Genomic DNA, 250,368 nt, shown 5'->3' on the forward strand with positions numbered 1-250,368 from the left:
AGGCCTGTGAATTTTAGGAACTCTGGAAACTTGGAAGCTGTGTCCTGCCCGTGTATTCATTTGCTTGTTTTCCCACAAATTTCAGTAAATGTCTGTTGCCAAGCAGCTTACGCCAGTGGTTCTCAGAAGGAAGGGTGAGACAGCAGTCCCTGAGTGGCAGGTGACCAGCAACACAATGCCCTGAGGCTGGTGAGGAGGCCGTGCTGACCATGGGGGCTAAGGCCTGGAGGAGCCCCCTGCAGGAGGGACTGACTCACAAGCTGACATGGACCAAGCTCTCTTCTGAGACCACTGAGAGGTAAGGTGAGCTCCTACCAGACCCTGTTATGTCCAGAGATCTCATGTGGTTGGTCAAGGCTTCCTCTGGAAGCCAGAGGACTCAGAGGCCCATTATTTGAGAAAAGAAAATACTAGAAGAAAAGACACCGGAGTGTCGCTAGCAATTTTTCTTGAGTAGTAGCCTTATGAGTACAGATTTTGGTTTTCTTCATCAGGCATTTCTGGTTTTCCCCATATCATGTATACAAGCATATGATTTTCCTCCAGCTTTACTGAAAATAAATTAATTTTTTGGTAATGAAATTGGCAGTGTGAAAAATAAAATAGTTTAAATAATAACAGTTTAAAAACTTATCTGAAACAAGGTTGTAAAGGCAGGGTTTATACTTTATTTTTCAGTCTTGGAGAGTTCCCTGAAGGGACTCAGACATGAGAACATTTCTGTTTTGGGGGCCCTCAGTCACTATTCTCTGGGTCTGACTGTGCTCTCTGGGGGGAAACGTGAGCTGGTGGTTGCTGAATCATCACATGTGAGTCACAGCCCTCCTTGGAGCACTGGCCTGGGGACTTGGGCCACCTGTTAGGTTATGAGCTTTAAAGGGGAGGAGTACTCCAAAGGCCCTCACTGGAGGGAGGTGGTACCTGGGATATAGATCACTCTCTTGCCCTTCCACTAATAAATAGACAGTGATCAATAAACTACTCATGGAGAAAGAGAGAGAGAGAGAGAGAGAGAGAGAGAGAGAGAGAGAGGAACCTAGAAACAGACTTTTAACTATAGAGAACAAATTGCTGGTTACCAGAGGGAGGGGGGGACGGGTGATATAGGTAATGGGGATTAAGAGCACACTTATTTTGATGAGTACTGAGTAATGTATAGAAGTGTTGAATCACTACATTGTACACCTGAAGCTAATATAACACTGTATGTTAATGAACTGGAATTTAAATAAAAACTTAAAAAAAAAAAGAACTCTACTCATGAAATAGGGCAGAATGCAGTCAACAGTAAGAGATAATTGATATAAATAGCCAGATAGGGTCTAAATGATTTTAAATTTTATTTCATTTAAAATTTTTTCATTTTGAAATAATTTCAGACTTACAAAACAGTTGCAAAAATAATAAAATATTTACATCTTACATAGCCACAGTACGATGATGAAAACCAGAAATTTAACACAGATAGAATATTACTAACTAATCCAAGCCTTAGTAAAATTTCCTCAGTTATCCCACCAATGTCCTTTTTTCTTTTTTTTAATGTTTATTTATTTATTTTTGAGACAGAGCACAAGCAGGGGAGGGGCAGAGACAGGGATACACAGAATCTGAAGTAGGCTCTAGGCTCTGAGCTATCAGCACAGAGCCCGACGTGGGGCTCGAACCCACACACTGTGAGATGATCTGAGCCAAAGTCGGACGCTCTGGCTACCCAGGTGCCCCTTTTTTTTCTGTTTTGGGGTCTGATTCAGGATCCCACATTGCTTTCAGTTGTTACGTCTCTTTATTCTTGTTTAATCAGGAATAGTTCCTCAGTCTCTCCCTGTCTTTCCATGGCCTTGACATTTTTGGAGAGTTATTGTGTAGATCACTAGTGATAGAAACGCACAGTATCTGTGCTGTACAACATGACAGCTATTAGCCATACAAAAATAGCATTTGAAATGTGGCTAGTGGGGCTGAGGAACTGAGTTTTTACATTTTATTTAATTTGTAGGAAATGGCTACTGTGCAAAATGGCTAATGTATTGAACTGGACAAATGTTGAATGTCCCTCATTTGGGGTTGGTTTGACATTTCTTTGTGATTGGCTTCGGATTATGAATTTTGGCAAGCATATCATAGATGAGATGATGTGGGACCCAGATAAAAGGTGGAAGAAGACTACCTAGACCAGGATTTTCATTGTGGTAACATATACATAACATAAAATTTACCATTTTAACCATTTTTAAGTGTACATTTCATTGGCAGTAAGTACATTCACATAGTTGTGCATCCATCACTACCATCCATCTCCAGAACTTTTTCATCTTCCCCAACTGAAACTCTCTACCCATTGAACACTAACTCTTCATTCTCTGTTGCCCCAAGCTCCTAGAAACGACTACTCTACTTTCTGGCACTATGAGTTTGACTATCCTAGATTCCTCACGTATGTGGAATCATACAATATTTGTCATTTCGTGACTGGCTTATTTAACTTAGCATAATGTTTTCGAAGTTCATCCATGTTATAGTATGTGTTAGAATTTCCTCCGTTTTAAGGATGAGTACTATTCTGTTATATGTACATACCACATTTTGTTTATCCATTCATCCATCAGTAGACATTTGGGTTGCTTCTACCTTTTGGTTATGGATGTGTGTATACATATATGCGTTCATTTCTTTGGTATGTATCCAGAAGTAGACTTGCTGGATCATGTTGTAATTCTATTTTTGAATTTTCGAGGAGCTGCCATACTGTTTTCCACAGCAGCTGTACCATTTCACATTCCCACCAGTAATGTACAAGGGTTCCAATTTCTCCATATCCTTGCCAACACTTGTCATTTTCCGTTTGTTTGTCTTATAATAGCCATCCTAAACATTTATATCTGCTATAAACCAAAGGTTTGTGTTTCTTCCCATTCATATTTTGAAACCTAATCTCCAGTGTGATGGTATTTGGAGGTGGTATCTTTGGGAGGTGATTTGGGCCATAAGGGTGAAGCACTCATGAATAGAATTAGTGCTCTTTTAAAAGGGACCCCAGAGAGCTCCCTTGCCCCTTCCAACATGTGAGGACACAACAAGAAGATTGTCTGTGAAGCAGCAAATGGGCCCTTATCAGACACTAAATGTGCTGGCACCTTGATCTTGTACTTCCCAGCCTCCAGAACTGAGACCTAAATGTTTGTTGTGAGCCATCCAGTGTATGGTATTTTTGTTATAGCAGCCCAAAGGACTAAGATAATACCTCATTGTGTTTTTGAGGAAGCTGTATTTTTTTTTTTTAATGTCCTGGGATGTCCAGACAAATGTAGAGACAGGGATGCAACTGCATCTGGAAGCCAGTCACCACACTTCCAGTGTTGTTCCTGCAAGAATTAGATATGAGATCATGGATTTGGAGTAGGTAGCAGGCAGGAGTAATTCTTGAACCAATCGGCATTCACTCTGCCTTGGCTAAACAAAGCAGAGCTGGCTTTATTACAGTTAGTTGAGTTCAGATGTGACATTAACAACATTTTTGTAAATGCTGAATGTTGTGAAATATCCCAACAAAGTAATAAAATCTCATCTGAAAGTGTTCAGGCATTTTCCCGTGATCTAGTTTGGGAGGACTGGCTTTGGAGACAGGTATGTACTCAGGCATTTCCGTGTGATCTCGTCCAAACCTCTTAACTCCTCAGTTGTCATTCTTTCATTTTCAAGTTGTAGTATAAAGCGTAACAATCCTAAGTGTACAGCTGATGAAGTTTTGTATATGCACAAACCCATGTACCCACCACTCACATCAAGATACAGAAGTTTCCATCCCCTGCAAGGGTTCCCATGTACCCCACCACAGAAGTAACCAGTGAATGATTTCTATTTATGTAGATGAGATTTGCCTGTTTTTGAACCTTGCTTTACCTTGCAACTGGAGGAACAGATAGCATGTACTCTTTGTGCTTAGTTAGCCATGGTGCCCATTTATCCATCCATGTTATGTGTATTAACCGCTTGCTCTTTTTCACTGCTGTATACTATTCCATAATGTGAGCACACCACAGTTTGTTTCCTCATTCTCCTGCTGATGGACCTTTGGGTTGTTTTCAGAGTTTTCCTATTGTGAACAAAACCACTAGGAACATTAGCTATTGTGCATGTTTTAAAATTTTTTTATTTTTTTATGTTTATTTTTGAGAGAGAGAGGGACAGAGTATGAACAAGGGAAGGGCAGAGAGAGAGGGAGACACAGAATCTGAAGCAGGCTCCAGGCTCTGAGCTGTCAACACAGAGCCGGGTGGGAGGCTCAAACCCACAAACTATGAGATCATTATCATGACCGGAGCCAAGTCGGATGCTCAACCTACTGAGCCACCCAGGTGTCCTATATTGTGCATGGTTTTAGATGGACACACAGCCAGGAGTGGTGGCTGGGTGATAGGGTTGGCATGTTTCACTTTAATAAGAACTGCCAAACATTTTCTGAAATCTTTTAATCGCTCTTTAAAACAGGAAAAACAAATCTCTGCCCGGTTATTGTGAGAGTATTTAGTGGACTCTTAAGGTATAAGGCTTCAAGCCTGTATCTGGAGCACAGTGGGGGCTCAATAATTGCTGGCCTCTACCGGAAGCAGAGGAAGGGTCAGGCAGTTGGCGAGCACTGTGGGGAGGTACCTGCCCCAGACCCTTGGGCAGAGGCCTTTCCCACACAGCAGTCAAGAACCACACCCAGAAGGCTGGGCAAGCCCACAGTGGCGCACCTGCCCTGCTCCCACCTACCCAGCCTCCGTCCACCGTGATCCTGCTTCCTCAGGCCCAGCATTGGCGTCGCGCCCGTGCGAACTTTGGTGTCACCCGATATTTATTGAGCACTAACTGTGTGCCAGGCCCTGGGCGCCCAGGTGCAAACGACATAAAGACCTTCACTCCTCAAATTACTGGGTAGGAGGAGTAGGAAGCATGGGGACCACTGACTCCGAGATCAGCCATCCACTTGGATTCTGGCCAGACTCTGGATTTCTCCTAGAAGTTTCCCGAGACAAACACGGAAAGAAAATAATTTTATCTTTTGCGCCCCAGCAGGAACCTAGGTCGGTCCGGTGCACCCGTCCGACAAGTCCAGGCCCCCAAGCCAAGGCCAAGCACCCACCCCCGCCGCCCAGGGGCGCGGGCTGGCCGCGAAGCCCCGCCCCGCCGTTGGCCAATGGCCGCGCGGTCCCGCCCCTCCCCACCCTCCCCCTCCCCTGTAGGGGAGGGTTCCGGACTGTCCCGGGAGGTCGGCCTGTCGGCGGGTCGTGGCAACCCGAGGTAAGATAGCCTCCCCGGGCGCTCGGTCCCGTCGGCTCAGGACGCGCGGACGCCTCCCCGGAAGGTGGCCAGCGGCGGCAGAAGCTGAGTGGGACTCGGAGTGCGCCCGGGCGCACGGGGGTCTGGGGCGCACGGGGTTCCGGGGATAGGTCAGGCCGCGCGGGTCTGGGGAAGGGCTGGTCTTAAGGGCACACGCGGTTCGCGGCAGCGAGGGCTCCACGAGCCTCAGCCAGCACCCGGGGTGTCGCTGGGCGTCTGCTGGCACTGGAGGGGAGGTTGGGCCGGAAGGAGGCAGGCACAAGCAGCTGAGGTCCTCCAGCCGCACCGGCAGGCCGAGGGTGACCCTGGGACGAGGCCTAGCCGGGATGGGCCAACCTCCCCGAGCCGCGGCCGCGCCTAGGGGCCAGGGCCGCCGCCCTCCCCGAGATTTTTACAGTTCTCGGTGATGACACCTGCTCAGAACAGCCTCTCATCCTCCGCGGGCCTGGTCCCATCCAGGAATCCTAGCCAAAGCAGTGAGGCCTCGCCCCTCTGGGCCCGAAGATTCTTTCTTTCCGGGACGCACTCAGAGCCTCCGAGGCTGTCGGGTAGGAAATTCTCCTTGCAAGGTTGGTCCGCCCTTCTTCTCTGAGACCACAAGGAGGTGCTAAGAAAACATTGAAAAAACAAAACAAAACAACCCACCTCAACAACACAGCAAACAACCACGTTCTCCTGCACGCTGTGGAGCCTCAATAACTTCTAGAAGGATAGTCAGTTACCTGAGAACTGCGACTGCTGTAGAGGGCAGGTTAGAATGCTCTCAGCCTTGTCGGAATGATGTCCATTTCGCACAAGACAAGGACTAAATATTGCAGTCTCCCAGGGGCACCCTCACCCAGTGACCCCCCTCACCCAGACAGTGGCCTTGGTCCCTCTAGTACTGTGAGTCTCACTTGCTGCAGCTGCCCCCATGTTCTGCAAGATGTATGGTGAGCTGCAAGGAGGCAACAAGTCCTGGGTTCAAATCCTGTCAGGATCACCGGTCTGCTTGTGCAACCTGGCATCATTTCTCCTCTCCTAAATGAAAGAAACCCAGGATGTGCTTGCCTAAGTGGACCATCAATATGTGAACAAATGTGGGCTTCCTTTCTTTTTGGTTGGAGCATGTTATATTTCCATGCTCCCCAAACTGTGTTACTAAGGGCTGAGGCTCAGGTGCAGAAGAATGTGTTACCTGATTCTGTCCTGGTACCTCCCTGGATGCCATGGGAAAGAAGGAGAAAAGGGTCATTTCGTCACCATAGAGTTGTTCTTTGCTCATCTCCTGAAGGCTCAGAGGACTCCCACCCCACCATCTCCTTGATCCTCTTGACCTCTGTCATTAACATTTGCCCCACCAGGAATGTAGCACCTGGTGGCTGACGAAGGGAGGCAGGCAACATGAGGCTCTGAGGCCGGTAGACAGGACTGTCGCCCCATTTCCCATGTGGTGAGGGACTGGCAGCTCAGCTGTGCTCTGCAGCAGTGCCTCCTAGAGTCCCACCCAAGACTGACACCACCTGGCCCTCCCTTTTCTGATCCCTTCCTTCCTAGAAAATCCACTTGGACATCTAGTAGCCTCTTAAGCTTTTTCAGAATGGATCTTTGGAGTCCTCTCTGTGCCACAACTTGCCCACCAGATTTTCTGGCTTGGAAAATGGCACCATCCATGCACCTAGTGCCTGAGGAATCATCCTTGATTCTTCTCCCTTCTTCACCTCCCACATGCACAACACACTAAGAATCCAGCCACCTCTCACCACCTCCATGGTTGGCATTCTGGCCATACCCTTCACGTGGCTCCCTGCTTTAGCCTCCTGATTTGTCTTCTTGCTTCCATCCTGGCCCCTCCACAGTCTAGCTCCTCACAACTACCAGGGAGGTCTTTAACATAAGTCAAATCCTCTCCCTTCCTTGCTCAGAAGCCTCCTATGGCTCCCCATTTCATTCTAGAGAGAAAAAAGTAAACCCAAAACTCAAAGTCTTTTCCTGCATAAGCCCCCATAAGCCACCACTCGCAACCTCCTTGACCTTGATCTCAGCCCCTCCCCTAGTTTTTTAAACCTGGACCACCCGGAACTGATTTCTGTTCTTTAAACATGCCAAGCTTGTTTCCACCTGAGGACTTCTAATTTGCTGTGCCCTCTGCCCAAAACACTGATCTCACAGTCCAGAATGGCTCATCTCAAATGTCATTAATCCAGAAAGACTTCCTGACCAACTCTGCCTAGGCAGCATGCCCTTCTACAGGAGTTCTGTCTTCTTATCCTGCTTTATTTTCTTTATAACCTTGATTATTGTTTGGAATTTTTATTTATATGTATACTTACTGATTTGTCATCTGTCCCACCTCAATAGAATATAAATTGGATGATGGCAGAGATCTTATCCCTCTTACTCCCTACAGCTCTCCCTGAGGGGGGAAGCAGGTAAGAAATTTGCAGACAGCCCCATCTATAATTGCAAATTGTGGTAAGTGCTACTTAAGGCAATTGCTTGTAATTGAGGCGCTTGTAAATGTCAAGTTTACTAGGTTGAACTATTGTGTTGTCAAAATAAGCTCTCTGAGCCATTTTAGGGGTGAAGACAAGCCTGGAAAAGACTGGTAATTTGCCCCAGATCACACATAGTGATTGGAACTCAGCCTCCTACCCTAAGAACATGTATGTGGCAAGCTTTAATGGTGGGCCTGCAATCATGTTCTGGAAAGAAACTGATCCTGGAGCCTGATAATTTTCCACTAACTAGCAAGCCCTTATTCTTGGTACTTCATTTTCTTCACCTTTAAAGTAGGATGATCTTATTATTATCCTTTTGGGCTTTTTTTCTCCCTAGTACACCCCAAAGAAGTAGCACTTCTTGCTTTCAGCAACGAGGGGCACATACAGACCTTAGGACAATGGCAGGGAGTCAGAACTCTCCGCAATACCAACCAACCTACAAGACAGAAATGGGGCCTAGATCTTCTGGATCTTATTTCTTTTGTTCATCAATTCATTTTTTATTTTTTGAGGGCCTCTGGACTTGGGCAGTAATAAAATTGGATGATTAAAGAAAGAAGCAAAACATTCCAAAGAGTTGAGAAAGAAAGAAGTAATTGCCTTTTGTCCAATCCCACTCCCAACTCTGTTGCCATATGTGGTGTGTTTTCTTCCAGTCTTTTTTCCCCTCTCAGCCCATCCTTTTTTGGGCCAGTGCCCTCTGTCACTTCAGAACCTGGACAGCGATGACGTTTGCTGAGGACAAGACTTACGAGTATATCCGCCACCATTACAGCAATTTTGGTCATATTCATGTTCTGGAGATTCTGCCTTATCTGTCCTGCCTCACAATAAGTGACCAGGTGAGCTGGGGCATGACAGCCAGCCACTGACTTGGGGCAGGCTGGGGGTTCAGAGCTTCACCCAAAGCCAGGGCCAACTCCTTCCTTCTTGGTTGTTGTCTGCATCCTGCTTCCTGACTTTGACGCTTCTCTAACTTGCTGAATCAAGTGTGGGTCAGGATGGCCTTTCCAACATGGCTGAGCGCCCTCTCGTGTCCATTTGGTGTAGTGCTAAAAAATATGGTGCCAGCTGCCTGAGATTTCTGGGCTTCAATCCCCGTTCTGCTTCGGTGGGAACCTTCCTTTTCTTCAGTCTGTCTTGTCATTACTCCTCCTCAGTTTTGACTCCGTTCTCCTTGTCATGGAGCTCTGTCCTGTGGCAGGGAGTCCAGGGCTCAGTTTTGAGAGTTCATGGGAGCCAGACCACCCTCGTCTATTAGAACTGGCTGTGGCCCCAAGTGAAGCGGGGCCAGCCGCCTCCCAGTTTCAGCTGCTCCCAGATGGCCCGGGCCCTCTGCTGCCTCAACGCGGCTGAGGTGGCAGTGGTGAGGTGGCCGTAGCGGTGGAGCAGGCCTGTGGCTGACAAGGTCTGCCCCTGCCCTCCTGCCTTGCATTTGGGGGCTTGTGGGGATGCCTTGTGACCAGTTCTGCAGTAAATCTTTTCTGTGGCTTTTCGTTTCTGCTGTCTGGTTGCTTGTCTGAATGTGGGAATTCAGTCTGTATGTGAGATTTAAAACCTTTGCCGCCCCGAGATTCCCCATCCTCCTGATTCTTAGGTCAGCTGCCTCTCTTCTCCTTTTGCCTCCTTTCATCTCCTGTTCCCTATGCACCCTTTTCCTCCTCTGCTAATCCAAACCCTTTCTTTTTGCTTTGGGGGCTGCATAAACTGAGGAACTGCCAGGTTCCTCACCAGTAGAGTAGGGGTCATGGCATTAAGATGATTCACACACAGCCCTGAGCTCAGAGCGTGGCACACACTAAATCCTACTTCCTGGAAGCTGCCTTTACACTTGGGCCCAGACACTGGCCTTGTCCTGGGCTCTGACCTGGTTTTGCATGGCTGCCGCACTCTTGTGGCTACTTGGTGTCTCTCTCTGCAGCTGTCCCTGAGTGGGGAAGGGTCCAGGGCCACCTGGCTTGAACAGGGCATCTGGCTGTGTTCCAGGACCGACTGCGGGCCTACTACCAGCTCTGGGGGAACCAGGGCACCCTCTGGGAGCTCTTCAACAGCCTTCGGCGGCGGACTGGCTGGGTGGAATCCTTCATCAAGGCCCTGAGGATCTGTGAGCTGGCTGGTCTTGCTGACGAAGTGGCCTCTGTCTACCAGAGCAACCTGCCCGGTGAGCTTCTTGCCCTGGCCCTCCTCATGGAACCCCTGTCGTTCCCCTGGCCTCCACTCTGTCTGTCCCCTCGCCCCTGTACCTCCTGCCTTCCACTGTCCCCTTCCCTCCCATCACTCCTGGGCAGTGGACAAACCTGGGTGTCAATCCCAGCTTAGCCTCTTGTTAGTCATGTCCCTTTGGTGAAGTGCCTTAATTTCCCTAAGCCTCAGTCTTCTTCTCTGTAAAATGGGGTTAATGGCCAGACATCTACGTCATAGGGCTGTGGTGGATACCATGGGACAGTGGGTGGCATGTTGAGTGCTTAGCTGGGACTGGGTGCCTCCCGTGTGCTCAGCAAGTGGGCCTTCTAATTTGTGTGGCTGTGACATTTGCCTCCCATTCCTTTCCCACTTCCTGTCTTCTCCCTCAGTTCACCTTTCCTCTCTCCATTCCTCTCTTCTCTTCCTCTGCTTCATGTCTCCTCTTTCTCCCTCATGGGTTCCTTCTTCCTTTCCCTCATCTCTTCCTCTCCCCCTAGCATCTCCTGGAGCCTTCTAGGTCCCCCACTCCAGCTGCCCAGTTACTCCTCAGCTCCCTTTCAATGCTCCCTGCCAGGTTGAGTGCCGGAGGGATCTGGTCAGGTCAGGTCTGAGGGGACAAGACAGGAAGAAAACTCAAGCCAGCCCTATGTATGTTTTAGACTAGAGACGACTCCTGAGACACTGCTCAGATTTAAAGCCTTAGAACAGCCCTACTCCCCCCCTCCCCCCGCCATTTGCTTTCTTTTTTTCCTCCCTTCTTTCTGAGGAAACAGCATCAGGTCAGGGGTTAGTTAGGGGTGACAACCGCCTACAAGGAGGAGAAGAAAGCCACTGGGTTCCAGAGTGCTGAGGGACAGAGAAGTGGTGACTGCTGACCCAGTCTGGGTTGTGAGAGGCCTGTGAGGTGCCCCACATGCTCCCCACCCCCATTCCCTTCTCTTCTACCCTTCCACTCCTTCTACCTCTTCTTGTCTTTGTCCTCCCTACCTCCTCTCTCCTTCCTGCCTCCCACTCAGTGAATCTTGTCTCTTCTAAGGAGTACATCCCACCTCAGGACAGCTTTTGGAGCTGTGGGGGTGCCTATAGTCATGGCTCTGGGGGTCCAGGAGCATCCAGGCCTCTCCTGTCACTGGGAGTTCCTCTGACTCCTCCTTGACATCACTGTATCTTTGTCTTCCAGGGGTCCCGAAGAACTGCCCCCCAGCCCCACTGGAGCCACAGTTAGCTCCTGCTGAGGTTCCAGGGCCCTCCACACCTGCCGTGGCCCCCAGCACCCCCCACAACGGCTACAGAGAGGAGGAGCCAAGTTTCCCCATGCCTGTCCAAGACACTGAGCCGCCAGGGTCCCTAGGAGAGGTGTGTTCTCACGCCTAGTCTGGACCCCTGCTTTTGTGTTCCTGTCTGCCCAGCCTCTAGAAGCTCTCTTCTGCCCCCACCACAAGTCATGCCTAACCTCTGCTCAGAACCTAAGGGCTCCCCCAATGGAGATATGCCCCAAACCAGCTCTCAGACTGCTGACTAGGGCTTCACCCTATGGCAACCCCCAACCCTCTTATCAACCAGCTGTGAGGTCACAGTATGGAGTCTTTGAAGTGGTCCGTGTGAGATGTTGAGCTGGATCGAAGGACCGGAGAATGACCACTGGAGGAGTGCTGGGGAAGGAGATGATGGGGTAGAGGGTAGATGGAGTAATTATTGCCAGTAAAGTCAAGTTCAGGGTGAAAATTACTGATTCTATTGAGATGTGATGAGCAGGCAGTAGGGTGTTCAGGAGACACCAGACCATGGACTTGAAGCCCAAGAAAGGGGTCTGTGCAGTAGCCTCAGAGAGGGGGACATTTGATAGGGCCAGGCAGATGAACAGAGACTCCCCATGGGATGGTATGTGTTCTCTGTAAGGTACGTTCCTGTGGACAGAGGGTCTGGCAATGATCAAAGCCGGGGCGAGGGGCTTCCCTGGTTTCTGTGCTCCATGGCACAGGCTGAGGCCGGTGGGAGATGCCTGCTCCTGGGAGAAGCAGCTGCCTCATTTCCATTTTCCCTCTTGCAGAGTTCAAAGAAAGTCCCACAGACACCCAGTTCTGGGACTGTCCTGAGGAGGCCAGCTGGCCCCCTGGAGCCCTTCTCTGACATGGCAGCCCTCAGCCCTCTGACCTCCAGTGGGCGTCAGGAGCAGGACACAGAACCAGGCAGTGCCCACATAGCAGGTACGTATGTGACCTGGAGCCATAGGACCTCTCGGACCTCCCAGAGGGTGAAGACTAGAGTTGCCCCTCTGGCTTCCTTGGACAGGAGGCGAGGGTGGGAATAAAGGGAGTTTACCTCAGGAGCAACCCAATTCCTTGAGGGTGTATTAGTATTTTCTACGTAACAACCCATTCCAACATTTAGTAGCCTAAAATAGGACTATTTGGCTCGTGATTCTGTGGGTCAGCAATTTGGGCTGGCTCAGGGTAGTTCTTGGGATCTTGGCTGGATTCCCTCTTGCGTACACACCCGTGTACGCACTGCTTACTTACGCCTGTTGGTGGGGTCGGGGGGGGGCACCTTGGTTCTCTTCAGTGAGTCCTCATCTTTCTTTTTTTTTTTTTTTTTTTTAATTTTTTTTTTTCAACGTTTATTTATTTTTGGGACAGAGAGAGACAGAGCATGAACGGGGGAGGGGCAGAGAGAGAGGGAGACACAGAATCGGAAACAGGCTCCAGGCTCTGAGCCATCAGCCCAGAGCCTGATGCGGGGCTCAAACTCACGGACCGCGAGATCATGACCTGGCTGAAGTCGGACGCTTAACCAACTGCGCCACCCAGGCGCCCCTGAGTCCTCATCTTTCACCGGACAAGTCTGTTTCCTGGCAGCTGAGCAGAATTCTGAGAGAGCAGACTCCTGGGGCAAAGGTTCAAAACTGGCAGTCTTCCCTCCTGCCTCATTCTGTGACCCAAACAAGTCCCAGGCCAGCCCAGAGTCAAGGAGTAGGGAACAGACTCTGTCTCTAGATGAGAGGACTGACAGTCACATTGCAGAGGATGTGGATACAGGCAGGGGAAGAGCATTAGGGCCATTTGTGGATTCTGCTGAGGGGACCCTGTGGGGTTCACCAGGACCTGGAGGACAGTGTGGAAGAGCTGGGCTACTTATTGGCAGGGGCCCTTAGAGCCCTTAGGTGCTGCCCTACCCCTAGTGGGGCTCTAGCTCCCAATAAATCACTAAAACTTCTCAGCCCCCAGAGGAAGTATGATTTTCATCAGTTAAGGGCCTGGGCCCCAAAACAGATCTCAGTTCCCACCCTCGGGAATATAGAGCTGTCCACTCTGACTTCGCAGGATGGCATCTCTCTGCTCCGTTGTTTCCTAAGCTGTATTCCATGTAACACTATAGCCTGACCAGCCTTTGGTGCCCCTGGGACAGCCACAAGGCACCTGAACAGTTAAAGGCTCCGAGAAGCCATCTCAGTGCCCTCCACTCCTTTCACCCCAGAACTCTGCCCCAAGCACCCATTTGTACTTTGCAATGTCAGCTTGCCATGGGACACCTTTCAGGAAATGCTGCTGTGGACCAGGGAGGCAGAGGGCACTTAGATTTCAATACATGCGTGGATGCAGGTCCCACGAGGTTCTGTGGTGTCAGATTTTGGTGGGGGTGGGGTGGTACATCAGAATTACTTCTGGCCTTTGTCAGCCATAGGGCCTGGCACATGTATTCTCAGAGTACCATGGGGGATCTGGATATAAATGCCTATATGGACTGTTACCACCTGCTGAGCCATCGTGCTGCCCTTTGCCGTGATCCAGGGTGGCTCCTACTGGTGGGGGAGGGGAAGGTGGCAGAGGGAGGAGCATCCAGAATTCCACCAAGCTAATGAGCAGACACAGGAGGAAAGGGGGGTGTCCCAGGCAGGAGAAGAAAGAGGAGAGGATAATTAATGATCTTCAAGCTCCTAGATGCTGTAAAGGGGAGGAACCATTTCGTTCTTATGAGAGAACAGACTTGACTTTAGGTCAAGGACTAAGGCTAGATAGGGCTGAGGATGCGCCTGCAGCTGTTGGACCTCGGGGCCTGGGAGCAATGACCAGAGGGACTGTGGAGACTCCATGGGAGGATGTTGGGAGGCCTGGGTGCAGTAGGGACTTGAGCTGGGGAACTGAGACCCTTCTTCAGCTCTCTGATCCCAGGTGACTGTGCTTTTAGGGTAACAGTCGTGTGGGTTTGTGTTTTCCCTTTTATTTTACCACCTGCAGGCATGGCCTCCAGCCTCACATCACCCCGTGGGCCTGTGTCTCCATCTGTCTCCTTCCAGCCACTGACCCGTTCCATCCCCAGGGCAAGCCGCTTGCCAGGACCCTCAGTATCAGCTCCGCCTACTGGCATCTCCTCCTCTTCCCCTGGCTTGGCCTCTTCAGGGGGTGCTGGTGACCATGGTGAGGCTACCATCTGCCCTGGGGCTGGGGTGTTGGCCAGCTCATTGACCACCAGCGTGGCACCCTCCAAAGTGCCTACCAACTCAGCATTTGATAGAACGATGCCTTCCAAGTTGCCTGCCAGCTCGAAACCCTCCGGTACAATGTCTACTAACGTGCTCACTAGTCTACCGCCATCCAAACTGCCTATCAACTCCACACGTGCTGGCACAGTGGCACCCAAGGTGCCTACTGGCTTGGTGCCTGACCACAGGATGTCCACAAGCACAGCGCCCAGCACGGTGCCTGCCAACACAGTGCCCCCCGTCAGGAGCAGCATATCCTCAGGGGTGAGTCTTTGCCCTTCTACCAGTGATCCAGGCTTTCCCCCCCGAGCCCTATCCTTGGACCCTTTCCAGTCTCCATTCTGTCTCCAGCCTGGGCTGTGCCAGGGCTTCTTTTCAAGGGTATAGGGATAGCTGAGATCCGGCCTCTTCTGGACCCCACACCAAATCCTTTAGAGTACTAATAATCATTAGAGCTCTTGAGTGTGGATTCCTAGGAGGGGTGGGTGTGGCGGCCATCCCCACTGGTCATGTGCATCAACCCGTTTAGAGCTCAAAGCCATACATTAGGCCTAGCAGCACCATTTTGCAGATGAGGGAACTGTGAGGGATAGAGCTGGATGGCCTGTCTGCCTCAATCCTTGCTCTTCACCCCCAGGATATCCAGTCTGCTTCTCCATTATCAGGGCTTTGTAGATAGCAGTCTCAGCCTGAGACAGCCACACTGACCCAACAGCCCCCCACAGCTGCCCCTTCTGGGCCAGCACATCTAGTCCTGCTCCTGTTGTCTGCCTGGAAGAACCAAGTCCAAGGGACCCGTTAAGCACATGGCCAGGCCTCTGACCCTGTGGCTGCTCCATGGCCTCAGCCCTGGCAGAATGTTGAAGTAGGATGGGGCCACAACTGCCAAGGGCTCTAGGAGGGCGGGGGTGAGCTCACAAGCAGGCCAGTGAGTAGGGAGAGGGGTACCTTGGAGAAAGTTACCACTGATACCACTGCAGAGGCTTGGACACCTCCTCTCTCAGTGCCCTCCTGCACCATCATTGGGTTGAGTCTCCAAGAGAGGGTGGCTTCCTCCCATACTGTGGGCTGGGAATTGGAGGGTTGAGATGCTAGTTCATGTATTGGCTGGGAATGGGGCCACCCATTTGGGTGTCCAGCCATCCCCAGTCCCTTCCAGCCCTTCCTTTCTTTCTCAGGAGACGCCTCTAGTGGCTCCAGAGCCCACAGGCACCTCCACCAGAGACAGCTTGCCCGAGCCAGACCACAACTCTGCCACCTGGGGCTCCGAGTTGGAGCTGAGCAAGCCTGGCCGGCTGGTCTCCCACATGGACAGCGAGCCGTTCTCAGGCTGCTCTGCGGACCTGGCCCTCAGCTGCAGCAAGTCCTTGGGCGCAGGGCCTGACAACGCCCCAGAGGAGAATGAGTACCAGTCAGTGGATTCCATTAGGATCCAAGTGGCCCAGGATCCCAGCATTGACCTGGTAGAGGGTAGTCCCGGGCCTCCTGCTGCCCCACAGCCCTCAGTCAAGGACAAGTTTGTCCCGGCCAGATTCTATGCTCCATGGCTTGGGGCAGCTGCAGCTGGGGCTCTCTTCGCCATGCTCTTGGCTGTGCTGTATAGGCGGCGCCTGTGAAGCCCCTAGGGCCTCCCTGTCCCGAGTCTGCTCCCTTCCCTGCAGGACATCTAGCCCAAACACGGACTGTGCTATCTCCCCGTCTTGTCTCTTTCATGGGGCTCGTGGAGCCTGGGCCTGAGGAGAGCCGGCGGGGTGGGGGGGGGAGTGCACAGACTGAGTGCAGACCAGATTTCTGTCCCAGCCCGTGCCCTCCCCATGTACTCCAGACTTCATACACCCCACAATCTGGTCTGTGGCCTTTATTCTCTGGAGGAGGTGAGGTACCCCCATCCAGACCGTTTGCTCAAGTCCACAGATGAGGTGGTGCTGCTAGATCATGCAGGGGGTCAGAACCCTCCCCCTCCCCCCCCATCCTGCCCTGGTGCCTGGTGGCCAGCAGATGTGCAGGGTGGGGGATCCCACAGGACCTTGCTCCAGACCCTAAAAGCCCCAGGAACCTAAAGGTGATCCATTTCCAGGGACCTGGCTGCTTGAGGTCCCCCAAGAAGCGAGGGAAGTCCAGAGGTTCCCCTGGACCCCTAGGGAACCTAAGGCAGCTGCTAGGCCTGAGGACTGTCTCTGAAGCCCCTCTCCAGTCTCCTCACCCCCATTTCCCCTTTTCCTCCCTCTGGTCTCCGTGGTCTTTAGCTTGGTGGTGGTGGGGAGGGGGGGTTTGGGAAGGAGAGACCTGCCAGGGTAAGCTCAGGCCAAGGTTTGGATTTCAGCTCCACCCCTTCCTGGGCTGTGTGGCCTTGACAAGATGATCAGACTTCTCTGGTCTTGCTTCCCCACATGGCCAGTGAGTATCATGGCTCATTTCCCCTGGGCTCTTCTGAGATTGAAGCACACAAGTGTTTGTCAAGTGCCTGCATTCTCCAGAGTAGGTGACTGCTGATAGCTGCCCCTACCTCTCCCCTGCCAAGCCTGGTAGACATGAGGGTATAGGAGGCAGAATGCCCAGTGGGTAAGGGTGCAACTCTGTAGTTTGGGGTGGGGCCTTTACCCCACTCGAACTTTCACTCACTCTGTCCTCTGTCACTGTGCTCTCTATTAACCTCTCTGTGCCTCAGTTTCCTCAGCTGTAAAATGAGGATGAATAGTAAAATTTTATATGTATATAAAAACAAATCTCCTAGTGTGATGAGGATTAAATGAGTTTATCTATATGAATCTTAGAATGGTTCCTGGCATTTATTAAGTGTTGGATACATGGTACTGTAAATGTGGAGGGGTTGGAGTGATTGGCTACACCTTACGAGGCAGATCCAGACCCTGCTACCTCCCCTCACTCCCTTTATATTTGTTTCTTATTCATCTTGTGCATTGGGGAGCGGGGAGGGAGGCATATCTAGTGGCAAAGCAGTGCAGGGTGAGGCCTGGGGCCCCCCAGCAACCAGATGGGTTGGGGAATATCCTCATGGGTTCTTTTCAGGCAGTCATCTCTGGACAAGAAGCAGGCATAGGAGACCCAGAAGCCACTTCCATTCCTGTTCTCTGCACGAGACAGACTAGCACTCTGGGGGGATACTGGGGGTAGTAGCTGTGTACTCCCCCAAATATCAGCTGGTAAGTCCTGTACCCTGCTTTGGCTGCTAAGGCCTTTCTTTGCACTGCCCTAGGGGGCTTCAGTGACCTCCACCTTGAATGACCTCTCCTCCCTCTGAATTTCTTTTCAACCCTCAATCCAAACCCAACAGCCTGCACCCTAAAATCAGGAGAGGTCCTTACCCAAGTTGTCTGCACCACTCCCCATCACCTTTGCTCTTAACCAGCCCTCTTTTAGCGCTCCCTCATTCTCAGATACCCAGGTCAGTAAAGAATTCATGGACAGGTACTAGTTTTATTATTTTTTAAATTTTCATTCATTCATTCATTCATTCATTCGTTCATTCATTCATTCATTCATTTAAAGTAATCTCTACACCCAACGTGGGGCTCCAACTCACAACCCCAAGATTAAGAGTCATATTCTCTACTGACTGAGCCAGCCAGACACTACCCCCTGGTACTAGTTTTAATGTGTTACCCTCCCAGAATAGCTTTGGAAAAGAGTATCTCAAGAAAGTAATATGTAGTCCCAAAGGATGTTACTTAGCTGGTGGAATTTCAAGCACAATGACCAGCCATGTGGGAGAGACCTTTGTGTAAGGTGTATAGGAATCATTCAGGGACCTACCAGGCATTTTTCAGATTTTTAAAGATTTTTTTGAAAGATGGAGAGCACATGAGTAGGGGGGAGGGGCAGAAGGAGAGAGAGAGAGAGAGAGAGAGACAGATAGAATCTCAAGCACAGAGCCTGACATGGGGCTCAATCCCATGACCATGGGAAAATGACCTGAGCCAAAATCAAAGAGTTGGATGCTGAACTGACTGAGCCACCCAGATGCCCCCTACCAGGTAGTTTTCAAATGATGCTGCCCAGAAGCCCTAATCCTGGCCTACGTGAAACAGCATCCCTACTTTGGCCGTTGTCAACTGAAGGTCTCTAAAATGCCAACTTGAAGCAGGGTTGGGAATTGGCCAGTGCAATGAGGCCTGTGGCCAGGAGAGGACTTGGGATAGTTGGTAAGATATGTCAGATTTCAGGAATCCTGGGGTTTGAAGTGAGGCTTTCAGCTGCAGGAGGGTGTGTAGGAGGAGAATGACACAGGTCACTCCCACCACCATGGCCTGGACCACATGGAGGCCAGAACCCCAGGAGAGGACAGAGAACCTCTACCCTCAGTAGACTGGGAAACTTGGCACTTATACTGGGAGACTTGGCAAAGCACACTTCACCTCAGGGTGAAGGCCGGGGTGGGGCCAGAGGCTCAGCGCCATCCTGATCCGTTAGGGACTCACCACCTGTCAAAATACAATCCCTCTCTACCTTGTCTCTCCTGCTAAAACATTTCCCTCAGAACGTATGAGCCACCATGGCTTTTTTTTCCTTGGGAAATATAGACCTTGCTTGATAATCTACTGAAGCCAGACCAATGCTGTACCTTCCCCCTGTTTTCCTTGCTGGATACGCTCAGATTTAATTGGGTTTAGGGGGAATTTCTGGTCAGAGATCAAGAAGATGCCCTTTGCCCTACCAGGCATTAGATTATTCATAGCTTCTTTTAAGAAACATTATTTCTGATGGAAAGCTTTCAAACACACAAAAATAGAATATAAGAAATGTATATAAGAAATATATATAAGAGAAAACAGAAGGAGAACCTGCCATGTGCCTACCACCCAGCTTTAATAATTACGGACTCATGCCATCGTTGTTCATCCCTGCCCGATTCCCCCTTTTCTGTACAGGCTCCTTTTATAACTCAGAGTGAGGGGTTCAGAAAGCCAAGGGGCACATGTGGGTTGGGAGAATTTTGTGGTAAAGGCCCTCTATTTTCTCCCAAGGCAGCGTTAGGCACTCCCCTGTTGGTTTCTTGGCCATGGGTGGCATCCCATTTGAACTAGTTCAAGGAGTGAGCAGCACTGGGTTCCTGTCCTAGTGAGAGGGGACCAAAGGGGGTTCTTCCACTGACAAGCTCCTTGGAGGTGTCTGGCTACTGCTTCTGTCCCAGAGAGGCAACAGTTGGGGGTGTCCCGTGGCAGCTTGCCCATTGCATCAGGGGCCTCCTCCAGGTTCTGACAGAGCCCTTCCAGCAGGCAGAAATTACTCAACTGGGCCGGTTCAAATTCCACAGCATGTTTCCTGCTCTAATAGGAGTCTCCCAGGGATGGAGTCGGTCAGGCCTTGAGGTCACTTGCTTTCCATTGAAGGACCGTCACTAAACCGATGGCCGAGAATTGCCCCCTACCTCCCCACAGGAAAAGTAGTGTTGCCATACCTAGTCTAATCAGTGGTGGAAGGGATTCTATAGATGAAAATCACACGCCCTCCCTGTGCTCACCTTTCTGCTCTTTTCCTTGTAGCCTAGGGCCGTGAAGTTTACAGCTGGTGTTGGGCATGGTCACCCAGTATTCCTCACTCCTGCAGCTGCTGTTAATAACAACAGCAATAATAAAAAGGGCCACTGCTTACCCCGTACTTTGCTGCGTGCCAGGCACTGGGCTAAGCACTTTAAATATATTAACTCATTTAATCCCCAAACAACCCTATAAAGGAGGTACCATTATGACCCAATGTATAGCTAGTCTGCAAGACTGGGAAGGAGGAAGGACCAGAGGAGACAGTACAAGGGAAAACTCTGACCCCTGAGCCCCCAGAGCTAGACGTGTTCTACGCTCATGACCCACAGCTGATTGGATGCCTTGGAGCCGGGACCCCATTTGAAGTGAGATTTCACACCAACACATTCCTGCCCAGGGTGCCAAGATCTGCCCCATGGTGTAATAGTGTAATAATGTGCAGTATTATAATTAATAGTTTTGGAGATATTGTAACAATTGGACTATAATCGTTGTATGTGTGCTCAGGCTTAATGGCCTAAGGCTGTGTGAGGCAAAGCAGTGGGCTGGAGACTAAAATGCCAGGTCTCCAGAGGCCAGTTTGGTGTAGCATACATCGTTTATTAAAGGATTCTCCAGTGCCAGGTCTAAGGCCTAATATGAGTTAAGACCCTTGGGGCGCCTGGGTGGCTCAGTTGGTTAAGCGTCCGACTTCGGCTCAGGTCATGATCTCGCAGTTTGAGCCCCGCGTTGGGCTCTGTGCTGACAGCTCAGAGCCTAGAGCCTGCTTCAGATTCTGTGTCTCCCTCTCTCTCGGCCCCTCCCCTGCTCACACTCAGTCTCTCTCTGTCCTTCAATAATAAACGTTAAAAAAAATTTTTTTTTTTTTTAAAAGACCCTTGCTTACTCTCCAGTGGTTGGGAATGACTCACAAAATGTGGTGGAGACGAATGGGCTTTCATATCATACTTTCATGTATTTATACAATATTTTGCACCTCCTGTGTGCAGAGTATTGGGAAATGCCTTGGAGACACAGAATAACAAAGCAAAACCCCACCCTAAGGGCCCCCTTCCACCACCTATTGTTTCCAGTCCAATAGTGAGCGGTCTAAAGGGGGATGCCTGAAGCAAAGGTGGGGGTAGGGAGAAGGGACAAGTGTTGTTTTGATCAGTTATATACTATTAATAATTACAATAACTAGGGTTGCCTGGATGGCTCAGTCAGTTAAATGTCCAACTCTTGGTTTCGGCTCAGGTCATGATCTCACTGTTCGCGAGATCGAATCCAGCGTGGGGCTCTGCACTGACAGTACAGAGCCTGTTTGTGATTCTCTCTCCCCTCCCTGCTCCTCCCCCTCTTGAACACACGTGCACGCACTCACACGCTCTCTCTTCCTCTCTCTCAAAAATAAGTAAATAAACATTAAAAAAAATAATTGCAATAACTAAACCCAGGAAAACAGTAACACTTAGAAACTATAGGGAATAAGAAGAAAATGAAGTGTAAATTTACAAAGACGCCTAAGCAGAAAGGCTATAGTGAAAGTGTCTGACAAGATCAAGTGCTGGGGCACCTGGGTGGCTCAGTTCGGTGAAGTGTCTGACCTTGGCTCAGGTCGTGATCTCACGGTGAGTTGGAGCTGTGTGTCAGGCTCTCTGCTGTCATCACAGAGCCTGCTTCAGATCCTTTGTCCTCCTCGCTCCCTGCCCCTCTCCCACGCACACGCGTGTGCTCTCTCTGTCTCTCAAAAATGAATCAACATTAAAAACAAGCAAAACAAGATCAAGTACTGATGAAAACACAGAGCAACTGAAACTTTCACAGACATTTGGGGGTATATAAATTGGTAAAACTGTTGGCAAACTGGCAGTACCCTACTGACAGTGACCATATGCATAACTTAGGAGGTAGCAATTCCGCTCCTGGGCATGAACACAACAGAAACAAGAGCTTATGTCTACCAGAATGTGTGCAAGAATGTGTCTTTTTTTTCTTTTCTTTCTTTCTTCCTCCCCTCCTTCCTTTCTTTTTCTCCTCCTCCTCCTCCTCCTCCTCCTCCTCCTCCTCCTCCTCCCCCTCCCCCTCCCCCTCCCCCTCCCCCTCCTCCTTCTTCTTCTTCTTCTTCTTCTTCTTCTTCTTCTTCTTCTTCTTCTGTGCAAGAATGTTTCTAACTGCACTGTTCATACTAGCCCCAAACTGGTATGAGTCCCAATGTCTCTCCAAGGTAGAGCGGATAAGATAAGCTGTGGTAAAGTCACAAAGTAGAATGCCAGCATATAGAAATGAGTACAAATGAACCTATTGCTCTACACAGCAACATGGATAAATCTCACAGACCCGCTGGTGAGCAAAAGAAGTCAGAACGCACACACAAAGGTCATCGCTGTCGGATTCTGTTTCCATAAAAAGTACAGAGATTAGCAAAAATGATCCATGGCTTTGAAAGACCGGTTACCTTTGGGAGGGACAGGGAGGGACATTCTAGGGCGCAGCCCTACCTCCTGATGTAGAAGTACAGCATGATTCCTGAATATGTTCGGCTCGTGTCCAGACTCCCTGCTGGAGATACAAAAATAAACCAAGATCACCCACATGAGAACACACGGAGGCTGTGCATTCAAAGCTTGCAAAAGAGTCAGCCACTATCACTTGTATTTGTCAGGAAGGGACTCCAAGGCAGGGAGGTGGAAAGTGTTCTGGCGGAAAAGAAAGGGAGCTCCAGGTGTGTTATGATTGGAGGTTGTTTGCCCCGGATGCTGGAGGCTGGCTAACTAGAAGGGGCGCGTCGGTGATTGGCTAGGGAGCATGTTTGGCTTTCTCTGGTTGGTCCTGAGTTGCAGAAATCGGGACCGGGAAGCAGCTGGCAGACTCGGAGTCCTGATTGTTCTGAGCCCACCGCTGCAGACGTTATGGTTTGGCTTCCCAGGCTGGTTACTGCAGACGTTTGGGGTAAGAATGCTAGCGTCGTATATGTGTTGGCCACTGTCTGTTTGCATATTCAGTCTCTCAGGGAAGAGTATGGGCTCTGAGAGGGGCCTCTGCTGCTGGAACAGGAGGAGAGTGGGCACATGCACATTTCCTCCAGCTCCCTATCCCTCCTTGGGATAGCTGCTATTGGAAGCCTTCTTTGGTTAGACCCCTCTCATTTACTAGGCTTTCTAAGTTCCCATGGCTCGCCTCAAACCCTGCATTTAATTCCCATTTCCTTGCCTGTATTTTATTTTATTAAGTTTACTTATTTATCTTGAGAGAGAGAGAGAGAGAGAGAGAGAGAGAGAGAGAGAGAGAGAGATGAGGGGCAGAGAGACAGGCAGAGAGAGAATCCGAAGGAGGTTCCGCATCGTCAGCACAGAGCCCCACGCGGGGTTTGAACTCACCAACCGTGAGTTCATGACCTGAGCTGAAACAAGAGTCGGACACTTAACTGACGGAGCCACCAGTCTCCCCTACTTGCCTGTGTTTTAAAAGCCCATACCGAATATCTTTTTTCTATATACTCAATGCTGTATCTATAAAACAAAACAAAACTAAAAACAGGGACTCCCGGGGAGCTCAGTCAGTTAAGCCTCTGACTCTTGATCTGAAGCTCAGGTCTTGAGCTCATGGTTATGAGTACAAGCCCCCCATCAGGTTCCACGCGGGGCATGAAGTCTACTTAAAAACAACAACAGCACCCAAAATGCCTGCTCCCACCAAACACAGCTTTCTACTGAAGTAAAATATACCTAGCGGAAAGTGCACTCAGCAAGGAGGTAGGGGTCTGCGGCAGGAAGGTGGAAGTAGGCAGAGAAAGCCGGTGGGGTGTGAACAGCAGAGAAGGCGAGGAAGCTCTGGCTTATAGTTCTGGGTCCACAGCCAGCTCCCGTCATCCCTTATCATGCTGCACCCACAGACGTTGAGGCTGGACCAAGTGATGTCAAATCCTTCCTCCTCCGAGCCTCAGCCCCGTCCGCCCTTGACTGTCCTTGGCACGGATGGCTGTATGGGCTTCCTCCCCCTCCTGTTTTCTCTTCCCTCATCCCCAGGTGCCATTCCATGCCATCTGAATCACTGATTTCCTAGCAATCAGACACTGTCTTCTATTTAATCAATTCACTTGTATTTAACATAAGAAGAAAGAAAAATCCTCTCATTATCACATGCAGCTGGAAATCGGCTTCTTGCAGGAGGCTGATCCAAAGGAACGGGGAAAGAGAGAAGCTGGTAATTGTGGAAAGAATGACTTCTTCTCCTACTGGCTGTCACGACGTCCTTAGAGTTGTGAGTCCACGGACCCTCGTTTGCAGTCATTCGGCTGTCATCACTGCTAGAACTTCTGATCCTTGGACATTTCCTGCATTCAACTTGCAGTTATGAGGGTCTACTGGGGCCAGATGTCTGCTTGTAGCAAGCTTACGGCAGTGAGCAGAAACAGAACTTTCAAGCTGGGGCGCTTGTCCAGGACCTCTCCCCCTCTTCCCTCCTGCCTTCGTTCTCAGTTTTCCACCCAGAGAGCGGCACCTCGGCTCTCAGGGGATGTGGCAGCCTGTTACCTCCTGGACTGGCTCTGCGGACTCCTTCCTACCCAGTCCAGCAGGGGTCAGTCTCCTCCCTGAATTTTCACCTTCTTTATAATCTAGTCTCTTTAAAACATCTTTTGATTACACAGGTAATACGTGAAAATGTGCTTGCTGCAAAACATCAAAACTCCCAGCCAAACAGAGTTTCGTAGGCCAGAGTTTCTCAAACTTCCGTGTAGACACAACTAGTCTGGAGATCTTATTAAAGGCAGGTGTGACTCATGGAGTCACTGCATTTCTTTTTTTTTTTTTTAATTTTTTTTGACGTTTATTTATTTCTGAGACAGAGAGAGACACAGCATGAACGGGGGAGGGGCCGAGAGAGAGAGGGAGACACAGAATCGGAAGCAGGCTCCAGGCTCTGAGCCATCAGCCCAGAGCCCGACGCGGGGCTCGAACTCGCGGACCGCGAGATCGTGACCTGAGCTGAAGTCGGACGCTTAACCGACTGAGCCACCCAGGTGCCCTGAGTCACTGCATTTCTAAGGAGGCTTTGAGTAAAGACAAGGAACAGTAATTGAAAATGTCCTTCACTCCCCTACAAGTTCGAGAGACATCGTTCTTTGTGTGCTGTGCCATTTGGTAATCCTAACTTAATCCCATCCTTGGTTTGAAAGTGAGGACTCTCTGAGGTCCTGTTCAGAGCAGTAGGGGTGCGGGGTATTCTAGCCTCTAGCTTCTTCTGTAGTTCCTCGTAGCACCCCACAAAGTATCATTGCCAAGCTTACTAGGTCTTTGTTGAATCAAATTTAGTTCACACAACAATCCGAATGGTTTGGTCCTTGTTTCAGTTGGTTGAGGTTCCTCAGGTTGTGGATTTTTTTTCCTCTCCGTGTGCGTGATGAGGCAAATCGCTGATGAAATGGAGAACAGGGCAAAGCCAGAGCCAAAGACCCACACAGTGCTACTCAAGACCATTGGTCAACTGCTGTCATCAGATGACCTCACTGTTACTCAATAAATCACGACTCTACTCTCCCTACAGTCATCCAGCATTAAGAGTATGTACAACGCAGTTCCAGTAGCGATGTATCTGCTAATGAATGCTGGGTATAAGAAACGATGCCAAAATTAAGTAGCTTAAAACTTAAAAGTAGCTTTAAAAAATTTAGTATTTCGTGGTTTCTGCGGGTTAAGATTTCAGGTGCAGGCCCTGTGGGTCATCTGGCTGAGGGTCTCACAGGAAGCTGCCATTGAGGTGTTGGCTGGGGGCTGCAGCCATCTTAGGGCTCAACCTGGAGAGGATTCACTTGCAAACTCACTCATGTGGCTGTTGTAGGATTCAGTTCCTCGCTGAATTGTTGCTCTGTGGGCCTCACTTCCTTGCTGGCTGTTAGCCCTGAGGCTGCCCTCCACTCCCTGCTGCACAGGCCTCTCTATAAAGCAGCTCCCAACGCAGTAGCTTGCTTCATTCCGGCAAGCGGGAGAAAAGAGCTGGAGAGAATGAGAACAAAACAGAAGTCACCGTCTTTCAGAACTTAACATTGGAAGTGATATCTCATAAATTTTGTAGTTGCACTCAAGGGGCAATTTGCCAATACTTGGCGGACACTGGGAGCATTAATGTAGAATGTACATTAATGTACATTAATGAGCATTAATGAGCATTAATGTACATTAATGTACATTAATGAGCATTCATGAGCATTAATGAACATTAATGTACTATAGGATGGGAAGTTAGCTCTGACCAGCAGCAGAGCATAAATATTAATATTTATGCTTAATTCTTAGACCCAGCATAAATATTAATATTATTCTTAGACCCAGCAATCCCATTTCTAGAAATCTAAGCCAAAGATACACTGGCAAAAATAAACAAAGATGTATGTACAAGGCTAATTATTGTGGTACACTTTGTAAATGGCAAAGGACTGGAAGTAACCTAGGTGTCCGTTAATGGGACATTGGCTGAACAAACCATGGTATCAGTGCTCTGCAGCTGTACGTAAGGATAAGAAATATCCATATGCTGCTGTGGCGTGTTTAACTACATGTTTAGTTAAACGAAAAAAAATAGTGGAGGGGTGCCTGGCTGGCTTAGTCGGTAGAGTATCTGACTCTTGATCTCAGGGTCGTGAGTTCAAGCCCCATGTTAGGCATGGAGCCTACTTAAAAAAAAAAAAAAAAAGGGAGGGGGTGGCACCTGGGTGGCTCAGTCGGCTAAGCATCTGACTCTTGGTTTCAGCTCAGGTCATGATCTCATGGTTCATGAGATGGAGCCCCACATTGGGCTCTATACTGACTGTGCGGAGCCTGCTTGGGATTCCCTTCCTCTCTGCCCCTCCCCAAATAAATAAATAAATAAATAAATAAATAAATAAATAAATATTTTTAAAAAATGGGGCACCTGGGTGGCTCATTTGGTTGAGCATCTGACTCTTGATTTTGGCTCAGATCATGATCTCACAGTCGTGAGCTCTAGTCTTGAACTGGGCTCTGTGCTGCATGTGGAGCCTGCTTAATATTCTCTCTTTGCCTCTCTCTTTGCCTCTCCTCACCTCAAGAAAAGTGGAAAAAAAATGTATACTCTTTTATTTAAGAAAAAAACAAAGTTTTTAGTTAAGAGTTGAGGCTTGACGCCCCATGTGACTCTACTGGGAGAGGACTTTAAAATCTTGGGTCCGGGGGCTCCTGGGTGGCTCAGTTGGTTAGGCAACCAACTTCAGCTCAGGTCATGATCTCACAGTTTGTGGGTTCGAGCCCCGCGTCGGGCTCTCTGCTGACAGCTCAGAGCCTGGAGGCTGCTTCGGATTCTGTGTCTCCCCCTCTCTCTGCCCCCTCCCCTGCTCCCACTCTGTGTCTCTTTGTCTCTCAATAATAAATAAACGTTTAAAAATTTTTATTAAAAAAAAATCTTGGGGGCGCCTGGGTGGCGCAGTCGGTTAAGCGTCCGACTTCAGCCAGGTCACGATCTCGCGGTCCGTGAGTTCGAGCCCCGCGTCGGGCTCTGGGCTGATGGCTCGGAGCCTGGAGCCTGTTTCCGATTCTGTGTCTCCCTCTCTCTCTGCTCCTCCCCCGTTCATGCTCTCTCTCTGTCCCAAAAATAAATAAACGTTGAAAAAAAAAATTAAAAAAAAAAAAAAATCTTGGGTCTGGTTTCCTCTGGACTCTTCTCCACACAGTTTTCCCTTTGCTGATTTTGCTTTGCATCCTTGCCCTACAATAAATCTTAGCCATGAGTATTGCCAAAACAAAAAGAATTTGGACTGGAATCTCTTGTCTATTTTCATGAAAGGGTAAACAAAAGCTAATTGAAAAACTGGTTACCTGAGGTGCCTGGATGGCTCAGTCGGTTAAGTGTCTGGCTTTGGCTCAGGTCATGATCTTGTGGTTCGTGAGTTTGAGCCTGTACCAGGCTCTCTGCTGTTGGCATAAAGCCTGCTTTGGATCATTTGTCACCCTCTCTCTCTGCCCCTCCCCTGCTCACTCTCTCTCTCTCTCTCTCTCTCTCTCTCTCTCTCTCTCTCTCTCAAAATAAATAAATAAAAACTTAAAAAAAAAAGTTTACTTATACAGAAAGGGCAGGAACAGAGAAGAAGGTTCAAGGATAGAAGCTAGACTTTTCTGGATGTACCTTGTTTTGTAGATTAGACTTTGGAACTGTGTTACTATTTTACATAATTATATAACAAAGTTAAATTTAAATTTTTTTGTATTTCTAAAAATTGAATCAAAATGGGGAAAAAAATAACCCAATTGTGCATGGAATTGATGCCGAACCATGCAGAGAGGAATTATTTCAACTTTAAAGCACAACAATTTGATGTTTCATCCCCAGTGCAATATATTCTAAGGACAAAAAGAACTGCAAAGAAATCTTAAATAGTATTTAGTAATCACATTTTTGGTAATAATGTTGATATTTTTATCCTGAAATTATTATCTCTAATGATAAAGCAAATAAGTAGTGAATGTTGTTAAGAATTTAGATTTTCAGGGTAAGATAAAACCAAAGAAATTAAGAACTCGATAACCTTAAAAATGAATGGAAAAATATTAGTATAGATTTATGATATACTTTTCTCTTTATTTTTTTTTTAAATTTTTTTAACGTTTATTTATTTTTGAGACAAAGACAGAGCATGAACGGGGGAGGGGCAGAGAGAGAGGGAGACACAGAATCGGAAGCAGGCTCCAGGCTCTGAGCCATCAGCCCAGAGCCCGACACGGGGCTCGAACTCACGGACTGGACCGTGAGATCATGACCTGAGCTGAAGTCGGACGCTTAACCGACTGAGCCACCCAGGCGCCCCTATACTTTTCTCTTTAAAAATACATTTTCTAGCTCTATCTGCCAAAGGGGACTAGAAACAACGAACAACCCAGTAGCAATGTGCATGCCTAGTGTTCAAATTGTGGCCTCTAAACAACATTTCCCACTGATAGAAATAATTACTCCTTAGAGAAATGTCTGATTCAAGATCTGGGCAGGAAATTTACCGGGCTGAGGCTGGGATCTCCTGTCATAGCAGAAAACAAAGAAGTTATTTAAGACTACTATAGTAGGGGCACCTGGGTGGCCCCGGGCGGTTATGCATTCAACTCTTGATTTCAGCTCAGGTCATCATCTAATGGTTTGTGAGATTGAGGCCTGCATAAGGCTCTATGCTGACAGCATGGCGCCTGCTTGGGATTTTCTCTCTCCCTGCTCTCTGACCCTCCTCTCTCCCTCTATCTCACTTTCTCTCTCTCTGTCTCAAAATAAATAAACTTAAAAAACAAACAAACAAAACTACTAGAGTCATGTTTAAATGACTACAGAATGAATCTGAAGGGCTTCCATTGGCCAAATGTGGGACAATTTGAACATCAAAAAGAAGAGTGACTCCAATGGATTGAAATTCATCAAATGTTTTCAAAATGCCTGAGTTCATAATAATACTACAAAGAAAAAAAGATGCTAGAAGACCAATTCATTCTGAAAACCGGTCAATAAAGAGAAAGAATCAATCCTGCCTTAAAAAAAGAATGAGGTGGGGTGTGCCTGGCTGGCTCAGTCAGTACAAGGTATGACTCTTGATCTGAGGGTCATGAGTTTGAGTCCCATGTTGGGTGTGGAGCCTACTTAAAATTTAAAAAAAATTTTTTTTTCAACGTTTTTATTTATTTTTGGGACAGAGAGAGACAGAGCATGAACGGGGGAGGGGCAGAGAGAGAGGGAGACACAGAATCGGAAACAGGCTCCAGGCTCCGAGCCATCAGCCCAGAGCCTGACGCGGGGCTCGAACTCACGGACCGCGAGATCGTGACCTGGCTGAAGTCGGACGCTTAACCGACTGCGCCACCCAGGCGCCCCTAAAAAAATTTTTTTTTAATTAAAAAAAAAAAGAATCAATCTTGCTTTTTCTATACAAGTCGTACTTTAGGATACCAAAGAGTTGAAGGTTCTTTATAAGAGAATTCCAGTTAATTAAGTGCAGAAGAGAGAAAAGAATTAGAATATCACAATTTTGCAGCCTCTAATAAAATGACTATCACCATTAGGCAGTATCATCAATAGTTGCTAAAACCAGTCGGTAAAAAGCTGATGGAGAACTTTATAATGGGTGGACCAATCTGATGATCCCTGACCAAATGACCAACCTTAGAATCTTAATGCAAATAATTAGTTAATGTTAAGAAATAGGATTTTCCTGTTCTCCTGATTAAATGAATAGGAAGTAAATAGCACCACCTATGAGGAGTTATTTTAAATAATGCAAACCTGAATCTCATCAAGCCTTTAACCTACAAGGATGGAATCATCAAAATCTGGAATGTAGGCGTTCTTCAGGACCAGCAACCTGGCTTCTTCAATAAACAAATGGCAAGAAAAATAAATGGAGAAAGAACTTATAGGTTAAAAAAGATTTACGAGACAAAGCAATGAAGTGCAATATGTTGACCTTGTTTGGAAAAATGAATTTGCCACAACCATTATAAGAGCAAGATTGACAATCAGGGGGATTTAAATAATGTGATGGCTCATGGTACTTGAGTTTTGTACATTTTTTATTTTTCATAATCAGAAGTTAAGCCCACACTTTTCTTTTGTGTCCTGATAGCATGAGACTTCCCTAGGTGTCTTGCTGAAACTACAGAGCCATGGCACCCCCATCATCTCTTTGAGCTACCAGCTAGTGACTGCATCAACAAAGGAATAATAATAGCTGATAATTTGTTAAGCACTTACTACGTGCCAGAAACAATTCTAACCGCTCCACATATCTTGTTTAACTTTAACCCAAAGCCCATTACGCTTTTTTAAATCTTTCTGTTAAAATAGACAATATATATTTTTTTCAGTGTATACTGTGGGAATCACTCCATTGCATCTCAAGATGTTACAATTCCTTTTGATGGCTGCAGAGTGTTCCATTGTGTGGACCTGCCATTGGTTATTCAACTGAGGTTAGCTAGGTTTAGCAGCTTGCCCCAAATCCCTCAGCTGGCGCCTGTAGAATTAGAACCAAGGTCTGGCTGGGTGCCTGGGTGGCTCAGTTGTGAAGTGTCTATCTGACTTTGGCTCAGGTCGTGATTTCATGGTTCACGAGTTCGAGTCCCACATTGGTTGAGCTCAAGCCCTGCTTTTCTCTCTCTCTCTCTCTCTCTCTCTCTCTCTCTCTCTCTCTCTCTCTCTCTCCCCCCCTTGTTCTCTCATGCCTTCTCTCTCAAACAAAACAAAACAAAAACGAGGTCTGACTCACTCCAAAGCCTGTATTCTAAACTCGTGCTTCCCAAACTTTAATACATACATGAATCACCTGGGGCTTTTGCTAAAATTGCAGATTTTAGGTGGGTCTGGAGTGGGGCCAGAGATTCTGCATTTGCTACAAACTACTAATTATGCCAAAGCAAGGCCAGCTTAGAAAACTCAGCCAGGGAATGAAAAACTACGGATGCCTGGGTCCCACCCGCAGAGAGGCCAACTAACTTCATGTGCCCGGGATGTGGCCTGGCTTTCTTTCCCCTCCACCCCCGGCAAAGTTCCCCAGGTGATTCTTGGGTGTAGTCTGGACTGAGAACTACTGTCTCAGAAGCCTGTTTGTTTTGAGGAATTCTTCCACCATGACTAATCTGCAGCTTATCAAGCTGGCTCCTGGGCAGTTAACTGGCATCAGGTGCTTTAGAGCAGCCTGGTGCCGTTTCACAGCCTACTTCAATGACCTTATCAGGAGTTCTCCTTTTACATTTGATGGCCTGCTGTTTGCCAGCTACATATCTATTGGGTAGGGGAGAGTATAGAAAAATGATAAAGTCATGGCTCCTTCTCTCAAGGTGTTTACAGCCCAGCTGTTTTTACCTCTGGGTAAGCACCAGAAACAGTAGAAAGAACAGAGAGTAGAAAGAACAGAGAGAGAACAGTAGAAAGAACAGTAGAAAGAACAGAGAAGTTTGCGGGCCCCAAGGACCATACCTATCTGTGCTTCTCTGAGAAACAGATAGGAGTCAGTGATCAGAAAAACTTCAGAAGTTTTTAAACTTTTGAAGCTGGTTGGAGAATATGGTTTTAGGTCTGTAGCTAAGTGCTTTAAGCCTTGAATTTGACGGTCTTGTCTACCTGTTCATGGTGGTTCTGGATACTGCAGGCCTCCCCCCAGTCCCCACAAGGGTAGGCCCTTACGCGGTGGCAGATGGCAGACCAGAAAGCACACGCCCCACAAGCCCCCTGACCCCCGCAGGGGCGGGAGTTAGGGCCCAGCCAAGCACGCTCGGTTCCTGGTTTCAAATTTACCAATCAGATAATGCATTCCTCTTCCTACGGGGAGGGAAGTGTCCTTACCTTGAACCGAACAGGCAGCTGCCTTCTCTGGCCACACTTAGGGCCAGCCCCAGTGCCACATGATAGTTGTGCACATGACAGGAGCTCGGTGGCTCTTTGGGTCTGTCAGGTTGATTCATTGGCTTCCCAGAACCCCAGCTGCTCCAATCTCTGCAGTCTCCAAGAGGTTTAGGTCACTACGCATACCTTGTCATTCCGTACTGATAGGGTGTTTTAGATTCCTTCGGGCTTATAGTGAAGGTTTCATTCATTGGGAGCCCTTTGATTTGAAGACATTTCAGGCAGGGGACAATATGATTTCATTTTATTCAGACATATACCCAATCAAAAATATTCATGAAGAGCCCTGTGCTAGGCCCTTTGGGCACAGCGACAAACCAATGACCCAGGGTCCCTGCATCATGCAATTGCAGTCTAGTGGAGAGATGGGTGTGAGAGGAGAAAACAAACAAGTACACAATAAAAAAGGTTTTGGACTTTGGTTCAGGTTATGATCTCGCGGTTTTTGTGAGTTCGAGCCCCGCGTTGGGCTCTGTGCTGACGGTTCAGAGTCTGGAGCCTGCTCTGGATTCTGTGTCTCCCTCGCCCTCGCCCTCTGTCTCTCCCCTGCTCACACTCTGTGTCTCTCTCTCTCTCTCAAAAATAAAATAAACATTAAAAAAATAATAAAGAGGGTTTGCGTCCCTTGAAGGGAACTATGGCAAAGAAGAAATGAAGGAAATTTTCTTACAAAGTTCAGCAAACATTTACCATTTGACCCATTCCTACAGATGAGATCATATGTCCCCAGAAAGACATGAACACACATTTCAGAGCAGTTTTATTCAAGATAGCCAACAAGTGTAAGTGACCCAAATGTCCACCAGCTGGTGAATGCATAAACAAAATAAGGTATTTCCATATCATGGAGCAGCGGTAAAAAAGAACAAACTCCTGAGACGCCAACAGCCTGGGTGAATCTCAAAAATGTCACGCTGAAAGAAGCCAGATTCAAAAGAATACGTACTAAACGATTCCATGTATATAAAACCCTGAAAAAGACTGTAGAGAGAGAAATCAGGTCAGTGGTTGCTTGGGACCCAGGGGTGGGGAATGCTAGGGAAGGGGCACGAGGGAACCTTTGGGGTGATGGGGGAGCCTTGGATGTGGTGATGGTGCCCACATTTACCAAAACTCACCAAACTGTGTGCTTAAAACAGATGCATTATATTATATATAGTAAATTGTGCATCAATAAAAGTTGATTAAAATGTAACTGGAGTAGAGACGAAGGAAATAAAAAATAGAAATGGGGACGAGCAGGAAGGAGAAGGCACATGTATTTAGAGAAGGTGGGGTAGAGGGGGGCTCTTGGAGGGAGAGGACATTAAGCTGAGGCCTATGCGTGAAGAGGGCCAGAGGAGGGAAGCATGAAGATGGGTGGTGGGCTGGAGCGGGAGAAGCTCTCCAGGCAGTAGGAATGGCAGATACAAAGGCCCTGAGGTAGGAAGAGCCAAGGAAAATTGCTCTTGCTATGATAATTAATTGGACTGAGAAGACTGACCTGGAGATTTTTGGCCTACCTAAAAGTAACAAAGTACCTTTGAAGAATTTGAATATCACCCCCCCACCCCAACCTGCAAACATTAACAACTAATAACGAGGCATCCTCTTCTATTCATTGGTACAGGACCCATAGTGACCTCTTGATGACACTTTATAAGCCATTCATTTAAGTTGACGTTCAAAAGGGGCTCCTGGGCAGCTCAGTCGGTTAAGCGTCCGACTTCGGCTCAGGTCATGATCTCACGGTTCACGGGTTCGAGCCCCGCGTCAGGCTCTGTGCTGACAGCTCGGAGCCTGGAGCCTGCTTTGGATTCTGTGTCTCCCTCTCTCTCTGCCCCCCCCCCCCACTCGTGCTCTGTCTCCCTCTGTCTCAAAAATAAATAAACATTAAAAAAAAATTGAAGTTGACGTATGAGGGTATTGGTGAGTCATACAAACAGTATTTCACTGAAATGCCTAATTTCACACTTTAATATATACTGGTGTTCTCTTTCAGTGAATTTCACCAGTGACAGGGATTCTGAAAGGACAGCACAATAAAGTTCTATGGTAGCCTCCATCTGCCCCAATGAGGTAGATGATTCTTCCTGTGTGCATTTGTCTCTCCAGTTGCCTGAAATCTAATGATCCTTGAGAAATGGGCTCTGAGCCCTTTGGTAGGAAAGTTAATAATTCAGGATATTGGATCATGGGAGAGGACAGGATGAGAGGCCTTGATAATCAGGGCTTGGTTTCCATCATTATTGTTTTAAGACTCTGGTTCCAAGTAAGAGAAGACAATGTCAGCTAGATTAAGAAAAAAAGGAGTGTTTTTCAAAAACATTTTTTAAATGTTTATTTATTTTTGAGGGGGGGAGGGGCAGAGAGAGAGGGAGACACAGAATCCGAAGCAGGCTCCAGACTCTGAGCTGTCAGCACAGAGCCCAAAGCAGGGCTCAAACCCATGAACCGCGAAATCGTGACCAGAACTGAAGTCAGACACTTAACAGACTGAGCCACCCAGGCGCCCCATAAAATGTTTTTTAAAATTTAAATGTTTATTTATTTTGATAGAGACAGTGTGAGTGGGGGAGGGGCAGAGAGAGGGGGAGAGAGAGAATCCCAACCAGGCTGTGTAACATGAGCACAGAGCCCACTATGGGGCTCGAACTCACAAACCACAAGATGAGGACCTGAGCTAGAATCAAGCGTCAGATGCTGGGGTGTCTGGGTGGCTCATTCAGTTAAGCGTCTGACTTCAGCTCAGGTCATGATCTCGTGGTCTGTGAGTTCAAGCCCCACATTGGGCTCTATGCTGACAGCTTCGAGCCTGGAGCCTGCTTCACACTCTGTCTCTCTCTTTCAAAAATAAATGAACATTAAAAAAAGAGACGCTTAACTGACTGAGCCCCCCAGGGACACCAAGAAATGTATTTTAATGTTACAGGAAGGGACCCAAAGACAGGAAGGTAATCAGCCCAGGAAAGGATGGAAATGGGCAGGCCTGGAAGAACTGGAAAAGCACTCTCGTTTTCCTGTTTCGCTCAGTGCATCTGTTCATTCTTGGGTCTCTCTGCAGACCAGCTTTCTCGGTTCTTTTGCCTGCATGGGGGATGTGGCATCACACTTGGAGAAGTGACTCCCATTCCAAGCTGGTGGTGTTATGCAGTATGAACAGAGCCGTTGGGGCCTAATCTATAGGTGGGTAGGGGGATTTCTGGGAGAAGAAGGAGTGGTTGTGAGGTGGCAGGTACCAAACATTAACTTTGCCAAACAGGTGGCAAAGATTTTAGTATTTTAAAGGAACCTGAAATTGTTACTGCCACTGTAATCATTTGTTAACACATTGCATGTGTGTGTGTGTGTGTGTGTGTGCGCCTGTGAAAGGCACTGTGGGGAATATGAAGATGCAAACTCTTATTCTAAGAGCTTTCATAATTTAGTTGATATTATAAAACATGTACACCAAGGATGTGAAAAAAGTATGTGATACATGTCATTAAAGGTGACATATTATAAAAGATTGGAAGGTTCCTACCTAACTGTGGTAGTTAGTGAATACTTTAAGGAGGAGGTATCTTTTGGGCTAAACCATGGAAGTTGGGTTGGATTTTGATAAGCAGAAATGTCGTGGGAAGGAAGTTTGTGTAGGGATGAAGGATGAGGCTTATAGCTGGGTAAGAGTCAAGTCTGCCTGGAGAACTAGGAGATTCATTTTGCTAGAACATGCTACATAAGCATATGGGAAGTAATGAGGAAAAGTGGAAAGATGCTAAATGTGGGGCTTCTTGGATTTTTTTTTAAAGTTTATTTGTTTATTTTGATAGAGAAAAAGTGTGAGTGGGGGAGGGGTAGAGAGAGAATCCCAAGCAGGGATTTGAACCCATAAGCTGCGAAATCATGACCTGAACTGAGGTCAGACGCTTAACCAACTGAGCCACCCAGGAGTCTCGGATATTCAGTGTTGTGGACTTTGTTCTGTAGGCCAAGAAGCTATCAAACCCTTTTATTTATTTTTTTTATTTAAAAAAAAAAATTTTTTTTTTTTTTTTAATTTTTATTTTTTTTTGAGACAGAGAGAGACAGAGCATGAACGGGGGAGGGTCAGAGAGAGAGAGAGAGGGAGACACAGAATCTGAAACAGTCTCCAGGCTCTGAGCTGTCAGCACAGAGCCCGATGCGGGGCTTGAACTCACAGACTGCGAGATCATGACCTGAGCCAAAGTCGGACGCCCAACAGACTGAGCCACCCAGGCACCTCTATCAAACCCTTTTAAACAGAAAGGAGATTATATGAGAACGGTGGTTTAGTACAATTAACCTGGGAGCAGTGGGCCTGGAAAGTAAACCAGAAGCAGAACAAGTGTTTAGGAGGCAACTGAACTGTTACTGAGTAGGGCTTTTAATGGGTCTAATTTGATAGCCACTAGACATTTGTGGCAATTTACCACTTTTTTTTTAGTTTAGTATTTTTGGGGGGCATCTGGGTGGCTCAGTCTGTTAAGTGTCTGACTTCAGTTCCAGTCATGATCTCGCAGTTCGTGGGTTTGAGCCCCGCGTCGGGCTCTGTGCTGACAGCTCAGAGCCTGGAGCCTGCTTCAGATTCTGTGTCTCCCTCTCTCTCTGCCCCTTCCCCGCTCATGCTCACTCTCTCTCTCTTTCAAAAATAAATAAACATTAAAAAAAGATCCTTAAAAAGATAGTTTATTTTTTTTAGTAATCTCTATACCCAATGTGGGGCTCGAACTCATGACCTAGAGATCAAGCATTGCCTATTCTTCCAACTAAGCCAGCCAGGTGCCCCTACTGACCACTTTTAATATGTAGGGCCACATGTTGCCACATGAGAAAAGAATGTTTTAGATATATTGGGTTAAATAAAATATACTAATAAAATTAATTTTACCCATTTATTTTTACTTTTATTTTTTTTAATTTTTTTTAAATTTTTTAATTTTTTAATTTTTATTTTTTTTTTATTAAAAAAAATTTTTTTTTTCAACGTTTATTTATTTTTGGGACAGAGAGAGACAGAGCATGAACGGGGGAGGGGCAGAGAGAGAGGGAGACACAGAATCGGAAACAGGCTCCAGGCTCTGAGCCATCAGCCCAGAGCCTGACGCGGGGCTCGAACTCATGGACCGCGAGATCGTGACCTGGCTAAAGTCGGACGCTTAACCGACTGCGCCACCCAGGCGCCCCTATTTTTACTTTTAAAAATGTGGCCAAATCCTATATATACAATGTTTTTCCTGTACATACACACCTATGACAAAGTTTCATTTTTAAATTAGGCACAGTAAGAGATTAATAACAATAAAAACAAAATAGAGCAATTGTAATAGTCTATTTAAAAAATTTTTTTTTAATGTTTATTTCTGAGACAGAGAGAGACAGAGCATGCATGGGGGAGGGCCAGAGAGCAAGAGGGAGACACAGAATCCGAAGCAGGCTCCAGGTTCTGAGCTGTCAGCACAGAGCCCGACATGGGGTTCGAACTCACAAACCGTGAGATCATGACCTGAGCCAAAGTTGGTCTCTCAACCTACTGAGCCACCCAGGCGCCCCAATAGTCTATTGTGATAAAAGTTATATGAATGTGGTCTTTCTCTCAAAATATTCTTTTTTAAATTAATTAACTTCTAGAGAGCAAGTGCGGGAGAGGGGCGCAGGGAGAGAGAGAGAGTGTCTTAGGCTCCATGCTCAGCACTGGAGCCCCATGTGAGTCTTAATCCCACAACCCTGGAATCATGACCTGAGCCAAAATCAAGAGTCACCGTTCCACCAACTGAACCATCTAGGTATCCCTCAAAATACCTTACTGTACTGTACTCTCCCTTCTTCCTGTGTTGATGTGAAATAATACGATACCAACATGATGCGACGAACTGTGGTGAATGACGTAGGTATTGTGACATAGCAGTTCGCTACTATTGACCTTCTGACAGTATTTCAGAAGAAGGATCATCTACTTCAAGACCGTGGCTGACTGCGAGTAACTGAAGCCCTAGAAAGTGAAGCTATAGATAAGGGGGGGGGGGGGACCTACTGTAGGTTTATTTGGGAACAAAGATAGTGACAGCCATCAAACTCTCAAAACGGAAATAACTAGATCTCCATTGCCTTTAATATAACAGAGATGTGGGGGCACCTGGGTGGCTCAGTTGGTTAACTGTCCCAACTTCAGCTCAGATCATGATCTCGTGAGTTCGAGCCCTAAATCAGGCTCCTTTGCCGGCAGTGCAGAGCCTGCTTGGGATTCTCGTTCTCTCCTCTCTCTCTGCCCCTCCTCTGCTCACGCTTTCTCTCTCTCCCTTTCAAAACACAACACAATACAATACAAGACAATACAACAGAGATGTGACTTTTATATCTAGAAATGAATTTCCCAGTGTGTCTAAGGAAAAAATTCTGTGAAAAAAGGGTTCCATGGTCAATTACATTTGGAAGATAGCTACATACCTTAGCCTCCTCTTGGAGATTTATCATGCCCTTCAGAATATTAAAGCTTTAAGAAAATGACTTAAGTTTATCTTATATTTACCAAACTTACTTGAGCACAGTGCTAAGCCATTAGTTGTTATCTGGTAATAGTATCCAAATCAGGGATATTTAGTTGAAGATAAGATAGGCCTTGGGGTACCTGGGTGGCTCAGTTGGTTAAGCTTCTGACTTCGGCTCAGGTCATGATCTCGAAGTTTGTGAGTTCGAGCCCCATGTCGGGCTCTGTGCTGACTGCTTGGAGCCTGGATCCTGCTTTGGATTCTGTGTCTCCCTCTATCTCTGCACCCCCACCCCCCCTCTCATGCTCTATCTCTCTCAAAAATAAATAATAAAAAAAGATTTTTAAAGAGAGATAAGATGGGGCGCCTGGGTGGCTCAGTCGGTTAAGTGTCCGACTTCAGCTCAGGTCACGATCTCGCGGTCCGCGAGTTCGAGCCCCGCGTCGGGCTCTGGGCTGATGGCTCAGAGCCTGGAGCCTGCTTCCGATTCTGTGCCTCCCTCTCTCTCTACCCCTCCCCCGTTCATGCTCTGTCTCTCTCTGTTTCAAAAATAAATAAATGTTAAAAAAAAAAATAAAAAAAAAAAAGAGAGATAAGATAGGCCTTGAGGTTGAAAACAGAAAAAGTTTTCAATCCTTGCAATACTTGGGAAAGGATAGAATCTTCCATGTCTAGGAAACTGAGTTGTTCTAAACTCAATACATTTCATCTTCGATTTTCTATCTTTATTCTCCTGAGACAAGTTGAGCTTTATTTCTGGAAGCAGGTAATATTCATATTGCCTGTGAGCTCTGGTGAGACCACTAGAATGCCACATGCTAGCTATTGTGTGTGTGTGAATGTGCACATGCACATATAACACACATCTCTATCCCTCTTCAATAGTGCATTCTGGGCCAGGGGCCAGGCCTTGGAAGAATGTCTAGGGGCTTAACAACTTCATGTTCTTCATATTTTTGTCCTTTGGGAGAGATAATAGCCAAGGTTTTCCCAAATTTTCACCATTATACTCTGGAAAAAAAGACCTTGGGCTTGACAGGGGCCTGATTCTATGCTTTTCATTTTCTTGGCACTAATACAGCCCAATGAAAGGAGAGAGAACTTGATCTATAAAACTCTGTGGCTTGGCGCTCTGGTGATCATACTTCTGGTTTTTTTTTACTCCCCAGTTGCTCTACTTTAGCTGCAAGAGACCTCAAGGGAAACTCAGAGAGGGTCTGTCCCCTGGCTCTTAGGAAGCAGTAAGAGATGAGAATGTGAAGCTTCTCGCATCCCCTGGGATCCAGAGGGCAGACTGTGGGCCCTAAGATGGCCTCCAATGACTCTCTTCTTCCTGGTATTGGTGTCCTTGTGTAGTATCAACCCACTTTCAAGAGGGCTGACCTGTGTAATAACAGGATATTGGATATTGCAATAGGGTGTTGCAGAAACGATGGAAGTATGACTTCCCAGGCTAGATCTTAAAAGATATTGTGACTTCTGCATGTTTTTCTTTGAATCACTAGCTTTGGGAGAAGCCAGCTGTCATGTTGTGAGGACATTCAAGCAACCCTATGAAGAGGCCCATGTTGTGGGAGCTGAGGTCTCTTGCCAACAGCCAGTACCAGCTTGCCAGTCATGTAAATAACCCATCTTGGAAGGGCACGCTCCAGCCCATATGCCCTCAACTGACTGCAACTTCATGAAAGGCCCGGAGCCAGAACGACCCAGGTAAATCACTCCCAAATGCTTGACCTACAAAAACTGAGATAACATATATTCATTACTGTTCTCAGCCACTAAGTTTTGGGGTTATTTCTGACCTAGCAGTAGGCACCTAATATGGTAGATGTGTATTCTATATGATGTTTTGTCACTGAAATGGCTCTATCATTAGTGGCTCTATCAATGGCAGATCACTACTTTAGAATTTGATTAGTTCCTCTGAAGCACTATGCTTACTATGACCTCTGTGCTTATTCTGATGTGTATACCAGAAAACTGGTTTCTCCCCAAGGGTAAAGTAACTGAGACAAATGGTAAAAAACTTAATGATTCTGTCCCTCTAAATGATGCTGTGTGTTATAATAACCACAGAGAAAGGAAACCTTTTTTTTAAAATTTTAAACGTTTTTTAATTTTATTTATTGAGAGACAGAGTGTGAGCATGGGAGGGGCAGAGAGAGAGGGGGAGACACAGAATCCAAAGCAGGCTCCAGGCTCTCAGCTGTCAGCATAGAGCCTGACTTGGTGTTCGAACCCACAGACGGTGAGATCATGGCCTGAGCTAAAGTTGGACGCTTAACCGACTCAGCCACCCAGGTGCCCCAAAAAGGAAACCTCTTGTTACTTTCATTTGACTTTTTTTGGAAAAAAAAAAAAAATGTAAGCTTAATCATGGGCTTCCTTGGTCCAGGACAAATCTTCAATTTTTAAAAAAATAAATGCCATATTTAAGTATAACACACATAGAGAAAAGTGCACAAGTGAACATCTTGATGAAATATTGCAAAGTGAACACACCCACGTAGCCATCACCTAGACCAAAGAAATTGAACCTTACCAGCCTTACAGGAGTCTAATCTGTTGCCCTCTCATGCCTACTCTCTTCCCTTCCCCCCACCCCCAAACACCATTATCCTGACTTCTCACATCATTTATTAACGTTGAACTTCATGTAAATCATATGGTATGCATTCTTAGTGTCTGGTTTCTTTTGTTCAGTTTATTTGCATTTTTACTTTTAGGATTATAAACATCTTGCCTAATTGTCATTAGTATATGCTTCACCTGTTATTTTGGATAAACTTTAACGATAGCCACACACTGTAAGCTTACACCAGGGAATGAAGAAACATATTTATTTAAGATGACAAAAAGCCTTCCACTAATTTATTGGAATTTTACTGAATCTGTGCCTTTTGGTAACTGTAACGCAGAGGGTAGCTGAACTTCTCAGGAATCCAGGCTCTATCATTTAAGCTGTGTGCCTCTGGTTAATTTGCCTCATTATCCAAGTGTTGCTTGATGAAATGACATGTAAGGGCATTACGTACACTGCAAAACACACACACACACACACACACCCAAAAAAACCCCTACACCTATTTTCGGTGTCATTTTGATATTGGGGTTCATCTTGGCAGCCTTAGGTGATGATTCTTGATTCTTCAGGATGATCTATCACAGCTCAACAGGCTTGGAGGAAAGCTCCCTCAGGTCAAGGAGGACCAGATTGGTGAGGTGTAGGCAGAAAGATAAGCAATACTGGGGCCTGGGATTTTGAAGGCTAGCTACAGGTGTTCTTAGTTCTTGTAGGATCCATCTGGGATGGGTTCTTGCAGGAGCTGGGATTTCCAGAGTTTGGATACAGGGTTTCCAAGGTTATTCCTACAATGAGGGGGAACTAGTTTGGAGTGAGCCTGGCTAATTCTACTCAACAAGCAAGAGAGAAGCTTATCTTTCTCGTTTTGCGGGCTACTAGCAGTTATTACGGCAAAGGTAAAAAAAATGAGGTCTATCACCCAAGGGACATTACAGTGTCCCCGGAGAGGCACTTAGGAATAATTAGCAAGAAAAACTAATAGTCCTGTTAAACTTGACGGATTGAGGGAGTGCCTTGAGGGTACAGAGCAAGGTGGGGTCATTCCAGGCTTGGATAACCTTTGGAGAAGGGATGGGTGGCAGGGCCTTAGGTAGGTGTGAATGGTCAGTATCTCAGGGCTGGAGGTGACTGTGGTCTCGCCCCCCAAAAGGGAGTAAGATGATTAACGCTCGCGCGCGCGCACACACACACCCCTTACAACCCAGGTTCCAAGGCAGCCACCAAATCCTTCTATGTCCCCCTAGTGCACCGCACGGAAAAGGAATCCACACTGTCCTTCAAAACGCAAACCCTACTCCCCGGCTCCCACACCCCCTCCTTCAGCACTGAAGGGTGGTGTAGGATTTATAACCCACCTCTTTCTTCCAGTTGCCATGGAGACCAGCCCCAGACCTTTCTTTCCTTCTGGTACCGGGTACGTTTCTCCAACGCAGGCAGAATGGAGGGGGCTTAGCCCCACCACGCCAGTGGCAGTGCTGGGGGAGAGGGTAAAAAAAATCGGGGAGGGGCTGGTGGTCTCGACGGCAGTGGCGGAACCAGGCCAAGGGACAAAGGCTAAATCAGCCGCGGTTCAAGCCCTTCGGTCTGCCAATGACTAGAGGCCAGACGCTGGGGGCACACTGCTGGGCTGGCGGAGGGCACGGGCAGGGGGAGAGGGATGCAGCAGCGAGGCGGGACTCAGGGGCAGGGCCCCCTGACCTGTCCGCCAGGGCGGGCGGGTGAGCCGGCCCCTCCACCCACACGTCCATTGGGCGGCGCCGCCATCACTCTCCCCTCGGCAACACCGCCTTCTTCGCGGCCAAGCTTCGATCCCCTCCCCCGCCACTCTCCGCCCCGCCCCGTCCTGGGAGCCTCTCATTGGACGGACGCGCGGTCGATCCGCCTCGAGTGAGGGAGGCGATTGGACGCGAGGCCTTCGGGCCGCCCCCAGCCTATTTGGATTGGCTTGCTGCGCGTTGGCGCAACGGAAGAGGCGGACGGTGGAGGGGGCGCCTCTGCTTGGGCTGGACTGCCGCGGAGGAGGCGACCAGGGTTTCGGCGCTGGGGGGCTGGCTTGGGCGGCAGCGGCGGCTGCTGCGGATGGGAGCGGGCCGGCTCGGCGTACCCATGGAGCGCCACGGCAGAGCGGCCGACACCTCCGCCTCGGCGGGGGAGCCGGCGCCCGAAGGGCCTGATGGGCGGCGGCGGGAGCTGCTGCGGCGCCGGGCGAGTAGCGCGTCGGAGCCCCCAGTCGGGTCCTCTGCCTCGCCTTCGGCAGAGGGCATTAGGCGAAACCGGCCCGGCTCCTACAGCGGCGCTCCCTCGGCCTCCCGCCAGCGCGTGGAAAGCCTCAGGAAGAAGCGGCAGCGTAAGTGCCCGGGGGGTCGTCCTCGCGGCTCGCCCTGCCCCCTTCCGGCGCGGCCGCCGTTTTTCCCGCGCGCTCGTGTGGGGACAGTGCCCCCGCACGGTGGTCCTAGGTTGGTGCACGGGCTGAGTCCCGGCTGGAGGCCTCAGGTCCAAGTTTGGGGCATTAGGGTCCGGCCCCCGCCCAGACCTCGGGCGCAGTGGTCCGCCCTTGACGGTGGTGGAAGTGGAGCGTCTTTCCTCAGAAACCTTTCTTCCTCTCCTTAGCTCCTTGGGCATTCTTTGCCCGAGAGTCACATGATTTTAGCGTCGAGAAGGCTTCTTTTGACTCATTTCCACCGCCTCCTTTCCCCCTAAATCCTTTGAATCCCCCGTGTCTGTTTTCCGTGGGTCCCAAAGAGCGGTGTCCAAGACGTTAAATCCCTTTAATCTGGAGATTTCGGCCTTCCTGGAAAATGGTTAACTAGCCCTTGAGTTGCTGCAGGCCTAAAACTGGATTCCGTGTTCTGTGCACTTAAGCTTTGGCTGCTTTTCTTCCCGTGAGAATTCGGGTCGTCTCTCACCCAGATATCTCTATTTTCTTTGCATCTATTTGCTGATACTCACGATTCAGGTCTGTAGCATTCTGGGCATTAAGGCTTTTTATTTTGAGGGAATCTCGCCTTGGCAGTTGCACATGCTCTTTCTGGAGATTCGGCTTCTCTATTTTCTTATCAGGCTTCTTTTCCTGCGTTGTGTTCTAGTCCATACATTTTCACCTCTTTAAAGGTCTTCAGTTAGCATCCTCAGTCTAGTAGCTATTGCTACTGTTGAAAGTATCCACTGTCTTAATACTCTAATATAAGCTTTATCATTTAGTGACATTTTACATATGGTTAGATTTTTGTCTTGTTGCCAAATTCCTCTTTCAGGAAATCAGCCTGTTTTAAATGTAGGTTATGAGAGTGAGGTCTTTATTGGATGGTCTTGTACCTCAGCCAGCCACCAGGTTGCTGTACTTTATCGTACATGATTTGGATGATTAAATGTTAAATGTAGCCCTGTTTTGCTGTGAAAAATTTGGGAGTCTGAATTATTTTGTCTTTTCCTGTCTTGAAAGAAATTTGGAAAACAGATTAACTGCTCTCAATCGATACCATGTTTAGAACCAGTTACCTGGTTTGTGTTTTATTTGAGAAGCACCTGATTTTTAAGCAATGCAAAACGTTAATGGTTTTGTACTACATCATTAGAGATGGTTGTAAATTTCAGAGATTCACAGCCCTCTAGCCAGCTGTCTTTTAGCCATTGACCATAAGAATTCTAAATAAGTACTTTTGTTTTATATTAAATATAATTTATTGTCACATTGGTTTCCGTACAACACCCAGGGCTCATCCCAACAGATGCCCTCCTCAATGCCCATCACCCACTTTCTAAATAAGTATTGTGTTTTGGGTGTTTGCAGAGGTCAGGCACTCTACTGAGAGCTTTAATAACTCATTAGTACTCATAACTTGTTTATTCCATTTTACAGATGAGAAAACGGGGGTACATTTGCCCCCTATCAAATGACTTGTGAGTAGTGGGATAGAAATGTAAATTCAGGAAGTCCAGCTCCATACATCCTCTCAGCCACTGTGCTTTATTGAATTGTGTATATTCTATTAGCTGTTTCTTCATTGCTCTAAAGCTAAGCATAATCACTATCTTTTGTGTTCAAGACTTACTTGAGGTGAAAATTTCTAGCTACTGTGGAAGTACTTCCAAATTTTGAGCATAAAAATGACCTTGGGAGTTAAAAATGCAGATTCCTTGGGTCCAACTCCATCTTTTTGAATCAGAGTCTGGGGAGGGTTCTAAGAAGCTGCATTTTAACAAATTCCTCATGTCATTTACATACAGCTGCTCAGAGACACCTGTGGAAAACTCTGGTTTTGATTGTATTGGGGGGTGGGGGTGGTATGTAAGGTGGTTTTGAGATGTCTTTTTATTTTTAGAGAGAGAGTGCACCTGCAAGCAGGAGAGAGGGGAGAGAGAATCTCAAGCAGGCTCCATGCTAAGACTGTGGAGATCATGAACTGAGCTGAAATCAAGAATTGGATGCTAGGGGCACCTGGGTGGTTCAGTTGGTTAAATGTCTGACTTTGGCTCAGGTCATGATCTCATGGCCTGTGGGTTCGAGCCCGTGTGGAATGTGGTGCTAACAACTCCGAGCCTGGAGCGTGCTTCATATTCTGTGTCTTCCTCTCTCTCTGCATTTCTACCACTCACTTTCTCTCTCTTTCAAAAATAAACAAACAAAAAAAGAATTAGATGCTTAACCGACTGAGCCACCCAGGCGTCCCTGAGATCTCTTTTAAGGAACCAAGACAGATATTCATGTCGGATTTATTTATTTATTTACATATTTATTTATATATTTATTTTTGTTTTTATGTCTGATGTTTGTCATGGTTGCCTTTATTGCTTTCTCTGATAAATCATGAAAAGCCATCTCTCAGGTAATGAGACCTGCCAAAAAGGTTGTTTCTTCTTGCATTTGTTTTTTCTGTTACTGTCCGGGGGTGCACCTGTTAGATGGAGAGGCAGCCTCTTGATTTCTGAACCCTCCAAGAATGGTTTCACCTCTGAGAGAATTCAGTAAAGACTAAATAAATCTCCGTATTTATTTTTGGTAAAGTTGGGTATAGGGTGGTGCCATCTTTCTTTGGAGGTTAGAGAGCTTCATTCTGATGTCCTTAAACTACTTGTCTGAAGGTAGGAGACTAGATGTCATTTGAAACTAGAAGGAGCTATTCAGTTTATCTTAGGAATTCTTGTGGGCCCTGGTCATAGTCATGTTCTGCCACACATGTTCCCTAGAACAGTGTAATTCTCAAACCTGTTCCCATCCCAGACTTAGGCATTAGGGATGAGGCTAGGCATGTCTGTGTGTAAGAAGTTCTTTAAAAGTTTTAGATTAGGTAGAGTATGTCTCACAGGACAGAGAAATACCAAGTAAAGATTGATTTAAAATGATGGAAACCAGGGGTGACTGGGTGGCTCAGTCAGTTAAGTGTCCGACTTCGGCTCAGGTCATGATCTCACGGTTTGTGGGTTTGAGCCCCGCGTCAGGCTCTGTGCTGGCAGCTCGGAGCCTGGAGCCTGCTTCGGATTCTGTGTCTCCCTCTCTCTCTCTGCCCCTCTCCCGCTCCTGGTCTGTCTCTCAAAAATAAATAAACGTCAAAAAAAAAAAAAAAAGGAAACAAAGATGCTAATGATGGTAATGTACTGCTTACTTGTGTTAGACATTGTGTCAAATATGTTAAAAACCTATCATTGAAGTCTCACAGTTACCCTATGTGGTAGGTATTTTTTATCCCTAGTTTCCAGAAGAGGAAACTGTCAGTGAAATTTTTCCTTTGTCCACTGGCATGTAGTGAGTTAATAATGGATCTGTGTGATTAGGTGTCTGACTTTCAGACCCAGTGTTCTTGACTTTCCCTATTTTTGAGTGGGGGAAGGTACATGCAGTGTAACCCAGAGCAGTGGTTCTTACATGGAATTACTTAGAAGCTTAAAAAAAAAACACCAAAAACCCATTCAGGTCTGCAAACAAGTCTAAGAACACGCACCTGTTAATTTTTTTTAATGTTTATTTCTATTTGAGACAGAGCATGAGTGGGGGAGGGGCAGAGAGAAGGGGACAGAGGATCTGAAGCAGGCTCCATGGTGACAGCAGAGATCCCAGTGTGAAGCTCTAACTCACCGTGAGATCAAGACCTCAGTCGAAGTTGATTGCTTAACCAACTGAGCCACCCAGGTGCGCCCCCCTGCTTTTTTAATGCATCTGTTAATTTTTAAAAAGTTTTACTGAGGCATAATTACATACAGCAAAATGTATACTTTGACAAATGTATACAGGTATGTCACAAGAGAACATGCATTTTAATCAAGGGTCCCAGATGTGCAGCAGATGTGTTAGAGGTGTGGAACCTGGGATGGGAGTATCCCATGTGGCTGGTGGATGGAGCTGGATTTTTGAAGGTGACTTCAAAGCATGAAGCATGTTGTAGCACTCCAGGGAGATCTTTGGGACACGTTGATTTTCGACTCCTGTTAGTTGTGGAATATCCTTAATTTCCATTGATCTAGAAAATAAAGCTTTTAGGGGTGCCTGGCTGGCTCAGTTGGTAGAGCATGCGACTCTTGGGGTTGTGAGTTTGAGACCCACGTTGGGTGTTGAGATTACTCAAAAAATAAACTTAAAACTCTTTAAAAAAAAAAAAAAAGTTTTTGTAGCTTGATAATGCCATCCTAGCAAATGGTTGCTTTTCCTTGGCTTTTGGGGAGCATCAGTGTTGGCAGAAAGGAATTGGTGCTGGGGCCCTGAGAGACTGCCCCTTATTAGGTGCAGTGTTTCATCTTCTGTTAGGGAATTAGGGAAGACTGCCCATTAGGAGCTCAGTAAAAAGATTTCTGTTGCTTCGTAGCCTATGTTTGAGGTACAGAATGGGAGAGGATGCTTTTTAACCTTTTTATCAACTTTAAATCTAAATGAAATCAAAGTAAACATGGTCCTTCACTTTGGTTGTTCAAAGAATGTGAAGCATTAAGCAGGGCCTAAAAATAATCCAAGTATGCAGCTGTGTAAAATGGTACAGTATGTTATTTTAGGGGCCATGTGTATTTAGGTAATATGATTGTTCAAACAGTGTTAGCATCCCTACCCTTTTTTTATCTAGGGGGTACCATAAAGGAGAAGTGATGTATGCTATTAAAAATCTTTTGGGGCACCTCCGTGGCTCAGTCAATCACCCGACTCTTTTTCTTTTTTTTTAATTGTTTTTATTTTTGAGAGAGAGAGAGAGACAGAGATAGAGTGTGAGTGGGGAAGGGGCAGAGAGAGATGGAGAGACAGAATGTGAAGCAGGCTCCAGGCTGTGAGCTGTCAGCACAGAGTCTAATGCGGGGCTCAAACCCACGAACTGTGAGATCATGGTCTGAGCTGAAGTTGGACGCGTAACCAACTGAGCCACCCAGGAGCCCCAATTGCCTGACTCTTGATTTCAGCTCAGGTCATGATCTCACGGTTTGGTTCGTGAGTTTGAGCCCTGCATTGGGCTCTGCACTCATAGTGCCCCTCCCTTGCTAGTGATCTCTTTCTTTCAAAAGAAATAAGTAAACTTAAAAAAAAAAAAAGTCTTTTAGGGGCTCCTAGGTGGCTCAGTTGGTTAAGTGTCCAGCTTTGGTTCAGATCATGATCTCATGGTTCCTGAGTTTGAGCCCCCCATCAGTGCAGAGCCTGCTTGGGATCCTCTGTCCCTCCCTCCCCCTCCCCTGCATGTGCGCAAATGATTTCTCTCTCTCTCTCTGTCTCTCCCTCTCCCTCTCTCCCCCCCCTCCCCCCCTCAAAATAAACATTAAAAAAAAATCTTTTGCTTAAACACATGTTAAAAGGAGAGAGAAGGAACAAGGCAATAGACTGTAGGCTGTTAGGACCTTATCAAGCAGAAAAGAATAGTTATTTTGGTCATTTAGAAGAACAGTGATGTTTCTTAGGCTTAAATTTATAACCTGGTGAATGTTTTTTCAGGTTCATACCTTGGGATATTTTTATCTTCAGGCACTGTTCATTCTCAGTTTATTATGTTCTTTCTCAGTGTATGTCAGTGAGACTGACCAGCATGTGAAAACTTCTCTTCTAAATAACAGCTTAAAGTTTGCTTTCTAAAAGTGGAAGCCATCTTTAGTTTTCTAGTAGTTTATTAGGTTTTGTCGGTCTATATTTCCAAAATGTAGAATTTATTATTGAGTCTACTGGTTTGATAATATATAATATTATATAGGCATCTAATCCCCAAGTTAAAACTATTTTGAGAATAAGAATATTTTTTTTTTAATTAAAAAAAATTTTTTTTTACGTTTATTTTTCAGACAGAGAGGGACAGAGCATGAACGGGGGAGAGTCAGAGAGAGAGGGAGACACAGAATCTGAAACAGGCTCCAGGCTCTGAGCTGTCAGCACAGAGCCCAATGCAGGGCTCAAACTCACGGACTGCGAGATCATGACCTGAGCCGAAGTCAGACGCCCAACCGACTGAGCCACTCAGGCGCCCCAAGAATATTATTAAAGTAGGCCTTTTAATTGATGCCAAGGATTGCTGTCTAGATCGGCCCAGAGATTTGGGTTTGCAATATCTTAACCACATCGGTCTGGTAAAGATGTGGTTCATAGTATTGGAAAACAGCACATTCTTATACACCATTTATTTCCCATTTGAAAGCCTTTCAGTTGTTGAGACCTATTATGAGACAGACGTGGTGCTACAGATGGTTTTACATAAATAACCTGTGAGGCAGAGTTTAAATTCTAAGTCAAGTGTAGATTGTCTAGACTGAGTGCCTTGGAGGCCTTAATACCAGGATATATGTGAAGGGTTGCAAACAGACTAAAATATCTGTGAAAATTAATGGAATAATTCAGTAATTGGAAGTGATGAATAAGTATTCTGTTGGTGAGATATGAAGACTGTGATGGTATAGCAGAAGTTCCTTTTCCCACCAGAAACAGTGTTTTGAACAAGGATTAGAAAGCTTATTCCAGTATTCATTATGTTATAGTATATGAGGCAGTCTGCAGTCAGTGATGGGAATCTAATCCCTTTGGGCAGTTGAATGTTTTGAAATAACAATTATATGGCCTGGCATAATTCTCTCAGCCATTATCAGAGAACATGTGTCTAATGGACCTCCTGTGCTTCTCAGTGTTTCTCAGTTCTTGGGTACGTAAATCGTTTGATGAGTAGTACAGAGAAAAATCCAGAAACCGTTAAAGTCTGTAACAAGCATATGAACTGAGCTCTGCCTAAGACTCCTTATTTTTCTTTATATATTGTTGATCCTCCTAATTTTTTAAAGTATGTGATTTTTATTAAACTCCTAATTTTATTTTCTTATTAACTCAAGGGTGTGTGTTTTGTGCTCTTAGGTTTGTATAGACACTTGTTGAAAATGCTTGTGAAAGGATTTAGGAAATCTGGGTTTGAGTCCCTACCTCTGCCTTTTCTTGATTGTGACCTTGGACTCTTGTGAACTTCAGTTTCTTAATCTGTAAAGTGGGATGATTATAGTACTTGCCTTATATGATCGTTGCAAACATTAAGTAAATTTATGCAGTCAAGTGCCTAATAGAGTGCTTGACTGTTAATAGATAATCATTTAACACATAATAGCTATATATTAATGTTTAAATTTTTTAATCTAAGGAAATGGGAGTAAAGCTTAATTTGCTTTAAGCATTATAAAATCTTCCATTGGTCTTAGGTTTGTCCAGACCTTCAGATTCCAGTCCTATTAAAAAAAAAGTTTATTTATTTTGAGAGAGAGAGGGAGAGCAGGGGAGGGGCAGAGAGAGGGAGAGAGAGAATCCCAAGCAGGCGCTCCACGCTCCCAGCACAGAGCGTTATGCCAGGCTCGAACCCATGAACTGTGAGATCATGACCTAAGCTGAAATCAAGAGTCTGACTCGTAACCACTGAGCCACCCAGACTCCAAGATTCTAATCCTATTGATGTGATATGTTTGTTGGTGGAGTGCTGTGTCTGTGGTAATTACAGGTTGGTGGCTTCCTAAAGTTGATGGTTAAAAGAATGGCACAGGGTGCCTGGGTGGCTCAGTTGGTTAAGCCTACGGCTCTTGATTTTGGCTCAGATCATGATCTCACCATTCATGAGCTCGAGTTGGGCTCTGCGCTGACAGTGCGGGGCCTGCTTGGAATTCTCTTTCTCTCTTTTCTTTCTCTGCCCCTCCCCTGCTTGCTTGCCTGAGCATATGCCCACTCTCGTTCTTGCTCTCTCTCAAAATAAACATTTAAAAAAAATGGCACTACAGGTCAGAAAATAGGAATCTAATCTCCTTGCTTCAATCCTATTTAGCACTATTGCTTTCTTGAGTGAAGAAACTTTTCTTATAGGTGCCAGGGACAGACTTTTCATGACCTGTGCCAGTTTGGGTCAGGCCTGTCATTGGGAATGGAATTTTTGTAGGTGTAAAAAAAATTCAGGACTGTCCCTGCCTGGGACTGAGGTGGAATGGCTGCTGGGGAGTCAGCCATAGTGTTCTCATTAGAATTGCATTGACATTGTTAGGTTAACTTGGAGAATTGACATTTTAATAATACTCAGTGTTTTTTCCTGGAACAGGAATCTTTCTGCTGCTCTGATTTTCAGTACACTATTTTAATAGCTATTGTACATATTTAGTACTAAGATACGTCTGTAAGTATTGTTATTTTTTGGAATCTAACGTGAAAACCATCTTTTTGCATTCCTGAGAAGAATATCTGTTGACTATGGTTAATTACTCTTACTGTACAACTGGACATTGTTTAGTAATTTAATGCATTTTGTTGTGAGATGTTTCTTTTCTAGTTTATTTTTTTCCAGAGAGAATGTGGGACTTGGGGGGGGCGGGGGGAGAGAAAGAGAGAAAGAGAAAGAAAATCTTAAGCAGGCTCCACACTCATTGCAGAGTCCAACATGGGGCTCAATCCCACGAACTGTGAGATCATGACCTGAGCCAAAATCAAGAGTGGGCTGCTCAACTGACTGAGTCACCCAGGTGCCCCTCTTTTCTAGTTTTGATATGAGGTTAGAATGACTTAGGAATCTTTTTAGATTTTTCTGTAACCTAGAAGCTCTTAAAGGTTTGCCTGGAAACCATTAAGGCCTGGTGCTTTTTTGTTCTTGTTTGGGTGAAAGATCTTTCACATCTTTTTAAAATTTTTCAGTGCTTTTGATTTGTGTTTTTGATCTTATTTTGAGCCACTTTTTGTACTCTATTTTTTCTTGCTAATTTTCTGGTGTACATTTTAAACTTATTATGAAATTGTACACTCACGTAGTCTCTGGTTACATACTCTTATCTTTGATTTTTCTTTTCTTTTTTTTTTTAAGAAAAGCTATATCTTCTTTCTTTTTCTTGGATATACTTACCAGAAATTTGTCTTAGTTTTAATGGCTTTTTCAAAGCTTGATGTTATTGGTCAGCTCTCCTGTGGTGTTGTTCATGATGATCATGTTTTTCTAATTTCATTTACATCTCTTTAAAACATTTTTTTCTTTTTTTAATGTTTATTTCTGAGAGAGTGTGAGTGGGGAAGGGGCAGAGAGAGAGGGAGACATAGAATCTGAAGCAGGCTCTAGGCTCTGAGCTGTCAGCACAGAAGTTGGACATCCAACCAACTGAGCCACGCAGGCACCCCTACATCTTGCTATTGTTCTTAATAATTCCCTTCTGCTTATTTTGGATCTAATTTATTCTTTTTCTAGCATTTCAAATTGTGTGTGACATTTCCCTTTTTATTCAGGTTTTCTTTTTTGCATCCATTTGATAAACTTCTAAGGCCAGAAATTTCCCTTCGGGTACCATGGAGGGTGTATCTTACTGATTTTGATACATAATGTTCTTATTGTCATTCATCCAAAAATAAATTTTGTTTTGATTTCTTCTTTTATTTCAGAGTTAAAAGAAGTGGGTTTAAAAATTTTCAGGTGGAGAGATTTATTTCTTTGTGTTTGTTGGATTAATTCATAATGTTGAGTTATTGTGGAAAGTGAATGTGGTTTGTTTTTGTTCTTTGGAGTTTGAGGCTCTTTAAGCTTGTGCAGTTAATTTGTATGGTTTATAGGTATTTGAAAGGAAGGTGTATTTGTTTTTTTTTTTATAGGGTTATTTATGTTTCATAGATTCACCTTACTAGCTTTATATTCAAATCCTCTATACCTTTATTTTGTGTGTGTGTGAGAGAGTACAAATTTCTGATACCTGTGTCATTCTCACATTGTTGTGTAGATTTGTCAGTTTCTCCTTGTTTTTAATATTTTTGAAGCATTTGTTAGGATCACATCAGTTCTACTTCTTTTATAAAGCTCATGATACAGTTTCTTTTTATTCCCTTTTAATCCTTTTTGTTTTGAATTTTATTTAGTCTGCTAGTATTGTACTTAATTTCTGTTAACATTTGCTTAATACGTGGAGTAGCATTATTCAGGAATTCATTTTGCTTACCCAGATTCAAGTATATATATATTTCAAGTCTGTTAAATAAATGGTGCCAGTGATTCTACCCACCAATTGGTCAGTGAATGTATAATGGCAAGTGAGTGTAAGATGGGAGTTGTGAATCCTATTTCCTTGGTAGATAGCTGTTTGGAGGGGCACCTCTCACGTGAGCAAAGTAGTCCCTGTTAAGTGCGGTACTGGTCTTGATACATAAGGTTTGACTTTAACTTATCATGGTTCCTAAATATGTCACCTGTTCTATCTGGTATATCCGTCTCCAGTGAGGTGCTTAAGATTTTGATTTGAGTATTTTTGACTGAATGCTGTTTTCATCTTAAAGCATCCAACTCTTTATGATAGGACTCTCTCGTGTGTGTTTTGCCATATATTTACCTCAGTCTACTTGTATTATCTTAAATGTATATATAATATATAAGCATATAATCAAATTTCTTCTGTAGAAGGGTAATTTGACCTATTAGTGATTACTGATGTATTTGTGTTCATTCCTGTCCTTTTTTGTTTTGTATTTGCCATATTTTTTTTCTTTGTTTTTGAACTGATTTGTTTCCATAGTTGTTTGGAGGTCATCTGTTCATTTTCTTTTCTTCTAGAGTTACCTGTACATTTTTTGATGTATTTAAACTATCACTTTTTTCTTCTTATTTAGAATTAATCAGAATTTGTATCTTCTTTTCCCTATCAAGACAGAGCTACTGTTTGCTTCACTTGTCTCTCACTTCCCTTTTCAGCTTCCTATGTTGAAATCATATATTTTAGTTCCAGATTGCTGATTTTTCAGAAAGTCACATGTATTGTTTCCTTTGCTGATCATTGTTTCTTAAAGCTCATATTTGGATGCTTTTAAAATTATATTGGAAGGCATTTACTAATTATTTCAGAGAAGGTCCTTTTTTTTTTTTTCTTTTCAGAGAAGGTCTTTGAGTAGTAAACATTGAGTTCTTTCATGTGTGAAAATTTCTTTTGCACTCCTCCTTGAAAGCTGATTTGGCTGGATATGTTTCAAAGTCTTTTTCCTTGTAACTTTGAAGCTAGTGCTCCATTATCTTCTAGCGTCTATGTCGCTGATGAAAAATCCATTTCCATCTTTATGTGATTTATGTATCTTTGTAGGAATATGCTTTTGTCTTTGGAAGTGTTTAGGATTTCTTGACATTTCAATAGGATGTGTCTAAGTCTGTCTGTCTGTTTGCCACTAATTGGTTCTGCTTGACACTTAGTGAACCTGATGATTTATGTCTTTCCTCCTCTGCCTTCCCCAGGAAATTTCTGGGACTCACAGAAGTTATGGTTCTGTATTTCTATATATATCTACTTTTCCTTCATACCTGAGAGGATTTGGGGAGAATTTCTTAGTTTTGTTTTCCATTTTTTTCTTTGCCTATTTTGCTGTTAAATACATCTTTTGAGCTTTATTTTGGAAATAGATTTTTTCCTTTTTCTTATTTTATAAAACTCTTTATTGAGGAACAATTTACATACAAGCAACTGCATCTATTTAAAGTGTATAATTCCATGCATTTTGACAGATATATAGACACACCCATGGAGCTCTCCCTTCACCTCCAACAATCAAGATTTGGGTTACTACCAAATGTCTATCAACTGATGAATGGATAAAGAAGATGTGTCGTCCCCCCCCCCCCCCCCGCCCGCAATGGAATACTACTCCACAGTGAAAAGGAATGAAACCTTGCCATTTGCAACAATGTGGATGGAACTGGAGGACATTTTGCTAAGTGAAATAAGTCAGTCAGAGAAAGACAAATATCATGTTTTCACTCATTCGTGGAAGTTCAGAAACTTAACAGAAGGCCATGGGGGAAGGGAAAGAAAAAAATACATGAATAGTTACAAACAGAGGGAGGCAAACCATAAGAGACTTTTACATACAGAGAACAAACTGAGGCTGGAAAGGTGTGGGGAGGCTGGGGGGTGGGGAAAATGGGTGATGGACATTGAGGAGGACACTTGTTGGTATGAGCACTGGGTGTTGTATGTAAGTGATAAATCATGGGAATCTACTCCCGAAGCCAAGAGCACACCGTATACACTGTATGTTAGCTAGCTAACTTGACAGTAAATTACATCTATATTTAAAAAAAAGTTTTGGGTTAATACAGAAAGTTTTCTTCTGCTCCTATAGTCCTTCCCTCCACTCCCTCCCCCAGCCTACAATCTACTTCCTGTCAAATGCAGAAATGATTGCTTTGCATTTCCTGGAGTTTCATATGCGTGGAATCATATAGCATGTAGCCTTTATGTGAGGCTTCTTTTACTCAGCCTGTTTTTGACACTTATCTCTGTCAAGTGTATACTAGTTTGTCCCCTTCCCTCTTTTTTTGGTTTCCAAAGCTTCACAACCCCCAACTAAGAAATTAACACTGATACAGTTCACAGACTTGACTTAGACGTAACCAGTTATACAAAAACTCTTTTGTGTATACGTATTTAGTTCTGTGTGGATTCGTGCAGTTACAACCACAGATGGCAGTCATTGCTTAGTTTCTTCTCATTTTACCCCTGAGGATAATTATGATTCTTTTTAAGTCTCCTGTTTGTTTCTGAAACTCTTTCTAAAGATGTTTAGTTTCTCGTTTTTGTGGTGTAGATATCCCTTTTGGTGATTCTAATTATTGAAGTGATTATCTCTATTTTGAGGATTGCTTTTCTGTCAGTGGATGCAGTATCTCTTTACCTATTTCTGAAGGTGGATTGTAGGGATATATGTCCAGATACATGTCTCCTCATTTCTTCTGGGGTGATAGTAGCTACTTGGGTGGGTGCCATTCTGAGTCTTTGGCTGAAGTGCTTGTGTTTAATGAAGACTTTGCCTCTGGAGGGGTGGAGGTGTGGGGAGTGGTTCTCAGTAGAGGGAAGTGGTTGGTCTGTTCAGTTGCACCAGATGCATTCCCCACCAGATCACCCATGACCACCAGAGCCTGTCCCTGTTTCTCCATGGCAGCCACTCCTATGTACAGCTTGATGGAGCACCTGTGTACTCTCCCAGCCTTCATAGCTGCTCCCAATTTTTATTTTATTTATTTATTTATTTTAGAGAGAAATTGAGAGCTTGAGTGGGGGAGAGGGGCAGAGGGAAAGAGAGAGAGAATCTCAAGCAGGCTCCCTCCTCAGTGCAGACCCAAAGAGGGGCTTAATCCCTGGGATCATGAGTTGGATGCCCAGCTAACGAAGCCACCCAGGCACTGTTTGTTTATTTATTCCCAGTTTTTGTTTTGTTTTGTTTTTTGTTTTTTTTTTATAGCATTCTTCTTTTTAGGGTTCTGGACAGTTACTGCCCTTATCAACTTAGTTTTGCTGATCCTATCGTTTCTTGTTTACCGGAATTATTTTGGAAAATAATACATCAGTAAATCTGTATCTTTAGTCATTTCTGCGATCTAAGCTAGGAGGGCAAGGCAGTCTGTGCAGTCCATTTTGATCTGATCTCCTGAAGCTATTTTTTGGGAAGGATTTTTTGGGAACAGATATTAACTCTAAAATATGTTACCATAAAGTCCTTTGAAACCTTTTATTTTGGGGACATCAGGGTTTGAGAAATTGACCACTGGAGCTTACATGTTACGTAAGGTTGGGAATTTCCTCTATTTCTAGTTTGCATACTAAACCAGAGCTCTGAAAAGTTTCAACATTTCTTCTTTGAGCCAAGAGGAAGGATGTAGATTTTCATTCTCAATCTTTTTTTTTCTTTTTTTCAAAGTTGAGATTCATGGGTAGTCATTTTGTTGTTTTTTAATATTTCATTAAAAAATGAATGTGTAGTTTGGACTTATTTGTGCAAGAGGGCTGGGTTGACTCAATATTTTGATGTTTTTCTTCCTGATCTTTGTGACTTTTTTTGAAATAATACATTTTTAAAAATATGTTTTTTATTTTTATTTTTTTAAATTTACATCCAAGTTAGCATACAGTGCAACAATGTTTTCAGGAGTAGATTCCTTAATGCCCCTTACTCATTTTGCCCACTCCCCCCCATACCCTTCAGTAACCCTCTGTTCTCCATATTTAAGAGTCTCTTAATGTTTTGTCCCCTTCCCTGTTTTTATATTATTTTTGCTTCCCTTCCCTTATGTTCATCAGTTTTGTATCTTAAATTCTTTGTATGAGTGAAGCCATATGATACTTGTCTTTCTCTGACTGATTAATTTCACTTAGTGTAATACCCTCTAGTTCCATCCACGTAGTTGCAAATGGCAGGATTTCATTCTTTTTGATTGCTGAGTAATACTCCATTGTGTGTGTGTGTGTGTGTGTATACATATATATATACACACACACATAAAAGATAAAGATATGTATATATATATACATATATATACACATTTATATACATAAAAGATAAAGAAGATGTGGCGTGTGTGTGTGTGTATACATATACATGTATGTGTATACACACACACACACACCACATCTTCTTTATCCATTCATCCATCGATGGACATTTGGGCTCTTTCCATACTTTGGCTGTTGTTGATAGTGCTGCTATAAACATTGGGGTGCATGTGCCCCTTTGAAACAGCACACCTGTATCCCTTGGATAAATGCCTAGTAGTGCAATTGCTGGGTCATAGGGTAGTTCTATTTTTAATTTTTTGAGGAACCTCCATACTGTTTTCCAGAGTGGCTGCACCAGTTTGCATTCCCACCAGCAGTGCAAAAGAGGTCCTCTTTCTCCGCATCCTCGCCAACATCTGTTGTTGCCTGAGTTGTTAATGTTAGCCATTCTGACAGGTGTAAGGTGGTATCTCATTGTGGTTTTGATTTGTAATTTCCCTGATGATGAGTGATGTTGTGAGCATGTTTTCATGTGTCGGTTGGCCATCTGGATGTCTTCTTTGGAGAAGTGTCTATTCGTGTCTTTTGCCCATTTCTTCACTGGATTATTTGTTTTTTGGGTGTTGAGTTTGTGTGATAAGTTCTTTATAGATTTTGGATATTAACCCTTTATCTGATATGTTGTTTGCAAATATCTTCTCCCATTCTGTTGGTTGCCTTTTAGTTTTGCTGCTTGTTTCCTTCCCTGTGTAGAAGCTTTTTAAAAAAAAAAAAATTTTTTTTTTAATGCTTATTTTTATTTTCGAGCATTTTGAGAGAGCATGAGCAGGGGAGGGGCAGAGAGAGAGGGAGACACAGAATCAGAAGCAGGCTCCAGGCTCTGAGCTGTCAGCACAGAGCCCGACATGGGGCTCGAACTCGCAGACCACGAGATCATGACCTGAGCCGAAGTCGGATGCTCAGTCGACTGAGCCACCCAGGCGCCCATTGTGCAGAAGCTTTTTATTTTGATGAGGTCCCAATAGTGCATTTTTGCTTTTGTTTCCCTTGCCTCTGGAGACGTGTTGAGTAAGAAAGTTGCTGTGGCCAAGGTCAAAGAAGTTTTTGCCTGTTTTCTCCTCGAGGATTTTGATGGCTTCCTGTCTTACATTTAGGTCTTTCATCCATTTTGAGTTTATTTTTGTGTATGGTGTAAGAAAATGGTCCAGGCTCATTTTTCTGCATGTTGCTGTCCAGTTTTCCCAGCAGTATTTGCTGAAGAGACTGTCTTTATTCTGTTGGATACTCTTTCCTGCTTTGTCAGAGATTAGTTGGCCATACGTTCGTGGGTCCATTTTTGGGTTCTCTATTCTGTTCCACTGATCTGAGTGTCTGTTTTTGTGCCAGTGACTTTTTTTTTAAAGTATTTTCCAGATCAGACAGAATCCTGTTTCTTTTCCCAACGCCCTTTTTGTTTCTCTAGTCCTTGGAAACCTCAGGGTATGAATAAATTGCTAATCTAGTACGTTTGTGTTTAGTTTTCAGAAAAAAAAAGTTGTTCTGACTTTTTTTTTCCTTTCCCATTTAGTTTTTCCATGGTTTGGCTTGGATATTGGTGGAACCCTGGTTAAGCTGGTTTATTTTGAACCCAAAGACATCACTGCTGAAGAAGAAGAAGAAGAGGTGGAAAGTCTTAAAAGCATTCGGAAGTACCTGACCTCCAATGTGGCTTATGGGTCCACAGGTATTCGGGATGTGCACCTGGAGCTGAAGGACCTGACTCTGTGTGGACGCAAGGGCAATCTGCACTTTATACGCTTTCCCACTCATGACATGCCTGCTTTTATTCAGATGGGCAGAGATAAAAACTTCTCGAGTCTTCACACTGTCTTTTGTGCCACTGGAGGTGGAGCGTACAAATTTGAGCAGGATTTTCTCACAGTATGTATTTTTTTTAGCTTACATATAATTTATGGTAATCTGATCATTAAAAATAATACCAGTAGCAAGTGGTGGAATCATTTCCATTTCTAATGGAACTTGAGTTTTCACCCGATTAAGATTAGAGAGATGTAAATTGAGTCGTAGTCTGGAGTTGCCATCTAGAGATTATAATAAAGCTGTGATAAGCAGTCTGAGGAACTACCTACGAGGAACAGGTCATTAGGTCTGAAAACTATGAGGGACGTCTGGCTGGCTCATTTGGAAGAGTGTGTGACTCTTGATCTTAGGGTCATGAGTTTGAGCCCCATGTTGGGTATAGAAATTACTATTAAAAAAAATCTTGGGGCACCTGAGTGGCTCAGTTGGTTGAGCGTCTCACTGTTGATTTAGGCTCAGATCACAATCCCAGGGTCATGGGATCAAGTCCTGTGTCAGGCTCTGTGCTGAGTGTGGAGCCTGTTTGGGATTCTCGTTCTTTCTCCCCCTCCCCCTCTTGCCTTCTGCCCTTCTGCCCTGGTCACTCACACTCTTTTTCTAAAATAAAAAATGTTAAAAATCTTGAACAGTGAGATTGGAAAAACAATTTTGGGGCACCTGGCTGGCTCAGTTGGTGTAATATGTGACTCTTGCTTTCAGGGTTGTGAGTTCAAGCCCCACATTGGGCATGGAGCCTCCTTTAAAAAAAAAAAAAATTAAAAAAAAAATGTCATTTCATGTCATAAAATTTTTTCCAGGGGTGCCTGGGTGACTCAGTCGTTAAGCATCTGATTTGGGCTAAGGTCATGATCTTATGGTTCATGAGTTCAAGTCCCACATTGGGTGAGCTCGAGTCTTACTTCTGGTGAGTTTGTGCCCTGCATCGAGTAAACATGAGCCCTGCTTTGGGTGAGCCCTGTTTCTCTCTCTCTCTCTGCCCCTTACTCACTTGTGCCCTCTCTCTCTCTCTCTCTCTCTCTCAAAAAAATTGTTTCCAATTTCGTCTACCACATAATTTCTCTTGTCCCCCTCAATTGTTTCCTGGCAAGGTTACTATTAAAAAAAACAAGGAACGCTGGTCCAAAACAGTGGCCTTTTGGTCTCAGGGCTAGTCTGAAATGGTTAACAGCAGAGCCTTCTCTCCCCAAATGCCTTCTGATGTGTACTGTTCTGCACTCTTGTTATATGTGTCTCTGAATCATGTCTGGATGCTGGGGGAGTGCCAGTGGGTGCCTGACTTTGTTTTCATTTAGTAACACTGTGTGCAAGGCCTTGAGGCTAGGTCCATTGAGGGTGGATGTGGTTGTGGGTAGGTGGGAGAGTAGACAAGTGAATTGGCCCAAACTCTGACTTTCCGGGTCAGAATAGATTGAAAATATCTTCAGTGACTATGGTTTTTAAAAAAAAAAAAAGTGTGTGTTTATTTACTTTTTGAGAGAGAGAAAGAGAGAGACAGGGGCGAGCAGGGGAGGGGCAGAGAGAGGGAGACACAAAATCCAAAGCAGGCTCTAGGTTCTGAGCTGTCAGCACAGAGCCTGATGAGGGGCTTGAACTCATGGACTATGACATCATGACCTGAGCTGAAGTCAGACGCTTAACTGACTGAGCCACCCAGGCATCCCCAGTGATTGTGTTTTTAATGCCACTAATGAGAATGTTATTCTAGAGATTCTGCCTTTGCCTTTGTTGTTTTACCTTTCTTTTTTTCTCCATGTGTCATTGTGTGGTTTGTGACATCCTCTTTCTTTGTCTTCTTTCTCCTGACTTTCTCCTGTTACTGACCATAATCCTAATATAGGATTGACATGAATTTTTATCAAGTTTTAATATTCTTTGCCTGAATTTCTTTTGGTGGTTGGTTTTTAGTGGTTTCTCTTCCAGCAGTGAGGAAAGAGGAAGTTTAGTTGGAGTAGAGATGGGTCCCTTCCTTTGTGGAAGCCTCATAGTGGACTCTGGATCATAACTGATGAGTAAAGGAGAAAACTTTTTGCAGGACCCTGTATAGATGCCCTTTGGAACATATTTGAAAACCATTCAGGCTGTTTCCAGAGGTTCAGCATTGTATGGTAATTCAAGGGGAGGGTGCAAAGTGAATTTTAGACCTTAGAAATCGGTTCTTAGGCTTTCGGGTTTCTCATTTGAATGCACCAGTGCTGTCCTTGAAAATTATAGGAAAATGAAATGCCTATCAAATGCTCTTTGTGCATTAAGAGTAACTAGTATTTAATAAACCACAGTGGAATATTTTTTTAAAATACTGAGTTTATTTTGTTGCTTTTTTTTTTTTTTTTTTTTTTTTAATTTGAGAGAGTGCAAGCCAGGGAGAGGGGTAGAGGGAGAGAATCTTAAGCAGGCTCCACGCTCAGTGTGGAGCCCGATATGGGCCTCTATGTCACAACCAATCTCATGACTGAAATCATGACCTGAGCTGAAATCAAGAGTTGGACGCTTAACTGACTGAGCCACCTAGGCATCCCTACTTTGTTGACTTTTAATGTGAATCAAATTTCTTAACATACTGGGTTTGCTTGTTGGTGTAACACATTATGTTATGAATACCTTGCATTAGTGAAATCAGCTATGCATTTATTCGTCTAACTATCACTTAGGGGCTGGGATTCATTAGGAATTAGCAGGACACTTCAGGATGACAGGAATTCTAGAAAGGAAAAGGGAGAAAAAACTGTAGAAAGAAAAAGGAGACCAACTGTTTGGGCTCCACTAGGCCACCAGTGTAAAATGATGAAATGAAATGAAAATACAGAAAAGGAGATACAGAAGAGGAAATTCAGATTCACATGCAGGAAGTTGGTTTTGAATTCATCTCAGTAGAGAGGGCATGAGCAGGTGCCATAGGGACAGTGATGAATACTTCAAGGGCTTGGGTTTGGTCAGAGGAGTAATTTAATATTCTTACTTAGGGATTAAGGATCAAGATGAAGTTACCTGTTAATTTCCCTCTTTGCTGTGGATCAGAATGAATTGAGTAGAAATGTAATCGAGTGAGAGTTGACTTAAACGGGGAGGACTTGCAGGGCTGGACGCACTTGTAAACAGAAGTAGGTGCTGTAAGGGGGTTAGGCAGTTTTTACCTTCGTTACATATGTGGAGTGTACGTGCTTGTAAACATTCACGTGGGTTAGAAGTTCAGCAAGTAAAGTGGGGAATTTTTTTTAATGTTTATTTTTGAGAGAGAGAGAGATCAAGCAGGGGAGGGGCAGAGAGAGAGGGAGACACAGAATCAGAAGCAGGCTCCAGGCTCTGAGCTGTCTGTGCTGTCAGCAGCACAGAGCCTGACACAGAGCTCGAACTCATGAACCTGGAGATCATGGCCTGAGTGAAAGTCAGATGCTTAACTGACTGAACCACGCAGGTGCCCCAAGTGGAGATGTTTCTTTATGCCATCTCTCCAGAGTCACCACTGTTAGAAGTTTATGTATCTTTTTAGTGTTCTCTGCATGACTGTATGACACACACACACAGGTGCATGTAAACTTGGCTTTACACATAGGCACGTTAGTCAGGTCATGTATTATGAAGTGTTTCTCAACTTGCTTTTTTGACAGCATGTCTTGGAGTTCTTCCCACCTCAGTTCTTAATGACTGAAGATCCTTTTCGTTCTTAATTGATCCTGTACATTGCTTTCTAATATGAATAATCGTTCTGTTATTTAAGTGGATTACATTGGTAACACTTGTAAATTTTGATACTGCTAAAATCTTCTCATCCTCCAGGGACTATAGTTGGTTTATTTTTTATTTATTTAAAAATTAAAAAGTTTATTTTTGAGAGAGAGACAGAGTGTGAGTGGGGAGGGGCAGAGAGAGGGAGAATCCAAAGCAGGCTCCAGGCTCTCAGCTGTCGGCCCAGAGCCTGACGAGGGGCTTGAACTCACGAACTGTAAGATCATGACCTGAGCTGAAGTCAGACACGTGTCCGACTGAGCCACCCAGGTGCCCTGTAATTGGTTTTAGATAGTGAAAAACCTTATTACCTTCTAATTATATACTTTGCAGCCCTTTGACGTCTGTTTATTAATAACAAAGTGAGGCCTAGTTTGATACTGTTCTATAGCTTCGAAGATGGTTGTTCAGAGGGCAGATGTCTGAGTCCTTGTGGCTCCTGCCATGTGTCACCGGGTGTTTGAGTCACTTGAATTTCTTGGAGTTGGCTTTCTAATAGGGCGGTGATCTCACCTGTGCTCCTGACTCATGGTCCCTGTGAGTAGACATCTTGTTTTCTGCTTGGGTTTTGGGCACATTTCTCTGGCTGCTGCAGTGGTTTGTAGGTGGAGTGTATTTGGGTCTGTCTAATCAGATCGTCCCTATGTTTTTTGTCTCCAGCTTTGTTCTGTAAGTCATATGTACGAATAGTACACATCTGTGAGCACTTCTATGGTTTGTTTAATGTAGAGGGGTGCCTTATTAAGCAGAGTTTTTATTTTTGGCTTGTTAGAAAGTCTGAATATATTTTTATTTCATTACAGATAGGTGACCTTCAGCTTTGCAAACTTGATGAACTAGATTGTTTAATAAAAGGAATTTTATACATTGACTCAGTTGGATTCAATGGACGGTCACAGTGCTATTACTTTGAAAACCCTGCTGATGCTGAGAAATGTCAGAAGTTACCATTTGATTTGAAAAATCCATACCCTCTGCTTCTGGTGAACATTGGCTCTGGGGTTAGCATTTTAGCAGTATATTCCAAAGATAATTACAAGCGGGTCACGGGTACCAGGTAGGTCTTTTATATAAAGGTCATTGCTCTTGATATCGTGATGAGCTAAAACTGAGTTTTCAGGTATTGCATATAAGTACACCTTTAAGAATGTGTTAAAATTATGTGAAAAGTAAAAAAAAAAAAAAAAAAAATTATGTGAAAAGTGGTTTTTTTCTGGAATTATGCAAACAAATATCGTTTCTCTTTGAAAATTCTGATTTCTTGACTTTAATCTGTATTGTTCAATATTTCATTATCATAGTTTGGTAAAATATTTCATTGGCAGATTCGTTGAAGCCCACAGTCCCTGCCCTCAGATAGAATTTGATGTGCATATACCATAAAGTTACCAAAGCTGCTAGTTAGCATCTATAAAGAGAAGACAAGGCAAGATCCCAGCTTTGAAACTGGCCTGGATTTTATACATACATGTGAACATGCACACACTCACACTCACACACCCACGGGATGGTCTGAGATCTAGAAGGTGAGGTACTGAGCAACAGAAACATGATTGGAGGAGGGTAAGCTGAAAGGGGTGGAGAAGTGAGTGGCAGGCAAGAGTGAATATGCTGTGGTTTAAGGATTAGAGATCGTTAGATGCAAAACAAGAAGCTGGGGTTTGGGATAAACAAGGTTTTTTAACAGGTGTGAATTACAGAATGAGAGGAGTAATTTGGGGGGAGAAAACCATTAATGGAGGAGTTCTTTGTGGGGTGGGGGACTGATGAGCCAGGATGACAGGGGGCTTAGAGAGACAAAGGGAGGAGGTGTTAGCGTGGCCCGGGTGTGTGGTGGGCAGATCTGCACCCAAAGCTCCTGACACTCAGCAGATGCCCATACTGCACTGGGGGTGTAGGCAGGGAGGTGGGCCCAGTGTTTTGCCTCACTGTTTTTGGCTCACGTGAGTATGTACCTTCAAGGTATGTATCAGGCGCCCTGAGTTTATCTTCCTGCAGTCTCGTCTGCCAGTGGCATCTGCAGGATTGGGTTAGGGCAAGAGTGGGTTGATGTACGGATATAATTTCCCGTTCATAAATAATTACCTTCCCGTTCTTATTTTTAAAATGTTCTAATACTGTGTTGTTTGTTTTTAATCAGTCTTGGAGGAGGAACTTTTTTTGGTCTCTGCTGTCTTCTCACCGGCTGCAGCACTTTTGAAGAGGCTCTGGAAATGGCATCTCGTGGAGATAGCACCAAAGTGGATAAACTAGTTCGAGACATTTATGGAGGGGACTATGAGAGGTTTGGACTGCCGGGCTGGGCTGTGGCATCCAGGTAAGGGGGCGTGTGTGTTCTGAGAAAGACAGGAATAAGATATTAAATATTGGATGTATCTTTTTCCTTTTAAACGGTTTTATCCAGCTATAATTTACATACTGTAATATCACCTGTTTAAAGTGTAAATTTTAGTGGTTTCAAGTATATTTACAGAATTTTGCAGTCATCACCATAGTCTAATTTCAGTACCTTTTCATCATCCCAGAAAGAAACCTTCTGTCCATTAGCTGTCACTTCCCATTTCCTCTACCTCAGTCCTTGGTAAACACTCATATGTTTTCTGTCTGTAGATTTGCTTGTTCTGGACACTTCATATAAATGGTGTCCTATTATGAGATTTTTGTGACTGGCTTCTTTTCACTTAGCATGTTTTCAGGGTTCATCCATGTGGTAGCATGAATCAGTAGTTTGAATTTCCATGTGAATTAAAAAAAATTTTAATGTTTTTATTTAGAGAAAGAGAGAGCATGAGCAGGGGAGGGGCAGAGAGAGAGAGAGAGAGGGAGACACAGAATCCGAAGCAGGCTCTAGGCTCTGAGTTGTCAGCACAGAGCCGGATGTGGGGCTTGAACTTGTGAACTGCAAGATCATGACGTGAGCTGAAGTTGGATGCTCAACCAACTAAGCCACCCAGGAGCCTCTCCATGTGAATTTTACCATCACCTTGTCAGTGGCTGCAAAAAAGGCATTTAGGATTTTGATAGGGATCCTGTTGAATTTGTAGGTCATGTTGGAGGGTATTGCCATCTTAACATTATCAAGTCTTCTGATCCAAGATAAAATGTCTTTCCATTTATTTAGAATTTTGCTTTCTTTTTTTTTTCTTTTTAATGTTTATTTTATTTTGAGGGGAGGGGCAGAGAGAGGGGGAGAGAGAATCCCACTGTGAGTGCAGAGCCAGATGCAAGGCTTGATCTCACAAACTGTGAGATCATGACCTGAGCTGAAATCAAGAGTTAGATGCCTAACTGACTGAGCCACCCAGGCGTCCCCTAGAGTTTTGCTTTCTTTCGCCAAAGTTATATTTCTAGTTTTCAGTGTACGGTTGTTACATTTCTTTTGTTAAATACATTTCGAAGCATTTTATTCTCTTTGATGCCATGGTAAATGGAATTCTATAAAAATTTTATTTTCAGCTATTTAGAAACATTTGTTTTTTTGTATTGGGACACATTAAAATTTTTTTTTAATGTTTATTGTATTTTAAGAGAGAGTGAGAGCGTGAGTGGGGGAGGGGCAGAGAGAGAAGGAGACACAGGATCCGAAGCAGGCTCCAGGCTCTGAGCTGTCAGCATAGAGCCCAATGTGGGGCTTGAACTCACGAACCGCACTTAACCGACTGAGCCACTCAGGCGCCCACACGTGATTTTTTAAAATGATAGTAAAGGACCACATATATATGTGCTTATGTGTTAATTTCAGGGACTTTGTAAATGCTGCACGTTTTATGTTTGAGTTTGCAGCTTTTGTGCACTGTTAATCACTTCCTTTTCTGTTGGGTTTGTGTTTTGATCGGTTATTAATGTAGCAGTGCTGCTCTACAAGTACTTTGAAGTACTTGGCCTTCTAGGGAAATCTGACACTCTTCCATAGTTGACTCTGGGACGCCACTTTGGTTTACTCTGATAAAGCAGTTTCCGAGCTGCGAACGTGACCATTCAGCTGATCGGTATGGCTGCGCAGCTGGGACTGAATTGCCAATAGAGGTGTCTCCCTGGAGCTGTCCTCTGGCTGCGGAAGGCACAGTGGCACCTTAGAGTGGATCTGATGAGGTCCTAACTGGACGTACAAAGATCTGTTATCAGTGCTAGATGTCACTGGGAGCTGTGGGGAAAGGCATTTACTTATTCAGAATGCTTGAGCGGTTTCTTCCAAGTTGCATTTCTCTTTGAACAGATGCTCTGTTATTTTGTAATAAATGGTTTGAAGATTTGAACAATGTCGCCCTAAAAGTCACATTTATCTTAGTAGAGTAACATTCAAGTTCGTTGGGCTGTGTTGCCTTTTGGTTCAGTGGCCGCATGTTTTTTTTCTTCCTTCACAGCTTTGGAAACATGATAAGCAAGGAGAAGCGAGAGGCTGTCAGTAAAGAGGACCTCGCCAGAGCAACGTTGATCACCATCACCAACAACATTGGCTCAATAGCAAGAATGTGTGCCCTTAATGAAGTAAGGGGACCTGGATTTCTTTAGATGCTCTGAGGAGAATACAGAACTTACTAAGTGGGCCTCAGCCCTGTGTACAACGTCTGTCTTGTCCGCACAGTACCTGAGTATAGTTGTATGGGGTGGAGTTTCATTGGCCATGTTAAAGCTCTTCAAGTGTAGACTGCTCTTAACTGATGTTTTTTCCTCAGTGAAGATAAATATTGCCACTATGTAAAAGTAAAATCACGTCTTTTGAGGGGAAAGTAGGAAGGTAGGAAGGCAGTGAGAAGTCTGGGTGATGGGGGCAGCGGGGGGGTTGTAGGCGGGGTGGACAGCAGCCCCATCAAGCCCGGAGTCCCCGGGAAGGCATCCGGAGGAGTCGCCGAGGCCGGGAGAAGAGAGCGGGCAGCCGAGGAGCACCCGCCCCATGCACCGCCACGAGCTGTCTTTGTGCTTTCAGCTTCTTTACAGTGCTGCCTTGTAGCATTCGGGTCAAGCAGCATTGTACAGGGCTATGAAAGAACCGAGAGCGGCCTTCCCCGGGGTCCCGATGCTGCGGCTCCGCCACTTGTCCCTGCTCACGCGGTTTTGCTTACATTTACTCTGCTCAGTGGATCGTGTAGGCATGCGGCTTAAAAAAGAAACTTCAAAAGGCACAAAAGGGGATTGTCTCATTTTTAATTAAAAAGCTACTGTATCAGCATCAAGTAATTAAAAACATTCTTCATTTGAATATGTTAGTTACTGTTTTCTTTATCGCTTGTTCCTTTTCCTGTGCTTTTATAAGATATATTAGTTGGTGTCGGTGTACGTGCCAATTGACATTTTTTACTCAAGTATTTAAAATTACACAGCTGTGTTCTTGGTTTGTTTCTGTGTCATAAGTCACTCCCGTAGAGCTGGGTGTGGGTTGCTCGCCAGCGATCGTTCTGCAGTAAGGCATTTTTAAGCGTGAAGCTTTTCTTTTGAATTTTACTCTTTTTTTTAAAAAAAAATGTTTATTTTTGAGACAGAGACAGAGCATGAACGGGGGAGGGTCAGAGAGAGAGGGAGACATAGAATCTGAAGCAGGCTCCAGGCTCCGAGCTGTCAGCACGGAGCCCGACGTGGGGCTCGAACTAATGGACCGTGAGATCATGACCTGAGCCAAAGTCCGACGCTCGACTGACTGTGCCACCCAGGTGCCCTGGTTGAATTTTACTCTTGATGAGGGACTTACTCAGGAGCGAGGTCTCTCATGTAGAGAATATGACTGTGCTTATGCGTTTTGGTAGGAATTGCCAAGATGCTTTGCACCAGGGCCGCATTAACTTAGATCTGTTTAGGCAGTGAACGAATGGGTTGGTGTTACCACAACTTTACTCACGCTGGGGTAGAATTCCAGTTAGTTGTTCTGCTGCTAGCTTTTAGTAGGTTTAAAATATTACTCTCTTGGATTACTGGTGAGGTTGAATTTTTGCCCCTTATATTTCTTGTATAATTTGCTTATTTGTGTCGCTTTCTTTTGTTTGAATTGGGGGTCTTACTTTTTTTTCTTTCCTTTTTTTTTTTTTTTTTTTTTTTTTACTTTTCTGTATAAAACTTTTACCAGAAGTTATTGTTTGTCATACTTAATACAAATGTTTTTCCTAATTTGTATTCTCTTGTGACATTTTCTGGCATGGCTTGAGGTGGGTCCAGAGTTGTCTGGGTTCAAATTTAAGTAGCCTTGGACCAACTAGATTAAGTGTAAATACTTTTTAAATTTTTTGCTCAGCAGTCAAGTTGCTGCTAAAAACTATGCACGTGGTGCTCTGTTTGGGGTAGCTTTTACGAGAGAACAGAAATTAAGATGAAAACTAATTACCTTTTTTTAATGTGCTCAGAACATTAACCAGGTGGTATTTGTTGGAAATTTCTTGAGAATTAATACGATCGCCATGCGACTTTTGGCATATGCTTTGGATTATTGGTCCAAGGGGCAGTTGAAAGCACTTTTTTCGGAACACGAGGTAAGCGGACTTACTTCTCGCGATGTGTTACGAGTGTAAAGGGCATGCAGTTCCCACCGCTTGGAACTCGAAGTAGATGTGAAATGGACTGCACTGCAGTTCTTACTTAATTTTTTGTAGACGTATGATACAGGGTTTAACTTTGTAATGTTCAAAAGCAATTTCTTACCTGATTTAATGCAAGGGAAATTTTTGGTTAACTGTGAATGTCAGAAATTTTTTTTAAGATTTAAAAAAAATTTATTTCTTTATTTTGAGAGAGAGAGCACGAGCACACACAAGTCGGGAAGGGACAGAGACGGGGAGAGGGAATCCCAAACCGGCTCTGTGCTGATAGCACAGAGGGGCTCAGTCTCATGAACTGTGGGATCATGACCTGAGCTGAAATCAAGAGTAGGACACTTAACCAACTGAGCTACCCAGGCACCCCTGAACGTTAGCAATTCTAAAGAAAAAAAACCTTGATAAACATTCACCTATATTTCTAGTGTTACTTTTTTCCAAACCATCCATTATGTTTTTCCCATTACATTTTGTAAATGCACTTACTCGGGGTTCTGCTTTTTTCATTTTGATGTTGGCTTTTGTGTTATTGATACAGTTCATGTGCCACTCATATAATAAGATGTGTGTTCTGAAAACAAACAGAGAAATACGTTCCAAGATTAGAACCACATAAGAACTTCATACCTAGACAGGCTAGAAATGACAGAATGGAAGAAAATCATTGAATTGCTCCACCTGAAATTCTGTATGGGAAAGTGCCTTTCTATTTTTCCAGTTTGGGGAAAAAAATAGGACCATAGCTATGGAGGGGAACCTCTCTTCTGTCCCCTTGCTTGTGGGGCATTTGAACTATTTATTTCCAGTGTTGCTGGATCTTAGTGCTATCACAAACATTTTTCAGAATTGTTTGTGTATATTTACTTAACAGTATTTATAGGAATCGGCAGAATAAGATTTGAAGTGCTACAGGGATTGCCTTTTCCTTTAAAGTTGCTCTGAGTTTTTCCTGTTTAAGTGCCCTTATTAAGTTCATTGTTAAAATTCAAGGTGCACAGATTCCCCTTATCAAAGCTTAAAGGTTAGTCATCTAATTGTTTAACTTTATTTTATTAAAAAAAATTTAATTGAATGAATTTGACGTGTAACATTGTGTAAGTTTAAGGTTTACAGCTGGTCACTTTGATACATTTATGTGCTGGGAGGTGGTTGCTGGTGCGGCCACCTGGCCTGATGTGATGGTGCTGCATTATTACTGGCTTTGCTTGTCCTGCTGTGCATGAGATCTGTCTGGCTTATTTACTGCCCGTCAATTTGTACACTTAAACATTTTTTGCTTTTAATGTTATTAATAAATCGGTACCAAATTATCTTTCAGTTTCTTACATCTTTTATATATATCTTGCTTTTTGTGATTTTTGACCTGTTCTATTTTGCTTTATGTTAGAATAAAAAGAAACTCTCTTTAATGTTACATTGCAGTAGAACTTTCCTCCTGCTCCATTTCTACCTCTTGAAACTTTCCTAGGCGGAACGTGGAGATTCGTTTCTTAGGTTAACTTTTCTTTTTTTTAATCTTCACACCGTAACAGTTATAATTTGAACACTTTGTGGAGTCTTTGTTTTACGTTTTGTCATTCTTACTGCCTGCTGACTTCATGTTCCTCTCTGGTTATGCTTGCTGGCCGCGCTGTCTCTTTTCCAGTTGCATCTAGGCTTCTGACTCCAGTGTTGATCGCCGCACTTGTGGAACTTTGATATGTTAGGCTCTGACATATGAAGGCTCTTCCCGTGTGAAGTCGGGAAGTGAAAGTTTTGTATAGATTCCTCTCTGCCCTCTGTCTGCCTTTGCTGTTCCCATCTTAGCATTTTGTAGCTTGTAACGACTTACACCTTCTGCTCGGTGGTGGGTCTTGGGTCTTCAGTGGAGCGCATTACATTGGTTAACTTCATCTCTTCTTTTGTTGCAAAATAAAAGATCCAGAAGGCCACGGGAAACAGAGTGTGTAGCCAGCTACTAAAACGAGTGCCCGCCGGTGAGCCCACCTGAGCCCACCCTCCGCCAGCTGGTGCACTTGTGGGCGTCCTCTCAGGATGCTCATCGTGTGGCTGGCTGTTTTTAAAACCAAGAAACAGAGTGAGAGGAGAGGCTTCAGCTTCTCTCTTGTGTGGCCACGTTTCTTGGAGAAGCTTTCCTTGGAAAACGGAGTGGACTTCAGTTATTTATGATATTTAGAGACCGTTAGCACGTTCTTTGCAATCCGTCAGCATGTCTTTCAGGATCTTCCTGCTTTCCTTTTTCAGTCGTTTTTGTCTTTCTTAAAGGACTTTGCTAACTGCCCGGCTAGCTCAGTCAGTAGAGCATGAGACTCTTAAAGGACTTTGCTGTGGCATCTTGTCCCTTGGAGACCTTGACGGATCCTGTATCCTGGTAGGACTGTTCTCTGAGGCCCACAGGCACTGTCTTTTTACCAGTGTGTATTTTGTCTCATTTTTCTGTTACAGTCCTTTTCTTTTTCTTGTCTGTTTTTGGGTTTTCATGTCTTGGTTCTTGGTTGTATTTGACCTTGGCTACTTACTTCTGGAGATGGGCTTGCATTGTCCTCCTTCAGCTGCTGCTTCTCGCTCTCATGCCTCTGCTCTCTCTCCAGGCTCTTCTGTTGCTCTTTCACATGGTGCTTTTCTGTCTGTGTCCCCCCTCTTCATGTCCCATTAGGGCACGGTTGTCCACTCCTGCTGCCCGCCTCTGCCAGTGCTGCCCCAACCACTGCCTTGCTCCAAATGCAGACATCCAGTTACTTCCTGGGTGCGGCTGCTTGGCTGCCTGGGGTACTCCGGCCTTGCACGTGCTGTATGGAAGCTGTTCTTGCTCGCCACATCTCTTGCTCCTATACCCTCGTGGCTGTCACCAGATGTATGGGGGACACCTAAGCCTCCCTGCTGCCCTCTTCCCCTTCTTCAGGCAGGTCTTGAGTCCGTCCCAATCTCTTCTTGCTCTCCTTCCCATCCCCAGCCCAGTCCGGCCCTCCCCCTCCGTGACCTGCCCCTGCCGCCCCCACCCCCCCAGCTCTTCCTGCCCCATCAATCTTCAGGTCCCGTCTTCCCTTCATTTCTTAGTTGTCTGGAAATGCTCCGGGCCTCTGCTGTTTCTCACGTCCTCCTTCTGCAGGAGGCAGCCCAGGTGTGGGCTCTTTCCAGAGGGAACTGAGCTGCCATGGGCCTCATAGCTCCTGCAGCCCTCACCATGGGTTTTGGTCTCACATGCTGGCATGCCTGGGTGTTTTATACATCCAGCCCTCCTCCTCAGCCTGGGAGCTCCTTGGAGCTCAGCAAAATAGGTGCTCAGTATTGGGAATTAAGGGCACTGTTGGCTTTAACACTAGTAATCATATTTATGGTAATTTAAATAAGTCTAAGGAAAATTGCTCTCATTTGTGGTGTACTTTTTTTTCAGGGTTATTTTGGAGCCGTTGGAGCACTCCTTGAGCTGTTGAAGATCCCCTGATCACCTGGGGAGGGTTCCTGGAACATTGCACAATGGGATCTGTGAACTTTTGTTTTTTAAGAGACTTACTCAATTTTATGATGGTGTACTACCCAAATCAAAGCAAGGAAGGATGAGTGTATTTTTCTAAGTCATCAAGATAAATCCTTAAAAATTTAGTCGAAACTAGTAACCATTAAGGAAAGATACATATAAAAAAAAGTGGACATGTCCACGGCAGTGAGGATTTGCTGTAGTTAAGTTGCTCTTCAGTATGGTTTTGTTAAACCTGCCATGTGTTTTTGAAATTCCCCGTGTCACTTACTGGGAGCCACTTCAGGGGAGAGCTGTTCAGTGTTCAGCTGGCTGGTTTTGTGTCCTGTTGAACTTGCTGAATGTAAGGCAAGTACTATATGTTGTAATCTCATCACAATGTAGTCAGTATAGCCTTGGAGATCATTATCTGTGAATTAACTCTGGTGTTCATTTAGCCTCTGTGTGAACATATTGAAAAACATGTTTTATTTAAGGTTCTGCAAGTAATTCTGTACTTGTAGTCTTGGCAATTGAGCAACTTTGGGGAAGGGCAGTTCCAGGTTACTCTACACTGCAGATCCTGGGAAGGTGTGTCTGGAAAGATGGGACTTAGTCCACCCTGGGAAGAATGCCCTTGGGGGGGCGGGGGGTGGGTGGGAGGTAGGGAGTTAAGCGGAGTTAAGCTAGTAGAAAAAGTGCACCTGGAAGACTAAAACCAGACTTCTCGAATCGACATTTTCAGGGAATCGGGGAGAATCTGATTGTTTCCGGCTGGTAGAAAGTGAGGAATTGAAGTCCATTGATTGACTCCTAGGGGCAGGGTAGGGAACTTTTGCCTTCCTCTCCCACTCAAGGTTTTTACTTGCCGGAAGCTGGCAAGGCTGGCTCTGAGCTTGGGGTAGGACTGAGCATGAGGGCTGCATGTGCGAGGCTCAAAAGGCAGCTTGAGGAGTCTTGGTAAATAGAGATTTTAAGATGGAGTCTCGGTAGACATTGACTTAGAGCATTTTCTTTCTGCTGTGCAGAATAATTTAAAAAACCCTTCCCCTTGGAGACAGAATATTGTTTTGAGTCTTATCTTGTGTATTTTTGTGCCTGCATTGCTGTTGGAGGCCATGAAAGGTCTGTATAAAGCAGCCTTTGAACTAGAAGGTAACCTCAAGGCTCTGCAGCCTCCTTGCGCCTGGCAGGGACCTAGGTTGGAAGAGTGCAGGGCTGGGTCACCAAGGGAGGAGGGTCGGTCGGATCCCTTGGCACCCTTTTGTGTTGGCCGCGTGGGGGCAGCAGAGGCACGTGCCAGCTCTGGGACCAACGGCAGTTGCTTGCAGGGCAGGGAGTGGCCATTTCTCAAGGGCGCCTCTCAATGCAGCTGGGCACCAGCGGGTTGTGGGTACTGTCAGCCTGGTGCAGGCCAGCAGAACTGGAGGAAAGCTGTGGGAATGAGACTTGTGGCTCCCGGGAGCCAGTCAGCCTCTCTTCTGCTGCTGCTGGCCCTTGCGGGCCTCAGCCCGAGTCCCCTCTAATCTCGTCTGCGCTTGGTGGCCCCACCTTCCCTACAGCCATCAAAGACTATGTCCCTACCCACCTGCTGATACGCAGTTGTGCCCCTGGGAGCCCCTGTGCCCCAGACCCTCCTCCCCGCTTGCTCTTCTCCAGAGGAGGCGGGGGAGGGAGGGAGCCTGCTTCCCTGGTGGAAACCCAGGCGCCTGTGCTGGGGTCCCCTGCTCTCCCCACACGTACTGTGCTCATGAGGCTGTGACCAGTGCTTACATGGCTGGCCTCATACAACCTTTGTTCTCCCTGCAGTTTAATGGGAACAAACCTGCCTGAGGTCACACAGCTAGACCTGGGCAGAGCCCCCTCCTGCATAGCGTTCACCTTCTGTGTTCTGCATCCTTGCCACTTCCTGCTCTTGAAAGGTTGCCTCTGTGACTTCTCTGTACTTTGTGCCCAGCCCAAAGTGTCACTGCCTGGGAGGGTGCCTGATCAGTCACCAGTGGGTCGTTACTAAGTCTAACGGACATTTCACGTCCTCTTCTTCCGTTCTAACACAGCAGACCCCTCTTGCTTTTCCTTCTGCCTCCCAGGCCACCTCTGCCCGTGCCAGCCACTTCTCCTCTGAGGACAGATCTTGCCAGCCCCCTGGGCGCAATGCTGGACTTCCCTAAGCAGTCATCAGCCCTGGACATTGATTTCCAAGGTAGCGGCCCCTCACAGCCCTTGCCTCTGTAGCCCCCCGACAAGGACTGCCTTCCCCTCTTAGCACTGTGTGTCCCCAAAGGCCATCTCTGCACGGGAGCTGCTTACATTCTCTTCCGAGCCTGATCCCAGTTTACTGCCACTTTGCTACCTCTGGCTTGTGAGATGCATGAAAACTCCCACCCCTTGGCACCACTGCCAGCCCCTGGTGTAAGCTACTGCCGTCTCAGCAGCGTCCCTTCCAGTCTGCCCTCCGTGAGTTGGCGAGGGGCCCCCCCCCCTCCACTGGAGGCAGTATGTGCACGTGTGGGGTGGCCGTGGTTAGGACCCAGGTGGGAAAGGAAGGTGGCCTAAGCCAAGATTGGAGCAGTAGACGAAGGCTTAGAGGGCTGGGATGCGGTGACTGGATAGTGGGGAGGGAGTCCCAGTGAGGCACCCAGGCTTGTTGGGAAGGCTTGGTTTTGGATTGCCAGGTCTTGATACCGAAAAGGCAGCTGAATATTTGGGTTGGAGATTACAGACCTGCAAATGATGCCTATCTAGGTGGGAATTTAGTGAATATGAAGGTAGAGGGAGAATAACTAGATGGAAAGAGAAGGAAAAGGCTGCAGAGCATGGTCTGAGAAGGGGCTGAGGGAGAGGAGCTCTTCAGGCACCTGCATTCAGAGGAGGTTTAAGAAGTGGTCCAGATTTGTTGCAGGGTCACAGATGGCCTTGAGGGGGCCAGTTTCCCCCAAGCTGCGGAGCCAAAGCTGACCTGCAGGGCTTCTCGTGAGTGGCAGTGAGGAGAAACAGCAGTCACCACAGGGGGACTTTGGAGTCTAGGTGTGTTTTTTCCCTCCTGACAGAATAGTTGGTATTTCCAAGCCTGAGATGCAGCTAGAGAGGTGGGGGGCGGGGTGGGCTAGTTCCACCACCTCAACCCCCCTGGGCGCTAGCTCCCGAGTTTGTGAGACAGCTGGTGTGTCCCGTGGCATCTGCAGGGCTGAGGCCAGGCGGGCAGGTGGGGTCTTGGCCACCTCCTCCCTCGCTGTGGCCTGGTGCTCTGCTCCTCACCTCTGACCTGCTCCCCACCCCATGGGGGTGCAGGCCCGAAGCTCCTTCATCACAATCACATGTTGCTGGTGACCAGCTCATTTTGATCAGAGCCACTTACCTTGACTTTCCATTGCTACACAGGCTCAAGAGGGATGTAGGTGATCTCAGGCCCCTCTGAGTTGAAGGGTACATGCTCGGCACAAAGTATTTTCAAAACCTGCTTTTTATTTACATTTAAGTCAATTACATGCATGTTTTGTTTTTAAAACAGGAGTAATTAGCCAAAAATGCATTAAAATTTTAAAATAGCAATTAAATATACAAAAATATAGCTTACAAAAAACTGCGGATGTTTAAAAATATTCTGCTGCAGAATTCTTAGTGTACAAACACGTCTATGAAACCTGAGGCTCAGAGTTTCATAAACCTTTTTTTTTTTTTTTTTTTTTGAGGGAGTTATACAAGATCTAGTGAGTAAACCCCAGTGGGCTAAACTACAGGACTAAACTACTCCCCTCCTTCCTGGCAATGATGTCAAGAAACCCAGAGACGACAGTTATGAGGAACACTCTTGGAAGACCAGGCTCTCTCCAGGAGGAGCGTCCCTAACACCGGCCCCACCTACCCACCTGCTGTAGCATGGCCTGGGAGGGACAGTGTGCAGCTGGCCCTAGATGCAGGCACAGGGAGCTGAGAGGAGCTTCACCAAGTACAGACTGGTCCCTTGACCTTGGCGGGGACCACATTCTAGGTCCATGTCCCTGGAGCAGGGAGGGTGGTCTCCGTGACCTGAGAGCCACAGAAGTGAGCACTGGATTGGTAAGCAAGGGTGCAATGCTCGGTCTGAAAGTGGAACCAAACTATTAGCATTTTGCAAAGTTGGGCTCTAAAGCTGAACCGGACAAAGACAAACTTACTGAACAAGCCCCTCTATTTTTCTTGTGATATTCCCACTCAAGTGGAAGCACAGTCCGTGGCATGGGGGATCTTTCATTAATATTATCTACTAAAGAACCACTTCCAGTTAACAACTGCAGATTTCACCAGAATTTAGACATTGTGAATTTAGACACATTCATCTCTTTTACTTAAGAAACTCGTAATAGCTGATGTGAAAGACCTTCTAACCCAGGGCCAGATACTCAGGTGACAGAAGGGTGGCATTTCACATACAATCCAAGTTTCAGGTTAGGGGCCTAAATTGCACTTTTAATCCAAGGAAAGCGCTGGGCTGCTGCTCTGGGAGGCAGGAAGCCAGGGAGGGGGGTGAGAACCAATGTAGGAGTCCATGCCCCTCCCCCTAGGGCTGCCTGGAAGAAGCAGCTTTGTAAGACATTTTTTTCTTAAAAGATTTCTGTTGTCGAATGGAAAAAATTCTGTGGCAAGCATTTTCTTTTTAATGTGTGCATAAAGAGTGGGGAGGGAAAGGGAGCAGAGCCAGGACCTTGAAGACGGACACTGAAGTGTGTGTATCTATGGTTAGTCTTGAGGAGACTGTCCACCTACCTGCTTAGCGTCATCTGAGACATCTGTCCCCCAAACAGAAGGATGCCTCAGGCTTCGGTTGCTGCTGCTTATCAGACTCCTGCCTCAGAAACACAAGAACTCGCCTAAGAAATGACAGTTGTAGCCAGACGTCACCCCATCGGATGGGGTTGGATGGGGACCAGGGGGGTGTAAAGGCTGTTGGACCTGGACGAGAGGCCTGCATTGCTGTTCTCAGCAACACAGCAGAGCCTGCTGTTGGGTGTCCTGTCACAGACCAGACTGTCCTTGTGCAGTCTGGAAACTGGTGGTGCTCTCATATTATCTGAGTGTGTGGTAAGGGTCAGGGAGGGATTGCTATTTCTGCTTTGTATGGAAAACTAGAATTTTAGTATGCTGCAATCAATAAAAAATGCCTTATTCAAAAGGGAATGTGATTGCAAAGACATCCTCCAATTATGGGCTCACCTTGTACAGATATTCAGACTTCTGAGATGGCTCTTCCCCCATGAATAGGAATGCTCCTTGGATATACTGGTCTGGTATCACATGAGTAAAAGAGAAGAGTTATATATACATGTGTGTAATCCCTGTTTATGCACAAATGGTCACTGGAAGGATCTACATGGAACATAGTGGAACACAGCGGGTGTTCAAGGGGCAATAAGTTGGGCTCGCTAGGTCAGGGATGCAAGGAAGACTCGTGATTTGTGAATTCTATGAAGGGATTACCTATTCAAAAATTTATGGAATAGCTGCCAAGGAGCACCATGGGCAAAGACAGATGGAGGTGACTGGCAAGATCAGGAGAGGAAAAGGAAGGGACCCAGGTAAACGCAGGCCCTACCCCAAGGGAGCTCCTGTGTCTCAGGAGGCTCTTGCTGAGGTTTTGTTGCTACCTGAGCTACAGAGGAGCCCTATGTGACTGGCATGATCCTGCCTATAATTAGGAACTTCCACAACCCCAGGCCTGCTGCCCACCAGGCTTTGGACATGTATGGTCCTCATGAGAGCCAGCAAAGATGTCACTACAATTCTTAGAGGGCAGAGAAGGAAATCTGCTTCGGGAGGCTAACTTGCATAAAGACACACGGCTGGTGAATGGCAAGGGATGATTAAACTCACTCAGCACTTTTTCTGTCCAGATCCTCCCTGTGTTCATTTCATAATTCTCAGAAAGACTTTCAGAAAAACTACTACAGTTCAGACTAGCTTAGCAGAGCAAGACCAGGCCACAGAGGTGGCAGGCTTTGGAGTGGGGCTGTGGAAAGGTACAAATTAGTCCTCTAATGGGTCCAAGGGACTTGGCACTGGGGCAAAGGATCTTAATTTTGTCAAGATGTGTTAAGAACAGGCTATCTGGCAATGATGGAATGTTCCCTGTATTCCTCAGCTTAGACTTCCCCGTGGGCCATCTACTCGCATCTGGCCATTTCTGTCTAGTCCAGCTCCCTGCCTTGGTGGACACAGGCTACGAGGACCTCACCTGCCAGGGACAGGCCCAACCACATCACACTGTGGCAGAGAGAAGCGGCAGATGACAATGTCTTACGCCTACTTAATCAGGAATCAAGTCAGGCTGGTTTTGTTCCCTGTTTCTAAAGCCACCTGAATTCAGCTGTACTCCTAGCAACAACTAGATAATGATGCAGCCACCCATGGAGTTCAGTTGGGGCTGAGTTACATTCTTTTAACCCACAGCATACAAGTAACATCCGATCTTTGAGCTGCTTAGACACAGCAAGACAAAGTAAAAAAAAACAACAAAAAAACCAAAACCTGCTATGTCACCCCCCCAGTGGCCCAAGAGCAGACCAAAGGCCCCACGTGTCTACAGATTAACAAAAGATCACCAACAACTTCCTAACAAAAGATAGATGTGGCCAGGGTGGCCTCAGTGTAAGGTGTGAGCCTGTGCCAAGAGTATTAGGGGATCCTTAACTCATTCTTTAAAAAGTTCAGATGAAGATTTAACCTTGTCCACAGACAACTGTGTTTTAATCAGAATTGAAGATGTAAATTAAGCCCTGGCCATTGGCAATAATGACAGTGCAGCACAGAGTCCTGGAGGAGGACCCAGGTGTGGGGAGCAGGTGCATTCAGGTTGTCTTGCTAAGAGTGGCAGGAACTACTACTCTGGGTGACACTGGCTGAGCTGCAGTGGGACACCGAGCCAAGAAAGGAGATGGCGAGCAGAGTGAATATTCACCACTCCATATCCAGCCCCACCCTGGTGAAAGGGTGGCATTTAAAAGGCCCTCCGCATTCACAGGTGTGGAGGTCACGTTAGCGGCACCTCGTGGGGGTTGGTGCCCAATGGAGAGTGCACGGCATTCTGGCGCTTTCCTCCAATGGCTGGAACTATGCACCGACCATATCAACTTGCCCTTCCTGTGACAGGGAAATGAACTAATCTACCCACACATACAGGGACAGAAAAAAGCTGCAACTGATGAGTTATAATCTTGCCAAAGCTGTGAGCTGAAATCATTTGCAGTTTTTAGAGCATGCGAATTCCTCCCTTCAGGGGAAAAATTCTCTTTCCTGTTGGAACCTCGTAACAAGGTGAGATCTGTCCCAAGCCATCCCATGGGGAATGGTGGGTGTTGGCCACAACTGAGGCTAGTCTAGAAGCAGACCTACTTTTGACACTGGTCACTGGAAACATTTCACTGTAAACTGGGTGCTTTGCAGTATTCAACTCCATTGTGCTACCAACACAACGCAGAAATGGTGAAAGTAGGAGCGCATGAAAATCTCTTTTCAAGGATGCCCAACAGGCAAAGGCTTTCATATAAAAATACCCCACACTTCCTTGCCCTGTTGAAGCAGCCAGTTGGCATGACATGAATAGGTCACAAGGAGGAAACAGCCAATTCTGACCAACTGGATTTGTAATTTTCCAAACTGGATTTTGTCCAGCACTTTCCTAGGCTAATGGGAATTTTCCTCATCTGACCCCAGCCATCTGAGCCAAGGACAGGTTCTGTCTCCCATTCTAAGATGGTAGAGACGAATCCAGAAAAAAATCCCTGGAGACATGCCATGAACAGAGTAGTAAAGCTTCCTCCATTCTCTCTCCATACCATGCAGACCACATTTCCAATAAGAAACTGTCCTCACTCACACCTGGGGAATGGAGCAGAGGCAAAGCTCTTGACGAAGAGTCCACCCTATAACAGAAGGAGGTGGAAAGCAGTGCCGTGGAAAAGAACTTTCTATCTGACCCAAAGCCACTTCAGATGGCAAATTTATACAGTATTCATGAATCCGAATGGACTCTTCAGTCATTTCTAGAAAAGTTGGACAGAAAGAGCCAAAGAGCAGCATGCATTTCTCTCCTATAAAGACACTTTAACTTACTTATCGCAAGTCTGAATACTGAGGCACACACCAATGGGTGAACAGCGCTACGGGAGCTTCCTGAAACTATTTACAATTTCAAGTGGATCCCTCGCTTCAGAATTACAGAAAGATCTTATTTGGGATGCTTCAAATTGTTAAAAAGCCAATGACAGGCATTTTCTCTTAAGTAGAAACACAGGGCAGGAGAGGGAAGGAAACGGAAGGAGTGGAGAGAGGCAAGGGAGTCAGCATCCTCTCGTCTCAGCAGGGCCAGGAAGACTGGCCATTCTCAGGAAGAAGCTCCCCTTGGGAGCCATCTGAGAGGCTCACAGCAGCTCCTTACTGAGGCAGTGGGCTAAGACCAGCAGCTGCACTGGAACCCCACTGTATGGGGGTGGGCAGCACCCTGAGGCTCCCTGGGTCACACACGGACAGCACATCCCCTGCTGGGGCTCCAGATGGGCGGCCTGGCTGGGCTTCACTGGGGAGTTTGGGGGGGGCAGGCAAGAATAAGAGGAAATGACTTCTGACCAAGCCTTTCCAAGCGCATCTAATGTGTTTAGATGATTTGATAAGCAAGTGTCATGAACTTGAGGGAGAAGGAGTGGCGAGGGGGCACTGCTGCTCTGTGGTAACCAAAGCCCCTGGGTTCCAAGATGACCTTATCAAAGGAACATAATGTGAAAAGCCTTGTTGGCACTGCCTCACCAATCACTGGTAACCAGTCGGGCTTCAGCTGAGGTCACCGCTGGTTTTACTTGGCTCAGGGACTGCCAGGAGGGTCTGCTGCTGCAAAAGCATGCATGGTCTGCATAGAAGCTCATCTGTCCACAGGGTGGGGGGTGGGTGGGGGGGCATTAAACACCTGCCCTCAGTTCCCTTCTCTAACAATCCTATCTTCCCTTCTGCTTGATAAAGATTCACCTTGACATGGAGAAAAGTATCTGGGAGACAGAGTAATGGCGTCAGCAAGAGACCCTCATGAAATTTCTTGAACGTAACCGGAAGGCTTATCCATCATCCACTCCTCTTCTCTTGGCATGGGGTAGTGTCAGCGTGCTTTGGTTGTCACAAGACCCAGCAGTCTGGCTTCCCAGCGTAGCTGGCCCGAGTTCTTCATGAGGCAAAGGAAGTGGCAGCTGGTGCCCCAGGTAGAGCAGCCAATGCAGAGACCGCTTGTGTTCCTCCTGGCTCCATATGGATGTCGGATCCCACAGCAGTTTGGTCCTTGGGGGAGCTATACGATGTTCTCTGCCCCGGGCAGGGGCCCCTGCGGGGGTCCACGGTCCTGCTTACTGTGCAGCTGGGCCAGCTGCAGAACTGGCATGTTACACAGTGGACATACTTTACGAACCTCGAGCCACTTAATAAGGCACCTGCAGGATGAGACAACACAGGAGGAAGATGTCAGTCCCAGGCTTATGGTGCCCCCTGCCAGATGCCTCATGGGTTAAACACATCTGCCCCTCTAGCCAGGGGCTGGTGTGAACACTCAGATCCCAAGCAGCTCCACCAGCAGGTGGAGAATGCCTTTTACCCTCTGGAGAAATCAAAGCCTCTAATCTTCTAAAAGGTGATACGAATCAGCCACAGCATGCTATACCCTCGAATCATCCATGACTTCTTAAAGGATGAAGTACACTGAGGAGGGTGGTGGGAAGTAGGAGAAATAAAAGCTTTTAATAGAAATGAAAACAAAAAATTGTGAGAGAAGAGGGAATATTAGTATGTTGGCATAGGAGATGGCTTCACACTCCCACTTACATTCATACTTTATTTATTTTGATTTAAAATAACTGGTTTTAAGTTTTTAGGAATAGAAGCTCTCGTTGGAAAATTCCATTTAAAGCAGCTGTTCGTAGCCTCAGCTCTAAGGAGGTGTGGGCTTATTTGGCCCTCTGCCCAAAGTCCTGCCTGGCAGTCATGTTCCGCCACCCCGGTCCCTCCTGATGTCACGTATGTACACACACACACATGTGCACGCACGCACCTCACTCCATAGGGTGCGTTGAGCTTGCTGCATTGTAGACTAATGATGAAGCTGTCCGGCTTGTCTGGCACTGCTCTAAACCCACAAGTAAGTGGCTCAACGTGCCTCAAATTCAGGTCCCTTTAAATAATTCCACACCAGGGGCACCTGCGTGGCTCAGTCAGTTAAGCGTTCAACTTTGGCTCATGATCTCGCCACTGGGTGAGTTCGAGCCCCGCGTCGGGCTCTGTGCTGACAGCTCAGAGCCTGGAGCCTGCTTCGGATTCTGTGTCTCCCTCTCTCTCCCTCTGCCCCTCCCCCCTTGCTCGCTTGCTCTCTCTCAAAAACCAAACATTAAAAAAAATAATTCCATACCAATACTCACTTTCTGTGAAAGGCATGCTTACATGGACAAATGCCCAACTCATCTCGAGGCTTGAAGTCTTCTAGACACACTGCACAGAGCTGAAAGACAATTGCACACATGAAGCAGAGTGCTAAATACTCTCCCAGGCCCCAAAGTAAAGTGCAGGCCCCCCGAAGCCAGCCATTTGAAGGGACTTACAAGGTCCCACAACTCCTTAAGTGAAAGAAGCAGGCTTGAATGGGCGAGGTCTTCTGAAGAGTCTCCTGCTCTTCCTGTCACACATCTTCAAGATGGAGGGCAGACAGGAGAAGACAGAAAGCAAGAAGCAGCTTCCTTTACTTCAGTAGTCAGAAGAGTCTGACTTGGCTTATTCTCAGTAGACAGGCTAAACATAAAGCAGTTGTCCTGGGTGGGTGAGGGGCTGGCTTCGCCAGGGAATGCTCTGCCCGCTCAGCAGCACGGCCCCTGAGGGGAGTGCTCATGCCCCGGGCCAGGCCCTGGAGCCCTCCTTTGGTTTTCACAATGTAGACGCTATAAACTACATGGCACAGCCTGTGGTGACGTGCTTCTCACAGTCCCTGGGGTCCCTCACTTATGGGCTGCCTTGTCAACGTCTTTGTCATATATAAAGTTATTCAAGAGTCTCTAATAGTTAAACTTACGAAAATATACAGACGGGGCCAGGCTCACTCTCTGACAGGTGGCTAGGCTCCACTGCTTGGAAAGAGGCCTTCACTTCCAACCACTACTCCTTGGGCACACAGCAGCGTCCAGAGACATCAAGTATTGCATATACCCACTTCACAGGCAAGAAAACTGAGGCTTGGAGCCACCCTGGTGAGTGGCCGGACCTGGCTGAAGACCCAGGTCTGTTGCACTGATGTGCTGCTGTCCTACTTGTCTCCTGCCCAAAGGTTGAACTCCTCCCTGCTTGTTTCCCTGTCCATCTCCAGGGATCCTGATTCAACCGTCACCATTTCTTGTCCATCCAGCTGACACGGCCTCCCTGTTGCCTGTTTCTTAACCTATAATGTGTAGCCCAGTGTCTTCTTACGTTATGTGATAGGCCACGTGGCTCTTGGTGCCCTGTGGCCAGTGCTGTGAATCTCAGTTTTCCAACACCCTTCTCTGGGGAGCTCTCAGAAGCCTTGTACACAGCAGATAGGATCTTCACAGGAGGAGAATGGTAACTGTCTTATCAAGATTCAGCCTTACCATGGAGACAGCAGGAGAGCAGGGGAGGAGGAAGGACAGACAGCTGGCCTTGGCTCAGACACCCACTAGCTGTGGGGACCTCTGTCATCATGTGGCCTCTCAAGCTCTGTTCCTTCATCTGTAGAGTGGGGACACTACCTGCCCCACTGTCATCAGTTCAGACTGGGGACAGGGCTGAGGAGGCAGTAAGGCAGTCTACCAATACCAGTTGTTTTTATTTATGTTTAAATTTCATGACGGGAACACTATTTTTAAGCCCATTTTTGACTTCTGCAGGAAGGCTGAGAACGAGCTGTGTGGGTAAAGGTGAGAAAGTAGCAGTTCCAGCCTTGGGGGTGATTTTTTGGGCTTCTGCTTAAAAGAAGAAATGATGTTCCCATCTGGTAGGCATTCTGGGAAGGCCCAGCTTTCTTCCCAGCACAGGGAGGGAAACAGGGTCAGGACTGCTGGCTCTGCCCTGTGGAGATTCAGCACTGATCCTACCAAAGGGCAAGAAGTTGGACAAGCCACTCAATTTTAATTTGCTTATTTTTCTAGGATCCAAAATTAGATGTGTAGCCTTTTTAAAATGGAGTTACAATTAATGGTTATAATGTGCTATTATGTTGTTAAACAAATTCTAAAACCATAGTCACCTGTAAGGAAAAAAAGGTTAAATTCTGACATGTTAAGTGCCAAAGGTAACCAAAAGCAAGGGCAGTCATGAAGAGAAAAGCCTCCGATCTGACTTTTCAGAAGTTCCATGAAGGGCCAAACTAATTTTACAACTTTACAGGTCCTATTTTGCACTCTACAGTATTTCAACAACAAACTGCTTCTCCATTGTAACTTCCCATACCTTTTTAAAAATGGAGGTATATTTCACATAATATTCATCCCTTTAAAGTATACAATTCAGCATTTTTTAGTATACTCACAGAGTTGTGCAACCATCACCACTATCTAATTCCAGAACATTTCATTCCATGCTCCCAAAGCCCACACCCATAAACAGTCACTCCCCATTCCCCCTTCTCGCAGTCCCTGGCAATCACTTACAACTTTCTGTCTTGATGGATTTGTCTATTCCGGTCATTTCCAGAATGGAATGGAATCATGAAATGGTATCATACAATAAGTGGTCTTTTTTGTCTGCCTTCTTTCATTTAGCAAAATGCCTTCAAAGTTTATTCATGTTGTATCATGAATCAATATTTACTTTTATGGCTAAATAGTAGTATGGATATACTATATTTGTTTATCCATTCATTAGTTGATGGTTACTTGGATTGTTTCTACCTTTTAGCTATTATGAATAATGTTGCTCTACTCTAAACAAGTAACAGGAGTTTTCAATTCTCTGGGTATATATCTAGGAGTAATTGCTAGGTCATATGGTAATTCTGTATTTAACTTTTTGAGGAATTACTAAATTGTTTGTTTCCCGGAATGGCTACATCATTTCACATTCCCACCAGCAGTGTATGAGGGTTCCAATTTCTCCATATCATCAGGTAATTTTTATTGTCTTTTTGATTATAACTATCTTAGATGGTATGAAGCGGTAATCTCATTGTGGTTTTGATTTGCACTTTCCTAATGACTAATGATGTGCTTATCGGCCGGCCTGTTGTATATCTTCTTTGGAGAAATGTCTGTTCAAAATTCTTTGTCCACGTTTTTAGTTGGGTTATTTTTCTTTTTACGGGTTGTAGGAGTTCTTTATATATTCTAGATACAATTCCTTATCAGATAGCCAACTGATTTTGACAAAGGTGCAAAAAAGCATTTCAATGGCAGGACAACCTTTTCAACAAATGGTGCCGGAGCAATTGGACATCCATAGCTGGCTATCACCAAAAGCATGATATCACCCCTAAAGCATAAGCAATTGAAGGAAAAAAGTAAATAAAATGGACTTTATCAAATTAAAAAACTTTTGTTCTACAAAAGACCTTGTTAGGATAAAAAGGCTGATATAAAATATTTGCAGTTCTTTTTATTTTGTAGGCTTTTTATTGAATTGTAACAGTTATTTCTATGTTGTGGATACTACCTACTCTTATCAGATAGAAGATCTCCAAGTATTTTCTCCCTGTGGGTTACCTTTTTACTTTCTTGATAATAAGGGTTTTTAAATTTTGATGAAGTTCAATTTATCTTTTCTTTTGGTTGCTTGTGCTTTAGGTGTCATATCTAAGAAACCATTGTTTAACCCAAAGCCACGGAAATTTATATCTATGTTTATTTCTAAGAGTTTTGTAATTTTAGTTGTTACATCTGGGTCTTTGGTCCATTTTTAATTTTTATATATGGTGTGAAGCAGAGCCCTAACTTCATTATTTTATACAATTTGGTTATCCCAGCACCATTTGTTGAATCAACTGTTCTTTTCTTATTGAATTGTCTTGATGCACTTGTTGAAAATCAATTGACCATAATTGTATACATTTGTCTTTTTTTCTTAAAATAACTTTTTTGGGGGTGCCTGGGTGGCTCAGTCAGTTAAGCGTCCGACTTCGGCTCAGGTCATGATCTCATGGTTCATGAGTTCGAGCCCCGTGTCAGGCTCTCTGCTGACAGCTTGGAGCCTGGAGCCTGCTTCGGATTCTGTGTCTCCCTCTCTTTCTGCCCCTCTCCTGCTCTTTCTCTGTCTCTCTCAAATAAATAAATAAATAAATAAATAAATAAATAAATAACTTTTTTTTTTTTTTAAGTTTGAGAGAGAGAAAGAGTGTGTGTGAGTTGGGGAGGGGAGAGAGACAGGGAGAGAGAGAATCCCAAGCAGGCTCCATGCTGTCCAGCTCAGAGCCCCGATGTGGGGCTTGAACCCATAAAACCGTGAAATCATGAGCTAAGCTAAAACAAAAAGTTGGATGCTTAACCAGCTGAGCCACCTAGGTGCCCCATATAGGTTTGTTTCTGAACTCTCAATTCTATTCCAGTGATCTGCACATCTCTCCAACTGGTAGGATCACACTGTCTTCAAACTGAGGCTTTGTGTTAAGTTCTAAAATTGGGAGATGTGACTCCTCCAATTCTGTCCTTTTGCAAGATTGTTTTCAGCTATTCTGGGTCTCTTGCATTTTCATGTGCATTTTAGGATCTGCTTGTCAATTTTCACCAAAAAAAAAAAAAAAAAAAAAAAAAAGGCAGCTGTGATTTTGATCGGGATTGTGTCGATTCTGTAAATATTTGGGGGAATATTGCCATTTTATCAATAGTAGGTCTTCCAAACCACAAACATGGTAGATTTTTCCACTTACATAGGTCTTCTTTAATATCCTTCAATGGTATTTTGTACTTTTCAGTGTACAAGTCTGAGCTTTTGTTAAATTAATTCCTACCTGCTCTTTTTGATGTTGGTGTAAATGGAATAGTTTTCTTCATTTCACTTTTGGATTATTCATTGCCAGTGCATAGAAATACAGCTGGTTTTTGTATGTTGATCTTATTTGTTGCACTCATTTATTAGCTCTCATGATTTTTGGTGGATTCTGTAGGGTTTTCTGTTTTTATAAATTCATGTCATCTGAAAATAATAGTTTTCCTTTTTCCTTTCCAATCTGGATGCCTTTTATTACTTTTTCTTGCCTGACTGTTCTGGCTAGACCCTGCAGCACAATGCAGTACAACTGCAGTACAATGCTGAATAAAAATGCCAAGAGCAGACATCCTTGTCTTGTTCTGATCTTAGGGGAAAAAGCTTTCAGTTTTTTACCATTAAGTATGATGTTAGCTCTGTGTTTTCCATAGATCAAGTTGAGGAAGTTCCCTTCTATTCCTAGTTTGATGAGTGTTTTTATCATGAAAGAATTTTCAATTTTGTTAAGGGCTTTCTCTGCATCTACTGAAGTGACCAGGTGTGTTTTTTTTTTTTTTTCTCCCTTTATTCTGTTAATAGGGTGTATTACATTGATGGATTTTTCTTTGTTAAATCAACCTTGTATTCCTTGGGATAAATTCCATTTGATTATGGCATATAATTCTTTTTACATGGTGGTGGATTTAGTTTGCTAGTATTTTGTTGAGGATTTTTTCTCCTATGTTCATAAGAGATACTGGTTTGGAGTTCTCTCTCTCTCTCTCTCTCTCTCTCTTTTTTTTCGTGTGTGACGTCTTTGTCTGGTCTTTACATTAGGGCCTGATAGAAGGAGACAGGAAGTGTTCCTCATCACTCTTCATTTTTTGAAGTCAAAGAATGGACTATGATAATGTTAGCACTGCCAGAAGCTGGGATAGGAAGACACATTTACTGACTGGTTAGTCTATAAATACTTGAGTTTGCTTGTTTTACATGTTAAAAGTCAGAAAAGTTCTTAACTGATGGCACCTGCAGAAAGCAGAAGGAAGCTGAGTCAAGTAGCTCCAAAGTAATTTTTTTGCAGGTTGGGGAACAGCAGAAGCTTCAAGTCTGTGGGGGCAATTGGGACAGCATGTGATGACTCCAGACTCAAACACCTAGGGCCACACTATTTTTGTTTTGTATCCAAAATGTGTTTATTGGGATGGTTTCCCACTCGTCTTGATTCAGGGTGCTTTTAGTGCTGCTTTTATCTGAAGGAGCATCCTTCTGTTAAGTCTTACTTTTCTTCGTGTAGGTTGGCAGAGGAGAGTGAAGTAGCTAACGCACAAAATTACTATTTGTGCATGGTTAAAGGTGGTGGTGATTTTACAGCAACCTGGGCATTTCACATTCATGAAGTAGGAACTGGGGCTCTGCACTAGATGCTTCTTCTTTCGTTTCCTCTTCTCTTCTGGAGAGGGAATGGAGGAGCTTCTGTGTGAGGGCATTTTCTGGTCGGGGGAGGTTATCACCATGGGAAAGGCTAGGGTCACACTCTTTCTCTATGCTCAGAAGCTGGATAATATACCCATTCTACTCAACTTTCTTAAATCTCGATTTCTACAGATGCAAAATAAGGAATAATACCTATCTTATGAGTTTTTAAAAATGTGAGTTCCCTTGCTCTTAAGATAATTATATGAAGTAACAGACATCTTGGTAATCTTGCCGCCTTGTACGCTGATTCCAGAGGCAGCATTTCTAGTTCAGAGGTGTCATTTAAGGTTGGAATCTTTGGGAACTATGAAAGCAACCTACAGATGGTTCTGCCATTCAGGAAAGGTCCAGCTTTCTGGTTCCAAATGAAGTACAGTGGACAGTCCCTTCCATGGCCCTCATATGTTCATATCCTTGGCCCACTGCTATACACGCCTCATTGATTTGTGACCTTCTCTCCTATGGGGCCAGTGTTCTCTAATGGAAGGGAGGGACTATACCCACTCAATCTCTAGGGTCCTACATACTTTCAGTTCTTTATACATGCTTTGGATTTTTGTTGTTGTTTGTTTTTAACTATTTTTGCAATTTTAACAAACCTTGGACAAACCTCAGTTGGGCTCCAAATATTTGTATATTTTTAAAAGTAAAATTCGAGAATGTGATATGTAAGAAGATGGATCAATAGTCCTAGAAAGACTGAATGGGTTTAAATCTCTTTCTATATAAGACAAGGATGTAGTAAAACTTGTACTGCCAGAGCCACCTCCTCACTGGAACAAAGGGAAGGGGATGAGCCTATGGGGAGGTGAGGAGAAGAAGGAAAAGATATTTTTTACTTTACATAGGGGGCAACTCAAATGGGTCCAACCTTTCTGTAGTCTCTTCTTATGGAAAGCAGGGCAGAGCAGGGCTACAGTGTGCCTGCCACATTACTCCTCTGCCTGACCTGAGAAAACCGATGGCTCTTTCTAGTCCTTGTGCAGCCAGGTTCCCAGCTGGTGCCGAGATGCAGAGGGAAGCAGGGTGTCCTTTCCCTTTTGTATGTACAGGCAATTCCTGATGGAAGGGGGGTTGGGCCTGAATTTATTCAAACTTGGAAGCTACATGGATGGCTCTACCACTGTATTGTGGATGTGGACTCAGGGTTCTACAAAACTATGTATATTCTGATTGACCCATATAAGCACAGCAGGTAGATGAGGCCTTCTCTGGTGGGGTGGCAGGACAGAAAGAGTGCAATGTGGGGGCACATGGGTGGTTCAGTCAGTTAAGCATCTGACTCTTGATTTCAGCTCCAGGTCATGATCTCATGGTCGTGAGGTCATGCCCCTCTTCAGGCCCCATGCTCGGTGTGGAGCCTGCTTAAGATTCTCCCTTTCTCTCTCTCTATCTCTCTCTGTTCTTCCCTCACTCATGCATGAGCTCTCTCCATCTCTCTCTTCCCCCAACCCCCCAAAAAATGCAATGCAAAAACAAAATCTGAATAATGGCCGAAAATCAGCCTTGGTTAAAGTCAAACCTACATATTTATGAAGCTGAGTAAACCACAAACAGGATAAATCCAAAGAAATCTATGCTCAGATATATCATAATTAAGTTATTGAAAACTAAGGACAAAAAAAAACTTTGAAAGCAGTTGGAGAAAAAAGACACTGATAGAGGATCAATGACTTGAATGACTGAATTTCTCATCGGTAATGGTGAAGGCCAGAAGAAGTGGCACATTTTATTTTTATTTATTTATTTTTTCAATATATGAAGTTTATTGTCAAACTGGTTTCCATACAACACCCAGTGCTCATCCCAAAAGGTGCCCTCCTCAATACCCATCACCCACCCTCCCCTCCCTCCCACCCCCCATCAACCCTCAGTTTGTTCTCAGTTTTTAAGAGTCTCTTATGCTTTGGCTCTCTTCCACTCTAACCTCTTTTTTTTTTTTTTCCTTCCCCTCCCCCATGGGTTTCTGTTAAGTTTCTCAGGATCCACATAAGAATGAAACCATATGGTATCTGTCTTTCTCTGTATGGCTTATTTCACTTAGCATAACACTCTCCAGTTCCATCCATGTTGCTACAAAGGGCCATATATGATTCTTTCTCATTGAGAGTGGCACATTTTAAAAGTGCTGAAAGAAAAGAAGTGTCAACCTAGAGTTCTATGCCCTTCCTTCAGGAATGAAAATGAAATAAAGACATTCTCAGATGAAGGCAAACTAGTAGAATTCAGAACCAGCAGATTTGCTCGAAAAGAAATGCTAGAGGAAGTTCATCAGATAGAAGGTAAATGACATTAAGAAGGAAACCTGATGGTAATGCAAGCTGGTGCAGCCACTCTGGAAAACAGTATGGAGGTTCCTCAAAAAATTAAAAATAGAACTACCCTATGACCCAGCAATTGCACTATTAGGCGTTTATCCACAGGATACAGGTATGCTGTTTCAAAGGGACACATGCACCCCCATGTTTATAGCAGCACTATCAACAATAGCCAAAGTATGGAAAGAGCCCAAATGTCCATCGATGGATGAAGGGATAAAGAAAATGTGGTATATATATACAATGGAGTATTACTCAGCAATCAAAAAGAATGAAATCTTACCATTTGCAATGACGTGGATGGAACTGGAGGGTATTATGCTAAGTGAAATTAGTCAGAGAAAGACAAAAATCAAATGACTTCACTCATATGAGGACTTTAAGAGACAAAACAGATGAACATAAGGGAAGGGAAACAAAAATAATATAAAAACCAGGAGGGGGACAAAACAGAAGAGACTCATAAATATGGAGAACAAACTGAGGGTTACTGGAGGGGTTGTGGGAGGGTGGATGGGCTAAATGGGTAAGGAGCACTAAAGCATCTACTCCTGAAATCATTGTTGTACTATATGCTAACTAATTTGGATGTAAATTAAAAAAAAAAAAAAAAAAAACAGTGCAAAAAGAAAAGAAAAAAAAAAAAGAAAAAGAAAGTATGACCCAGAAAAAAAAAAAAAGGAAACTTGAAGGGGCACCTGGCTGGCTCAGTTGGTTAAGTGTCCGACTCTTGATTTCGGCTCAGGTCATGATCTCACAGTTTATGAGCTTGAGTCCTGCATCAGGTTCTGTGCTGACAGCATGGAGAGTGCTTGGGATTCTCTCTCTCTCTGCCGCTCCCCTGCTCTTTCTCTCTCTTTCTCTCTCAAAATTAAATAAACATTAAAAAAAAGAAGAAGAAGAAGGAAACTTGAAGGGGCACCTGGGTGGCTCAATCAGTTAAGCGTCCAACTCTTGATTTTGGCTCAGGTCACAGTCTCACAGTTCATGGGTTCAGGCTCTGTACCAATGGGATGGAACCTGATTGGGATTCTCTCTCTCCTTTCTCTCTGCCCCTCCCCTCAGCATATGCACACACATGGACTATATATATATATATATGCATATATACACATATATACATATATATATACATATATATATACATATATATATACACACACATATATACATATATATATACAAACATTAATAAAAGAAGGAAACTTGGAATATTAGGAATGAAGAGCAACAGAAATGGTAAATACCTGAATATTTATGACTATTCTTCCTTTCCAGAATCCTTTAAAATATATTTGACAGTTATAAGTAAAAAATATAACACTGTCAGATGGATTTTCAATGTATATAGATGTAATAGGATAGCAACTGCATAAGTGGAAAAAGGTAAAAGGGTCTATCTACATGGTGGAACGTTTCTACATTCCAATTGAAGTGCTAAAAAAATAGTTCCAGGTGTATTTATTTTGTAATTCTCTAAAATATTACACAAAAAAGATAAAGCCAAAATCACAAAAGATACTAAAAATGGATTACTAAAAGTCTTCAAATAATCCAAAGGTGGCAGTAAAAGGGAAACAAGAATGAAAGAGGGAAAAACAGAAGACAGGTAATAAAATGGTAGACCCAATTACAAACATCGATAACTGCCTTGAATGTAAATGGTCTAAACACACCAATTAAAACAAAGATTGGCAGAGTGGATTAAAAAAAACCCATCATGACCCAACTTTATGCTATCTTTTTTTTTTTTTTTTTCAACGTTTACTTATTTTTGGGACAGAGAGAGACAGAGCATGAACGGGGGAGGAGCAGAGAGAGAGGGAGACACAGAATCGGAAACAGGCTCCAGGCTCTGAGCCATCAGCCCAGAGCCCGACGCGGGGCTCGAACTCACGGACCGCGAGATCGTGACCTGGCTGAAGTCGGACGCTTAACCGACTGCGCCACCCAGGCGCCCCAACTTTATGCTATCTATAAGAAAACTCACTTCAAATATAATTCTATAGGTAGACTGAAAATAAAAGGATGGAAAAATACAGGCCATGGAAACATTAATCAAAAGAAAGCTAGAGGTGCTATACTAATATCACACAAAGATTCCAAAGCAAAGAAAACTGCCAGAGATGAAGAGGGATATTATGTCTTGACAGAGGGATCAATTCACCAAGAAGACATAAAAATCCTAAATGTGTAATAAGCCTAAAAACAGAGCTTTATATAAATCAGTATATACATACATGGAAAGACATAATGTGTTTTTAGATCATAAGACTCAACATGGTAAAGAGGCCAATTTTCCCCTGACTTACAGATTCGATGCAATACTAATCAAAATCCCAGGAGGACTTTTTCTTCTTTTTCGTAGATATAGACTAGCTGATGCCACAATTTAAATGGAAGAGCAAGGAACTAGACTAGCTAAAACAGTTTTGGAAAAGAAGAATAAAGTTGGAGGAATCCTATTGTCTTATTTTGACTTATTATAAAGCTGTGGTGTTGGTGAGGGGATGGGTGCATAAATCAATGGAACAGAATGGAGAACTGAGAAAGACAGTCACAAAATATGGCCATTTGATTTCTGACAAAGGAGATTTAATGGAGAAAGCAACTACTCAACAAAAACTAGAGTTGGGGACACTGTGGTGAACAAAGACTAAATGCAAATAGGGAGCAGATCGTAAACTAATGCCAAGACTCTCCAGCTTTTCTTGAAGAAACCCAGATCTGGCAACAAATGGCCATGACAACAATTAGCTAGAGCTGAGTGCTAGCAACTCCTTTAACAGGACCTGCATTCCCCAGTATGTCAGAGATTCCATAGCACCTTTCTGTTTTTCTCGACACTAGATGTCAAGAAAATGTTTTTCTTGACATTAGAGGTCATTTAGGACTCCACTTACATGACTGTTCTGTTGTTTCTCTTAGAGATCTCCTTCTCTGTATCTGTTTCTCTATTAAAAGATGGAGAAATAAAAACAGGGAAGACTATGGGTATTAAGAGGATATTTTTCTTTGTAGAAGGATAATATATTATGTTTTGAATATATATATAGTACCTCCTTAGCTTCACTCAGTGTAAATGTTGCTTGACCCCTATACTGGTAGAAAAAATTAAATAAAAATGATACAGTCATAGATGTAGAGCTAACTAATAAGCTGGAGGGGGCAGGGGTGGTGTCTGGGCATCTGAGTTGGTAAGGTCCCAGGAAGGCTCCCTTAGGGGAGAAAAAGCCAAGAAGTAGCTATGTGATTATGCAATATCAGACCCCTTAAGAACTTCTCAGTATATATCCCAGATAACACACAGCACCCTTTTGCACACCCCAGTGTGACTTGCTTGTTTACAGTCTTCTCTACCAGATTGTTAACTGCCTAAGGGCAGAAATTAGTATTTTACGCTCCTTTGTGTCTCTGTAGTGTCTGACATGTTTTATGTATTTGATAACTCTAAAATTACTGTAAAAGTAATGTATTACTTTCCTTCTTTAAGACCATCACATATAAAACTAACATCACTTTTGGGGCGCCTGGGTGGCTCAGTCGGTCAAGCGTCCGACTTTGGCTCAGGTCATGATCTCGCGGTTCGTGGGTTAGAGCCCTGCGTCAGGCTCTGTGCTGACAGCTTGGAGCCTGGAACCTTTTTCGGATTCTGTGTCTCCCTCTCTCTCTGCCCCTCCCCTGCTCGCACTGTGTCTCTCTCTCCCTCAAAATAAATAAACACTAAAAAAAAATTTTTTTTTAAACTAACATCCCTTTGACCAACTTCCCCTAATCTTTTTTCTCTTCTCTCCATGTCCCATGTGAGCATGTGTCCTTCTCAAACCCAGTAAAACACCTTGCAGTATGCACATAAATCCATGAACAATATGGTGTTTATTTTAGTTTACATATGTGATATAAACATTTATATCACTTTATAACTTGTTTTCAGATCCCATTAGAGATCTATCCCAATTGACATATTTACAGATAGAGCTCAGTCCTTAATTTTGTCTGCTTTTATAGTACCTCACTGTATGAACCACTAGATCAGGTTTCTCCTCCTTCCCCCCTCTCTTGGTAGATAATCTTTGGTATATCATGTTTTATTTATTCACTACACCACTGAAGGACATTTAGCTTGTCTTTGATTTTTCACGATTCTAATTATTCACTAATAACAGTATCCATATCAAATTCCATGTGCTTACATAGGACAAAGCTATGTCATCACTGTATAATTAGGCTACAGGAATGCACACACACATAAAAGTCTGACAAAATAGTTTCATCACCAAGAAATGCAACTGGAAAAAACCAAATGAACTGCAAAAAATACATGATTGCCTCTGGAAACAAGCTATATATAGAGCAAGGTTAGGTTTTCCTAGCTACAGTTTCAAATAACAGGGAGAGGGGATCAGCAGCTTAGTCCAATTTAGCAAAATTGGAATTGGTGAGTGCAAGTGAAATACTAACTCTGATATATAATGATGCAACCAACACAGTGTACTCATTCAAGATAAAAGATACATTATAAACTAATGGGTCAAAACCAATAAGGAAGACTTCGTTCCTGAGGAACCTGGTTATTCAATATGGGTAATGTATGTCAGAATTTAATTTTTCCATTTATGGTCATCAAAGAGACCCCAAATGGAAAAGAGATCATCCTCTATTACTTTATGTTAATTTTGGGAAAATTTAAAATTCAAACAAATTGATGCTTGGGTTTATTCCAAGGTTAGGTCTAAAATGCTGTAACACAGCAACTCTTTGTTAAAAAAATGCGGATGAACTATTGGGACCTCATCAAGATAAAAAGCTCTGCACAGCAAAGGAATCAGTCAACAAAACTAAAAGGTGATTCCATTCCAGTGGAATGGGAGAAGATACCTGCAAATGACATATTGGATAAAGGGTTAGTATCCAAAATCTATAAAGAACTTACCAAACTCAATACCCAAAAAACAAGTAACCCAGTGAAGAGATGGGCAGAAGGCATGAATAGATACTTTTCCAAAGAAGACATCTAGATGGCTGACAGACACATGAAAAGATGCTCAACATCACTCATCATCAGGGAAATACAAATCAAAACCACAATGAGATACCACCTCACACCTGCCAGAATGGCTAAAGTTAACAACTCAGGAAACAAAAGGTGTTGGCGAGGATGAAGAGAAAGGAACTCTCTTGCACTGTTGGTGGGAATGCAAACTGGCGCAGCCACTCTGGAGAACAGTAGGGAGGTTCCTCAAGAAGCTAAAAACAGAACTATGATCCAGCAATTGTACTATTAGGTATTTATCCAAAGGATATAAAAATGCTGATTCGAAGGGGCACATGTACCCCAACTGGTGTGTGTGTGTGTATACATACACACACATACATGTATAATGGAATATTACTTGGCAATTGAAAAGAATGAAATCTTACCATCTCCAACAATGTGGATGGAACTGGAGGGCATTATGCTAAATGAATTAAGTCATTTAGGAAAGACCAATATCATATGACTTCACTCATGTGGAACTTGAGAAACAAAGCAGATGCACATAGGGGAAGGCAAGGAAAAATAAGATAAAACAGAGAGGGAGGGGCACCTGGGTGGCTCAGTCGGTTGGGTGTCCGACTATGGCTCAGGTCATGATCTCACAGTCTGTGAGTTCGAGCCCTGCGTCGGGCTCTGTGCTGACAGCTCAGAGCCTGGAGCCTGCTTCGGATTCTGTGTCTCCCTCTCTCTCTGCTCCTCCCCTGCTCATGCTTTGTCTCTCTCTGTCTCAAAAATAAATAAAAACATTAAAAAAAACAAAACAAACCAAAAAAACAGAGAGGGAGGCAAACCACAATAGACTCTTAAATACAGAAAACAAACTGAGGGTTGCTGGAGGGAAGATGGGCGGGATGATGGGCTAAATGGGTGGTGGGTACTAAGGAGGCCACTTGATGGAATAAGCACTGGGTGTTATATGTAAGTGATGAATCATTGGGTTCTACTCCTGAAACCAATGCTACACTATATGTTAACTAACTTGAATTTAAATAAATTAAAAAAAAAAAAAAAGGAAAAAAAATATGCAGAAATAGCAAAGGCGCAGTAGAAATTTTCAAAGTGTTTGACGATAACAGAAATCATTGTTTTATTATTATTGAAATAATTTCACAAATTAACTCTTTTTGAAGAGACGGGCAATGTAGCTGCCCCACAATGAGATTATATAAAACATAGATATTACAATTTGCAGCTTTCCAACTCCTTGCTTTACAAATAAATTAAAGAACTCAGAAAGGAAGAGAAAAGGGTCCTAAAATTAAAAATAAAATCACTGGGTTCTACTGAACAATTGTAGTCAGAGATGACACAAAGAGTAAAATGAAAAAGAATTCTGGGGCGCCTTTGTGGTTCAGTCGGTTAAGCATCTGACTCTTGATTTCAGCTCAGGTCATGATCTCACAGTCCCTGAGATTGAGCCCCACATCGGGCTCTGTGCTGACAGTGCAGAGCCTGCTTGGGATTCTCTCTCCCTCTCTCTCTGCCCCTCCCCTGCTCGTGCTGTCCCTCTCAAAATAAATGAACATTAAAAAAAATTCTCATAGACAATGTGTATGAAAGTGTACGGCAGGATACACACATACTTTTGATTCACGTTACAAAGCACAGTAAAGTTGTGAACACCTGGGAGCCAACCATGCAACCTCATCACTAGACAATCCCAAGGAATCATATCTTCCCTTATGTTCTTCTCTATTCTATCCCCTTGCCTCATCTCCCCAAATCCCCACCCCCAAGAAGTAATCATTGTCTCTTTTGTGCCATTGATATGAAGGAACTACTAGGAACATTTTTAAGAGTGAAAGTAGTGCAAACTCATCTTGAGTAGAAAAACAAATTTGTATGTATCTACTACTCATATCAGGGACAACATGCAGCATCCTTATTACTATGAAATCTTACATCAGCACCATTTCTATTAAAAATATGAGTTATATTACTCTTTTTAAAAAAAAATTTTTTTTAACGTTTATTCATTTTTGAGGGATAGAGTGTGAGCAGGGAGGGGCAGAGAGAGAGGGAGACACAGAATCCGAAGCAGGCTCCAGGCTCTGAGCTGTCAGCACAGAGCCTGATGCAGGGTGTGAACCCACGAACGGGGAGATCATGACCTGAGCTGAAGTCGGACACTTAACTGACTGAGCAACCTAGGCACCCGAGTTACATTACTCTCTTATGTCTTCTCACAATTGATTTTTATGTGACCTCACTTTCAATTATCCTATTAAGGGCTGATAAAAATAAGCCTAATTTTTTTAACTTCTTAAAATAAAGATAGTTAAGCATATCACTTCTATTAGATAATAGCTCAAGAAAAGATTAAAACGCTTAACAGGGGGCCTGGCTCAGTTGGTTGTGGTCCACTCTTGATTTCAGTTCAGGCCATGATCTCATGGTTTGTGGGATCAAGCCCCACGTCTAGCTTAGCACTAACAGCATGGAGCCTGCTTGGGATTCTCTCTCTCCCTCCCTCTCTGACCCTTCCCCAGTCGTTCTCTCTCTCTCTCTCTCTCTCTCTCTAAATAAATTAATAAACTTGAAAAAAGATTAAATACTTATACGCAACTTACCTCATGTAAATTCAGTTCTTTTACTTTCTCTTTTAATATAACCTGTAAGACATAAAAGTATGTCATACTCATTTAAATGTGTAATTAAAAAATATCTCATTATACTCACACATATTTTTCTATTGTATATGTTACTCATTTCCCCTCTTATTCAATATTAGAGAAAATCTTTTATAGCTTGAGACAGAACATTTTTTTAGCAACATTCTTTCTTTGAAAAAAAAATTTTTTTAATGTTTATTTTTGAAGGAGAGAGAGACAGACCACAAGCGGGGGAGGGGCAGCTAGTGAAGGAGACACAGAATCTGAAATGGGCTCCAGGCTCTGAGCTGTCAGCACAGAGCCCAACACAGGGCTCAAACTCATGAACCGTGAGATCATGACCTGAGCTGAAGTCAGATGCTTAACCAACTGAGCCAGCCAGGTGCCCCAGCAACATTTTTTCAACTTGAGCAATGATGCAATGTTCTCCCAAAAAGCAATTTTAAATCCCTTTGGGTATAGATTAACTTTTAGGAAAAGACATTAATACATTCTCATCTGGACTAAGTGCTAACCTAGGAGGAAAATAAATGAGGTCGACTCTCATGATTCAGTAAAACACAGTATTGGCTGATGGGAAGTGAACGATTACTAATATATAAAAGATTAAAAAATAAGGTCAATCTTAATTTTAGAAGTTTTGCTTATTATTTTACATTACTATCCCCAGGAAATTTTAGCTCTACCCAGAGTTATGTAAGTGAACTTAAAATTCATCCAGTCCCTGAATCTGTGGTGACTGGACACCAGTTAAAAAAAAATGCCAAGTGATAAGAGGATGGATTATTATTTAAAAAGAAAGTTTCTGAGAATAAACAGCTTATTAGAACTACATGCCATCTTAAAGTGAAAAAACAGGCAAGTGAAATTTGGAGAAAATCTCCCAATTTTGAGTATCTTATATTCCTGAACCAAAAATGGTTTTCAGGGCATATTACATTTTCAGAAATCAAAAGCTACCATCCGGCTACACAGGGATGTACTAAATTTCCAACTCAGTAGATTTTAAAGACCATTTTACTTTCTGTCTTCTTACTGTATTAATTCTATCAGTCAATTTCACTTCTTGAATAACCATCAAGGCCAATTTTACTTTCTACTTAGCTTACATACAAATCTTATAGGCTGTCAAGTTTACGATAATGTTGAGACAACAGGATTCATTCATTTAGAAAAACTAAAACATTCAACTCTGTGTATAAATCCCACATGAGACTTATGGGAAAGAGCGTGGGGTTACCTATGAACATCAGTGTATACATCTAAGGAACTTGACAAGGAGCTCAGATTTCAAAAAGACATGAACAAAAGATGTATAAAAAAAGATACGTAATCCTAAAACAGTGACATGGTCCTGTAGTGTCAGTGTCAGTTAAAGGCCCAAATAAGCTAAAGCTTGCCCCACAACCCTTCAAAAAAAAACCAACAACAAAACCCAACAAAAAAACTAAAAAAAAAAAAAAAAAAAAGCAAACAAAATCTAAAAAACAGAAAGCAAAAAACTAAGGACAACAAAAATAATTTCATACTTTTGACCAAAACAAAATTAAGGAACACCTAGACCCACTGTTTGGAATAAAATGTTAATGGATGACACATGGAAGAAAAAACAAATTTTACTTGGCCGTCAAGAAAAGCTAAGTTTATTACCTTAAAAAACAAATCAGTAAAAGGATGATAGTACAAAGGGCTAGGGGTTAACAATAATGACCCAAGTATTTGTATTTCTGGTGGTGTGACATTAATAGAAAGGGGGAGGAGATGAGATCACTATAATACAACTGGTCCCCTCTGAGGAGCTGGTGTCTTCTACTGGAAGAGGTGAAAAAAAAAATTCATTTCATGGAATCTCTGAATGCCACTAGATTAACCATAGCTTTAAGGATTATAAACCACAGCATCTCCCTTTAGCAAAATGTTGGCTAAACCTCCCTGTTATATTATTATATCATCTGAACTTTCTATAACTTCAAATAATACTTAAAGAAAATACTTAAAGAAGTTGACCTATTTTGTATTACAAACTGGCAAGTGAAATGCTAAAATGAACGCAAGTAAATTCAGCCCCAGATTAAAATATGAGTGGAAATCTAAATTCTCATTTTTTGGCAAAAAAACAAAACAAACAAAAAACAACCAAAAAACAGAACAAAAAACATAAAGATCAAAGCCAATCTGAAGTAAATTTCTCACCTGTTTGTAGGCATAAAATTCTTTGTGTGCTTGATGTCTTAGCCTAAAAGACAGAATATGAGTAATGTGATATTGAGGTTTCCAATGTAACAATTTGATAAAAATCTTAAACAGATTTTTGATATTAATTTATATCATTTATTGTTTAAAATCCAAAACCTTTATCCTGAAAAATACCCACATGACCTGTTACCATGTTATGACAATAACCATAAAATATTATCAAAATATTAACTCAAGTGAAATCTCATTAAAACAAAATCTTAACACAACAAATATTTTAATGAACAAGCCTCAATTTATATTGGTGATAGTCCACTGGTTTCAGTAATATTTAATATATTACATTTTTCTTAATTAAAAAAATTAAGTATAACATCCATCTAATAATGTACAAAAACTTTAAGAATACAGTTAAATATGTTAAAATATATATATTTATACACTGCTGTAACTATCACCCAGATCAAGATATAGAACATTTCCAGGACCCCTGAAATGACTCGTCCCAATCAGTATCTACTCCTAAGAGGTACCCACTATCTTGATTTCTACCATTACAGATTAACTGTGCTTGTTTTGAGCTTCACATAAATGGATCATTTGGTACACTTTTTATGTTGGCTTTCAGCTAACAAATACTTGTGAAATTCATCCACATTGCAGTAAATCTTTCTGACTGACATATAGTGCTCCACTGTGTGAATATAAGACTATCCCTTCCGCTGTTGATGAATATTTAGGTTACTTCCAGTTTGGGGCTATTATAAAGCTGCTAAACAAATTCTTCTACATGTCTTTTAGCAGACATATAGACTCAATTCTGTTGAGTATATACGTAGGAGTAGAATTGCTAGTCAAAATGCTTATACCAATTTCTACTCCTAGATGTAATGCATGAGAGCTCTAGCTGTTTTAAATTTTTGCCACTACTTGGTAGGGTTGAAGCCCAGGGCTCTGTCGGTTAAGCATCAGACTTTGGTCAGGTCTTGATCTCATGGTTCGTGGGTTCGAGCCCTGTGTTGGGCTCTGTGCTGACAGCTCAAAGCCTGGAGCCTGTTTCAGATTCTGTGCCTCCCTCTCTCTCTCTGCCTCTTCCCCGTTTGTGCTCTGTCTCCCTCTTAAAAATAAACATTAAAAAAAAATAGCCAATCTGATAGGTCTATTCAGTGGTATCTCATTTCAGTTTTAATTTGCATTTCCCAAATGATGTTAAGAACCCTTTTATATGCTTATTGTCCATTTGTATATCTTCCTTTAAAAAATACCTATTTGGGTCTTTAAAAAATGAGTTACCTTTTTCGTATCAATTTTTCTTTACATGTATTATATATATATTAGATATATTAGATATCTAATATATCTAATATATATATGTATACATACATATATTAGATATACACTGTTGGGTCTATGTACTGCAATTATCTCCTACTCTGTGGCTTGCATTTTCACTCTCTTGATGGGTGTATCTTTTGATGAACAGAAGCTTTTAATTTAAATTAAGTCTAATTTATAAACTCTTCCCAATGTCAGTTCTTTTTGTGTCCAGTTAAAGAAATCTCTGTCTACCCCCAGATCATGAAGATATTCTCTTGTGTGTACTGTGAAAACAATGTGTTATTTTACCTATCACATTTAGGTATCCATTTGAAATTACTTACAATCCATCTGAAATTAGTCTTTATATATATGATGTGAGTAGGGGTTAAGATTCTTTTTATCCACATGCAGATTTTCATTTGACTCATTTATTGAAAAGTCCCTATTTCCCTTTTGCATTTCAGTGGCATATCTGTTGGGAGACAGACCCAATATGTGGGTCTGTTTCTAGAGTTTCTATTCTGTTCCACTGGTCTATTTGCCTGTTCTTGTATACTAGGTTGAACAGTGTAAAAAATTCATGTCTGCTGGAACCTCAGAATGTAGCCCTATTTGGAAATAGAGTCTTTGTAGATTATTTAGTTAAAATGAAGTCATATTGGGATTAGGGTAGACCCTAAATCCAATACGACTGGTGTCCTTAGAAGAGAAGAGAGACCATAGAGAAACACAGGGAAGAAGGCCAGGTAAAGATAGAGACAGACTGAAATGATACAGCTACAAGCCAAAGAACATCAAGGATTTCTGGTAACTACCAGGAACTAGCAGAGGCAAGGAAAGATCCTCTCTTAGAGCCTTTGGAGGGAGCATGGACCTGCTGACACCTTGATTTCAAACTTCTAGCCTTCAGAACTGGATTTAATGTTTATTTATTTTTGAGTCAGAGAGAGCGCGAGCAGGGCAGGGGCAGAGAGAGAGGGAGACACAGAATCCAAAGCAGGCTCCAGGCTCTGAGCCGTCAATGCAGAGCTGGACATAGGGCTCGAATCCACAAATCATGGGATGAGATCATGACCTGAGCCAGCCAAAGTTGCATGCTTAACTGAGCCACCCAGGTGCCCCTAGTGGGTTAGGTGTATTAAATGCATTTTTGATTATAATATTCTCAACTTACATTGGGTTTACTGGGATGTAACCCCACTGTAAGTTGAGGAAGATCTGTACGTGTATATTGTTCTCCAGTTACTTTCATCTCTGTCTTAAAAAGGTATTCTCCTGCTTAAAACTAATAGCAGTATAGGGGTGCTTGGCTGGCTCACTTGGAAGAGTTATGTAACTCTTGATCTCAGGGTCGTGAGTTCTAGCCCCACATTGGATGTAGAGATTACTTAAATAAACTTAAAAAAAAAAAAAAGAACTAATACCACTATAACTTTTAAGTGTGTCTCCTCTCACCTCCATGGTTCATTCCTTCTCACAAATCCTTTACAACTAGCTCATTCTCCTTAATACTATTTATATTATACTGTATTTATTAATATGCCCGAATCTCTTAAGACAAACACCAAAATACTTCCTTGATTCTATAGCAAACTGCACACCTACCCTACCCCAACCTAATCTTTTCTCAGCCAAGATTCTTCAAAGAGGAGGTCATATTTCTTGTATTCATTTTCACCTGCTGGTCAGGCCTTGCCCCATTACAGTCCACTTTTCATCACCCCTGTATCCATGCTACTGAAACTTTTCTAACTAAAATTATAGATGCAAGCTTAATTGTCAAATGTAATGGGAACTTTTGACATAACTGACTTAATCCACTGAAATGCTACTTGTGGGGTTCCTGTCCTATGATTTTTCTTCCTATCTTCTTCTATCCCCTTCTAGTCTCTTCTATGGGATCCTCTTAAATATCAAGTGTTTTCCTAGGATTTTGTCCTGGATCCATTTTATTTCTCTATACACATTCTTTCTAGGGGACCCTCCTGGCCTCAGCTTCTACCTATTATTAAATGACTCCCTTTTTCTAGACAGATTTCTTATAAGCTTTGGACCTATATATCCAACTGTGTACTAAATATTTTGACTGTTAACACAAAAAAATTCAGTCATCCCATGTCTAAAATGGAATCTATCATCTTTCCACCCCAAACCTGCTTGTTTTCTAGCTCTATAAAGGGACTGCTATCTTCCCAGCTGCCTAAACCAGAAGTCCAGGAACAATTCTGAGCACATCTTTTCTTGTCCATCATTAATATCTGGTCACCAAATTCTGTTCATTTTCACCACCCAAATATTACTCACAACCATCCATAACACCCTATGTAGCTCTACTGTCATTATCTTGGTTTAAGACCTTAAAATTTTTGTTAGATAACTCAAAAGGCCCCCTATAACTTTAGTTTTCAATTTTTTCTTACTTTTAAGTGTTTATTTTTGAGAGAGAGAGAGAGAGAGAGAGAGAGAGAGAGAGAGAATATGAATGAGACTGAGAATGAGAATAAATGGGGGAGGGGCAGACAGAGAGGGAGCCACAGAATCCAAAGCAGGCTCTGGGTTATCAGCACTGAGACCAATGTGGGACTCAAACCCAGAAACTGTGGGATCATGACCTAAGCTGAAGTCGGATGCTCAACTGACTGAGCCACTTAAGACGCCCCAGCTTTGATCATTTTAAAAGAGCTGAATCCATAAATCTCCAGATTAACTGCAAATGACTTGTTAAATCCAAATTTAATATATGAAAGGTTAAAACTAACACTAGGTTCATCAGAAAGGAAAAGCTCCTTACATCATGATTTAATTTTCAAAATGGTACCACTGACTTGTAAATGAAGTTTAGAAATGTTTGAACATTTCTAAAAGACTGGTTTCTCTAATTAGACAAGATAATTTTATTTTAGTATAGCAGATCCCCACTTATTTGCTTTGTTAGATAAATAATAAAAAAGATACAGAAAGGATAAAATGAAGTACAATGGTAATATATGAAGACAACCGTTATCATTTTTTCCCCTTTCTCTACCTATTTGCTTGATTATTCAAAGGAATACAATGAAGTAAAATGGTGTTTCACAATTATTTCTCAAAAAACTTATCCAGAATCACAATTGGTATATTAGTGTTTTTCTTAAAACAAGGTTAAAGGCTTAGTTCTTAGACGTAGTAATAAAAACTATACTATGAGCTAGCTTGAATATTTTAGAATATTTTACATATATAAAACTCCTTCATTAATGAATCTTTAAAAAATATTTTGTTATATTATATTATTTTATCTTTTAAAGTATAATTTGGTTTCAAATATTAAATTCACAAATTTCTTAGTTAAAACCACTATTTATAGCATAACCAAAAAATTTAGTAGATCTGAGGGAAGAAATAACAACAAAAAATCAGCAGTCCTCTGCCATCCTCCCCAAAGATAATCATATTTTAAGGTTATGAGGTCCTGTTTTTGCTATGGCTAATTCCTTCATTCAAAAAAAAAAAAAAGCCAAATATTTACATAACATTTATCAAACTATTATTAAAAAAAATTAGAAAAAAGAAATTTATGCAAATAACATTTTTCCTAAATGCTATAATTATATTAGTTAAGTGTTTATTTATTACTCTGAGAAAGACCTAAAAATCCTAAGTAGCCAGCATATCTATGAGAGGTAAGAAGTGATTACATTTTGTGAGAACTTCAAAAAAGATTCAATTTCTGTAGGAATGTAGACTTATTTATCAGAATATTGGAAACAATACACTAAATTCATTCAAATTTGACCATCAGTGAGTAGTCACTGGTGGCAACAATTAATTACTGCTTAAAGACATCTGATGAGGGTATGTATCGTAACCATAATCACATTCTGTACAAGCACTAAAAATTGTTAGAGGTATAGGTGTTTAATAAAATCCAACTTTCTACTCTTTTACTCATAAAGCTCTTTGAACAATACAGTATATGAATTTTTACAGTCTTTAAGTTTCAGCTTTGAAAACTTAAAAAGAATAAGACGTTTGTTTAAACAATTATGAGTAAGTCAACTGTGAATCTTTACTGGCCAAATCCATTACTCCTTCATGTGAGGTGTTATCCTTTGTCACTTCTCCATACACGTGCTGCAGAGCTTTTGGAATATTTAGTGTTTTATGCAGATAATCAATCACCTGACTAAAGGAACTTAAAATCTTAAGAGACCACAAGAACCTGTTTAAAGGCTTGGACCTTGTCTTGGACATTGTTTTCTAATCCCTAATGACTTTAGCTAACAATGACGCAACACCATCCTTGACAAGATATCTTGAAATCTTTGTGAATGTAGATTAAATCTTGGGAACAGATAATAAGTGTATCTGGACCAGGTGCTAATATGTTAGAAAAATAAATGGGGACAATTTTCTTCTATAGAGTAAAACACATTCATCAACAAATAGGATTGAAGACTGTATAAAGGTGTTTTATTCATTAGTAACTAACTCACAGAAGGTTAAAATGTTTAGCAACCTTAATTTTAGAAAACTTGCTAATTATTGCACATATACAATTTTTTAACCTAAGGGCAAAAAGCTGATTTATAATTGATTAATATATTCTGAAGTAACACAGAATGAAAACTGATTACCTAATCAAGTAGCAACAGAAGAGTAAACTAAGGATGAAGACAAATATAGCAGTGCCAAAAACCACAATATATATGTTGAGAGGCAGATTCTGGAATCCAATATTAGGCATCCTGAAGTTGTAATGTGGGAAATCTGAGCTCATGGATGAACTGTGGGGGGGAAGAAAAGAAAGGAAAAAAATTAGGTTATAAAGACTAAGAACCAAGATAGCATTATCTTTGAATGTATATAGAGGCAATTAATTTTCTTAAGACTTGACCCCATTTGAAATAAATATGATAGACAAAGAGTTAATATTCTTGCCATTCATTTATCATGCTATAAATATATTTTATTTTTAAAAATTTGTTTTTTAAAGATCATCAGTTTATTTGAAAGGTGATCACCAGAGGATAGCACTTTAAATTTCCAATATTGATAAATTTTAAATTGTGACAATTTAAAGTTATAAATAAGGTTATTTTCCCTTCCTTTAACACATCATAATATTGTTTTAAGGACTACAATGAAATATTTTAGGCTGAAAACTTTCTTAGTATCCTCTTTAAAAGGTTTTGAATTTCTTGTCTAGTTGTGGGTTTTTTTCCCCCCTTTCTTTTAAATTTAAATTTTAGTTAATATACAGTGCAATACTGGTTTCAGGAGTAGAATTCAGGGATTCATCACTTACATACAACATCACCCAACTAGCCCATCTCCCACCTCCCTCCGTCAACCCATAGTTTGTTCTTTATCATTAAGAGTCTCTTGTGGTTTGTTTCTCTTCTCTTCCTCCGCTCCTTCCCATATGTTCATCTGTTTTGTTTCTTAAATTCCACATGAGTGAAATGTTATTTCTCTTTCTCTGACTTACTTCATTTAGCATAATACACATCATTGCAAATGGTAAGATTTCATTCTTTTTGATGGCTGAGTATATATATACATACCACATGTATGTATATATCCATTCTTCTTTATCCATTCATCAGTCGATGGACATTTGGGCTCTCTCCATAGTTTGGTTATTGTTGATAATGTTGCTATAAACATTAGGGTGTATGTACCCCTTTGAATCTGTATTTTTGTATCCTTTGGGTAAATACCTAATAGTGCAATTGCTGGATAGTAGGGGAGTTCTACTTTTAGCTTCTTGAGGAACCCCCATAGTGTTCTCCAGAATGGCTGCACCAGTTTGCATTCCCACCAACAGTGCAGGAGAGTTCCCCTTTCTCTGCATCCTCGCCAACACCTGTTATTTTTTATGTTGTTAATTTTAGCTATCCTGACATGTGTGAGGTGGTACCTCATGATGGTTTTGATTTATATTTCCCTGATGATGAGTGTTATTGGGCATTTTTTCATGTGTCTCAGCCATCTGGATATCTTCTTTGGAAAAGCGTCTATTCATGTCTTCTGCCCATTTCTTAACTGGGTTATTTGTTTTTTGGGTATTGAGTTTGGTAAGTTCTTTATAGATTTTGGATACTAACCATTACCAGATATGCCACTTGCAAATATCCTCTTCCATTCCACAGGCTGCTTTTTGGTCTTGTTGATTGCTTCCCTCACTGTGCAGCTTTTCTTTATCTTGATGAGGTCCCAATAGTTCATGCTTGCTTTTGTTTCCCTTGCCTTTGGTGACAAGTCTAGTAAGAAGTTGCTCTAGACAAGGTCAAAGAGGTTAATGCCTGTGTTCTCCTCTAGGATTTTGATGGTTTCCTGTCTCACATTTAAGTCTTCATCCATTTTGAATTTATTTTTGTGTATAGTGTAAGAAAGTGGTCCAGTTTCATTCTTCTCTATGTTGCTGTCCAGTTTCCCCAACACCATTTGTTGAACAGACTTTTTTCCATTGGATATTCTTTCCTGCTTTGTCAAGGATTAGTTGACCATAGAGTTGTGGGTATGCCACAAATATTTATTGAGTACTTACTATGTACTTGACACTACTCTAGAAACTTGAGATCCTACCTAAAACACCTTTACAAGTTACATTCATTCATGAAAAGGTACTTCACTGAAGTAATGCCAGGAATCAATAGACATATGAAAAAGTTCAACCTCAAAGTGCAAACTGTGCCCCACCCCGCCAAAACAAAAATAGAACAAGTCTTAAGATCTTAAAAACTTTGTAACCTTTAAAGTAAGGAACATTAATAATGGTAAAATATTGGAAATAACTTAGATATCTCACAAGGAGGTAATGATTAAATAATTTTGTTAAGTCATGTTACAGTATTATGAGGTCATAAAAATCTGTTTCGGTAAATTTTAATGTCAAGGGAAATATAAGGCTATGTGGGAAAAATTAAGCAGGATATAGATTGTATATTAAACATGATCCCATGGGGCACCTGAGTGGCTCAGTCGGTTGAGCATCCAATTTCAGCTTAGGTCATGATCACACAGTTTGTGGGTTCAAGCCCTGTGTCGGGCTCTGTGCTGACAGCTCAGAGCCTAGAGCCTGCTTTGGATTCTGTGTCTCCCTCTCTCTTTTCCCTTCCCCTGCTTGCAACTTTGTCTCTCTCTCTCAAAAATAAACAAACATTAAAAAATATTTTAAAAAATGATCCCAATTTTGGAAAAGGTTAAAAAAAAGGATATATATGTACACCTATATGGGTAGTACACACTGGTATGTATGTGTGCGTGTATGGCAGAAAAAAGCCTGAGAGCTAATACGTCAAAATGTTAACGGTGGCTTGTGGTTTATTTATTTATTTATTTATTTATTTTTTAAAAAAAAAATTTTTTTTCAACGTTTATTTATTTTTGGGACAGAGAGAGACAGAGCATGAACGGGGGAGGGGCAGAGAGAGAGGGAGACACAGAATCGGAAACAGGCTCCGGGCTCTGAGCCATCAGCCCAGAGCCCAACGTGGGGCTCGAACTCACGGACCGCGAGATCGTGACCTGGCTGAAGTCGGACGCTTAACCGACTGCGCCACCCAGGCGCCCCTATTTTTTTTTTTAATTTTTTAATGTTTCATTTATTTTTGAGAGAGAGAGAGACAGAGTGTGAATAGGGGAGGGACAGAGAGAAAGGGAGACACAGAATCTGAAGCAGGCTCCAGGCTCTGAGCAGTCAGCACAGAGCCTGACGCAGGGCTCAAACCCACAAACCGCGAGATCATGACCTGAGCCGAAGTTGGACACTTACCCAACTGAGCCACCCAGTCGCCCCCATTTTGATTTTCTTCTTTTTTTTTTAACTCCCTTTATTAACTCAGGCCTTGTTCTGAGCATTTTAATGACTTTATTTTATCTCCACATAAAACTTCTATGTAGGTAGGTACCATAATATCTTCCATTTTATAGATGAGGAAACCAAAGATAAGAGAGTTTTGGTCACATAGTCATGACTGACCAAGTATGTACAGGAGCCAGGGCTTCTCCACCTCCAAAGCCAGTGCGACCTCACCCTATGTTTCTACAATCTTTTTCTTGTGTTGTTCTTATAATCAGAAAACAGCAAATATTGTTTAAACCTTCAAAAGGGGGATATTTCTGTCCATTTGTTTGGTAATACCGATCTCACCACATAGTTCAAAACCCAAGAATGGAGGCTGCCCCCTTCATTAGATGATGAGCTACAGTAATAAAGTGGCTCATCACACCTTCTCACTAGAACTTTTCTTGTCATTTGGATCCATTGCAAAATGGTCAAAATGAAGACCAACTGCCAGGCTTGATTATCAAGACCACATATTGATAACTGAATTATAACAATCACTACTGCCAAAATCAAAACAAAAGTAAACAAAAACCCACCAAACAAAACATTTCAACTTTTATTTATATAAGGTAAATTAAAAATATGTTTACCGATTTTTAATGTCTTTCTTGGTTCCCAGAAGGGTATACTTAAATTGCAGACACTACTGAGATATTGACTGGCTGTATCTAAAATCTAATGTCTTATTATTACTTTAATTTCCAGCTTCTAATAACTTATACCAGGAAGTCAACAGCACAAAGAACAACTTCATCCCATGGAAACTCTTCTCTGAGAACTTCCAAACATAAATAATGGTTAATATTTAGTTTTGAACTTTCAGCCATTTTCTGCAAGTGCTTTTTTACTCAGATACATAATTTCCTTTTTCCTATACTCAGATCATCTTGGAAGGGAAGGAAAGAATTAAGGACAACTTTACTAAATATATCTAGCACATACATTATAGAGTTGTAAGAAAAGTACAGCTGCACAAAACTTCACCCTTAATCTCCACATTGCTGACAGGGCCTCACCTGATGACCCTTGCTACAGTCAAGACTTTGATGATGTCCTTCAATCCCTTAGAAATATCCCTCACCAGACAAATTGGGCTTGGTAAAAGAACTCTCACTTTAGGAAACAAGAGATTAAACATCCATGCTAGAAGGGCTAACAGAGAGGAAATAGGCAAAAAGAAAGTGGTGTGGTAGAAAAAAGGACAAGTTAATAGTCAGCAACTTCGGATGTTGCTCCCAGGATAACACTAGCTAGATGTCAGCATTTGGCCCATCTATACCTTAATTATCTCATCTTCAAATGGAGTAATGCCTGTGCTACCAACTTCATTGGATTCCTGGAAGGATAAAATGAGACCACAGATACTGAAGTGTCTGAGAACTCTAAGAGTCATGACCAAATACTAAAGTTTTAGTGTGTGTGTGTGTGTGTGTGTGTGTGTGTGTGTGTGCGTGCGTGTGCGTGCATTTGGCAGGGACTGGAGGAGGGGTGACATTAAATAAAAGAACATAAAAGAAGCTCTGACAAAGATCAAGTCTCTGGAGAGGATTTCACCAAACCAAGCACTCCTTTCTCAGGGAGCTCCTCTGCACACACTGTCAAGCTTTGTGTCAAGTGGCCTGCCAATTCAGTCCCCAGTGGTAGGAACTGGAAACTTATCCTTTCTAAAGGCAGCCATCAATATAGGCCAGCAGGGCATGTGTCAGTGGTGTTCAGAACACTGCCCTGCAGGAGTCCTTGTGCTGGGTGGCACCACCAACAATGTCTTGAGGAATTTTGAACAGGTACACGGATATGCAGACTGAGAGGTAGCGCTGCCATTAGAGGGGAAAGACATCTTCCTCGGTGCTCCTGAGAGCTGGCTGGCTGCTGAGACTTTCCTAGGAGTTCTCCCTTCTTGGCAAGGCCTTACAACCTATTACCAGAGGGGTGAGGTTGGCAGGGGATATGCTGATGCTGAACACATTTTAGGAATTTTCTCCTTTTCCTTTGATGAATGAAATTGCTTAGCTACAATTGATATGTTGGCCCAATAGCTAAGTAGAGGGTGTATTATTCCAAGATGTTAATCCTGGTGTAGTGACACATTAGTTTTAGAATATTTTCATCATAATATCTCTTCAGTATGAGTATTAATAACCCTTTAAAATGTCATCTTTAAAAAGAGAGCCACTATTCATCATCCTAGTAATAAGCATACTTTGCTACTGAGGTATCACAAATGTAAAAGTTACTTAGGAACTGCTCCTTGTGAGGAGAAACAGAACATACAATATGCTACTGGATTTTACTTGCCATTTCTGACTTAATTCACGTGAAAACCTTTTCCCTCCTTATGAAATTCATAGTTGCTGAAATCTGTAGTTTCAACCTAAATTTCAAACCACCTATCTAATTAGGTTATTTATAAAAAGAAAGAAAAAGAAAAACACAGAAGATCTGAGTATTTTATGAGCAATGGGATTTCCCACCAAAATACAAGAGATATGGTTCCACAGGGGACCTGAGTTGAATACAATGCACTACAGCTAGACAGGCTACAGTAGTGTTCTTGAAGTGTGTTTGGTAGCCACATATTTCCTAGGCCAGTTCCTGTTCCCTGGACAATACCACATCATCATCTTCCCAGTAGTTAGTATTCTACTTTAGCTTCAAAAATGCTCAGACAGACACCAATAATCAGACTGCTGTATTTTATAATTTATGGTTCACAAACTATTAAAAAAAATCCTATACTTGTTTCTTATAATACAAAAGCCCAAGAAAAACTTAAGAACAATTATTTTGGGTTTTTAAAATCTTTTTTTTTTTTTTTTGGAAACATGAGATTTTTAATTTACATTAAAAAAATGCACCCATGTTGTATGTACCGGTCAAAGAGTCTGGACAAACGAATACACCCATGTTACCACAACCCTAATCAAGATACAGAACACTTCCATTTACCCAGAAAGTTCCCTTGTACCCCTCTGCAGTTAATCACCACTCCCACTGATCTGATTTCTATCATTACCGATTAATTTTCCTTATTCTAGAATTTCACAGTCAAATGGAATCACACAGGATGTAGTCTTTCGTGTTCAGCTTCTAGTCATCAGCAGGTCCTTGAAAGACTCTGAATAGTTATAGAAAACACTTCACATTATATTCCCAGTTTGCTCTAATTATCACATTATCTCCAGTTATCGTCTCTTAAAGATTACTGACTTCATCTTTTGAAAATATCAATTTTATGGTTAATCCTTTGACATTTCTTTCTATACAGAATTCCTGGTTATCTTTTTTAGTTGTGTTACTGATTTCATGGAAGAAATTTTCACTATGTCCTTTATATAGGTGTTCCTTTCCATTTTTTAAGCCCTTCTTCAGTGGAGCACTTTCTTTTTTCCTATTGTTTTTTAGGTCTTCAACAGAAGAAACATACAATTCACTTGCCATGTTTTGTCCTAATCAAATTCTACAAGAAAATAAGAACTCTGAGGTGCTCATGAGTGAAGAAGTCAAGCCCCTTCTATGGTGAGGCATCTGCTGATATGGACAAGTCTCTAGTAGCTAAGAGAACAGAAGTGCTAGCTACAGCCTAGTCCAGTGGGCTCCCTCATTAAGCCAGGAGGGAATACAAAGGATGTGGATATGCACAGAATGTCTATGGTCCTATACAACTGTTGGTGGGCAACATGTATGGCTAATGCACACATAACATGATCGACACCCAGGACTGCCTAAACATTTTTGTGCACTTCTGCCCCAGCACTATTTCTTGAAAAGATAACCCCTGCCCCATTGAATTGCCTTGGGACCTTAACAGAAAATCAGTTGACCATAAATATGTAAAGATTTATTTCTGGGCTCTGAGTTACTTCATTGATCTGTATGTCTTTCTTTATTCCAATTTCACACAGTCTTGACTATCATAACTTTGTGGTAAGTTTTGAAATAAAAAAGTGTTAAGTCCTCCAACTTTGATGTTTTTCAATATTGTTTTGACTATTTTGGTTCTTTGTTGTTACAAATAAAATTTAGGATCAACTTGTTAATTTCTGCAAAAAAAGCCAGCTGAGATTTCGAAGGAGATTGCTTTAAATCTATAAATTTGGGAAGAACTGCCATGTCAATAATATTGTCTTCAAATGCATGAACATGGAATTTCTCTCATTTAGATGGTCTTTCATTTCTTTCAGATATGTTTTGTAGTTTTCAGTGTATTAGTCTTGCATTTCTTTTGTCAAATTTATTCCTAAGTGTTTTATCCTTTTTAATGCTACTGTGGATGGAATTGTTTTTTTAAATTTGTTTTGGGTTGTCCAATGTTTATATATAGAAATAAACTGATTTTCTCTATAATGATCTTATATCCTGTGACCTTACTGAACTCATTTATTAGTTTTTTATTCCTTTGCATTCCCTAAATGCAGGATGATCACTTCATCTGTGAATAAAGACAGCTTTATATCTTCTTTTCTAATCTGATTGTATTTCATTTTTCTTTCCTGAATTAATTGGCTAGAACCTCCAGTACACTGTTGAAAAGAAGTAGTGAATGCAGACATCCTTTCTTTGTTTCCAATCTTAGAGGAAAAGCATTTAGTATTTTATTATTAATTATGATGTTAGGATTTTATGTAGAGATTTTATATGCAAATTTCTTTTATTCCTAATTTGCTGAGAGTATTTAATCATAACAGTCTATTATATTAATTGTTTTCTGATATTAAATTAATCTTGCATTTCTGGTGTAAATCTCACTTAGTCACAATCATTTTTATATATTCTGGGAATCAGCTTTGTGGAGGATTTATGAAGCTACAGTCATAAAAGATATTGGTCTATAGTTTTCTTTTTTTTTTTTATAAAGTTTATTTATTTTGAGGGAGAGAGTGAGTGAGTGAGCAGGGGAGGAGCAGAGAGAGGGAGAGAGAGAGAATTTTAGGCAGGCTCCATGCTGTCAGCACAGAGCCTGATGTGGGGCTCTAACTCACGAACTGTAAGATCATAAACTGAGCCAAAACCGAGTCGGACCTTTAACCAATGGAGCCACCTACAGGTGCCCCTGTAGTTTTCCTTTCTTGTGATTTTTTTTTTTTTTTTTTTTTGGCTTTGGTATCAGGCCAATACCCAGGATACCAAGGTATCATGGTAAGATAAGATACTAGTCTCAAAATGAGTTGTGAAGTGCCCCAGTTCCTCTATTTTCTGAAAGAGTTCATGAAAAATTGGTATTATTTCTTCTTTAAATGTTTAGTAAAATTCAGTGAGCCTATCTGGGTTTGGGTTTTTCTTTGTGGGAAGACTTCATAAGTTATTCAATTTGTTTACTGTTCTAGGTCTATTCAGATTTTTTATTTCTTGAGTCAGTTCAGTGATTTGGATCTAAGAATATGCCCATTTCATCTGCATTTTAACATTTATCGTTCATGGTATCCCTTTATAATTCTTTTAATTTTTCTAAGATTTGGTAGTGTGTGTCCTCTTTCATTTGGGATTTTAGTAAGTTGTATCTTCCTTTTTACTTGATCAGTTTAGCTCAGAGGTTGGTAAACGAAGGCACATGGCTTATTTTCACATAGTCTATAAGCTAGGAATATTTTTCACATTTTAAAAGGTGTGCTAAAAACTCAAACAAACAAGAATATATGAAAAAGACCACCTGTGGCCCTCAAAACCCCAAATATTCACTCTCTGGTCCCTTATAAAAAAATTACCAATTCTTGCTTTAGCTAAAGTTCTCAATTTTGTTAATCTTTTCAAAGAACCAACTTTTAATTTCACTGATTTTCCTCTGCATTTCCTTGTTTTGTATTTCATGGATTTCTACTCTGATCTTTATTACATCCTGCCTTCTACTTGGTTTGGGTTTAGTCTGTTCTTTTTCTACTTCCTTATAGTGGAAGCTTAGGTCATGGGTTCGTATTCTTTACTCTTTCATTTTTTAAAAAAATTTATTTACTTATTTTGAGAGACAGTGAGTGCATGCATGAGCAGGAGGGCCAGAAAGAGAAGGAGAGAGAGAATCCCAAGCAGGCTCTGTGCTGTCAGCCTACAGAGCCCAACATGGGCCTCAATCCCACGAACCACGAGATCATGATCTGAGCTGAGATGAAGTCAGATGCTCAACTGACTGAGCCACCCAGGTGCCCCATCTTAACTCTTTTCTAATACAGGCATTTACAGCTATAAATTCTCTTTCTAACCTCTGCTTTAACTAGGTCCCTTTAATTTTTTATAATTATCAAAGATCTATTTTTTTTGAGCAATAATTAAAAAAATAATTCATAGAATTTATAAAAAAACAAGTAGCAAATGATTATTACAAAAGTGATACCTTTGAATATAACTTTCAAAATTTTACTTTGTCACAATTTTTTTTTTTTTTTTTGAGAGAAAGAGAGAGAGCGTGATTGGGGTCAGGGCAGAAAGAGAGGGAGACACAGAATCTGAAGCAGGCTCCAGGCTCTGAGCTGTCAGCACAGAGCCTGATACGGGCCTCGAACTCACGAACCATGAAATCATGACCTGAGCTGAAGTCAGACGCTTAACCAACTGAGCTACCCAGGTGCCCTTTGTCACAACTTTTTTTTTTTTTATATGAAATTTGTTGACAAATTGGTTTCCATACAACACCCAGTGCTCATCCCAAAAGGTGCCCTCCTCAATACCCATCACCCACCCTCCCCTCCCTCCCACCCCCCATCAACCCTCAGTTTGTTCTCAGTTTTTAACAGTCTCTTATGCTTTGGCTCTCTCCCACTCTAACCTCTTTTTTTTTTTTTTCCTTCCCCTCCCCCATGGGTTCCTGTTAAGTTTCTCAGGATCCACATAAGAGTGAAACCATATGGTATCTGTCTTTCTCTGTATGGCTTATTTCACTTAGCATTACACTCTCCAGTTCCATCCACATTGCTACAAAAGGCCATATTTCATTTTTTCTCATTGCCACGTAGTATTCCATTGTGTATATATACCACAATTTCTTTATCCATTCATCAGTTGATGGACATCTAGGCTCTTTCCATAATTTGGCTATTGTTGAGAGTGCTGCTATGAACATTGGGGTACAAGTGCCCCTATGCATCAGTACTCCTGTATCCCTTGGATAAATTCCTAGCAGTGCTATTGCTGGGTCATAGGGTAGGTCTATTTTTAATTTTCTGAGGAACCTCCACACTGCTTTCCAGAGTGGCTGCACCAATTTGCATTCCCACCAACAGTGCAAGAGGGTTCCCGTTTCTCCACATCCTCTCCAGCATCTATAGTCTCCTGATTTGTTCATTTTGGCCACTCTGACTGGTGTGAGGTGATACCTGAGTGTGGTTTTGATTTGTATTTCCCTGATAAGGAGCGACGCTGAACATCTTTTCATGTGCCTGTTGGCCATCTGGATGTCTTCTTTAGAGAAGTGTCTATTCATGTTTTCTGCCCATTTCTTCACTGGGTTATTTGTTTTTCGGGTGTGGAGTTTGGTGAGCTCTTTATAGATTTTAGATACCAGCCCTTTGTCCGATATGTCATTTGCAAATATCTTTTCCCATTCCGTTGGTTGCCTTTTAGTTTTGTTGGTTGTTTCCTTTGCTGTGCAGAAGCTTTTTATCTTCATAAGGTCCCAGTAATTCACTTTTGCTTTTAATTCCCTTGCCTTTGGGGATGTGTCGAGTAAGAGATTGCTACGGCTGAGGTCAGAGAGGTCTTTTCCTGCTTTCTCCTCTAAGGTTCTGATGGTTTCCTGTCTCACATTTAGGTCCTTTATCCATTTTGAGTTTATTTTTGTAAATGGTGTGAGAAATGTCACAACTTCTTAAGAGGCATACCCTGCATATGCTTAAAAATTTTTGAGGTGAAATTCACATAACATAAAATTAACCATTTTAAAGTAAGCAATACCAGTGTTATTTAGTGTCTTCACAATGTTGTGCAACCATCACCTCTAACTCTAAAACATTTCATTACTCTAAATTCAGAGACACCCTGTATCCATGAAACAATCATTCCCTACACCTTCCCTACTCCCAGCCTTGGCAACCACCAGGCTATTTTCTCTTTCTATGGATTTACCAATTCTGGATATTTCATATATATAGCATCATTCAATAAATGACCTTAGTATCTGATTTCTTTCTTCGCATGTTTTTGAGGTTTTTACCCATATTGTAGCATGTATCAGTACTTCATTCCTTTTTATGGGTGAACAATATTCCACTGTATGTATATATTACAACTTGTTTATCCATTCATCCGTTGATGGACGTTTGGGTTCTTTCCACCTTTTGGTTACTGTGCTGCTATCAACCTTTGTATATAAGGATTTGCTTTAGCACCTGTTTTAGTTCTTTTATATATATTCCTAGAAGTGGTATTAGTGGGTCATATGTATTTCTACATTTAACTTTTTGAGGAACCATCAAACTGTTCTCCACAATGGCTATACCACTTTACATTCCCAGCAGCAATGTACTTTCTTCATAATTCAACTTTCTTCATATTCTCAATACTATTTCTTATTTTCTGTGATTTTTATTTTTTAAAATATCCACTCTCATGGGCATAAAAGTGGCATTTCACTGTGGTTTTTTTTTTTTATTTTTTATTTTTCAACGTTTTTTATTTATTTTTGGGACAGAGAGAGACAGAGCATGAACGGGGGAGGGGCAGAGAGAGAGGGAGACACAGAATCGGAAACAGGCTCCAGGCTCTGAGCCATCAGCCCAGAGCCCGACGCGGGGCTCGAACTCACGGACCGCGGGATCGTGACCTGGCTGAAGTCGGACGCTTAACCGACTGCGCCACCCAGGCGCCCCTTCACTGTGGTTTTGATGTACATTTCCCTAATGAGTAGTAATGTTAAACATCATTTTGTATGCTTATTTCACTTGTATATATTCTTTGGAGAAAAGTCTGTTTAAGTCCTTTGCGCGTTTTTTAAAATGGGCTGTCTTTTTGTTGCTAAGCTAATAAGAGTTCTTTCTGTATTCTGGATACTAAACCCTTAATAGACACATAATTTATAATTATTTTCTCCCATTATGTAGTTTGTCTTTTATGTTTTGATAATTTCCTTAAATGTACAAAAAGATTAAATTTTGGTGAAGTCAAATTCATCTTTTTTCTTTTGTGGCTCATGCTTTTGGTGTCATACCTAGAAATCTATTGCTAAATCTAAGATCATGTAAGTTTACCTCTATGATTTTCTTCTAAGAGTTTTCTAGCTTCAGTTCTTATATTTAGGTCACTGGTCCATTTTGAGTTAATTTTTATGTAGGATATGAGAAAGGGATCCAACTGTATTCTTTTGCATGTGAATATCCAGTTATCCTAGCATCATTCATTAGACTGTTCTTTCCATACTGGTCTTCACACTCTTGTCAAAAATCAACTGGCCATAGCTGGTTGGGATTGATTTCTGGACTCTCAAATCTATTCCATTGGTTTATATCAGTACCACAGTGCTGTGATTACTGTAGCTTCATAGTAAGTTTTGAATTGGAAGTGTTAAGTTTTCCAACTCTGTTCTTTGTCAAAACTGTTTTGGTTTTGGGGGCCCCTTACAATTCCATAAGAATTTGTGGACTGGCTTTTCCATTTATGCAAAAAAAATGATTGAAATTTTTATAGAAATTACACTGACTCTATAGATTGCTTTAGGTAATCAATCCATTATTTTGGTTATTGTATTTTCATTTTCATCCAGTTCAAATATTTTCTAATTTTGTGTTTTCTTTACCCATGGGCCATGTAGAAATATAGTATTTAATTCCAAATATTTGTGGGTTTCCCAAATTTCCTTCTTTTGGTGATATCTAATTTAATTCCATCATGATCAGAGAACACATCTTGTCAGGTTTCACTCCTTTTCAATTTATAGAGACTTGTTTTATGACCTAGCATAAAGTTTCCACTAAAGTTTAGTGGAACATAGTCATGCTCATTCACTGATGTTTTGTCCATGGCTGCTTTTGAGTTAAAACAGCAGAGTTGAGGCTGTGACAGAGACAATTCAGGTAATAAGTCTAAAATACTATATGACCCTTTAAGAAAACTTTAACCAACACCTGGTAGCATATGGTCTATTTTGGAGGTTATTCCATGTGTGCTGAAGAATAATTGGTATTCTGCTGTCATTAGGTAGAGTATTCTATAAATGCCTGTTAAGTCAAGTTGGTTGATAGTGTTGGTTCAACTTTCATAGATCTTTGGTGATTTTTGGTGTAACTGTTCTACCCATTATTGAGAGTGAGGTCTTAAAATTTTCAATTCTTGTTGTTGAATTACCTATTTTCCCCTTTAATTTTATCAGTTTTGCTTTGTGTATTTTGGGGCTCAGCTGTTAGGTGGGTATTTGTTTTTAACTGTTATATCTTCCTGATAAATTGATCATTTTATTATGAAATGTCTTTGTCTCATAATTTTTTTAAAAGTCTATCTTGTCTGTTGTTGGCATAGCCACTTTAGCTCTCTTATGCATATTCTTTGCAAGATTTCTCTTTTCCCATCATTTTCTGTCTTTGAATTTGGTGTGTCTCTTGTGACAGAATACTGTTGGACCTTTTTTTAATCCAGTCAGCCAATGTCTGCCTTTTAGTTGAAGTAATCTAGTCACATTCAATGTTATTATTGCTATACTTGGGTTTATGTGTCATTTTGCTATTTGTTTTCCATATATCTCATGTCTTTTTTCTGACCTTTTTTGTATTAAGTGGATATTTTCTAATGTACCATTTTAATTCCTTTTTTGAATTTTAAAATATTTTTCCCTAATTGATAATTTATTGACATAACTGTAGATTCATATGTAGTTGTAAGAAATAATAGATCCTTTGTATATTTTGCCAAGTGTCCCACAGTGCTAACATTTTACAGTATAAATCATAACTATACAGAGCGCCTGGGTGGCTCAGTCAGTTAGGTGCTTGACTTCAGCTCAGATCATGATCTCGCAGTTCGTGAGTGTAAGCCCCCATTGTGCTCTGTGCTGACAACTCAGAGCCTGGAGCCTGCTTCGGATTCTGTGTCTCCCTCTGTCTGCCACTCCCCTGCTTGCGCTCTCTCTCTCTTGCTCAAAAATAAACATTAAAAAATCATAACTGTATATTAGTTATATTTATAACGATAACATCACAAACGGGATAGCCATTGATATAACCAAGCTTACTCAGATTTCCTCAGTTTTCCTTATGCTTGTTCCTGCATGCATGCATATGTGTGTATCTACCACCACAGAGAAGAATACTGAACAGTTCGAACACCAGAAGGATTCTTTCATGACAACACACTACTGCCCTTCACTCTCAGGACCTAACCTCTGGCAATGACCAGTATGTCCTCCATGTCTAAGATGCTGATATTTCAAAATTGATACATAAATGGAATAATTATGGAACTTTTTAGAGTTAGCTTTTAGCTTTTTCCACTCAGCCTAATTCTCTGGAGATTCAGGTAGGTTATTGCATGTATAGTTTGTTCCTTTTTATTCCACAGTTATGTATGTACCACAGTTTGTTTAGTCATTCATCTGCTGAAGGACATCTGGGTTGTTTCCAGTTTTAGCTATTACAAAAAAATCTGCTATGAACATTTGGGTACAACACACTTCTAAAATCCATGGGTCAAAAGAGGTCTCAAAGGATACTTACAAAAAAATACAGTAAAGTTGACTGAAAATGGAAATACAATACATCAACATTTGTGGGACACAGATCAAGCAGTACCTAGAGGGAAATTCATACCACTAAAATGTATAACATTAGAATAGGAGAATTTCAAATCAATCTAAACTCCACATCAAGACTCTAGAAAACGAGCAAAATAAACCCAACTTAAACAGAAAGAAGGAAATAAAGAGCAGAAATCAATGAATTAAAAAAAGGAAAATGATCTAGAAAACCAATGAAACAAAAAGCCAAGACTGTTCTTTGAAAAGATCAATAAAACTGACAAACCTGTAGCAAGGATTTAAAAAAAAAAAAAAAAAAAGGCACAAATTACCAATATCAAAAATTAAACAGGAGGTATCACTACAGATCCTGAAGCCATCAAAAGGATTAGGGCATACACACATAAATTTAACAACCTAAATAAAAAAGACCAATTCCTCAAAAAACACAAACTACCATAACTCTAATATAAAGTAATTTGAATAGCTTTGTAACTTTAACAGTTGAGTGTGTCATTTAAAAATACACAAAAAAGAAAGCTCCAGGCCCATATGATTTTACCCGAGAATTCTACCAAATGTTTAAAGAAGAATTAAAACCAATTATTGAAGATCTCTTGTGGAAAACAGGAGGAAATACTTTGTAATTAATTTCTTGAAGCTAGTATTACCCTGGTTGCCAAAGCAGATAAGGACAGTATCTCTTGAACATAAACATAAAAATTCTCAACAGAACTTAGCAACTAGAATTCAGCAATATATAAAAAGAATTTTATATCAGGACCAAGTGGAGCTTATTCCAAGGATGTAAAGCTGGCTTAATATTTTTTTAAAAAATCAATGCAATCACTATATTAAACAGCTAAAGGATACAAAAAATCATATAACCATAATAATTAATGCAAAAAAAAGCATCTGACAAAATTCAACATCAATTCAATATAAAAACCCCCAGAAATACAGGATTAGAAGGGAACTTCCTTGACTTGATAAAAAGCATCTACAAAAAATAACAACAAAAAAAAATCAAACACAAAAATACATGTGTTAAAATGTAGTGAGCCACAAATGGGATGTATAGCTTTCATGACTAGGAGGGAAGACTATGTGAAGCAAAGAAAACTGGATCATTTTAGTAAAATCTGAGAAGGAACAAAAGTTGTATGTGTGGGGGAGTAGTCATAAGAAAGCAAGTGAAGGAAATATGAAATAAAATGGTAGGAACAAGATCTAAAGTTAATTATGAGGAAAATAAATGGTTTAAATCCCCTTAATAAAAAAGAGACTCTAAGACTACATAAAAACAATAATCAGTTATATGCTGTTTGTAAGAAAATACTTAAGACAATCCTAAGAATTTTCTAAATGAGGATGGTGATAGGAAAAATGAGCAAAAATATTTCAGGTAAATATTGTATAAGTGCCAATTTCAAACAAGTAGAAATGAAGGCAGAAACAGCTTACATGGAACAATGATGCTTTATGATTAAAAAATTAGAGGTATATATAACCAAATAAGACATATAGACATAAACCTTTACTTAACACAGCATCCAAATACAGAAGCAAAGGTTATTAGAAACACACTAAGATGGGGCGCCTGGGTGGCGCAGTCGGTTAAGCGTGCGACTTCAGCCAGGTCACGATCTCGCGGTCCGTGAGTTCGAGCCCCGCGTCAGGCTCTGGGCTGATGGCTCGGAGCCTGGAGCCTGTTTCCGATTCTGTGTCTCCCTCTCTCTCTGCCCCTCCCCCGTTCGTGCTCTGTCTCTCTCTGTCCCAAAAATAAATAAAAATGTTGAAAGAAACACACTAAGAATTTGGTAAAAATATAACCATGGTGCAGCCTAAAGAGAGAGAGAGAGAGAGAGAGAGAGAGAGAGAGAGAGAGAGAATATAAACAATACCATTAACAAATAATAAATATACATTTAGAACTTTGTATCTTACAGAGAAAACACATTCTTTTCAAATGACTCTGGAACATCTACATTTAGATAAACTGTTTATTATAAGGAACATTTAAAAGACCACATTCTGTGCCCACAATGCAATAAAATTAACTCAACAGTAAAAAGATAAACAAAAGAAAACTAACTACTTGGGAATTCAAAAAATAATCTTTGAAATGACTTGGGTCCAAGAGGTAATCAAAATAAATTATAGACCATTTAGAAATTAATCACATTGGAGGAAAAAGCCTTGTACTAAGAGAAAAATTCATAATCTTCAATCTTCTATTACCAATCTTTATGAAAATAAATGAGCAAAAGAATTCACTTTAGAAGCTAGAAAAAGAGTAAATAAAACAGAATAAACTAGAAGAATGTATTAATAAAGGTCAAACAGAAATAGATGGGTTAAAACAAACAAAAAATTCCACAGGGGAACTGAAATCAACCAACTAACCAATAAAATATTAAGAATGTGAAAAAGATAAAAACTAGTGTTATGCTGACATTTAAAAAAAATCTTATAAGAGAATTCATTTATAAATGTATGATTTTATAGGAATATATAGAATTTTATAGGAATAGGAACCAAACTGGCTCAAGAAGAAATCTTGAAAATATACAACTGTGTCTTCAAAAAAAGGTCCAGACACTGATGGCAATGGAGGTGGAACTCCATCTAAACTTGTACAGATAATTTCACTACCAAAAAAACTGACCCAGGTACAGAAACAAAGAAAAAACAAAAAAGGTAGAGAGCATCCCAACATCTTTAAGCAGGCAAGCATAATCACGAAACCAAAACTAAAACTATACAGTGGAGTTCACAAACTTGAGGCTTATGTGCTAAATCTGGGCTTGTGAATATGTTTTGTTTAGCATATACAAAGTTTTAAAAATTGAGATTAACAGTTTAAATTTGGGAGATATACAATTTGTGGGGCACCTGGGTGGCTCTGTAGATTAAACATCTGATTCTTGATTTTGGTTCAGGTCACGATCTCACAATTTGTGAATTGGCGTCCCAAATTGGGACTCTGTGCTGACAGTGTGAAGCCTCCTTGGGATTCTCTCTCTCCCTCTCTCTGCTCCATATATATATATATATATATAATTTGCAATGTCCAGCTTTACATGGAAAAAGATCAGAAGACCTAATAATAATTCTGGGCTTCATTCTTGCAGGGCAACAATTGCTCAGTGGCCTTGGGGCCTCCAAGCTGCTATGTTGCTGTGCAACTGGGAGGTGAGGAGGGGACATTCTTACGTACTAGGGTAAAGTGCACCCCTGGGCTAAGTCACTATGCTCTCATTTGTCACAATTTCCACTATCCCCTAATACTCCCTAACTCTGAACCAAATGTCAGTAGGTCACTTGTACTTATCCTGTTACTTTTCTTAAAGTAGATAAATATTTCTACCTCTATCAAAAGAAAGAAAGAAAGAAAGAAAGAAAGAAAGAAAGAAAGAAAGAAAGAAAGAAAGAAAGAAAGGAAGGAAGGAAGGAAGGAAGGAAGGAAGGAAGAAATCAAGGACTGTATGATTTTGTTTTCTACCCAAGTGTACTTGAGTGATTCAATTTTCTGCCTGGCCCTATTGCCACCAAGTTTGTTGCCTTTCCCTTATGATTTCTATCTTTGATTTTCCCACATCAGATAATAGAAATTCTCACCTATATTCTTTCTTAATACCTACATGGTATTTAACCCATCTAGAAACTATTGCGTGGAAAAAAGGCCTAAAATTGTTTTTCCAAATGGTTAGTCATCTATTGCAAAAGCATTTGTAAAGCTCTTTCTCCACTGTCTTAAAATTCTACCTTTTTCAGAGTCACTTTTTACATATGTCTGGGTCTGTTCCTGGATTCTGCAGTCCCTTCACTTTTTTCTATCTATGATAATGTCCTGCACCAGCATGCAATGTTTTGTTTTAATATAGCTTTATCATACCAATAATTAATACATGATAGGGCAATATTTCCATTATTACTCTTCTTTTTTAATATTTTCAGTAAGTCTTTATGTATTATTATTATTATTATTATTATTTGAGAGAGCACGTGCATGCATATGAGAGAGGGGCTGAGGAAGACAGAGAATCCTAAGCAGGTTCCATACTCAGAGTACGGAGCCCAACATGGGGCCCTATCCCATGACCCTAGGATCACGACCCGAGCTGATACCAAGAGTTAGATGCTCAACGACTGGGCCACCCACGTACTCCTCAAGGCTTTCTTATACCATTTTTTTTTTTCAGATAAACAAAAGATATCCTGTTGGGAAGTTGACTGAAAGTATATTAAATTTATAGCTTACTTCAGGGAACTTATTTTTCATTTATTCTAGTTTCATTTTATGCCTTTCAGTAGACTTTATAGCTATATTCATACAGGTTTATACTTTCCTTTAGTTTATTCCTAGTTATTACATGTACTTTTGCTGTTATTATGAATGGGATCTTTTCTTCCATTATGTTTTCTAAGCTGGTTATTCCTGGCATAGAGAAAAGCTACTGCTTTTTGTAGATTTACTTTGGAGCCTAACATGGAAAAATTTTTTAGGGTAGGTGTGACTAAATGCCTACATAAAAATAAATCTTAATAAAGCACTCACAGCTCTGAGCAGTGAGACCCTAAGAACAACTAGCTACAAAACATACACCAAGGCAAATGAACATAGTGACTTTCAATCAGGCTTTTTACTTATATATCACCTAAAATAATTGTTATAAATATATTCTCACCAAATATAACTTTACTCTGAACTAGGTGATCTCTGGCTCATTGTTCTGACAATAAAATAGAAAATTTACAAGTTGTCTTTCAAGACCCTGCCCAAATGGGACAGTGCCCAAACAGTATGTGCTTTAGAAGATGCAATCTTTTTGTCTTCTAAGCATAACCAAAGATGGTCTCAGGAATGAATTACAAATATAAGAAAACCAAGATACATCCTTGTTTGTTTAGCTAGAGCATAGGAAAACAACTGCAGAAGAGATTATTCTCTCAGACCTGTGACTGAGGTTCAGCTGATGAGCCACAGTGTAGCCTTACTAGGCTGGCCAGGACCTGGCTCTACTGCAATAACTTGAGCCTAAAAGAATTAGATGGCAGGTTCTATGTCTCTATTAATAGTCAGGAGCAGATGTGGAGCCTCTGCAGCTCAGTCCAAGCTGACTGTTCTCTACTTTGTCAGAGGCCAATAAAACCACAACACATCTATTATGAGTTGGATTTGGTATATTTCACTACTAAAGAATACAGGAATTTGATTGAATGTGTGCATCTCTGGAAGGATGCCTAAGAAATTGATAACATGAGCTACTTTTGGTGAGGGGATGAGGTATCTAGGAGGACAGAGTCTTCATTATAGAATTTTCTGCATCTTTTAAATTTTTTGTATTTAAAGTAAAAGAAAAAATCCAGTGATGTATCTGACTAGTATTTGTCTATGTCTATAAAAGCTGGTAGAGCCAACGGTATTAAAAGATTTAATGTTTACTTTTGAGAGAGAGAGGAGCACAGAGTGCAAGTGGGGGAGGGGCAGAGAGAGAGGGGGAGACAGAATCTGAAGCAGGCTCCCTCTGAGCTGTCAGCACAGAGCTCGGCGCAGAGCTCGAACTCACAAATGGTGAGATCATGACCTCAGCCGAAGTCGGACGCTTAACCGAATGAGCCACCCAGGCTTCCCTGGTATTAAAGGATTTAAAGGGAGCAGGTATTAGAAGTCCATTTGTATAGAAGCATAAAGTATATGTACAGAATTAAGCATACATTTCCTGCCATATCTACAGTGCACCAGTGAATGTCAAGCATTTAGGTCCCCCAGCAAGCATCCCTATACCACGTTAGACTACTTCCAAGTTTAGCAGAGAAACACTGCTTAAAATCACTTACACTCCTTGATTCTAAATCTATTCTAATGTACCAAAGTTATACAGTAATTTTAATTCCGTTTCCCCCATGTGACTTACATAAGAGAAAGTACAAAAGTTTTACTCATGCCTAATCAACACTTGAGTTCACCTGAAAATTCGGTTTTTTTTAACAAAAAACTTTTTAAGTTTATTCATTTATTGAGAGAGACAGAAAGAACAAGAGAGGGAGGGTCAGAGAGAGTGGGGTAGAGAGAGAATCCCAAGCACTCGACGCTGTCAGCACAGAGCTGGATATGGGGCTCAAACTGTGAGATCATGACCTGAGCTGAAACCAAGAGTTGGATGCTTAACCAACTGAGCCACCCAGGTGCCCCTGGTTCACCTGAAAATTCTATTTCTCGTGATAAGTCTGTAAATTGACAGTCTTCTGAGCTTTGGTCAACAAGATTTTCCTAGGCCCTGGTTATCCTTGAGTATAGGTTAAGGTTGCATTTCCATATGTGCAGAGGCCCAAACCCCAGAATGCAGAACCTCAGGTAGAGGTCATGCCCTGAGGTGCTTTGTGCCTGAGTACCTAAGCTGCTCCTCTTAGATGGTACCACCAACTCACTTCCTTCAAAGTGCTCCAGTCTATCACTTTCAGAAATTTCCTCTGCATTCCCAGTCTTTTATAATCTCCTCTGGTACTGGGCTATTGGAGATTCTAAGATATCAGGACTCAAAAATCTTTCATCTTCAAAAGGCAGACAACTAGACAAGATAATTGGTTGGTATTCTGTAAATATTTCTCTAAATGCATCTTGTGTTATCTGAGTTACAAGTCTAAGGTCATTTTTATCTTTCATCCTCCAGAGGATAGTTATTTCCAGTGTTAAACTGGTAAGTAGGTATGTGAGTATACTGTCTTTAAGTGTCAAATCTGGAAAATAAGTACATGCCAAACTCTCAACCTGCAGGCAAAGGTTTGTTTTTCTCTATAATAACTTCAGTTTTTCCTTTACTGCAACTTCTTCCTATTTGTAACACTCCCACCCCCCCACCCCCCATTATTTGGAGGAGACTTGCAGGAGCAAAAAACTAGGTATACAGGATTTGTTATAACCTATTTGTCTATTCCATGAATTTTAACCCGAATCTTTCCATTTGGCCTTAATTTTATTGACCACTCCACTATTCTTTAAAAAAATTTTTTTAATATTTATTTTTGAGAGAGAGAGAGAGAGAGAGAGAGAAAGAGAGACAGAGTGCAAGCGGGGGAGGGCAGAGAGGGGGGACACAGAATCCGAAGTAGGCTTCAGGCTCTGAGCCGTCAGCACAGAGCCTGATGCAGGGCTCGAACTCAGCAACTGTGAGATCAAGACCTGAGCTGAATCAGATGCTCAACCCGCTCAATCCACTGAGCCACTAGGTGCCCTGACCACTCCACTATCCTGATAACATTTTTTTCCCCTTAAGGGATGTACGTTTTTTTAAAAAATATTTTTACCACGGTGCTTCAAGGTGTTGTTTTTTTTTTAATTCTAACTAGTTCTTTTTAATAGTCTTTGTGTCTTTTACTCTTTTCAGTCCTATTATTGACAATTCCATTCCTTCTACATTTCAGTTTTGTTTTTTTTTTCCTGCTTCTTCTATTACCATTGTTTTCTCTGGTTTTGTACACAGCTTTTCTCTTTGTTGGTATTGCCCAAGTTCTAAAATCAAGGCTGTGGTGCTACCTTTGCTCACCACAACTGAACTCTGTCTTCTTATACATTTTATATTTCAGATGTTTGTTATTTTGGTGGGTCTCTTTTTACTCTGTCATATTCCCAGTAATTATTCTGTGTTGGCTCCATAAAGACTTTCTCTCCATTTTTGTGTAAAGTCTCTATTTTCAGTTTAAATCATTCCATCAGATTTTTATGAGACTTCACTTTGATGATGGTGAGGTATTCAAATTTGATGTCTTGTATTCCTTTCTGACCTCTGTCCTAAGCACAACCATACATACAATATAATTTCACAAATAATCCGCTTATCAGCACTTAATGACCAACTTCTATTTAATTCAGTCTTGTGATTCAGTCTTGTGATTAAGGACGGAACTCTTAAAAGAGTATGGATTGTAGGAAAAAGAGCAGAATAATGCTGAGATAGGAGTACAAAATGAGAAGTTGTAAAGAAGGAAAATACTCTCAGGTTGAACTTTACATCATAATTACAAAGGCAGTACAAAGAAGTGAGATGTAATGAGCAGTTCTCATTCTTAGCATGAAAACAAACCCTAAATGTAATATAATACCTGCTTACTTTTAGAAATAAGCTGATTCCCCCCACAAATGTTTTTTCTCACAACAAAAGAAATAAAAATGTAACAGGAGAGCAATGCCTGTGCCACTCAAAACCATACTCTAATTACCTGGGGATGTTTAATTTTCAACATCTCTCAAGTTTGATGAATGGGCCAGTGAGCCTCTTTCTTTAGAGCCAGATCTTATTCTACATTAATGGCTCATCATCTCCTGGGTTCTGGTACAGGTGGGCATAATAGACACCTGCAGAGCACAAAACAAATATAATTCTTAAAAATTGGTAAGTGCTTCTAGTTGCTGGAGTAAATGTATTATTGTTGGTGTAATGCTAATCTACTTATTTACTAGAATTATTAAAAAGATGGATCATGAAAAGAAAAATCTTCAGTATGAACTTAAAAAAATTTTTTTTGATTATGTTATGGATATGTTATTTGAGAAATGGTTATCTTTTCTATTCCTTCAAGAAAACCAACTTGATTATACAGAAGGAATTTAAATGATTATTTGCAGATGACAGTAAAATAAAAAATACTTACTAATAAATATACACAATACATATTAAGAAAATATGAAAGATACAAAAGAAGATGTAAATAACTGAAAATATATATCTGCTTCTTGGTTGTGGAAACTCAATATTATAAAGATTATCAATTTTCTTTAAATCTATAAATTTAATGCAGACAAAATGAAAAATACTGCCATAATTTGGCTTTTTTTTCTGGAGGCTGGAGGGTAGTTAGAGAAGCTAGTTCTAGTTCAACAGGAAAAATGAAAATGGGAAAATAGCAGACATATTCCAAAAAAGAAACACTTGTGTTACTACCACATGAACTGACAGATTACAGGACAGAATAGAGATGTGATAATTAATCATAGCTGCAGTTTGCCAAATATCTCCAGTTTTCCATCTTCTGGGCACATGTATGACTATACTGATGGTGTGAGACTCTCCAGGGCCCTCTTCCCTTTAGCCAGGACAAAGAGCAATGTTCAAGATGGTGGCAACCCTGTTGGCCTAAGTTACTGAGTGAAAGTCATGGTGCTGAGCCTCCAGCGACCCTTGATGGACATGTACCAAAAGGAAAGAAATTTCTTATTATAAACCACTAAGAGTTGGAGGTTGTTTGTTATGGCGGTTTAACCTAGCCTACCCTGGTGGATACGAGAAAGCTGGAGAGCAGTCTAAATTCATATAGGAATCTAATATATTATAAAGTTGATATTATCCAGTAGTTGATATTACCCATTAGTAAGCACTCACACATTAGTGACATTGCCAATTAGTAAAACTGTCAGACTCCATGAGAACAACTTGACAAAATTATGCATGGATTTACCCATTGACCCAGCAATTCCACATTTAGGAATTTAACTTTCAAATGTGCTTACATGTCTACTCAAAAACACATATATACCAGGCTCTTCTTTGCAGTCCTGCTTGTAATAGCAAAAGGTTGGAAGCAACCTAAATATGTAACTGGTTACAGTTTATCACCATAAACTAATTTTGCAGTTGTTAAAAAATGTTGTAAATAAGATACCTAGGAATAAACCTAACCAAAGAGGTGAAAGACCTGTACTCTGAAAACTATAAAACACTGATGAAAGAAAGTGAAGACAACATAAAGAAATGGAAAGACATTCCATGCTCATGGATTGGAAGAAAAAATATTGATAAAATGTCCATACTATCCAAAGCAACCTACACATTTAATGCAATCCCTATCAAAATATCAACAGCATTTTTTCACACAGAACTAGAACAAACAATCCTAAAATTTGTATGGAACTACAAAAGACCCCGAATAGCCAAAACAACCTAGGAAAAGAAAAGCAGAGCTGGAGGCATCACAATTTCAGACTTCAAGTTATACTACAAAGCTGTAGAAATCGAAACCGTATAGTACTGGCACAAAAACAGACACATCGCCAATGGAACAGAATGGAAAACCCAGAAATAAAGCCACAGTTCTATGGTCAATTAATCTTTGACAAAGCAGGAAAAAGTATCCAATGGAAAAAAGTCTCCTCAACAAATGGCATTTGGAAAACTGAACAACAACTTGTAAAAGAATGAAACTGGATCACTTTCTTATCCCATACACAAAAATAAATTAAAAATGGATTAAAGACCTAACTGTGAGATCTGAAACCATAAAAATCCTAGAAGCGAACACAGGCAGTAACCTCTTTGACATTGGCTGTAGCAACTTTTTTCTAGAGCTGTCTCCTGAGGCAAAGGAAACAAAAGCAAAAATAAGCTATTGGGACTACATCAAAGTAAAAAGCTTCTGCACATCAAAGGAAATAATCAACAAAACTAAAAGGCAACCTACAGAATGGGAGATATTTGCAAATGATATATTCAATAAAGGGCTAGTATCAAAAATACATAAAGAACTTATAAAACTCAACACTGAAAAACAAATAATCTAATTAGGAAATGGGCAGAAGACATGAAGATATTTCTCCAAAAAAGACATAAAAAACGAAACAAAAAATTAACCAAAGACACACAGATGGCCAACAGACATATGAAAAGATGCTTTACCATCACTTATCATCAGGGAAATGCAAATCAAAACTACAATGAGATATCACCTCACACTGGTCAGAATGACTAAAATCAACACAAGAAAACAAAGGTGTTGGGAGGATGTGGAGAAAAAGGAATCCTCTTGCACTGGTGGTGGGAATGAAAACTGGGCAGCCACTCTGGAAACCAGTATGGAGGTTACTCAATAAGTTAAAAATAGAACTACCCTACGATCCAGCGATTGCAGTACTGGGTATCACCCAAAGGATACAAAAACACTAATTCAAAGGGATACATGCACCCCCATATTTATTGCCCCATTATTTTTTATTTTTTTATTAAAAATTTTTTTTAATGTTTTTATTTATTTTTGAGACAGAGAGAGACAGAGCATGAGCAGGGGAGGAGCTGAGAGAGAAGGAGACACAGAATCCAAAGCAGGCTCCAGGCTCTGAGCTGTTAGCACAGAGCCTGACGCGGGGCTCAAATTCACAGATTGTAAGATCATGACGTGAGCTGAAGTCGGATGCCCAACCGACTGAGCCACCCAGGTGCCCCTGCCCCATTATTTACAACAGCCAAAATATGGAAACAGTCCAAGACTTCACTGATTGATGAATGGATAAAGAAGATGTGGTGTGTATGTATGTGTATGTATATATATATATACATATATATATATATACATACACATACATACATACAGTGGAATACTACTCAGCCATAAAAAGAATGAAATCTTGCCATGTGCAACAACATGGATGGATGGAGCTAAAGAATGTAATGCTAAACAAAATAAGTCAGTCAGAGAAAGATAAATACCATACGATTTCACTCATATGTGGAAGTTAAGAAACAAATGAGCAATGGGGAAAAAGAGAGAGACAAACCTAGAAACAGACTCAACTATAGAGAACAAACTGATGGCTACCAGAGGAGAGGTGGGGGGGGGGGGGATGGGTAAAATACGTGATGGGGATTAAAGAGTGCACCTATAATGATGAGCACTGGGTGATTAAAAATGTATTTTGTGCTGATTTGGCACAGTTTGCATGATAATATTACTAAGTAAACAAAATAAAAACAAGGTACAGAACTGTTTATGTGGCACATTACCATAAATGTAAAAAGATTAAGAGAGAAACTAACTTTGCATATGCCTAAAACATCTCTTAAAGGATATATAAAAAACTGGTACCAGTGACTGTTTCTGACAGGGCTGGAGGAAGACTGACTTTTCATCAAATATCTGTTTAAAATACTGAACCTGGGTGGTTCAGTTGGTTAAGCCTCCAACTTCGGCTCAGGTCATGATCTTGTGGTTCACGAGTTCGAGCTCCACGTTGGACTCTCTCTGCCCCTCCCCTGCCTATGCTCTCTCTCTCTTTCTCAAAACTAAATAAACATTAAAAAATAAATAAATAGAATACCTTTTATATCTTATAATATGTGCATACATTACTTACTAAGGAGGCTACAACAGAAATTTAACTGTAAATGTAAATAGAAAAAGGTTCCCTGTGTTGTTTGTAAAGATTTGTCAGGATTTTTCAAATTTGATTATCATTTAAAAGACTTGGTTGAGGGGTGCCTGGGTGGCGCAGTCGGTTAAGCATCCGACTTCAGCCAGGTCACGATCTCGCGGTCCGGGAGTTCGAGCCCCGCGTCAGGCTCTGGGCTGATGGCTCGGAGCCTGGAGCCTGTTTCCGATTCTGTGTCTCCCTCTCTCCCTGCCCCTCCCCCGTTCATGCTCTGTCTCTCTCTGTCCCAAAAATAAAATAAAAAAAAAATAAATAAATAAAAAAAAAAAATAAAAGACTTGGTTGAAAACCCTGGCCTTTTTGGGACAGATTTGGTGAGGAAAATTTTCCATAAGGATTATTAGATATTTCATAAATATCCTGTGGCTATCCATCTTAAATCAACATTTGCTTAGGATAATTATCTAATGATTTTAATTCCTCTTTTACAAATTATATAAATTGTTTCTTCTCTCAATTATCTAATATTTCTAGAACAATGTTAAAAATACAATGGAAATTGTTTTCCTCATAATCTTATGAGATTGTTGTTTTATCAATAAATAAGATGTGTAGGGGTGTCTGAGTGTCTCAGCAGGTTGAGCATCCGACCTTGGCTCAGGTCATGATCTCACAGTTCGTGAGTTTGAGCCCCGCGTCTGGCTCTGGGCTGACAGCTCAGAGCCTGGAGCCTGCTTTGGATTCTGTGTCTCCCTCTGTCTGCTCTGCCCCTCCACTGCTTGCACTCTGTCTCTCTCATTGTCTCAAAAATAAACATTAAAAAATAAATAAATAAAATAAATAAATAGGATGTGTATAGCACTGAGACACAGACACAGGCACACATATACATACCATATATTAAGGAAGTTTCCATCTATTCTTTTTTTTTTTTTTTTTTCTTTTTAAATTTTTTTTTTCAACGTTTTTATTTATTTTTGGGACAGAGAGAGACAGAGCATGAACGGGGGAGGGGCAGAGAGAGAGGGAGACACAGAATCGGAAACAGGCTCCAGGCTCCGAGCCATCAGCCCAGAGCCCGACGCGGGGCTCGAACTCACGGACCGCGAGATCGTGACCTGGCTGAAGTCGGACGCTTAACCGACTGCGCCACCCAGGCGCCCCCATCTATTCTTAATAAACTACTTTTTTACTAAATTGGAAAATGCATTGCTTGAGGATAACAGATTTTATTTTTTCATTTTACCAACTCGGTAACAATCTTTTTAATATTTCTCTTCTTCAAAGATAAGCAATTGAAAAAAAAAAAGAATCTGCTGCAGATCAGCATTTTTAGAATGTACCAATATATTGATACTAATACAAAGTTTAAAATTATGTGTTTCTGCCCTGTCTTGAGAGACATTTTGTTTAATTTGTGGTTCACTAAAACTAGATACTCCAAAAAAAAAAAAAAAGATAAGCGATTGAGGACTACTGATGAGCAGCTCTGACTTCACGAGATCTTCTATTTCTTTGACCTTTTGGTCTTGGCTTTAAATTAAAAAAAAATTTTTTTTAATGTTTACTCATTTTTGAGAGGGAGAGAGAGAGACAGAGCACAAGCAAGGGAGGGGCAGAGAGAGAGGGAGACACAGAATCCAAAGCAGGCTCCAAACTCTGAGCTGTCAGCACAGAGCCCAGTGAGGGGCTAGAATTTACACTGTGAGATCATGACTTGAGCGGAAGTTGGATGTTTAATCTACTAAGCCACCCAGGCACCCCTGGTCTTGGCTTCAGATTGGGATTTTTGAAAAAGAGCCTGATTGATCTACATGAGGCTGCTTTAATGAAACAGCTAAAAATCAGTAGACAAAGCAAGAAGAATAATTAACATCTGATTGAAACCAGACAGCAGTCCTTCACCAGGTACTGAATCAGAGCATTAAACCACCTGAAATATGGATTTAGAATCAACTTTATAACCCTTAGATGTAAAATTTAAAAAAATTAAATTTCGCCACAGACACCTCAGCACTACTTAAATATATTGGCTGAGCTTTTTTTTTTTTTTTTCCAATTTGTTATAGAATAACTTACTTTTGGAAACAAACTACAAGTTTGTATATAAGCCTCATATAATTGGTAGACTGGACATTGTACCTTTCTAGGGTCTTTCTTGAAAGTAGATCCACAGCTTCCACTGATGACTTTCACTTTAAATTTCAGGAAAACCAACAAATTTGGAGCTTTCACATTTGAAATTCTCTTCTTAGTGTTATGACTTCTAAAGCAAAAGGGCTACACATTGGCTTAAATAAGTAAAAATAATGTTCATGTAAAATCTCTATGTTAAGTATACTATACAATATTCAGCTTACTGCTTTGTGGTTCTTAGTCATATTGGTTCAAGTTCAAACTGACTGTTAATGATAAAAGACTCAAAATAATGTAAACACAATTATAAATATATCACCTATGGATTCTGATTGCACTCAATGCTACAATACAATTAATCTAGGGAAAAAAATAACCTTAAAAATCTCTGAAACTGGAGAATCTTTTTTCTTCAAACAATTCTTTAGGATATGAACCGAAGTGAACATTTTGCATAGTGTTTTAGAGTTTATAACTAGCATTCACATATATAAATCTCATTTAATTCTTAAAATCACTGTGGGATGGGTATTATACTTTGTATTCAGATGAAGGAATTGAGACTAACAAAGGTCAAGGTAGCTGCCCTACTGAAAACAGTAGTGAATGGTGGAAGAGGGACTGAAACTCACATCTGAATCCAAATCCTTTCTTCTTCCCATAAGATCCTACTGCATCCTACTGTTGCATCCTACTGTTAGTGTTTCAATGGATGTACAAATGATTTCTGGGATTCCTGTGAGCAGTGAGTATGCTGATGCATCCTGGTTCATTGTTGTTGCCTTAGAGAGAGACTCAAGAAAGGCCAACACTATAATTACCAAACGATTTGGAGCTGTGAATATACATGTATATTTAAACTTTTAATTTTGAAATAATTTTAGATTTTCAGAGAAGCTGCACAAGTTACCATAAAATTCACCTAGCTTCCCCTAATGTTAAAATCTTACACAACCACCAAGACAGGAAATCAAGACTAGTGTAACACTACTGTACTGCTGACTTCATTCAAATTTCACCAGTTTTTCTATTGATTTTTTTTTCTTTTCTAGGATCTACTCCAAGACCTCACATCCCATTTAATTATGTCCCTTTATTTTTCTCCAATCTGTGACAAAGAACTGTGTCTTTTAAATTAAAATTAATTAAAGTTTATTTTATTCTGATTCTGAAAATGTCATGGCATTTCTGGAAACAGCACTGACTATTGAAAACATCACTTGGGAATTGCTGGGTATATGTGATAACCAAGAAGACATCCTGAACAAAGAGCCAGAGTGGCCTGAAAGACAGAAAAAGAGCCACTCTTTAAATAAAGGAAAAAGTCAGCTGTGATAATCTGGAGAGGTCAGTTGTATTTAAGACGTTTGTCCACAGAAAATACACGAACAATCACTTGTAACTCCCTGGAAAAACACAGGTTACCAGACAGAAATCAACGCAACTCTGTTTAATGGAGCCGTCATGAAAGGTTATTATTATTTTTAATTAAAGGACTTGAGTTTGTTCAGTCTATAGATAAGGTAACTTAATAATTATATTCAAGTATACAAAAGGTTATTAGAAGGCACTACATTTCCTTTACATATGGATCACCTTTTGTAAATTGTATCATAAAAGTGGCTGAGTTGTGGCTAACTCTAAATCAAACCTGAACCACTGGGAAGGTGCACAGACCCTGTTCAAGTTACTTTGGGGGAAGTGCCAAGAAGGTCCTCTATAAACTTTTATAGGTTATCTCCTATTCTTGAAAGTTCTGGGTTGAGCACATTAATTCCAGAACTTTATTGGTGAATTCTCAATTACCAAAAAGGTAATGGTTTTTTAGAATTCATTCGTACAGCTTAGAATCCCTGAAGAAGAAAGATTACATGGCATAAACTATACGTACTAAAACCTAAACAAGGAAGTTAAGTAAACCACAAGCACTTCTAGAGTAGTAAAACAAGAACAAGTTAACAAATGAAAAAGATTCTGTTGATTGAAGATTCTGTTATTGTACAGCCTTAAAATGAGAGAAAACAATGTCTCTGTGGTTTAGAAATTCATCAGCCAGGAAATGAGGGTAAATCAGAGGGCTCCACCGCAGTAAGTGAGCTCTATGGAAGATGCCATAGCAGAGGCATTAAGTGCAGATTCAACCTTAGCCATTTCCCTCACTATGGCTGTGGGCAAGTCTCAATTCCCTCATATGTTAAGTGGGGATAGTTACCACATCTGTCTCTGGAGGGTGTACCTGGTATATAGTGAGTGTTCATCAACATTATCAGGGTCTTTTCTAGTTCTTTGTTGCAAGGTTAGCATTGGAATTAGCGTCTAAATTTTCTCGTGTCAGGGATAATATGAGTCTAGGCCACGTTTTCCTGGGCCATTCTGTTCCAATCCAAATCTTTGAGCCTGGGCCACAAGTGGACTTCTTTCTGATGTGACTTGGAATAGGGAATTCTGGGAAATGGGAATTAGTTTAGCTACATTTCTTCAACAACAGTTATAGATGGCTGATCTGTATAAATCAAAAGCCTATCAGTTTTTAGATCTTAATTTTGTAGGAGAATTCTACAGCCATAAAACACCATCTAAGATGTTCATGACTAACTTAGCAAACCTCAAATAGTTATGAAGCCAGCGAAGTGTACAGGCTGTCCGGTACTTTGACACTGGTGATGATTACCTTAAGTTTATAGATAGTTTACCTTGTATTACCTCAGGTTTATAGATATTATAGTCCTATGCATCGCCTCAAAGGCTCTCCTTTGTCTACTGGGATCACTTTGTTCTTTTTTTTAAAATTTTTTTTTTTCAACGTTTATTTATTTTTGGGACAGAGAGAGACAGAGCATGAACGGGGGAGGGGCAGAGAGAGAGGGAGACACAGAATCGGAAACAGGCTCCAGGCTCTGAGCCATCAGCCCAGAGCCCGACGTGGGGCTCGAACTCACAGACCGCGAGATCGTGACCTGGCTGAAGTCGGACGCTTAACCGACTGCGCCACCCAGGCGCCCCAACTTTGTTCTTTTAAGAAAGATACGGGAAGACATCATCCTTAAGAGGATTTTAGGCAGACTATGGAACAGCTGAGATAATGGCACAGATGAAACATGTTATTTCAATATTCTGGGGATGAGTCTGGTTCTGCTGATTTTATATTTTCAAAAATTCTGAAAAGGTCATAATCATTCCAAAACAGTGAATAATTCTTCTCTAAATGGGTTTTTAAGAGTCAAGACTTGCAATATCATTAGCCCTTAGAGGCTCTTTCCTATATAAAAAAATTTTTACAAGACCACTACTAATCTTCATCATGCAAAACACTATTATTTTGATTTTGTAGGTAGATATATTAGAGACTATTTATAAGTTTGTAATTTTTCTCCCTTTTCAAGATCAAGAATAAGATGGGTGGCTCAGGTCAAATGAAGCCTTACAAGGCATATGTTCCCTCTAAAGTCATTGTACATCTAGGGTTGGGTCTATTCTCTGCTTGATCAGTTCTCTTGGGGGCTACTGGGCTCAGTGGGAAAAATTCACACTAACTAAACTCACAAGAGCCCGGTTCATAAATCATAATATCAACTCATGAATTCAAACTAGGAAATTGACCTAGCAATTCTCTCTTGGAAGATCTTATGCATTAACCCAGTTACAGAAAAGAGAATCACATATTCTTAAGAGATGTTCCCATTACACTGTCAGCTCTTCACCTATAAAATGACATTTCCATTGTGAGAATCAGTATCACCTACTAGAAATAGAAAACACTCCTTCTTTAATGGAAGAGATACAATGGCAAATGCTCCTGAGTTTTCCCTTTCATTTATCATCAACCAGATTGTAGTGGACTCCCCACCCCCAGTATCTTTTCTTCCTTTCTTCCACTATAGGTAGAACTTTTAGTGAGGCACATGGCTATACTTCCCACCTTTCCTTGCAGGTATGCATGGCCATATGTCTCACAGATTCACATGTGATGATTCACATGGAAATATCTCATAATTATGCTTAACAGAGCAGTGAAGGTACCTTCTACTTTCTGCTTCATCCCTCTCTCCATTCTGCTTCCTGTAATGTGGATATCACCATCTTGCTCAATAAGAATATGGTTTACACCCAAGAGGGAGGGTAGAGTGCTAAGAAGGAAAAAGGGACAATTGGTAAGCAGTCCCTGATGTCATTGAGCTCCATACCAGACTTGTGCCAACTATTACATGAGTGAGAAATAAAATTTAATCTTGTTTTAAGCCACTTTTTGTTTTGGGTTTTCTGCTACTCATAGCTGAATATTTATCTCATATATAGATGTTCTGGGTGAGTATTATTTTAAATTATTTTATATTAATAGTCCATTTGGAATATCAGACCATGGCTCCAAATTCTATTTCAGAAAAATTTGATTTTTGCTAAATTGATATTTAGCCTTCTGTCATGACACCACATTAGATAACTAATTAGAACACAGGAAATCCAACATTACAACACCCTAACCTCTTGATGTAATGTAGGAAGCAGTCTGGGCCCATCAGTAGTACATTTACCAATTACCTTCACAGAATCACAGAGTTAAAGACCATCAGCACTAATTAAGTATCATAGTCCAATTGCTCCAATTTATAGAGGAAGAACCTGAGGCACAGAGAGGTCAGGTTTTTCAAAGTCAAAAGGCTGGCCTTTGTTTTTTGTTCTTTTCTTAACTACATCCACAAATTTGAGGGGGAAGATGCTCTGAAGATTGTATTTCTGTGTATCCTATCTCCAACATTTATACTAATATCTATCTATCTATCTATCCATCTCATTGGTTATCCCCAAATAAAATATCTAGACTTTAGCTCACCAAAATAAAAATAAAAATGCAGTATGTAACCACAGACATTAGCACATAACATGTAGCACGTAAACACAGACATTATATGATAATGTCTGAGGTATGCAGAATATTCAACAGGAAAATTAGTTACAAAAGGAAAATAGCAAATAAAAATGAGAGTGTGCAACAGTTTGTTACAACAGTCCCACAGAGTTATATCTTATTATCCATATTGAATGATGTACCTATAATTATGACATTATTCACATACACAAATGAAGCTAAAAAGAATGCTGAGACATGAATGAATCTTTTCCACAGTCTATGTTAGAACACCATTCTTGGGTTGGCAGTTACAGTAACTATTTGTAGAACTTTTCTCATCATCTGTGACTGACAACCAGTCCTGAGACACCAGTCAACTTTACTTAAAAGAAAATCATTTCATCTCTTCTCCCTACAGGATAGGTTAGTGTACCTCTATGAATCTTTTTAAACATGTTTACTCATTTTTGTGACTGGAGGGATGGGCAGAGAGAGGGGACAGAGGATCTGAAGTGGGCTCTGCACTGACAGCACAGAACCTGATGCAGAGCTTGAACTCACAAACTGTGAGATCATGACCTGAGCTGAAGCTAGATACTAACTGACTGAGCCACCCAGGCACTCCCAGCTCTAGGAATCTTAGTATCTCTTTTTGTTATAAAAGAGAACATAGATAGACCTTGAAAATACCATGCTAGGTAAAAGAAGCCAATCACAAAGGATCACATATTGTCTGATTTTTTTTATATGAAGGCCCAGAATAGGTAAAATCTATAGAGATACAAACAGTAGATTAGTGATTGCTTAGGGTGGAGAACGGGCGAGCAGAAGGGGCAGGATGGAAGAGTGATGGCTAGGATACAGATTTCTTTTTGAGATAATCCAATGAGAATATTATTAATATTAACAATGAGAATATTCTAAAAGTGACTGTGGTGATGGATGCCTAACTCTGAATATACCAAGAACCACTCACTGCATTGTACACTTTCAATGTATGGGCTATAAATTATGTCTCGGAAAAGCTGTTTAAAAAAAAGGGGAGAGGGAAGAGAACAGACTTAAGACAAACATTAGAAATGATGTATCCCGACTCTCCTAAAAAGTTAAGAAAGTATGCAGAGCAGGTAAGTGGTAACAGTTTTTTTTAACATCATCTGACTGCTATTGGAATGGAACCAGCCACAGCTCAGTAGCCAGGTGAAAATGGCAGCATAACGGTCTCATCCTTATGAAAAGGAGATCACTGACATGTAGCGAGGATTGTTTGTTCTTGTGTTCCATTTTGTGTTCAACTCTTTCCATGTTCCATCAAATTGCCTAACAGCAAAAATCATTAGGAGAGCACTTTATTAAATGAGATAGACCATACTCACAATATCTCTGAAGTAACTCAATTATAAATTCAATAACTCTGAAACATTCCATTAGAATTAGCTTCATTGAAGCACACAGTTAACAAATAGTAGGGCCAGAACTTAAATACCACATGCCTTTTTTGCCTTTAGGAAATTAAACTTGTAATTAACTGCAAAAATGTATGCAAGGTTTATAAGAGTTGGAAAGTTAGTCTGAATAAAATCTAAATGCGAGTTCCACTGATTTCACTACATTTGTTCTTATTTATCTTAGCCTGCAGAAAGTATTGAAATTCCTTATGAGGAGCCAGTTTTCATTTGCTTTACAGGAACTTTTAAGTCAGATTATATTTAAAATGTCAGAAAAAGAATATTAGAATTACAACCTCAGATCTAATAAATTCAGAATTGAACTATACCTTAACTTCATTAAGCATACTGGAGCTATTTAATAAGAGTTATTTACCACAACATGTGAGATTTCTATAAATTCAGACTGAACAATACCTGGCTCTTAAAAGATACTCAATAAGGGGGTGCCTGGGTGGCTCAGTCAGTTAAGTGTCCAACTTGGCTCAGGTCATGATCTTCCAGTTCGTGGATTCAGGCCCCGCATTAGGCTCTGTGCTGACAGCTCAGAGCCTGGAGACTGCTTTGGAGACTCTGTGTCTCCCCCTCCCTCTACCCCTCCCCTGCTCAAGCTCTGTCTCTCTCTCTCTCTCAAAAATAAATAAACATTAAAAAAAAAAAGATACTCAATAAGAATTTATTGATATGAATAAAGGCAAGACAGTAAATCCAAGCAGCATACTGGATGAAATAATTGAGATATTCCTAAGAAGACAAAAGCCACCCTTGTGTGAGAATACACAAGCTTTGTGGCCTCCAAAGAGGAGAGTTTCAACCCCACAATTCCAGTACTCCACCACTTTCTAGCCCATACAGCACTTAACAAACAAGGAAACAAGACAAAGGCTGCATCTTGGGGCCCAGGCCCAGGGGCTTCCTGCTGCATTAAATGAAGGTGAGGAGGCAACAGCTGAAATACAATTTCTTAGAGGGCTCTTAAAAACAACAACAACAACAACAACAACAACAACAATCTTCATCCTAATAGTGAAATCAACTCTACTACTCAGTAAATGCAATGACTTAAAGAGAGTAGGTGTTCCACAAGCATCTGTGTTAATTCTAAAGTAGGAAAAGGTAATGGGTTTTTGTTTTTGTTTCTTGTTGGGTTTTTTTGGTGCTGAAACCTAGGAAAATATAATTTTCAATACTAAAACCATTTCAGAGTCCTGATGAGGAATAGTTAGTTTTTATGCTTAGCTCAACTGACTAAAAATAAGTATAGATCTTATTGATGGTCTTTTGAAAGATCCCTTTATAACAGCATTCTTTATCTTTCAGAAAAGACACACGGTATTATTATTTAAAAATAATAGTAAGCAAGGGTATGCCTATGAAAAATCATATTAGCACAAACTTTTAACGGCTTTCTCAAGTAACATTACAGACTCTCTAGAGATGGTCACTAAGCTAAGAACACTGGCCTCTTTAATTTTCATTTGGTATCAAGGTTACTTTCCCCACAACACACAAATTCAAAAGATGAATAAAAACAATCTGGATTAAAGTAAATGAAGCATGACAAATAAGTAAGGCTTTTTTTTCAGCATGACTTTATTTAGTAGTTTTACTGGATAAGAATATGAAGACATGAAGTTAAACAAGAAGTATTAGGAGAAATGGTGATCAAGAGACACATAAAGTACAATTTAAATAAAAAGAATGATATCCAATAAAGAATTCTCCTTGTCTTTAAAGATATTCAAACATTAGTTCTACAACATACAACTTTGATTCCTTTACACACAATTTCACAAAAACACTGACAATATTATAAGGACACACACACAAAATGCTCAGCCCGGGAAGAATGAATGGATAGATATTCAGGGGCTGGGCCAAATTGACTCTGGAAATCCCCTGATTTTTTAATCCTAATCTAGTACTCTTTCCTCTTCACTGCTTGATTCTAGTCTATAACAGGCTTTCATATATACACCTTGAACTTTCAGAGCAACTGGAGTCCACATTCTCAATTGTAAAAGAAAAGCAATCGTTCACATTTTGCTATAGTACTCAGAATTTCACTGTGACACTCATTAAAACAAAAGAGTAACTCAATTCTTTTTATTCTGATTCAAACTCATTATGTTTTATCAAGAACACAATTATTATAAAAATACTTGACAGGGGCGTCTGGGTGGTTCAGCTGGGTAAGCGTCCGACTTCAGCTCAGGTCATGATCTCACAGCTCGTGGGTTGAGTCCCGCATCGGGCTCTGTGCTAACAGAGCCTGGAGCCTGCTTTGGATTCTGTGTCTCCCTCTCACTCTCTACCCCTCCCCCGGGTCATGCTCTGTCTCTCTGTCTCAAAAATAAACATTAAAAAAATATTAAAAAATATACTTGACAGCCTCTTATACAAAGCATATTTCAGGGTAACCCTAAATAGCCCTACTTGATGAGATAGTATTCTTTACAGAATTCCTGTTACTAAATGTGGATCAGATAACAGAATAAGAAAATCACCATTCTGCTGCAATGGATGAAATATGATACTGACATGACCATCAGTGGAGTCTTTTATCATTACTACAAGCAGGGTAGCCAGGCACAACAGCAGGCCTCTGGATGTGGTATAATATTAAGCACCTCCTAAGCATTCTTGCCAAAGCACTGAAGTCTGATTTTAGTCAAGCCTCTAGAGCTAACGTCCATTTGTAGGAAATACTAGGAATAGATTAATAAACTCACACCATGAAGAAGCCAACAGACAAATCCCAAATGTGAGATATTCCACAGGACAAATGACCTGGTTCCTGTGACATACCAAAAAAGGTGGGGAGAGAGGGTGGGAAGAGGATGTTCCCTAGATCAAATTAGACACGAGAGACAAAATGACCAAAAGTGGTCCAGGGACTTTGAATCCTGGTATGAACAAGACATCTCTAAAAAACATATTCTTGAGATAATCAGGCAAACCTGAATAGGGTCTATCTATTAGATGACACCAAGAAGTAAATGTTAATTTTATTAGGTGTGAGAATGGCATTTGGGGTCTATAAGACAATGTCTTTACTTTTTTTTAGAAATACATTTAGAAATATGTCAGGGTACATACACTGAAATGCTGGAGATTTGCTTTAAAATACCTCAGCAAACAGGGGCGCCTGGGTGGCTCAGTTGGTTGAATGTCTGACTCTTGATTTTGGCTCAGGTCATGATCCCAGGGTTTTGGGACTGAGCCCACACTGGGCTCTGTGCTGAGCATGGAGTCTGCTTAAGATTCTCATTCTCTCTCTCTCTCTCTCTCTCTCTCTCTCAGCCTCTGCCCCTCTCCCTTGCTCACATTCTCTCTTCTAAAATAAAAAAAATAAATATTAAAAATTAAAAAAAATACCTCAGCAAATGAAGGTGAAAGAAAAAAGGATAAATGAAACAAATGTGGCAAAACGCTGGTAACAGCTGAACATCTTGTGATAGGCATATGGAGGTATGTTGTACTATCTACTTTTGAATATACTTACAATTTTTTTATAATAAAAAAATGAAAAAGAAGAACCTCACTACCAGAGAAGTATGAAAAACAGTACAGGTGGGTGTTGTATGGAAACTAATTTGACAATAAACTTCATACATTGAAAAAAAAAAGAAAAACAGTACAGGTAAATCTTTTAAGTAATATTAATCTTGGGTAGAAAATAAACGGATCAATAAAAAAAAATCAATGGCAGTTGATTATTTAGAAATCGAGTTATAAGGAGAAACATCAATTTTCTCTCTGTACCATATGGTCAGTGCTAGACTGAATGTTTGTATCCCCCAACCCTCAATTCATATATTGAAACCTAATCCACAATGCGACTGGTATCTGAAGGTGATTACATTATGAGGGTGAAGCCCTCATGAATGGCATTAGTGCCCTTATTTTTTTTTTTAATGTTTATTTATTGGGGTGCCTGGGTGGCTCAGTAGGTTAAGCGTCCAACTTCAGCTCAGGTCATGATCTCCTGGTTTGTGGGTTCAAGCCCCACATCATGTCAGCTGTGCTGACAGCTCAGAGCCTGGAGCCTGCTTCAGATTCTGTGTCTCCCTCTCTCTGCCCCTCCCCCACTCACACTCTGCCTCTCTCTCTCTCTCTCTCTCTCTCTCTCTCTCTCAAGAGAGCGTGTTCGTGTGCAGGCAGAGGAGGAGCACAGGGAGAGGGGGATAGAGGATCTGAAGCCTATGTGGGGCTCAAACTCACAAACTGTGAGATCAAGATCTGAGTTGTACACTGAGCCACCCAGACACCCTGGGATTAGTGCCCTTATAAGAGGCCCAGCCCAGATAGCTCCCTTGCCCTTATCCACCACATGATGACACAGCAAAAAAGCAAAATGTACAATCTATGCACTAGGAAGTGGGTTCTCACTAGACACCGAATCTGTAGGCACCTTGATCTTGGACTTTCCAGCCTTCAGGACTGAGAAATTTCTGTTATTGATAAGACACCCAGGCTAGGGTATTTTGTTATAGCAGCCCAAACAGACAAAGACATTCAAACAGCTACAGAATATATCATTTTATTCCTGAAGTAGGTTATTCCAGTGAAAATCCACAGCAGAGAACAAGCAGTTTCACAGACTACATTAAAAAAACACAACTTTTAAGAACACAGCTGTTGGCTTTCTCTCCTCAGAATTGTGTCATGCTTTTATATAATTCTGGAGTTCTAAATGGGTGGTGGTAGTGAACTGAAATAACAAAAATTGAGACACAGAAAACAGAAATCACAGCTGCATTTTGAACTGAATGCTATGAATTTTTTTCTTTTTATGTAATCATTTGATCGCTTTTCTAAGAACCCTGGACCTACTTCACATCCCTCCTGAAATAGTATTTTAACTTTTTAGTATGCAATGTTCATAATGTACTCCACACAGAGTGCTGACTAAGGCTCCTTGGAGCTCCATTTTCTTATCTTCCAAGTAGTTCAAAGTAAACCAAACAGAAAAATCAATAATCTTCCAGAAACATCTTCAAAGCATAAAACATTTCATTTCTAATGGAGCAGTGGTCCTTAACATTTTTTTTAGGGTTATGAATCCTTCTGAAAATCTTTTTATAGAAAAAAATATAGATTTTTTTCCAAAGATTTTATCATAGCTCTGAAGGCTCCTGTTAGAAACCTTTGTAATACAGTGTTCTCATGGATATGCAACTCTAAACAAAGTACAAATTCATCAACTCAACACTAAAGGCCTCCCATGAATTGGCTCAGACTTTTCAACCCCATTCACCACTATTTCTCTAAGTACCACACTTTAGTCAAATGCATTAGTTATGGTTCCCTGAATATGCCTCCCTATCTTTGTTCTGGATATTTCCACCATCTGCACATTTCAGGCTATCTCGACCATTTATTCTTCATGGTCTGTCATAAGCAATACAACCTCCATGAAACCTTCCAATTCCCTAAACCTCCCTCTGAACTTGTCTTCTATCCTATATTTTCAAGACTTTCCCCCATTTTGTATCATGGTTTATCAAATACTTATCTAATCTGGGATTCTGAGTAATACAGCAGTGAAAAATGAAAATTATCACTAAAGAAGTTCTTACCCCTACAACAGGTTGAATGGTGGCCTCCCAAAAGATATGTCCACATCTTTACCTGAGGAATATGACCATATTTGCAAAAAGGGTCTTTGCAGATATAATTAAGAATCTGGAGATAAGATCATTTTGGATTGTCCGGGTGGCCCCAAGTCCAATGACCACGTCTTTAGAATAGAAAGAAGAGAAGGCCATATGAAGAGAGAAGCAGAGATTAGAATTATGTAATCACAAATCAAGGAATGGGTGGAACCACCAAAAGCTGGAAAAAGCAAGGAAGGTTTCTTTCCTAGAGTCTTTGGAAGGAGTGTGGCAGGCAGCCTTGCTGACATTTTGATTTCAGACTTCTGATCTCCAGAACTGGAGAAACCTAGAAGCCATCCACTTTGTCATAATTTGTTATGACAACACTAGGAAACTATATAGTCCTTTCTAGTTATTTTTATTTGCTTCATTTTTTGTTTATTGTGTAGTTCTGCAATGGTTAATTACTTCAAGAGCATCAGAAGAGATTTTAAAAAAATGTACAGGCTCTTCAAATCTCTCCTTATTTGCTTGCTATTTTCTGCAACAGTCTCTGAATTCCCTTTATCAACAGTCTTCTCAAAGTACCAGTGCAGGATAGCATCTGAATAGGAAAGAGCTGTATTCTTGTGAAAGTTGACATTATCAACTGTGACATGTGGTGGGTTGGAGGACGAAAACCTGGGTTCTAAACTTGGCTTCTGACCTTGTGAACCTGAACAGGTTACTTCTTAGACCTCTTATCATCTATGAAAAATCCTTTGAGGGTTGCTGTGAGAAGAAAATAAGCAATTCATGTAAAGCTACTGACAAAAAAGGTATTTTGTAAAGGTTAGCTAATGTGAAGGATGATTTTCTGGGTATAATATTGCCCCTGGCTATTAATCTACTGTTCTATGATTAAAAAAAAAAATCACTCTTACTGCCATAATAATTCATCCTGGCCTGTTTTCAAGGACAATTAATAACTTTAAGTAAAAACTTTAATTATAGCCAAGCATGAGACTTTCCAGCATATTTCCAAAGAAGTTTTGCAATTTCTTTCCTGCTAAAGGAAAAGAATGAAAGCCTACACCTCTGATTTTCCTTCCCACCCACTTCCTATAAACTACATTACCTCATACTTTGGTGTTTCATTATCTGCCAAACTTTTTCTTTCAGTTCAAGATGAAGAGCCTATTTGGATAGGACACCTACATTCTATTTGAAGTTTATATCATTGAGCATAATTTTTCATGCTCAAAGTTGGGAGAAAATAATAAAGAGATACAAATAGTTCATAATTTTTTGGTTTGCCTAGATGAACTTAACAAATATAGATGACGCAGCACCATTCAATCTCCAAATTAAAAAAAAAATTTTTAAGGTAACATAAAGCATACTGATAGACTGGCAAAATTATTAATTTTTAGAATTCAATAAACACTGTCATCAAATGAACTGAATGCTCATACATGTAATGCCATATTTGTACTTCTTTTGTTCTCAAATTATTCTGACATTCCAATTTTAGTATATGCGCTGCCGAAGTGAACACCCAAATTATTCTGACATTAAGTTTGCTAATGGAAGAACTGTATCTGATATAAACACCTGCCTAGTTGTGAAAACATAAATAACAGACAAAATGAGACACAGATTTTCAGGCAACACACATAATTAACCTTCTACAGAAACCTATGGTTTATATAGGAGCAAGTTCTTTGACAAGGTGAAAATTTACTAATCTGAATGACCAAAACTTTAGAAGATTAAGAACAGGAAAACCTCACTTTAAGAAAAGTCAATAAATGGGGTGCCTGCGTGGTTCAGTCAGTTAAGTGTCTGACTCTTAATCAGGTTCGTGAGTTCGAGCCCCTCAGCGGGGGCTGTCAGTGCAGAACCCACTTGGGATTCTCTCTCCCTCTCTCTCTCTCTCCCTCTCCCTCTCTCTGCCCTTCCTGGGTGCATGCTCTCACAAAATAAATAAACTTAAAAAAAGAAGACAATAAATAAAAAAAGGAACTTGGAAAGTAGGTAGGTAAACTGGAAGTTATTTACAATGTAAAAACATTCATTATGGTTACTTTAGTAGTAAGCAACTCTAATACACCTAATAGCACTAAATGCATAAAAATTCAAGTTGCATTACACTTTTTCAGAGCAAATCCACAATTTAATGTGAGATTCACTTGTAATGGCATCCAAAAAGTGGCTTTCTTTCCTTGCCACACAGGCTTGCTCCAACTCTCTGGAGTACCATGGAGGCAGAGAGCAACTCTCTGGTGTCAGACCGTCCTTAGGGCAGATGGAAGGCCCAGGCTGGTTTTCCCAGGAATGACCAACCAAAAGTAAGGCCGCTGGCCAGCTACTCCTGGGCCAGCTGGCATGGAACAAAGTGTCTGGTTCCTACCTCCAGAGCAGGGGAAACTCAGCCAGCTGGCTTTCAATGGACGGCACTAGTTGGAGTGCTCACAATTCCTTTCAAACCATCTGGCATTCTTTTTGAACCCTAAATTTACCAAGCACTACACTCTGCTCTCCGAAATGCTCAGATAATTGGAGGAATCCCCACTGCCTACCTAGATAAGAAAAGAAAGAGGCGGAATAACTGCTAAATCAATTACTTCAAGAAATAATTTCTCAAGTTAAAAGTTGCTTTCAATTTTAGCTTGTACATTATCTACCTTAAAATCTAAACTATTCCCATGATTATCAGGTAAACTTTCAAAGTAAAGATCAAGTCAAATAATAAGGAAATAGACTAAACAGACAATTTAACATGCAGAAAAGTTGTAAAAATCCCTTAAGGCTTGCAGGACCTGACTCACTCTACTCTGAACTTCTACAGAGCCTGTCTGTATCCTTCAAAGTCCCTAAAAGTGGACTTTGTATTGCTACATATACTTATCTTCCCAGCCACCAAGTTAAGTGAAAACAACAGTGTCTTACAGCTACTTCTGAAAAAATATCTATTAATGATGTATTGGGTGTTTTAAAAGTTCCATTTCTAGAAATATTAGAAAACTTAATGTGGAATAACATGAAGAAAGGGCCTCACTTCCAGGCAAGCCAAAGAACAGGATTTGGCTTGAAATAAAAAAAATATTTTATCAAGTGTTCAAAATGATTTATTAAGTGACCAACTGTTGGGAAGTGCAGAACTTGCTATAGTGTTCACCTACCGATTGTAGATCATTTTACTAATCTATCACATGGGGTAATATGAGGAATAGAGATGCAAGCAATCAGAAAAAGGACAAAAACAGGTGAGTCACATTTATAGCCAATATACCTTATGTGATGTAAGTACTCTGAACAAAAATATTAGATCAAATATTAGAAACTGAAGAAGGCTATACAAATGACTGCAATTGTAATTTTCACTGTGTTTACCCCCATGCCAAGTACTGACTTTAGCATTTTACATATTATTTCATTTGACCCACACAACAAACATATGAGGTGGGTACTATTATTATTTCCATCTTGCAGGTGAGGAAACACAGTCATCAGGAAACCTGTCCAAGATCACATGGCTAAACTGAAAGAGCTGGAATTCAACTCCAAGCATCTGGGTGCAAAAATGACAGTATTAAGTTACACTTATGAAAGAATGAAATGTAATATAGAGAAAAATTCAATTAATATAGTCTTTGTAATGTTTTCAACTCTAAGTGTAGCATAAGGTGGTAATTAAAAAATAAACACTGATTTTTTTGTCAGAAAAAATTTTTTTAAAAGCAAGAGCTAGTCTACCAGGTTAAAAATGTCAGTTTTACCCTTTTTTGCCCATACATTGAGTAGGTACTTGTGCCAGTTGCTATTCTAAGGGACATGATGGTAAACAGGGCAGATGGAAGTCATTGTCTTCTTGGACCTGATGTTCCAAGGGGGTAAGACACACACACACACACACACACACACACACACCAGTTAACAACAGAATTTCAGAGAGTGACACATTTTACAAAGAGGTAGGGAGGAAATGTATAGTTCTCTTTTGAGACATTTAACCATGAAGGTAAATGAAGAGGATGGATGGGAGGTCAGGGGGAAGTTTTTAATTCTGTTGTAATTTTAAAATTATTTTTAAAGATGGGCAATGTCAGAGCATGTGTGCATGCTGACATGGATAGTGGCCCTGGAGAGCTGCTGATGATGCAAAAGACAGGCATATATTCAGAAGTGAAGTCCTTGAGTAGGTATGAGGGGGAATACAGAAAGGAGGGAAGTTAGCCTCTGATAGGAAGAAAACATGGGCCCTAAAGAAGGTGGATTTCTAGATTCAGTGAAGGGAAGCTGAGTGGTATCTGTCTTATAACTTCTAAACCTCAATGAAATATGAAGCCTGCTTATCTGCATGGGGAAGGGTGGGCTACTCATGAGTTAAAGAGTGGGAAGAAATGATTAAATGGTTACAGGCAAAAACATTAGGAATCTGATAGCCTTCCTGGGCTGAGAGCCTACTTCAGTTTTCTGGTCATGAATCTGAAGTTCTCTAATATTCAACTACTTAATGTGTACTCAAGGAAAAGCTAGATGAGGGATAAGGCAACTATAAAAAGAAAACAATTCAAGGCTAAAAAATAAAATAAAAAATATGTATCCATGAGCTATATCACAGTCACTGACAATGTCCAATTAAACTGTTGTCTATCTACGTAGCTCCATTTGTCTCCATCTTCTCAGAATAGAAATTCTTGTAAGTAATATATTTGTTGTATTTAGTCATGACATATTTAATTATGAAGGTTAAAGATTGTTTCTTTTTGGTCATGAATGGTTCTGTCACTTCCTAAGGTGGATTTAAAAAAATGAACTGGATAGTCTTATTGTAGATTCCAGAGGTGATTCCATTTCATGGCTTGAAGAAACTTTCTCTGTGTTAACTACATCCTAAAACAGAAACATCCTAAAATCTTCCAAAGTGGGAGAAAAAAGAGAATGGGTATTAGACTTGGGTTGGACTTCTTAACAGAAATACCAGAAGCCAACAGAACAATGCCTTCAGAAGAGGGTGGCTAATTTTTGATGTAGAATTCAATATTCAGCTAAACCACTATTCAAGTGTGAGGGTAAAATGAAGACATTTCCAGATACGCATCTTCTGAATTTAGGAAGAATTTCAGTTTGTATGTCCCCTTTCTCAGGAAGGTGCTAAAGAATAAGGAAGAGATAGGATCCAGGAAATAAAGGATCCAACACAGTAGGAGGGCAAAAGAAATTCCCAAAGTGATGACAAACGGAAGTCCTAGGTGACAGCTAGGAAAAAGAAATACAACAGATTACCTGGAAATACTGAAAGATTATTAGTTTTGTCAGAATTTGAGAATGAGTCAGTGACTGGGACAAAGAAAACTAAGCAAATGAAAAACAAACAAAAGAGGCAATTATTTAATTTAGAGAAACAAAAGTCATACAAGACAGCAAATGTAATTATTAGGACCCTACAGGGCTCATCTGTGAATAACAGGTACACTGTCAGTCATATAAATACTGAATACTGACTTGACTGGGAAGTATAGGTAGGAGTGGGGGGATGGAAGGATGGTTATGTAGGACAACCAAGTCCTCAACTTCCAAAATAGAACTCCGCAGATAATGTCCAATGACAGAAAATCAAGAAGTTTAAACATTAAAAATCAAATATAAAGGTAAATATCCGAAGGAAGTGTTGAGAGTTGAAGGTGGTTCAACATTCTGAAATTGCTGGTTTTTCACTACTCCCTAATCTAAAAAATGGCAATTTCATATAGTTTGAACTAATACATTATAATAACATAACTTTATTACTGATTTTTAAGTGAGCTACCATTTGAAACAAAACAATTATTGATAGATAATGCTCAATAGAAAACAAAATTCTACTTTCTGTTATCAGACATTGTTGGGGGGGACAACATATCCCAGTTTGGAGTAAAAAAGTATCACCATACATGCTATTACCATCACTGACATAACAATATTAGTATTGCTAACAAAGAATACATTTACTAGTAAAACAACATTTAACATAATTTAATCTATTTTCATGACAAAGACATTACTTTAGAATTTTCCTTCAAACATCATACTACACAAATGCTAATCTATGGGTCGGTAAAGACTTTGATTAACAACATGGCTGAATAAAATGGCCAAGATGTTTTTCAGTTCCTTTCTTGATACAAATAATAGCTAAGTCACTCTTGCAAAATTAAAGTTCCACAATACTGCGGTACTATGCAAGCCTATTTCAGTGATAATTCCGGTTATACTACTCTGTTTATCTAAGACTTCCCCTTGTGGTTTGTTTTAAGGGAATTCCTAAAAAAAAAATTTCATGCCGGCAGTTATAAATTATCGGGGTTGCTTCAATATTAGTGACACTAGTTTATGAAATTAATGAAGCCTTTATTTGTAAGTTAACTTCTTTTAAGTTCAATGACATTGAAATTTTATTTAAATTCTACCATAAAATCAAAACTTCTCCAAACTGAAAAGCCAACTTTTACTAATTTTAACTTCTACAAAAAAAGAATTTGACTATGCTAACATAGACTTTTACCAAGAATAAAATATCCTTATCCAACCAATGGAAAATTTCCCCTTCGAATTAAAAGCAAATGTTTTTAATAGAGGAAATATTCATAAACAAACACATGCTATGGAAGACTGCTTAAGTTTGGATTTCATTTTGCACAGAAAAACACCAGGAATTAAAATACACGTGATTAAAAAATAAGCTTAAAGAGAATCTTAAAACTGAACCAATTCAATTATTCACATCACCCAATAAGATCCTCTTATTTTTTTTTACCACCACTATGTTCAATCAAAAGATCATCATAAAAATATATTTTGGAAATATGTTTCTTATCAACAAGTGTAGCTAATTTCCTATCACTCTGCAAAATCGTAAGAGTAAAAAAGAAACTGAAAATGCAACCAACAATCTTCTAAAACTTATAACATCTGGTTTAAAAAGAGAAAAAGGTCCAACTGAAACAGCAAGGAATAACTGGTACTCTTAATGCCTCCTTTTCATCGGTCTGCATCAACTGTAACTCTTCCTAACTCCACCAAGACAACAAAGTGAGGCGGTCCGGCCCACGGAACCCAAGTCTGTGGGAACCGCAGAGCTTCCCTCTCTCTCTGGGGATGAGGACAAGTATAAAAGGTGTTCTGTTTTCCCCTAGTCCTGTAAGAGGAGCCATTGAGCTGGGCCACACAACCAGACAACAGAACACAGGAAAATTCAGATCAAAGCAAGGGCGCATGCCAGGAGAATATGCAATAAAACCCTTTGCCAAAGCATTTAGAAAAAAAAAAAAAAAAAGGCAGCAAGGAGGTGAAGAGACCACCTTCTTAACACAGGGAGGCAGGGAGAAACAAAATCTGCTTGTACTGAGGAGCTGAGAAAACAGTGTCCTAGATATACCGAAGTATTTCTGTGGACGTGTATAGGAGTGAGTACCTTGACATTACCAATGAACGAAACCCCAAAGGCGGTGTCCTATACGTCCTGGAGTATTCCCATACACACATATATGAGCATATTTCCATTAACTAAACCCAAAAAGCAAAGTGTTGTAGGTATACAGAGAGGGGAATATTAATTTCCAACCAACATATAAAAACATTCACTTTCAATTAAAACACGCTGGTTTTGCAGTAAGAAACATACAATATTGTTTAAAGAACACCAGAGGCAGAATTGGGTGGAGGTCTGATGAAGTAGTGTCTCTTTTTCTTCAGACCCTTTTTAATGATCTTTGATTCTCTCATTTCATAGGGGACACGGAGGAGGGACACACACACACACAATTAGGTCTCCAGAAACAAAGGAGGGTCTCCGGCCTATGGAAGCACACACGCCCCCACCCACAGACAGGGGGCCACCACCTGACTTTAATTAATGGGTAAGCTGAGGCAAGAGGTCTCACCCCAGCCCACAGCCATACGCACAGTGACAAACGGGCACGAGACCAACGCCACAAAGAAAGGGGAGGGGCAGGTGGGGACCAGGAAAACACTGCCACGCCGCGCCCCCTAAAGCGCGTTCCCATCGCCAGAGTGGAGGCAGCCGTCCTCACCATCCTCGTCCTCGCCTCCCCGCTTATCCAAGCCGCCACCCAAGCCCGGGGACCGACGCCGGGCACGGGCTAGCGGGGCGTGCGGGGAGCCGCGAACCTTCCCTCTGTGACCTCCGGGTGACAGACAGCCTCGCGCCGCCCTTTGTGCGGGACGCACCCCCGGCCCCAGGGGACCCCCTCCGCGTCTCTCCCGGCCTGGGCCGCTGTGCCACCCCTCCTCGTCGAAACGCCCGGAGAGTGAACGGGGGAGGCTGGCGCGGGCCCGCGGTCTCCTCAGCATCCCGAACCCGGAGCCGCCCGGTCCCCTAAGCCCCCGCCCGGGGGCGACGGCCCCCGGCGCTCCGCCCTCGCTCCCTCACTTACTCGGGTGCGCCGGCTGCGGCGGCGGGTGTGCGGAACGGTCAGCGCCGGGAGGCGGGCGACGGGCGGCAGACTGCTGGCGGCGAGCGTCCGTCGGGACAGTGCGCGGCTGAGGTGGCGGCGGTAGACTGCGCTCGGCGGCCCCCGACGAGGGGCGGGCCCGGCGGGGGAGGGGCGGGCACCGCGCCTCTCATTCATGCAGCGGGGGCGGGGTGAGGGACCCGGATGCCCGGGCAGCTCCCGCCCACCTCACTGAGGGCGCTGTGGCTTCAGAGTCTGCAGTGCGCACGCGCAACGCTTGGCGGCCCGGCCTGGTCCCGCCCCGCCCACTGGAGGGTGGGGGCGGATACTCCACCGGCCGATTTGCTGCGGGCAGATCTACCTACTCTCTCATCTGTTTAGTATTTTTGCATGTTCTATAAACATTTTTTTCAAGAGAAGGCTTGGAACGCTACCTCCTGCCTACCATCCAGTCTGCCAGTCTCCGGGGGCACAGGAATGCCCATTAGTTTGATGGAAAGACAGCGCACACCGCCCCCACCCTCCGTTTCTCTTGCAGCAGGTCCTGTCAGCTGAATGCTGGAACCACAGTGGGAGATGAGACCCAGAATCTGCACAGAGTGAAGTGTGTGCAAGAAAGAGTGCATTACATTGTTTGTTTGGGGTCCCCTCAGCCCCCAGCTGTCATTCCACAGGGCAGTCAAGAAATTGACCTTGGTTTTGGAGTGGGCTCAACCTTTTCTGTAATATCAAAGCCTCAAGTTTTGCAGCTCCACGGATCTGTGCAGGCCTCTCATCTTTCGTAGGCAGTATATTTTGTGGAGACACCCTTCTTTTCTTAGCCCTTTAGCTTTGCCACTCCTGGGCCACAGAAATCTTTGTCGATGCTGGGAGCCTGCAGGAGGCCTCACACCCTTCCCCTCTGAGGTTCCTCAGCTGAGTGTGAGGGTACAGCTCAGTCCCCCTGTCCCCTTCTGAGGCTCTCCTTCCTTCTCTTACCTTCCAGGTTTTCCTCAATTAAGCCATAAACAACTCAGTGGCTTAATTTTGGGAAGCAAAAAGTCATCGTGGAAAGTGCCTGTAGACAAGTTCCTTCTGCTTTGGCAAACTGTAAGCCTCCGGCAAGGGGGAAGTAAAGACAAAAACATCAGTGGACATCTCAAGAAGTTACTCAGTAGTTAACAGGCCTCCAAGGTGAGAGATGGTTGGAGGCATGTGCTGCATAGGGTGTAGAAAAAGGAAGGATGTGGGAGACCCATTCTTCCTCTAAAGCTGCCTGTCAACACTTATCCCTCCCTGCCCTGAAAGAACTTCAGGGGGCTTTTCCTTCTACCTTCCCTTCTAGATCTCAATGAAAGCTGTTACCAGGATGGCCTTCTCAACTGTGGTTTGCTGATACCTGTCACTTTTTAAACTTAAATTTTTATATTTTTACTGTTTACTTATCTTTGAGAGAGAGAGAGAGATACAGAGATAGAGTGCGAACTGGGGAGGGGCAGAGAGAGGGAGACACAGAATCTGAAGCAGGCTCCAGACTCTGAGCTGTCAGTACAGAGCCCGATGTGGGGCTCGAACTCACGAGCTGTGAGATCATGACCTGAGTTGAAGTCGGTGGCTCAACCAACTGAGCCACCCAGGTGCCCTGATACCTGTCACTGATTAAACTGGGCCTCCTCATCTCTCTCCTGGCCTATTGATTCCCATGCAAATCAATTCTCATTATATGCAAATCTGTCCATATTACTGTCTTTTTCTAAAGTATCCCACTTAGTACTTTGATCCTTATTTTCCAGGCATTTCCAGAGCAGCACCACGATGCTTCACCCTCAGTGCCTGTATTCTTGCTGTTCTCTGCTAGGAAAGCAAGCTTATCTAGGAACGCTTAATAGTTGCTTTTTAAAATATGTATTTTTAAGTTTATTTTGAGAGAGAGAGAGAGAGAGAGAGAGAGAGAGCGCATGCATGAGTGGGGGAGGGACAGAAAGAGGGGGAGAGAAAGAATCCCAATCAGACTCAGTGCTGTCAGCACAGAGCCCAATATGGGGCTCGAACTCACGAACCGTGAGATCATGATTGAGCCGAAATCAAGAGTTGGATGCTCAACTGACTGAGCCACCCAGGTGCCCCATAGTTACTTTTTAGTGAAGTCTTCCTATCCCTAACTTGTTGACAGACTTTCTTTTGGAAACTTTCTGGGTTCTGTACCCAAGTCCATCCCAGCCCCAGGCACACTTAGGATTCATACTCATTTGCTAGTATTTTCCTCCCCAACCAGAAAGTGAACCCTTTAATGATGGGAACAATGTCTTCTCAAGACCTAGCAGGTGATTGGCAAACAATCACCAACAATGGTTGTTGGGGCAGGTGATGTTCCCTGGTAGGCCAGGAAGGTTCCACAGGTGTGAGAAGAGCTAAGCTCTCTTTTCTTTCTCCTCCCTTCTTGTGGCTTCCTTTCCCTGCTGCCACTGATAATGTGTTTGAAAACCTGTCTTATTTGTTTAAAAAGCTTGGTTAGAAATTCTCCAGTCCAAGAAGGCTATAGGGTTGAGGGTGGAGTGGCGTTAGCTTCATGTCCTTTGTCCTTGTGAAACTCAGGAGAGAGAGAGTATAATAGATTGTTCCTTGTTTCTCTTGGAGAAGTCAGATTTTTTTGATCTCCTTGTGTCTCCAGCTGGAGATTCACAAGCTGATCCATGATCCTATCTGCCTACTGATACAGAAGGTTGTACTTCCCTCTCACTATACCCAGCCACCCCCACCTAGACAAAATGCATGTGGGGTGATTGTGGGTACATTAGGAGAGGCCTGGGCAGTTTAGGTGCATACCCCAAAACAGCAGGCATCCAGGACTTGAAGTAGTAGCTTTCTCAGCTAACATGGTCCCTTGTTCCTTGATGGAGGAGTGGGGAAGGCTTCACTGTTTAGGGCTTCAGAGGATGTTCCTCCTTCTAGTTCCTCTTCCCCCTCCCTCCAGTCCTCTTCCTACCTTATACTTCTTTTAAAGTGTTTTCCTCCCCCCTCCCCCCAACCCATTACTCAGAAAATTGCCCTTACCCACATGGTCAAAAGTCCTTCAAGATTCCTCTATCTTCTGGAAAATAAATGGCATCTAATTTTAAGTCAAATGTTGGTAACCAATTTTGGAACAGTAACTTTCTGAATGGTAACTGTTGTGGGACCAAGGGCTACCAGTCATCTTGGATCTGGTGCTCAATACAAGTTTGTTGAATGACTGTGTGATCAATAAAGGCAAAATCAGTCTTTCAAAGAGAAGCTAGAAATCAAAGAGATCATTTGGGTTGTTCTCAGCCCAGCCCCTCTACCCATCCTCTCCTCCTGGTGAGGCCTATCCATCTCTTGAGTGGTGGGCACTATTCCAGAAACACATTCCTCATATTGGCCAATGATTTGGCTGCTTAATTATCTAGAGCTCTGAATAACCCTTCCAAGGGTTGACCATTCAATGCTTTGACACTTTGGACTAGGTCAGCAGAGGAGTCCCCACCATTTCTGTGAGAGCTTGAGGCATACTCTTGTGTTCCCTGAGCCCCTTCATTTGAGAATTCCAAAGTCTCCTGCTGGGCTTCCTCCTACAAGAACCCTCCTGATAGCCCATGTGGACCTCTAGGTGGGGTGTGACCCTGCCCATAGAGTCCTGAATTGCTTCTTGATGAAGGATGTATGTATACAACGAAAACAGTGCAAGTGGGGGAGGAAGTGTAGGCTTCCATGTGCATGGTAGCTTTGGGTAAGGCCATGTCTACCCTCAGAAACAGGAGTCAGGGATTCTGTTTCCTTAGCCACCAGCAATCCATTCTGCCTTTCTGGCACCCACAGGCCCAATAACCCAAATAGAACTCAGAGCCCTCAAAACATAAATGTGCTCAGGATTCCATGTGGGAGCTAGCTGAGACCAGCTGTAGATGGAGAAAGTGGAGGCACAATTCCTCAGGGCTGGTGCAGCCTGCTCAGACTAGCTACTGGATTGGAGTACACCTGTCTTAGTGTGGGTTCTCCCCCAGATAGACCCAAGACAAAGACTGGAATTCAGGTAATTTACTTAGGAGGTAATCTCAGGAAACAGAAGGGGGAAAATGGGAAAGCAGAATAGGGAAAGGAGAAAAGCCAATACAAAGGTGTGTTGATGAGCCAGTTACTGCTCTGGGTGACTTGGGCTCCATTCTGCTGGCAACTCAGAGAAACCTTGTGGAACAGTCTCAACACTGTCCTTCCAAATGTTGATGAGGCTGGAGTATTTACCTACTGACATCCATCTCCCTTTTGCTTATAGATGACCACCATGGAACTTTCAAATTATGACTGTGCAGCAAGGCATGCTACCTAGCTCAGCTCCTCCTGCCTCTACCACTACCATCACATTAGAATACCACCATCACCATAATTCCCACCCCTCTTTTCCCACCCAACTGTGTCACTACCTTTTCTCTTTGTTCTTAGGTCTGATCTTGAAAGAGGAAGTGAAGTGGGGTGATATCTTTGCCCACAAACTGTTCTAGGAAAAAGGAACTGTAGTGGTTCTTCCCCCATTTGAAACTATCTGATCTACCCAAATAGCTCTCTGCCATCATCACCTCATCCCAAAGCAAGGGACAGGAAAGAGAGACAGGCAGTCTTTCTGGAAGGACTGCTGGCATCACAGAGTCATAGAAGCAGAGCTAGAAGGGATGAACTCTCTCCCTAGAAAAATGAACCTATGTTTTGCTTCTCCTGCTACTATAGCACCTCCTCTAAGCAGCTTTCCCTAGTTTATCTTGGCTTTCTGCCCTTCCAACCCACATGATCATAACTCATGAACTGTGAGATCATGACCTGAGCTGAAGTTGGAATGCTTAACCATCTAAGCCACGTAGGTGCCCCCTCAATGGATTTTTTAAAAAGACACAACCTGGGGCACCTGGGTGGCTCAGACGGTTAAGCATCCAACTTCAGCTCAGGTCATGATCTTGCAGCTCGTGGGTCCGAGCCCCACGTTGGGCTCTGTGCTGACTGCTCAGAGACCAGAGCCTGCTTCTAATTCTTTATCTCCCTCTCTCTGCCCTTCCCCTGCTCAAGCTCTGTGTGTCTCTCTTTCTCTCTCCAAAATGAATAAACATTTAAAAAATAAAAATAAATAAATAAATAAAAAGACACAAACTCAGAGGACAGAGAAAATAGAAAGGGAGACAATGGCAAAAACAATTTTGTAAGCTGGAAAACAGATGGATGAGTGGTAACTGACTTAGCAGCACCCCCCTCCCCCCAAAAAGCTAAAAGGCCAGGAAAAGCAAAGAACAGACCTATTTTCATGGCAAAATCCTAAAACAAAACAACAAAAACAACCAAAACCAAGCAAACAAATAAAGGAATTGGCAGTCCTAGATACCTCTGGAACTGAGCAAGCCAATATCAGAAGAATCAGGTGAAAGGTGATTGGGAAACAGTTAAAATCCTAGTTCTCTTCTACCACTCTCCATGCTGCAGAGCCCCTCTCCCAACAGGCAGAGCGCTGGAAATGTAGTCTCCAGAGAGGGTAAAACAAGGTTTCTGGATTGGGTACATCAGGAACAGCTGAGAACAAAAGGTTTCGGGTGAAGAGCAGGGCCATTAAGTGAATATTTACTCACTGCAGACAGATCCTCAGCTTTCTTTTCTGCTCACTTATCAAATCCCTGGCAGCCACACTCCATCCCTTGTCTCTGGAATTCTGACCAGTCCGAATGGAAAGAACTAAAGATACTGACATTAGAATTTTCAATAAATGACAACCCATGTCTCCCTACAGTGAATCTCTGAGTTGACACGTCTGACTCCCACACTTTCAATAAGTTTTTCAGGGCTTTGCTCTTAATCAAAAGCAGACAGCAAAAGATCACCTTAGATTCCCTAGAAAAGAGGCTTAAATGAAGATTCAGGTGCACACGATTTATTGAGGGTGAGCTCTCAGCAGACACCTTCTCTACTCCTCATATCTCACCTCCTCCGGAAGGAGCTGAGCAAGGATGTGGTCTCAGCTGGAGTCTAGCCTCAGTCTGATCCTACAGGGAGCCCTGGAGTGTGAATTGCATGACAGGATTGATTTCGCCTTGAAGCAAGAGGGCTGTTTTGTGCCCACACATTAATCAATCATTGATTGTGGGCTGCCAGGGAGGAGGCCAATCTCCCAAACAAGGAAGCTCCTGTCTGAGGTCAGTTCTCTAGAGAAAGGGGCAACTCTGATCCATTAATAACCAACACTCGCAGCAGCTGAGGGTATGGGTAGGCCACCAATAACATCTGCTACAGATTACTAGATATCTGAGGAAAACTGCTAACATGCAAGAGAAGAAACAAATAATAATAAAAACAAATAAAAATAAGCAAGCAAACTAACAACCAAAAGAAATAGAAAAAAACAACTTGGAAGAAACCAAGACTTATTCTCAAGGATAAGAGATATTACATCCACGAAACAAGAATAAGATGCTATTTTAGAAGACAGGAAACAAAAATAAGCTTTTAAAAACAAACAAACAAACAAACAAACAACCCTGATGGCAGAAATGAAACTCAATAGAGGGTTTAGGAAATAAAGTCTGGGTTATCTCCCAGAAATAGATCCAAAAGACAAAACAATGAAAAATAGGAAAGAAAAGAGGAATGCAGAAGGAATAGTCCAGAAAGCTTAAAATCTGAATAACATGTATTCTAGAAGGAGAGGAGAGGAAATTAATAATGAGATAAATCAAGAAAAATCTCTCAAACTGAAAAAACAAATTTCCAGGTTGAAAGGGCCCATCATGTGCCTAGATCAACATATAAAATAGGCCCAACCAACACACATACTTGTGAAACTTCAGAACCCTGAGGACAAAGAAAATTACACAAGCTTGAATAAAGAAAAAATGAGTCATATACCAAGTCTCAAGAATCAGAATGGCTTCAGACTTCTCTTCACTGGAACTGTTCCAGAAACACTGGCAGGTAGAATACTAAAGTAATATCTTTATAATTCTAAAGGAAATTTGTTTCCAATGTAGAATTCTATACCCAGTGAAACTATCAATCAAGAACTAAGTAGAATAAAGACTTTCAGATATGCACAATCTCGTGCTTTCATTAGTTGGAAGTAACTGAAGTATGTGCTTTACCAAAACGAGACTACACCAAAGAGAATGACACAATACAGGAAGAAGGAGATCCAACACTGTGGGGAATCCCTGTGAGGCTGATATAGTATGAACCTAGGAGGATAGGAGCAGAGAGATGCAAGAAACAGAGATGTTAAGGATTGTCGTTACCAAGATGTCATTACTAAGATTGACACTGTAGCACTTTATAACCAGTTTTTCTTTGAGGTGCAGACTTCTGAGGTAAATTGGCTAAATGACAGAGACCCCACTTATTGTTGGAAAGATTTCTAGCCTAATACTGTTGAGACTTGGTATCCAGTCCTGGCTTTGGCTTGAAGTGGCTGTGCTGGGAAAGTCTCTTTCCCTTCCTGGACTTCTAGATCATCTTCTGTAAATGTCAAGAATGGGCATGTCTTGAATGGGCAAGAATTCCATGTGTCTTTAAGGCTATTTGTGCCTTTGTGAAATTTATTCATGATATATCATTCTATGAGTTTTGAAAAATGCATAGATCATTTAACCACCTCCACAGTCATGCTACAGAAACAGTTCCATCGCCCTAAAAAAATGCTCTCATGGAACTCTTTTGTAGTCAATCATCTCTCCTCCCCTTAACCCCTGGAAACCACCAATCTATTCTCCATCCTTATAGTTGTATCATATAATTTATCATATGAATGGAATCATACAGTATAAAGCCTTTTGAGTCTGGCTCCTTTCATTTTACACGGTGCAGTTGGTTTGACACACTAGCCATCAATTACCACTAATCTTGTTTTCAGTGTTCCCTGAAGCAGATTCAGAGACAAGAATTCAAATGCTAATAATTGATGTGGGAGATGATCTCTGGAAGCGCTGCTTAGGGGAATGAAGACAGGGAAGGGAAGGGAGCCAGTATAGGGTGTGTTTTTTCCAAGGGGAATATCACTGTTTTTTTCAAAAACTCCACTCTCTTGGGACTCTGGGATCTATTGCAGAACTCACAACCCAGAGCTGTCCAGCCTAATGAGTGAAGAAGCTAGGATATTTATCTACCAACTCTTCTTTCACCATTGGTTGAGGGTTGCTTCTGGGGGCCTTAACTCCCCAGCATTCTGGCTTTCCTGGTATGTGGATCAAGAATGTTCTTGCCACCAGAAAAAAAGCCCTCAGGCAGAAAGTTACAGGTGTTCACATTAAGCAGCATTTGGTGTGCAGTAGTGAGTGCCGTAAGAGATGTGTGGGGCATTGACACCATCAGCTATGCCCTGCCCCATCAGTGAGAGAATGAAACCAGCTTCAGAGAGGAGCATTGAGGACTTCTGTGATTAGGGTCTGAGAAGACAGCCAGGACAACGAACCCCTCGGTCCCACTAGATGAATTCTAAGGATGAGAACTGTTTTGCCTTGAGAGTAGGAGGGGAACTCTGAGAAGTAAAACTGCCCCCTCTTAGGATGGATGGAGACCACCCCAAAACAGGGCTACATCCCCACTGCTGAATCACACCCATGCATCTTCCCCCTCCTCTATTAGAGTCCCTGATGTGAACAGTAGAGCTTTTTCTCTAGACAGTTGGTAAAACAGGCTTGTATTATTACCTTAGAACTCTTGGCTCTCTTAGCAAATTGTTGGTGTAATGGATGTGCAACTCAGCAGAAAAATGCAGACGTGTAAGAAATACCTTTCAATTTTCACAACCTAAATTGAACTCAGTTTCTATTTTGCACTTCATTGTGTATTGGTGTCACCTTAATATCAATCAGTTGTTGCCCGTTTCCAGGAGGCTCTCAGAAATCCAAAGCGTCAGCAGGTGGCTTCTGGTCTGCATCATCACTGTCCACATCAGCATCACATGAGATGTGCTCTCTTGATGTTGTCTTTGGTGGTCAGTTCACACAAATCCTTGCTGGCCCAACCCTCATTCTTGACTGCTTGACTCCTTGGGGGCTGGCTGTCTCTCAGCCACCTCCTGTGCCCTTCTTGATTAATGGGGTATTCTAACGTTTTGTGATGGGCTAAGAGCACTTGGTGGATTATCCAGGACTCTTCAGATTTTCTGGGCTATTCACAGATGGACACAACTCATTCTGTTATTTCCACACTTTCCTGACTCTTGGAAGCCCTGACAAGGTCGACTCAACCTGCTGCATGCACACAGCTATCTCCTCTGGGAGGTCTTATTGCCATCCTGAGCTCTATCCAGGGTTATCTCTACGCTTGGATTTTCTAAGCCGATATGGGTTTCATTGAGGAAAAAAGGCAAGATGTAGAGCTAACTTTCTCAGGTATCCACCATCATGTAATTCTCCTTATCACTCAGTTTGGGGATTTATTCTAGTGTAGGTATGGGTGAGTGCTTTCTTTCAAATCTTTGTATTTTCTTAAATATGTTATACCATATACGTATATTCCTCTAGATTTCTTTCTAGTGGACTGTTTTTTAAATTAACTTTTTATTTTGAGATAATTGTAGATTCCCATGAAATTGTAAGTAATCAGAAAGATCATTGTACCCCTCGTTCAGTTTCCTCCAATGGTAAAATCTCGCATAATTATAGCACAATAGCAGAGCCAAGAAATTGACATTGCTACAATATACCAATCTCACTCAATTTTCTCTAGTTTTATAGGCATGTGTGTGTGTGTGTGTGTGTGTATTCCATTTTATGAAATTTATCACAAACGTAGATTCATGTAATCACCACCATAGTTGAGCTATAGAGCAGTTTAGCCACTACAAGGATCCCTTATGCTGCCTTTTTTATAATCATACCCATATCCTTGCTACCCTACTCCACCCCATGCTGTCCCTAAATCCTGAAAACTGCTAATAGATTCTCCATCTGTATAATTTTGTCATCTCAAGAATGTTATATAAATGAAATTATACAGCACGTAACCTTTGGGGATTGGTTTTATTTACATATAATTCCCTGGAGAGTCATCCAAGTTGTATGTATCAGTAGTTCATGCCTTTCTATTGCTGAGTAGTATTCCACAGTTTATGGAACCATTCACCGATTGAAAGACTCTCAATTGGTTCCATTTTGAGCTATTATGAATAGTAAAAACAATACAATAGTGATGAACCTTTACGTACAGGTTTTTGTGTGAACATAAGTTCTCTGGGATAAATGCCCAGGAGTGTCATTGCTGAGTCATATGGAATTTTATAAGAAACTGTCAAATTGTTTTCTAGAGTGGCTGTACCATTTGCTATTCCCGCCAGCAATGTATCAGTAATCCAAATTCTCTGCATTCTTACCAACATTTTGTGTGCCACAACTTTTTATTTTAGCCATTCTGGTAGGTGTGTAGTGGTATCTCATTGTGGCTAATGAGGTTGAACATGTTCTTTTCATTTCCCCAGTGGCTAATGATGTTGAACATTTTTTTCATGTGCTTATTAACCATCTGTAGAACTTCTTTGGTGAACCGCTTGGCCAATCTTTTGCTCATTTTCTAACTGGATTATTTGTGGGGGTTTTGTTTGTTTTTGATTTTTTACTGTTGAATTTTCAGAGTTCTTTATATATTCTAGACACCAGTCTTTTGTTGGATATGTAGCTTAAAAATATTTTCTCCCAGGCTGTGGCTTTTATTTTCATCCCCTTAAAGGTTCCTTCACAGAGTTTTTAATTTTGATGAAGCCCAGTTTATCAAATATTCCTTTTATGGATTATACTTTTGGTGTCAAATTATGAACCCTTTATCTGGCCTTAGATCCTAAAGATTTTCTCCTAAGATTTTTTCTAAAATTTTACATTTAAGTTCATGATTCATTTTGAGTTAATTTTTGTACAAGGTATGATATTATGTTAAAGGGTTTTTTTTTTTCCTTTCTTTCTTTTCTTTTTCTCTTTCTTTTCTCTTTTTCTTTCTCTTTCTTTTTTCTTTCTTTCTTTCTTTCTTTCTTTCTTTCTTTCTTTCTTTCTTTCTTTGTTATTGTTGTTTGCCTTTGGATGTCAAATTGTTCTAGCACCATTTGTTGAAAAGGCTACCCTTCCTCTGTTGAATTGGTTTTGCATCTTTGTAAAAGGTGAATTGGGCATATTTGTGTGACTCTACTTTTGGGTTCTCTCTTCTGTTCCATTGACCTATATATCTATCCCTATGCCAGTACCACAAAGTCTTTGTTGTTTTTGTTGTTGTTTTTGTTGTTAAACTTGTTTTTTTTTTTTTTTTTTTAAGTAGGCTTCACACAGAGCAGGAGCCCAACTCAGGGCTTGAACTCAAGACCCTGAGATCAAGAGTCAGATGCTTAACCAACTGAGCCACCCAGGCACCCTGATAAAATCTTAATTACTATAGCTATATAATAACTCTTTAAATTTGGTATACTAATTCCTCTTGATATTTCTTCTTTTACATATTTGTTTGATCTGTTCCAGGTCCTGTGCCTTTCCATATAAATTTTATATTATTTTCTCCAGGTTCTTTGAGATGTAATTGACATATAACATTGTATACGTTTAAAGTATAAAACATAGTGATTTTATATATGTATATATTGTGAAATTATTACCTGAATAAGATTAATTAATACTTCCATAACCTCATATAGTTATATTTTGTATGTATGGTGAGAACTTTTAAAATCTACTATCTTAGCAGCTTCCAAATATATAATACAGTATTTTAACTACAGTCACCCTGATGTACATTAGATCACCAGAGCTTATTCATCTTATAACTCTCACTTTCTCCTCCTTCTCTTCTCCCACTTCCCCTTCTGCTGCTTCTTCCAGTCTTTGTCCAGTTTTGGTATCAGGATAACATTGGCCTCGTAAAATGAGTTGGAAAATGTCTTTTCCAGAAGACATTGTATAAATTGGTATTACTTCTTTAAATGTTTGTTAGAATTCTGGAAAATTCTGGAAATGTCTTTTCCAGAAGTCATTGTATAACTTGGTGTTAATTCTTCTTTAAATGTTTGTTAGAATTCTGGAAAATTCTGGAAAATGTCTTTTCCAGAAGACATTGTATAAATTGGTGTTAATTCTTCTTTAAATGTTTGTTAGAATTCCCATAGGGACCTGGATATTTCGTTTGCAGGAGTTTTTAAATTATGGATTAATTTTATTTAATGTGGGGCACCTGGGTGGCTCAGTCGGCTAAGTGTCTGACTTCAGCTCAGGTTACAATCTTGCTTGCGGTTTGTGGGTTTGAGCCCTGTGTCGGGCTCTGTGCTGACAGCTTGGAGCCTGGACCCTGCTTCAGATTCTGTGTCTCTCATGCTCTCTCTGCCTCTTCCCTGCTTACAGTCTGTCTCTCTCTAAAATAAATGAACATTTAAAAAAATTTTAATTTATTTAATGGTCATAGGATTACCCAGATTATCTATTCCATCTTGGTAGAAATTTGGCAGTCAGGTAGGTTGATTGGTCTATTTCTTTTAAATTGCTGAATATATGAGCATAAAATTTTTTATAGCATTCCCTTATTATCCTCCTAATAGTTTCAGGAATGAAGTGATATCCTATTTTATTTCTGATATGGTAATATTTGTCTTCTTTTTTTGATCTTCATCAGTTTTGCTAAAAGTTTATAAACTTTATTAAATTTTTCAAAGAACTAGCTTCTTGTTTTAATAATTTCTCTATTATCTTATTTTTAGCTTCATTGATTTTTTTTTGCTCCTTATTTATTCAGACTGATTTGGGTTTATTTTGCTGTCATTTTGCCTAGTTTCTTGAGGTAGGAACTTAGATTATTGTTTAGAGGCTTTTCTTCTTTTCTAATGTAAGCATTTAGTGCTTTATTATTTTTTTTAATTTTTAAAAAATTGTTTATTTATTTTTGAGAGAGAGAGAGAGAGAGTGAACAGGGGAGGAGAAGAGAGAGGGGGAGACACAGAATTCGAAGCAGGCTCCAGGCTCTGAGCTGTCAGCACAGAGCCTGACATGGGGCTTGAACCCTCGAGCTGTGAGATCATGACCTGAGCTGAAGTCGGACGCTTAACTGACTGAGCCACCCAGGCACCCTATAGTGCTTTATTATAAAAAAAATTTTTTTTTTAATTTGAGAGAGACAGAGACAGTGCAAATGGGGGAGGGGTAAAGAGAGCGAGAGAGAATCCCAAGCAGGCTCCATGCTGCCCAGAGCCCAATACGGGGCTCTAACTCATGAAACCATGAGGTCATGACCTGAACTGAAACCAAGAGTCAGATGCTTAACTGGCAGAGCCACCCAGGCACCCCACCATTTGGTGCTTTAAATGTCCCATGCAGCACGGCTTTAGTCGCATCCCACACATTCTGATATGTTGTTATTTCATTTTAATTTAGTTCAGCCTTTAAAAAAAATATTTCTCTTGAGTCCTCTTTGACCCATAGATTATTTAGATGTGTGTTTAGCTTCTAAATTTTGGAGCTTTGCATGTTGTCCATCCATTATTGATTTTTTACCTTGCTTCCACCGTGGTCAGAGATCATACTTTGTCGATACGGTTTCAATTATTTTAAATTGGTTGAGGTTTGTTTTATGACCCAGGATATGGTTTATCTTGGTGAGTATCCTATGAATTCTTGAAAAAAACGTGTACTCTGCTATTGGTGGGTGCAGTATTCTTCAGATGCCAGTATCCTAGTTGATGATGTTCAGTTTTTCTCTATCTTTAGTGATTTTCTAATAGTTTTAGCACTTGCTGAGAATGGGGTTGAAGTCTCCACTTGTAATTGTGGATTTGTCTCTTTCTTCTTTCAACTCTATCAGTTTTTCTCATCATATATTTGGAGGCTCTTTTCGGCATGTACACATTTAGGATCCTTGTGCTTTCCTAGTGGATGGATCCTTTTATTTTTATGTAATGTTGTTCTTTGTCTCTAGCAGGAAAAAGTATTATCCCCATTTACAGATGAGGAGACTGAGGTGCAAAAGAATTTAAAACTGGGTCTAAAAATGCTGGAAATCGAAAACCCCCATTAGGTAAACCCTACAGTAATAATATTTGCAGGCAAGATCCATTGATGGTTGCTAAAATTAGTAGGTGAAAATTTGGCAGGCAACAAAATCTCAAAGTATCTCCTCAGCATACTTCTTATAATTATTATAGTCATTAATTATAAAAATATCAAAGTGGGGAAACCCTGCAGACACCACTATAATCAAGGGATCAAGGTTAAGATCACTAGTAATAGCCATACTGACATTGCATACTCCTGACATGATGCACTGAGAAAGGCACAGTATTGCTTGTTACCTCGATCTAATCATAATAAAATACCAGACAAACCCAAAGTGAGAGACAGTCTACAGAATCCCACAGAGGTGCCTGGATTAGAAACCAGAGCCTCTATTCTTTCCACTTTGGTCCCGGAGGGTATGGAAGCCCAGGATATGGGGGTCCCTCATTTTTGAGGGGCAATGCACCGCTGGCTGGACAGGTACCTATCTCACTGTTTGGGACTCTTTGCTGGAGTGCTTTCTTCAAAGCATGAAGGTGGTTTTGGGTATGCCGCCCAGAGATGAAAACACTCTCCCATCACCCCTTCCACAGCCCTCAACCAGTGACTGATGAGAGCAGGTGTATAACCATCCCAGCTCCCTTTCCCTCCTGGGGTCGGGGAGAGGTAAAACTGCGGCATGTTCTCCACTGGCTCCCAACATTCCTCGTGGGAATTGAACTGTAGTTGCCTGTACTGGTAACTTGTTGATAAGGTACCTTTACTGACTGTCTTCCCCTCTCTGTCTTACTTCCTCATTCCCCTACCAATGTTTCCTAACATCACCTCTCAAATTTCTTGCATCCGGTTTTTTGTCTGAGAGTCGGCTTCCGGCTTCCGAGGGAACCTAAATTAAGGTAATTGCTAAAGGGCACCATTATCCTTCAGTCACACACTGACTGCGGCCAGCAAAGGCATTATGCAGGGGCAGCACCAAAGTAGGCTACCATGAACAGCTATTCAGGCAGTGCACTGTACAACTATTGCAGCTGTACAAATCGGTACCTGGACTAGTTTCCTATTGCTGCGGTAGCAAAGTAGCTTAAAATGATACACATTTGTTATCTTGCACTTCTGGAGGTCAGAAGTCCCAAATGGGTTTCACTGCACCTAAATCAAGGCAGCTCTTGATTTTTGGCAGCTCTGGGTTCCTTCTGGAGGTTCTGTCTAGGAAACGATCTGTTTCCTTGACTTTTTCAAAGGCTCCTTGAGGCTTTCTGCATTCCTTGGCTCGTGGCCCCCCCTCCATCTTCAAAGTCAGCAGCGTAATAGCTAAAACTTTCTTTCTCTTTCTCTCCTCTGCTTCTATCATCACATCTCCCTCTCTGACTCTCCTGTCTCCCTCTTTACTTTATGAGGATCCTTGTGACTGGACTAAACAGGATAATCCAGGATAATCGCCTCATCTCAAAATCCTTGATTTAGTCACACCACAAAGACCCTTATGCCATATAAAGCACCATATTCACAGGTTCTGAGAATTAGGACAGGAATATCTTGGAGGGCCATTATTCTGCCTACCATAGTGCCCACGGTCAAGGGTCTAGAATAAAGGGGCAGTGAGTTGGCAATACCTGCCCAGAGGAAGTCAGCACTGTGAGGAAGGGGAAGGTGGCGAAGAGGCTATTGCCTAAATTGGAGAATACAAAGAAGATATTTCAGTGGCTTTATATACAGTATATATTTATAGTGTGTGTGCATGCATGTGAGCGGGTGTGTGCACACGATCATGGGTTGGGGGGGGGACGGGGCATGGAGCTGGAGGGAGCTAGATGACTCTAACAGTGACTGGGGCCTCTGGAAGGAACAAGAGGCACCGTAAGGAGGAGACGGGTAGGGTGGGGCTATTTCTGAGGAAGTGACCCTGAGGTAAAAACAGAGGAAGGGAGTGTGGTCCGGAGCTCCAGGCAGAGCACAGGGTGGGCGGAGCCTTCTCAAGGAGTCCGGGATTGGGGGTGGGGGGGCGGAGAGAGAGAGAGAGAGAGGGAGAGAGAGAGAGAGGAAGCAGGGTTCTGAGACCAGGAAGGGGAAAAAGAAAGAGAAACTAGGTTTGTTTGGGGAACTGGGACTGTGGTTTTTATATCTGGAAGCTCCTGGGCATGATGAGCATTAAGTGTAGAATGTAGTAACTGGTTGGGGAAAAGTGATAAATTTGCAACTTCTATCAAGCATTTTGTCCCCTATTAAAAGTTCCCTGTAAATTTCAAATGAGATTCATCTGTGAATTCATGTAATAAACATTGAGCTACTGCCAGGCACTGGGCGATGTTTGCTGCACTGGAGATACAAACAGTGAGCAAATGAGGTGAATGAACAGATTCAGAGAATCAGTGTGAAAGAAAAAGAAAGACAAGGGTATGGAGGAGGGAGAGGGTAGTCGGTGACAGAGGCCAAACAAGGGATGCAGTGCGATTTTCAGTATCTTTGTCATATGTGGAGGGAGGCTTGCCCAGTCGCCATCCTCCTTCCCATCTGACGTGGGAAGCAGCTTTGAGGCACATGTTCCCCACTCTCCTCTTCCTTGGAGCCTTTCCCTCTCTTCTTGCTCTTCTTCCTCTCTCCATGTCTTCCTTTTCCTAGAGCTTAGGAGGACCAAGCCTGGAGGAGACAGTAACTGTGGCTTCCTTCTCTTGCCTCCACCTTTAATTCCTATTCCTTGGACCCAATTCAATAAACAAAGATGAATAGAGGCTTACTCTGGCCCTGGAATATACAAGATGGGAGACTCCCATGGCCAAGGGCAATTCTCCAGCAAGGAGGCATCTGGGAGCCATTAACAGCCAACATGCACAGCAGCTGGGCCAGGGGTGTCCCAGCCAGCAAAGGGGATCTGTGTGAGGCAACAACAGCGGATGATCTCACACCCTGCTCAAGGGAGTGCAAATTGGTATAGGACTTTGGAGAGCAAGGTAATATAGAGTAGAAGGCTCACGTATCCTATGACCCGGCAATTCCACTCTCGGCCATTGACCTAGAGAAACGTTTGCATGAGCAGGAGAATATGAGTAGAAGACTATTTATTGCAGCGTACTCTGAAATAGCAAGAATTAGAAATAAACAAAATGCTCATCTAAGTTGGATACATTCGCACATTGGAAGGCAGCAGGTAAAATGAACAAGAATTACAAGTATCATCCGAGTGAAAAAAGCATGCTACCTAACAATATGCATGATGTTGCAATTTATACAAAGTTTAAAAGTATGCACAATATGCTACGTAACAATATGCATGTTGCAATTTATACAAAGCTTAAAAGTATGCAAAATAATGTAGCATTTACGTGTGTGTGTGTGTGTGTGTGTGTGTGTGTGTGTAAACATGCTTGGGAATCCCAATATTCAATGTGAGAGTCCATATAGAGTAGCAGCACTTGCAGCCAGATTGCTGTGACTCCATTCCCTCTTGTCTGTCTGTCCATGTCTTTATTCTGCCACTTCCTTCTCTTCCTTTCCCCTTTTGCTTCCCTTGACCACCCCCAGTGACCACCTCCAGCCCCAGCTCATCCTCTCTTCAGCCTCCTGCCCCCTTGGGTCCCTACGGCAAAAAGGCCCAGGCTGGAAGGAGGCCTGGGGAGTTGAGGCTCTCTGGGACCGGGAGCAGAGCAGGAGGTGGACAGGGACCCCTCTTTGTTCCTCCTTTTAGCCTGAAAAGCTCCACTGAGCCTTCCTGAAGGGCAGGCAGCCAAAGGCCTCAGGAGAAGGTAGACTCATTTCCTTATAAATGATGTGGTTATGAGGGCGGGAGTTTCACGTGTGGCTTTTTGCATAATCAAGTTATCAGGTAGTTAGCCCATTAGAGGGCTCATAAAGTCTCCAGCTGCTCTGACTCAGGTCGGGAAACATCTGTGAGATGAGCCAGCAGGGATGGAGCTCTGAGGATGAGGCTGCCGACATGGTGTCAGGTGGGGATACTCTCTGGGGCTCATGTCACAAAAACCTAGGCTTTAGAATCCGTCTGAGTTCAAGTCTTAGCCTCACCACTTGCCTGCTGTATGACCATGGGCAAGTAACCAACCCTCCCCGAGCTTTTATTTCCATATTAGGGCAATGGTGGTTTCGAGGTAGAAGATTGGCCTGGAGAAGTGCAGCCGGCAGTCCCTGGGTGTGGCCACCAACTTCTGGAATCTAATCCCCAGACTTCCCTCAGAAAATTAGAGGTTGGCACTTTGGCAACTGTGGATGGTATCAGCTAGACTCACTGTATCAGATTCCTAGGGCCACCATAATGAAGTGCCACAAACTGGGTGGCTTGAAACAACAGAAATTTATTCTCTCATGTTTCTGGAAGCTAGAAGTCTGAAATCAAGGTGTAAGTAAGGTCATCTTTCTCCAAGGCTCTAGGGTGTTCTCCTGTCAGGGAGGGGGGTGGTCACCATCGCTCCCTTGTCCAAGGTGGTAACTTTTCTGTGGAGGCCAAGGGAAGGGCAAAATGATGCATTTGTCAGTCTTGATGACATGTGGAAGGGTTGGGGGCCCTCACTGCATGAAGAAAGGAGGGAACATTATAGAGCCTAAGCTTATTAAGGGAGGATATTTTGGGCATTCTCATATCCCGTCTTGTCCCCTAGAGATGGCCTGGGTCCTCAGCATCCTGGTGAGAACACCAGGAGTGAATGGGAGCAGAGAACTCTGCCAAGTGCTGCCCCTTCTGGATCTCCCTCTCCCCATTCTGGGGATTCACTCCTCTGCTCATGTCTCTACCACCTTAGGTTAAGGAGGGATGGGGTGCAGAAAAACTGGAGGCAGGGCTGGTGGGAGGCACCTCAGAAGTGGAGTGCCCACCTGAAGAGTCTGTTTGGGGGATCCAGCTTAGTGGATGCCAAGAAGGCTGGGAGAGAGGTGCTCTGTCTTCATTCCCAAGAATTTGACCTCAGACATGTAGGAATTTGGAGTGTTATGGGCTTCCTACAAGCATGGTTTGGTGGTACATAGGGCCATGCCCTTGGACAATGATGTTGAGCCCTGAGATGCCCACTTCCTGCTCTCCTTTCTATGTGTAGTAGTCTAGGTTCTTCAGAGAAGTGGACCAATCCAAAATACATAGGGAGAGGGAATGAAGGGGGGAGGGGAAGGGAGAGGTTGGTTCATGTGATTATGGAGGCTGATAAGGCCAAAATCTGAAGGGTGTGCCACCAGGCTGGAGACCCTGGGAAGAGATGATGTTACAGTTCCAATCCAAAGGACATCTGATGGCAGAATTTCCTCTTGTTCAGAGGTCAGGCCTTTTCTCTATTCAGGCCTTTAACTGATTAGATGAGGCCCACCTACGTTATGGAAGACAATATGCTTTACTTAAAGGCCACTGAGTTGAATGTTAATGTCGTCTAAAAGAACCCTCACAGAAGTATCCAGATATCCAGAAATGTCCAGAAATATCTGGATGTCCCATTTAAGCCAAGTTGACACACAAAATTAACCTCCTTACTAACATGACTTTACCAAGCAACAGGAATGGTAGCTTTTAGTCACTGAGGACCTACCTTGTACTGGGGGCATTGTGCTTACTTCCCAGCACTTACCACCTGTGTGGTAGATTTTACATTCCTTTCCCAGAGGAGTCAACTGAATCTTGCCTGGTGTTACAGCCAGTGTTGATGCCCCACTTGATCTCTTTTCCCAACCAATGACTCCTGCTCCAGCTGCTGCCAGTGAGGTGGCTAAAAGCTTACATCTGAGACCGTCTCTGGAGGATTGCGTGTGACTGATGGGATTGCTTTTTTTCCAGAACCTTCTGGGAATTCACATCCTCCTCTTCCACTGCCACTGCCCCATCCTTCAGGGATGGACAATGACTGATTGACCCAGGGGTACAAAAGTTTGGCCTGCTTACCTCAAGGGGAGACAGTGCTGGACAACTTACTCCCTAGAGCTCCCCGTGGGATCAGACACCAGCTCAGATACCAGCTGAGACCCCATTCTTGCTGAGCATCTTCTTCTACCTTGTCCTGCTTTCCTCCCTCCCTTGCTCTTGAGATCATTTCCTCAGTAAATCATGTGCCCAAGAATTCGCATCTTGGGTTCTGATTCTAGACAATGAGATCTAAGATACCTGTTAATGAGGAATTTAGAGCTAGGTCTAGTTGACTTCAAAGTTGGCCCACTGAACCCCTGCATTGTCCAGAGTTGGAGGAGGTAAGCTGGCAGGTGTGAATGATCCTTGAGAGCCCCTGGTCTCAGCTGAGGAGTCGAGAAGAGTCCTAGCCTTAGGGAAGTTCTTGGTGACTTTGTCACACTCCCTCCCTTGCTTGCTCGCCCCTTGCTGCTGTCTTATTCCACAAAACACGACACCAGCAACAAGCTGCCCAGGTAGGTACCTCTACAAGGGCAGGGAAGGGCAAGTTGAAGGCCAAGCTTGTGAGTGAAGAGACCGTGGGTCTGTGTGTCTCAGGCCTAAGTCTTCCGAGAGCAGGGAGTCAGCTTTCAGTAGGAGGAGGCCAGATGTGCAGTAACCGGACCGTACTTGAAGTCCTGAGCTGCAGCTTGGGAGAGGGTGTGAACCAGACCCGGGTGGGCAGGCTGCCTGGTCAGCAGACTCTGGGCCTAGGCTGCGGCCCGAGGCCCCATTCGCAGCCCCCTGCCTGTGGGAGTGCTGAGTCACCACCCTGGGAAGGTCTCAGCCGGATTTTTCCATAACTTAGAGGTTTGGAAGTGCTCCAGTCATGCCTGCTCCAGTTAGAATTTTGCCTCCAGCTTTCCCAGGAGGCTTCCAGCCCTTTCTGAGAGTCAGCTGCTCAAGGATAGCAAATAAGTGAGAAACGAGCTCTCCCAGGTGGAGATGAGAGAGTCTGGACCCAAGAAGGTAGAGCCAGAGCCTGGCAGAGAGATTACTGAGGGCGGCTGTGGAGTTGGGGAAGGGCTCCTCGCTGGCCCCCAAAGAACCTTCTACTCCACCTGGCCGGTGAAGACAACAAAGGATGGGGTACCCGTTGGCTGAAGACTTCTCTAAAATAAAAGAGACATGTCGGACTGTTCTCTTTGGTTAAAGACCTTTATTACTGCCTTCTCTTTGAAAGAATATAGCGTGGGGCCTTTGGTGTCAGGTAGACCTGAATAAAAACCTCTGTTCCATCCTTAAATTCTGTGATTCTGGGAGAGTCACTTAATGTTTCAGAGTCTCAGTTTCCTCATCCAGTAAATGGGTGGCCATGTTCTGTATATAGGCTTATTGTCTGGAATGGGGCAAGTCAGATGAAGGAAGTAGATCATCAAGAGGCAGAGATAGGGGTGCCTGGATGGCTTAGTCTGTTAAGCATCCAACTCTTGATTTCAGCTCAGGTCACGGTTTGTGAGATTGAGCCCCATGTCAGGCTCTGCACTGACAGTGTTGAGCCTGCTTGGTATTCTCTCTCTCCCCCTCTCTCTCTCTTTCTCTCTGCCTCTCCCCCGCTCATGCTTTCCACCCCCCCCCCAATAAACATTAATTTAAAAAAAAAAAAGAGGCAGAGATAGTCTTGGTGGACTAGGAAGGCTAAAGAAAAATTCATCCAACTTCACCATGAAGGAAATAATTTACTTCTAGAGCCAGGGTGGTGTATATAAGGTCACTGCTTACCTGTTTCGGTGCTCAAGGCAGACATCTCTAGTTATATCTGCAAACTGTAACGCTGGATAGAGCTTCCAGGTAGCTTCTATTGTTTGATCAGAGGTGGCACTTGAGCTAGAACCTGTGTGTCCGTCATCCTTGCCCTCGGGTCAAGATGGCTTGACAGCCATCACACAGGAATCTCTACATGACTATGTGAGAAGCAATTTAAATGGAGAAAATTTGTCTTTAGGATGTCTTTTAGCTTGATGCCTGGGGATGGAGATGGTTCTGATTGGGCAGCCCGAAGGCTCTATTGTTTTCAGGCAGCTTGAGTTACTGGGCAGAGATCAGACTTGGTGGGGGCCTTACAGAAGACTACTAGCTTGGCAGACCTGGACTCATCAAAGATAGACTCTTAGGCTGCACCCCCCCCCCAGGAGCAGACCCCAAGACAAGGATTACACAAGTCATACAAGTAGCTTATTTGCAGAATAATCCCAGGACCACCCACAGGAAATTCAGGAAATGAGACCGGGAAGAAAACGAAGCCAGTGCAAGGTGGATTTTGAACTAGGTTGTCATTGTAGGGGACTGGATCTTAATCCTGCTGAGGAAGGCTGGGAGACAGGGCAGAGCGCATATGTGAGTTCTGGCCTCTGAGGGGTGAGGGAACTGGGGTATTTATATGCCACCTCCCACCAGTCATTAACTGAGGGCTATTGTGGTAAGATGTTAACTCTCTGGTTACAGATAGACAGGATGAGGCCAAGCAATCAGAGAAAGCTCTCAGGGGAAAAAAAAAAAAATCACAGGTCCTGGCAGCCAGAAGTGGTAAGAGTCAAAAGGAGTTATCTGCTATTCATGTGGCCCCCAAATCCCAAGGAGCTCACATGAGTCTGTTCATTGAAAATCAGATCAGCCTAACCTTTTTCAGTGTGTATTTCCCTTAAAATTCCAACCTCACCCTGCTCCAGTCTGCTCAACCCCTAGGGACATAGAATGCATAATCCCTGGACTGAATGACCAGAACCCTAGTGATTAAAATAGTAAATATTTATTTTACATTTACCATGGATCAGGTGCTTTGGTAATTGCTTTCTAAGAATGATCTCATTTAATGATCACAACACCCCTATGAAACAGGTGCTGTTATTATCTCTGAAGTTCAGAGAGGTTAAGTGGCTTGTCCAAGCTCACACAGACAGTGTTATGGACTGAATGGTTGTGTTCCTCTAAAATTCGTATGTTGAAATCCTAATCCCCTATGCGTATCTCACCTGAGTGGCACTGCCCCATGCCAGCCCATGCTGTCCTTTCTGCCCGCCCAGACTCTACCTACCTGCCTCAGGCTGGGCTCCACCTCACCATTTCCCAAAGCCTCATCCAATCTCTGAGTGTACTCTTGATTTGCACAGGGTACAAAACAGGGGGCTCAGGCCAAAGTGAGCTAAATCTTTGGGGTGGGGAGCAGGGAGAGCCCTAATGATGCTCTTAGTCTCTTCCAGAATCTGACAGCCAAATAATGAGCTCAAGGTAGAAGATGCCACACTTGATTCTCATTTTAATGTACACCCTGTGTCTCTACGTGTCTCCTGTTTGGTGCCTATGACAAGGTCAATGCTGTTGGGCACTGGAGGCACAAGTGCAAACTAAAAAAGCCCTACCCTCGTGGAGCTGACGTGCTGATGACAGACAGACAGACAGACAACAAACATGTCAACCAGTAAACAGATTGTGTCAGACGATGGTAAATGTTCTAGAGAAAAATAGAGCCGGTAAGGTTGATCTGGCCAAAGGAAGGTAAAGGAGGGAGTCACGTGGACCATAAAAGAGGAAGAGCTTTGCATTCAGGGGAACAGCCAGTGCAAAAGTCCAGAGGCAGGAGCACCCTTCAGATATTAAAGGAACAAGCACAGTATGACTGAAGAGGAGAAAGGGAAAGGGGATGATAGGAGAGAAGTAGCAGGGAGAGATCACATAGGGCTTTGCAGACATTGTAAGGACTGTGGCTTTTGCTTTGAGTGGGGTGGGGGGCCACTGGAGGGTCTCAAGCAGAGGCAGAACATGGTCTTTCTTAGCCTCTGTGGGGTTACTCCGGTGAGAATCACCTGGGGGTGGGGAGGAGTGGGGGGTGAGAGAGAGAAACAAGGGTGGAAGCAGAGGAGAGGGATACTGCAGAGAGCCAGGTGACAGGTGATGGTGGTCCTGACCGGCTGGCAGTGTGGAGGAGATACGTAGTCAGGTGTTTTGAAGGCACAGATGATGGGATTGCCGATGGCTTGGTTGAAGGATGTGAACAAAGAGAGGAGTCAAGGTTTCTGGCCTGAGCAACTAGTCCGGAAATATAGTAACATGGGGAAGAGTGTGGAAGGAGCAGGTTTAGGGCCATGCATGAGAAATTCCATCTTGAATATGGACTGTGATTTTATGGGGAAACTCCATTCATCTGTCTTTCTAGCTGAGGTCTGTGGCTAACTTGGCAGAGAAGTAATCCAGCAGGGCAGGACAGCAAATCAAAACCCTGGGAGGCAATGATGTTTGACTACAGAAAAACTTGTATATTTTTCTTGTATATGAATGTTTACAGGTTTATTTATTAAAGACCAAACCCTAGAAACGATCCAAATGTCTATCAACAAGAGAATGGATAAGCAAATTATGGCCTGTACATGCAGTGGAATAATACTCAGCATAAAAAACACACCAAAGCCAAAAACAAAAAACACATGCAACCTGGCTGAATCTCAAATGCATTATGCTAAGCAAAAGAAACCTTACACTTAAAAGAGCACAAACTGTATGATTCTTTTTGTATGAAGTTCAAGAGCAGGCTAAACTAAGCTAAAATCAGAATGGTCATTTCCTCTGGGGAGGGGGGTGGGATTGACCAGGAGGGGCACACAGGACCTTTCTGGGGTGATGGAAATGTCCTATATTTTGATCCGGGTGGTAGTTTCACAGTATGTAGGCAAGTTTTAAATTTTTATCGAGCACAATCCTTAAGATGTATGCATTTTAAGATGTGTGCAAATTAAACATTTTCAATGTTTTTAAAAAAATGACACGATGAAAAGAAAATGACCTCTGAAGTTGAGGTCTGCTTGGAACACCCAGCTCCTTGTAAACAGATCCTAAAAGGACGGAGTGATGTGGGGGTCCTTATCACCTCCTTTGGTTGCCCAGTATCTGAAACCTCCCCTTATACTTGGAGGTACCTGGCACTATGGGCTTGCTTTCTCCAGTGACAAAGGTGCGGGTCCAGAACCAAGCTCGGCCTCCCTGGAGTGCTTCCCAGAGCTCTGAGTCTGGGATGAGGCCACAGAGAGCAGAGAGCACTGAGAACACGGCCACAGTCAGAGACAGAGGGTGCCAGGAGCGGCAGCGCCTGGCCACATGCTTGCAGTGGTCAGTTCTTCTGATCAATCCCATAAGTCACCCTGTAATCTTCTAATAAATCCCTCTTCTGCTGAGGCCGTCCAGAGCCATTGCTGTGGTTTGAGACCAAGCGCCCTGCCTGGTAAAAACGCTGTGTGGAAAGAGCCCAGGGGTGAGTCAGAGAGACCTGGATGGTGTCCTAAGTCACTCTGGTTCATCAAGTCCTGGTGATCAGACAGCCAGAGGGAGCTTATCCCATGACCAGCCCAATTCATGAGGGAAAGCCAGAGGGCAGGGAGAGCCCCCTGGAAGGGTGGGGAGAGCTGCTGAGGGCAGCTTCAGGGCAAGCCGGCCCAGCAAGGGATTCCAGTTTTAGCTCTGTAGGGACATGCTGCAGCATACCGGTCTTACTGGACTTAGGGGCTTGACCTGAGCCCACAGAGCTGGATCCTTACAGTCTAGACAGAGCACTAGGCAGGCGCAGCTTTCAGGGCATGAGGGGCCCCCATCCCTGCCTGGGGAATGTTTCCTGGGGTGAAACAGAGCCTGGGCCTCAGGGAGCCCTCAGCAGAAAAGGAGACCAAACCCAAGATGTGAAATATGCTTTAGAGCTCACAAGTGTATGCATGCACGTGTGCGTGCGCGCACACACACACACACACACACACACACAAACACACACACACACACACACACACACACGCACCTCCTCAAAGAGGGATCTCCTTGCTTCGTTCCTCAAAGAGGAACGCAGGGAAAAGATGGGAGAGTGCCCCTGCAGGCCCACGGTGCTGTTTACAACCATGGCAGGTGTTTCTAATCCATCACCAAACTCTTGCAGCATAACCGTTGACAGAGCTGGGATGTCGGCATGTGGCTGCTGGAGAAAGATCTCTCTGATCTGCAGCCCCCCCGCCCCCGCCCCGCACTGGAAGGCACATGAGGCCTTGGGAGATGGCAGCGGGCATGTGCAGCTGAGCCCCGTGGTCCCTGCTGCCTACAGGCTGGGCGATCTTGTCAAGTCCTCTGCCATTTCTGGGGCTTGCTGTTCCCCTGTGTAGGAATTCGAATTTTGCAGGGCTGTTAGCTGACAGATTGGGGCACGGTATGTGGAGGCATTTTGTGAACTTCTCGGGGCTGTGCACATCGGAGCGGTTTTATGGCTTGGTTTTGTTTTTCCTTTGAGAGACATTCGCCACTCAGGGATGGTGGCTACGAGGGACCTATGAAGGACCTAGGATGGGGCATGAAGGGAGAAAATGAGGACTTGGGGTTCTGTTTGAGGGGGAGGGTTGCCTAGGAGGTGGGAGGGGTGGGAAGATCCAGAGAGAGGGCTTAGCTTTCCGGAGTCCCTCCACTTTGGGGAGGGGAAGGCTCAGGACAATGTGGTGGAGGGCGATTCACTCAGCCAGCCCCGCGCTCCCTCAAATGCTGGGCTCAGAGTCGGGAGTCAGTGGGGGGAGTGTGGTGGGAGAGCTTAGTCTCCCCGCCTGGCCTTCCAACTGCAGACTCCTGGGTGGTCTGGACCTACGTCAACACCGCTCCCCACTCCTCTCTTGGCCCTCCTCCCTGCGGCTCTGAAAAGTCCAGTGGCGTCACTTCTTCCAGATGTGGCCTCCAGATGTGGCTTGGAGCAGGTCAGGCAGATCAGGGATGCAGAGGCAGCCACCAAGCCCCTGGCTTTTCCTTCTCCCTCCTTCTCCGAGGGGGCCTGCTCAGTCCGCTCCCTCCCCTGCCTTCCTTTCCCCCGCTGGGTCAGTGTACCAGGGACCTAGAGGCATGGGTGGATGGATAAATAAATACCAGTTACGAAGAACCTGAGCCAGACAGTTGCATCTTTATTCATGTTGGAAAGAGCGTATAGCGGGGGGGAGTGGAGAACTCTCAAATATTTCCGTTCTGAGCAGTCCCAGTGGCTCCAGGAGGAGGAAGTGAGCTGTCTCCTTGGCTGGGGACCTGCCAGGGCTCTGGGCCCGGGGCCAGCCAAGGCCTGAGAGGAGCTGCGGAAAACCTCCCCCTTAATGGGAACAGCCTGGCCCCTTGTGCCTCACTAGGATGGAGCCCCAGTTAGGGGGGAAAGGCAGCTGTTTTCTTAGTGGCAGCCTGTGCAAACCAGGTGGTGCAGCTGGGAGTGAGTTCCCTGCCTGGACCAGCGTGTATCAAAGCGCACCATGTGCTCAAATTCCCTAGGGCTCTTGTTCAAATGCAGATTCTGACTCAGTCCATCTGGGACCAGGCCTGGCATCTTTTATTTCTAACTAGCTCTCAGGTGATTCTGACGCTTGCTGGTCTGTGGACCACATTTTGAGCAGCAAGGCCCTGGACTGGATATCTAAATCATGTCTATCTTTTTCGACACTTCTCTCTCTCTCTCTCTTTTTTCTGCAGGTTTTCCTAGATTTCTTTCTTTCTTTTTTTTTTTTAATTAAACAATTGCCACAGGGTAGACAGCGAAAAATCTCCTATCTCTGCCTCCAGCAACACGGGGATCCCTTCCGGTGGTCAACCAGTGCGGTTGGGTTTTGTGTACCTCCCTCCCAAAGATATTTGATGAATATACAAGTAACTGCATACCTTCTCTTCCCTCTCCCTGCCCTGGTACCTGATATGGTGCTGCTTTGCATTTTGCTTTTTTCCATTAACGACATGCCGGGGAGGGGGCCCCGCTTCTTTCTCTCTCTTTTGAAGTTGCACACCTTCATTATGTGCCATAACTCACTGAGCAAACCTCTTGTTGGTGGACGCTCGGTTGTGTCCAGTCTTTTGCCCTTGTGGATGGCAGTGCAGTGAACACCTTGGTAGCCTGTCGCTTCCTGCAGGTGCAGTCTATCTGGAAGACAGAGGCCTGCGAGTGGAGATGCAGGGTCAGAGTCTACGTGCGTGTGGAATTTTGACGAATGTTGTCAAACCGACTTCCCCACGGAGGTTAGAGAAGGCCTGTTTCCCTTATTCTCCCAATGCCATGGCTAAAACTTCCTGATCTTTGCCAACTTGATATGTAAAAAATGGTAACTCTTTCTTTGGAAACTCTCTCCCCACCTCCCTCCCCCTTAGCTTCTATGGTCCTCTTCAACTATTTATCAGTGAGTCGATGCACCCATCATCTTTGGGCCAGCCGCCCTATTGGGTACTGGGGATCCAGCAGAAGACTCCCGACTAATCCCCGTGCTTTCCTCTAGTAGAGAAGATGAACAGTTAAACAGTCAATAATTCCTTTTTTAAAAATATTTATTTTTGAGAGACAGGCAGATTTGTGAGTGGGGAGGGGCAGAGAGAGAGACGGAGACACAGAATCCGAAGCAGGCTCCAGGCTCTGAGCTGTCAGCACAGAGCCCGATGCGGGGCTTGAGCTCACAAATCATGGCCTGAGCCAAAGTCAGACATGTAACCACCCAGGTGCCCCAAACAGTCAATAATTCCTAATGGGCATGAAGAGCTGGGATAAGGGGGTGAGTTCTCCAGGCGGCACTTCTCAAACTTCAACGTGCTCATTGCATCAACCTGAAGATCTCATTAAAATGCAAATTATCACTCAGCGGGGGCGCTGGGGCAGAGTCCAGGGTTCTACAGTTCCAACAAGCTCCTAGGCGAAGCTGGGCTGTTGGTCCCCAGATTGTGTGTTGAGTAAGGAGGACCCACCTGAAACAAGTTTGCAAACTTTTCCCGTAAAGGACCAGATAGTAAATATTTTCAGCTTTGTGGGCCACTGTGGACTCTGTTGCAGTCCTTCAACCCAGTCTTTGAAAGTGGCCCCGGACAATAGGTAAATGAGTGGGTGTGACTTTGTTCCAAGGAAAACGTATTTACAAAACAGGCAGTGGGCTGGATTTGGTCAGCGGGCCCTGGTTTGCTGCCCCTTGCCCTACAACACCATAGGCATCCAAATATCTGCTTGTTGGAGTGAGGAGGAAAGGGTGCCGTTGGAGCGGTAGCAGGGGGCTGAGCCTGTCAAGGGGTCAGTGGTGGCTGGAGGAATGGCGTATGAGTCAGAGTCCAACCAGGAAAACAGAAACCAGGGTTTAATAGAGGTCATTAAATGCAGGGGATTGGTTACATAGGTAATGAAGAGCTGAGCAGTCATCCAGGGACAGCCCAGAGATTAGCAACAGCAGGAAGCTGCTACACCCTGGGGAAGAGGAGGGGGCGTAGAGGTAGCGTAGAGGTGGTGTTACTGGGGCTCAGATTACCCAGGGGGAATGGGAACCATGGTGGGTATACCCACAGGGAACAGGAATCATAGAGGAGGTCCAGCCATGGTTGGAGACACAGGGAGGGAGTATCCTTGCATCTGCCTTTTTCGGGCCTTCCCATCTCCCACCCATTAGCCAAACCTAGTTGTGATCTGACCTATGCGGGAGCCTGCATGGACCAGCCCCCATCATATAGAGCTAAGCAGGGGAAGTCAAGACATGACTTGAGGCCAACAGGCCAAGGCCCAGTCAAAGGGACACTTAGAATGAGACTCGAGTGAAGGTAGTCGACCAGGCACGTGATGGAGGAAGGATGGGTGTTTCAGGCACAGACAGCAGGCATAGGGTGTGTAGGGGTGAGTGTGTGGGAGGAGGTCAGCAGGGAGGCCACTCCCTTAAGCCGATGACATTTATGCTTTAGAACAGGGGTTGGCAAACATCTTTGTCACATAGTTTTCTTTGTTTTGTTTAAAAACAAAATGTAGAAACGTAAAAACCATTCTTAGCTCACAGGCCACACCAAAACACAGCCAGCTTTTGGCCCATGGCAGTTTGCTGTCCTGTTTTAGAAAGTTCTACTTTAGAAGGCTGGGGGTGGATAGGAGGCTGAGAGCAGACAGAGAAGTGGGAAAGGAGGCGGCTAAAGACGCCAGGCAGGAGATGGTAGCCGCCCAACCAGGGTCATCATGGAGGAGAGAAGGGATGAGGTAGAGATTCGGAATGGACAGGACGTAGAATGAAGTTCTAGGCCGGGCCTGGAGGGGTTTTCTGACACCTTGAATATTCCCCTGAGTAGCTTGGAGCCCCTGGCTCCCTTGCTTCAGGGAGCTAAAGAGACACCTGTCATCCTGGCAGTGTACTTCCCTACCCCATCCCCCAACTCCTCCCCAGACCTCTCTTTAGGGCGATGGTGGAGGAGCAGGTCATGCTGCCTCTTAGTGAGCCAGGGGTCAGGGCTGCCCAGCGGATAGTGACTCACTGACTGCTCATTCCAGAATATTGGTACTGAGTATTTGCGATTCTCAGTTTCTGGACTTGGTGGCCATTCCAGAACGACCATGGGTAAGACCTCTCTGGCTTTTGGGTCCAGAGTAGGGCTGGGAAGCCCCTTAACCAGCTCTGGGTCCAGACACCTGTTGGTAGCCCCCACCATGATCTTGATCACAGGCTAATTGTAGTATAGACGGGGCTGGAATGATGTCTTAGTTTGGGCTCCCCAGAAGGAAGAGACAAAGATTCAAGTGCAAGGAGTTCAATGTACTGTGGGGGAGTGGGAAAGTGAGAGAGGGGAGGGAAGCAGCTCATACCGGGCACATTATGGAGCCAGTTCCAACTGTGGCCAGCTGGAACTTAGTTCTTCTGGAGGACTCTGGACTCAGAGTAGAACATGTGCCCCAGAGTTAGCCTGTCTGAGGGGCGAGGAGCTGGGTTATTTATCTATCAAGTCCTTCCTGGTTGGAGGTCTCTCCAAGGCATGCTAACTCCCTGGCACGTACAGCCTGCTACCTGGCTTTCTGCTGCTCAGGAAAGAAATCTCTCAGGTGTAGACATGAAGGAGGAAGATAGCTGGAGCTTTCTGAAGCGGTAAGGCCCCAAGGAGATGAGCAGGATGTCTGTCATGCTATTGATAATTATTCTCTGTTTTTGACAGATGGGGAAATGGAGAAGCAAAGTGACAGCCCAAATCACAGGGAGCTTTGTGGCAAGTGGGCGGGGAGGTGGGGTGGGGAGGCTGGAGCTCAGAGCATGTGGGCCCAGCCCCTGCCATCAGAGGTGTTCTGGACCTGAAAGGCCCTGTCCTTAGTGTCTTACAGGCTGATCTAGTTGCCCCACCTGCCTGTCTTCAGCATTCTCTACGCTGAATATTCCCCACTTCCTTAGTCTACCCAGAGCCTTATCTGGGGAAAGGGGGAGTGGCAGGACACATACATGTGGCAAGACTTGGCTTCCTTACCAAGTGCCTATATGGGGCTTACAGAGCCGAGGAGGAGGGTAAGCAGAAAACAGAGGGGGGGGCAGGAGTTGGGAGGTGGCCAGCTGGTCAAGCTGTGGGGGCAGGATGTGCTGAGCAGAGGCAGAGACAGAATGGGATGGAATCAGTGTGGAGGACTCCCAAGGGGACTGTGAAGTGGGCTGGGCAGGTTTGCATAACAGGGAGCAGATGTCGCAGGCTTTAGCACTAAAGTCTGTGTGTGTTCAGAATTGAACATGAGCCAACCACTCAGTCATCTGTTCATTCAAAGATCACTTATGGGGGCTCAGTATATCCCAGTCATTGTGCCAACCTCCTTGGAGGAAACATGGAGGAACCAGGTTATTGGCTGTTCTCAGAACCTGTTGCATCCTGTTTGGGGAGGGGGGTGGGTAGGTCAGTTTTCTTCCACCTGAACTTTTCATTGAGTCCTGAGTTGGATGGTGGAAGGCAGCACAGCCCTCAGGGAGCTCCTAGTCTGAGGGGGAGACAAACTTTGAAATCCAAATGTGGAGTTGCTCCTTGCTCAGGGATGCTTAGAAATAATTTTGTTCCTGAAGTCTTTGATACCCAAGAGGGGGTGGGGGTGACTGGAATTTCCACCTGAGTGGCCCAGCAGAACCCCCATGAAATCCCATCCTGTTCCTAAACCTAGCCTGTGACAGATCGTTAGCAAAGATTGCTATACCCTCTCACTCTCTGTGTGTGCCCTCACCCTTTGCAATGTGGCTTTGCAGCTTCTCCCATCAGGAGTCTATTCATCCCTTGAATCTGAATCTGGGCTGGTGTATTAGTCAAGGCTCTCTAGAGAAGCAGAACCAAAAGGATCTATCTATCTATCTATCTATCTAGATCTAGATAGAATTATCTAAAATTAGATAATTAATCTAAAAGTAACCACCACAGTTGGCCTGTCACTTGCTTTGGGCCACAGAGTATGGTGTAATTGATGGTATGTGAGTCCTGAACCTAGGCCTCAAGAAGCCTTCCTTAATTCCACTCACTTTCTTGGAATTCTGCCCAGCCACCATGTGAACAATCTTGGACTGGCCACTGGAGGATGAGAGACCATATGGAACAGAGATGATTCATGTCAACTGATGTCAGGTCCTATCCAACTTGGCAGCTGACTGCATGGATACAAGGGAGCCCAGCCAAGATAAAATTGCCCAGCAGAGCCCAGACCAAATTACTGACCCACAGAACTGTGAGTTAAATAAATAGTTGTTGTTTTGCCACTTGTTTTTGGAGTGGTTTGTTATACAGCAAAAACTAGCTGATACACAGTCCAGCTTCTGTAGTACCCTATCAGCCTGCCATCTTGGCTGGTGGAGAAGACATAGGCAAACAGAGGGTCTATTTTAGGTCTGTACTGTAATGTACAAACAGTACATTTCAGGCATATGCATATGATAAGGCTCTCTGGGTGTCTATATCCATTGGGGGCATGCATGTAGACATACTTCCACCCTGATATTTAAATATAGCCCTGCCCAAGCACACTCTGGCCTGGCAGGCTCCCACGATAATGTGCCAGAGCAGAAGGAGGGGTGGCAGCTGGCAGCCAGGGAAGTGCATGCTGGGGGGACAAGGAAGACCAAGGGCTGGTCTCTGTGTCGCAGGCCTGGAGGAGCCTCAGGGATGCATCGTTGGATAGAGCACAGGAAAAGTCTTGGAAGCAAACCTGGGCCAAGTTCTGCTTCTATGACTCAACAAGTCTGTCCTGGAGCAAGGTGCCTCACCATGCAGAGCCTCAGTTTCTCCAAGGGCAGAGTTAGGTTTTGAGGGGCCCAAATCTGATGTAAGCTGGGAGCCCTCCTTCAACAGAAGAATACCAGACTAGGATCACAAAATTGCAGGAAGGGGCTCAGGCAAGTGAGCTTAAGCTTCATTAGCTTTGCAGTAAATCGCTTCTGGCTTCCTCGCTGATAAAATAGGAGAGTTAATAATAGTGATTGAACAGGATTGTTTTGAAGGTCAGGTGAATATACCATATATGCATATGCCATGTATTCATATTATAGTGGGTGTCCTAGAGGGTGGGATCTAGCAGGAAGGCATCTTTGTATGGAGGAAATAGTTCATGTGGCCGCTGGTGGGTAGGGATGGGTGGGGATGAGCAGGAGTGGAGTGAGAGAGATGGTGTGGTATCTATACTCCCACCCAGCTCTCTGGCTTGCAGAGAGGGGATATGGCGGACACCAGATCTCGTTTCATGAGGGCCTTTGGGAAATCCTGGGGCCTAAGTGAGATTATAGCACGTTTCTGGACACAAAGTTGGGACATGTCTTTTCTTCTCTAGCATAAGAAGATGAAATGGAAACTCTTGAGCAAGTGATTTTTTGAGGGCATGCTTTCGGAGAAGTATAAACAGGAGGGAGGGGAAGCAGGACAGGGCAGGGGAAGATGCTCAGCAAGGATGGGGTCTAAGCTGGCATCTAGCCTCACCCTCATCCCACAAGGGGCTCTAGGGTGTGAATGGACTAGAGAGTTGTCCCGCCTTGAGGTCAGCAGGGCAGGCTTTTTTCACTAAGTGTCAATCAGATGCTGGGAGGATGGTGGGGAGTAAAACTTTCTAGAGTCACCCATCAGCCAAGGGCAATTCTTGGGAGAAGGGAGCAGCCTTGTAGCAGCTGGTGGATGAGCACAGTGGCCTGGGAAAGGGGATCTGGTCAGGGTACCAACAGAACATACCACAAGGGTTCTCTTCACATTTCTGCATGATATTCAGACCTATCATGGTATGGGGTTGGCAACTTGGGGAGTGCGAGGGGATGAACGGTTGGAATTTAGGAGGGACCACAGTGCTGATCTTTAGGGCACTCTGGCGGGGGCACTGGTGAGATGTTGCTCCGCAGTGCCTTCTAAGGACTTGGCTTTCTAGGAGGAGTCACGGTGGTAAGTTCATCTGGAAGGGCCTGGGGGCTTTCAGAAATAACTGGGGCAAGTTAAGGGGCCCTGAGACACCCGTGGTCTTCAGATGAGGGTAAAAGCCCATGAGATGTGTATTTTTCCTGTTAATGCAACCTCATTTGTGTCCATGGGGTGGTGAGGCCTGGAGAAACTCTGGGCACATGAGGGAAAGGGCTTTGTTAACTCTAAAGGACAGGATGATTTCCAAGGCCGTGCATGTGATCAGATGGGAGAGAGTTTCCAACCCTGTGGAAGGACCAGAGATTCATTCCAATCCTGGCAATGGCCCATTGGCTGGTTCATAAGGCAGAGGAGCTAGGGAGGAATGTATAGCAGTTTGGTGGAACTGGGGTCCTGCACCTTGCTGTGTCCTGTAATCAAAGGCGATGTTAGTTTTCTTTGGTGAGATGGGTCTTAGACAAAAGCAAGTGAACTGGCACATGGTATAGGCTGGAGCATAAAATGCGACAACCGCTTTGGAAAACTGGCAGCTTTTTACGAAGTTAAACATATATCATAGGACCTAGCAATTCTTCTCATAGGTAGTTACCCAGGAGAAAGGAAAACATGCCATATTAGTTATCTGCTGCTGTGTATTAAATTATGCCCAAACTTAGCAGTTAAAATAAAAAACATTTTTTTAATTAAAACAAAATTAAAAGAATTTTTTTACTGTTTATTTTTGAAAGAGAGAGAGAGACAGAGACAGTGGGTGAGCAGGGGAGGAGCAGAGAGAGAGAGAGGGAGACACAGAATCTGAAGCAGGCTCCAGGCTCTGAGCTGTCAGCACAGAGCCCCATGCGGGGCTCAAACTCACGAGCTGCGAGATCATGCCCTGAGCTGAAGTTGGACGCTCAGCTGACTGAGCCACCCAGGCGCCCCATAACTTAGCAGTTTAAAAGAACAAAACCCACGTCTCATCTTCACAGTTTCTGTGGGTCAGGAATCCAGGAGCAGCTCAGCAGAGTGGTTCTGGCTGGAGGTCTCTCATAAAGTGATAGTTCGGTGGCCGTCAACAGGAGGGTTGGATGGAGCTGGAAGGTCTGTTCCTAAGACGACTGACTCAGACACCTGGCAAGTCAGTACAGACTGTTGGTGAGAGGCTTCAGTTCTTCTCCACATGGGCCTCCCTATAGGGCTGCTTGAGTGTCCTTAGGACATGGCAGCTAGCTTCCCCCAGAACAAGAGGTTCAAGAAAGCGAGGCAGAAGCTGCAATGCCTTCTATAACCTAGCTTTTGAAGGCACATACCGACATTTCTGTATATCCTACCAACGGCTTGGTAGCTCTGTACAGTGTTGGAGGGTTCTGCATGACGTCATGAATAGTAGGAAGGGGAGGGTCATCGGGAGCCATTTTGGAGGCTGGGGACGTCAGGGGTTAATGCAGCCCCGCCTCCTCTGTTCTGCACGGAGCACCACATGCAAACCTTTGGTATCTTGAGATTCTAGTGCATTGAGTCCTGAATATCCCTGGGGGCATCTGTGTGGGGGCTTCATTTCCAGTGGAGCTGTAACAGCAGTAGCAGCAGCAGAAGATTGCAGTGCTCAGCAAGAGGCTATGCAGAGGGGCCGTATGGCTTGGCTGGAGGGTATGGGTTCTTGAGTGAACATAGGCTTGCTCCAGAAGCCAGCCATGGTGTGCAGTGTGGTTTGGTGTGGGTTAATTAGGCCCAATGGGAGGGGACAGAGGAGTCACTTGGTCTCCACTTTTATATACCCTGAGACCAGAGTCCAGGACACCCAAGGCAGCCTCTTAACGGGCATGTGAAGTTCAAGCAAAGTGGATGAGGGATTTCCAAACCCAAGGGCTTGTCTTTCTCATCCTGGAGTCTCTTTGGCAGGGCAGGGAGTGTGTGAGGAGTCTCTCTGTGCCACAAAACTCAGGCATAGTGCCCGTTTCCAGATTGTGGTCCCACAATACCTCTCCTGCTTTCCAGGACAGGAAGCAGGACTCACCCTCCAACTATTAAGGACCTTTATTATCTGGCCATGTGCTTTATGAATAGGTCACTTCAACTGAGTTGCAGAGAGTTCTGATTGCTGGGCTCCTCTCCAGGAGTTGAGTCTTTGGCTGAGTGTATAGGTCCTTAGACCCCAATCCTTTCCCACTGATCCCACCAACTCAGTTTCCTATCTGGGAGCTGGGAGGTGGGGTGAAGTTGTGCCCCCCTCCCCATCATACGGGCTATATTAGAGGATGGAGATAGGAGAGCAAGATATAGCCTCCAGTCCTTGAGGGCAGCCTATGTTTCCATAATGGATTTTGGGGCCCCAATGCTGGATTTTGAATGAATACAGAAACTTAGGGACCCCACAAATAAGACGGCTTCTTTTTCATTACCAAAGCCCACAGTATTTAGGGGTATGGGTAAAGAGATGAGAGTGGAATGGCACAGAGAGGCAGTAGCCCTTTAAAGAGGAACCCAGGGTTTGCAAAGCAGTGCAAATTAACATGCAAATGGTCTGCAAAAGTAGACTGGGGACCCAGGGCAGTGGACTTGGATGAACCAAAGGGTTCTCATGCCAGTGTGCCCAGCCCTGAATCATGGTTCCCTGCTGGATGTGAGAAGAGGTGCTACAGCTCCAGAATTTCTATAAAGGAGGCACTGGGGTGGGGGTTGCAATCTGGCTGGGAAGGCGGGAGGCTGTGGAGCGCCACTGAACTGAGCCACATACTTTTTAATGATTGTACATTTATTAGAGGGCAGCTTTGATTCTCAGTTTCCTATCTCTAATCTGTTAATGTGGTAGCAGGAATCAATGTCACTTCAGTAACTCCCCTACCCAATTATTGGGCTACCTCTTTCCAACTTGACAGTCTATTTTGGAATTTTGTAAGCCAGTCCTCCCTTCATATTCCTTTCCCACCTGGATTCAGCTGGAATGGAATTTGACATTCTTTTCGTGTACTTGCCTCACTTTAAGTTGATTCCAATGACCAATGCAGACCCCTTCCTGGAGCTCTGAACTCAAGTAGCGCAGTGTTTCCTAAACAACTCTCTCTGGATATCTTCCAGGGACCTCAGGCTGAGTGGATTTGAGATAGGACTCTTAGTCCTCCAAATCCAGTTCTTGGGAGTATTCCACACCCCACTCCATGTCTTATTAAAATGGCAGCCCCATCCATCTAGTGTATAAGCCAGAAGGCTGAGGTCAGACTAGATACCTCCCTTACTCTCCTGCCTCTCCTCTCTCCCACCCTGCCCCATGCAATCTATCTCTAAGTCCTAAGTCCTCTTCTATTTCGTTGGCTCTTACTATTCCTTTACTATTTCAATGGCTCTTAACTGGTCTCCCATCACCAGCTCTTACTACGCTTGTACCATTCTATCCCCAACTCCTCCAATCTTCACTCAGATGTCAGGGTTATTCATGTCCCCTCTGTGATGCTATAATCTATCCGTGTGATACTTGGAAGGCTGCTGCCCTTCTCTGAGCCTTAGCTCCCCATTGGTCAAAGGAGAAGTTGGTCTGGAGGATTGCCAAGGACCAGCACAGATCAGTTTCTGGGGTGCCATGCTCTGAGAGGCTGGCTGCTTTCTGGGTAGAGAGTAACTCCGTAGTGAGGGGAAGGAACCCTAGGGTTTAGGAAACTACAGTGCAAGCAGTCCTTGGAGCCTTCACTTTCCAGGTCTTACAGTCTGCCTGCCACTTTCTGCCACCAGGATGAAAGAAGTGTAAGACACAGCTGAAATTCATTTGTCTATTCTGGTTCCTCTTCCCCTCTCCCACATACCAAAAATATGTGCTTGTTTCTCTCCCATTCCAGAACTTCAAAAGCCAACACGGTCTAACCCAGGCTGTCATCACTGGGAACTAGTATATATTGATTAAAAAAAAAAAGCTTTATTTTGAATTTGTTATAAATTCACAGAGAGTTACAAAGACGGTAAGAAAAGGTCTCATGTACCCTGTACCCCTCATCTGGCTTCCCCCAATGGTCACATCTAACCTAACTACAGTACATTATCAAAACTGGAAAATTGGCATTGATACAATGTATGTAGAGTTCTATGTTATTTTGTTACTCGTATGGATTTGTGTAAGCATCACCCATGTCAAGATACAGAGCTATTTCATCACCACAAAGATCTCCCTCTCTCTAATCCTCTGTAGTCATATTTGCCCCTCTCCTTACCGTCCCTAATCCCTGGCAATCACTGATGTGTCCTCTATCTCCATATTTTTGTCATTCTGAGAAATGTTACACAAGTAGAAGCATGTAGCATATGACCTTTTATATTCCCCCCACCATGTTCCAGAGAACCATCCGGGTTGTCACATACACCAATTGTTTGTTTCCATTTTTGCCTAGTAATGCATAGTGTGAATGTACCTGTTTGTTTAACCATCCATTTGCAGGACATTTTGATTGTTTCCTGTTTTTCCTACTTTATTTAAAGCTGTAGTGAGCAACTCTTGACAGGCTTTTGTGTGGACATAGTTCTATTTCTCTGGGATAAATGTCTGGGAGTACAATTGCTGGGTTGTATGGTAAGTGTATGCTTAGCTTTTAAAAGAAATTGCCAAGCTATTTTCTTTTTTGTTTTCTGTTTTTATTTTGAGGGAGACAGAGAGAGCGTGAGCAGAGGAGGGGCAGAGAGAGAAGAAGACAGAGAATCCCAAGCAGGCTCTATGCGGTCAGCATACAGAGCCTGACATGGGGCTCAAATTCATGAAACTGTGAGATCATGACCCGAGCCAAAACCCAGAGTCTAATGCTTAACTGACTGAGCCACCCAGTCACCCGTTATCTATTAAAAAAAAAATTGTTTATTTATTTTGAAGGGGGGTGGGGGAGGAGCAGAGAGAGAGGGAGAGAGAATCCCAAGCAGGCTCCGTGCTGTCAACACAGAGCCCGGTGTGGGGCTCGATCCCGTGAACCATGAGATCATGACCTGGGCCAAAATCAAGGGTCGAACACCTAACTGACTGAGCCATCCAGGCGCCCCTTCAGGTCTTTTGCCTATTTTTAAAATTAAATTATTTGTTTTTGTTTTTGCTATTGAGTTGCATGAGTTCTTTATATATTTTGGGTATTAACCTTTTATCAGATATACTGTCTGCAAATATTTTCTCCCATTTTATAGGTTGCATTTTCATGCTGTTGATTGTTTCCTTCGCTGTGCAGATGCTTTTTAGTTTTATGTAGTCCCACTTGTTTATTTTTGCTTTTGTTGCCTGTGTTTTTGGTGTCAGACCCAAAAAACCCCAGCTTTCAGCTGCTCTGCTCTCTAAGGCCACTTTTGTATGTTCGGGACAGGTTCCAAGAGTATCAGGTCATGGAATGATTTCCCTTAGGCTCCCTTGGTCTGGATTAACCCTCACTCTTTTACCTCTTCCCCTCTGCATGTTCTTTGCCAGCCTATAGATTCTATCATGGGGACTCCCACCAGACCCCTGCTGGTGTTTTGTTTTTTTCAAATACATTCTCTGAGTGCATGAGATAGAAAAAAACTACAGTTGATTTTTTTATGTTGATCTTGTATGCTGCAACCTTGCTGAACTTATTTATTAGCTTCAGAAGTTTTTGTTTGTTTGTTTTCTGTTTTTGTTTTTTATAAATCCCTTGGGATTTTCTAGGTAGGCAATCATGTAATTTGCAGAGGAGTTTTCTTTCTTTCTTTTGAATCTGCATGCGTGATATTTATCTCCTTGCCTTGCCTTTTTGCGTGGGTTAGATCTTCCAGTGCTATGTCGAATGGCACTGGTGAGAATGGAAAAGCATTCACTCTTTCACCATTAAAGATGATGTTGTAGTTTTCTGTAGAGAAAACTTTATCAAGTGCTTTATCAAGTTGGGGACATTTCTCTCTATTTCCAATTTTCTGAGAGGTTTTTTTTTTTTTTTTTTTAATTTTTTTTTTCAACGTTTATTTATTTTTGGGACAGAGAGAGACAGAGCATGAACGGGGGAGGGGCAGAGAGAGAGGGAGACACAGAATGGGAAACAGGCTCCAGGCTCTGAGCCATCAGCCCAGAGCCTGACGCAGGGCTCGAACTCACGGACCGCGAGATCGTGACCTGGCTGAAGTCGGACGCTTAACCGACTACGCCACCCAGGCGACCCAGAGAGGTTTTTTTTTTTAAATCATGAACAGATGTTGAGTTTTGTCAAATGCCTTTCTACATCAATTGATATGATTTTCCTTCTTGTTAATATGGTGGATTACATTGATTTTCAAATACCAAATCAGGCTTTCCTACACGGATTAAGCCACAATTGGTGATGATATACATATACATGTCTTTTAAAAGATATCGTTGATTCTATTTGTTAATATTTGGTTAAGGACAATAGCATCTATATTCATGAAGGGTATTGGTCTATAGTTTTCTTTTTTTTTTTGTCTTGTCTTTGCCTGTTTTTGATATCAGGATAATACTGGATCCAGAAAATGAATCGGGAAATGTTCCTTCCACTTCTATTTTCTGAAAGAGATTGTCTAGAACTGATGTTAATTCTTCTTTACATACTGGATAGACTCCTCCAGTGAAATCATCTGGATATTTCTTTCTTGGGAGTTTTAAGATTATGAATCCAATGCCCTTACTAGCTAAAGGTCTGCTTAAATTATCCATTTCGTATGGGGGGAGGGAATTGTGGTAGTTTGTGGTTTTCAAGGACTTTGCCCATTTCATCTCAGTTGTCAAATTTGTGTGTGTGGTCTTCATGGTGTTTTCGTATTATCCTTTCAATGTCTGCAGAGTCTGTAATGACAGCCCTTGTTTCTTTCCTAATATTGGTATTTTGTGTTTTCCCTCTTCCTTCTTTTGTCTGTTTTGTTAGAGGCTTATCTATCTTATCAATCTTTTCAAGGAAACAACTTTTTGTTTTATTGTTTTTATCTATCATTGTCTTGTGTTCTGATGTAGTGATATCTGCTTTTATCTTTATGATTTCCTTCTTTATGCTGGATTTTTTTTTTTTCTTCTTCTTTTTCTTGTTTCTCTTTTCTAATGTAGGTATTTGGTACTACAAATTCCCTGTCATTGTTGCTGGTCAAAGAACACACCTTTGTGTGATTTTATTTTTATTTATTTGTTTTTTTTTTTATGGTGAAAAAAATGTAGACTTCTAAATTTAGCCGGCTGGGCTCAGTTTAGATGATCCCAATTCTGTTGGCAATATCCAAAGCATCATAGTCAGGAGCCAGTTGAACATACGCCTTCTTCTCTCCATTGGGCCTGATCAGGGTAGTGACCTTGGCCATATCAATGTCATAGAGCTTCTTCCCAGCCTGTTGGATCTGGTGTTTGTTGGCCTTGATGTCCACAATGAACACAAGTGTGGACACAAGTCCACGTCGGTCGTCAGAGGGAACTTGATGATGGCATGTTGGTCAAGCTCGTTTCTCCTGGGGGTGTTTTTTCGAGCATGTTTGGGCTGCCTTTGGCAACACGGTGTCTTGCGCTTTTGGAAGGTGGGTGACATGTAGATCTTATTATCTTTTGTGCCTGTGGATGCCTTACAGTGCTGCTTTCTCGGCCTTCAAAGCCTTTGCTTTGGCTTCAGCTTTGGGAGGGGCAAGGACTTCCTTCTTCGCTTTGGCACCGTCTTCACCGGTGGGGGGCAGTCTGAGACCAGGATTAGAGGTCCCACTAGGTTATTAGGCTAGGTTGTTACAGCATAAGCTCCCATTTTTGGCGCTGAAACCTGATTGGCTAGGGGTCTGCTTATTGGGGCAAAGGTTTCTCCGAGGGCATCTCACCCCTCCCAGCTTGAGGACCCCTCATGGGGTCAGTGGAGCAGCCACCGGCTGTTTATTTTATTTTTTATTTTTTTAGGTTATTTATTTTGTTTTTTTTTTAATTTTTTTTTCAACGTTTATTATTTATTTTTGGGACAGAGAGAGAGACAGAGCATGAACGGGGGAGGGCCAGAGAGAGAGGGAGACACAGAATGGGAAACAGGCTCCAGGCCCTGAGCCATCAGCCCAGAGCCCGACGCGGGGCTCGAACTCACGGACTGCGAGATCGTGACCTGGCTGAAGTCGGACGCTTAACCGACTGCGCCACCCAGGCGCCCCTAGGTTATTTATTTTGAGAGAGAGAGAGAGAGAGAGAGAGAGAGAGAGAGACAATGTGAGTGGGGGAGGGGCAGAGAGAGAGGGACAGAGAATCCCAAGCAGGCTCTGTGCTGTCAGCGCAGAGCCCCATGAGAGGCTTGAACTCACAAACTGTGAGTTCACGACCTGAGCGAAACCAAGAGTCTGTTGGCTTCACTGACTGAGTCACCCAGGCGCTCCTGGCTGGGATTTTTAAAGCACCATCTCAGCTAGCCAGAGCCTGGCTTGCTTTCTGGGAGGAGCTGCTGTGCCGATTGGCAAGGCTGTGGGGCTCACCACTGCCCCCTGGCGGCCAGCCTCAGCCCCCTCCAGCTCTCTGACTTGGTGTCCTAGTCTCAGGCTGCAACCGCACATCCTGAGGACGGGTCCCACGAGTTCTCAGGTGAAGGAACAGGAAAGAAGGCTCACCAGCTCTCCCGCTCTGCCCTCCTTTCTGCTGCATCTTCATCAGGGAAGGCCTCAGGGAAGGGCTTGGGCATCCACGAAGAGACCGCCAGCTCCCTAGCCCTCGCTGCTCTCCAAGGCCACTTTCGTATGATCAGGACAGATTCCAAGAGTATCAAGTCATGGAATGACCTCCCTCAGCGCCCCCTGAGTCTGGCGTGACCCTCACTCTTTTGCCTCCTCCTCTCCGCATGTTCTTTGCCAGACTGTAGATTCTATCGATGAGGGAGCCCCAGAGTCCCCCCCTGCTTCTGCAGGTGCCTGCCTGGAACTGCAGGCACAGGGCCTTATGAGAGTCAGATGAGCACACACTTTGAACAGGCAGGGGGCTGGGGAAAGTCCGCCATTGCCGCCCCCTCTCTCCCCAAGGCTCGGTGCCCCTCAGCAAGCCTTCCCCAGAACAGCCCTTTGGACATCCTCTCCCAGGGGCTGTAGCCATTGCCAACCCACACCCACCGGCAGCTGTAGTAGACGGAGAGGCCACAGCCCCCCATATTCTGGATCACTGATGGATTTATCCCCCAACATGCTCTGACATTGTTTGACAGAGAGCCCAGGACGAGCAGCCTCCATGGTGGGGGGCATCTGGGGTAGGTGAGGTGGATGTGGGCGGGGCGACAGCTGTTTCTATGCCCGGAAGGACAAGCATCCCAGATGACTAGGCGGAAGTATGTGTTCTTCACGCTTTCAGGCCCGTCTGCTTTATCTACAGCCTGTCCCTAGTGCCCAGGAAAGAAGATGTGAAGCAGGTTCTCCCTAGGTCTTGGGAAGAGTCTTCACTTCCTCCTCCCTCTCCTCACATGGCAGAAGTTCATGATAGAAAGAGAAAATTGTGTCTCCACCAGGCCTAGATGCCTCTTGTCTGCCAAGGAAAGATGTAAAGTGAAGATGTGAAAATTATCAGTTGATGGGGTTTTACTCAATAAGTTGTCCTTTCTACTGTGTTCTGGGAAATCTTTACTCACAGGAGGCAAAACAGAGGTCCTAGGTCAGTTCCCAGCTCCCCATCTCCACCTGCCTGGGGGCCTTTGAGTTTGGTGGGACGAAGTGGTTTCTGGGGACCCACACAGGCTGAGACTTACACAGAGCCTGGCACTCCCTGGGGGCCCAGTATTGAGTACTGGGTGGAGAGGAGCAGAGGGCAGCCTGTCAAAGAGGTCATGGGAGGACCAGTGAGTCACAGAAGCTCTAGAAGGGCACAGATGAGGCCTTGAAAATGGGAACAAGGGGGCATGGGGTCCCCCAGCTGCTCTGTGCTGGGGCCTAGTGTCTCCTTAAGGGTTTGAATCTCTTCTGAGATTGAGAACCCAGGCTCATAGAGCATTTTGTGACCAGCCCTTACCTACTTGGAGGACTCAAGCAAAGCAAATCTCAAAGGCCAGCAACAGGGACTGATGCTGGGTGCAGGGATTCTGGGATATAGGCAGACTTCTGAGGCATAGGAAGCCCAGGGGCTGGCCTGAGCTGCGGCTGGGATGTCCAAGAAAGAACATTAAAAAAGCAGAGCAAATTCAAATATAGTAAAGCCAGACTTGGGACAGGAAAGTCCAAACTTGTGGGTAGAGGAGATCACCACCAAGTTCAGGTAACCAGAGATACTTGAAAGGCCAGAGGGTGATGGGCTTGAGTCAGGATGGATCTCTCTCTCTCCCTCTCTAGTATCTATCTATCTATCTATCTAGTCAGTTATTTCTTGCTGCATAACAAGCCATCCCAAAACCTAGTGGCTTAAAGCATTAACTATTTATTATTTCTCATGGGTCTTTAGGTTGGCTGGGCTCAGCTAATCTTAGCTGGGCATGAGTGGGCAGTTGCTGGGTTGACTGGGAGCTGGCTGGTGTGGCATGGCCCTCCAGTAGGCCAGTCCGGGCTTGTTCACATAACAATTGCAGGGGTCCAGGAAAGCAAGTGAAAACATACAAGTCCTCATGAAGTTGTGATTTGGAACTGATACACTGTCACTTCCACCACGGCCTCCTGGCCAAACAAGTCTCAAGGCTAAGCCTTGCTTGAAAGTGTTCGGAAATAGGCTTTGCCCCTTGATGGGAGGCACTACAAAGTCACATTGATGGTAGGGGAGGGAAACGGGGCCATTTTTGCGATCAATTTCCCACACCACCCATTTACAAAAGACAGAAACCTGGGTGACATCACGATGCCTCCTTTCTACTTCTCCGCCATCCACTACATCACCAAGTCAATGTGATTTCGCCTCTAAAGTTCCATCCAACTTCTCCCACTGACACCACCCATGCCCGAGGAGCCCTAAGTGTCTAACTGGTTTACTCCCATTTGTCTTCACTGTGCTTGGATTTCTTCAAAGTGCAAGGCAGATCAAATCAAGATCATATCACCTTTCCTTGCCCAACCCTTCAGAGACCCTGCATCAGTCAGGTCACAGTTGTAAGCAGCAGAAACAGGCTATGACTAGAGCAGCAGAGGAATCTAATGAAAGGGTATTGATTAGCTCACAGGACACCCGGGCAGCTGGACCCAGAGATCACACAGGCACAAGGAATGGTGACTGGATAGCCAGCACCACCATCAAAACCACACTGTTAGAGCATCTGGGGGTGGGTGTGGGACACCATGGCCCCCACTATCCCTAGCCCCTAGATGTTGCTGGAAGACTCCATAGTTCCCCTTTCCTCGCATCACTTGCTATAGACTTTAAGACCTGTGTGGAAATGTCGGATTGGCTAAGCCCCTAGTTGTGGAGATGGGAGTGAAAAAAATCTCATTTAAATTTCTGTGCTGATTCAGTCAGTGGGGATTGCTTGTCACAGGCAGGAGGTTCAGATGTTGGACACTCATTTTTCTCAAACTTTATGGTGCTTAGTGGGCTCCCAAAGCCACCAGGAGCTGGGTGGGTATCTTAGCTGGTATGCGGTGTTCCTGCTTTAATAAGCGTCCTTTTAGTTGAAAGTCACAAGTCCCTTTTAGTTTAAGTGATAAAGTGGTGAGGATGGGACCTTGGTTTTTTGCAAAGCCATAAAGAGGAAAAAGTTAGCCTCGTCCTCTGGAGAAAAAGAAATAGGTCAAAAGCTAAAAGTATGACCTAATCCCTCTGTAGTCAGGCAAGAAATAGGAGACAGGCAAATGTTGTGCAAGAGATTCCCCTGGGCTTGGCCAGGAGGAGCCGGCTAGAGGATCCAGTGCAGGAGGCTGGGCCTCAGGACCCATTAGACTCTCACGAACTTTGTCAAGCTGCTATGAAAATTCCCAGGGTCTGGGTCTGCAGGATAGGCTCCCCATTCCTACCCTGGAAAGAGTGAGAGAGGCTGGAAGGGGACAGGAGTAAACTGGACAGGGGACTTAAGGAGTCACTTGTTGGTGCCTCCCCCAGGTCCCTTTACAGGCTAGTGTGCCAGTCGCAGCTGTAGTGCACGTTGCCAGCTGCTGGGTCACCCCTGACTTCTAGTGCTTACTAGGCTCTGTGTCCCCACCCCCGGCAGCCCGCAGCCAATGGCTGACTGCTACGTAACAGCCCCGCCCTCTGCCTCCAGGTGAGTCTTGCCGTTGAGGCTTCACTCCAGCCGAAACCACACACTGCCTATAGCAGTGGCGGTGACAGAGGCCCTTCCCACTGTGGATATGATGGCGGGGCGGGGGGGGGGGGGGGGGGGAGGGGGAGAGGAGGGGGGGCAGTTGACAAGCTCCCGGCCACCCACCCCCCTTCCCTTGGCCCCTGCCTACCCATCCCAGCTCAGAGGCGGCCTCCTCTCTGCTCCGCGTTCCATTTCCTCCTCCCCGGGCTGGGAGCCAGAGAATGGATGGCGGCACGCCCGTTAGCTCTCTTTTGCCCCCTCGTGGATCTGGTGAGAACTTTGGTGACTCCCGAATCGTTTTTTCCCCCCAGCCTACTTGTGGTTCCAGAAGTGGAACACTGGGACTGTGGAGAGCGGGGGAGGGGTCAGGGTAAACACTTGTAGTTGGCATAATTGAGGGTAGTTTTACAAGCAAAGGGGTTGGTGGGATTAATGGGGGAATGCATGGTAATTCGACTCAGAAAACGTTGGGATTCATGAGGGCCGGGCATGGAAACTGGGCGAAAGCGCTGGTTAATTCCGTGAGTGACTTCTGTGACCACGTAACACCTCTTTGGATCACAGATTCCTCTTCTGTCAAGTAGGGAGAAACCGACCGGCTCCCGTCAGCTGAGGTCACTGGTGGATTTAGAGTGATTACAGATCTGAGAGAGCTTTGCTGTCTCAAGCCATGTGGATCTCGTTGCCTATGAATTTCCATCATATGTCCATCTTAACTATGCGACTTTGTATGTGACTGTTTTTTAATTACATTAAAAATTTTAAATCCAAGTTAGTTAACATGCAGTGTAGTCCTGGCTTCAAGAGTAGAACCCAGTGATTCATCTGTTACATTTGACACCCAGTGCTCATCCCAAAAAGTGCCCTTCTTAATGCCCATCATCCATTTAACCCATCCCCCCACCGACCTCCCCTCCAACCGTCCTCAGGTTGTTCTCTGTATTTAAGAGTCTCTTATGGTTTGCCTCCCTCTCTGTTCTTGCCTTATTTTTCCTTCCCTTCCTCTATGTGCATCTATTGAGTTTCTCAAATTCTACATGAGTGAAATCATATGATATCTTTCTCTACTGACTTATTTTGCTTAGCATAATACACTCTAGTTCCATCCACGTCGTTGCAAATGGCAAGATTTCATTCTTTTTCATTACCAAGTAGTACTCCATTGTGTGTATATACCACATCTTCTTTATCCATTCATCAGTTGATGGGCATTTGGGCTCTTTCCATAATTTGGCTATTGTTGATAGGACTGCTACAAATATTGGGGTGCATGTGCCCCTTCGAATCAGCACACCTGTATCCTTTGGATAAATACTTAGTAGTGCAATTGCTGGATCATAGAGTAGTTCTATTTTTAATTTTTTGAATTAAACCTCCATACTCGTTTCCAGACTGGCTGCACCAGTTTGCATTCCCACCATCAGTGCAAAAGGATTCCCCTTGCTCCACATTCTTGCCAACACCTGTCGTTTCCTAAGTTGTTAATTTTAGCCATTCTGACAGGTGTGAGGTCGTATATCACTGTGGTTTTGATTTGTATTTCCCTGATGATGAGTGATATTGAGAATCTTTTTTTTCAATACTTATTTTATTTTTGAGAGAGAGAGAGAGAGACGGAGGAAGAGTGAGAGCACAAGTGGGGGAGAGGCAGAGAAAGGAAGACAGAGGATCCGAAGCAGGCTTCATGCTGGCAACAGAGAGTCCAATGTGGGGGTCAAACTCATGAACCATGAGATCATGAGCTGCAGTTGGACCCTTAGCCAACAGAGCCACCCAGCCAGCCACTGGGTTATTTGTTTTTTGGGTGTTGAGTTTGGTAAGTTCTTTATAGATTTTGGATACTAACCCTTTATCTGATATGTCATTTGCAAATATCTTCTCCCCTTCCGTCAGTTGCCTTTTAGGTTTGTTGACTATTTTCTTCACTGTGCAGAAGCTTTTTATCTTGAGGTCCCAATGGTTCATTTTTGCTTTTATTTCTGTTGCCTCTGGAGACATGTCAAATAAGAAGTTGCCGTGGCTGAGGTCAAAGAAGTTTCTGTCTGTTTTGTCCTGTAGGATTTTGATGGTTTCCTGTCTCACATTTAGGCCTTTCATCTATTTTTAATTTATTTTTGTGTACGGTGCAAGCAAGTGGTCCAGATTCATTCTTCTGCATGTTGCCGTCCAGTTCTCCCAGCACCATTTGCTAAAGAGACTTTTTTCCATTGGATGCTCTTTCCTGCTTTGTCAAAGATTAGTTGGCCATATATTTGTGGGTCTATTTCATGGTTCTCTATTCTTTTTTTTTTTTTAATTTTTTTTCAACGTTTTTTATTTTATTTTTTTTTATTTTTGGGACAGAGAGAGACAGAGCATGAACGGGGGAGGGGCAGAGAGAGAGGGAGACACAGAATCGGAAACAGGCTCCAGGCTCCGAGCCATCAGCCCAGAGCCTGACGCGGGGCTCGAACTCACGGACCGCGAGATCGTGACCTGGCTGAAGTCGGATGCTTAACCGACTGCGCCACCCAGGCGCCCCTCATGGTTCTCTATTCTATTCCATTGATCTATATGTCTATTTTTGTGCCAATACCATACTGTCTTGATCGATGATTGCAGCTTTGTAATACAGGTTAAAGTCCGAGATTACGATACCCTCCAGCCTTGGTTTGCTTTCTCAACATTACTTTGCTATTCAGGGTCTTTTGTGGTTCCATACAAATTTTAGGATTGTTTGTTTTAGCTCTGTGAAGAATGATGGTGTTATTTTGATAGGGATTGCATTGAATGTGTAGACTGCTTTGGGTAGTATTGACATTTTAACTATATTTGTTCTTCCAATCCATGAGCATAGAATGTTTTTCCATTTCTTTGTGTCATATTCAATTTCTTTCATAAGATTTCTATAGTTTTCAGTATATAGATTTTTCACCTCTTTGGTTAGATTTATTCCTAGGTATTTTATGGTTTGGGGTGCAATTGTAAATGGGATCAATTCCTTGATATATCTTTCTGCTGCTTCATCATTGGTATATAGAAATGCAACTGATTTCTGTGCATTGATTTTATATCCAGTGACTTTGCTGAATTCATGTATCAGCTCTAGCAGTTTTTCGGTGGAGCCTTTTGGGTTTTCCCTGTAGAGTGTCATGTCATCTGCAAAGAGTGAGAGTTTGACTTCTTCCTTGCCGATTTGGATGCTTTTTATTTCTTTTGGTTGTCTGATTGCTGAGGCTAGGACTTCCAGCACTATGTTGAACAACAGTGGTGAGAGTGGACATCCCTGTCGTGTTCCTGGTCTTAGGGGGAAAGCTCTCAGTTTTTCCCCATCGGGGATGATATTAGTGGTGGGTCTTACATATATGGCTTTTATGATGTCAAGGTATGTTCCTTCTATCCCTATTTTCTTGAGGGTTTCTTATCAAGAAAGGATGCTGTATTTTGTCAAATGCTTTTTCTGCATGTGTTGAAAGGATCATATGGTTCTTATACTTTCTTTTATTAATGTGATGTATCACATTGATTGATTTGCTAATATTGAACCAGCCCTACAGCCCAGGAATAAATCCCACTTGATCATGGTGTATAATTCTTTTGATATACCATTGAATTTGATTCTTGTTGAGAATTTTTACATCCAAATTCATCAGGGATGTTGGCCTGTGATTCTCCTTTTTAGTGGGGTCTTTGTCTGGTTTTGGAGTCAAGGTAGTTCTGGCTTCACAGAATGAGTGTGGAAGTTTTCCTTCCATTGGTATTTTTTGGAACAGTTTGAGGAGAATAGGTATTAACTCTTCTTTAAATGTCTGGTAGAATTCCCCTGGGAAGTCATCTGGCCCAGGACTCTTATTTGTTGGAAGGTTTTTTTGTAAACATATATTTATTTATTTTGACAGAGAGAGGAGAGAGAGAATCTCTTCATGCTCAGCACAGAGCCTGACGTGCGGCTTGATCTCATGATTGCGAGATCACGACCTAAGCCAATGTGAAGAGTCAGATGCTTAACTGACTGAGCCACCCAGGCACCCCTGTTGGAAGATTTTTGATAACCAATTTCTTTTCTGGTTATGGGCCTGTTCAAATGTTCTGTTTCTTCCTGCTTGAGTTTTGCTACTATGTGAGGGTCTAGGAATTTGTCCATTTCTTCCATATTGTCCAGTTTGTTGGCATATAATTTTTCATAGTATTCTTTTATAATTGTTTGTATCTCTGTGATGTTGGTCATGATCTCTCTTCTTTCATTTGTGATTTTAGCTATTTGGGTCCTCTCTTCTTTTCGAGAAGTCTGGCTAGGGGTTTATCAATTTTGTTTATTCTTTCAAAAAACCAGCTCTTAGTTTCATTGATCCATTCTACTATTTTTTTTTTTAATTTTTTTTTCAACGTTTATTTATTTTTGGGACAGAGAGACAGAGCATGAACGGGGGAGGGGCAGAGAGAGAGGGAGACACAGAATCGGAAACAGGCTCCAGGCTCTGAGCCATCAGCCCAGAGCCTGACGCGGGGCTCGAACTCACGGACCGCGAGATCGTGACCTGGCTGAAGTCGGACGCTTAACAGACTGCGCCACCCAGGCGCCCCCTACTATTTTTTTTTTTATTCTGTATCATTTATATCTGCTCTAATCTTTATTAGTTCCCTTCTGCTGGCTTTGGGCTTTATTTGCTTTTCCTTTTCTAGCTCCTTAAGGTGTAAGGTTAGGTTGTGGATTTGGGACGTTTCTTGTTTCTTCAGATAGGCCTGAATTGCAGTATATTTTCCTCTTAGGACTGCCTTTGTTGTTTTCCAGAGTGTTTGGACTGTTGTGTTTTCATTTTCATTTGCTTCCATGTATTTTTTAATTTCTTCTTTAATTTCCTGGTTAGGCCATTCATTCTTTAGTAGGGTGTTCTTTAACCTCCACGTATTTTCCAAATTTTTTCTTACAGTTGATTTCAAGTTTCATAGCATTGTGATCTGAAAATATGCTTGGTATGATCTCAATCTTTTTGTACCTGTTGAAAGCTGATTTCTGACTCAATATATGATCTATTCAGGAGAATGTTCTATGTGTACTCGAGGAGAATGTGTATTTTGCTGTTTTAGGATAGAATGTTCTGAATATATCTGTTAAGTCCATGTGGTCCAATGTTTCATTCAGAGCCTTTGTTTCCTTGTTGGTTTCCTGCTTAGATGATCTGTCCATTGTTGTAAGTGGGATGTTGAAGTCCCCTACTATTATGGTATTATTACCAATGAGTTTCTTTATGTTTGTGATTAATTGATTTATATATTCGGGTTCTTTCACTTTCAGGGCATAAATGATTATAAATGTTAGATCTTCTTGGTAGATAGACCCTTAATTATGATATAATGACCTTCTTCATCTCTTGTTACAGACTTTATTTTAAAATCTAGATTGTCTGGGGGCGCCTGGGTGGCTCAGTCGGTTGAGCGTCCGACTTCGGCTCAGGTCACGATCTCGCGGTCCGTGAGTTCGAGCCCCGCATCCGGCTCTGGGCTGATGGCTCAGAGCCTGGAGCCTGCTTCCAATTCTGTGTCTCCCTCTCTCTCTGCCCCTCCCCCGTTCATGCTCTGTCTCTCTCTGTCTCAAAAATAAATAAATGTTAAAAAAAATTAAAAAAAATAAAATGTAGATTGTCTGATATAAATATGGCTACTCTGGCTTTCTTTTGGTGACCATTAGCATGATAAATGGACTCCATCCCCTCACTTTCAGTCTGCAGGTGTCCTCGGGCCTAAAATGAGTCTCTTGTAGGCAGCATATAGATGGATCTTGTTTTTTTAGTCATTCTGATACTCTATGTCTTTTGATTAGGGCATTTAGTCCATTTGCATTCAGAGTGATTATTGAAAGATATGAATTTAATGTCTTTGTGTTATCTATAGAGTCTATGTTTATGGTGATGTTCTTTGGTCCTTTTTAGTCTTTGCTGCTTTCCACTCAAAAAGTCCCCCTTAGGGGCGCCTGGGTGGCGCAGTCGGTTAAGCGTCCGACTTCAGCCAGGTCACGATCTCGCGGTCCGTGAGTTCGAGCCCCGCGTCAGGCTCTGGACTGATGGCTCAGAGCCTGGAGCCTGTTTCTGATTCTGTGTCTCCCTCTCTCTGCCCCTCCCCCATTCATGCTCTGTCTCTCTCTGTCCCAAAAATAAATAAACGTTGAAAAAAAAAAAAAAAAAAAAGTCCCCCTTAGAATTTCTTGTAGGGTGGTTTAGTGGTCACAAACTCCTTTGTTTGTTTGTTTGTTTGTTTGTTTGTTTGTTTTTCTTGGAAAGTATCTCTCCTTCTATTCTGAATGACAACCTTGCTGGATGAAGGATTCTTGGCTGCATATTTTTCCTATACAGCACATTAAATATTTCCTGCCACTCCCTTTGGGCCTGCCAAGTTTCAGTGGACAGGTCTGCTACTACCTTTATGTGTCTACCCTTGGAGGTTAAGGACCTTTTTGCCCCTAGCTGCTTTTAGAATTCTCTGTCTTTGTATTTTGCAAGTTTCATTATGATATGTCATGGTGTTGACCTGTTTTTGTTGATTTTGAAGGGAGTTCTCTGTGCCTCTTGAACTTGGATGTCTGTTTCCTTTCCCAGGGTAGGGAAGTTTTCAGCAATAATTTGTTCAAAGAAACCTTCTGCCCCTTTTTCTTGCTCCTCCTCATCTGGGACTCCTATGATATGGATATTGTTTCATTTCATGGAATCACTTAGTTCTCTAATTCTCCCCTCATGATCTAGTAATTTTCTTCCCCTTTTTTCAGCTTCATTATTTTCTATAATTTTATCTTCTATTTCACCTATTCTCTCCTCTGCTTCTTCAATCCTTGCTGTCACTGTATCTAGTTTATTTTGCATCTCAGCTATGGCATTTTTAAAATTCATCTTGAAGAATTCTGAGGTCTTTGATCTCTGCAGCAAGGGTTTCTCTGGTGTCTTCTATGCTTTTTTCAAGCCCAGCTATTAGTCTTATGACTGTTGTTCTAAATTCTTGTTCAGATGTATTGTTTCTATCTGTTTTGGGCAAGTCTCTGGCTGTGATTTCTTCTTGATCTTTCATTTGGAGAAAATTCCTCCATCTTGTCATTTTGGCTAAGTTTCTGTCTTTTGAATATTTTAAGAGTGTGTTATGTGTCCTGCACCTGAGAGTACTACTGTATTAAAAAGGAGTCGTACACCGTCCGGGGCCTGGCACTCCAGGAAGTGTTTCTGGTATGATGCGTGCACTCTGCTGTTGCATTTTGGCTGCTCTAACCACTAGTCAGTCCTCTGCAGAGCTCCTCCTTACTTGCAGTGTGGAGTGTTTGGAGCTTTAATTAGGTGTGCTTTGATTTGTTTGTTGAAGTAACCCTGGGGGGAAAAAGCAGTGGGTGGGTGGGTGGGGGAACCTGATCCCATAAAGAGAAAAAAAGGAAAGGGGAGAAAAGAAAACCAAATAGAGAAACAAAAAACTATAAGGCTGATTCCAAGAAAAGAGAAAGGAAAAGAAAGAAAAAAAAAAAAAGCAGAAGAAAAGAGGAAAGAAGGAAAAAGAATAAAAAAGCCTGATCAAAAAATAAAAAGAATATATAATAAGAAATGACAAAAAAAAAACAAATCAGGCACTATGAGCCTGATTCCAGAAGAAAAAAAAGTGAGGGTGGAAAAAAGAAAGAAAGAAAGAAAGAAAGAAAGAGAAAGAAAAATAGAGAAAGAAAAGGAAAGAAAAGAAAAAGGGTTGTCTGTTGGTGCCTGGCGTGGTTGGCTGTGCTGGTCTGGAGGAGAGGCAGGCTACATTGGGTCAGTCAGTCTTGCTCCAGTAAATAATCAGTTGCCAGGCACAGAGGGGCGGGTTTTGGTGTAAGCATGTCCTGCCTCCACTGGGGGCCACTGTGCTGCTCTCGGAAGTCCCACCATGTTGGTGTTGGGGGGAAAATGGTGTCACTCCAATCCCTTCTCCCTGGACCAGAGAGCTCAGCCCAGGCTGTTCAGGCAGCCCTCACAGAATAGCGTGGGAAGTCAGCTTGACCTGTGCCACTGTTCTCCTGAGTCTTCCCCTTGGCGCTGGGCTGGGATTCAAAGCCCCAAGTCTTTTTTTTTTTTTTTTAATGTTTATTTATTTTTGAGACAGAGAGAGACAGAGCATGAACGGGGGAGGGTCAGAGAGAGGGAGACACAGAATCTGAAACAGGCTCCAGGCTCTGAGCTGTCAGCACAGAGCCCGACGCGGGGCTCGAACTCATGGAGTGCGAGATCATGACCTGAGCCGAGGTCGGCCGCTTAACCGACTGAGCCACCCAGGCGCCCCTCAAAGCCCCCAAGTCTTAAAGGACCCAGCATAGCATGACTCTGCTCCCCTGCTCCAGGGTGGAGCCTTTCCACCCTGCTAATGAAAGGCCTTTGGCTGGCACGCAGGGTCTTTTGTCCTTGAGGAGGCAATACATCCTCTTCCTAAACTACTCTAGGATGGGGGCTGTTCTCTACCAGGGCTGCCCTGAGATCCACTACACCACACTATGCAATTTGGGGACAGCTCCCTCCTCCCCAGGAGTGCAAACCATGGCTCCACTCTGGAGAAAGTCATGCACTTCCAAAACCTGGGAGTTTTAGCTTCAAAGGTTGTTTGCAAAAAATGAGCCGGGATACTCAGTACTTCTCGTTCTCCACTCTGTGGTCCAGAGAGGTTTTCCTCTTGTGCTAACTCAATGCTGCACTTGCACAATTCCTCTCTCTTTCTCTCCCTTTTGTCTCCCCACAGAAAGGGTTCCCTCTCCTCCGTACCTCCACCATTTTATCTCCCCCAACTCACATACACGCACCTTGAATCTGCCAAGCCGTCTCCCTCCAACTGTGGAGATCCTTCTTCTGCTCCTCAGATCTATTTCCTGGGTGTTCTAAGTGATCTGACCTCAATACAGCTGTGTTTGAGGGACAAGGAAAATTCAGGTCCCTCTACTTCTCTGCCATCTTAACTCTCATCTTGTGGCTATTTTATTTCTTCAACCTCTTCCTACTGGTCTTCAAGCTTCCACATCGCAAATGGCAACTAGAATTCTCTTACTCAACACCATTTGGCTATGACACTAAAAAGCCTTCCAGACTTTCTCATTGCACCTCAAGTCCCATCTGTGTTCTGTGCTCCCCCCGCCCCAACCCTGTGTGCCCTGGAGCTCATCTATTTCTCCAGCCTCACCCTTATACTCTCTTCTTTGCTTTCTCTGGTTCCATGCCGGCCTTCAGTTCTTTCACCAGCCAAGCTCTTTTCCATCTCAGGGTGTTTTCACCTGCTATTCCCTCTGCCTGGAAAGTCCTTTTCTTTTTTTCTTTCTTTCTTTAATTTTTTAAAATGTTCATTTTTGAGAGAGAGATAGAGCATGAGCAGGGGAGGAGCAGAGAGGAGGGTACAGAAGATCCAAAGCAGGCTCTGTGCTGACAGCAGTGAGCCTGATGTGGGGCTCGAACTCACAAAACATGAGATCATGACCTGAGCCAAAGTCAGCTGCTTCACTAACTGCCTGAGCCACCCAGGTGGCCTGTATCTTTCTTTCTGTGTGTGGCCAGCTCCTTTTTGGTTCCTTATAGCTCAGTTTAACTATCATATCACAAAAGGAGCCTTCCCTGGCTATACCCAGTTTCCCTTTATTTGTTAATTTGTTTTCATAGTAATTACCACAGTCTTACATTATCTTGTTTACGTATTAACTCTCCCCCCCTCCTTTAAAATGTGTCTTTATTTCTTTTTATAAAAAAATTTTTTAATGTTTATTTTTGACAGAGAGACAGAGCATGAGTGGGGAAGGGGCAGAGAGAGAGGGAGACAGAATCTGAAGCAGGCTCCAGGCTCCGAGCTGTCAGCACAGAGCCCAACACGGGGCTCGAACTCACAGACCGCAAGATCATGACCTGAGCCGAAGTCAGACGCTCAACCAACTAAACCACCCAGGCGCCCCTAAATGTGTCTTTCTGCTTCAAGGGCGTTATTAATCCCCGATGCCTAAAATAGTACCTACTATTCTTCTAACATCAGTTAGGAATATATTTGGCTGCAAGTAACAACAACAACAAACTATGACAAACCATGAACTTCACAAATTTTAGCCACCTAAGAAGAAATCCAAAGGTAAGCCAATTGCTGGTATTGTTCCAGTGACCCCAAATACCGTTAGGTACCCAGGCTCTTCCCATATTTCTGCTTCATTATCCTTAGCACGTTGATGTTTCTCCCCTCATTTATTACCTCATGGTCACAAGATGGCTACTCCAGATGCAGGCATCACATCCACAAGTAAGCTAGGGAGACACAAAGAAGGATAAGTACTAATCATGTCTCCTTTTGTGTGAGCAAAAGCTTTCCTGGGACTCCCTGAGCAGATTTCCCTTCACATCTCTTTACCCATAACTGGGTCTAGCTTCCCTCGAAGCTAGAAAAACAGGAAACATATGATGGTTAATTTTATGTGTCCACTTGACTGGGCCATGGGGTGCCCAGATATTTGGTCAAACATTCTAGGTGCTTCTGTGAGGTTTTTTAGGAATGAGATTAACATTTCATCCCAAATGTTGACTCAACGGAGTACATTGCCCTCCCTAATGTAGGCTTCACTCAATAAATTGAAGATCTGAATGGAACAGAAAGGCTGACTCTTGCCCAAATAAAAGAAAGTTCTTCCTAGATGACTGCTTTCAAACTGGGACATTGACTTTTTTCTTGCTTTCAGGTTTGAACTGAAACATCGGCTCTTGTTGGGTCTGGAGGCTGCCAGCTTTTGGATGGAAACCACACTGTCAGCAATCCTGGTTATCAGGCCTTTGGACTTGGACTGGAACAAAATCATCGGCTCTCCTGGGTCTCCAGCTTGCCAACTCACTGCAGATCTTGGGACTTACCTTCTTCCATAATCACATGAGCCAATTCCTTGCAATCAATTGCTCAATCTTATTGGTTCTGTTTCTATGGAGAACCCTGACTAATACAGAATGATATTGTTATGATTGGTTCAAAGGGCTGTACAACAGAAATATAATGTGAGTCATTTGTGTAATTCAAAGTCTTCTAGTAGCCACATTAAAAACATGAAGAGGTGAAATCACTTGTAATAATATATTTAACCCAAGCTATTCAAAACATTTATCACTGTGACATGAAATCAACATACAGACGAATAATGAGATGTTTTACAATTTGGGCCAGTAAATCTTTGAAATCTGTGGTGCATTTTATACTTATAACAAATCTCCATTCAGACCAGCCACATTTCAAGTACCCAATAGCTGCATGTGCATAGGGTCTACCATATTGGCCCATGTAGGTTTAGACCATCAAGGCACATTACTCATATGCAGAATATATAAGGAACTCTTAAAACTCGATGATAAGAAAACCAACAGCTCAACAAAATATGGGCAAAGATTTGAACTGATACTTCATCAAAGAAGAGATACAAATAGCAAATAAATGCACAAAAAGTTGCACTCATTCATTCAACCTAGCTCGTCATTAAGGAAATGTAAATTAAATCACAGTGAAATCTTACTATACACCTACTAGAATAACTGAAATAAAGAGAAAGACCATAACGAGTGTTGTTGAGGGCAAAGGTCAACTGGAACTCTCACACAGTACCGTTGGGCATGAAAATGGTAAAACCATTTTGAAAAAGAGTTTGGCATTCCTTAAAAAGCTAAACACACACCGATCATATGACCAAGCCATTTGCATTCACCCAACAGAAATATAATGTTCCTACAAAGATCTATATGTGAATGTTCATAGATAACATTTGACCAAAGATAATATTACCACAGATAATAATGTTTGACCAAGTATCTGGGTACCCCACGGCCCAGTCAAGTGGACACATAAAATTATTATTTGTAAATAATAAAAATTGTAAACAAACCAAACGTCCATCAGCAGATGAATGGGATACAAAGGAACACTTCAGGAATAAAAATAAATTATTGACACCTGTAACAATATAGATGAATTGCAAAATAATTATGGTGAGTGAAAGAAGTCATATTAAGAAGGGCATTTTAGGTGGGTTCCGAGGTGGTACAGCCATGTTAGGTGGAGAAGGAGGTAAAGCGTTTTGAAGGAATAGCTTTCGGTCTGTGTCATAGAAGGGCCATGGTATCTTTTCCCTTGACGCCTCGGAGGGTTTAGCTGAGCCATCTGCTTTTAGAAGTGGGAACCTCAGCAGGCCGCATGATGACTGCTCTCGTCCACGTGAGGGCATCAGTCACACACCCAACGGTCACGGAGAAAGAGTCATTCCTCTGAGCCTAGCGTCAGTCATGGCTTATGCTGAAACATGATGCCATGAGACACAAAGATAGGTTCATGACCCAAGGCCACGTTAAGGAGGGCTCCAATCCCATACTCCTGTTCCTAAATGCCAACTATTGAAAATTCCAACTTTGGCTGGAAAAATCTATTATTGAAGCTCAGTAGGACTCAGCAAATGCAGCACAAAGCAGCAAAGCTCAAAACACGAGGAGGGAGCAGAACCAGTTAATAAGCTAAAGCAAGAGAAGCCAGACCGCCAGTGGTTGTGGTCATTATCTAGACCCACTTGGCATGCCAGTTGTTGGTGACAACACATGTTGAAGTATTGCGGGATGGTGTGTCATGATGTGTGCAACTGGCTTTGAAAAACTTCATCCCGAAGGTAGTGGGGAGCCATTGAGAGCTTTAGGCAGAGGCGGGACAACATTGATTTGAGCCAGAGAAAAATCACTGGGATATACTGCAGTGGGGAGGAAAGGACGGAAGTGGGAGGAGCGTGTCAAGGTGATGAGTCTTAGGTGACCATCTTTTTTTTTTTTTCTTTTAATTTGTTATGTTTTACAGAGAGGGAATGTATGCGAGTGGGGAGAGCGGGTCAGAGGGAGAGAGAGAGAGAACCCTAAGCAGGCTCCATGCTCTGCGTGGATCCCAACATGGGGCTCGATCCCTGGACCCCGGGATCATGATCTGATCCAAAATCAAAAGAGTCGGATGCTCAACCGACTGAGCCACGCAGGCGGCCCTAGGTGACCATTTTAATAGTCCAATGAGAGTTGCAAAAATTCTCAATTTGTGGTTGGGCGGGGAGGGGGAGGGGATGAGGACAAGGGAAAAAAAGAACATGGTTTGGAGCCAGATAACTTGAACTCAGGTAGTTGTTGGCACATCAATTAACCTCCATGTGCCTCGGTTTCCTCACCTGTAAAATGAAAGTGCATTTCATCTGCAAGAACTTCCATAGCAAAGTATCATAAGCTGGTTGGCTTAAACAACAGAAATTTACTTTCCCACGGGTCTGGGTCTGGGATCAAGGTTTTGCTGGGTTTGGTTTCTTCCCAGGCCTCTGCTTGGCTTGTAGGAGGTTTTCCCTCCGTATGCGAGTGTGTTCAAATTTCCTCCTCTTCTAAGAACACCAGTCATATTGGATCAGGACCTACCCAAATGGCCTCATTTTAACTTAATTATGTCTTTAAAGACATAGCTCCAAATGCAGCCACATTCTCAGGTACTGGCAGTTAGGACATCAAATATGAATTTTTTGGCTACAAGTCAGCCCATACAGGAGGCTAATGAGAGGATTTGTGAAAATTAAGTGAATTAGGGCACGTAAAGTACTTACAGCAGTGACCAAAAATGTTTTTCTGTTATTAAATATGACATAGGGAAAGGAGGCAGCCATTTCACAGGGGCCCCAAAGCTACTGCCTCCTCCAGAAGTAGTCCTAACTGTTCTCTGAGCCCAGCACCCTCAGAAGCCCTCCCACCAGCTTCTGGTCTCTTCCATCTGAGGTCATGGCTGTTAAAGGTCAGGATCCTCTTTAGCCCCCTTCTCTCCGGAGGAAAGCTTGATCAGGTGATCGCTTGGAAACAACTAAGGCTGTGGTTCTCAAACTGTGGTCTCCAGACCGTCAACCTCACCTGGAACTTGCTAGGAGGGCAAAGGAATCAATTCTGCTGGACTACCACATGGGGACAGCACAGGACCACTGGTAAGCACGGGCTATGTAAAGCATCCACAAATGCAAAAGCCTTTCAGGGCCCTTTCTGCCTCCAGTCTGGCCCCAAACCCCTCTGTTCTCCCCCCACAGCTTGAGGGAGCTCTTGAGACCCTATACTCCATTGTGTTACTGGCTCAGAAATCTTCAGCGGCAAGAAAGGCCATCTCCAGCAGTATCTCCTTTCTCCTGCATCTTTCGGGTTTGCAAATTTCTGTTTGTACCTTCCCTGGGGTCAGACTGACCTGGATTTGAATTTCAGCTCTGGCATTTACCGTCGGGGTGTGACTTAGGCAAAAAACATCATTCTGAGGCTCTGCTTCCTCATCCCTGAAAACGGGGGCAATTAATAAGACTCCTGGGGTGTTAGGAGAGAGTGCTTGTTGATAAAGGGATTTTAGCCTAGGGTCTCGCAGACAGTGGGTACTTCATAGGCAGCAACCCCGTTTCCCCTTCTGCATTGCCAGGCAGGACACGCAGTCAGGGTGCACAGGCCCACATTGATGCCATACGCATGCATGCTGTGGAGCCCTCCCCCCCCCCCCCCGCCCAATGTTTTCACTTCCGGCTGCTGGTACCCGCATCTCTCTCCCCGGGGCTTCCTCTGGCTGCTGGCATCCACTCTGCCTAGAGCTCTGCACAGTGCGGATAAATAGTACCTATCTCATGGCACTGCTTGAAGGGCCTGGTTAGTGCCCCTTAGAATAGGTCCTCAGACTGTTGCTGTTGGGGTGACCTCGCCCTTGCCCTTCTCTTGTCCGTCTCTGTGACATCCCCCCCCACCCCCCGCCCAGGAGTGGCAATATCAGAATATCAGGCAGTGGACAAAGGTTGGGGGATACCTGCAGGGGCCTGGCTCACTGATGGCTCCCTGCTCTACCGCTTCTGACCTCCCGCCCTTGGGCCACACAGGCTGGCTGGGGCTCACCCCCCTCGCAGATACCTAAGATGCCCCAATTGGTGTCATAGGATGTAAGAGGACACCGGACGCCGGGCACTGCCAGATAACCCTGGCACCTTGGCAGGGGCAGCTGGTGCTGTGTGGGCTCTCTGAACCTGGACCTTCTTAGGCTGGGGACCTGGAGGTGACACAGCCCCTCAGCCTGCAGCCTGCCAGGGCCAGGGACCTAGGCCTTATCCAACGGTCTCGTCACCAGGACCCCCCTGGTTTCTGTGGCTGCCTCCTGGGGGTGGTTTGTGCTTGGCCTTCACTTTCTGTGTGGGGCTAGCCCTGCCCCTGGAAGTGGAGGCTTTCATCTACAGGACTTGGTGTAAGGGCCTCCACAAGCACACTCCCCAGCCCCCAGCACGGGTCTCTCCGCCCTTGTGGCTGTCGCTGTCGCACTGTGTGTGCAGGAAGTCAGGGGCAGAGCATTGCCGCCTCGAGGTACGCTTTGCAAAAGTTAGCAGACTATAGTCAGGACCAGCTACACAATTTACGGAGCCCCATGCAACATGAAAATGCAGTTTTTCCTGCTTGAAGATCAGGAAGAGTTTCCAGACAGGGACAACAGAGCAGTAAGCCAAGTGGGGGGAGGGGGGGCTACATGACGGCACAGGGGGCAGGCGCCTGAAGCCGGCTCTGACTGCGACCCTTATCTCTCAGTGCGACGGAGTTTGTCAGAACTTTCCTTGCACCCTGGAGCGCTCGGGAAGGACGCAAGGGCACAGGGTTGAAATGGGCCCCTTCCCCAGCTTAGGACATCTGTTATCTCAGAGATGCTTCGAGCCGGTGTTCTCTGCGCAGCTGGCCTTTCTCGCAGGCTGGCCCCCAGGTTTCTGGGGTCATGGCAGCCTGTGGGGCCTTTGCTGCCTCTGACCTGCCGTGTTCGCTGTGTCTGCTCTGGGGTGTGGGGTGGATCCCTTGAGGCCCCTTTCCTTTTCTGCGGCTAATCATCAGACCTTTGGATTTAGGTCTGAGCAGCCCCTGGGGAGCCCCCAGACATATTCCTGGTGCACAGGGTGCTCTAGGCTCTCCCTAGGCCCACCCCTCCCAGCTCGTCCACCCAGCTCTGTGTCCCAGGGGGCTGGGCTGGGTGGCTGCGCCGGTGGGCTGCCTGCACCCTGCTTCTGGTTGAGTGTCACCAATGGGAGCAGGAGCCAGAAACTGGAGGGAGCGAGGAATGGGTGGGGGGGGAGCATTTATTCCACCAGCTTCCCCCACCCAGAAACTCCCACCCCCTGTCTGGGTCCCTGTGCCAGGTCACAGCTCCTGTCAGGTAGCTTCCTCCATATTGCCCTCCCTGTCTCTAGGGTCTGATTCTCCTGGCTAATAGCTCCTTCCCCTTGGCTCGCCAGCCCCAGCCAGTGATGGAGTCCAGTTGTCATTACTATTTTTTTCCCCTGAGATGTCCTGATACCCTGCCCAAGCCTCTGTAAATAGGCCCTTTATCAAACTCTCCCAGAATTACCGCGATTTGAATTTGCATCTATTTCCTTCTGGGACCCTGGCTGGTACAAGGATCTCTGTTCTCTGTTGCACTCCCAAGTCTATGTTTGTAGCTCCCAGTCCCTAGGGATAGCGGGGTCAGGGACTGAACGTCCAAGAACTCAGGCCGGGGTCTACCCCCTGGCTTCTTGGAGAGGTGGGAACCTTCCCTCGTGTTTTCCCGAAGATGTCCGCCAGAGCTCCCATCTTCAGCTAATTGGGAACCAGGGACCTAGAAGTTGTGTCTTCTCCTTCTTCAGTTTCAGGGCCTGATGGAGGCAAGTTGGTTCCCTCAATTTGCACCCTACCCCCAGAGAGATCCCTTCTGATCAGGCGACCAGGTACTCAGACAAGTAGAGACTCAGATAACTAGACAACCAGGTGACTGGACAGCCAGGCGTGCAGATGTGTAGACATCAACACCTGCTGAATGTCTAGCTGCTGGGTCTGCAGCTCTACGGCCCCTACTCTCCCTTCCTTTGGGGAGCCTCTCTTCTCCTCCAGTCAGCCCCCTGGTTTACCTTTGACCTAAACCAATCAGCCAATCAGGCTTCACCAAACTGATCCCAGGACCTTCTAACCAGGAAGAGGTTCTCTCTTGTTGGACCCGCCGAGAGGTCTGGAGGGGCCAACCAGGAAGAAGGCAGTGCTGACGGGCAGACATTGTTTGAGTCCTGATTAAGCCATTCCTGAAGCTAGTTACCCTGGAACCTTTCAGTTATGTGAACCACTGAATTCCCTTTTTGCTTAAAGCCAGTTTATGTGGAGTGCAATAGGAAGAAATCTGTGTATTTGGTCTTTGTCTCTGTTTCTGGCCCAGAGCTCCTCAAAACCTTGTAATTTCTTAGGTGATAGGAATGTCTTTTGTCATTCCTAACAAGTCCTTTGGATCATACGCGAGTTTATGCCAATGAGGTGATTTAGGGTGGGGTCCCTATGTAGCCTCTGGTCGGAGCGGGGAGGGACCCTTCCCCAACTCCTATGAACCTCTTCATCTGGTTGCTAATCTGTATCCTTTATATTAACCTGGTAATGTAAGTGTGAGTAAATATTTCCCCGAGTTTGTGAGCCATTCAACCAATTACTGGAGCCGAGGAGGGGGTTGTGGGGACCGGTTTTACAGCCAGTCAGTCAGAAGTCTGGGTGGTCTGGACTTGGGATTGGCATTTGAAGTGAGGAGCAGTCTAATTTCCCCTAGCTTTATTGGGATGTAATTGACATATAACGTTGTTTGAGTTCAAGGGGCATACGCCGTGTTGATCTGACATACTTACATGTAGCAAAATGATTATTACCACAGTTGGCTAGCACTCCCATCTTGCCACGTAATGATCATTTCTTTCTTTTTCTGTGATGAGGACATTTAAGATTTACTTTCTCAGCAACATAAGTGAGATCACACAGTATTTGCTTTTCTTTGTCCGGCTTATGTCACTCAGCAGAAGGCCCTCAGGTTTCATCCAAGTCCCTGCAAATGGCAGAATTTCCATCTTTCTCATGGCTGAGTAATCTTTCATTTTACGCACACACCACACCTTCTCTATCCACTCATCTGTTGACAAGACACTTCTGCTGTTTCCTTATCTTGGCTATTGTGAATAATGCTGCAGTGAAATCAGGGTGCAGATATCTCCTCAAGATCCTAGTTTCATTTCCTTTGGATACATCTCCAGAAGTGGGATTGCCAGATCAGAGGATAGTTCCATTTTCAATTTTGGGGGGAGCTTTCATCCTGTTTTCCACAGCGGCTGGAGCGATTTTACATTCCGAAGCTGGGGGTAGTTTTAACCTGTGGGGTCTGATACTTTCGGGTAGATAGTGTCGGAATTGAGCTAAACGGTAGGGTGGTCAGTGGCCACCGGAGAAATGGGATTGCACGGCTGTGGGAAGACTCCCCCACCTCTGGTGTCTGAAATGTTCTGGGTCTCCCAGACCCTGTGAAGGGAAGGGTCCTGGCTGGGGTAGGAGCCACTGAGCCTCTCCTCCACTGGCCTACCATTGAGTGGGAGCGGGATCAGGACAGAGTTGTACACACGGGAGGCCTCTCTCTGCTTGTAAGAGTCTCTCAGGAGGCCTGGGTTCAACCCTGGGTTTGTTTTTAGTGATCTGGGTCGGTGGACATGTCCCTCCTGCTCTCGGGCCCTGGCTTCTCATGGGGAGCCGCGGGGAGACCTTGCCCTGCTTTGCCAGTGGGTTTGACCCATTGTGAGCATCATTCCCCGGAAGCCGTTGGCTGGGTGTGAAGGCCGGGAGCAGAGCCGACCCAAATCTGGCTCTCAGAGCCCAAGTCCTTGTGGCCTCCAGGAGGGGAGCCAGGGCTCTCCTGCCCCCATTCTTCATTCAGAAAGCTCAGGCTCCCAGCCAGGGTAACAGCCTCATGCGTGGGGGCTAAGCCTTCTGTGCTCTGGCTCCTCCCTCCTTCTCTTTGTTCTTTCCCCAAACCCTGCCCCAAATTGGTGTGCAGGGAGCCGAGCACATGATGTTAATGACCGTTTTATCAGGAAAGCCCATCTGCAGTCATAACTCAGCCTTCAGTCGCTGGGACTTGCTTGTCCCAAATGTTTAGAGCTGTGGTTCTCAAAGTAGAGACTTCAGACCAGCCGTGTGAGCGTCGCCGGGGAACTTGCTAGAAATGCACATTCTCGGGCCCCATGCCCGACCCCGGGGTAGGACCCAGCAAGTGCGTTTGCAGGGGTCCCCCAGGGGATCCTCACTCAAGTGTGAAAGCCACTTGGAGCTGCTGTGGGAACAGCACGGGGCTGTTGCTAGGACAGAAGGTGCAGAAGGGGACGATCTGGCGCCCACCTAGATCTCCCGTAGCCTCAGATGCCCCAATGCCCTGGCTCCTGTGAGTGAGTGTTGGCTGCTGACAGCCTCCAGCTGACCCTTCTCTTCAGCATTGCCCTCTGCGGAACCTGTGTGCCCAGAAACGCCTGAGAGGTTATGTGCACACCTGCCTCCCCCACCCCCACCAGTAGGCCACAGCCAATGACTGATGGTTGGGGTGCAACAGGCTGGCCCCTGTCTCAAGGTGGGACATTCTCGTGTGAATTACTCTCTAGAGCCCCTCCTGTGAATTAGGTCAAGGCTTTAACTGCTAGACTTTAACTGCTCCAAAATGCTGCTTACCCCAAATGCCTAGAGTTGTTGGTGCAACAGGTATGAATTAACACACAACACCCTGATGTGAAAAGAAAATGCCACTTGGCTTGCTTTGGGAAAATAAAAATAAACCTGGCTCTGAGGCCCTGCCTACCAAGATGACCATGCTTGGTGACTGTCCTCTGCAAGCTGGTTTGAAGTCAGCCAGGAGAGCCTTCTGTAGCCCAAGATGCTGGGGAGGCCCCTGGATCTCAGGTGCTGGTGACCACCACTGTGGTGGGGCCATTTTCTTCTTGGCCTCAAAGAATCAGCTTGTCTATTCTTGGTGAAGACAACAGAGGGACATGTTTCACAGGGGGAAAAAAAAAACCCTTTCAACTATTCTCCTCCCCAGCTGCCCTTCCTGAGAGGGGAAAGAGAAAAGTGTCTACTTCTTGTGTTCAGCGAAAGAAGAAAACAAAAACAAAAGCAAAACAAAGACAAAGCATGAATTAATTTCCCCAGTAGTTCCTGGCAGGTATCAGAGCAGATGGCAAGTGTGTGTGTGTGTGTGTGTGTGTGCGCGCGCCCGTGCAGGGGGTGTTATTTGCATATGTGGACTTAGAGGTATGTTTACATATGTGAGCTTGGGGCTTGGGTTCCATTACAGAGAGATAGTAACCAAGGCCAGAGGCCCCATCACCCCTCCCTCCACCACCCTCCCAGAAGGTGTCAGTCTCTCCCTCAGTGTCAGCTTTCTGCCCCAGGCCTGATGTGGTTCTCACCTGCTACCCTTTTGGAGCCCACTGGGAGCATAACAGGTGTTGCTGGACAGGACAGTGGGACGACCTGTCTGAGGTCCAGCCACCTCTTTGCTTTGGCACTTCAGGGATTTAAAATTCTAGGTTGGGAGCAAAGACATCAAAACCTTGGTAATTTTGGCCCCAAGTCTGTCCAGAGGCGTGGGGGGTGGGGGGGGGCGTGGTGTGAGGGACAAGGGGAATCTAAGTAAATAAAAATATAAAAAGACTGGACAGAAATATAGTAAAACACTTACAGCATCTTTATTCCCTGGGATCTGTGATTATGGGTGATGTCTATTTATGTCTTTGTTTTTATTTACATATTTGAAACTTTCTAAAACCAACATGAATTATGTATACAACAATGAAAAATGAAACCATGAGAATAATTATAACCCCCACCCCGCGTTTATTCCTTGAGTGCCAGCTTCCTTTCCTACCCCTTTATAAAAGGAAAGCTTTTATTTCCTCAACTTTGTATTATGAAAACTTCTCAGCACACAGAAAGAAATGGAAAGAACAGTACAAAAAACAGCCATACATTATACAACATACCCCACCACTCAGGCTCAAAAGTGGTGATATTGTTTTGTCTTTGCTTAATCTATACATATGTACTTTTGTTTTTTCCCAAGGCATTTGAACATAAATTGTGATACATTTCACATCTAAACACATCTGAATAAATCATGTAAGTATAAAGATTCTAAAGACTTCAGGTGCCATTTTCTTGTGGAATGTCCTACAATCTGGTTCAGTGACAGTCAGCCCTCCCTCCCTAGGTCATTTGCCTCTGCGGGATGTTTCTCTGGATTGCTTCCCCTGTCCAGATCAGCTGCAGATTCAGGGTCTGTTGCAAGCCCCACCTCCTCCATGAAGCCTTCCCTGACATTATCAAATAATATCCTGTTTTGTTACTCAACTCTTCATTCAACATTTCATGAGTAGAACAGCTCAGACCAAGACCCAGTCCTGTTCTCTGGAAGCCTGCAGTCCAAGTGTTCGTCAGGAAACAAGACAATTAGGCAGATGGCCGTGGGTGCTGTGGGAGGCACTAGGACTTGGTGCTGGCCGTGGTAGAGGAGGGGAGCCTCCCTGAGGCTGGGGGTGGTCAGGGAGGGTATTTCAGAGTGGCAGAGGCAGCAGGATTGGTGGAAGGCGCCCTGGTTAGATTTTCATGTTAGAGCAATTTCTCTGCCCAGCTATTCAAAAATGTTGTTTGAATGAATGAACTACAGAATGGAGAATGGGTTGGAGAAGGACAGAACTGGTGCCAGGTCTACCCGGGAGTATTGCAGTCATCCAGGGGATAATCACAGTGTCGACCTGAGTAGATGGATGTGAGGGTGTTAGGGAGATAAGTGCGGCAGGGTTTGGCTTTGCCTGGATGTGGGAGGATGAGCAGCGAGATAAGTCAAACTGGTTAAAGCATCCACACTTCTGGCTTGAGCAGCTGGACCGATATGGTGTGTTCGATGAGTCAGGTAATTTAAAAAAAGAAATAGGATTTTATGGGTGGGTGGGAGGGGAAATGAGCTTCCCTTCGCGTGTGTTTTGTTTGAAGTTCCTGAGGCTCCTCCAGGCAGAGACATCTGATAGGTGGGAGTTTAATATGAAAGGTCAGGGGACTCGTCTAGACCGAAGGTACAGATTTGTGGGGCTTTAGCAAATGCGTGGCAAATGAAGCCCACCCAGGAAGAGAGTGTGTCTTGCGAAAAGCAGGCTGAGTGCCAAATGCAGAGGAACTGCCCCATTTAAGAGTTAGAAGAAGGGACTGAAGAGGAGTGGCCAGAAAGGTAAAAAGGAAAGCCAGGACCTAGTGCCAAAGATACCATGAACGCTGCCAAGGAAGGAGGAAATGGCTAGCGAGTGGAATGATCCCAAGAGAATAAGTCAGATGAAGATGCATAAAGGTGCTCTGAGGATGTTATCATTGAAGAACAGTTTCCATGGAGCAAGAAGAGTTCCACGGAACTAAGAGCTCCAGGGGCTGGAGTGCTAAGGAGAACACAAGGCAGGGAGAGGTCAATAAAGGTTTTCTCCTGGAGCAAGAGGGAGGAGTTGAGAGTGGGGGATGGATGGATGGAGGAGGCAGGGCCCTTTGTAAAGGGTCTCCCATTCTCCACCGTCCCTCAGTAATCAGCTAGGGGGTGGAGGCAAGCTCTGGTGGGACATGGGGGTGGAGGAGGAATGTGGCAACTGCCAAATAAACACACCATCCGGGGAAGCCAGCCAGGGTTGGGCCCAGAATATCTGGAACGGAACCCATCTTCCTTCTGAAGCAGGAAGTGGTGTTGGGAGCTGAGTTGACCATGGAATTTCCGTGCTGTGAGGATATTCCCGGTGAATGCTTTTTATTTATTTATTTTTTCATTCATGAAAAAGAGTTGGAATTAAATGACAACCCCACCCCCCCCCAAACATTCCCTCCCACAGAGGAAGTGCTTAATTTAGCCTCATGTTCCCAGTTGAAAAATATCCCTGAGGTTTGGAGATTTCTGCTGGGTTGTTTGTCACCCTTGATTATGGCAGGATGTGAATGCATATGGCAGGATTGGGCTCTTTGTGTCTTGATTTCAGTGGAGAGAATAAGTGGCACCATCCCAACCTCAGTACCAAGGGAAGTCCTGCTAGACCACCTATACAGGATGTGGGGAGAGGTGTCAAATACCAACTTTGGGAACCTTAAATGACCCTCCCAATGCTGGCCCATCAAAGAGGTTGGTGAGGCAGAGAGAGAGTAGAAAATTTGAATTTCTTTGGAAGCACTTTTGCCAGGGGTCTGTCTTCCTTGGGATGAGGTAGAGTGGTGCTTCCCCCTTAACGAGGGTCAAATGAGAGGTGCCTCAATGGTACCACTCACAAAGCTGAATATATGCCCCTGGAGCTTGCAGGGCACAGGAGACTGGCCTTGGAACCAACCGAAAATTTTATTTATCAAAGGACTGTGCCTAGAACGGACTGTCTGGGATCTAAGTGGAAATGTGATCATGTCTGGGAAGTAACTATAGCCCCAGAGGCGGTGAGTCAAAGGGGCTAGTCTTCTTGTGCCAGATGTGGACACACAGAGGAAGCAAAAGGATTGTTCAGATCCCTCCCCAAAGGGCTACCTGGCATGAGGAGGCAACCGCAGCATGAGAACCCTCTAGGTGAACCATCCCAGATACTTGGGTATCTATAAGAAGTGGCTTTTAAAAGATATCCTAAGCAGGAGATGGGCTGGGATCTCAAGGCTTTCTCAAGCATTTATAGGAAGGGTTCTTGGCTGTACAGTGGGCATCTGTCCAACAGCAAGATCAGAATCCAGCTGTTACTTTCACAGACTACAACTGTGATATTGTAATTTATCATAAGAAATACATATTTGGTCTTTGTCCCTGGTTTCTGGCACAAACCTCCTAAAATTCTTGGAATTTCTTAAGTGATAAGAACAATAAAGGTATCTTGGTTCATAATAAATCTCTTTCAGTCTCACCTGAGTTTATATTAAGGAGGGACTTTTGGAAAGCCCCAAGAACGGGAGCTGGTTGCCAGGGACCCAACCATGAGATTAGAGGGTTCGAATGGTCAGTTCCTGCCCCCTGATACTTCCAGGGAGCAGAGAGGGGCTGGAGATTGAGTTCATCACCAATAGCCAATGAATATTCAATCAGGCCTGTGTAGTAAAGCCTCTATAAAACCCCAAAAGGACAGGGCTGGAAGAGTTTCTGGGTTGGTGAACACATGGAGGTGTTGGGAAAATTCGTGCTCACAGAGGGCTTGGGAGCTCCATGTCCTTTCCTCCCTACCTTGTCCTACACATCTCTTCCATCCGGTTGTTCCTTTTATCATAGACTGGTCATCTAGTAAGTAAAGTGTTTCTCTGAGTTCTGTGAGCTGCCCTAGCAGGTTAATGAAACTCAAGGAGGGGGTCATGGAACCTCCAATCTGTAGCCATGGGTCAGTCAGAAGTACAGCGGACAACCTGGGCTTTTGGTTGGTATTGGTATTTGAAGTGGCCAGTGGGATGGGGGGTCAGTCTGATAGGACAGAGCCCTGAAGATGTGGGAGCTGATGGTATCTCCAGGTAGATAGTGTCAGAATTGAGTTGAGTTGTGGGACACCTGGTCAGTGTCCTCTAAGAATTGGAGAATTAATTGGTGGTGTTGGAAAAGACACATACATTGGAATATCTAAGTCTATTATTTCTCATGCCCTTAAGGGAGTTATCATTAAGCTGAGTACAGGAGGATGTCATAGTGTAGAGGCCGATGAATAAAAGTTATGAGAAAAGGTAAAGGAAAAACAAAAAGATGTTCTTTGGGTAAGGTTACTTAAACATCAGATTGAGTGTGGATAAATACGCCTGAAGCCTTCCAGGGGTTTGAAGGGGATGGATTGCCAAAGAAATTCCAAGCCTGGTCTAAAACCCTTAAAGCAACCCCAGACCTGAACCAGTAGAAGCCAGCTGTGAAAGCTCTACAGAACCCCGAAGAGCCCATGTTTCAAAGTCCATTTTAAATTGAGAAGAATTAATATCCAGGTGGGGAATGTCAAGGCCAAAGAGGAAATGAGCAGAACTACATGGGCCAACCAAGGAACTCACTCCATTGTCAGGGTATTGGGTTCCATGACTCCTGCCCTCCCGGTGGGGCTTGATCATAGCTTGAATCATCGACTTCTAGGCAGGTTTCCCATCCTCCCATTTTTCAGATGAGGGCTTTCGTTGTTGTTATCCTGTTTGCACTCCAGCATTATATACATCCCCATGTGTGGTAGGGGCCAGATAACTTATCTTTTATTTTATTGGTCATTGAACACAGAGAAGTTAATCCAGACCTGATGAAGAGATCTTACATAGATCTTGACTTTTTTTTTTTAAGTTTATTTATTTTTGAGACAGAGAGAGACAGAGCATGAATGGGGGAGGGGGCAGAGAGAGAGGGAGACACAGAATCGGAAGCAGGCTCCAGGCTCTGAGCCATCAGCCCAGAGCCCGACGCGGGGCTCGAACTCACCGACCGCGAGATCGTGACCTGAGCTGAAGTCGGACGCTTAACCGACTGAGCCACCCAGGCGCCCCGATAGATCTTGACTTTTGAGCTGGAGTCATTCATTGGATAGGATTTGGGGGTCATCTCCCTTGCAGAGGAGCAAGAGTTTTTCTATGTGTGGGTACAAGGGTTTGCATGGCAAAAGTGGTGGACTGTTAGAAATAGTACTAAATTGTACCCTATTCTATTTTCCCTTTATGCTGTGGCAGTGGGAGCTTTTGCTAGGCATTCGGTTGCCCAGGTAGGACCCCATTTCCCAGATTCCTCTGCAGTTAGATGTAGCTATGTATCCAAGTCTGTGAAATGCGAGTGGGAGGTGATGTATACAATTCCCTGGTTGCACCTTAAAAGGAAGCTTACCTGTGTTCATTCTAGTTTAGTCTTCATTTATGAGATGATTTTTTATTTTACTCAAAATTCTCTGAGTGCTTTACCTTATTTTTAATTTTTTCTATGTGTGGCTTGAACTCATGAACCCGTGAGATCACGACCTGAGCCGAAGTTGGACCTCAACTGACTGAGCTACCCAGGTGCCCCTAGAAGATTACATTTTAACATCTGTTTTGTGGGCACATCATTTTTTTTGTTTTTTTTTGCTAATAAATAAATTTTATTTATTTATTTATTTATTTATTTATTTATTTATTTATTTTAAATTTTATTTTTTTTAATTTACATCCAAATTAGTTAACATATAGTGCATCAATAATTTCAGGAGTATATTCCTTAATGCCCCTTACCCATTTAGCCCATCCCCCCTCCCACAACCCCTCCAGTAACCCTCTGTTTGTTCTCCATATTTAAGAGTCTCTTCTGTTTGGTCCCCCTCCCTGTTTTTATATTATTTTTGTTTCCCTTCCCTTATGCTCATCTGTTTTGTCTCTTAAAGTCCTTATATGAGTGAAGTCATGTGATTATTGTCTTTCTCTGACTAACTCATGTCACTCAGCATAATACCCTCCAGTTCTATCCATGTCGTTGCAAATGGCAAGATTTCATTCTTTTTGGTTGCTGAGTAATACTCCATTGTATATATATACCACATCTTCTTTATCCATTCATCCAGCGATGGACATTTGGGCTATTTCCATACTTTGGCTATTGTTGATAGTGCTGCTATAAACATTGGGGTGCATGTGCCCCTTCGAAATAGCACACTGTGGGCACATCTTTCTGAGTCGTGTTCATTGTCTGTAGGGATGTTATTTTGCCCCATATTCTCCTTTTTAAAAAATAATTACATTATATAGGATTTGGCCTTGATAATTTTCTATTCCTTATTTCTATGTGAAGTTAGTTTTCCTGAAGTTTTGGAAGGAGTCTGGCCAGGACTTCCAATACAAGGCAAATAGAAGCAATGACAGTGAGTTTCTTTGTTTATTCTAGAATTTTAAGAGTAAAAATGTAATGTTTCTCTATTAAGTATGTTTTTTATTTTTATTTTTTTGTTTTTTTAATTTTTATTTGTTTTTTTAAATATGAAAATTATTGTCAAATTGGTTTCCATGCAACACCCAGTGCTCATCCCAACAGGTGCCCTCCTCAATGCCCATCACCCACTTTCCCCTCCCTCCCACCCCCCATCAACCCTCAGTTTGTTCTCAGTTTTTAAGAGTCTCTTTAAAAAGGATGTTGGTGGATATCATTTACCAGGTTTCAGAAGTTCCATTCTTTTCTAGTTACTTAAGAATTTTAAGTAAAAACAAATTTTTATAATGTTTATTTATTTTTGAGAGAGAGAGAGAGAGGGAGAGAGAGAGAGAAACAGAGCATGATTGGGGAGGGCACAGAGAGAGGGAGACACAGAATCTGAAGCAGGCTCCAGGCTCTGAGCTGTCAGCACAGAGCCTGATGCGGGGCTTAAACTCATGAACTATGAGATCATGACCTGAGCTGAAGTCGGATGCTTAACCAACTGAGCCACCCAGGTGCCCCAAGAATTTTAATTTTTAATGAGTGATATTTAAGAAAAAATTGTTTTCCACTTGAGATTTTTAAAATTTTTTTAAAAATTTAATAATATGTGTATTTTTAAAATTTAATAATGAGGTGAATAATATATTTTAATGTTGAATTTTTCTGTATTCTGGAAGTAAATTAACTAGGGTATAATATGTTGTTGCTTTAAATAAAGTAGAGCAGACAGTTTGTAGAATTTTGTTTTGAATTTTTATATCTATGCTTATAAGTGATATGGGTCTGTGATATTTCTTTATTTTGCTCTTGTTTGGTTTGGGTATCAAGGTTTTTCTAACCTCATAAAATGATTTGGGACATGTTCTTTTTTATTTTCTGGAACAGTTTGCATGAGATTAGAATGATCTATTCCTTGAGTGCTTTAAGAAACTGCCTATAAAATCACCAGAGCCCCTTTTTAAAGGATAGGTTTTAAAACTTTTGATTAAATTTCTCAAATGGTAATGCAATTACTTATCTTTTCTATTTCTTCTTGAGTCAGCTTTGGATAGATATATTTTCTAAGTAGATATGAATTTCATCTAAGTTTTTAAGTTTAGTAGACAAAAACTGTTCATAGTTTATAGTTGCTTATAGTTTAAATTTCTGTATTTTTTTATCATTATGCATCTTTTTTCATTTTTAGTATTATTAGGGTTGGGCCTTCTTATATATTATGTAATATATATGTACTTAATTCCCAAATTTTATTATTTCATTCTGTCTGCTTTTTTCCAGATTTATTTTATTATTCTTTTCTCTCACTTTTTTTATAATGTTTATTTAAAAAAATTTTTTTTAACGTTTTATTTATTTTTGAGACAGAGACAGAGCATGAGCAGGGGAGGGGCAGAGAGAGAGCAAGACACAGAATCTGAAGCAGGCTCCAGGCTCTGAGCTATCAGCACAGAGCCCAATGCTGGGCTCGAACTCATGAACCGTGAGATCATGACCTGAGCCGAAGTCGGACGCTCAACTGACTGAGCCACCCAGGCACTCCTATAATGTTTATTTTTGAGAGAGAGAGAGAGAGAGAGAGAGAGAGAGAGAGAATGAATGGGGGAGGGGCAGAGAGACAGAGGGAGACACAGAATCTGAAGCAGGCTCCAGGCTAAGAGCTGTCAGTGCAGAGCCTGACGCGGGGTTCAAACTAATGAACTGTGAGATCATGATCTAAGCTGAAGTCAGATGCTTAACCCACTGAACCACCCAGTAGCCACGTCTTTTCTCTCATGTTTAATGTTGGCTGATAAGCACAATAATTTTCTGCTTTTCTTGTTTTCTAATATTACCATTTATAGTTATATGCCAATCATATGTCATGTTTCCTAGAAGTAGAGCCTAGGTTGGGGATTCTTGTGTACATGATTTATTGAGACAGGGCTCTCAGAATAAGGATGCTGAGGGAAGTTGGATAAGGTAGAGGAAGGAGCTAAGCAAGGATGTGATCTCAGCTGGAATCCATCTGAGCCCGATCCATGGGGAGTTCTGGAACACAAATGGCCACAGAACTGTCTCACTTTGAGGCAAGTGAGCTGAAGTTTTGTACTCCCACCAAAGTCATTGACTACAGACCGCTGTTGAGAGTTGGGGGAGGGGGGCAAATCTCCAGGTGGCTCCCATCAACTGAGGGCAATTCTCTGTAGAAGGGGTAGCCATGAGCTGCTGGCAGGCAAATTCACTATTAAGTGTGAAAAAGCGTTATGTCTAAAAAAATGTACATACCTTAATTAAAAAAAAATACTTTATTGTTAAAAAATACTAACCATCATCTGAGCTTTTGGTAAGTTATAATCTTTGCTGGTGGAGGGTCTTGCCTTGATGTTAATGGCTGCTGGCTGATCAGAATGGTGTTTGCTGAAGGTTGGGGTGGGTGTGGCAATTTCTTTCCTTTTTTTAAATTGAAGTATAGCTGATATACAATGTTGTATTAATTTCAGGTGTACAACATAGTGATTTGGCAATTTTATACATTACTCTATGCTCACCACGTTAGGTGTAGGCAATTTCTTAAAATAAAACATTGAAGTTTGCTACATTGATTGACTCCTCCTTTCATGAACATCATGTGATGTTGTTTGATTGAGCTTTGCACACAGTAGAACTGCTTTCAAAGTTGGAGTCAATCCTCTCAAACCCTGCTGCTGCATTACCAACTAAATGTATGTAAGATTCTAAATTCTTTGGTGTGATTTCAACAATCTTCACAGCATTTTCACCAGGAGTAGATTCCAACTCAAGAACCACTTTCTTTACTCATCCCGAAGAAACAACTCTTTATCCATTTAAAGTTTATCATGAGATTATAGCAATTCAGTCATATCTTCAGGCTTCACTCCTAATTTTAGTTCTCTTGCAACTTCTTCCATTGAAGTCTTAAATCCCTCAAAATCATCCTTAAGGGTTGGAATCAACTTCTTCCAAATTCCCATTAATGTTGATATTTTGACCTCTTCCTGAATCATGAATGTTCTTAATGGTAGCAAGAATGGTAAATCCTTTCCAGAATATTTTCAATTTATTTTGTCCAGATCCTTCAGAGGAATCACTATCTATGGTGGCTATAGTCTTACAAAATGTATTTCTTAAGTAATAAGACTTAGAAGTCAAAATTACTCCCTGATCTATGGGCTGCAGAATGGATGTTGTGTTAGCAGGCATGAAAACAACACTGATCTCATATATCTCCACCAGAGCTCTGAGGTGACCAAATGCATTGTAACTGACCAATAATATTTTGAAAGGAATTTTTTTTCTGAGCAGTGGTTCTCAACAGTGGGCTTAAAATATTCAGCAAACCATGTCATAAACAGATTTGCTGTCATCTAGGCTTTGATGTCCCTTTTGTAGAGCACAAGCAGAGTTGATTTAGCATAATTCTTCAGGGCCCTAGGATTTTTGGAATGGTAATGAGCATTGGCTTCAACTTCAAGTCACCAGCTGCATTAGCCCCTAACGAGAGAGTCAGCCTGTCCTTTGAAGCTTTGAAGCCAGCCATTGACTTCTCCTCTCTAGCTATGTAAGCCCTGACTGGCATCTTCTTCCAATAGAAGGCTGTTTCATCTACATTGAAAATCTTGTGTTTAGTGTAGCCACCTTCATTCTTAGCTAGGTCTTCTGATTAGCTTGCTGCAGCTTCTACTTCAGCACTTGCTACATCACCTTGTGCTTTTGTTTTATGGAGCTGTTTCATTCCTTAAACCTCATGCACAAACCTGTGCTATTGTCAATCTTTTCTTCTGCAGCTTCCTCACCTCTCTCAGCCTTCACAGAATTGAATTGAACTGAAGAGAATCAGGGCCTTGCTCTGGATTAGGTTTTGGCTTAAGGGAATGTTGTGGCTAGTCCGATCTTTTATCCAGACCACTCAAACTTTCTCCGTATCAACAATAAGGCTGTTTCACTTTCTTATCATTTGTGTGTCCACTGGAGTAGCACTTTCAGTTTTTTTCAAGAACTTTTCCTTTGTACTCATAACTTGGCTAACTGTTTGGTCACAAGAGGCCTAGCTTTCAGCCCATCTTGGCCCTGGGCATGCCTTCTTCACTAAACTTCATCATTTCTGGGAGTGATTGATGTGTGAGAGATGTGTGATTCTTGCTTTCACTTGAGCACTTAGAGGTCACTGTAGGGTTAGTAATTGGCCTAATTTCAATACTGTTGCGTCTTAGGGAATGGGGGGGCTGAGGAGAGGAAGGGAGATAGGGAAATGGCTGGTGGGTGGGGCAATCAGAACTCACATTTATTAAACTTGCTGTCTTATCTGGACATGGTTTGTAGCATTCCAAAACAATTACAATAGTTAACATCAAAGATCCCTGATCATATTATATCATATTATATTACATTATACATATAATAATAAGAAAGTTTGAAATGTTGCAGGAATTACCAAAATGTAACAGAGACATGAAATGAACAAATGCTATTGGAAAAATGGCATCAACAGACTTGCCTGATGCAGGATTGTCACAAACCTTCAATTTGTAAAAAATCCTGTGTCTGTGAAGTGCAATAAGACAAAGTATGCCTATACACGATGTTGAAGGAATTTCTGCAATTCTATTTTTTTCTCTCTCTCTCTCTTTTTTTAAAAACTTTTTAAGTTTATTTATTTTCTGAGAGACAGTGCGTGAGTGGGGGGAGGCACAGAGAGGGGGAAAGACAGAATCCCAAGCAGGCTCTGCATTATCAGCACAGAGCCTGATGCGGGACTCAAACCCACAAACCATAAGATCATGACCCGAGCCAAAGTTGGACAGTCAACCAACTGAACCACCCAGGTACCCCATGTAATTCTATTTTTTCTTATAAAACAACAACCAGGGATTTTATGAAATAAAATAAAGATTTCCATGAGTGGATAAAGCAGCATTGTGGCCAAAAAGCTTGCCTGTCACTTGCCAAGCAAGGTGGCTCAAGGCAGGAGAAATTCCCAACCCCCTCAAATTGCACGAAAGACATTTCAAGACAACTAGAGGCTGGTGGGTGTGGCTGATGTATCATGTGGCAACTATTGTTGGAGCTTTGAAAATCAGTTTCCCAGAAGCTTTTTGCTGACTTTGAACAGAAGCAGTTTAATGTCTAGTGATGTCAGAGACAAACGGAACTATTATTTTAGGCAAATAGGGAATGATGACAATATCACGCATTCTTTAAAAAACCTCAAAATTGTACCGTCCATTCCAAAATCACTAAAGAAATTAATATCACAAGCACAGATTTCCAAAATAAGCAAATCACTGTGATGCTATATGTAGTTGCCACTAACCCAAAGATGCCATGGTATTTTATGTGAATAAGGTGTTCATATAGTTTAATTTTCAAAACAGAATACTTATGAGAGTGAAAGAAGAAGTGTGGATACTTATGTAAGGATAGCAGGGATTGTCCCCAGCAAACTGGGTCACCCTGATTTTAAATTATAAAGCAATTTCCGAGAATAGTACTTTCCCCAAAGATGTTAATATCAGCTGTATAAAACAATGGATGGGTGCTGTCTGAGCCAATGGAGGATTAGCTAACAGGTATCTAGAATAGATGTACAGGAGCCATCGGCAACCAGTCTACCCAATACATTACTCTTGATTCATGTTGTGGGCATTTATTTGAACAGTGAGATAATAAGCCCAAGAGACAAAAAGAAGGAAAATACAAACAGAGGGCCAGAGACTGAGAGCACACAGTGAGAAGTTTGAATATATATTTAATCCAAGTTCCGGAAGTTGAAAAGCAAGAGAGATAGGGACAGAAGCAATATTTGAAGAGATAATAACTGAAAAATTTTCTGAAACTATTGAAAGATACCACCCCTCAGATTCAAGAAGCTCAATTCCAGACAGTCTACATAAAATAAAATCTGCACCTAGATATAGAGGATCAAAGACACAGAGAAAAATATTAAGAACAGCCAGAGGGGGCAGAAAAAAGATATAACAGCTCAGGTCATCATCGTGAGTTCGAGCCCCGCATTGGACTCTGTGCTGACAGCACAGAGACAGCTTGGGATTCTCTTTCTCCCCCTCTCTCTCTCTGCCCCTCCCCCCCCCTCGTGTGCACACTGTCTCTCTCTCTCTCTCTCTCTTTCTCAAAATAAATCAACTTAAAAAAAAGAAAAAAAAAGAAAAAAGAAAAAAGATATAACATTTAGTCAGCTGGCAGTGGAAGTGAGAAGAAAGTGGAATGATCCTTTCACTGTATTGGGAAAAAAAAAATCCATATAATTCTATACCCAGCTAAAACATCTTTTAAGAAAGGTGAAATAAAGGCATTTCCATAAAATGTAAAAATCTAAATTCTGAGTTTATCCCCAGCAGAACTTTACTAATGATTGTTCAATAACTGCTTTAGATAGAAGGAAAATGAACTCAGATGAAAGGGCCAGGAAGCAAAAAAATAGGTGAAAAGAAAAAAAAAAAAAAGAAAAAGATGTAAACGTGTCTGTGTATTTTTCCATTCTGTTCACTTCCCAGCACCAGACACATTTCCTCTTCATGGCTTTGCCACTTGCCCAATTCTCAGGAGCTACTGAATGGAAAATAAAGCACTGCTATGAAATGCTTTAGGAGGTTGAGAAAAAGTAATTTTGAGGTCAGACTATTTGCTGCATTAGAAAGACTATGACTACCTTTATTTCGAAATATGTGATGGAAACCACAGAGAGAAAAATATGGGTTAAAGGAAACACATGACGGAATCATTTCAAGGCTCTTCTATTTAAAAACAGGAATATAAAAAGAAGTCTCAATTCAATGATAAAACAAGCAAGCCAATAAAAAACGGGCAAGGATTTGAACAGACATTCTACAAAAGAAATACAAATGACAAAAAAACACATGACAAGATGCTCAACGTCATTAGCCATTGTGGAAAAGTAAGTTAAAACCACTATTGAGATGTCACTACACTCCTACCATATGACCCGGCAATCCAACTTCTAGGCATTTATCCAAGTGTCCACACATAAATCTGGATGCAAATGTTTACAGCAGTTTTATTCATAATCTCCCAACAAGAAATAACTCATATGTCCTTCAACTAGTGAATAGATGAAATCTGGTATATATCCATATAATGGAATAGTATTCAGCAATGAAAAGGAATGAACTACTAATATACACAACATTGATGAATTTCAAATGCAGTAGGCTAAGTGAACGAAGCCAGACACAAAAGATTACATACCATATGATTCCATTCATTACAGAAGAGGCAAAATGATAGGGACAGAAAACAGATCAATGGTCTCCTCAGGCTGGAGAAGGGGGAGGAATTAACAACCAAGGGTCATGAGGGATTATTTTGGGTGATAGCACTGTTCTATACATCAGTTGTGGTGGTGATAACACAACGTAAATGTTTTTCAAGACTTACGGAACCAGATACTAACAAGGGTGAACATTCCTGGAGGTACTTGATACCTTAAAAAAAAAAAAACAACAATAAAAAAGTCAAGGAATCCTCAGGGTATTTTACAATCTCACTTTCTTTGACGTGAAAGTAAATGCTGTTCATTACACGCTTGTGTGCGTGTTCAACCCCCTGTCCCCAACACACCCAAAACATTGGTTGTTGTCATGTCAAATTTCCAGAACTGTTCCTTCCAGCCTTCTCTCTCCTTTTGGCAGAGGACTTTTCCACGTACTTTACCAAGAACTGGATTCGATGAATACATCTGAACTTTCCTCCTCCTCAAATGTTCTGTCCTTATTCCTATGAGGATACAAAACCTCTAAACACCTCAGGGCATTTTTATTCTAGCATGGGAAGTAATTTTCAAATTATTAAAGAGGAGAATAAGCTCACCAAAAGGTATAGTGATTTGGCACTATGATCACACACTGACATCCCTCCAGGTTTACAGACAGTTTGAGGACCAATTAACCATTTAGGTCAAGTGAAAGAAGCCAATCTGAAGGCTACATGCTGTGTGATTCCAACTATATGATATTCTGGAGAAGGCAAAACTATAGAGACAGTAAAAAGCGGTTGCCAGGGGGGCGCCTGGGTGGCGCAGTCGGTTAAGCATCCGACTTTAGCCAGGTCACGATCTCGCGGTCCGGGAGCTCGAGCCCCGTGTCAGGCTCTGGGCTGATGGCTCGGAGCCTGGAGTCTGTTTCCGATTCTGTGTCTCCCTCTCTCTCTGCCCCTCCCTCGTTCATGCTCTGTCTCTCTCTGTCCCCAAAAAAATAAATAAACGTTGAAAAAAAAAAAAGCGGTTGCCAGGGGCTTGGTGGGGAGAGAGAGGTGAAGATGGAGCACAGGGGATTTTTTAGGGCAGTAAGACCATTGTTTTATATGACACTGTAATGGTGGCTACATGTCCTTACACATTTGCCAAACCATAAAATGCGCAACACCAAGAGTGAACCCTATATAATCCAATCTAAACGATTGGATTTAGTTAATAGCAATACATCACTATTGACTCATCGGAAAAAAACAATCGGCTCATCAATGAAAACAAATGCACCACAATAACGCAAGATGTTCAACATAGGGAAAATTGGGAGGGAGGGTGAGGGGGGTATATGAAAACTCTATATGTTTTGCTCAATTTTTCCTTTAAATCCAGTCACTCTGGAAAACGGTACGGAGGTTCCTCAAAAAATTAAAAATAGAACTACCCTATGACCCCGCAATTGCACTACTAGGTATTTATCCAAAGGATACAAATATGCTGATTCAAAGGGGCACATGCACCCCCATGTTTATAGCAGTGCTATCGACAATAGCCAAAGTATGGAAAGAGCCCAAATGTCCATCGACGGATGAATGGATAAAGAAGATGTAGTGTGTATACACACACACACACATATGTACACACATACACTGATGAGTGGATAAAGAAGATGTAATATATATATTAATATTAACATACATCATAAATATATGAATATGTAATAAACAAGGTGTAACATATATTAATATTAATAATATATATTTCGTTCTTTTTCATCACCGAATAGTATTCCATTATATGTGTATATGACATACAATGGAATACTACTCAGCGATGAAAAAGAATGGAATCTTGCCATTTGCAACAACATGGATGGAATGAGAGGGTATTATGCTAAACGAAATAAGTCAGTCAGAGAAAGACAAACATCATATGACTTCACTCATATGAAGACTTTAAGACACAGAACAGATGAACACAAGGCAAGGGAAGGAAAAATAAGATAAAAACAGAGAGGGAGGCAAACCATAAGAGACCCTTAAATACAGAGAACAAACTGAGGGTTGCTGGGGGGGTTTTGGGTGGGGGGGATGGACTAAATGGGTGATGGGCGTTAAGGAGGGCACTTTTTGGGATGAGCACTGGGTGTCGTAAGTAAGAGATGAATCACTGGATTCTACTCCTGAAGCCAAGACTACACTGTACGCTAACTAACTTGAATTGAAACTTAAAAAACCAAAGAACCTAAAACTCTTAAGAAGTCTACTAACCTGGGGTGTCTGGGTGGCTTGGTCAGTTGAGGGTCCAACTTTGGCCCAGGTCATGATCCCGCGCTTCGTGGATTCGAGCCTCGCGTCGGGCTCTGTGCTGACAGCTCGGAGCCTGGAGCCTGCTTCGGGTTCTGTGTCTCTCTCTCTCTCTGCCCTTCTCCTGCTTGCACTCTCTCTCTTGTCTCCCCAAAATAAATAAACATTAAAAGAAGTCTACTAACCTTTTAAAAAGTGACACAGATGAGTGGAACTTTAGATGTGAAGTTTTAGGAATACTTAACCAATTTTATGTTCTTCAAAATGTCTTCTTATTGTGCACGTGAGTGATAAGCCATAATTCACTGACTCTAAGATACTTAAAAAAGTCTCTGGGGGCACCTGAGTGGCTCAGTCAGTTGAGCGTCTGACTTTGGCTCAGGTCAGGATCTCACAGTTCGTGAGTTTGAGCCCCGCGTTGGGCTCTATGTGGACAGCTCAGAGCCTGGAGGCTACTTCAGATTCTGTGTCTCCCTCTCTTTCTGTCCTCCCCTGCTCATACTCTGTCTCTCAAAAACAGATAAACCTTAAAAAAAAGTTCCTGAATCAGGTTGCATCTTAAAATGGATGGCATTTTAGATTTGATGAAATATGGTATGATAAAATATATGACTAAATAGATCTAAAGGAGGCCTTTTAATAAGTAAATAAAAATCTAAGGTTAGAAAGTCATGTCATAGTTAAACTGATAGTGTTTTTCTTTTTAATGTTTATTTCTGAAAGAGAGAGAGAGAGAGAAAGAGAGAGAGAACGAGCAGGGGAGGGACAGAAAGAGACAGAGACACAGAATCAGAAGCAGGTTCCAGGCTCTGAACCATCAGCACAGAGCCTGACCTGGGGCTTGAGCTCATGAGCGGTGAGATCATGACCTGAGCCGAAGGCTAGCGCTTAACTGACTGAGCCACCCAGGCACCTGGGCGGTGGTTTTCTTTTTAAGTGGGGCTTAAAATAATAGTGCATCTTACAACTGACGTGTCTCAGATTAGATGAAATACAGGTTCAGTGTGCACTATAAAAATCGGCTAGACAATGTATATTTAATTTATCTACTGTTGTCTCTGGTGGTGGGACTTAAAAGGAGTTTACAATTTGAATCATAACGCTTTATTTCTTGTATTTAAAATTGACAAAGCAGTTTTGACAGAAAATGTCAACAATGATAAATTTGAGAAGTAGGAGCATGGTGTTATGTCTTTCTTGGCTGTTTTATTTTACGTATTTACATTTTAAACAACAAAACAAATACTTGAAAAAAAATTGAGGAACACCTCAGGAATCTTCTCAGAGCAGCTGGCCAATCTCCAGTTTATTTGTTGGGGAGTATTCTTGGGCAATTAGGGGATGGCAGAAATTGAGAGAGGAAAAAGTAGGCAGGCAGACAAAAAAGATAAAGATTCCACTCATAAGAGGTACCTGCCATAGTCAAATTCAAAGAGACAGAAAGCAGAAGCCTTGGTGGTTACCAAGGGCTGAGAGTGGGGGTGGGGAACAATATTAAATAATATTATTTAATGGGTACAGAGTTTCAGTTTGGGATGATGGAAGAGTTCTGGAAATGAGTAGTGGGTGGCAGTGTTGTGATGGTTACACAACACCGCGAGTGCCCTTAATGCCACTAAACTGCAGACCTAAAAATGGTAAATTTGGGGGGTGCCTGGGTGGCTCAGTCAGTCACTTAAGCGTCTGACCCTTGATTTTGGCTCAGGTCATGATCTCACAGTTTGTGGGATCGAGCCCCGTGCCAGGCTCTGTGCCGACAGTGAGGAGCCTGGCTGGGAGTCTCTCTCTCCCTCTTTCTCTGCCCCTCCCTCGTTGTCTCTCAAAACTAAATAAACTTTAAAAAGTGGTAAAAAATTTTTTTACCTCCAAACTGGTCGGGGGAAATCAAGAGTTTTGTCTTGGGCATGTTGGGTTTGAGATGCTCATAGGTAGTTTGATAAAATCCAAGCTCAGGAGAGTGGTCATGGGCTATAGATGCAGATTTAGCAGACACCATGTTGAAGCCATGGGTGAGAGAGAGAGAGAGAGAGAGAGAGAGAGAGAGAGAGGAGGCAGGTCCCAGAGCAGAGGATCTTCCCAGCGGGAGGCAGGGGTCAGCCGTCTGGAATATTTCTGAGAGACTGACCGAGGTGAGGACACCTGGGTGTGGCGTGGTCTAGGAAAGCTCATCCCCCTCCCCTTTTGGAAACTTAGTAACATTTAAAAAAATTTTTTTTATAAAAGAGAGATTGAGCGTGAGCAGGGGAGGGGCAGAGACCGAGGGAGGGAGAGTATCCCAAGCAGGCTCCGCCCTGTCAGCACGCAGCCCAATGCAGGGTGCGATCTCACAAACCTCAAGAACCGTGAGATCATGACCTTGGTGGAAACCAAGAGTCCGAGGCTCAACCAACTGAGGCGCCCAGGTGCCCTGCCCACCCCACCGCCCCCCCCCCCATTTTTTTGTTTTTTGAAAAGATGAGAGATGCTGGGGAATGTGTGCTCATGGGAATGGTCCACTCTTCCCATAAGAGAGGGGGTGAGGAAAGATGTAGGAGCGAAGAGAGAACTGAAGGAGGAGGGACACTGGGTGGTGTGGGAGGCCTTAGGTTGGGAGCCCGCACGTCCATTTCTGAGGAGCACGGGAAAGAGAGTGTGCCCCAGGTGGGCAGGTCTGAACATTTGGGGGTGGGAAGGCAGTGGCCTTTGCTTCCTCACCAGCTGAGCTGGGCGCACGAGGGGCCGAGGGGCCGTGGGAAGTTTGGGGACAGAGGAGAAGGTATGAACAAATCCAGGCAGAGGTGGGAAGAGACCACACCCTTTCTCAGGAAGTTCGTTGGGGCGGGCAAGGTGGAGTGCCCTGTGGAGCCCTGCGGCCCTGACAGCAGGGGGAGACCAGTGACGAGGTCGGGTGACTTTTCCTGGCAGGGAGCACAGGCAGGTGGGTCTCACTCAGTCGTTGATTCTCAAAGTGTGCTCTGTGGACCAGCCGCTCAAGCATCACCTGGGAACCTGTTGAAATGCAGGTGATGGGGCGCCACCCCAAACCTACTGAATCAGAAGCGCTAGGGTGGGGCCCACCCACCTGTGTTTTTCACAAGCTCTCCAGGTGATTCTGGAAGTCTGAGAAGCTCTGAACTGGAGTGGGGGAACCGAGGGCGCTGGAGGCGACCTGCGACCTGCAGGTCAGAAGGGCGGCCGTTCCTAGCGCTGTGAGCTCCCTGATGGATCTAAAACCCCCCAGGGCAACTGCCCCGAATGGAATGCTGTTTAAAGACACTCAGAGCTTTCCAAGGAATGATTATTTTGCAAGACAAACAATGTGCTTCGAAGGTACTTTTTTTTTTCAAATCTAAATTTGAGTATTGAGTTTCCTGCCCACCGTGGTTTGAAAGGACCCCAGGCTCTCCTTTCTCTCCCCATGTCACGTCTTCTAGAGTTGTCACAAGGACCTTTTTGGGGCCTGCTCCATCTTTCCACATGGCTCCATTGCAGTTTTCAATTATGTGGGAGAAAAGAACGATGAACTGGCCATTCCCCCGTGTGTGAGGCCTTTTCCTTCCCCGACAAAATAGAGACGAGGATGAGTCAGCTTCTCCCAACCTCCAGGATCTCCTAGTGACTCAGAGGATGGTCTGTTTCATGGGTAAGGGCTCCTCCCACGAAGTGAGCAGCCCTAGCCACCCCCTACCTGAGTCACCCGCCCTGGGTGCTCCCATCAAGACACGGCAGGGGGTGGGGCACACTGAGAAAGGTCAGCGATAAGTGGACCAGGAAGGATGATGGGGGTCGAAAGGCTAGATGCAGGCGGCTAAATTTGTTCCTGACTTGGGGGTGGCCTTGGCTGGACCCACAAAGGGTTCAGTGTCTCTATTTGAAAATGGGAGAAATCGTGTATCCTACAATATGAGACTCAGCAGTGACCCAAAAGGAGAGGAGATGAGCCTCTGGGAATATGTCTGGCTGGAGACACCCTTTGGACCTTTTCTGTGCAAAAGAGAGGGATCCCTGGGGGTGGTTTATCCTTGAGGATTTCTAGGACAAGCTGTAGTCTGAGCAGGGCCTGTAGGAGGAGCCGGGAGGCCTCCACGGGGAGGAGGGTGGGGTTTAGGGCACTGAGCGGCTGGTATAAACACAGCAGCCCCCAAACCTTGGATTTGGTGCTGCCTGCTTTCCTGGGTCTGACTCCGTCAGTGTTTCTTCTCCTTCACTCCTGTGTCCATCTGTTTTTCTCTGTTTGTCTCCTCCCCCTTCTCTCCTACATCACAGAGAATAGTGAAGGCTTCTCTCCCCACAGGCTGTTTTCTTTCCTGTTTAGATGGTGACTGGCATCTCTCCGCTTATGGAGGCAGCAATCAATCCATCCTGTTTACTTATTGCTGACACGGTGCGTTGTGGTCAGTGAGGTTGTCCACAGCCCCCCCCAGGGTGGGGTGGGGACCAGGGTGCTGACACACAGGCATACACACTCAGCCATGACCAGGTCCGTCTGCCTTACCAGTGCCAGGAGGTCCTGGTCTGATGGTCTGATGTCTGGGATGCTGTGGGGCAATCAGCTGGGCCAAGGTCACCTCCTCTGCTGCTGGGGTTCATGGCCCAGTGTGCTTGGCACAAACACAGGGCTCAGACAAGATCTCCCCACGGAAGCTGAGTGCCCAGTGCACAACTCCTCAGGAGCGGGGAGGTCTCAGAAGCAAGAAGGGCAGTGCCCGGAATTACAGTGTCAGAAGGCAGCTCGCTCAGCGTGCCCATTTCTGCACGAGGGAGATAGGAGCAGAGAAGGCAAAAAGCTTGTGGAATGGATCACTCTTCCCCGCATCCCCTCTGCTCTGCCTCTCCTGATTGGGCCCTTCCCTCCTAATTCATGGGACTTGAGACACACATTTTAGTTTGTTTTTCTTGATTTCCCCACATCCTATGCAGTGGCATTGTTCAGGATTGATCAACGATGTTTCCCGGGGTTAGTGGTATGAGTGGGGAAAGGGGCAGGAGGCAGGCCCGACCTGTGGGGAGACAGGTGGTGGTCGTGATGGGCATTTAAACAGAGGTATGGAGGCACCAAGGCCAGGAAGATGATGCTGTTTTCAGGGTGCTTACCCGGGACCCGACTGCTACTAAACTCTGAGCCCAGGGCCCCAGCACACAAAGATTATCAAACAAAAAAACCAAAGAACAAACAAAATCCACAGTAGCTAAGAGTCTAGGCAGATGCCCCTTGATGTTTCGAGAGGATTCTCGGAATTCCTGAGGTCATCTGGAGCTCACCAGGGTCTGCCTCATAGCCTGACTGTGTATCTACTGTTATGATGAAGAGCCAGACAGACCTGGGCTTGGGGGTGCCCAACTCTGCCACTCAGTCTATTTGTCTGAGGTTCAGATTGAACTGAGTGTCCTGTATTTTAATTTGCTAAATCTGGCAACCCTTCTAAGTCCCCCAAAGGTTGGCCCCCACCCTTAACCCCCCATCCAGAGGCCGTCAGTGGCAAACCCTGCATTATTCTGAAGTCTGGGATTTCACCTCAAAAATTCACATAAAATTTAAGCTCAATTCCACGTTCCTATCCTTGTTTTGATATAAAACAGCTATTAAATTATCCTAGTTAAAAAGCAACACATTTCCCATGTATTTTCCCTTGGTTGTGACTTAGTTAAAGCCCTGCTCATCCTGTTAGCCAGCTTTCCAGTGGATGGAAGGGAGACCTGGGGGTGTTTGTGCTGTGCAAGAGGGAACGAGGAAAAGAAGGGCAGGAGAGTGAGATTTTCAAAAGGTCACATTTGTTCAATTTAAAGGACTCCATTTTTGCCTTCCTGTTTTGCCTTTTTATACGTGTTTTTTATTTTTTTACATTTATGTATTGTTGAGAGACAGAGAGAGACAGAGCATGAGCAGGGGAGGGGTAGAGAAAGAGGGAGACACGGAATCCGAAGCAGGCTCCAGGCTCCAAGCTGTCAGCACAGAGCCTGACACAGGGCTTGAACCCACGAACCATGAGATCATGACCTGAGGCAAAACCAGACACTTAACCGACTGAGCCACCCGGCCACCCCAATATATGTTGTCTTCTTCTTCTTCTTCTTCTCCGTCTCCTTCTCCTCCTTCCTCTTCCTCTTCCCCTTCCCCTTCTACTCCTCCTCCTCCTCCTCCTTCTTCCACACACACACAGAGTTGAGAGAGACAGAGAGCACGTGCAAGCATCTTAAGCAGGCTCCACAGCCAGTGCAGAGCCAGACTTGACTTGGGGCTTGATCTCACAACTGTGAGATCATGACCTGAACAGAAATCAAGAGTCAGACACTCAACCGACTGAACCACCCAGGCACCCGTAATTGTTTCTTCTTTCACAACGTGGGAATCACTTTAGTTAAAAACATTGAGTTCTCTTACCTGGCAAAAGGGTGGGCAAACGGAGAGCCAGAGCCTCCAGAAAAGTGGAGAGGGGGCAAGATGGCACATACCCCTTGAAAACAGTGAAGGGAGCTTTTAGAACAGTGGCTATACGTTGGAATAGCCAGAGTTCCCAGGTGCTCCACAGGCCCCCTGACTGTGGGGGGATGGGAGCCAGGTGTCAGTGCTTTTAAAAGCTCCCCAGGTTATTCCAGTGTGCAGTTGAGACTGATACCATCGCTTTGGAGCTTTGCTACTCAAAGTCTGGCCTGAGGACCAGTGGCATTCAACTGGGAGCTTAAATCTCAGGCCTCACCCCAGACCTGCTGAATCAGAATTTGTGTTTTCACCGTTGCTTTGTCTGCAGTCTGAGAAGACCTGCTTTAGCAGACCTGTTGGGAGCCTCATCTTGATGGGGTGGTCTCAGCAGCGGCTGGTTTCCTTCAGTGGGGACCTGAAGGCCATGGGTGCTAGTCTCTCCATCACAGCCTGCTGCACTGTCTCCCGCTCCTGGGTGTACAAAGTTGTAGGCTTACCCACAATGATGGAACTTGCCTTCTTTGCCTGGGTCTGTTAGTGTCTTTCCGTTGATACATCATCGTTCCATTGGGACAACCATATAGTAGCCAAAGACATTGGCGGAAGATCAGGTACTCCTGTCCTGGTGGAGAAACCTCAGGAGACCAGTCAGGATATGGGGAGAGGACAGACAGAAGTATACAGAAATGTGCCTTGACATCAGATGCAATATTCACATACTGTATGGCTATGCAGGTCTGGTTTTGAGCCACATAGTCTCTTGTTTTCTAATTCTTTCTTCAGTCACATGGAATTGACATACTTATGAATAGCCCGGGTAAGTGAGGTTGCTCTTTGCCTTTATCAGTTGGCTATCGCAACAACAGTGCCGTGTAACAACCACGAAACACACAACAGTATTCATTTCTCACGTGTATGTTTGCTGGCTGGGTTGGCTGTGCTGCTCTCATGCATCTAGAGGTTGGCTGCATGTTAGCCGATCTAGGCTTGGATCAGATAGGTGCTTCAAGATATGGTCTGGGTGAGTTTGGCTCTTGGCTCTGGGCTGAGCTCTGGTCTGCCTCTCGTGTGTTCATCTGCAGCTCCAGGCTAAAAGGCAGTAGCTATCCAGGGGAACATTTCTAATGGAGGTGGAGAAAGAACAAAAGGAAGTGGAAACATGCAGGAACTCTTAAAGCTGAGGCTCAAAACAGACTCACCACCACTTCTATTCCATTTCATTGGCTAGAGAAAGCCACACGTTCAAGCCTATTATCAGTGGGTGGGAAGATACACTCCACCTGTCTCAATTGTGGCAAGAATATGGATGCAAAATACTACACCGGGAAGTGAAGAATTGTGGCCATTAAGTCAACCCACTATACCCTCTTTGGGAGTGAATGATGCTTCCTTGGGGCTACATGTCCCATCCCTTCCAGAACTTTTAAAAACTTCCTCATAGCAGAGACTGCTGGCTGGTCACCAAAAGTCACTTTTCTACCCTTCCTGGATTCACAGCTAGAACATATCTCCCAGCCTCCCTTGTAGTTAGGTATGACCATGAGACTGGTTTTGATCAATGGTATGTGAGTAGAAGTAATGTTAGTTTTCAAACTAAGGTTTTCTTCTGCGGCTGGCTTTGTGCTGATGAATACAAGACCTTGATGGTTGTTGGAGGCACATGCTGGAATGAGCCTAGATCCCTGAATCACAATGCGGAGGAAAGCTGTTATGAAATAGGAATACTTCTTTATTGTCCAGGTAAGATATGAATTTCTGTTACGTTTGAACCACTGTGTTCTTGGGTCTCTTTCTTACAGAAACCAGCATTACTTACAATTAGTAAATTTCCTAAAGCCCTTCTTTGTTACTCTGACCTCTCCCCGGGGTGGTGGGTGTGGAAGTGCTTTGTGAACTATAAAGTGCTCCACACATGTGAAGTCTCACTGTGATCAGTGCTTGACTAATGTTTCAACACAAAACAGAATCTAAATCAGTTGTATGGATGTGGCAGAGACTGATGCTAATAACTACTGATATCTGGAGGGGGCCTGATGGCTTGGATATTGATTTTTATATCTCTTATTCCTTTTTAATCCTCGTCACAACCCTGAGCCACAGGCTCCTGTCATCACCCCCATTTTGAGAACGACAAAAGGGAGCTTTTGCCGAACTTGCTCAAGGCCTCACAGCTAGTCAGGTGCTTAAACCTGACCTATTGTTCCGGGAGGAAGCAATAGGGAACCATTTTAGCTCTAATCCACTTTGCACCAATCAGGCTCCAAAGACCCGCTTGGCTCATGGTGGGGGTGGGTAGAGAAAAATTGGTTGTACCCAAGGTAGCTGGTGTTGGTAGTAGGATTTGTAAGCGGTATTTAAAATTCCAGGCCCTGGGGTGTCTGGGCGGCTCAGCTAGTTAAGCAGTTAAGCTTCTGACTCTTGATTTCAGCTCAGGTCATGATCTCACAGTTGTGGGATTGAGCCCCGTGTTGGGCTCCACACTGGGCATGGAGCCTGCTTAAGATTCTCTTTTCCTTGGGGCGCCTGGGTGGCGCAGTCAGTTAAGCGTCTGACTTCAGCCAGGTCACGATCTCGCGGTCCGTGAGTTCGAGCCCCCCGTCGGGCTCTGGGCTGATGGCTCAGAGCCTGGAGCCTGTTTCCGATTCTGTGTCTCCCTCTCTCTCTGCCCCTCCCCCATTCATGCTCTGTCTCTCCTTGTCCCAAAAATAAATAAACGTTGAAAAAAAAAAAAAGATTCTCTTTTCCTCTCCCTCTGCCCCTCCCTGGCTTACTTTCTCTAAGAAATAATAAGATAAGATAAGATAAGATAGATAAGATAAGATAAGATAAGATAGGATAGGATAAAATAAAATAAGTTCTAGGCCCTAATCTGAAACTGTGTACCCTAGAAATCCATTCTTGAAGATAAGAGAGAGGTGTGTATGCCTTGAGGCTTCTGCTTTGTAATAGATTATCTGTAAGATGGCTACCAAGGATTCCTTGCACTCTTGTGTGCTCATTTTCTATGGGTTGAATTATGTCTCCCCCATACGTTTATTGGATATGTTGGAGTTCTAATCCCCAGTCCCTCAGAATATGACCGTATTTGGAGATAGTGTCTTTACAGAGATAATCAGGTAGAAGTGAAATTATTAGGATGGGCCCTAATCCACAGGTGTCCTTATAAGGAGGGGAACTTGGACACAGAACAGGGGCATGCACACAGGGGGAACTTGTGAGAAGATGAATGTGAGGACAGAGATTGGGGTGATGGATCTATAAGCCCCTGAACACCAAAGATTGCCAGCAAAGCACCAGAAACCGGGAGACAGCAATGAAACAGATTCTCCCTGGCAGAAGGAAGCGAACCCGTAGACACCTTGATCCTGGGCTTCCAGCCTCCAAAAACTTGAGACAAGGAATTTCTGTTGATTAAGCCATCCAGCAGCCCTCCAAAGTAATACCACACTGCACTCTTCCTATCAAGAGGTGGAGTCCGCTTACCCTCCCCTTGAATAGGGGTTGGCTTGGTGACTTTCTTAAGCCAATAGGGTGTGGTAGAAATAATGAAATGGCATGTCTGGGTCTACGCCTCAAGATGCCTGGCAGCTTCCATTTCACCCCAGAGAGAAGCCTGGCTGCCATGTTGTAAGGAAGTCCAGGCTATTCTGCAGGAGAGGTCCCATGGAGAGAGAAACCGTTTGGATTGTTCCAGCCCCAGTCAAGCACGCGGCAGAAGAGCTGTCTAGCTGAGCCCAGTCCACCCAAAGAGTTGTGAGAAATAAGAAATTGTTGTTTGGAGCCACTGAGTTTTGAGGGTGGTTTGTTACGCAGCGAGAGACAACTGACATGTCCTTAGGCAAGTGTTCTGGCACCTCTGTCACAGTCATCCTTACAGCCAGATGCCTCCAGGGCTGTCCTTGCTACCATCTTCCTGAACGGATTCTGGGTGACGCCTGTCTTCCCACATGCTCGCTTCCACATAAAAATCTTCAGTGGTGCATCTGGTTGCAGGGCCTGGTTGGTGCCAGCACCCCAGCTGCAGAGAAGACTGGGAAGGAGCATTTTTGGCTTTGGAGAAGGGGGGGCAGGGTTCGTGCTC

The 250,368-nt window shown here is 43.3% G+C and overlaps 4 protein-coding genes, 1 long non-coding RNA gene and 1 pseudogene across 12 annotated transcripts; 3 read left to right on the forward strand and 3 right to left on the reverse strand.

Annotated features, from left to right (window-relative positions):
* The first annotated feature begins 5,167 nt into the window (after positions 1 to 5,167).
* Positions 5,168 to 16,588, forward strand: MAVS (mitochondrial antiviral signaling protein). 5 transcript variants are annotated; one of them, XM_032592598.1, is made up of 7 exons: positions 5,168 to 5,286; positions 8,503 to 8,650; positions 9,795 to 9,969; positions 11,173 to 11,348; positions 12,043 to 12,199; positions 14,228 to 14,736; positions 15,651 to 16,588. In XM_032592598.1, exons 1-7 carry the CDS (start codon positions 5,183 to 5,185, stop codon positions 16,086 to 16,088), a joined length of 1,707 nt encoding a protein of 568 aa, XP_032448489.1. In that variant the 5' UTR covers positions 5,168 to 5,182; the 3' UTR covers positions 16,089 to 16,588. The 5 variants fall into 5 exon arrangements, with proteins under 5 accessions (XP_032448489.1, XP_030165864.1, XP_030165862.1 ...); XM_030310004.1 differs by having other exon boundaries at positions 5,229 to 5,286; positions 8,465 to 8,650; XM_030310002.1 differs by having other exon boundaries at positions 5,269 to 5,286; positions 7,666 to 8,650.
* A 24,902-nt stretch (positions 16,589 to 41,490) lies between these two features.
* Positions 41,491 to 43,173, reverse strand: LOC115510300. The gene is made up of 2 exons (XR_003967664.1): positions 42,746 to 43,173; positions 41,491 to 42,175 (listed from the first exon to the last, which is right to left on the reverse strand). It is a non-coding gene; the product is annotated as an uncharacterized LOC115510300 (long non-coding RNA).
* Positions 43,174 to 43,408: 235 nt separating this feature from the next.
* LOC115510299 (pantothenate kinase 2, mitochondrial-like) lies at positions 43,409 to 49,675 on the forward strand. Its single transcript, XM_030310007.1, has 2 exons — positions 43,409 to 43,737; positions 49,636 to 49,675. Exons 1-2 carry the CDS (start codon positions 43,470 to 43,472, stop codon positions 49,650 to 49,652), a joined length of 285 nt encoding a protein of 94 aa, XP_030165867.1. The 5' UTR covers positions 43,409 to 43,469; the 3' UTR covers positions 49,653 to 49,675.
* Positions 49,676 to 65,851: 16,176 nt separating this feature from the next.
* LOC115510298 (pantothenate kinase 2, mitochondrial) lies at positions 65,852 to 75,210 on the forward strand. Its single transcript, XM_030310006.1, has 4 exons — positions 65,852 to 65,976; positions 68,024 to 68,147; positions 69,992 to 70,117; positions 73,575 to 75,210. The coding sequence occupies exons 1-4, from the start codon at positions 65,873 to 65,875 to the stop codon at positions 73,623 to 73,625; spliced, it is 405 nt and encodes a 134-aa protein (XP_030165866.1). The 5' UTR covers positions 65,852 to 65,872; the 3' UTR covers positions 73,626 to 75,210.
* Positions 75,211 to 77,305: 2,095 nt separating this feature from the next.
* On the reverse strand, positions 77,306 to 157,720 carry RNF24 (ring finger protein 24). Of its 4 annotated transcripts, XM_030310010.1 has the most exons (7): positions 157,575 to 157,720; positions 131,206 to 131,341; positions 108,121 to 108,270; positions 102,182 to 102,224; positions 99,947 to 99,988; positions 84,062 to 84,141; positions 77,306 to 83,083 (listed from the first exon to the last, which is right to left on the reverse strand). In XM_030310010.1, the coding sequence occupies exons 3-7, from the start codon at positions 108,261 to 108,263 to the stop codon at positions 82,945 to 82,947; spliced, it is 447 nt and encodes a 148-aa protein (XP_030165870.1). In that variant the 5' UTR covers positions 108,264 to 108,270; positions 131,206 to 131,341; positions 157,575 to 157,720; the 3' UTR covers positions 77,306 to 82,944. The 4 variants fall into 4 exon arrangements, with proteins under 4 accessions (XP_030165870.1, XP_030165868.1, XP_030165869.1 ...); XM_030310008.1 differs by lacking the exon at positions 131,206 to 131,341; XM_030310009.1 differs by lacking the exon at positions 157,575 to 157,720 and having other exon boundaries at positions 131,206 to 131,643.
* A 40,963-nt stretch (positions 157,721 to 198,683) lies between these two features.
* Positions 198,684 to 200,128, reverse strand: LOC115511200 (annotated as a pseudogene).
* Positions 200,129 to 250,368: the final 50,240 nt, after the last annotated feature.

This window comes from Lynx canadensis, chromosome A3 (assembly GCF_007474595.2).
Source record: "Lynx canadensis isolate LIC74 chromosome A3, mLynCan4.pri.v2, whole genome shotgun sequence".
Lineage (NCBI taxonomy): Eukaryota > Metazoa > Chordata > Mammalia > Carnivora > Felidae > Lynx > Lynx canadensis.

Excerpts from the sequence above, each read along its gene's own strand:
- MAVS (XM_032592598.1), top strand. The coding sequence starts at position 5,183 with ATGGCCGCGCGGTCCCGCCCCTCCCCACCCTCCCCCTCCCCTGTAGGG. Across the intron at positions 5,287-8,502 it reads GCGGGTCGTGGCAACCCGAG|TGCCCTCTGTCACTTCAGAA; the intron begins GTAAGATAGCCT and ends TTTTTGGGCCAG. Across the intron at positions 11,349-12,042 it reads CGCCAGGGTCCCTAGGAGAG|AGTTCAAAGAAAGTCCCACA; the intron begins GTGTGTTCTCAC and ends TCCCTCTTGCAG.
- LOC115510299 (XM_030310007.1), top strand. The coding sequence starts at position 43,470 with ATGGGAGCGGGCCGGCTCGGCGTACCCATGGAGCGCCACGGCAGAGCG.
- LOC115510298 (XM_030310006.1), top strand. The coding sequence starts at position 65,873 with ATGGCATCTCGTGGAGATAGCACCAAAGTGGATAAACTAGTTCGAGAC. Across the intron at positions 65,977-68,023 it reads GGCTGGGCTGTGGCATCCAG|CTTTGGAAACATGATAAGCA; the intron begins GTAAGGGGGCGT and ends CTTCCTTCACAG. Across the intron at positions 68,148-69,991 it reads GAATGTGTGCCCTTAATGAA|AACATTAACCAGGTGGTATT; the intron begins GTAAGGGGACCT and ends TAATGTGCTCAG.
- RNF24 (XM_030310008.1), bottom strand. The coding sequence starts at position 108,263 with ATGAGCTCAGATTTCCCACATTACAACTTCAGGATGCCTAATATTGGA. Across the intron at positions 102,225-108,120 it reads TTCTGTTGCTACTTGATTAG|GCTAAGACATCAAGCACACA; the intron begins GTAATCAGTTTT and ends TCTGTCTTTTAG. Across the intron at positions 84,142-99,946 it reads AAGAACTGAATTTACATGAG|CTCTGTGCAGTGTGTCTAGA; the intron begins GTAAGTTGCGTA and ends ATTGTCTTTCAG.